The following is a 247,589-nucleotide window of genomic DNA, read 5'->3' as shown; positions in this document are numbered from 1 at the left end:
TTTCGCAGCTGGCAGGAAAATCCCTTTTAGGGAGAAAATTGTCTTTTTTTAGGAAAATAATAAGCCCTTTTAGAGGCTGGATGGTAAAAAGCTTCATAAGCGAAGAGATAATTTACTTGTTTTACATTTAAAAATGAAGGAGGAGTTCCCTGGTGGCTCAGCAGTATAAGGATCCAGCATCATCACTGATGTGGCTTTGGTTACTGCTGAGGCATGGGTTTGATCTCTCGCCTGTGAACTTCCACATGTCATGGATGTGGCAAAAAAAATTAAAAAAAAATAAAGGAATTCAGATAAACCCTCACACATATCGTCCAATGATTGTTGTCATGGGTGTCAAGACCACTGAGTGGGAAAAGGACCTTCTAAGATTGTATTGAATAAACCAGATAGCCATATGCAAAAAACAGAAGTTGGATGTTATTTTACACCATGTAAAAAAATTAACTCAAAATGGATTAAAGTCATAAACATAAGACCTAACACTAGAGAAGTAGAAGAAAACACAAGGGGAAACTTCATAGCATCGGACGTGGCAATGGTATTCTAGACACAACAAAAAAGTACAAGCAACAAAAGTAAAAGGAGAAATGGGACCACATCAGTCTTAAAAACTGTTGTGCATCAAAGGACACAATCAACAGAGTGAAAAGGCAACCTGTGGAAAGGGGGGAAATATTTTCAAATCACATAGCTGATAAAGGTTTAATATCCAGAATATATAAAGAACCCCTACATCTCAACAACAAAGAATCAAATAACCTAACCAAAGAAATGGGTAAAGGACTTGAACAAACATTTACCTAAAGATGATATCAAATGGCTAACAGGAATGCCCTGGTGGCTCAATGAGTTAAGGATCCAGTACTGTCACTGCTATGGCTCTTGTCACTGTTGTGGCACAGGTTCGATCCCTGGCCAGAACTTCTGCATGCCATGGGTGTGACAAAAAATAAATGGCTAACAGCCATATGAAAAGATGCTCAACATTACTATCAGAAGAATGTAAATCAAAACCACAGTGAGGCATTCCCGTTGTGGCTCAGTGGTTAACGAATCTGACTAGGAACTGTGGGGTTGCAGGTTCGATCCCTGGCCTCACTCAGTGGGTTAAGGATCTGGCATTGCCGTGAGCTGTGGTGTAGGTCACAGACGTGGCTCGGATCCCGTGTTGCTGTAGCTCTGGCTTAGGCTGGCAGCTACGGCTCTGATTAGACGTCTAGCCTGGAACCTCCATATGCTGTGGGAGGGGCTCTAGAAAGACGAAAAATACAACAAACAAACAAAAAAACCACAATGAGATAACCTAACACCCATTAGGATGACTACTGTTGAATAAAAACAAAACAGAAAATAAGTGTTAAGAATGTAGAGAAATTGAAGCCTTGTACACTGTTGGTGGGATTATAAAATGGCACAATTACTATGGAAAACAGTGTGATGGTTCTTCCAAAAATTAAAAATAGAACTACTATAGGATCCAGCAATCCATTTCTGGGTATAAATCTAAAAGATTGAAAGTAGGTTCTCAAAGAGATATTTACACACCCATTTTGATAGCAGTACTATTCACCATAGCCAAGAGGTGGAAACAACACAAGTGTCCATGAACAGATGAATGGATAAACAAAATGTGGTCTGTACATATAATGGAATATTGTTCCGCCTTAAAAAAAAAAAAAAAAAAAGGAGTAGTTCCCATTGTGGCACAGTGGAGAGGAATCCAACTAGTATCCACGAAATATTCGATCCCTGGCCCCACTCAGTGGGTTAGGCATCTGGCGTTGCCTTGAGCTGTGGTGTAGGTTGCAGATGTGGCTTAGATCTGGCTTTGCTGTGGCTGTGGCATAGGTCAGCAGCTGCAGCTCCAATTCGACCCCTAGCCCGGGAACTTCTATATGCCTCAAGTGTGGCCCTAAAATGCAGGGGAAAAAAAAAAAAGGAAATTGTGTCAACTCCTACAATTCAACATGGATGAACCTTGAGGACATCATGCTTCATGAAATAAGCCAATAACCAAAAGAAAAATATCATAAGATTCCATATACATGAAGTTCTATAGTAGTCAAATTCATAGAAACAGAAAGTAGAATTGTGGTTACCAGGGTCTAGGGTGAGGGGAAAAGGGGAGCTGTTGTTTAAAGAGCATAAGGCTCCTCTGCTCCAATCCCTGCAATGGCTCCCCATTGAAATCAGATGAACACAATTGTTATAATGGCCCCAATTTCCCATAGACTGGCTCCCCTTACCTCACTGGCCCATCTCTGTCTTCTCTCCCCTCAATCACTCTGCTCCAGCCTTGCTGGCAGCCTGCTATTTCTCCACCCTTCCAGGCCTGCTCCTGTCTTTGGGCTCTTGGACAAGACAGTTTGTCTTTCTGGAATGTCCTCTGCCCAGAAATCTGCTCAGCTAACTCCTTAGCTTTCAAGTCTTTAAGTGTGAGTGTCTCAGTGAGACCACCCTGTAGCACTGAAACATAAGTATCCTGTCCCCGTTCACCCCTTCATCCTGCTGTACTTTTCTTGTATTCTATATGCTTATCATCTTTGTACATCTTAATGCTATTTTTTATGTTTTTCTTCCACAATACATTTTTTTAACTTAATGAATTTTATTACATTTATAGGTGTACAACAATCATCACAACCAAATTTTACAGCATATCCATCCCAAACCCTCAGTGCACCCCTCACCCCCAAACCTGTATCATTTGGAAACCTTAAATTTTCAAAGTCTGTAAGTCAGTATCTGTTCTGCAAAGAAGTTCACTGTGTCCTTTTTTAGATTCCACATGTCAGTGGTAGCATTTGATGTTGGTGTCTCACCGTCTGACTGACCTCACCTAGCATGATAATTTCTAGGTCCATGCATGTTGCTACAAATGCTGTTATTTATTTCCTTTTAATGGCTGAGGAATAGTCCATTGTGTATATGTACTACATCTTCTTTATCCACTCCTCTGTCAATGGACATATAGGTTGTTTCCATGTCTTGGAGTACATGTATCTTTTCCAGTCATGGTTTTCTCTGGATAGATGCCCAAGAGTGGGATTGCTGGATCAAATGGTAGTTCTATTTTTAGTTTTCTGAGGAATCTTCATACTGTTTTCCACAGTGGTTGCAACAACTGACATTCCCACCAACAGTGTAATAGGGTTCCTTTTCCTCCACACCCTCTCCAGCTCTTATTGTTTGTAGACTTTTTGATGATGGCCATTCTGGCTGGTGTAAGGTGGTACCTCAAAGTGGTTTTGATTTGCATTTCCCTAATAATGAGTGATGTTGAATATCTTGTCATGTGTTTTTTGGCCATGTCTTCTTTGGAGAATTGTCTGTTTAGATTTTCTGCCCATTTTTTGATGGCTTTTTTTTTTTTTTTTTTGGTGTTGAGCAGTAGGTGTTTATAAATTTTGGAGATGAATCCCTTGTCAGTCGCTTCATTTGCAAAGATTTTCTCCCATTCTGTGGGTTGTCTTTTCATTTTGTTTAGGGCTTCCTTTGCTGTGCAGAAACTTTTAAGTTTAATTAAGTCCCATTTGTTTATTTTTGTTTTTTTGTTGTCGTTACTCTAAGAGGTGGATCTGAGAAGATGTTGCTGTCATTTATGTTGGAGAGTGTTTGGCCTATGTTTTCCTCTAAGAGTTTTATAGTGTCTGGTCTTATATCTAGGTCTTTAATCCATTTTGAGTTTATTTTTGCGTATGGTGTTACGAAGTGTTCTAATTTCATTCTTTTACATGTGGCTGTCTAGTTTTCCCAGCACCACTTATTGAAGGGTCTGTCTTTTCTCCATTGTATATTCTTACCTCCTTTGTCATAGACTGTAGGTACGTGGGTTTAATTCTGGGCTTTCTATCCTGTTCCACTGACCTATATTTCTGTGTTTGTGCCAGTACCATATGGCTTTGATGACTGTTGCTTTGTAGTATACTCTGAAGTCCTGGAGCCTGATTCCTCCAGCTCCATTTTTCTTTTTCAGGATGTCTTTGGCTATTCCGGGTCTTTACTTTTTATGTTTTTTTTCTTTGTCCTTTTAGGGCTACACCCACAGCATATGGAGGTTCCCAGGCTAGGGGTCTAATTGGAGCTATAGCTGCCAGCCTATGCCACAGCCACAGCAATGCCAGATCTGAGCCATGTCTTCAACCTACACCACAGCTCATAGCAATGCCAGATCCTTAACCCACTGAGCGAGGCCAGGGATCAAACCTGCAACCTCATGGTTCCTAGTTGGATTTGTTTCCGCTGCACCACAATGGGAACTCCTATTTTTATTTTTTTTATGTCTTTCTTGCTAGAGCATAAGCTCCATTTGGGATACACTATTCCAGGTGTATCCCAAACACCTAGGATAGTGCTTTATAAATAATAGTTCCTCAATAAATATTTAATAAATATTGTTGAATCAATCTTCACAAGCAAAAATACTGTTTCCCCAAGTGAGTCAGTGGAACACTAATCTTTTTTTTTTTTTTTTTTTGGTCTTTTGTCTTTTGTCTTTTTAGGGCCTCATCCATGGCATATGGAGGTTCCCAGACTAGGGGTTGAATTGAAGCTGTAGCCACTGGCCTATGCCACAGCCATAGCAATGCCAGATCCCAGCTCCGTCTGCAGCCTACACCACCGCTTATGGCAATGCCAGATCCTTAACCTACTGAATGAGGCCACGGATCGAACGTGGGTCCTCATGGATGCTAGTCAGGTTCATTAATCACTTGCCACAATGGGAACTCCTGGAACGCTAATTCTAAAGGATGTACCATGAACACAAAAAATGTCCTGTGGTCAACTAAGCGTGATGTTCCCTTCTTGGAGCTTGCCAACATGAGCACCTGCTAGTAGGCTTTTAAGAGACTCTGACATGATTGACCAATAGTGATGGAAAAATATTTCAACGTTGCTGGAATGGCACAATAGGGATATAGGAAAAAGGCTTAGGGAGTTGGGACAGATACCTATTTTAGTCCTATAAATAACAGACTTCACTGTACACTCAGCATTTAGGGGTGGCCAGTGTAATGTGCTGACACTGAGAGCCACGCAAGCTCTAAACAACAAGCCTGGTCATGAGGATTTAAGTGAGAAGTCATGAGTACCACTGGCTGCACTGATTGCCAGGAAACCATCCATCTGTTCATTCTAAAACATTTGTTGTGCTTGGCACTATCACTGGGCCTAAGAATCAGGAAGCAGAGCTAAAAAGCAAAGAGTAAGGTAAAAACATGAGTTGAAGGAAAGCTCAAGTGGCCCCTGAGATGAATATGAGGTCTAGGATTAAAGAATTCATGCTCTGGAGCTCCCTAAAGCCTAAGAAGGCAATGGTCCCTACGACAACATCTACAGTGGAGCTGGGGCAGGGGTGCAGAATGTTCAAGGGGGCCCAAGCATCTCAGGACACCCAAAGACTCCAGGGCTTGTTCTTCATTTACGGAAACAGGAGACTCTTGGCAGCCTTCGTGATAGGTTTTTGCCCATCTCCATATTCTCAAACAATATTTTCAATCACACTTTTATTCATAGGATGCTTTTCTGGCCAGAGTGACTCTTTGAAACACAGCCAAAGAAGCAGGAAATGAAGAAAAACAACAAACAAACAAAAAACCTTCAACATCTAAGACAGCGTAGAGTTTACTTAAAACCGAAGTACAGCTGGACCTCTGTATGTACACAGTTTGTGAATGGTACCACGTTTTCCATCTGTAGGATGTAGAGCTTGTGGATAGCAGGGCTGACTCTAAGACTTGTGTTTCCACCCACTTTGGTATCAGCAACAGAAACAAATCCCCCTGGAACAAATCCTCCCCAGCTATGGGGGGACAACTTTACTTTCACTTCTACAAAGAACTCCTTAGGCACTCAGCCAAAGCCTGGTGACTTTCTATAGAGTTCCCCAACTCATAGGAGAATCGAAATTGCAGTCAAGGCAGCAATAACTGAAATATGAGAGGAGATTGAAAAACTAGAAAGTAGATACAGCAATTGAAAAAGTTTACCTGGGAGTTCCCATCGTGGCGCAGTGGTTAACGAATCCGACTAGGAACCATGAGGTTGCGGGTTCGGTCCCTGCCCTTGCTCAGTGGGTTAACGATCCGGCATTGCCGTGAGCTGTGGTGAAGGTTGCAGACGAGGCTCGGATCCAGCGTTGCTGTGGCTCTGGCGTAGGCCGGTGGCTACAGCTCCGATTCGACCCCTAGCCTGGGAACCTCCAAAGAAATAGCAAAAAGACAAAAAAAAAAAAAAAAAAAAAAAAGAAAAAGTTTACCTCTTTGACCATAGTTCAGGGCATGGAACAACACTTGACAAGTCAACAGACTCCAAGATGTCGCTATAGTTCTTTGACTCATCCATAAAAATTCAGTCAGGACCACTAATTCCACCTAAGTATGTAGGGACACGTGATCCATTGCAGAAATCTCTCCCCAAAGACTCAAATTAAAAGTGAAATGTGTGGGAGTTCCCATAGTGGCACGGCGGAAACTAATCTGACTAGGAACCATGAGGTTGCAGGTTTGATCCCTGGCCTCGCTCAGTGGGTTAAGGATCCTGGGTTGCCGTGAGCTGAGGTGTAGGTTGAAGATGTGGCTTGGATTACAAGCTGCTGTGGGTCTGGCCTAGGCCAGCAGCTATAGCTCCAATTATACCCCTAGCCTGGGAACCTCCATATGCCATGGGTGCAGCCCTAAAAAGACCAAAAAAAAAAAAAAAAAGGTGAAATGTTTGCTTATAGAGGATAAGCTTCAGCTGAGCAGAGTTCCTTAATATTTTTTGAATTAGTTTGTGACATATTATTTCACATGTAATCTGTCCTTTAGTCCTTACACCAGTCACAAGAGATGGTAATTTTCATTCCCATGTTATAGAAAAGGAAGCAGAGACTTGAGGTAGATCATTGATTTGCTCAGTCACAAAATGCAGTCCGGTTTTCAGATCCAGTTTTGTTTTGCCCTAAAGGATGGGTTCTTTAGGCTTTCATTACCTGTTTCTATTCCATGTTTTAGGCTCCAAACCTGCCCGCCCAACGCTTGTACAAAATTGTATTTATAAATATCATTCCATGGCTTTGCAGTTAATGGAGTTTTGTTAGCAGGCTTTATTTCTGCATTCAATCACCAGTGACTAATTTCTGCTTTGCATTTCTCATAACTGGTTTCTTTCAGAGGTTGGTATATTATTTTGGATTCTTTTGTCTTTAGACATAATCAGCACCTCCTTGATATAAGTACATAGGTTACCACACTGAGAAGAGTTGTGTTGATTTATCTTGAATGACTAATTCTTAGGGGAAGATGCTATATTATTCAGCTGTAAGAGCTAAATCTGGTAGGCATTCAGATATATTAATTTCTTAATTTTCTGAACATGCACAAATATAAAAACAATGTTGAACTGTGATCTCAACTTGGAAGATGTGCAGGTAGGCAGCAATAGATGCTTTAAGCAAATGCAGAATGGTTGAGCAAAAACCTGAAAAGTAGAGCACTGATTGTAAAATCTAAATCCCTACTGTTGTGTGTGAATGATGCTTAAAGAAACTGCTTAAAAAGCAAGAATGATAATTATCCTGGGTCAGTTTAGACCATTCTCCAGATCAGATCTCAAATGTTATGCATGGAGTTTAATGTCTATTCAGGCAACAATTTCTGCTGTTTTCCTGAAGGTGGACTCCTAGTATAATAAAACGATTTCTGTATAATAAAAAGAACAGTGGAATAGCCAAGTTTGAATCCTGCTTTTACTGTTGACTAGCTGGATCAGTTAGCTGCAAGTTACCAGAAACTTAATAGTCTCATGAATAAAAATGGAGAGGATGATGACGTAATAATAAGTGTGGTAACTGTTGCCCTTTCAACCTCAGAGTTTTGGGGAGGATCAAAGGGCGTGAAATAAATGAGTGTGCTCTGTGAATACAAACTGTCATTACACAAATATGTGACATTATTGATAATTTATTTTTACATGGGTTATGTCTTTATAGATGGTTTTAATTAGTTTGGTTGGTGATTTTTTTTTTTTTTTTTTTTTTTGGCCACAGTGTATAACAGCTTGATATGGGATCTCAGTTCCCAAATTAGGGATTGAACCTGCGCAACAGCAGTGAAAGCACAGAGTTCTAACCATTAGACCACCAGGGAACTCTGTTGGTGATTTTTTTGTTTGTTTTTTGTTTGTTTGTTCTGCTGTGCCTGCAATGTGTGGAAGGTCTTGGGGCAGGGATCGATCAAACCCGCTCCCAGTAGCAACCTGAGGCGCTGCAGTGACAATGTCGGATCCTTAACCCACTGCACCACAGTGGGAACTCCAAGTTGGTGATTATTTTTCATTGAATCATTAGAATTTAACTTCTTGAGGGCATATTGTAAAGTCTGAGGATGATTTTTTTTTTAATTTTTTTTTTTTGTCTTTTTGCTATTTCTTTGGGCCGCTCCTGCAGCATATGGAGGTTCCCAGGCTAGGGGTCGAATCGGAGCTGTGGCCACCAGCCTACGCCAGAGCCACAGCAACGTGGGATCTGAGCCGCGTCTGCAACCTACACCACAGCTCACGGCAACGCCGGATCATTAACCCACTGAGCAAGGGCAGGGACTGAACCCGCAACCTCATGGTTCCTAGTCGGATTCGTTAACCACTGCGCCACGACAGGAACTCCTGAGGATGATTTTAATTCAGTTTTGTCCTTTGACTATCTTTGGCTGGGTCTGGATTGGCAGAAGACTGATGTTGAGTTGGGATTTTTTTTTTTTTTTTTTTTTTTTTTGCTGTTTAGGATTGCACCTGAGGCATATGGAATTTCCAAGGCTAGGGGTCAAATTGGAGCTACAGCTGCTGGCCTAAGGCCACAGCCACAGCAATGCCAGATCTGAGCCACCTCTGGGACCTACACCACAGTTCATGGCAACACCGGATCCTTAACCACTGAGCAAGGCCAGGGATCGAATCTGCAACCTCATGGTTCCTAGTTGGATTCTGCTGCGCCACAACAGGAACTCCTGGTTTTGAGTGTTTAATTAGTGGATGGTATCATGCTGCTTCCTTGAAATTTGCCGGAACATTTTTCAGGCCTTTTTTGTCTGGCCTTTAATTTTAGACCGGTCATCAGGATGAGCACTGGCTCTTCTGGATGACTTCAGTTTCTGAGCATAGCTTCATAAAGGAGATGAAAAATTTGACCTTGATATTGAGTCTCATTCTACTGCAGACAGAAAATCAGGTGAGACTGGATGCCTGCAGCATCACCCAGTCCCCTCATTTCTGAACAGCAAAGGTAATGCCTACTCGCAGGAATGACAGGCATGTGGGTGTGTGAGTGGACCTCTTATTTTGTTTTAGAGGAGGCAAAGGCCCAAGCTCTGGAATAAGACAGGCATGTTTTATTCAACCTCTCTAAACGTAACCACATTCCAGTTTTCTCATCTGTAGAATAATTATGATATCTACCACATGGGTTATTGTCACTGGTAAATGAAAGAGCTTTTGTAAAGTTAGATATGTTACATCTAACATATAATAATAATTATGAATTTGTGATTGACAGAGGATGCAAAGAGAGATAAAGGAGAAGGAAAAGTGAGCGATGGGTCCAAGGTGATGCTCTTCTACATCTTAGAATCATATTCCATCCTCCAGAAGACAATTTAATTAAGCTTATAGAGTTACTGATCCATTCTTTTGATATTAGATCATCTAATAGTTGTTTGAGCATTCATTGTCTCCAGGAGTACAGAATTCTGTGATGTTTTGTTTTCAAGATCTAAGCAGTGTTACAGTGTTTTTAAGGAAAAAACTTCAGACAGGATTCTAATCTGTGTTTTGCTGAGCAGAAGAAAATCCACATAGGGCTAATCTTCTGTTTTTATACCTACGCCTATGTGAAGACTCATTTTTTAAAATTTTTTGGTCTTTTTGCCTTTTCTAGGGCCGCATCCGAGGCATATGGAGGTTGCCAGGCTAGGGGTCTAATCGGAGCTGTAGCTGCCAGCTTACACCAGAGCCACAGCAACACGGGATCCTAGCCGCGTCTGCGACCTACACCACAGCTCATGGCAACTCGGAATCCTTAACCCACTGAGCGAGGCCAGGGATCAAACCCGCAACCTCATGGTTCCTAGTTGGCTTCGTTAACCATTGAGCCATGACGGGAACTCTGTGAAGGCTAATTTTTGACAAAAAGACAAAAAAAAATTAATAAATAAAATAAAATAGTATTTTCAAGCTCCTTCTGCCCTCAGACACCTACCTCACTTAAGCTGTCATCTTACTCAAGATAACAGGAACATTTATTTCCTGGCTCATGCAGCAGCTCGGTCCTCTTTTGGAGTTCCCATCATGGCTCGATGGTTAATGAACCTGGCTAGTATCCATGAGGATGCGGGTTCCATTCCTGTCCTGGCTCAGTGGGTTAAGGATCCAGTGTTGCCATGAGCTGTGCTATAGGTCAAAGACATGCTCAGATCCTGTGTTGCTGTGGCTGTGGTGTAGGCCAGCAGCTGTAGCTCTGATTCGACCCCTAGCCTGGGAACCTCCATATGCCACTGGTGAGGCCCTAAAAAGACAAAAAAAAAAAAAAAAAAAAAAAAAGATAAGAGGAACATGGCTTCACTTCTGGTCATTTTCTAAAACTATGTAATATTTAATGAACCTGTCTAGCCTGATCTATCCTCAAGCATATGCCTATGTATGTGTGAGTGTGTGTGTGTGTGTGCGCGCGCACACGCATGTGGTGTGAATAAAGCAGAGATTGTCATTTGGTGATGGTGGCCTTCTGTAAAATCTCCATGAGCACAGGGAGTGGTGGTAAGGACATTTTTTTTTTGTTGTTCCTCAATAGAGGTCATGAATTGAGAAACTCTGGCCTGGCCTTTTAAAGTTCAGTGCAGCTTTTTAGCGATGAAACTCTCCCAGAAGGCCAGCGTGAGGCCTAGCCTGGGAGAGGAAGTTGTAACAAGTGGCGGAGAGGCCTTCTGTGGGATTTCAAGCTGCAGGCCACATTGATAACAGTATTGGCTCTGCCTCAAGGTTACTGTTCCCCTGTTTGGTTGGCTCCCTGGCTCCCTAACAGCTCCCCGGTAAACTGCTGATTCAAAGATTTGGGCTTGGTTACCTGGCGAAGCCTGAGGATTCCCATCAAGTCGCTTTTCTTTTTTCCCCTACTCATCCCATGCCAACACTGTTTTCCTGAAAGCCTTGTCCATCAGCGAGCATACAGCAGTTCCTGGAAATGATCAAGATTTTATGATTCTCAAAACCTATTAATCCACTGGAAAAGTTTTCCAAGTGCCAGTGATACACTTGGGTGTCTGAGGACACGGAAATGAAGGGGCGAGGTGCCGCTTTTTAGAACCGGTGCAGGCAAAAAAACTGATCAGAATGCGTTTAATGTAACAGTAGCCCTGTTTCCTACAGGGGTAAAGGAGTTCTTAATCCAGAGGGCGGGTCAGACATTCAGGGTCAGAAGCCGGTAGTCCTGGTGTATGCGCTTGTGTGACACAGACCATGGCAGATCAGGGTGTAGGAAACTACGCCTTGACCACAGGAATGTAAGGAGAGAGGGGGCTGGGTGCTGCGGGTGGGGGTGGGGTTGGGGGGGGCGGCTGGGCGTACCGGGGTCTCCTTGGGCTCCCAGCCACCGGCAGATTAACCTTCTGCCCCGAGGATTGCGAGGGAGAAAGCTTGCAAGGAAAGCGAAGGAAAATTTTAGCCCGCGCGGGGACCGGAGGGCGGGGTTGGCGAGCGTGCAGTGAAACCAAAACAGGGTGGGGCCAGGGTGCTCCCTAGGGCTCGGCGCCGGCCAGGGGAACCCGGGGGGAAGTCATTTTGTGGGGCAGGGAGGACGGCGAGCTCGGGAGAAGGAAGAGGAGAGGCTCCTCCCGCCCCCGGGGCTGCGCGCGACCAGGCGCAGAGCTAAGCGGCGGCGCCCGTGGCGTCGCTTTCCTCCTCGGGTCGGCCGGGGCAGGGAGGGCAGGGTGGCGCTTGGGGGCCGGGCTCCGAGTCCCCACTTTTCCTCCCTCCCTCCCTCCTCCCGGGCCGTCCCGGGCGTCCCGGCCAATGAGCGGCGAGAGGAGGGGAGCGGGAAGCGGAGCGCGCTCGGTCGCGGCCCTCCTACCGCGCCCGTGGCCGCAGCGCCAACGCCAAGTTTGCGCCCCAAGAGCTTGCGCTTGATCGCGTTCCCGGTTCGCTGCTGGGTCACCGCGAGCTAGGCGGCCGCGCGCCCCCTCGGGACAGCCACCCACGCGCACTTGGGCGAGAGGACGCGCAGCAGGGTGGCGTGGGGCCGGGGTAGCAGTCTCCTGAAGATGCAGGATGGCAGCAGAGCCGCCGTCCAGCCTGTCCTACCGCACCACCGGCTCCACCTGTCTGCACCCGCTCAGCGAGCTCCTGGGCATCCCGCTGGACCAGGTAACTGCGGGCGGCCGGGCCTCGGCTGGGGCGTGATCGCAGGAAGCCACCTTGAGCCGGGGTGGGCATGCAGCCTGGCGGGGAGCATGATCTACCTCCATCCCCGCCCCCATAGCAGTTTTCACTGCTCCCAAACTAGACAGGTGGATTTTTTGCTTTTCGGAGTTGATGTTTTTCTGCTGTCACTATGGGGGGGAAAAAAGGTATATCCTGCACAGCAGTTTCGAATAAACTTTTTTATTTGTTTGAAGTTTTGGGTTTGGGTTGCCTCGTTTCCTGGAACCAAGTTCTAAAGCATTCTGATAAATGAATCAAGTGTATCTTTCATCGGTATAGTCAAGCCTTCATTATTTTTAATGTAGATGATCCTACTTAGAAACTAAGCCTGATTCTTCTGTAAGTAATAGCCCATAGCTTCTGAATGAGAGTCTTGGGCTTTAGACTATAGCTGTGGAGCTTGCGAAATCAGGTGACAGGTTTTTGTTTGTTTGGTTGTTTGTTTCTTCCTCTTTTTAGGGCCGCACCCACGGCATTTGGAAGTTCCCAGGCTAGGGGCCGAATTGGAGCTGTAGCTGCCGGCCTACGCCATAGCACATCAGTGCCTAATCCGAACTGGGACAGCTTACTTGATCCTCAGCCCATTGAATGGGGCCAGGGATTGAACCTTTGTCCTCATGATTTGTTAGCACTGAGCCACAAAGGGAACTCCCAGGGTAAGCGTTATTTTGTACCATGTGTCACGACCATTGTCAAGAGAGGAGGCCCACAGGATGCTGTGGTTTTCCCAGGGCCTTAGTTTGTTCAGTCTTTCCTGGAGGGTCCAGGCTCCCTAGGAGGACAGGTTAGGTGCTGTTGAAGTTACATGGACTGTCTAGAAACTGTCTGCTACCATTAAAATTGAAAATGGCAACAAAGAACTGTAATTCCAGGTAAGAAATCTTCCTGAGGGTTGAGGCTTAATCTTAACCCGTTTTCTTGTCTCTTGAAGTGCTGCGGGCTAGATCTGCCTTGTATCTAGTAGTGAGTCAATAAATACACAGTTGACCCTTGAACTACACAGGCTTGAACTGCATAGGTCCGCTTAGATGTGGATTTTTGTCAGTAGTAAATTCTGCAGTACTGTATGGTCCACAGTTGGTTGAATCCGCAGATTTCTAGGCACTGCAGATACAAAGGGCTGAATATAAATTATAGTCAGATTAACCTCCGTGTTGCTCAGGGGTCAGCTCTGTGTTGATTTAAATGGCATCAGGTAAGGCCAGCTTGGAGGAGGGGCCCACTCTTTTGACTGCTTCATGCTGAATTCTCACCCAGTTTTCTTCCTCTGCCTCTCCCTAGTGAGCTTTTAAAAAATTCTTCTTTCCTTCAAACAAGAGCATACCTGCTGCTTTTTCCGCGCACGTTCCTGCAGCAATGAGGAAGTGAGACCTGGCCGGTTGCCTCATTCAGATGCTGTTTACTGAGCCACCCTTCTACCTGGTTCCCTCTGAGGATCTGATTCAGAACGATGCCTGATCTGACTCCTGGCTTCTAATCAGTTGCAAAATCCAGAAAGCCTGGAAGTTGAGGAGGTATCAGATGCTAACTCCTGTTTTTGCAGTGAGGATGGTGTGACTGCCAGGGACCTGCAAAGGCAGACATAATAGCCAATCCTGGAGTCCTCAAATGAGATATAACTAAGAGCGAAATTTCCTTTAGGAGTTTATTTTGTACTTACCCCTCTACCCTCCATCACGATTTATTTTAATTGCATTTTTCTGTTTTCAGCAGTTCAGCACAGCTAGAGAAGAGGAATCTGGGAAAGTTTTTGGGGATAGAAAGAGATAGATTGTTGATGGGTCCCGAAGATTTACGACAGAGAGGCTCCTAGGATGATGTTATTAAGCGCTTTTTAACTGCACCCACCCCCACCCCTGGTCTTCGGGATGTCTGTCAAAGGAATTCTGTTTTTAATTTATGAAAAAGAACAAAAGAGCCTGTGGGATGTTGAAGGCCGAGAGGGAGGGCTTTCTGGGATGAACTGAAGGAAAAATGTGGGTAAGAGGCAAGGAAGCAGCACCTGCGATCTCTTTGATCTAAGTACAGCCCCCCTGCCCTCCAGCAGGGTCAAATCTCCGTGGAAGAAGCACTTAAAGGCAATGCCCCAGCTCGCTTATTTTAGGCCTCCGGAGAATCCCAAACCATAAATAATGTGGTTTGAGGCTAAGCTGTGGCTTGAGAGTCTGGAAGCTTGATGTGTTTTTCTCCCTCACACTTTCAAGGGCTCTTTAAGGCCTTAGATGTTAGCCCGACTGGGGGGTAATTGCTGCTCTGCCAGAAAACTTCCTTCTGTGACCACTTCTGTGACCACAGACTGGTATTCTATCATCCCCGAGCTCCGGTGTCCACCCATGTAAAAAGGGGTGATAAGACCTACCTTTTGGAGCGGAGATATTTTGTATAGATCTAAAGTGCCCTCCATCAGCAAGGGCACATCAGCACTTTGTATCAGACGGTGTGCTGGCAGGACACAGTTCAACTCAAGGAAATGCAACAAAGAAACTTGAATGAACTGCTTAGAGAGCTGTGGGTGGCATTAAGGGACCCAAGAAAGGATGTTCACCTTCCCGTACTGGGGCGCTGAAGGGGAAAGGGAGGAAGTTCTGTGGCCAGGATGCAGGAGCGAAGTAGAGAGAGAAACTTCCATCTCTTGCAGTGGCCCCTACTGGGGGTGGCTGGCCTGGGGTGCCTGGGTGATGTAGTCTATAGGGGCTCCTCTTGGGGCACAGAGTGGAGAAGAGAAAGGTGGAGCCAGCTCTGGAGGACCGTGCTAGGATAAGAGCACAGCCCTTGGTATCTGTTTGCTCCTGACCCATTAACTTGCAATTTGCTAAAAATGATAAAACATGCATCTCAAGTTAGCCATGCAACTCTTCATATGTCACTTAAAGATAGTGAACCCCTTTGCTGATAGCCTAACGTTTCACATGTCTGTTGGTAATTTCTGAATTGATTGTACTTGCGAGAATGTTTTTGGCTTCTGGGTCTCCCTGTGTCAAGTAGGTGATTATTTGCAAAAACTGAAATACATGTGGAGCATTCTACTGTGTGAGCGAAGAACTCTTTTATTTTTCATCTGATTCTTCCATTTCTCTGTTTTGTTAGCTCCTGGGGGGAGCCTGTGTGCAACTGTGACCATCCTGAGGAAGAGGCTATGGGACTTTTTTACTAACCTGGCCTCTTCCTAAAGATATTAAATGCAAAATCATCTGATTCTAGTAGAGACTAGAGCATAGCCACTCATACCCAGAAATGGATGGTGACTTAGGGGCCTCCGCAGGTGCCTCACAGATGGATTAGTTGAAAACCGTGTTTCTAAAATGAGTCCCTTTCTGTCGAGCAGATGTGGAGCCTGGGCAGAGAAGGGAGGATGATTGTTTTATTTTTTTGTTTGCATCATCTGCTCATGCCCTCTCCACTTTGTTTTGATTGTGGAGTATGACATGGCCTGCCTTTAAGCTAACCTAGCCTTCAAAGTTTGCAAAACGGACTCAGCTCCCAGGATGGATGGGGTAATGCTGACATTGTTAACTTTGTGTGGTACAGAGTCATATCCTAGGAGCTATGCAAGATGCGAAGTTCCTGGCTATGAGGAATGTGCAATTTGGTGGTGGGGAAACTCTGAGTGTCAAGGCTCTTTTTACCGATTGGCATCCCCAGATTTGTCAGTTTTGCATGAGTTATCAATTCATCATTAAACTAGGCTTCTTTGGATTTCCATTCCCCCCCCGCCCACCCCGTGCCAATGTAGCATCAGCAGAGAAAGGGGCAAAGGAAAGAGAGACCAGCACATGAGAATCCAGGAAATTATTTTCAGGATTAAAGCTGCAGAGGTTTAGGCCTGTTCATGTACGCTTGTGTTACAGTTTTAAAAAGTTAGATGGGTGCAGACCAGTTCTGTAGGCCTGGTCCTTTCGACAACATGGTGATAGCAGCAGTGGTTTTTGATGATCCCACCAGAGCCTCTGACCACAAAGTTTCTTTCCCTGTCCACAGTTTTCAGGTTGTGGAAAGCCCCACCCTCAATTCTCTTCTTATCAAAGTCTCGCCCTTAGTTAAAAGCTCAGCTGACATTCCACAGTCGTTATTAAATCCATTAAATATTTAACACTAGTAGTGCCAGGTACCTGGTCACGTCAGAGAAATAAAAGGATTAAAAAAAAACCAAGGTTTCTCTCTTTGAAGGACTTACACACCTTTAGAGGAGACTAAAGACCTACCTAAGGACACAAGGGCTGCACACGCACAGACCTGTGTAAGTGCTCATAGAAATGTGTAGATGGGACCTGGTGGAACAGAGAGAGGACAGCCTCCTGTAAAATTTCCTGCCTACCTTTGACACTGTTTATATTTCATGCTTCGTGAATGTTACCTTATTTTGTTAGGTATCCTGCTGGGTTTGTATGTTGAGTTTCAAACTCATTTAAGTCTCATTGAGGTCTAGGTTTCTTCTCTCCTCATATTCCAAGCAAGTAGTAGGCGCTTAGTGAATGTTTATCATTTGTAATAATATGTGCCCATGCTAATGATAGACATGCTCAAATGTTGCTCTGTAGCATCTTGTTTTTAAAGTGAACAGGAGACAGGCCTTTGTTGGGGGGAAGGTTCTCCACTGAACATCTCCTGCTGTTGGTGCTGCCTCTGGGCTGTACTCTGGGGTTTCTGCCCTTCACCCTGGGGCCTTCCACTTAACCGCAGCTCAGGATACATATGGCAGGCCACAGAACGTGGGTCCTGCCTGCAGAGAGCCACTGCATTTTATTTTTGGCCTCAGTAGTTCCCGCAAAGCCAGGCCTCCTCTCCCCACTGAACTTCCCTTTTGTTGTCTGATATTGAAAATCATTGGCTTATGGGAGGAAAATCATTTGGTTAGACCACAGGCAACAACATACCGTGTTTCTGCTGTGTTCCAGGAATTTCTGGGACTGTGTGAGGCTGTGAGGTTTCAAACATGGAAAAAATACAGTCCACCCGCAGAACATGCCTTGTTGGGTGTGGCGGGGACACAGACCTCAACCCGTGTGGTTTCTGTGTGGTGCCTAGACCAGCAGCATCAGCCTTGAAACGTGTTAGAAATATCCGTTCTCTGCCTGGAGCCCCTGTCCATAGCTCTGGGGGGAGCTGACCCAGCCAGGGGGATTCAATGAGCCCTTCAGGTGGTGCTCGTCTCCCCAGAAGTTTGAGAACCATTGCTGTATACAGATAATTGGGGTATAAATTAATTAAGTGCAGTGGAATGGGAGGAGGTACGGTTGTCAGAGAGCACGAGCACCCTACAGGTGGGGAGGAACCTGAATTGGGTTTTGAAGGACCCAGAAGTGTTTGTCAGGCAAAATGGGTACATTTTGTGCAGAGGTGGGGAGGTGTGAAATGATGTGCTTCATTTAAGGAACCAAGTCCACCAAAGTGGCTGGTGGGGCTGCCCTTGTGGGTTCTGTGGGACTCTAGATGGGGGACGTAGGCAGGGAGTCACATCACAAGGAAGCAGGAAGGCTCTGGTGAGGTGTTTGCACCTCATCCTGAGACCAGGGGCGGCAAATGTTTCCTGTAAAGGGCCAGACAGTCAACATTTTTGGTTTTGCAGCCCGTGCAAGTCTTTGTCACAATGATCAGCTGTGCCGTTGTGGCTTGAGAGCAGCTGTAGACAATGGGTAAATCATTGAGCCTGGCCGTGGTCTCGTGAAACTTTATTTATGGATGCTAAAATTTGAATTTTATGTAATCTGCACGTTTTGTGAAATTCTCTTTTTTAATTCTTTTTTCTAACTCTTTAAAAATGTCAGAAGATGTAGTTGACATGCAGGCCGCACAACAACAGGCAAGGGCTGGATTTGGCACAAGGACTGGAGTTTGAGACCCCTGCTGTATGTGAGTTTTCCTCAAATTTGATGGATGGGTCATCATCAGAATCTGTCACCATGGAGGCTTCTGAGATTTGGCTCTGAGCTGGTAAATCTGAGTACAAATCAGGGTGAAGGGGCTCCCCAGGTGATTCTTGGGCCAGCTGAAATTCAGAGGCACTGATGCCATCAAAGGGAAGGCATTGAAGGGTTTCGTTGTGAACAGATTTTTATCTTGTGAACGGGGGCAGAAGGTCATGGCTGAAGGAGGCAGGAATGGAAGCGGAGCAGGGGTTTTGAGGATGAGTGGGTGTTTAGAGTAGTCTTTATGGGGAGCAGAGAAAGAGCTGACTGGGGCCCATTTAATGGGTTGCTGAGTATCATCCACCCACTGAAAATCAAAAATTTCAGCATTTGTGCCAATACGCGCTTTTCCTCTTTCAGTTCCTTCTTCCAGGAGCGAAAGTAAAACACACTGTTGGATGTTTGTGGGGAAGGTTGTTAGAACTTCAGAAGTCAGGGTGTTGAAAGATGCTGACGCATAGTGGAGGTGAGGACAGTGAAAAGGGAGACATTTCGGGATTGGAGGGATGTTGAGAAGCAGGTGTGGGGGAAGTGAGAGAGTCCAGGGCTGGGATCTTCTAGTTGAAGATTCCTAGTGAAGCTTCTCTGGACGGTGATGAAAATCAGGGTGTAGACGTGGGAGAGGGGTTGAAAGTTGATTTGGTTTTGCAAGCCAAGGAACTGGGGAATGTGATGGACTCTTCTCTTAAATGCTGAAGCTGCCCAGGTGACTGGGGATGCAAGGTGGGGAGAAAGACCGTGTGGTACCTAAGCTCTCCAGGAAAGTGGAGGTTGATAGGTTCTGACAGAGAAGGAGGACCAGTGAGGGTATGTATGGTCAGCTCTGCTATCAGGCACTTAGCCACCTGCTCTGTAATGTTAGGAGTCTGGATGAAGTCTGGAGGGAGGTTCTTCCTGCTTGGAAGGATGGTGCCTCTTTCAGAGGGCATTGGAAGGGCTCTCCCAGCCCTTCATAAAAGGGGGGCAGCGGCTGAGACTGACAAGGGGGAGGACATCTGCTCTGTTCTTTCTGTGCCCATCACCTCCACTTCCCCCCAATCGTCCTCATCCTAGAGGCCCAGGTCACACAAAGCACTCATTAAACACTTTGTTGAATAAACGCAATCCCAAACAGAATGCAGAATGCATTCACATGCTTTCTTTAAAAATCAGCTTTAGGAAGTCCCCCCGTGTTGCAGCTGCTGAAGGATCTGGCGTTGTTTCTATAGCGGCGTGGATTCGATCCCTGGCCCAGCATGGTGGGTTAAGGAAATCTGGTTGCTGCAATTGTGGTGCAGGTCACCGCTGTGGCTTGGAATCAGTCCCAGGCCCAGGAACCTCCATATGCTTTGGTGCAGCAAAACAAAAACAAAAACAAAAACAACCCCCTCCCCCAAGAAACAGCTTTAAAGACCTTTCTAGGGGGTTCCCTGGTGGCTAAGTGGGTTAAGGATCTGGCGTTGTCACTCCTGTGGCTTGGGTTGCTTCTGTGGCACAGGATCGACCGCTGGCCGGGGAATGTCTGCATGCTGTGTGTGTGGCCAAAAAAAAAAAAAAAAAAAAGACCTTTCTATTCAGACTGATGACAAACACAGTAAAGGCAGATGTGCTCCTTTAATGTCATTTGATTTTATCCAGCACTTGTGTCTTTTACTCCACAAGTATATTAAATTGAGGTAAGGATGGTGGAGGAGACATGATTCAAAGCAGCATGGGGAAGTTTGGAAGAGCAGGGACTTTCTTCTCTCTGCTCAGCTGTTACAGTGGCAAAATGGGAAAACAACTGCCTAGAGGCAGACTGTCCTCCGGCAAGGCAAAGCGTGGAGGGCGGGAGCTGGGAAGATGCTGATGTTTCTGAGCAGAGTAGAGCGAGGGCTTTGAGAAGGTCAACTGTGGGAGGGAGGTCGGTAGGGGGAAGATGAGTCAGGAAGAGGAGGATGTCGGGAGCAGCCCTGGCTGCAAGTGGAGAAATGGAGCCTGCGTGCTGGGCAGGAGGCTGGGGGACCCGTGCCAGGGTTCTCAGCAGGTGGAGGTGCCCCCTGGGGCTCCAGAGTCCTGATGAGACCATGGTCAGGGACTGACCCTGAGCCTTGCCACCTCTGCTGAAGCTGCACACAACTGTGGTGGGAAGTCCCTTTGTGGCTCTGAAGAGGTTGCTCTTGGGAGCTGGAAGGTGGCTTTTAAAATAGCCGGAGACATTTTTTTTTTTTTTTTTTAATTTTCCCACTGTACAGCAAGGGGGTCAGATTATCCTTACATGTATACATTACAATTACATTTTTCCCCCACCCTTTCTTCTGTTGCAACATGAGTATCTAGACATAGTTCTCAATGCTACTCAGCAGGATCTCCTTGTAAATCTATTCTAAGTTGTGTCTGATAAGCCCAAGCTCCCGATCCCTCCCACTCCCTCCCCCTCCCATCAGGCAGCCACAAGTCTCTTCTCCAAGTAAGAAAAAAAAAAAAAAAAGAAAAAGCATGCCCCAAATATGGTAACAAAGCCAACAGCAACAAAACAAAACAAATTAAAAATTCAGCTTGTTTTGCTGAAAAAAAATAAATAAACAAATAAAAAATAAATAAATTAAAAAAAAAAACTAAAATAGCCAGAGACAAAACTACCATGAGATACCACCTCACACCAGTCAGAATGGCCATCATTAATAAATCACAAATAACAAGTGCTGGAGGGGCTGTGGAGAAAAGGGAACCCTCCTGCACTGTTGGTGGGAATGTCAACTGGTACACACTATGGAGAACAGTTTGGAGGTACCTTAGAAATCTATCCATAGAACTTCCATATGACCCCGCAATCCCACTCTTGGGCATCTATCTGGACAAAACTCGACTTAAAAGAGACACATGCACCCGCATGTTCATTGCAGCCTATTCACAATAGCCAGGACATGGAAACAACCCAAATGTCCATCGACAGATGATTGGATTTGGAAGAGGTGGTATATATACACAATGGAATACTACTCAGCCATAAAAAAGAACGACATAATGCCATTTGCAGCAACATGGATGGAACTAGAGAATCTCATCCTGAGTGAAATGAGCCAGAAAGACAAAGACAAATACCATATGATATCACTTATAACTGGAATCTAAATCCAGCACAAATGAACATCTCCTCAGAAAAGAAAATCATGGACTTGGAGAAGAGACTTGTGGCTGCCTGATGGGAGGGGGAGGGAGTGGGAGGGATCGGGAGCTTGGGCTTATCAGACACAACTTAGATTTACAAGGAGATCCTGTTGAGTAGCATTGAGAACTACGTCTAGATACTCATGTTGCAACAGAAGAAAGGGTGGGGGAAAAACTGTAATTGTAATGTATACATGTAAGGATAACTTGATCCCCTTGCTGTACAGTGGGAAAATAAAATAAATAAAATAAAATAAAATAAAATAGCCGGAGACCGTCAAACGATGAGATGTGTTGAAGGCAAGACCCTGTGTTATAAACCCCAAATTCCATAGAAGGGAGAGGTCACGGTTGGTGGCACTTGGGACTGTCCCTTAGTCCAGCCCCGAGGAAGCCTCTGCCCTGGGTGGGAGGATGAAGCCTCCACTTGGGGGAACTCCAGGTGAGTCCAGGAGGTGGGCTGGCCCGACTGTGCTGACTGATGTCACATCTGGTGGCCTGACTTGATAATAGTTGAAGGGGGGGCAGGCGTGCCCATATTCTCTCTGGCAATTTCAAGCAGGAGCCTAGTGGGTCCTGGACCTTTAGTGTCCTGTTGTGGAGCAAGAGGTGGCTCTTGGCACCTTGTCCTCAGTTTACCTGTCTGGCTTAATGGCACCAACAACTCCGTGTAATGAGTGATTAAACAGGCCTGCAGCCCTGATCCTGGGCAGGGGCAGAGGCAGGACTCAAACCCAAGACCGTCTCTGCAGGCATTGCTCCTAGTTGCTGCCCTGCCTCCCAGCCACCACTTCCCTGGGCGCTGTCCCATCACCACAGAGGATGCGTTCTTTCCTCTGCCTCAGATCCACTGTCTTTCATGCCTTCCAGCTTCTGCTCACACTTTTCCTTCTCCCGGGCATTCGTCCTCATCCTGGTCCTCCTTGCCTGCCTCTGCTCTTGTCTGCTCTGTGTAACCTTGGCCTTACTCTCTTCCTTCCCCCTTGCAGACCCCTTCCTCCCCACCCCAGGGCCACATGGGTTTCCTTTAATTCCTTTGTTTCTCCATTCTCTCTGTACTGTATGGTACCTCCTTTTATTTTTATTTTTATTTTTTTTTTGAGGGAGGTAGATTATGACTGTAATTCAACAGATTATGTTTGCAATTAGTTGACTTTGTCAGATCTCTTTGTCCACATATGGGTTATGCTTATCTGTTTCTACCTTTTTTTTCCATTGAAATGTAGTTGATTTACAAATTGCGTTAGTTTCAGGTGTCCAGCAAAGTGGTTCTGTTATGTGTGTATATATATATATATATATATATATATATATATATACTTTTTTTTAGATTATCTTCCATTATAGGTTATTAGATGATATTGACTATACCCCCGTGTTATACAGTGAATCCTTGTTGCTTATCTATTTTATGTATAGTTTGTATCTGTTAAGCCCAAACCCCTGTTGTTCCTCCCCTATTCCTTTCCCCATTCGTAACTGAGTATTTTTCTCTTTGTGAGTCTGCTTCTGTTTTGTATATAAATTTATTTGTATTATTTTTTTAGATTCCACATGTAAATATTATAATATTTGTCCTTCTTTATCTGACTTACTTCACTTGGTATCATATTCTCTAAGTCCATCCACATTGCTGCACATGGCAGTATGTCATTCTTTTTTCCTGCGTGGTGCCTCCTACCTTATGTCTCAGATTTTTAGCACTCTTTCTGCCCTGTGTGACTCTGAGAGGCTTCTTTTTGTATGCCAAATATTGGACTAGAAGGGGGATACAGAGGTTAATTAGGGCCTGTGCCTTCTATCAGGCAAACCTATATGCATATGTAAACTCTTGTAATTCCGTATACTCAGTGCTCCCCAGAATATGTGTGGGCCTCAGCACCCCTGGCCTGTCCTGGGGAGGTGGGGGGGCACTTCCTGGGAGCTGCAGTTCTGGAAGGAGAAGCTGTGGGGCTAGGTGGGACAGATAGAATATTCCAGGAAGAGGAAGCTGTTTGAGCAGAGGTACTAAGACTCAAGAAAAGGTGAACTTTCTTCATGGGCAGTGACAGAGGCTGAGTTGTAGTCATCTTGGTATTCTTATTAGTAAGAACTAAATGAACGTTTGTTCCACAGAAATGGAATTTTATTTACATATTTGCATTGGAATGGATGAGTAAGTCATGATGCAATTAGGAGCCAGTTCTTTTTACTAACTAGTTAGGTCTGTTTATTATTTGGAACCTGCGTTTCAGATTGAATAGGCCTAATTTCTGATTTGAAAGTCAATTAATGGCCCGAGAGCTGACAGTTAAATGTTAATCTCGTGTGGTTTAAATATAAAATTTTCCATTCCCTGTTTTCATTATGTGGAGTTGATAGATGCATTACTTGTAATTATAAATGCACATGCAATTATGCATGCAGATATTAATATCATTTGGGGGGACCAGTTGTCTCAGGTTGGTGTGAGCAACATGTGGGAATTTCCTTGAGCAGTCTTAATTTGAGTCACAGGTAAAAAGCACCACAGGCTCAAGTATTCCCAAGTGTTTTCTGAATTACATTTGTGAAGAAAAATTTCATGACAAGATTATATCTAAAAAGATATGATCTGGAAATATCTTTTGTAGCAGCAGCTTGTAAAAAGAATTCAGTTTGTGTAATTTAATCACAGTATTTGGTTGTGTGCTTTTCAGACGCTTTCTATTTTAAGTAAGTCCGCCCTTTCAGTAAACAAGATAAAAGAGAAAACTCACTGCAGTCTCACTAATGACACTTTCTAGTAGGTTTGCCAGGATAGCACAATGATGAGAGAGTAATCCGTGGGAGAAGTAACTTCAAGTAGTTTACGCTGGTTAAAAGTGTGCTTTGTTAAAAGACCATTATCTCTTAGGGTTTAGGAACGTGACCAGCTGCTCAAAAATGAACTCATTAACCCATTTGTAATGTTTTTTAGTTAGCCAAAAAATACGCACTTGGTGAATCATTTACCGACTTCCTTGTAATAGTGGGGCCCTGCCTGTATCTTTGTTATCAGTGATTCGTCTTCTTTGCAGAATGGTTTTGAGAGTCCGCACAGCATGAAAGTGGCCCTGAGTGTGGAGCTAGGATTTCTGTGGGGGATGGTGCTGAGGGGTTTCCAACCGCCGTATTATCACAAATATTCTGTTCTCAAATTTTAGCAAAACAACAATCCGAAGCTCAGGTTCTTGTTTCATTTGAAAAAAAAAGGGGCAGGGGTGCATTGGAGAAGTTTTGGTCAGAGGGTTAATTCTTATTTCAAACAAGTAATTAAAATAGCCTGTGGTTTGTCCCCCTACCCGCTTTTGTCTCCTTCATCATTCTGTAACTCTAATATGAAACAGAACCCGCAGAGGTACACAGCTAAAAGGCTGCTAAGGCCTAGAGGAAGTTGCTAAATTCAAAAGTCACTTTGTGCAATTTCATGAAGTGGTTTAACTGTGATGTGTCACCGGGTTGAGGCGTCTTTCTTCCCAGGACTCCCCTCCCCCACAGTATTTTCTGCTCCATCTTTAAAAAAAATTCATTTCATTTATTTAAAATATTTGTTTATTTTAATTAAATATTTTTAATTTTTAAGAAGTTAACTTTGGGGGGGTTATTTTGTATAAATACAGTTTAGAACATTTAGTTTTCTGATTAGGTAGTTGAGTTACTTATGAGTATCAAAATCACAAGGCAGAAGAGGGCGATATAATGAAAGGTTAGTCCCTGTGGGGTCCACACCCCCCACCCCGCCCCCAGTTTGCAGCTGCGCAGATCCCCTCCCCACTGGCAGCCAGTGGCATCCTTTCAGAGACAGGCCTACCCATCTATGTACACAGAATCTGTTTGTCTTTTCTGAGACAAATGATAATGTCCAGTTCTTCCACTCCTCGCCTTAAAAAAAAAAAAGTAACAGTGTCTCTTAGGGATTGATTCATATCTGCATATACAGAGCTCTTCTGATGCTGACTTCCTTCTTGCCTTTTCTGAGAGCTCTGTTTCTGTGCTTCCAGAAACAGCCTCATCCTTTAGCAGATGCCGAAAGCTGCTGGGGTTGAAGGGTGGGGGGTGCAGGGTGGGACAGAGTTGGGGAGGGGTCTTAGGTGAGGCGTGCCTCTAGGTTCTCCTTGGAGGGAGAGAGGTACACTTTGGAGTTAGGCATGAAGACCTTAAAGATTCCTGCCCCTTGTACCTCAGGGATGGAAATGGCCTCCGCCTCTAACTAGCCCTGGTGTCAGCAGCACAGCTCCAGAAATTTTGGTGTCTCCATTTTCCAGAAATGATGCTCTTTAAGACCAGTTCAGCTCTCAGAGTCTGTGATTCCAAAATCTTCAACAGTGGCAAGGAAGGCCAGGTTTTAGGTTGTAAAGAAACACCATTCTTGAGGGTAAAGCCCACAAACCAAGAGGTTTTCGTCATCTTTTTATCTGTCAGTGATGAGGCTAAGAGGATTATACCTGTAGAGTTTACTTTCCTATTTCTCCCAGTGAAATGTATGCATTTCCATGCATGTTGGCTAAGGTGAACTAATCTTCAGAGCTCTGGAATCTTCTTCTACCTCCTCATTAGAGTAAGGTCAGAATGCCTTAGGAATCTGTGTGCTTTACGCTGAAAATACGATCATGTAAGAAAGAGCTTCTGTTTCTTGTTTACTAGGGATATTGTGCTGGTTTCCCTCCCTTTTCTATTCCAAAAGATAATTGCCCATTCATCTCCAAACAGGAAGAATTAACTTGCCTGAAGGTTATTTAAGGGAAGCAAGTCAACATGTATAAGAAATTTCTGCATGGCTCAGCGGAAATAAATCTGACTAGCATCCATGAGGACTGGGTTCCATCCCTGGCCTGGCTCAGTGGGTTAAGGATCCAGCATTGCTGTGAGCTGTAGTGTAGGTCACAGGTATGGCTCGGATCTGGCATTGCTGTGGCAGTGGCATGGGCCAGTGGCTACGGCTCTGATTCAGCCTCCAGCCTGGAAACCTCCATGTGCCGCAAGTACAGCCCTAAAAAGACCAAAAAATAAAATAAAATAAAATAAGACATTTATGCAGAGAGCCATTTTCTACACATTTGGAGGAAAGAACAAAAAGAGGTTTTATTTTTTTCAATGTGTGGGACCTAAGGGTGAAGTTTAAAAAAGGATGTAACAGATTATTTTGTGATCTCAGCCTTATGGAGTTAACAGTTACCTTGGTTTTGTAGTAAGTTAGCTTGACTCAGTTGCACAACTTAAGTTGACCTATGTGATTGTCTTTCTGTTGAGGTATTTAGAGTGTCTTATTATATATATCTTCATCTGATGGCCAGTTTTATTACCTCAGTTTAAAAGAAGAACAAAAGGAGGCTATAAACTAAAAAAAAAATCACTTCATCAAGATACAGGGGCCCCCATTTTCATTGTAATAACCAATAATGGATTATGACCGTGCATCTTAGCTAGCTGAAACTGCAGAGGGAATTTGAAGGATGATGGTAGGCTGTAAAATGATTTAGAAATTGACCTCTTGCAAGTTTTTGTGAGAGCTGGAAAACCATCTCCTGTGTACTTGGCAACCTTCAAATATTTATGAGTTGCGTGTGTCCAGATTTGGTTCTGTGTTGCAAAGTTTCTAGAAAATATGGAGAAGTTAGGAAAGAGCAGGAAAAACAGTTATAAGAACAACGGGACTGAAGGTTGCTAAACAGAAGGCAATGAACTTGAATGAAAGAGTTGACTAAAGACAGCAAAAACAGACTGTGAAGTGGGTGTAGACTGTGTGAGGACCATAAAATGCTAGTCAGGTGGCCATAAACAGGGTGTGCCATGAATGCACCTCATTTCCTGAAGGCTTTGAACTTGATGGCCTCAGAGAACTCTTTTGTTGTGTCATTTTATAATTACCCCTCTTTAGCATGAGTGAAAATTCTAAGGGTCTCCCCATTGCTTCAAGAAAGGACTTGCATATCATTTAAGGTTTGCTCTTTGCTTAATAATAGATCACATTCTATGGTAATTAAAAAAAAATCCCCAAACTTATCTTGGAATAATTTTAAATATACAGGAAAGTTGAAATGATATTACAAGGGTTTTTTTTTATACATGCTCCTCTCCTCCCCAACCCCAGGTTTCCTCAGTGTTAGGTAACATGTCAAAACTAAAACATCAGCACTGATATATAACTATTAAATCCATTCCAGACGTTTTGAATTTCACCAATTTTTCCAGTAATGTCCTCTCTCTAATCTAGGATTATATACTTCACATTCACCCATATCGAGTATGCAATTCAATATATATTTTTTACTGTATTCAGTACAGTAACTCAGTTATAGGTACTATAGTAACAGTTGTGTAACTGTGGTCACAATTGAATTTTAAAACATTTTTGCCCTCCCCCCCCAAAAGAAACCCTGTGTCATTAGCAGTTCCCACCTCTGCCCAAGTCCCCCCTCCCTTGTCCACATCCTAGTCCCTGGCAACCACTGATTTACTTTCTCCTTGTAAATAGGCCTATTCTGGACAGTTTGTATAAATCCACTCATAGGATATGTGTCTCTGAGATTGGTTTCTGTCGTAGTCAAGGGTCTCCAGTGATTTTGATTAGGTGCTCATCCTCTTGTACTTTACCTGTGGGGATAGAGACCTGGATTCAAAGTAGAATCCTTTTGAGGGAAGTTGGGTTTCCTCTGCCAGAGCACCTGGGAGCACTCCCAATCTAGGCTCACTTAAATTAAATTTCTTCCTTTGGATTTGTGTGTGTGTGTCTGTGGGGGTGGCTATATAGGGCAGGTGGATTTAGGGCTCCAAACTCTCATTCTCAGAGTTTTTGTACATTTTATCTCTCGACCCAGAGCCATAGGAACATGCATCCCACTATCTCCCTCTCTGGGGAGGGCTTTTTTTCCCTAGTGAGGTGTCACCTTTCAGAAGTTTAGGGGGGGTCCTGGCTTCAAGACATGTCTTAGCTTTATGGGGAATCTTTACATCTTCTTCATACCTCTCCTTTCTCAATCTGCTTTGTCTCTGGTAACTCAGCTCTGGGCTACTTGGATGAGACTATGCCCCAGGGCAAATGCCAATTTCAGGGGCTTACATCTCTGATTTCTGCTTTCTGGTTCTAAGGAATTCTCTTACTTTTCCACTAGTTTAGTTGTACATAAAAATGATCAAGCACATCAATACAAACGCATGTTTAGCTTTGTGTAGATATACTGGTTACATTTCTATTGCATATAGAAATGTTTATAGATGTGTATATTCAAAGGTTAGTAGGCTCACATATATTTCCTTGCCCTGTCAGCCGAGAGGGTCTATAGGAGTGACACTCCATTAACAGTGGTCACATCCACACCTGGATTTTGGCTTCTAATACCACTCTCCAATAAAAGGAATCATTGGGGGAGCTCCCATCATGGCTCAGTGGAAATGAATCTGACTAGCATCCATGAGGTTGCAGGTTCAACTCCTGGCCTTGCTTAGTGGGTTAAGGATCTGGTGTTGCCGTGAGCTGTGGTGTAGGTTGCAGACGAGGCTTGGTTCTGGTGTTGCTGTGGCTGTGGCGTTAGGCTTGCAGCTACAGCTCTGATTGGACTCCTTGCCTGGGAACCTCCATATGCCATGGGTGTAACCCTAAAAAGACAAAAAAAAAAAAAAAAAAAAAAAAAGGAATCATTGGGGCTCTTTGGGGAAACGGCTGATTCTAGGAATGGGGCAGGAAATACACAAGCTAACCTGGCACTATCTCACAGTGACAGAAAGCAAGGAAGTACAATAGTAATGAAAACTCATAATGATAAGAGAGTGTCAAATGGACATAGGAGCCAACTGAAAGAGCTTCCAATGGCCAAAGCTGAAACAATTTGGACAATAAAATAAAGAAGTATTATAGAATTATAGATTAAATAAGTATAAATTATAGATCTATAATCTGTAGAGTGTGAAAGTATTAAATTACAAGCCAAAGGGTAAAACAAACATCCATGAGTTCCTATTGATATAATTGATGATTAACTCAATGGGAGAATACACATATCTCCCTACAGAATTCCTTCATGTTGATATTCTACCTTCAAAAATGGGTGTGTCATCACTTCCTTCCAAAGGGGATGGTAAGGAAAGGGAACTGGGAGGAGAATAATTTTACAGTGGAGGAGCCTAACAAACATGACCTAAGCCAAGTGACAAGGTCAACATCAAGAGTGATATTTATATTGATATCACATAACCCTTAATGTGATGTGGTGAAAATGAAACTCTCCTTTTGTGATTTTCCTCCCTCAAACTCATAACCCCTGTCTAATTCTGAGAAAAACATCAGACAAATCCCAGTTGAGAGATTTGACAAAATACCTCCCAGTATTCCTCAAGACTGACAAGGTCGTCAGAAACAAGGCAAGTTGGAGAAACTGTCATAAACCAGAGGAGCCTCAGGAGACCTGACAACTAAATGTCATGTGGTGTCCTGAATGGGATCCTGGAGCAGAAAAAGGGCACGAGGTAAAAACTGAGGAAATCTGAATAGAGTATGCTCTTTAGTTCATACTAATGTATCAGTATTGGTACATTGACTGTGACAAGTGAAACCCTAAGATATAAGATACTAATAACAAACAGGTTGTAGGATTTATGAGAACTCTCTGTACTATCTTTGCAATTTTTCTGTCAATCTAAACCTATCCTAAAAAATACATTTTATTTAAAACCTGCTGCTTTTGGAGTTCCTGTTATGGCTCAGAGGTTACGAACCCGACTAGTATCTATGAGGACATGGGATTGATCCCTGGCCTCACTCAGTGGTTTAAGGATCCTGAGCTGCTGTGTGCTGCAGTATGGGTGGAGGACACAGCTCAGATCTGGTGCTGCTATAGCTGTGGTGTAGACCAGCAGCTATAGCTCTGGCCTGGGAACTTCCATATGCCACAGGGGCAGCCCTAAAAAAGACAAAAACAAACAAACAAAAAAACAAAACAAAAAACACTGGTGCTTTTTATTTTTAACCTGGAATCATGAGTTGTGCTATGGCTGTGAATGTTGAGCTCATTGTATTGCCAGAAATGGAAGTCGGGGCCAGCCAGTATGTATTTAGAGAATTTTCTAGACAGAAAAATGGAAAGAAAACACACAATTACATTGGTGTGTGTTTGTGCTTTAGATTCACCTTTGCTTTAAGGTCAGATGTTTTAAAATCATTGCATGCATCTAAGTCACTTTCAGTAATGATATAAAGGACTTTTGGTTCACCTTGAATCCTCAGGCTCCTTATCAGGTAATTTTCATGAATGAATAGTTATTTAGTAAGATAAATATTTCTTCCCCATAACATCAGGACAACAGAACCACCTCCAGAACAAAAATCTCCAGGCACCTACCATGCTCACTGAGATGTTTCTTTATTAAGTTTCGACCTCGGAAATGCTATTCTGCTACTCAATTGTCCATTGAGCAGAACCATTCTAAGTGTATACTGCTCAAGCCACAAAAATCCATGCAGAAATCTTATCAAGGAATTATTGAGTACAGCGGTATAAAAGTTGACCAAATTGTAGACCAGGCTGTGTAATTGATGTTTGGGTCTCCAACTGGGTTCTGTCCCGTGAACGTGACCTTGCTCTAATGTAGTAGGAACAATGTTGAAATAGACTGTGAAGAGCTGGGTTCTAGGCTCAGAGCCAGTCTTGATTAGATGTGTGACTTTGGACAAGGTATGTAACCTTCCTGAGCCTGATTCCTTATTTGCAAAATGGGCTAGTGTGTATATAGGAGCAATTGTTGTGAATTTCAAAGAGGTAGGTGATCCATGGGGAAGGTTTTAGGAAGTTGTTGAGTACGCATATAGATGTTTGCTGTCATTTCCTCATCACCACATCCATCACGTTTTTTCTGAAGCTCATAGGGCAAAATGTGCATGTTGTAGCACTGACCTTAAGTGAGGTGGTTGTAGGTGGTATTTGGGGAAAAGTTGGGTTTTTAGTCGGTATCTGATGAAGAGAAAAAAGAGACTCAACTTTGGGGATCCTAGGAGATTTAGGAATTTAGTACTTCAAGGCAGAATAGATGGGGTAGAAGAAGACAGTGAATAAAGATACGGGTGACAGATGGAAAGAAAACTTTTTGTTTGACTGTAGTGAAATGGGAAGGTGGAGAGCCAAGCTGAAACCCAAGTAAATTTAGTGTCCCCAGGAAGTGTGAAAATACCTCACATAGAAATGGCTCTTCTTATCAGGTAGACATTGCTTCTTATCAACTGAAATGCTGGGGTTGTTAATTTGGGTGTGCTCATTGCCACCAGAGTGGCTGTGCCTGTAGGAATATTAGGAAAAGTCAACCATCTTCTGAGACAGATACTAAAGCACGTTTTTAAAAACTTATTTATCAGTAACTTGGATCTATAAAAGATGGAACTTCTTTCCATCTCTCCCAAAGAAAAGTAAAACAAGGAAAATAGAATTACTTCCTGGGGAGGGCCATAGATAGATTTATTCTGTCACATGGCAGTATTTCTACTTTCAACTTCTGAGCTTAGTGCTAATTTAACTCTAAATCAAACTTTTTTTTCCCCTTGTCTTTTTAGGGCCACACCCTCGGTATATGGAGGTTCCCAAGCTAGGGGTCTAATTGGAGCTGTAGCCACTGGCCTACACCACAGCCATAGCAAGTCAAGATCTAAGCCACCGTGTCTGCGACCTATACCATAGTTCACGGAAATGCCGGATCCTTAACCCACTGAACGATGCCAGGGATCAAACCTGCATCCTTATGGATACTAGTCAGATTCATTTCCACTGAGCCACGACAGGAACTCCCTAAATAAAACTTTTTGCAATGAATTCTTCCTATATACTATGATAAACACTCCATATGAATTATCTCATCTAAACCACACAACCCTGTGTAGTAAGTGACTTGTGTAAGATCTCATGGCTGGTCAGCAGTAGACCCTGGATTTGGACTTAGGAACTTCATGTTCCAACCCTGGACTCTTATCCATTCTTGTATTTTATGCCTAAGGGTATCAAGTGCAGCCTCAAAGCAGGGATGGTTTGGAGCATATTTGATAAGTCTGGGAATGAATCAGAATACACAGTGGTTTTACAGCTGCCCTCTTTGGCTTGTGCAGTGTGGTGAAATGACCTAGGCGATGTGTTTTGCTCTCCTGTCCATAGCAGGTGATACTGTGGAAGGGCAGATGGCTACTGCCATTCACTCTGTGCTAGTCGAGTCACAACTGCCCCAGGTGTTTAGTGCTGGCTGTCAGCTTTCAAGAGAGACATTGGAAAACAGGTGTAGCTGAAGGAAGGTGAGAGGCAAAATGTGAGACCTTGAAACGTGTTCATATGAGGAGGATTATTAGAAGAAGAGCCTTCAGTAGGATACAATGGCAGTTTTCAGATATTTGAAGGATATTTTGCTATAATTAAATTCAAGGGATGGAAACTTTAGGGAGGTTTGTCAGAAAGTTCCTTGTTAATGAGAATTGTGTAGATAAAAGAATTGATCACCATGGAGGCCACGAGTCCCCCATCCCTGGCAGTATTCAAGCAGAGGCTGTGTGGAGATGATTCCTCTCGTTAGCATATGCTCTCTTCCTAATGTCCCTCCATGCTTGCCCAGGGTCCTTTCCTCATCCAGCTGCCAGTACACACTGATTGTAGTGTTAGTGTTGATTGACAAATTAGTCAAATTAGTCAGTGGTTTAAGGAGCCGGTCTCAGTGGGTATCTAAGATCCTTAAATGTTAGGCAATAGAGGAATAGTTAGCTTAATTATGATATATTCACTTATGATATATTAAGTTCTGCAATCATGTACAAGTGTTAGAGAACATGATGTCACATTGAGAGATGCCCATTATAATAAGCAAAAAGAGCAGGTTGCAGAACAGTGTGTATATTCTGATCCTATGTCCTATTTAAAAAATTAAAATACTCTTTCTTTCTTTTTCTATTTATGTCTCTGGAAATATGTTGATTAAGAGGTGAAATATGGAAGTTCCCATTGTGGCTCAGTGGTAACGAACCCAACTAGTATCCATGAGGATGTGGGTTTGATCCCTGGCCTTGCTCAGTGGGTTAAGGATCTGGTGTTGCCATGAGCTATGGTGTAGGTCTCAGGCACTGCTTGGATCCAGCATTGCTGTGGCGGTGGTATAGGCTGGCAGCTACACCTCCACTTCAACCCCTAGCCTGAGAACTTCCATATGCTGTGGGTGTGGCCCTAAAAAGAAAAAGAAAAAGAAAAAAAAGAGGTGAATTATGACTTCTGCTTGAGCCATGTTTAGGTGAGAGCAGGATTTCAAAAGAGAAATGCCTTAAAGGCAATGTGAGATGTGCAAGATTGGAACTGTAGAGATGGGAAATTGTAAGTCATTGGCATGAGTTGGGGTGGGATGGATGAAACCAGGAAAAGGAACCAACTCAATGAGGGAGGAAATGAGATGAAACCACAGCAGAGCCTCACCCTGGTGAACACTGTTCATTGAATGTACTTAGAGGAGCTCAGAGGGAGGGTAGCATTATAAAGGTAACTTAGTAGCCTGGAAATAGGTGAAGGTGGGAGGGATGTTACAGGGCCCTCAAAAAAGGAGGAGGATTGAATTTTTTGAGAAAAATGTTAGGGAGGTGGAAAAGTTTTAGAAAAATGGTGAAGAGGGAAGATGGTACAGTGTTTAGGAAGGAATGAGATGAAGGGAAATGGACATATGTGTAGGCAGATCATAAGAGGAATCTGATGACTTTGAAGAAGAGAGATGAGATAATGGTAGGAAGGGCCAAGGGCAGTTTTGTTTTTGTCTTTGTCTTGTGGCTGCACCCAAAGCATGTGCAAATTCTTGGGCCAGGGATTGAATCCAAGCTGCAGCTGGGACTTAAACCACAGCTGGGGCAGTGTGGGATCCTTTAACTCACTGCACCAGGCTGGGGGTCAAACTTGTGCCTCTGCAGTGACCCAAGCCACTGCAGTTGGATTCACAAAATCCAATTCACAAAAGTGCCACAGCGGGAACTCCATTTTGTTTTTAAAGATGGAGGGGAGATATTCATATCTGAAGAAAGGGAAGAAATCACACAATCTGTGGAGAAGTTGACAGAGACTTGATGCAGAGTGGATTAAATATGAAAGGGGATGGGATCCAGCACTTGGTCAGCTGAGAACACAGAAAGCATGTCTCCTCTGCACCCAGAAGGGTGGGTATGGACCTGAATCCCTTCAAGAGACAGAAGAAGCATGGGGTCCTCCTGCTGAATAACCTTGGCTTTGGTTTTTTTCATTTGACTGAAGAATGGCTGGGTAAACATGTTCTTCAGAAAGAGCTGGGTAGGGAGTTCCTGTCGTGGCACAGTGGTTAATGAATCTGACTACCATGAGGTTGTGAGTTCAATCCCTGGCCTTGCTCAGTGGGTTAAGGATCTGGCATTGCCATGAGCTGTGGTGTAGGTTGCAGACGCAGTTCGGATCCCGCGTTGCTGTGGCTCTGGTGTAGGCCAGCGGCTACAGCTCCAATTCAGCCCCTAGCCTGGGAACCTCCATATGCCATGGGAGCAGCCCTAGAAAAGGCAAAAAGACAAAAAAAGAAAAAAAAAAAAAGAAAGAGCTGGGTAGATGGTAACCATCAAAGGATGAGATGGAGCTCAAAGTATCCTAAGTACCTAAGGTGTCATAAAGTGGCTTAAAATGTTCTAGTTTACAGCAGTTGTTCCCAAACAGAGGTCACCATAAGAATCACCAGGGCAGCATTTTAAATACAGGGATTCCTAGGCTCCATCCCTGATCTGAGTCAGAATTTCTTAAGAAGTGCCAGTCTAAGACACTGAGGGGAGTCTCACAACTTCATCTAGATCAGAGAATGGGAAGACAGAACATAGTGGAAATCACTGAAGCTGAATGGAAAAAAAGAATAAAAAAAAATGAGGACAGTTTAAGAGGCTACTGGGACAACATTAAGCATACCAACATTCACATTACAGGGATCCCAGAAGGAGAAGAGAAAGTGAAAAAGGGCAGAGAACATAATTGAAGACATAATAACTGAAAACTTCCCTAACTTGGGAAAGGAAACAGATACTCAGATCCAGGAAGCACAGCGAATCCCAAACAGAATCAACCCAAGAGGACCACATCAAGACACATTGTAATTTAAATGGCAAAGATTGTAAAACCACTGTAGAAAATGGTATAGAGGTACCTCAGAAAACTAAATATAGACCTACATTATGACCCAGAAATCCCACTCTTGGGCATATATCTGGACAAACCTTTCCTTGAAAAGGATATTGTAGCACTATTCACAATAGTCAAGACATGGAAACAACCTAAATGTCCATCTACAGATGAATGGATTAAGAAGAGGTAGTACATATATACAATGGAATACGACTCAGCCATAAAAAGAGCAAAATAATGCCATTTGCAGTAACATGGATGGAACTAGAGACTCTCATATTAAGTGAAGTAAGTCAAAAAGAGAAAGACAAATGCCATAGGATATCACTTATATCTGGAATCTAATATATGGCACAAATGAATCTTTCCACACAAAAGAAAACTCATGAACTTGGAGAACAGACTTGTGGTTGCCAAGGGAGAGGGGAAGGAAGTGGGATGGACTGAGAATATGGGGTTAATAGATGCAAACTATTGCCTTTGGAATGGATAAGCAACGAGATCTTGCTGTATAGCACTGGGAACTATATTTAGTCACTTGTGATGGAACATGATGGGGGATAATGTGAGAAAAAGAATGTATATATGTATGTGTGACTGGGTCACTTTGCTGTACAGTAGAAAATTGACAGAATACTGTAAACCAACTATAATGGAAAAAATAAAAATCTTTATTAAAAAAATGAATGGCAAAAATTACAGATAAAGAGAGAATCTTAAAAGGAGCAAGGAAAACAGAAGTTACATACAAGGAAACTCCCTTAAGGCTATCAGTTGACTTTTCAACAGAAACTCTGCAGGCAAGAAGGGAGTGGCATGATATATTTAAAGTGATGAAAGGGAAAAAAACTTCAACCAAGAATACTCTACTCTACCCAGCAAGGCTTTTTTTAGATTTGTTGGAGGGATCAAACATTTTACAAACAAGCAAAAGCTAGAAGAGTTTGGCCGCACCAACCAGCTTTATAAAAAATTTTAAAGGAACTTCTGTAAGCAAAAGAGAAAAGACCACAACTAGAAACATGAAAATTAAAAAAGGAAAAAAAATATTTAGTAAAGGCAAATATACAATAAAGGTAGTAAGTTATTCATGTATAAAGCTAGTAGGAAGGTTAGAAGACACAAGAAGTAAAATCATCTATATCCACAGTAAGTAGTTAAGTGGAAGACAGAACAAAAAGATGTAAAATATGATGTAAAAAACAGTAAACATGTGGGAGGGGGAGGTAGGTAAAAATGTAAGGTTGTGAAAATGACATTAAATGTAAGACCTGAAACCATAAAACTTCTGGAAGAAAATGTAGGCAGTAAGCTCTTTGATATCAGTCTTAATAATATTTTTTTTGGATATGTCTCCTCAGGCAAGGGAAACAAACAAGATGAACCTAAGGGATTATATCAATCTGAAAAGCTTTTTCACAGTGACAGAAACTGTCAACCAAACGAAAATGCCACCTAATGAATTGGAGGTGATATTTCCAAGTGATGTATCTGATAAAAGGTTAATATCCAAAGAATTCAGAAAACTCAACATCAGAAAACTAAACAACCTGATTAAAAAAATGGACATTCATGTCCCTTTTGAGGCACTAAAAAGTAAAAGGGGTAGACAATCTGCACAGACATTTTTCCAAAGAAGATGAACTGATGGCCAACAGGTACATGAAAAGATGTTGAGACTCACCAATCACCAGGACATGCACCTGTCAGAATGGCTGTTCTCAAAAAGGCAGTAAGTAGGGTTTCCCTTGTGGTACAGAGGAGTAAGGATCCAGTGTTGTCACTGCAGTGGCTCAGGTCACTGCTGTGGCTCAGGTTTGATCCCTGGCTGGAACTTCCACATGCTGTGGGCACAGAGAAAGAAAGAAAAAAGACAACAAATAACAGGTGTTGACAAGGATGTAGAGCAAAGGGAATCCTTGACCACTCTTGGTGGAATTATGAACTGGTACCACCACAATGGAAAACAATGTGAAGATTCCTCAAAAAATTAAAAATAGAACTACCATATAAACCAGCAATTCCTCTCCTGGACATTTACCTAAAGAAAACAAAAACACTAATTAGAGGGGATACCTGCACCCCTGTGTTCATTGCAGCATTATTTACAATAAGCTAGATATGGAAGCAACCTAAGTACCCATCAATAGATAAATGGATAAAGAAGATGTGATATATATGCCAACTTAGTAAATCGTTTTATGACTGAGTAATGGAATATTACTCAGCCATAAAAAGAATGAAATCTGGAGTTCCCGTCGTGGCGCAGTGGTTGATGAATCCGACTAGGAACCATGAGGTTGCGGGTTCGGTCCCTGCCCTTGCTCAGTGGGTTAACGATCTGGCGTTGCCGTGAGCTGTGGTGTAGGTTGCAGATGCGGCTCGGATCCCGTGTTGCTGTGGCTCTGGTGTAGGCCGGTGGCTACAGCTCCGATTCAACCCCCAGCCTGGGAACCTCCATATGCCCCGGGAGTGGCCCAAGAAATGGCAACAACAACAACAACATCAACAACAAAAAAACAAAAGACAAAAAAAAAAAAAAAAAAAGAATGAAATCTTGCCATTTGTGACAACATGCATGGACCTAGATGCTATTATGCTGGGTGAAATATATCAGATAGAGAAAGACAAATAATGCATGTTTTCATTTCTGTGTGGATCTAGAAAACAAAACAAATGAAGAAACATGACAAAACAGAACCGAGTTATAGAGACAGAGAACAAGCAGGTGGTTGCCAGAGGGTATGGGATGGAGGGAGGTAAGAAATAGGTGAGGGAGGTTAAGAAATGCAAACTTCTAGTGCTAAAATAAATGAGTTACAGGTATAAAATGTACAGTGTGAGGAATATAGTCAGTAACTATAGTGTTGCTCTGTGGTGACAGATCATAATTATAATTATTGTGGTGATCACTTTAATGTTTAAAGATATCGCATTACCAGGGTGTAAATGGAACTAACAAAGTGTTATAGGTCAATTACACTTCCAATGCGAACAAACAATCTCAGAGAAAAAGAGATCGGATTTATTGTTATCAGACAAGGGAGGGGGAAGTGAATGAAAGTAGTCAAAGGGTACAAACTTCCACTTGCCGGATGCATAAATACTGGAAATAGAACATACAACATGATAAATGTAATGAATAGTGCTGTATGTTATATATGAAAGTTGTTGAGTGAGAAATCCTAGGAGTTCGCTTCACAAGGATAATGTTTTTGGTCCTGTTCCTTTCATTCTGTGTCTGTATGAGATGATGGATACTCAGTAAACTTACCGTGATAATTGTTTTTTTTTTTTTTTTTGGTCTTTTTGCCTTTTCTAGGGCCACTCCCGTGGCATATGGAGGTTCCCAAGCTAGGGGTCTAATCGGAGCCGTAGCCACCGGGCTACACCAGAGCCACAGCCACGCGAGATCTGAGCCACATCTGTGACCTACACCACAGCTCATGGCCACGCTGGATCCTTAACCCACTGAGCAAGTCCAGGGATCGAACCTGCACCCTCATGGTTCCTAGTCAGATTCGTTCACCACTGAGCCACGACGGGAACTCCTGATAATTGTTTTTTGATGTATGTGAGTCATAGCGTTATACTGTACACCTTGCACTTATGCAGTGCTATCTGTAAATAATATGTCAATAAAAGTATTGGAAGAAAAAAATACTTAATCTACCCTTCAGGAGCTGCCTGGGATGCTGGGAGGGCTTAAGAGGAAGCATGGCTTTCTGGAGCCTAAATACTCTGCGTTTTGTGTGAAGATTTATCTGAGCATTTACTCCTTTAGGGACTTGCTCTAAATTTTTGCTCACTTGGGGATGTCACGTCTCCCATGGTGGTGGGGCACTTTACTGTTTCTAAGGTTAGGCCAGCCTTTGTAGGTGTGGATATATATTTTGTTGTCTTCAGTCCTTCGCTGGCCATTTGTTCCCACCAAGACTCCAAGGCAAGTCTGAACACCCTGTAGTTCTTTTCTCTAATATGCTGTTCTAGTTCACAAGGTTGCCTCTTATGCCCCACTGGCAGACCTCAGAGATATTGGGGGATCAGTTCCAGACCACTACAATACAGCAGATACCACAATAAAACACTTGTTTGGTTCCTCAGTGCATATAAAAGTTATATTTACCCTATACTATGTTCTAAGTGTGAAATAGTATTGTGTCTAAAAAAACAATGTCCACACCTTAATTAGGGAACACTTTATTGCTAAAAAACACTAACCATCATCTGACTACACAGACTTGCCACAAATCTTCAAGTCATAAAAACCCTATTATCTATGAAGTAAGGTGAAAATGGGGTAGGCCTATAGAGTGTTCCGTTTCACATTTAAACTTAGGAAGAAAATCAGAGTGCTTCCTTTCTTGACCTGACCTATGGAAATTCTTCTTTTTCTGCTTATTCTTTTCGTATTAGTTAATTTAGTGACATGACTTTTTTTTTTTCGTTCTCTTCTTTGCCAAAGATAGGGATTGCTGAACCTCTTCTGGCTTTGTAAGTTGTTTTACATTTAAGATAAGAATTTGGAACTGTTTCCACAGGGGAAGTGGAAAGAAGAATATGAGATCTATGGAACCAGGGCAGACGTTTGCCCTGGTGAACATGCCCCATAAATTGTGGATGAGCCAGGGGTTTGTTGTTGTTGTTGTTGTTGTTTGCTTTTTAGGGCCACAACCAAGGCATAAAGGGTTGGGGTTGAATCAGAGCTACAGCTGCCAGCCACAGCCACAGCACCACCAGATCTGAACCACATCTGTGACCTATACCACAGCTCACGACAATGCCGGATCCTTAACACACTGAGCAAGGCCAGAGGTCGAACCCGCATCCTCATGGATCCTAGCCACGATGGGACCTCTGGATGAGCCATTTAGATGCTTGAACTAGATGCGATACAAATATTTCGTTATGGAATTTTCAGAATTATCTTAACAATAATCTGATTCTCTTCCTCATTTTACAGATAAGAAGATCTAGGCTCATTAATATTAGATCACTTGCCCAAGGGCACCCTGCCAGCTGGTGGCAGAACTGGTTGTTAGACACCAAGGTCCATGCCCTTTCTGTGCATACTACTCTGCTCATACCTTCAGAATTAATAAAGCATGGCCAGGGTGAGCAGGCTAGACCTTTGAATGACATGGTTATTATGCACAGAGTTGCTGTTGGTCTGTGTTTAAACAATCCAAGAAGCTTAGGAATCCTCTCTTAGGTCCTTGGGAAGGTTTTATATTCCTATCCGAATGAGCAAGTTGTGATGGTCGGAGATGTTTTAGTGGAATAAACATAGGAAGGTATTTTTATCACAAAGATGTTTAAGTTTGAAATAAATATTTCCAGTCAACCTGGTAAATAGTTTTATAACCATATTTACAGGCTGCAACTTTTGCTTACAGCTGAATGGCTTATGCTTTGCTTTCCACATGTTGGAGTGTGGGACTTGCTTTCATTAACTTGAAATTGATCATTGGGAATAACTCAAGGCTTGTCCCCCCCCCCCTGAATTTCTGGTTAGTTGATTTACTTTTGGAAATAGATGTTTTCTTTCTCCTGCAGTTCTTTGAAGTCCTAGACTCAGAGAACATTTAAACTCCTTTACATGGTCCAAAGTGTCCCTTTGACAGAATATTCTGATTTGTGTTACTTCTTCAAAGGTTCCTGCAGGGCTCTCCTCCACAATGAAGGCATTTCAGCCCTGCCTCACTGACCCCCAGATTCAGATCCAGCAGCCTGCCAGGGAAGAACTTGCCCAGTAAATTTGCTTCGAAGAGGAAGTTCTTATCCATTCCACACAGGACCACCCTTTTGCCTCTCCTTCTGTTTCTCATTGCTTCCTGCTGGGCTGCCAGAAGATGATGAAACTCAAGACATACAGGTTTTTCAGTGCTTGGCCCTGGTCTCTGAGGACAGTAGGAATAGTTGTTAGAAGCATCCACGAAGATAGAATACTCATTGCTTCATTCGCTATGGAAAACAGTACAGAGGTTCCTCACAAAACTAAAAATAGAATTACTGTGTGATGGAGCAATTCCACTTCTGGGGATATTCACAAAGGAAATGAGATCAACATCTTGAGAGCCCTCTGCACCCCTGTGTTCATCGCAGCATTAGCCACAAGCACCAAGACATGGAAACAACCCAAGTGTCCAGTGATGGATGGATGGATGGATAAGGAACATGTGGTGCATATATGTACAAAGGAACATTATCCAGCTCCACCCCCACCCCAAAGGCCGTCTTGCCATTTGTGTCAGGAACCTTGAGGGCATTGTGCTAAGTGAGGTGAATCAGGTACAGATGAGCATTGTATCATCTCACTTCTATGTGGAATCTAGAAAAGCGGGCTTCATGTTGCAATACTCACAATCACATTGAAAAGCCAGAGACGCTTGTTCCCTGGGGCGGAGGGTGGAGAGAACAGAGGGCGGAGATGGAATACCTGCAGGTGAGGACACAGCTGACGTATTTAGCAAACTCTAGGGCTCTCACTCCATCTCCTTCCTCCCAGCCCTTCATTGTCCTGAATTGTAGTTTCAGGCAGGGCGTCAGAGCTGTTACTAACTACCTGCGAGGGCCAGTAGCAGACCCTCCCTGAGTTTTAGTCTTTTCATTTGTTCAATGGAGGTGCTGATACCTGCCTCATGGCTTTGCTAAGAGGATGGGATGAAAAAATATGGAAAGTGCTAAGGCTATAGAAAATAAAATTAATTTTCATGATCATGTGTTGGGCACTGCCCTAGGTGCTAGGCTTACAGAGAAGAGTAAAACTCATTCCATGCCCTCAGAGAACTCAAATTTATTGGAATTATAGGCACACACACACAAAAGTTGCAATTATGTATGACAATTAAAATGTTAGTGTTTGGGGTTAATAGGTACAAACAATTGCATTTGGAGTGGCTAAGCAAGGAGATCCTGCTGTATAGCACAGGGAACTATATCCAGTCACTTGTGATGGAACATGATGGAGGATAATGTGAGAAAGAGAAGGCATATATACATATGACTGGGTCACATTGCTGTACAGCAAAATTTGGCAGAACATCGTAAATCAACTATGATAAAAAATTAACAAGTTTGAACTTGAAAAAAAAAGTTATATATATATAAATATAGTAGTACAGAGGTAATATAGAGGCAGACCCCTAGCCCTGCATGTGTGTGTTTGTCCAGAGATGGGGGTAGGAGAGTAGAAATGAGGAGATGGTTTCCAAGAGGAGGAAGGCGGGTAGGGAGTTGGGCTGCACCTGAGGGGCGTAAAGCCTGGGAGAGACATGGCTGGGTTGTTCTAAGCCGTTCGTTTGGTGCAGGATGGTTTGGGAAACTTTAGACAAATCATGCAGCACAAACTATGGGAAGTCTTGTAGACACACAAGGGCTAGTTGTCCATCCAGGTTCGAGGTTCAGGCCTCAGTCTTGGTTTAGTGACCAGGTTCCTGTTCTCTAGAGGAATTGCCCGTCCCTCGTGTGCCTGTCTGCCCATGTGGGCTTCCAGTGTAGTCTAGTCTACTGCGTTTGTCACCAGCTGTTCTCTGCCCACCTATTGTGAGTGGCATTGCTATAGACAATGTCCCATCCTCCCTCTATCCCCTCACCCACCCCATGTGCATAGTAACTAGGGATGCTGTGCCTCACAGAGCCGGCTTTGCCAGGCTGGACATCCCAGCACCAGCACCTGGATGGTCCCCAACACGCTCCCCTCCTGGGTAGCCCGGGTGCAAGGTCCATGCCTCTTCCTGCCTGTCATGCTGTGAGCTATTGGTTGTGGATTCCTAAGATGCCATTCAATTTAAGGACAAACGGTGTCAAAGATTTTGGAGCTGAGTGGCAAGCCTTTGGGGCAGAGCCTTGCCAGCAGCAGTAACTTGGTGGAGTCACAATTGTCCATGTCCTGTCCTTAGCTTTACTCCTTAGTCTCGAGCCTTGGTTTTTGTTGGTGGACTTAGACTGGATGATGCTCAGTGATGAACACCAACTAAGCAGAATGTCATTTTATCTCTTTGCTATGACTAATGCAACTGGTAAGCAGGATGGAAATATTGATGTCCAGTAGTCACTCTATTTATATCTCTTATGAGAGACTTTCTCTGCAAATTCAAAGTATAATCAGAAGTAAATGGAGTCCGCTGAGTGGGCATCACGGTCATGGTGTTTGAGCCAGGCTGGCCAGATGGACCCTGTTGTACCATAAGGCTGTACCTGGGTCAGCTGGCTGTAGCACCTGTTCACCTAGAGGGCGCTCATGTAGTCAACTATTTTGTCTTTTTTCCTTTGCTGTTTAATAAAATCCCTGCAGACCTCCCCTTTCTGTAAACACATGATCTAGATCATAGTACCATGGATTAGATTACAGTTTATTTTAGTTACATTCCAGCCTTGAGGACAGGGCAGCCTGCCAGGTATCTTGAGTGAGAGAGTGACAAAGGAAGCAGAAGATGGGAGTTTTCTCATAGCCTTGCCTCTCTGGACAGGAGTGGGAGATAAGGCCAGGGGATTTCAGTGTCTGGAGAGCACTGTGTCACCTTGCTCTTTTTATAAATGTAACACCAACTTTTTCCACTGTGGTTTCTGAATTCTTCTGCATTGGTGAAAAATATTCCATAGTTATAGTAAATATTGGGGGCTGAAAGTTCCAGTTTCATCCCCTCTAGGGAATCCATTGAGAAATGTGTCCAGCTGTCAGCTAGGGTTCTAGAGAACACCTTTGATAGTGAGGAAGTGAAAATGGAGATGCCAGTATGGTCCTAGGGCTGAGCAAGAGCTCCTGCAACCGAATTGAGAAGATTGAGCCCAGGGGCAGGTGGAGCAGCTAGCTGGACAGCGTGGCCTTGGGGGCTTGCCCTGTGGAAAGAGGGGGAGGAGAGTGGGCAGCCTTTGGGCAGCAATCTCAGGAGAGCGAACCCTCAAGGCTTCACTCCCTCCTCTAGGGGAAGGACGAGTCTGCTTAGGGTCGCTCATACCCTCCTGCGGGCTGACCGAGTGAGGAGGAGGGGCAGATGGAGGACATTTCTTCCCAGTGTCCTAGAGATGAGACCTGTGATTAGGTATGAGCCCAGGAGGAAGGGTGAACAGCTTGGAAAGGTTTGAGTATCCGTGCATTACTCAAATTCCCCTAACAACTCTGGAAGTGGGCCGATACTGCCATTTTATATCTAAGGAATTTGAGTCATTGGTTTGGGGTCACCCAGATCTGTGTAGGAGGCAAGGGACTCAAACCCACATCCCCCAGACTTCAAATCCCAGGCCATCCTCTGACACCAGCTCACCTGTGTGAAGATGTATATATGCTGTTATCCCTTGCTTAACTGTGAGGTGGGTGTGAAATAGTTTCTGAGTGATCTGAGTCACTAGAGCATAAATGTATAAACCTGTGTCCTTGAATCATGCTCTGTTTTGGAAGCACAGCCACCACTTCGATGGTCCCTGCTGCATCATCTGGTCCCTATGGAGATGTACACTTTCTCCTCTGGACACCCATGGGCGTCCCGTCTCCTTTGTGTGAGGACAGATGATGCCTCATGCTGGGTGGTCTGTTGGACTTGCTTTTCCCCTTTCTCTAGAAGTTGGATACCAAAGGGCCTGTCATTTTTGCATCTGTGGTGCCATGTCTGAACTCAGATGCTCTCTTTGGGCTTAGTTATTTAATTAAATAAATTTAAGTGACACCTTTTCACCCCCTTTAGAGTTCAAGAGAGAAGAAAAAGGATGAAGAGAAAAGTCCAGCAGTTGAAAATAATAGAATAAAGTGGAAACAGGAAGAAATGGGACAACAGGGCACTATAATAAGGAGGTGAAAGAAATGAAATTTTGAAAAGAGGGAGAAAAGAGAGGTGACACAGCAGGCATGTGAAGTGGGCTGGGATGTGTTTCCTCCTTAAAAAATGAAAATTGGAGTTCCTATTGTGGCTCAGTGGGTTACAAACCCCACTAGTATCCATGAGGATGTGGGTTCAATCCCTGGCCTCACTCAGTGGGTTAAGGATCTGGCTTAGCCGTGAGCTGTGGTGTAGGTTGCAGACACGGCTCAGATCTGGCGTTGCTGTGGCTGTGGTATAGGCCGGCAGCTGCAGCTCTCATTTGACCCCTAGCCTGGGAACTTCCATATGCTGTGGGTGTGATCCTAAAAAGCAAAAAAAAAAAAAGAAAGAAAGAAAGAAAGAAAGAAAGAAAGAAAGAAAAGAAAGAAAGAAAGAAAGAAAGAAAGAAAGAAAGAAAGAAAGAAAGAACATGGACAAATAATTGGGTTTTGTTAGGTGGTAGAAGGGAGAGTTGGTGTCTTATTTAAAGGCCAGAAATTTAAATAATATTTAGAACAGCTCTAAGTGGAACTGTGGGCAGATTCACTAAGTGAGGACAGCTCTTGCGTTTAGTCAGCAAAATCTCAGAGCAGCTGACTCTGTGGGGGTCAGAATGTGGGGTGTAGGCGATCCAAGGCCACAGGTGGCTCTTGGAACAAGAAAGGGGTTCGTGAGCTGCCCACGAGGCCTGAGAGTCCACACTGGGAGGCTCTGGGGAGACAGTAGGAGCGAACAAAGGACGGAAGACGGCAGGGCCAGCGTGGGGGGAAGATGGGCAGGAGAATCGGGGAACACGTGGAAATGGTCCCGAGTGAGAGTGAGGGGTTGAGATGGTCAGAGAAAGGCAGGAGGGGAAATTAAAGCAGGTTGGAGGACGTTACACCGTGTTAGCGATTTGTTGGAAAGAGCCCCAGAAGTACCTACTTTTCCGCCAACATGAAGATCATCTGAGTCAGGAAGCAGTCTGGTAGTGGAGGGGACGTGGTCAGAGATGCTCAGGGGACTCGACAGTGTGATGGGTGCAGCAGGCTGGCCGAAGCCAATTGCTGCCGTTGCCGAAGGGAGAAGGAGATTTAGTGGTTGCTTCTCTCGCATTCTTCGAGGGGAGCATTGGTTTTTTCCTTCTTTTAAATCCCGTGCTGCGGTGAGACACTAACATCAAATGCTGTCACTTACATGTGGAATCTAAAAGGACACAATGAACTTCTTTGCAGAATAGATACTGACTCGCAGACTTTGAATAACTTACGGTTTCCTAATGAGACAGGTTGGGGGGTGGGGGGGAATGCACTGAGGGTTTGGGATGGAAATGCTATAAAATTGGGTTGTGATGATCGTTGTACAGCGGTAAATGTAATAAAATTCATCGAGTAATTAAAAAACATTAAAAAAAACCCCTCATGCTTGGCAAGTCCTGATACCAGCGACACCCCCCTATGTAGGTCTGGTGAGGCGAACTTGGAGGAAAAGCAGCTTTTTGGTGGGATGAACTTGCTCCACCCATCACGTTGGTGTCAGTACTGTGAATTTATTCCCCGTGCTGTTGGTATAGCCATCAGTGACTTTACCGAAGTGGATCAGTTAGTTCATCATTACCTGTCAGATGGCAATCAGCCTGCTTCCCAGTTTAAGTCATTTTATCCCAGCCAAAGCATTGAAAACATCTATAAGAATTTTTGAGTCAGAAAGGATCTTACGGATCATTTATATGATCTCCTGATTTTCCCAGTTAGAAAGCTTAGCGCCTCAGGGGTTAGATGAGTTGTCTGCTGTTCAGTACATAATAGACCTTTTTTTTCTTCTTTTTTATGGCTGTACCCACAACATATGGAAGTTCCTAGGCCAGGGACTGAATCCCAGCTGCACCTGCGACCTGTGTCACAGCTGCAGTATGCTGGACCAGGGATCAAACCCATGCCTCCACAGCAGCCTAAACCACTGTAGTCAGATTCTTAACCCACTGCACCACAGTGGGAACTCCAGGACATAATAGATGTTGACTGCAGCCCACAATGGACCTGTCTCAGAGCTAGTTAGTGTCTGGTCCAGGATTAGAAAATGGATGCCTTCACTCAGACTCCAGGTGTATTTGGCAATGACTATCAATTTTTAAATATTTCCCAGAATCCTGTGATTCGCTTCTAACACTGGCATGTCTCTGTGCCATTAGTTACTTGATAAGTATTACAGCAGGGGAATCTTGGCAGTAGTTGGCAAGCTTAGCTTTTGCTCTGGAAAAAAACAAACAAACAAACAAACAAAAAATGGTTTCCATAAACAGCAAGGTCCTACTGGATAGCATGGGCAACTGTATTCACTATCCTGAGATAAAGCATAATGGAAAAGAATATTAAAAAGAATGTACACGCAGGTGTAACTGAATCTCTTTGCTGTACAGCAGAAATTGACACGGCATTGTAACTCAACTCTATGTCAGAAAACAGGATGAAAATGAGAAGGGTAGGAAGAAGAAATGACTCATTTTTCATATCATGAAGAAATAAAGTATTCAACCATCAAAAAAAAAAAAAAAAAAGAAAGAAAGAAAGAAAAGAAAAGAAAAATGCTGTCATGTGGGGTGGCTTTCGAAGTCCATTCATTGAATCAACAGGTTCTGACTGTGGGCACGTTACAGACACACTGTAGGGACGTTCCTTTTTCACATGTGCAGGTGCCCTCTGCTGCGCCTCCTCTTCCCCATAGAATTTGTGTCCCTGGAACCCAGGAGCAGCAGGCAATAACTTCTGCCTTGGACTGTGGAATGGGCTGATTTAAACATAAAACAAATAGAAAAACCACAATAGGAGAAAGGAAGTTGCATCTTGGTTTAGTGGGCTTTTGAGGTGAGTCATTTTTTTTTGTTAACACTTGTACCACTGAAAAGATTTTTTTTTTTTAAATCTTTTTGTCTTTTTAGGGCCGCACCCATAGCATATGGAAGTTCCCAGGCTAGAGGTCGAATCGGGGCTGTAGCCACTGGCCTGCTTATGCCACAGCCACAGCCATAGCAATGCTGGATTGGAGCCGTATCTGTGGCCTACACCACAGCTCATGGCAACACCAGATCCTTAACCCACTGAGCAAGGACAGAGATTGAACCCACATCCTCATGGATGCTAGTCGGGTTCATTAACCACTGAGCCACAACAGGAACTCCCTGAAAAGATTAACTGATACACTCTAGAGGACTAATGGGTTACATATAAAACCCCCAAAGAATTTCCCCTTTACATGGAGAGAGAGTAGCTTTAATGCCCAGTTGTACATTTGAGAACCTTTCGGACACTGCAGGATGTAAGGCTTGTGAGTGACACCCAGGGCCAACCAACCTGCTCATCAGGGACTTAGAGAAGCTGGCATCAGAGAGAAGGGGAGGAGAGAGGTCAGGTGGTAACATGGTGGCAGACAAGCTGAGCTTTCAGGGCAAGAAAGCAAAAGTGAAAAAATAAAGTTTTATAGAAAGCAGACATTTTAGGGTAATGCCTCAGAAACCCTTCCCAAGTTTCACAAGAAATCCCACTGTTGTGTTTCACTGTGTTGTAGGGTCTTTATTAGTGTTCATCTGGGTAGTGACTCTGGGCTAATAATTCTTTTTCTTTTCTTTTCTTTTTTGCCTTTCCTGTAGTCTGTGAAAGTTCTTGGGCCAGGGATCAAAGCCAAGTCACAGCTTCGACCTGCAGCAAAGACAACACCAGATCCTTAACCACTGGGCCACCAGGGAATTCCAGGGCTGGTAATTTTTTCTTTTCTTTTCTTTCTTTTTTTTTTTTTTTTTTTTTTTTTTGCCACACCTGTGACATATGGAAGTTCCTGGGCTAGGGACTGAATCTGAGCCACAGCTGTGACCTATGCCACAACTGGGGGCAACACCAGATCCCTTAACCCACTGTGCTGGGTAGGGGATGGAACCTGCACTGCCCAGAGACAGTGCCAGATACTTAACCTGCTGCACCACAGCCGGGACTTCCAAGGGCTGGTAATTCTAGGTGGTGGGTTAGACTGTTAAAAAAAGTTTCAATGTTTCTAATATATATTAAATAGCTTTGGAAGCTGTCCAGTTCTACCCAATTTTGTAGTGAATAATTACGAGGCTCTTTATCATCTTTGAAATGGAGTAAAAACTGCTGGTAAATGCCAGTACCTCTTCTGCATCTTACTTTGGGACTGCTTAAAGCTTCAGCTTGAAAAAAAAAAAATTAGCTTTAAACCACAGCACTGCTCTGTATTAATCCTACAGCAAACAAAAACAAAACGCACATGCCGTCACACTCAAGCTCCAAATATCTCTTTGTCAATGACCCTTGTGATGCTGTTGGGCTACTTGATACGTGTTGCATTTATATGTGTCTTTTTCAATAGGTAATATGTTTAAAAACTTTTCTCCGAAGAACCTAAGCTTCAGAGTCTCCATGTAAGAGGAAGCAGTGTCTGCGCTACAGCTAATTTCTCTTCGGGGGCCTGTCTGGCTGTATTATTTTTATTAATGAAAAAATATGTTCATGGGGTCTTAAAGGGGACCAGCTTTTAGCGGAGGAGATGGTTTTGAAGACTTCTCTCTGTCCCTGCCTCCAGACGTCTTCATGCTGCTCTTAGAACTTACCAGATAAGGGGCTTTGCTGTGAACTCTCTTTCCTGACTGTCTTCTTAAATGAAACATCCAGGGTGAATTTATTTGCCCCTCCTGGATGTCACTGCCCCTCTTCTGGCATGTACCTGTCATGTCAGATGTGAAAAGAGAAATGGAGGGAATTTTAAAAATAGTAACTAACTTTTTTTTTTTTTTTTTTTGGTCTTTTTGCTATTTCTTTGGGCCGCTCTTGTGGCATATGGAGGTTCCCAGGCTAGGGGTCGAATCGGAGCTGTAGCCACTCGCCTACGCCAGAGCCACAGCAACGCGAGATCCGAGCCGCGTCTGCAACCTACACCACAGTTCACAGCAACGCCGGATCGTTAACCCACTGAGCAAGGGCAGGGACCGAACCCGCAACCTCATGGTTCCTAGTCGGATTCGTTAACCACTGCGCCACGACGGGAACTCCTAACTTTTTTTTGTTTTGGAAATTCCTCTCCATAATTGGCTACTTGGTATTATTTTTATTCAGTGTGGATCCTGCGAGTGGAACAGTTTTCAAACACTCTGGATTTCCTCAAGATACTCACAAGAAGCAGTTCTTCTTTCTTGAGCCCCAAGTCACCCCTCAGTGTTGCACACAGCAGGGCATGGTGTTCTGTGCATGATGCCAGGAGTGGCCATCTGGAGGTGACCAGTGTGGCCGTGCCACACACATTGCTATAAATTGGTGGACTGGGCATCTGGACAGCTGTTACTTTTTTTATCCCATTTCTCCCTCAGATGTCTTAATTTTTCTCTTTAGAGCATAGAAAACATTAACTGTACTGAGGCTTAGTTTTTATCCAAGAGCAGGTGCATCCTTACCTCCTGGAAGAGATGGTCCACTGAGATCCATGGGCATTGCATGTATATATACGTCTTTCTCAGACCACAGTGGATCTGGATGGTACCACAAGCCTTGCGATTAGTACCATCACACATTTTTTTAGGTACTGTCCTATTCCCCCCCCCCCCTTATTTTGGTAAAACATGCAACTCTGCAGAAATCCTGACTGTTATTATTAGTCTCATTCTTCATTTGAATCTGAAAAGGCCCCAGTAAGTAGCTGGTCCCAGGTTACTGGGGCCAACCAGGTGGCCTGTGGGGCTTGGCCCACAGGATGGAGAGGGAGCTGCTTTTCCCGGGCCAGGTGCATGCTGGGATGTGTAGGACAGGTCCCTTGGGTATTGAGAAGAGGTGGGTGGAGTGTGTGGGAACTCCTCAGGCTAGGTTGGCCTTTGCTTTTCAGCTCTAGAGAACAAAGAAACCAAGCAGTCTTCTGATCAGCAAAACCTGGGTATCATTTTGCTTTTATTTACATAGCTGAGATCTAGAAAGCCAAGAAGGGAGCTTAACTAGTTAGAGTCATTCTTTAGAGCTACCAATTGTAGGCTCCACTGAGTGATCCCATCATGGCTGTCTTAATGGTTCTCCTTTCTCTCCTAGATTTTCTTTTTTTTTAAATTTTTATTTATTTATTTTTTTTTATTTTCCCACTGTACAGCAAGGGGGTCAGGTTATCCTTACATGTATACATTACAATTACATTTTTCCCCCCACCCTTTCTTCTGTTGCAACATGAGTATCTAGACATAGTTCTCAATGCTATTCAGCAGGATCTCCTTGTAAATCTATTCTAAGTTGTGTCTGATAAGCCCAAGCTCCCCATCCCTCCCACTCCCTCCCCCTCCCATCAGGCAGCCACAAGTCTCTTCTCCAAGTCCATGATTTTCTTTTCTGAGGAGATGTTCATTTGTGCTGGATATTAGATTCCAGTTATAAGTGATATCATATGGTATTTGTCTTTGTCTTTCTGGCTCATTTCACTCAGGATGAGATTCTCTAGTTCCATCCATGTTGCTGCAAATGGCATTATGTCGTTCCTTTTTATGGCTGAGTAGTATTCCATTGTGTATATATACCACCTCTTCCGAATCCAATCATCTGTCGATGGACATTTGGGTTGTTTCCATGTCCTGGCTCTTGTGAATAGTGCTGCAATGAACACGTGGGTGCACGTGTCTCTTTTAAGTAGAGTTTTGTCCAGATAGATGCCCAAGAGTGGGATTGCGGGGTCATATGGAAGTTCTATGGATAGATTTCTAAGGTATCTCCAAATTGTTCTCCATAGTGGCTGTACCAGTTTACATTCTCACCAACAGTGCAGGAGGGTTCCCTTTTCTCCACAGCCCCTCCAGCACGTGTTATTTGTGGACTTATTAATGATGGCCATTCTGACTGGTGTGAGGTGGTGTCTCATGGTAGTTTTGATTTGCATTTCTCTTATAGTCAGCGATGTTGAACATTTTTTCATGTGTTTGTTGGCCATCTGTATATCTTCTTTGGAGAAATTCTCCTAGATTTTCTTTAGCTTTCCTCTTTATACCTTTTCCCATTCATTCATTCGTTCTATAGAGATTAAATGCTTCTTATGTGCCAGGCACTGTGCTAAATGCCAGGGATCCAAAGAATAATAAGCCACACGGTTTCCGTCCAAGAGACCCTCACATTCTACTGGGAAAAGAGACTTTTTCTAGAGTGTTAATTGTTCACATTCAGCTGCCAATTCTAAGATCTCATCTGAGTTTTAGAAAACAGCCTTGTAAGTAGCAGCAGTTAAACCATATCCTTCTTGGTTTTTTCCCTTCATATTTACTTCCCTTCCCCAACATTTTTGTCTTTCTCCTTTCTCTGTACTTTAAACCTAGTATTTCTAAATATTTACCGACACTGCCTAGCTCTTCATGTAATACGTTTTTAAATTTATCTTCTTTCTGGTCTGTCTCTTCCTAAGTCAAACAAAATTTTTAATCTCTTTTGTGTCTTCCTATTTATGAACAGCCAAATTGTATTTAGACTCCGTTTTAGGGATTTTCCAAAATGAGTCATTAATCATTTCTGCTGAAATGTTTCCATTCCATTTTGGTATCTTTTAAAAACCTGTTTGAATGCTTATGATTATTTTTATGGAATTTTAAGATTTAAATCCTAGATTAACTTTCAGATGTTTTTTCTTGTATGGGAACATAGGTCTAGAAAATACCAGTTTATATTACTCAGAGACCACAAAATTCCAATTTTATGTGACATGGAGGAGAACTTGCCTTTTCTTCATAGAGTCCATCCAGGAAGCTAAACTGTGTTCATATATTTCTATACCTTTTGCCTTTTTCCTGCACTTTTTTGTGAATCCTTTTGTTTAGAAATGTTTCTTAAATATATGGTTGATCATCTATAGGTCTACATTAAGGTTATAATTATATGTATATGTATATTTATGTGTGCATATGCATACAAACATATTGTGCTTTTATGTGTCTGCAGGACTTTTCACTGTAGTTCTCCTGGTAATTTACTTCTCTTGGAACAAGAAAATAGGGCATTTACTAACTGCAGATTTGGAAAGGCAAAAAAGCCTTTTTTTACATTCAGATTTTACATTCTGTTTGGTTTTTAAGAAGAAGAGTTGAAAAAGCAAGGCAGCAGATCCTCCTATGATTTTGGCAGGAGTTCCCATTGTGGCCCAGCAGAAATGAATCTGACTAGGATCCATGAAGATGCAGGTTCGATACCTGGCCCCGCTCGGTGGGTTAAGGATCCAGCATTGCCGTGAGCTGTGGTTTAGGTCCCAGGCACGGCTCGGATCCTGCATGGCTGTGGCTGTGGCATAGGCTGGCAGCTACAGCTCCAACTCAACCCCTAGCCTGGGAACTTCTATATGTTGCGGATGGGCCCTTAAAAAAAAAAAAAAAAAAAAAAAAAAAGAAGCAAAACTAAATAATGAATAAATAAACAAGTGACACCTGTAACTCAAAGAAAAACACTTCTGACAAGTCACTCGTGGCCCCCAACAGTCCATCCTTACACATAAGCTTCTAGTAAACTTTTTCTGAATGCCTAATAGAGGCCTGGAACTGTATTCCTTACAGAATGAAGCAGAAGCATGGTCTTTAGATTTCTTTATTACTTTTGCTCTGCCTTTCCTTTAGCTATCTTTTCTTAGGTGACTAACCTCCCTTGCTCCTGAACCTACCATTCATTCATTCGTTCATTCCAAACTTGAGAACCTAATAGATTACAGGCACTATGGACACACTGATTGAAAGGATAGACATGGCCTCTGCCTTCTTCAAGCTCTTTGCCCAGGTCATGAGATTTTTACCACACAGTGTGAGAAGTGCTGTGCCCACAGAAGCTTAGGGTGGTGTGGGAGTGGCAGAAAGAAAGACTTCCTGGAGGAGGTGACTTCTCAGCTGCAGTTAGAAGGATGGAGGAGGAGGCTGGGAAAGCTTGGACATGGTCAGAGACAGGGAGATAAGTTAAATGGCCATTGAAGTCATCCAGGGGAAATAAATGGTGGCCTGAATTAAGGCAGATGTAGCAGGGGAGGTAAAGGGATTTAAGAGAGACTTAGGAGGTAGAATTAATAGAGTGAAGAGATTGATTCTCTGTAGGTGGGTTTAAAAGAGAGGTGCAGTTCTTTGGTGTCTGGCCTGAAGAGTTGGGTGGTTGAAAGGCAAAGAGGACTAGGTGAGGGGGAAGATGATAAGCTGTTAGGGACATGGAGAAATGTAGGCGTCTGTGATTTCTTCAAGGAAGCTTCCAGTAGGTATGGGGGTGTATATATGCCTGGGAATTCAGGAGGAACATCTGGGCTAGAGGATGAAATCTGGAAGTCATCTAACTGGAGGCGCAGGAATAAGAGAGATCCTTTGGCATATGACACAGCATGAGAAGTGACGCTGGCCTGGGATGGCCCCCAGAGGGCACTGTCTTGGCAGGGCCAGGTAGCAGGGGAACAACTCTCAAAGGGGAGGGTTAAGGAGTGATCAGAAAGTTAAAGATAGGAGTTCCCTGGTGGCTCAGTGGGTTAAGAATCCAGTGTTGTCACTGCTGCGGCACAGGTTAAATCCCTGGCCCATGAACTTCTACATGGCTTGCGTGCAACCAAAAAAAGAAAAGAAAAAAAAATTGAAGGCAATCAATCAGGAGAGTTTCGGTGAGCCAAGAGGAAGGAGCAGAGTAGAATGTGCAGCGTTACATGTTGCCCAGAGCTCATGGCAAGCAAAGACTAGGTATGGTTCACTGGCTTTAGCAAATAAGGAGGTAATTGGTGACTTAGAGCAGTTATTTGGGAGTATTCAGGAAATGTCATGATTTATGGCATGAAGTGGGGGTTGAGAAATAAAGTATGATTTTAGAGGTTCTTTGTAATTAAAAATTTTAAATACAAATCCTTCACCCTGCTCATCCCTATGATTCTATAGGTGGGAGAATTAAGAAGCACCCAAGAAAATCTTGCTTTCTTACTATTGGAACATTTTTTAACCTATAGTTGGTAACTTGTTTCCTATGTTTGGAAGCTGTTGTCTTGTTTCCTGTTGAGTAGGCTAAGGGCTTTTTTTTTTTTTTGGTCCAAATTGGAGTTTCCCTTTTACAATAAACACATATTTTACAGAAGGTGATTACATGATAGGAACTAAAAATAGTTTAGTTCCTAGGGACATCCAGGCAGAATCCCAGATATTCCTATTTTGATGATCCCTGGTTGTACAATGGCCCACCAGGCTTTGGGTTTCTCCATGAGTGGAATTGTGACATTTATGTTGTATCCTATCTGGCCCCATAGAGCAATATTTTATGAAAGCTAAATGGTGATAGGTTTTGTTTTCAACTTAAACAAAATTAAAATTAATTGTTTCAAGATTTTTGAGAATTTCATAATAGTCTGAGATAATTGGTCACACCCTAGGGTGTTGCATAAGAAAATATAGCCCTGGTTTTGCATTTTTCCATTGTCCCCAAAGATATCACTCTCTGTAGCATCTTAAATAGGAAGTAGTATTATGAGTGATGGGAAAGTGGGGCTGTGTATGGAGGGTACTTTCTTTGGAGTGGTTAGTTTTTGCTTAAGTCCACTAGGAAAGAAATTGTTCAAGTCAGGTTTTTTGTTTAGGAGGCAGCATAGGTTGTTGGGGAAAGAGGTGACTTGGGAGTCTGTTTTCCTTTCTCTTGTTAAATGGCCTTATTTAACCTCTCCGTTTTACCCACTGGGAAAACACTGATGATATTTGTATTTACTGCCTCCCTAGTGACATGAACAACCAAATACAGTTCCTGCTTGTGTGTGCATGCGTGCGTGCATGTGTATATACCTTTTTTTCATAAGAAAGACAACGCCAACCAAAAAAAAAAAAGGAGTTCCCGTCGTGGCGCAGTGGTTAACGAATCCGACTAGGAACCATGAGGTTGCGGGTTCGGTCCCTGCCCTTGCTCAGTGGGTTAACGATCCGGCGTTGCCGTGAGCTGTGGTGTAGGTTGCAGACGCGGCTCGGATCCCGCGTTGCTGTGACTCTGGCGGAGGCTGGTGGCTACAGCTCCGATTCGACCCCTAGCCTGGGAACCTCCATATGCCACGGGAGCGGCCCAAGAAATAGCAACAACAACAACAAAAAAACAAAAGACAAAAAAAAAAAAAAAAAGAAAGACAATGCTGTAGTATAATCAGATACTCCATACTGGTTGGTCTTATATTTCTTGATTAATTCTGCTATTTCAAATGTGTAATGTCTAAGAATTTTTAAATAATGAGATTCAAACAAATATTAGAGTGGAGTTCCCTTTGTGGCTCAGTGGGTTAAGAACCTGACATCAGGTCTGTGAGGATGCAGGTTCGCTCCCTGGTCTTTCTCAGTAGGTTAAGGATCTGGCTTTGCCACATGCTGTGGTGTAGGTCGCAAATGAGGTTTGGATCTGGTGTTGCCATGGCTGTGGCATAGGCCCCAGTTGTAGCTCTGATTCAGCCCCTGGCCCGGGATCTTCCATATGCCACAGATGTGGCCATAAAAAGAAAAAAAAGAAGAGAAAGAAAAAAAAATGTTAGAGTAGTGAATGTGACCTTATTAAAGCACAGTCATAAAACTCAATTGAATCTCATTTGGGAAAGAAGATGGGCTAATTGCATTTTTACATTTAGGACAGGTATCTGACTATATAGGAGCTTATTATGCATTTGGTTGGCTGTCAGTGATTTAGGGTCCATCATTTATATGGTTTTTACTAAAGGATGTGCAGAGAAATTGATCAACTCTAATTAGTACATTTGAGCTATTCTCCTTGCTACTGTGTTGGGTAAACAGCTTGACAGAAAATAAAAGAGGTGATATTTAGCACCCTTTGAGTGTTTCACACTGGATGGGCACTGTGCTAATCACTTTACATATATTAACTCATTTAATCCTGTGAGGGTTTGGTTATATTATTATACTTATTTTACAGAAGAATTGGCGTACAGGTTAGATAACTAGCTCAAGGTGTATAGCTGGGGGTGAGTTAGGGTGGGATTCAGTCCTCAGCCATCTGATTCTAGAACCTGAGCTTTTTTTTTTTTTTTTGGTGGGGAGTCCACTCCTGCAGCGTATAGAAGTTCCTAGGATAGGGTTTGAATCTGAGCTGTAGCTGCTGGCCTATACCACAGTCACAGCAATGCAGGATCTGAGCCATGTCTGTGTCCTACACCACAGCTCATGGAGATACGGAGATACGGGATCCTTAACCCACTGAGCAAGACTACAGATCAAACCTGCATCCTCATGGACACCAGTGGGGTCTGTTACTACTGAGCCACAACGGGAACTCCCCTGATCCTGAGCTCTTAGTTCTATGCTCTGCTAGCTCTCTTTAGTCTGCCTTCCCTATCTGCAGATCTGCAGGTTCTCTGTGGACAGAACCTGAGGAGAAGGAGGGCTGACTACATTTGGCCATTTTGAACAGGGGCTTGAGCATCCATGGGCTTTGGTATCTGCTAGCATCCTAGAACCGGTCCCCACAGATACTGAGGGATTAAATCTGAGTGCTTAATTCATCTGCCCTTTTTTACAGTAGTGACAATGTTAGTCTAGTGGCTAATAACTTCACTGGCTAAAGACTAATGATAAATGAAAAGATGCTCAAGCAGTAGTCAGGAGAATGCAAGTTGAAATTCATGTACTACCAGTCTTCCACCTGATTGGAAAAATTAAACAGATTTATAGCATCCACTGCTGGTGAGGGGTAAAGGACACATACTCATATGTAACTGGTGGGATGGTAGGAGTGAAAAATTGCTGCAGGGGTTCCCACTGGGGCTCAGTGGTAACTAATCAGAACTAGTATCCATGAGGACGCAGGTTTGCTCCCTGGCCCCGCTCAGTGGGTTAAGGATCCAGCGTTACTGTGAGTGCAGTGTAGGTCACAGACGTGGCTCCGATCCCAGTTGCTGTGGTTGTGGTGTAGGCTGGCAACTACAGCTCCAATTCGACCCTTAGCCTGGGAACTTCCATATGCCATGGCGGGTGTGGCCCTAAAAAGACCAAAAAAATAAAAATAAAAAAGTAGTTGTGAATATTGAAGGAGTTATACATGCAGATGGACTTAGGGCAGTGCCTGAGATATAGTTAGCACCCTAAGGGCTATTTATTATTATTATTGTTATTATCATCATCATCAATTTAACTGACTAATGGCAGAATTAATTCTAATGGGGAAATGGGCGACAGCATGTTTGTGGACAAGATTTTTCAGGATTCCTCAAATGGTCCTAAATTCTCTTCAGTCTTCCCTGTATACTGCGCCAAGGATATGATTTATGGGGTGGAAGGCACGCTGGAGGAAGAGCCTTAAAAGATATCATCTACTTATTTCAAGGATTTTCTTCGCCGTGGTTAAAGAGATGGCATAAATATTTCTCTCTTGTATCCACTGGAGCCAGTTTTTAAAGGGTTTTAAGTGTAAATCACAATGAATACATGACATGATATTTACAGAATAAGGTCAGCTACAGGCCTTCTTGTACAGTTTAAACTCAAACCAAGTATCCAGAATTCTTTTCTGCAAAGTCGAAGAGGGATTATCTCATTCCAGAGGGACTGGGTGGCTTGCTCTGAGCTAGTGGGTGGAGGCTTGTCATGTGAGTGTGAAAACTCAGGGAGAAGGTGTGTGTGAGCCTCAAAGAAGAGGTGCTGCGGGAGTTCATTGTGGTGCATTGGGTCAAGGATTGGTGTTGTCACTGCAGCAGCTTGGGTCGCTGCCCTGATGTGGGTTTAAGCCCTGGCCCAGAACTTCCACATGCCTCCCCTGGGCCCCTCACCCAGCATCCCCCTAAAAAAGAGAGTTCTTGGAAAGGACTTTGAACAGCTTCATTCAGGGCTCCCCCAGAGAGGCAACGACAGGCAATGGATAAGCATCTCGCTTTTACTCATGGTGCTGCCCTATAGCTGAGTGTTTGGGGGCCATTTACTTTGAGTCTCAGCTTTGTCAGCAGTCCTTGAGGGCTGTGGGAAGATTAAATGAGATAGTAGATGTGAAATATTTAGAATAACAGCCAATTGGAAGTTTCCGTTGTGGCTCAGTGTTAACCAGCCTTTCTAGTATCCATGAGGATGTGGGTTCGATCCCTGGCCTTACTTAGTGGGCTAAGGATCCAGTGTTGCCATGAGTTGTGGAGTAGGTCGCAGATGTAACTCGGATCCCATGATGCTGGGGCCGTGGTATAGGCCGGCAGCTGTGCTCTGATTGGACCCCTATCCTGGGAACTGCCATATGCTGCAGGTGTGGCCCTAAAAACAAAGTGAAGCAAGACAAAAAACCCAAAAACATAATCTTTGTGGAGGTCAGTAAATGCACATGCTCAATAAATGCCAGTTATTCTTACTTAAAACGTATATGTTTGAAACAAAGTTTAAAGGATTCATGGACTTTCTCAACACATGTAAACCCATTATTGGCTAATGGGCGTTGTCATAAGTGGGAGCAGAGAGGCAGGGGCAGGAGCTGGGAAGCCCTCGCACTAACTGTTGGTAGTGGGCTGAGAGGTAACCTCCAGGTGAGGAGGGGGCTCCTGCTTTTGCTAAGACTCACAGTGTCCCTCATAGTTTGGTTGGGGTCTTGCTAACTTCCCAAGGAAAATGAAGTCTGTTTCATTCCATGTCTTTGAGGATTTTTATTGGGAAGTATTATAGGCCAAATTGTGTTCCCCCCAAATCCAAGCCCTAACCCCCAGTGTCTGAGAATAGGACGGTATTTGGAGAAGGCGTCTTTAAAGAACTAAGTTAAATGAGGTCATTAAACTGGGTCCTAATCCAGTGACCCATGACCTTATAAACAGAGGAACTTTGTGTGTTCCCATCATGGCTCCGTGGAAATGAATCTGACTAGCATCCACGAGGACAAAGGTTCGATCCCTGGCTTCATTCAGTGGGTTAAGGATTGGGCGTTGCCTTGAGCTATGGTGTAGGTCGCAGACTCAGCTCAGATCCCACTTTGCTGTGGCTGTGGCATAGGCTGGCAGCTGCCCTCCGATTCGACCCCTAGCCTGGGAACTTCCATGTGCTGTGGGTATGGCCCTCAAAAGACCAAAAAAAAAAAAAAAAAGAGAGGAAATTAAATGCAGACATGGATCAGGGGAGGACCACATGAAGACACAGGGGAAGACAACTGTCTACAAGCCAAGGAGAGAGCCCTCAGAAGAAACCGTCTCTGCTGACATTTGAATTTGCAGCCTCCAGAATTGTGAGACAATGAAGTTCTGTTGTTTAAGTGCTGCTCCCCCTCTCAGCCTGTGGGACTTTGACACGGCAGCCCGAGCAAATTAGTACAGGCAACTATTAAATTCTCCCCAAGTGACCGTATTTCTGGGGAGAATGTTTGAGGTTGAGGGGAAGTGATACAATATAATGAGTGAGGACTCAAGCCAGGTTTTAAACCATGTCTCAGTCACTCACCAGCTTTGTGAATTCAGCCATTGTATTTAACTGGGTTTTTTTGTTTGTTTGTTTGTTTGTTTGTTTTCCCTTTTCCTCCTGTGTAAACTGGGAGTAAGCTGTTTCATAAAGTTGGGAAGCTGAAATGGCATCATTTATGTGCAGTTTATCACTGTGCCTGACACTTGGTAAGCATTCACCAAACAGCGTGTATTGTTTTGAGGAGATAGAATAGCATTTAGAGGTTTGGTTATAAATTACACCCATCGACTATCAGTCTTAAATTGTATTTGCTCATCTGCGGGCTTGGAAAACATTGGCTTTTTGCAGATTTAAAAGCATTTCTTGCTGACATTCCAAGGAGTTTGGAATTAAAGGATAACAAGAATGTCTTTTAAAAGTGCAGAGGAACTAAGGAGTATGATACAGACCCGTTTTGTTCTGTGGTACCGAAAGGAATAGCATTTTTCATATATTTTGCAGGCCACATTGATTTGTGGGAGGCAATGCAAAAGAGAGAATACTATTTGTGGAGGAGGAAAGGCTTGCCTTTAAATAAGGAATTGTTTAATTAGATTGGTTTTGTCTTGAAACGTATAAGGCAGTGTTGCTGAGAAAAACATTCCAGGCCTGGACAGTTGCCTATGCAGCCTTGGTGAACCACTGGTAAATCACTGTAGAAGGTGAAATAATTTTGAATTGTTAATATTTGCTGTTTGTTAAAAATAGCCTGCTTGCATCTCTTCATTAGGAGAAAGGCAGTGCTTTGAGCTCCTAGCAAAGTTCTTTTTTTAGGGGAAGATCATGAAGGTCACGGCACAGAAATCCCCAAGTAATGACTTTTCCGCAGTGCACAAGAGCAGAAAGATTGAAAACTTACATGTGAAAATTGCAGCCCAGTCTGATTGGGCTTTGGTGAAATAAATCAAACCCTTGGGCACGTGTTTGATTTCCTTGTGGTGATTTTGAAATCTTGCGAGAGAGGAGGAAACTGAGCTCTTGCTGAATCCCAGTTATGTCAGGCTCGATTGTGCTGAAGAGTCTGATCGAAACGGCTGTGCTGGGAGTTCTTATTGTGGCTCAACAGTAACGAACCTGACTAGTGTCCATGAGGATGTGGGTTTGATCCCTGGCCTCACTCAGCAGGTTCAGGATCCGGCGTTGCCATGAGTTGCGGTGTAGGTCACAGATGCAACTCGGATCTGGCATTGCTGTGGTTGTGACGAAGGCTGGTAGCTGCAGCTCCAATTCTGCCCCTAGTCTGGGAACTTTCATATGCATAAAAAAGACAAAAAAAAAAAAAAAAAGAGAGAGAGAGAGAGAGAAACAGCTGTGCTGTCCTGTTTCTTTATGTAGAAAGTCCTGCCCAGTCCTTTACTTGTGGAAGGTGTGTTGTTGGATGTCATGAACAGAAGTACAGCTTTCTTTCTTGCTCTGGAGAGAGGGCATCAGAGAAACGTCAGAACTTGGCACATTTGGGGAGTTCTTGTCATGGCTCAGTGGAAACAAATTTGACTAGTATCCATGAGAACACAGGTTCGATCCCTGGCCTTGCTCCGGGGGTTAAGGATCCGGCATTGCCGTGAGCTGTGGTGTAGGCCGTGGCTCAGACCCTGAGTTGCTATGGCTGTGGTGTAGGCCGGTGGCTACAGCTCCTATTGCCCTCTGGCCTGGGAACCTCCATATGCTGAGGGTTTGGCCCTAGAAAGACAAAAAACAAATGAACAAAACTTCACACACTTTCCTTTTAAATTTAGTGAAAATATATTAAATATAAATGTGCCTATTTTCATCTTCTTTGTCCATCCGTAGGGTTACTCTTGAGATTTTGCTGCCTGTAAAAAGTGTGTTTTTCTTCAAGGTGAAACTCTTTACATATTGACTTGTATTTATGCCTATTTCCTCCCTAAATTTTATTTCTAGTAGGTGCTGGTAAAGACAACCCTGAGGATAGAGTAAATAGAATTCAAGAAGGATGGTTATGCGTTTCTTAGAGTGCCCTGATTGTGTGTGGGAGACGTGTATGTGTGTGGGGTGTGTGCGTGTATATATAAGAAGTTCTTATGGAAATTATAATTATAAATTGAAAAAAAATTCCTGTCATCCTCATCAAAGAGCCACATTCCATTTTACATATTATCTCTGCCTTTTTCCATATGCCAGTATTTTTTCAAATATAGTTGTAGATGTCCAAACAATTTAATATTCTCCTTTTTATTAATTATATTCAAATTATATTTGAACTATATTTCAAATATAGTTGTAGATGTCCAAACAATTTAATATTCTCCTTTTTATTAATTTTATTAATTATTATTAATTATTATTAATTAATTATAGTTTTCCATTTTCTTACAGGTGCTTTTTAATGCTCATTTTTAAACAATTATGCTGAATGGGTTTACCATTAATTACTATCCCTCTATTATCCTAAATATGTAGGCAGATTTTGCTTCATTTTATCTTGTAAATAATGCCTTGACATTTTTTTTCAGCATTAAGCTTTTCATTATCCAATGAATACATTTCCAGGAATTGGTCAAAAGTATGGCTTGTAGCAAATACCATTGTATTCCTTTCAAATAGGATTATAAAGCAAAGAGCATCCCTTAGCTGTTTTATATGTTAATCAGTGGCTTTACTAGTTATCGAACTTTTAGTTTCCTTCTTATGACTAGAAATACTACTGAGGTGTACTTTATTGTGTGTACAAATGTTGTGCACATTTCTAATAGAGGTAATAAGAGTGGGTTTAAAATTTACAGCCACAGACATGTATTCAAAAAATGGAACCTTTAAAATTTCTCCCTACTAAACCTAATTTAGCTTTCCAGCTAAACTGCCAGTTTTGGGGAGTTCCTGTCATGGCTCAGTGGGTTAAGAACCTGGCTAGTATCCATGAAGACTCAGGTTTGATCCCTGGCCTCCCTAAGTGGGTTAAGGATCCAGCATTGCGGTGAGCTGAGGTGTAGGCTGCAGATGTGGCTCGGATTTGGCATTGCTGTGGCTGTGGTATAGGTCGGCAGCTGCAGCTCTGATTCAATCCCTAGCCTGGCAATTTCCATATGCCAAGGGGGTGGCCCTAAAAAGGCAAAAACAAACAAACAAAAAACAAAAAACACCAAAACAACCCAAATAATAATAATTTTTTTAAAATGCCAGTTTTAGGCAGCTTACCTCCCATTTAAGGTGGGTTATGTTAAAGGTTTGTCTCCCTCTGCACCTGGGAATGAGCTGCAGCCCTTTGTGCCTTCAGTGGACATTGGATCCCTTTCCCCTTGGGACCTTGCTGGCCTCTGCTCAAGAGGAGCCCATCACTGTGGTCCTCTATAGAGTGCTTGTCTGCAGGGCTGGCCATCTCCCCGGGCTGCATTCTGGGAAGCGAGGCAAGCATCTCTTTTACTGTGATACCTGCATCCTTCCTCCAGGCTTCTCTTGGTACCCCATCCATCTCGACGGTCTCAGCACCGTTATGCTGACCCCTTTGCCCCCTTGTCTAAGTGCTAGTCCTTCCCCACTGAATCCCTCCTTCAACTCACTGGCCAAACTGTTTATCAACTTTTGTGCCCCAAATACCTCTCACATGACTAAGAGTTTTTCTTCCCTCTGGGATTATGATAGAAACTCCATGCTTTAAATTCTTCAGTTTTGCTCTAACTGTGAAGTTAAACTTTCAGCATTAAAAAAGGAAAAAAGAAATCTGTCCTTAATTTCTGGAGACTGCCTTGACTTTCAGATTTCCCTCTGCTGCTAGAAAACTCAGAAATTGACTCTTTTCATCCCAGGCTGCATTGCCTTTCCCTGTGGAAGAAAGGGCACCTGGAAAGACTCAGGCAGCTGCCTAAGTGATGGGTGGAAAAGGAAATCCATCCAAGGGCAGCAGGGTGGAGCCTGGGGAAGCCAGTCTTAACAGCTCAACAGTGGTAATCCCATATGGAGTTTAATCTGTGCGCCATGTGTGTTTTAATTTAGTGGTTATAGAATAGTATTAATTGCAAGTGTTTATCAGTGTTGGGACTGTTTCGAGTAATCTTCTACATTAGCTTCTTTAGTCTTCAAAACAACCCTGTGTGGGAGTTCCCGTCATGGCTCAGCAATAACGAACCCGACTAGTACCCATGAGGACACGGGCTCAATCCCTGGCCTCACTCAGTGGGTTAAGGATCTGGCGTTGCCATGAGCCGTGGCACAGGTTGCAGACGCAGCTCGGATCCTGTGTCGCTGTGGCTGTGTTGACAGCTACAGCTCCGATTTATTTGACTCCCAGCTTGGGAACTTCCATATGCTTGGGTGCAGCCCTAAAAAGACAAAAGTAAAAACAAAACCCAACCCTGTGAGCTATTACTATGATCATTACCTCCATCGCGTGGACTGGGAGCCAAGATGAAGTGCATTTTATAACTTTTCAACCAGTGAGCAGGGAGCTGGGTCTTGCAGCCCAGTGATCTGGCTCTGCTGGTCACCACTGGATCTGTTGCAGGTCATGGGCTGGGAGATTCCAAGTGCTTAATTTGATCATTATCGAAGGTAGATCTTTTTCTCTTGCATTTGTTACAGTCTGGTTCTCTTCTTTCAGGAGTTTGATCATTTCATAAAAGGGGGTTCTTTTCCTACTTAGGAAAGTATGATCCCTTTATGGTTCTGGTTTATTTCTATATTTACATACATTACTCACTCACTCAGCTGTGTCTCTGATGTGGATAAAGTTTCAATTACTTGGAATCACTAGGGGTTAAAATCTATGTCATCTCAGGTCAGTGACTGGCTTTCCAAGTTGTGTGATTTAAAAAGCCTGTTTATTATGGAAAAGTTCAAACATATGTGAAAGTGGAGAGATCAATAGAGTGAACTTTCATGTACCCAGCACTCAGCATCAACACTTGGAAACTCGCAGTCAATCCCGTTTCATCTCCACCAGGCTTTCTTAACCTTGGCACTACTGACATTTTGGACTGGAACATTTTTGGGTTGGGAGGCTCTCCGGTGCCTTGTAGGATGTTTAACCCTGTCTGGCCTCCACCCACTAGATGCCGGTAGTACCCTTACCTGCTTTCTGGTTGTGACAACCAAGTATCCCCCAGGGAGCAAAGCATCCCCAGTTGGGGACCACGGATTTATACTCACTCCACTCTCCCCATCCATCAAGATCATTTGGAATTAGATCCCATACGTGAAATCAAATGCATCTTTAGGTATATTTCTAAAATATAATGCCTCCAATTTTGAGAAGAAAGAAGCAAAGATCTAGTTATGCTCTTATAAGAGTTTTGTCATGGCAGCTAGCCAGTCTTGGCCATAGAGATAGTCATAGTTCCTCCCATCTACCGGTATTTATTTTTTAGTTTTTGTCTTTTTAGGACTGCACCCTTAGCATATGGAGGTTCCCAGGCTAGGGATCCAATCTGAGCTGTAGCTGCCGGCCTACACCACAGCCACAGCAACAGCAACACCAGATCTGAGCTGCGTCTTCCACCTACACTACAGCTCACGGCAACACCAGAGCCTTAACCCACTGAGCGAGGCCAGGGATCGAACCTGTGTCGTCATGGATACTAGTCAGATTCGTTTCCGTTAAGCCACAATGGGAACTCCCCAGTTACCAGTATTGATATGAATTAGGAAACACAAAGAAATTGTTAACATGCTTCAGCCTTTATGTTTTTTTAAAACTGTAGTAAGATATGCATAACATTTTCCATTTTAACCATTTTAAAGCATATAATTCAGTGGCGTTAAGTACATTCACACTCTTGTGCAACCAGCACCACCATCCATCTCCAGAACTCTTTTCATCTTGCAAAAATGAAACTGTATCCATTCAACAGTATAATCCTGTTCTCTCCATCCCTCCGTCCCTGGCAACCACCATTCTACTTTCAGTTCCTAAGAGTTTTACTATTCTAGGTACTTCATGTAAGTGGAATCAGATACTATTTGTCCTTCTGTGTCTGGATTATTTCATTTAGCATAATATCTTCAAGGTGCATCCATGTTGCAGCATGTGCCAGAATTTCCCCCATTTGAAGGCCAAATAATACTGCATTGTATGCGTATATTTACTCCATATTTTGTTTATCCATTCACCTGTTGGTGGCCATTTGGGTTGGTTCCCCTATGGCTACTGTGTATGATGCTGATGTAAACATGGTGGGTTGATATTTCTTCAAGCCCCTGCTTTCAGTTCTTGTGGGTACATACACAGAAGTGAAATTGCTGGATTGCATGTAATTCTATTTTACTGTTTTGAAGAACCACCGTACTAATTCCCACAGCGGCTGCACCCTTTTGCATTCCCACCAGCAGTGCACACATGTTCTAACTTCTCCAAGTCATTGCCAATCCTTGTTATTTTGTTTTTAAAAGAATTACCATCCTAATGGGTGTGAAGTGGTCTCAAATTGTGGTTCAGCCTGTACCTTTTAAGAGGCACCTGTGGCAATTGAAAAGCAAGTCTTCTAGAACCTTCCTGCTAGAACCAAGTGCTGCTGTTGTGGGCTTCTACTTTTGCCTTGGAACAGTTTGCCGCTGAACTCTGAGCCTGCCATCCTTGACTCACTCCTGGGAGGAGGGTGGGAGAGTGGGTTGGGTTTGTGTATGGGGGGGGAGCTTTAATCCATAGCAATCCATTAAAGGTTAAGGAGAAAGGATCTGATTTGCTGTGGAATCAGAAGCCATTAGAGCTGGAAGAGGCATGAGGGATCAGTTCAGAAAAGGGAATTGAAACCCAGCGGCTGTAAGTCTTTTCTTAACTTGAGGGTAGTGACAGCGTCTTGCTCACTGTCCCCAGTATCTGTCATACAGAGTCAACCAGTAAATGTTTGTGGAGTTAAATCCGTGAATTACTTAAGGCTACCCACTTACAGTGAATGTCAGAACTGGGGCATTCAGTGACCACGCATGATATTTTGGTGACTGAAAAATGGCAGATTGCTTCAGTCGTCAAGTGAGTCCTCTCTTTGTCCTTTTCAGTTGCTGGGGTGACAAGATTTGATGCAGTTTTCCCACGGTGAGGCCCTCTTTTCCTTGGAAATAGGTTTGAAGGGGTCTTGAAGATGACTAACCCAGCTCAGCTCAGCAGACCTGAGAAGGCCTGGGTTGGCTGAGTGATGGCCACCAGGCTTTCATAACTCTGTTTTTTTGTTTGTTTGTTCTGCTTTTTAGGGCTGCACCTGCAGCATGTGGAAGTTCCCAGGCTAGGAGTCCAATTGGAGCTACAGCTACCTACCTATGCCACAGCCACAGCCATGTGGGATCCAAGCCGCACCTGAGACCTATAACACAGCTCACAGCAACTCCAGATCCTTAACCCACTCAGCGAGGCCAGAGATCAAACCCACATCCTCATGGATACTAGTTGGGTTCATTACCTCTGAGCCACGATGGGAACTTCCTGATCACTCTCAAATCTATACCACATCATCCTTGCCCCAAGCTTGCACGTGCCAACCTTCCTGGTCTGTACTGGTGTTTTTCATTCCTGGAAGGCCCAGCTTCTGGTGGGTCCCTCTGTAGGTCTCTCTCTTTATTCGTCTAAACCAGGAGCTCTCCATCCTGCCTGCGTATTAGAATCACCTAGACACTTTGAAAAGTCCTGACGCCAGGCCGATTCTATCAGAATGGTAGAGAGTAGCATACAGGCAACAGTCTTTTTTAGTGTTTGTAATGGTCCTCAATTTTCACCTATTTCAGCAATTTTCCTGATTGTCCGCCTGAATCTCATCCTTTCTTAACCATGAGCTTCCTGTCATTTTCTTTGGATCTACAGGGCACATAGTAAATACTCACTGTGTTATTGCTACTTTATAGTTACTTGTAGGTTGTTTGCATTCTCTTGCCAATTAGATTATAAACTCCTGAAAGCAGGGATTATACCTCCTTTTCCCCCAGCTGCCTATTATTTGTTTACTGATTAAACAAACAATATATTGAGTATCCTGTCAATTGTGATGTGTCATATTATTAAGTAGTATCTCAAGGCACAATATACAGGTGGGGTGAGGTTTATTATTACAATGGATTCAAATGTCTATTTAAAATAGTTCTGGACAATTTTGATTTTTTTTTTTTGTCCACTTCTTGTTAGATCTGAATTGACTTTTATTACTTCGAAGGCAGGGATTATGCCTTTTCCCCCTCTATCCCAATTGCTCTCAAACGACGCTCCAAATCACCTGGGGAACCTGATAAAACTCAGATTACTGGGCTCATGCTGGGAGGGTCTAATTTAGTAGGTCTGAGGTAGGGCCTGAGAATGTGTGTTTCTAACAAGTTTCCAGGTGATGCTGCTTATGCTGCTAGTCTGGGGACCATACTTTTGAGAACTGCTGCTCTAGCCTCTGGATCACTCCTCCTGGGCGGGGATGCTCTATAATTACCGGCCAGCGAAAAAGAATGGAGCCAGTTTCCCCTTGGTTGCTCTTCTGAGCAAGTATGTGCTGCTGTGACTGTGGGCTGGCCCTTGGATCTAGACAATGAAAGAATGTATGATTGATCGCCTACAGGTGATCTTAACTTTGACTTTCTACCTACCAGTTCTTTTACATTCTGAACCTTGCTAAGACAAGTTATTTTTCTAATTGTGTGTGTAGTGTGTGTGAGAGAGAGAGAGAGGGAGAGCTGGTAATTGTGTATTTAGGCTTCAAAGAGATATGACCACATCATGCAGGCTAAAACCCATGTTCATCTCCTCTCTTTCAAGGTGGAAAGGGAGCGTGGGCAGTCGCAGGAATAAATTTCTGGAAAGACTGGTAAAGAAGGATCTCTCAATAGAGGGGAACCCCAGCACAGTCAATTTTTAAAACAAAATAAATTTTCTGAAGGTATTGTTTTCTTTGAATTACAGGGAGTTTATTCTTTGTTGTTGTTGTTGTTGGGAAAACAAATGAGCTTGGGTGGAGCTGGCCCTGCCTCGGACCACTGCCCTGATGAATTTCACTAGCAGCCACAGTCTTTGTAGCATGAAAAGCTGTTGAGGCTGAAATTGAGGGTCTATTCAAATACTTTTATCCTAGATCCCTTCTAAAAGCAAATTGATACTGAAGTTTTCATTCTGAATGCTCTGAAAAGTTTAAACTGCTTTTCCAGGGTTAATTCATGGTTAAACCACTTAACGTATTTTGGTTTTGTGTTAAAGCAGCTGCTCTTTCCCAAGAGTATCAAGGAATTGTTGTATAGTTTCTTTTAGGTAATTTTTTTTTTTTCAATGGCTGCACTTGTGGCATGTGGCTGTTCCCAGGCCGGGGGTTGAATCCAAGCTGTAGCTGTGACTTAATGCCGTAGCTTTGGCCATGCAGGATCCTTTAACCCACTGAGCTGAGCCAAGGATTGAACCTGTGCCTCTGCAGTGACCTGAGCCGCTGGAGTTAGATTCTTAACCTACTGCATCACAGAAAGAACTGCAGTAAAATACTTTCAAAAGAGAGATCGCTGAGATTTTTCTAAGGAAATATGGTGCCTATTATGCATAACTGGGTAGGTATTGGTGTTGCAAGTTTAATGCGGGTCTGGGTTTTGGGTGTGTGTATGTGTGTTTAGTGTTATACCTTGGATTTGAGCAATGCTCTTGCTTACCAGGTGTTAATTTAAAATGAGAAAAATTGGAGTCAGAAAACAGCTGATGATTGTTTTGGAGAGGCTTTTGACTTCTTGGGTACCAGTGAGGGAAGCCTCGTGGAGCTGATTCAGCTGCATCGCAGAAAGAACACATTCTTTATCTTAGGGTAACACTGGGAGATGGGCAGGAGAGTGACCTCCCAGTCGGCGGGAAAGCAGCCGTGGCCCGAGTCAAAGGATTGGAGAAACAACTTTGCGGGCTATCTCTTCAATCTCTCGTAACGTACCTCCTCCAAACGAATGTTCTGCTGAGGAAAACATCTACATCCGAGCCTGAGATGCAGATGAAGAAATCTGAAAAAAGGTGCACACAGATCAAGCACTAAAGGTTTCGATTCTCTCTTTTTTCCCATGTAGGTGAATTTCGTGGCCTGCCAGCTCTTTGCTTTGTTTGCTGCTTTCTGGTTCCGCATCTACCTAAGTCCCGGTAAAACCAGCCCTGATGTCCGGCATGCATTTGCCACCATCTTTGGCATCTATTTTGTCATCTTTTGCTTCGGCTGGTGAGTATGAGCCTCTGAAAGTCAAATATTTATCATTTGGGTGTTTTGTGGTGATTTTCTTGGCATTTCCCAGGCACTAAGGAAAGAAATATATGATGTTTCTTCTAACTGTGAAATAATGGGGATGTTACAAGAATCTCCATTAATTGTAAGAACCTGGACCAAGAGACCAACTGCCTTTTAGAAACCAATTCAGTGAATTTTTCTTAAAATTAGACTTCTGCTGATCTCACCCTGGGTCATGTAAATGGAATGTTACAAAGTTTAATTTTCCCAACAAGGACTCTTTCCTGGTCATTGGTTGTATTGGTGTTTTTCTTGCATCACTAGAGATACTGGCATTAATCCTGCACTTAAAGTTGAACAATGGCTTGAATGTGAGTCTTAGGGAGTGTGTTATTTTTTAACAGAGAAAGCCAGTACTCTTGAGACTTTTCTCTACTAGGTAAGCTGGGGAAGTACCCTGGGAGGGGTACTTCCTGGGAAAGAGATTTTAGGAATGAACACTTCTAGAAATACAACTCAAGGGAATTTGTAAATTCATTCAGGGTAGTAAGATTATGTCTCCTCCTTCAACAAAAATTTGGAGAAAGGATGATGTGTATGCAGCTCAGTTTTGGTCTGGGTATTTTTTTTTTTTTTCATTTTTAAAATTGTAGTTGCTATACAGTGTTCTCTCAATTTCTGCTACACAGCAAAGTGACCCAGTCATCCACCCATATATATATATATATATATATATATGCATATATATATATGCATTCTTTTTTTCATATAATCTTCCATCATGTTCTATCACAATGATTGGATATAGTTCCCTGTGCTGTACAGTAGGACCTCATTGCTCATCCATTCTAAATGTAATAGTTTGCATCTACTAACCTCAAACTCCCAGTCCCTCCCACTCCCTTCCCCCTCCCCCTCACAAATCTGTTCTCCATGTCTGTGAGTCTGTTTCTGTTTTGTAGATAGATTCATCTGGGCTATATTTAATTTATTTTTGTCTTTTTAGGGTCACACCTGCAGCATATGGGGGTTCCCAGGCTAGGGATCGAATCAGAGCTGTAGCCACCGGCCTACACCACAACGACAGCAATGCCAGATCCGAACCGCATCTGCAACCTACCCTACAGCTCACAGCAATGCCAGATCATTAACCCACTGAGTGATGCCAGGGATCGAACTGGCATCCTGTTGGATTCTGGTCAGATTTGTTTCCACTGAGCTCCAATGGGAACTCCTGTGCTATATTTTAGATTCCACATATTAGTGATAGCATATTGTGTTTGTCTTTCTGACTTACTTCACTTCAGAATGGCTATCGTTAGTAAGTCTATAAATAATAAAAGCTGGAGAGGGTGTGGAGAAAAGGGAACTCTCCTCAACTGTTGCTGGGAATGTAAATTGGTGCAACCACTGTGGAAAGCAATATGGAGGTTTCTCCGAAAATTAAATATAGAACTTCCATATGACCCAGTAATCTCACTCCTGGGCATATATCCAGACAAAATTTTCATTCAAAAAGATACATGTACCCATGTATTCACTGCAGCACTATTCACAAGAGCCAAGACCCAGAAACAACCTAAAATGTCCATTGACAGATGAATGGATTAAGAAGATGTGGTACATATACACAATGGAATACTACTCAGCCGTAAAAAGAACAAAAAATACCTCTCAGCCATAAAATAGAATGAAATAATGGTCTTGGTACTTTAAAATTAGAACAAACTCTCTTCACTGAAGTTGGCAGGCTACATCATGACTTCCTAGTGTCATTTCAAGATACAGTTTGAATTACATAGAACAAAAATACTTGATTTATTTTGTCTTGCCTAAACATGAGTTAACTGATCATCTGCTTTTTGGTGGGAGTGGAGGTGGAGATGCAGTATGGGTGGCCAAGAGGTGTGTAGATATGAAATATACTCAGTGTCCCCTCTTCTTCCCCGTGATGTCCTCCAGGTACTCTTTGCATCTTTTTGTCTTGGTGTTAATGTGTTATGGACTTATGGTCACTGCCAGCGTATCCAATATTCACAGGTAAGACCCTGGGGAGGAACAATGCAAGGTGACATCTTTTGTGATCTTTGAGATGTACTTCTTTCCCCATTTGCCACAGTAATTTAATTACTAATTTAATTTAGTAATTTAATTCCTAAATTAGCAATTTAATTTCTAAGTTCTCTGGGCTATCAGAAAGGAGGGAGGGGAAACCTTAAATTCAGGGAGTCTTCAGAGAAACCTTTCTGGAAAAAGTATGATGTGAATTGGGACTCAGGTGAAAGAGAGTTTATCATGATTAGGCTGCCTCATTTGTAATAGTAACAACCTGGGAGCAGCCTGAATGGTCACTGCAGTGGAGTACTACTCAGCAAGAAAAAAGCGTGAGAAAATACCATACACAATGACATGGGTGCATCTCAAAATAAATAGGTGGAATGAAGGATGCCACACAAATTCTCTTCTCAAAAATGCCAATTCAGGAGTTCCCATTGTGGTTCAGGGGTTAAGAACCCAATTAGTATCCATGAGGATGTGGGTTCAATCCCTGGCCTTGCTCAATGGGTTAAGGATCTGGCATTGCCTCAAGCTACGGCATAGGTTGCAGATAGGTCTCAGATCCCAAGTTGTTGTGGCTGTGGCATAGGTTGCAGATAGGTCTCAGATCCCAAGTTGTTGTGGCTGTGATTTGACCCCTAGCCTGGGAACTTCTGTATGCTATGGGTGCAGCCCTAAAAAATGCCAATTTATCTGTAGTGACAGAAATCAGATCAGAGATAAGTGGGGGTGAGATGGTTCAGGGAGATATGAGAGGGACCACAAGAAACTTGAAGCAACTGGGGACTGGGGGTGATGGATAGGCTTATTATTTTGACTATGATTTTCTGAGTACGAAATACATCGAAACCTTAGGTACTTTAAATATGTCCAATGAAAGTTCTTCCTCAAAAAAGGAAGAAATATTCTTACCATGATACTTTGATTTCAAAGTACAGAAGTAAATTCCACCTTGAAGGCTACGGGCTTGGCACTTATGGAAGATCCTGGAGTATCTGTTTTGCATTGTCTGTCTCCCATGGTCTTTCTGAAACCTCAGAATTAATTCGGCCTTTCAATAACACTGGAATGTAAGCTCTGTGAAAACAAAGACTTTTCTCTCTTGTTCTGTGGCGTATCCTCAGAGCCTAGAACAATACCTGGCACAAGTGAAGGCTCAATAAATATTTATGTAACGAAGGAATGAATATGCTTGCAAAGACGTTTACCCTTCTCTGGCTTCCTTTCTGATAGCTTCTCTGAAAAAGTAAATGCCTTATTTCAGCCTCAGAAATCTCTTTGATTCATAAGACTATTAGCACAATAGTTTTCCTTCTTAAAAACATAGGAGGAGTTCCCGTCGAGGTTAACGAATACGACTAGGAACCATGGGTTGCGGGTTCGATCCCTGGCCTTGCTCAGTGTGTTAGGGATCCGGCGCTGCCATGAGCTGTGGTGTAGGTTGCAGATTCGGCTCAGATCCCGCATTGCTGTGGCTCTGGCGTAGGTCAGCGGCTACAGCTCCGATTAGACCCCTAGCCGGGGAACCTCCATATGCCGTAGGTGCAGATCTGAAAAGACCAAAAAAAAAAAAAAAAAAAAAAAAAAAGGCATTTAGGGAGTTCTCTGATGGCCTAGAGGGTTAAGGCTCCTACGTACTCACCGTTATGGCTCTGGTCACTGCTGTGTGGTGCAGGTTTGATTCCTGTCCGAGGAACTTCCACCTGCTGCCTGTGTGGCAAAAAACAAAACAAAACAATAGCAAGAGAGAACCTAAAGTAAACATTGCAACTCTCATTAAAACAAATTGGAATTTAACTTTTAGTGTGTCATCTTGCAGTTGCTTCCAATAAATTTCTGGTTTTCAAAGGAAACTATTTTTGCCTGCCTTTAACTTGTAGAGTCATTCAACCTAGGTTTCAAAAGAGCCCTGGAAGTTTGAATTCTAATCATCTCTCTTCTATGTGTCCTTCCTTCAGAAAGGAAGCAGAAAATCCATATTTCTAATCTTTTAAGAATGTTTGGGGAATGCTTCTTATTATGTCAAAAATGCTCGTTTCAGTGGGAGGTAAAAGTCCTTGGCTTTTCCTGTACTTGATGGCAGAAGCAATTAAATGATCAATAAAAATGTCATCACATCTCCAGAGCACTTTTCCAACCAGCTGACAAATTGTAGGTTCTATTTTATGTATGTATTTATTTATTTATTTATTTACTTTTTAGGGCCACACCTGCGGCATATGGAAGTACCCAGGCATGGGGTCGAATCGGAGCTGCAGCTGCCTGCCTATGCAGCCACAGCAGCGCAAGATCCTTAACCCACTGAGTGAGGCCAGGGATCCAACCTGCATCCTCATGGATGCTAGTCGGATTTGTTTCTACTGTGACACAACTGGAACTCCCAACAAATTGTAAATTGTCAGCTTTTCACACCCTTGTGTGATGCTGGTAGGGCTTAGTCTGTTTTTCAGAGGGGTCAAGCTGTGTGTCCAGGTTTGCTGTATTAGCCTCTGGCCAGGAATGGAATCCTTCCTCCTTGGCAGAGCTGAGCCCTTTACAGACAGGCCCTGTTACCCCACAATAATATTGGAGTAGCAGACAGCCAGGTCATAAGACCAAAGAGCAAAAAGGCCAGAGCAAGTTCTTCCTCTTTTTTGCTTGTGTCATTGCCAAGCCTGCAAAAGTAGGGAGTGGGCCCCATTTCCTAATGGATGGAAGTTGTTAACTCTGGCTGCTGGGAAAGAACACGAGGCTGGAGTCAGGAAATCTGGCTCTTGCTGGCAGTGCGTGAGTTCAGAAAAGCCAGGCAGCTTCTCTGCACAGCAGATTTCCCGCCTATAAAATGCAGGGTTTATGGTGCTTTGGACTTAAGTTATCTTCAAGACCAGGATTTCTGGGTTCTTGGTGAGTTGTTACCTCTTCTCTTCACTGGGAATAGGAGGGAAAGTCTAGGATGTGCTGCCGAGTGGAACTAACCCATTTCAGGGCTGACTCTTGTTAGCCAGGATTTGTCTAGAGAGTTCTTGCGGTACCATTTCTGTTTCCTTCTGAAGATGCTCTGTTGGGCAGAAGTCACAGGCGTTAATTTACGTGAACAACAGGAACAGAACATAGCATCTGCAAGGACGGGAGTCCTCACATGGGAACTTGGAGATCAGTTACCAATTTTGGAGAACTTGCTTGGTGTCAAGTGCTAGGCCAAGCTCTTTTAAATATATTATGTTGCATTATTTTTGATATACAACTCTTAGTGTATCACTTAATATATTACATGTAATATTTTCTATCATTATTACAAATATATTCTTTCTAGGACAACTCTATAGGATATAGTTTTTTTTTTTTTTCAGAAATGAAAAAAAAAAAAAGAGAAAGCTTGGAGAAGTAAATCCATGTACAGCGTAATGAATTTCTGCAAAGTGAATGTACCCCTATAACCACCCCCTGGGTCAAGAGGATACTGTTACCATTGCTTAGGTCCCAAACTCTACCACACCCTTCCTTCCTAAAATACCTGCTGTCCTGACCTCTCACATCAAGGATAGTTTTGTCAGGGCTGGGGTTTGAGCTCGTGTTGGTCTGCCTCTAGAATACATGCCCTCTCCACTGCTTCTGGTTTCCTTGGATGTTTCAGGTTGGTCCAGGGCATGACTGTGTTGTCCTGTTGTTCTGGGTTTTCATACTTAGCCCTATCCTTGAATGGTGGGTCTTAGGATAACAGTTGAATTGAACTTGCTTTTCTCTCTGGGTGGAGAGGGTGGGGTCACAGAGAGGTATGGGTCTAGCTCCTTTTGGTTCTAAGGAAGAATCTGTCTGGATCTGCTTTGTACTTCTGCCTTGACCCTTGTGAACTGGCTTGAGAAGAAGTAGCAGGTACTGGAGGCAAAAAGACTTAACTCCATCCTTCAGCTCTTCAGGGATTTGCTTTTGCATGGACACTTGCTTTGTGCACCATCTTCTTGGTTTGGAAAGGGTTAGAGATGAACCCAGGGGAGGGAAAAAGATATTTTTTGTGTAGTAACATCTCTGTTTGCAAATACTGGTAAAGAGAGCTAAAGCCACAGAATGCTTTAGAGTTTATAGAAATCTATCATGCTTGGCATCTGGCGTTCCCTTGCTACCAAATGACTTTGTATTATCTGTGCTTCACTCTTCCTTATGTTGATCTAGTCCCCATGAGTTATTTTAATGTGAATTTGTGAATTTCAAGATAATTTGGTATCAGAATATATATCTTCTCTGTTTTATAGTGCACGTTTAAAAGTCATCCCCTGTGAATTTGTTTCTGATGGGCTCCTGACCCATTAAAGATGTTTATAATGTTTTCATTTCAGTCCATTTCAAGTAACAGTTAAGTGAACACCTTCTATGGCCAAGGGTTGGGTTGCTCAAGGTCACAATGAGTTGGGGAAATAGATAATTACATGTAATTTTAACATTGTAATTACATAGGTTAGCATGTAGCACTAGAGAAATCAGGCAGTGGAGCAATGTATGGCGTTGGGAGTGAGAGTGGAAAGGATGGAGCAAGACTATGCCAGGTGCTATCAGAGCTGAGACTTAATCTGATAATTAGAAAGTTTCCAGATAGACTGAGGATGGAGAAAAGAGTTGCAGGCAGAGGAAGGAACATGTGGGAAGATACCTGGCCTGAGAATGCAGGATGTCATTCTGAAAAGGAAGCAGTCCAGTGTGGTTTAACATAGGGGGACATGGAACGTGACTAAAGAAGAGTCCAGAAAGGGAAAGGACAGCTTAGCACGTGAAGCACCTTGGCTGCTGTACTTAGGAGTTTTGATGTGATTAGATAGTGGGATCCACTGGAGGCTTCAAAGGTGAGTAGCATTCATTTAGTTGTTTGTTCATTCAACATACAGTAGGTGCCAATGATGAATGAAACGCACATGACCATTCTTGCCTTGATGGAGCTTTCAGCCTAGTACACGAGATAGTAGTTAATCAGATTCACATGTCTTTCTAGTACCAGGTGATGAATGTTCTGAACAGTGTGTGTGTGCGCACCTTGCTTGTTTATACTCTAGGGTGGTGAGGGCCAGCCTCTGAAGGAGGCCATGGAATGGACCTGAGTAGGTGGTAACTGGAGTCTCAAGCATCAACAGGGGGGGTCCTGAGCAGAACACGACGAGCTACCACTAAGGAATAGATGGAGGAAGATAAGCTGAGCAAGAGCCTTGGAAGAATTGACCAGAGAGGTGTGGAGAAAATAAGGAGAAAAGAAGCCAAGAGAACAGAATGTTTCAGGAAGGGAGTGGTTGGCAGTATAGTGATGATTTGTATTTCAGGGAGATCCTTGTGTAAACAGGAAGGTTTGTGAAGAGGAGCCTCTGAGTTCAGGACCTTACAGGCCAGGGGCTCCAGCTCTGGCTGCACGTTGGAGTTACACCTGCCAGGTGGACCCCCTACCAATGATATCAGAATATCTGGGGGTGGGACCAGGTGCCTCTCCCCACCCCCACCCCCCCCGCACTCCAGGTAATTCTGTTATGCTGCTCAAGTTGAAAACTAGTGCAGTGGTCCAGGTGAGAAAAGATGAAGGGTTCAGAGCAGTGGGTGAGAAAGGACAGGGGATGGGCTGGGATGTAGATGAACCACTTGGGATATTGTGACTAATTACACATGAGGGAGAGGAAGAAGAAGAGAAAATTGAGCATGTTATTTTCATGCACAGTAATCCAATCCTTTGTGTTTCTGCTTCCAGATACTCCTTTTTTGTAGCAATGGGATACCTTACAATATGCCATATCAGCCGAATATACATCTTCCACTATGGAATCCTCACTACAGATTTTTCTGGGTGAGTATCTTAAGTTGGATGGGAGCAGTGGGACTGCTGACTTTGACTTAGTCCCTGGTGGTCTGTAAAAATCACGTATGTCTATAAGAATCATTGGTGGCTGGTTAAATCAGTTGGTAAGACTGAGCTAATGAGGCGGAGGTTGAAGATCTGGTTACACTGTAGGATGGTGAGCTTTGCCGTGTTATAAGATGGGGGTTGCAAACTACAGCCAAACTATGGCCATATATGTTCTGTCACTTGTTTTTGTAGTTATATTGGAGCACAATCAGGCAGTTACTCAATGATGGTTGTCTCTGGCTGCTTTTGTACAACAGTGGTAGAGTTGAGTCGTTGTGACCAAAACCACATGACCCACAAAAGCCAAAATATTTACTTATCTTGCTCTTTGCAGAAAAAGTCTGCCAACCCCTATTTTAAGGACCTTAACACAGGGTTGGTATTTATCTCTTCCTGGTTAATAATACAAAATTCTCCCATACTAGCGGACAAATAGCTGCTTTCCTGACTCCTTCAAGTGGTCCTTGGCCACCTGACCTCTCTCCCCAGACCCCTCAAACTTCCAGGAAGGAGAAGGGCAATGCCCAACACAGCAGGAGTATCTATACATCTTCTAAAAATTTTGTCTGGCACCTTGGCCACCCATCTCCTGAGTGGTCACCTGGTGAAGATGACAGGTGGATCCGTGAAAACTCTATGCTCTGTTGATGTTTGTTCAGTAATAACTTTTTGTGAATCTTGAGCAATGGGCATGAGAGCAGAGCTCGTCCTCATGACATTTTGTGTATTTTCCGCATTACTTCCTTAAGAGTTCAGTTCTGTTCTCTGCAGGCAGCCCGAGGTCAGGGAGAACCGGGGGTTCTCCTCTGGTTGAATTTCCTTCCATTCTGTGAGCTGGTAGAGAAGAGTTAGTAAGAAAAAAAGGGCTACAACTTACCGCTCATTTCTGTGAACTTTGCACACTGTGCCACAGAACTGTCCCTACACACTGAAGAGGATTCAGAAGACAGAGAGTTGTTTTGGGACCTTGACTGTGGATCCTGCCTTGACTGTGGATCCTGCCTTGCTGTGGCTGTGTCTGTGGCAGGCAGCTGTAGCTCTGATTGGACCCCTAGCCTGGGAACCTCCATAAGCCGCGGGTGCGCCCTAAAAAAAAAAAGGTCATGAGTGATGCAGACCCAGAGACACACAGAGGGGAAATGGCCACATGAAAATGGAGCAGAGATAAGAGCAATGCAGATGTCAATCAAGCAAGTCTAAGGATGGCCATCATCCTCAGAAGCTAGAAGGATGCATGGAACAGATTCTCCCTGAGCTTCCAGAAAAAAATCAACTCTGCCAACACCTCAATTTTGCTTTTTTCATTTCCTTCCTTTCTTTCTTTGCTTTTTATGGTTGCATTTGGGGCATATGGAAGTTCCCAGGCTAGGGGTCGAATTGGAACTACAGCTACCACCCTACACCACAGCCACAGTAACACGGGATCCAAGCCACATCTGCAACCTACACCACAGCTGATAGCAGCACCATATCCTTAACCCACTGAGCGCAGCCGGGGATTGTTTCTGCTAAGCCTCAACGGGAACTCCCATTTTTTTTTTTTTTTAATGGCCACACTCAGGCATACAGAAATGTCTGGGCCAGGATTTGAATCCAAGCCACACTTCAACCTACACTGCAGCTGTGGCAATGCCAGATCCTTTAACCCACTGCACCGGGCTGGGGATTGAACCTGCCCCTCTGCGGCTCTCCCAGCCACTGCAGTTGGATCCTTAACCCACTGCAGCAGGAACTCCTTCCCACCACCACCACCACCATTTTTTAGGAGAGTTTTATTCATTCACTGATCCAGTATTTACAGGGGCCAGAGGGTCTATGTTCAGTGTAAAGAGGCAGCTGCTGCACCTGCCAGCCGCCCCCACCCCAGGTCACTATGTACAGTTAAGGAGCTGTTTGGATCACCTTCAAAGCCACCTGGCAGAGGTCACGAGCTGTGTTTGTTTGACTTCCAGAGGCAGTGCTGGGCCCATTAGCCCCTAGCATCAGGCCCTCTGGGAAGACAGGGGCTCCAACCTTGACTTTGGACTTTCTGTCCTCCAGAACTGTGAGACATTAAGTTTCTGCTTTTAAGCCACCCAGTTTGTGGGAATCTCTTATGGCAGCTCTAGGAAATGAATACACATCCTTTTATGATTCCACACCCTCTGATGAGCTAACAGCCACCTCCTGCGCCTGGGTACACGGGGTAAAAGACCCTTCATGCTCACATTTATTCCTGCTCTCGTCACATCCCTTCCTCCACTGGTTTTATCCAGAAAAGTCTGAACTCTTGAATGATGGTTTAGTGTAATGTGGAGAGTTACCAACAGGAAAAAATAAAGGGCATTTCCAGGAAAGAGTCACGTGTTTGTGAATTGGGGTGGATTTGGAGTTTGAGAGCAGTGGAGGGTGGAAATCAGTTCCTGTCCACTCCGCTTTCAGTGGCATAGTCACTTTCCTTAAGGGTATTTGTTCTCTGGCATTTTGGGGGATCTTCTTGCATTAAGCTGTCTCGGACTTGACACACGAAGCTGCAAACTGTTTGAAAAACAATGGACACTTGTTAAGGAAAGGATACAATGAAAATGTGTCTTCTCTTGTAAGTCATTTGGTTTAGATCTCTTAATTGCCAAGTGACTGTACTTTATCCAGTTCTTGGGGGGGTGCCTTTTTTTTTTAAATTATAGGTCACTATTAAGCAGCAGCATTATTTTTTCCTGTCACCTTAAATGCACAGGACCTTACCGGTAGAAATCCATCTTCTCGGATAAGGTCAGAAGCAGAGAGAGGTACGTGCCCACCTGAAATGGACAAGATGTTTTAAATCAGATTGTCAGCAAGAGAGTCTCTTTACCATGTTGTTCTCATTATGAACATGCAAGTCATGACCAGCTCTCCTTCAGAATGGAATTTGTTCAACAGTGCTGTTTATTTCAGTCTAAAAGCTCTTACTTAGGATTTTGTGGCGGCATCAAGTAGCAATCTGAAGTTGAACCTGGTGGGTTTTTTTTTTTTTTTTTTTTTTTTTTGCCTTTTTGTTTTGTTTTGTTTTCTTCTTATGCCCAAACCTATGGCACAGGAAATTCCCAGGCTAGGGGTTGAATTGAAGATGCAAATGTGGGCCTACGCCACAGCAGTGCCTGATCTGAGCTGCACCTGCAACCTAGCGGCAGCTCGTGGCAACGCTGGAGCCATAGCCAACTGAGCGAGGCCAGGGATTAAACCCACATCCTCATGGGCACCATGTCGAGTTCTTAACCCGCTGAGCCACAACAGGAACCCTGAACCCAGAGTTTTAAAGCAGCCCAACAAGGTAGCTTCTCTCTATGGGCGTGCGTATGAGCTTAAGTGCTGAGCAGACTTATTTAGAATAAGAGCACAGACAGGAATTGAACAGGATTGGATTGTGCTTGTGTTTGTGTCCAACAACATCTATGTTTTTAATGTTTTAATTATCCTGGGGCTTGAAATTTTATTGATCACCCCGAAAGTCATCAAGTCAAGTGTTCACAGTGAGGATAGCACACAAAATAGACTTCTCCTAGTGCTGCTGATGCAATCTGTATCAGTACATGCAGAGGCCACTGTCCTTGCGTGTTTTCTCTGTGAATGTGGGTTATTAAAACGACAGGAACACGCAGTGTTTTCCCTGGGGAAGCTCAACAATTGCTTGTCATAAAGCTGATACTTGATTCCTTTTAAGTCTGTGTGAGGGAACTGATCTTTTTTGCTCACAGAAGGGTGCGATCGAATTTTCTTCTGAGGGAAGCAGCATGAAGAAACCTTCACTTCTTTGACAGGCGAGGCCAGATTCAGGCAGATAATTGCTCTCCCATCATGCTGGCAGTTTGAGTTGCCCATGTGTTTTTGAAAACATTATGAAATGAGAACATTTATATGCTGCTAGTGGGAGTATAAATTGGTACAACCCTTCTGGAAGGCAATTTAGCCATACATTTTAAGCAAGGATTTTTTAAAAAGGTTTATATCCTGTAACAGGATAAATTCCTAGAAATGAAATTACTTTAAGAAATCAAATTTATTCATAAGTGTGTTCAACTGTTGTCAATAATAGTGAAAAACTGGAAGCGTCCTAAATGGTCCAAAAGAGGTGAATGATTAAATTATGGCACCTAATATGAGTCTATTAAAAATGATGTCTTCAGAGAATATTTAATGACACTGGAGAATGCTTGCAATATAATGGAAAATCAAACCACAAAACAAATACATGTATTAAGATTCCATTTTTATGAATGTGGGCATGTGTAGAGAAAGGAATAGAAGGAAATGATAATTGTTAAGACAGGGATTCTGTCTGGAGTTGGTAGGGTATTCTTTATTGGCGATTTTACTAATTCCTTTATTATTTCATATAATTATAAGAAGAAATCCTAAAGGTTATTTAAATATATATATATATATATATGTATTTTTTTTCCCTTTTTTAGGGCCATACCCAGAGCATACGGTGGTTCGCAGACTAAGGGTCGAATCGGAGCTGTAGCTGCTGGCCTACACCACAGCCATAGCAATGCAGGATCTGAGCTGTGTCTGCAACCTACTCCACAGCTCACGGCAATGCCAGATTCTTAACCTACTGAGCAAGGCCAGGGGTTGAACCTGCAGCCTTGTGTATGCTAGTCAGATTTGTTAACTGCTGAGCCACAATGGGAACTCCAATTTAAATATATTTTGAATGTATATTGTGCATGCATATAAACTGCAGCCTGTACCAGTGGAATAATAGCTGCTTGTGTTCTTGGCTATCCTATTGGGCATTATAGAAATATCACTTGCCCTGTTGTTCCATGGGAAATGATTTCGTCTGTTGGTTTGTGACATCTTGATCATGCTACCTGACCAGCCCAGTATGTGCAAATTTTTAGGCTCTATCATATGGAAAAAAGAAGGGCAATTTGCAAAGGGTTTTCGAGATTTGCTTATTTTATGTTTCTCCTTTGGGCTGCTGCTAGCCTTTCAAGGATTAGCACTGTCACTTGGAATTTAATTCTGAGGACCTGAGTATAAGTTATAATATATTTGGTGGGTTCCGGTTAAAGTAGAGAGCTGGGGATTTAGATGTTGTTGTTGAGCGTAGTGACGAGATTTTTAAAATCTTTCCCAGAATGGGGGAAAATAGTTTCAAATGATGCAACTGACACGAGCTTAATCTCTAAAATATGCAAACAACTTATACAACTCAACAGCAAAAAAGCCAACAACCCAATGGAAAAATGGGAAAAAGACATGAATAGACATCTCTCCAAGGAAGATATGCAGATGGCCAATGAGCACATGAAAAAATGTTCAACATCACTGATTATTAGAGAAATGCAAATCAAAACTACCACAAGATACCACCTCACACCAGTCAGAATGACCATCATTAGTAAGTCCACAAATAACAAATGCTGGAGGGGGTGTGGATAAAATGGAACCCTCCTGCACTGTTGGTGGGAATGTAAGCTGGTACAACCACTATGGAGGACAGTATGGAGGTACCTTAGAAAACTATACATGGAACTACCATATCACCCAGCAATCCCACTCTTGGGAATATAGCCAGGCAAAACTTTCCTTGAAAAAGACACATGCACTGGCATGTTCATTGCAGCACTATTCACAATAGAAAAGACATGGAAATAACCCAAATGTCCATAACAGATGATTGGATTAGGAAGATGTAGTATATATACACAATGGAATACTACTTGGCCATAAAAAAGAATGAAATAATGCCATTTACAGCGCCATGGATGGAACTAGAGACTCTTGTACTGAGTGAAGTTAAGTCAGAAAGAGAGAGACAAATACCATATGATATCATTTTTATCTGGAATCTAATATATGGCAGAAATGAACCTTTCCACAGAAAAGAAAATCATGGACTTGGAGAAGAGACTTGTGGTTGCCAAGGGGAGGCAGAGAGAGTGGGATGGTTTGGGAGCTTGAAGTTAATAGATGTAGACTGTTGCCTTAGGAATGGATTAGCAATAGATCCTGCTGTGTAGCATGGGAACTATGTCTAGTCATTTATGATGGAGCATGGGAACTATGTCTAGTCATTTATGATGGAGCATGACAATGGGAGAAAAAAGAATGTATACGTGTATGTGTAACTGGGTCACCATGCTGTACAGTAGAAAATTGACAGAACAATGTAAACCAGCTATAATGGGAAAAATATAAAAATCATTATGTAAAAAATAATAAAAATAAAATATTTCCCAGAATGTATGTATTATATGGGGATTTGTATTATAAACAAAGAATTGATGACAATATAAAGTATAATTGTGGGCATCAAAAATTACCTATTGGGAAAAATAAGGTCCTTGAAAGTCAGATATGGCTTGATACTGAGTAGCCAGCTATGATTGTTGGTTCTTTTGACACCTGAAACTGATGACTGCATTATCTCATTGTTTCATCCTAGCTTTAACCACTTTATGTCCAAGATGAAATAAAATAGGTGTGTTTTATTGGAATATTGCTCAAAACAGAGTTTTGCTTAATGTTTCAAACATAGGTTCTTTTTTGTTGGGAGTTGATATGGAACATGGAAATGGATGGCTGGGTACCACTTCTGGAAGACCGTTCAGAGTCTGTATCAGAAAGCATTAGGCATGGGTGTGTGTGGGTGGGTGGTGGGGGGAGGTGAGTGGCATAGTTCTGTTTTTCTTTTTACTGTAAACCTATCTTCATCTGCCTGTTTTCCCCTTGCTTTATTTCCCACTATATTTCTTTATCCAAATTAGGCTAATAATCTCTAAATTAGACTAATAATTTTAGGCCCAGGAAGGGAAAAAAGTTTTCTTTGGCTTTCTTTTTTAATCATGAAAAAAAAAAAAAGTCCACCAAAGAGGTGAAAGAGAAATGGCCCTACCTCAGCCATGCTGGACTCAAACCTTTGTTTCAGATTGATCAGATGGTTCCCATAGATTCAAGGGCAAGGCCTCTCTCTGACTGATAAGTGTGTAAAAATCCAAATTGCATAGCCACTGCAACGTGCGTCTCCAATTACAAAAAATTTGTGCTGGGCTATGTGCAAAGAAGGCTGGGAGTTTAGGTCCTATTACTAATTCCTTGGAATTAACAATCTTACAAGGGAAAAAGAAAAGACAAAAAGGCTTTGGAAGCCAAAAAAAAAAAAAAGTCATTTTTTAAAAGTCGCTTGATTGTGATAAAAGCAACTCTCAGTATCTGTTATGCATCCTGGCTCAGAGTTTTTGTTGCATAGCAAGAAGATGCAGTTATGTTGTCTTTAAGACCAGTTTGGTTTTGTAGAAAGTTTTGATGCTGTCCTTCTATCTAGGACCCAAGCCTTCCCATGTTCTGGAAGCAGTTATTTTTTTCACTATAAAAGAGCATGGTCAAAACCAGTGTCAGTTGTATGTATTGCTGCCCTAGAATGACCCACCCTGGGGGCTTTCTTGTCTGTCACATCCACTTGTCCCCTGCCCTGGCAGAGCACAGATTCCCCCCTCTTCGGTAGTTAGACTCACTTTCCCTCCCCTGCACCTCATACCTTGAGAGTCTTGTTTTAAACACTGGCCATTGGGCTTTTGCAAATAAAGTTTAGCGGTGAGCGTAGGTGTTATAATTTCAAAGGGCATTCATTTGTTAAACTCTGTTTAACATAGTTTATCGTGTTCGTGTATATTGATAGTTTAAAATGTGACATGCTTATTATTTTAAAGAGATGGAAAATGGGAATGAGAACCAGAGGACTGAAAGGAAAAGTGGCTGAGTGCAGTTGACATACCAGCCTTGGCCCAAAGATGTGTGTCCTACCCCTTCCTCCCATACCTGGGCGGGGCCTGAGCTCATTGGAAGCCAGATAGGGTCATCTGAGGGATGCTGTCTTAGGATGCTGACCAGAACCTCAGCCTTCTAGTAAATGAGCCATTAGTCCACAGGTCAGAGGCAGCAAATTCAGCCTTGGGAATGGGGATCAGAAAACCTGGCTAAGCTAACAAGGTTTGAAGGAAGGTATGGCAGTTGAGCTGTGGGATTTTATCTTGTCTCACTGGGCCAGAATAGAGCTATTAAAGGTACTGAACTAGACTAGATGATTGGGAAAACAGTGTCATTGTAATTGTAGCTTTATTGAGAGAGAATTCACATACCATACAATTCATCCACTGAGAGCATACAATTCAGCGGGTGTCAGCATGTGTGCAGAGTGAATTGACAGTGTAATCATCAACCACAGTTAATTTTACATTTTGATCCCCCCCCCAAGAAATCTGTATGCATTAGCAATCACGCCTCGTTTCCTTCTAATTGCCCCAGCCTTAGGCAACCAGCAATCTACTTCATTTCTCTGTGGATTTGCCTATTTTAGATATTTCCTATAAATGGAATCATATAATAGGTGGCCACTTATGTCTGGCTTCTTTCACTTAGCATAATGTTTTCAAGGTCTATCCGCGTTGTAGCATGTATCAGTATGTTCTTCTTCTTTCTCTTTTCTTTTTTTTTTTGCTTTTTAGGACCACATAAGTGGCATATGGAGGTTCCCAGGATAGGGGTCCATTTGGAGCTATAGCTGCCAGCCTATGCCACAGCCACAGCAACTCGAGATCCGAGCCGCGTCTATGACCTACACACAGCTCACAGCAATGTCCAATCCTTAACCCACCGAGCGAGGTCAGGGATCGAGCCTGCAACCTCATGGTTCCTAGTTGGATTCATTTCCGACGTGCCATGACGGGAACTCCAGTATGTCATTCTTCTTGTTGCTGAATAATATTCTATTGGATGGATATTTATTTATCCATTTGTCAGTTGATGGGTTATTTCCTTTTGTGCTGTTATGAATAATGCTGTTCTGAAAATGTATGTATAATTTTTTGTGTTGACATTTTTATTTCTCAGGGGTATATACCTAGAAAGGGAATTGCCTGGTCATACAGGTGTTCTATGTTTAAACTTTTTAGAAACTGCCAGACTGTTTTTCAAGCAACTGTACCATTTAGTATTCTCACCAGTCATGTCTGAGGGTTTCAGTTCTCCACCTCATGGGCAACACAATCTGTCCTTTTGATTCTGGTCATCCTGGTGCTTGAGAAGTGGTATCTCATTGTGGCTTTGCTTTGCATTTCTCTGATGGCGGATTTCTGTTGAGCACCTTTTCTTTTTTCTTTTTCTTTTTTTGTCTTTTTGCCATTTCTTGGGCCGCTCCCGCAGCGTATGGAGATTCCCAGGCTAGGGGTCTAATTGGAGCTGTAGCTGCCAGCCTATGCCAGAGCCACAGCAACACGGGATCCGAGCCGCGTCTGCAACCTACACCACAGCTCACGGCAATGCCGGATCCTTAACCCACTGAGTGAGGCCAGGGATCGAACCCACAACTCATGGTTCCTAGTCGGATTTGTTAACCGCTGCGCCACGATGGGAACTCCTCTGTTGAGCATCTTTTCATAGGCTTTGTCACCATTCGTAGATCTTTCTTTTTTTTTTTTTTTTTCCTGTCTTTTTAGGGCTGCACCTTTTTAGGAGGTTCCCAGGCTAGGGTTCAACCAGAGCTACAGCTGCCAGCCTACGCCACAGCAGCTTGGGATCCAAGCTTCGTCTGTGACCTACACCACAGCTCATGGCAATGCTGGATCCTTGACCTACAGAACAAGGCCAAGGACCAAACCCTTGTCCTCATGGATACTAGTGGGTTCTTTACCACTGAGCCATGCAAGGAACTCTTTTTTTTTCCCCCCATAGATCTTTTTAAAGATAAATGTCTGTTTAGATCCTTTGGCCATTTTTTTTTTTTTTTTTTTTTTTTTTTTTTAGGATTAGGATTATGTATTTTAGCTTAGTGGTAAAGAGACACAGGCTCCATCAGGAAAAAAAGAAAAGCATAATACCTACTTCTACCCACATTAAATAGGATTTTTTTTTTCAGGAAATAATCCTTATTACTATTTATTTAATTCATAAATATCGAGTCTTTGAAAATTTTGATCCTAAAGCTAATTTCCTAGTGCAAAGCATGCAGGTAAAACTCTTCTATCCCAACTTTCCCATTTCACAGTTGAGGAACTTGACTTTGGCTATTTTTAAACTGGTTATTTTGGGTTTTTGTTGTTGTTGTTGTTGTTGAGTTGAAAGAGTTCTTTATATATTCTAGTACAAGTCCCTTAGCAGATGTTTGATTTGCACATATTTTCATACATTCTGTAAAATGTCTTTTCACTTTCTTGCTGGTGTGGATCCTTTGAAGCAAACAATTTTTAAGTTTTAATGATATCCATTTAATCTATTTTTTCTTTTGTTACTTGTGCCTTTGGTGTTACATCTGAGAAGCCATTGCCAAATATAAGGTCATGAACATTTATGCCTGTGTTTCCTTCTAAGAGTTTTATAGTTTAGTTCTCACATTTAGGTCTCTGAACCATTTTTAATTACTTTTTGTATGCTTTTTCATGTGGATATCTAGTTGTCCCTCATTATTTGTTGAAAAGACCATTCCTGCCTCCACTGAATTATCCTGACACACTTGTTCACATGGGTGTCACTTCCTAGGCTAGGGATCGAATCAGAGCTGCAGCCACCAGCCTACACCACAGCCACAGCAACAGCCTGCCAAGTCTCAGCTACCTCTGCAACCTATGCCACAGCTCACAGCAATGCCAGATCCTTAACCCACTGAGCGAGACCAGGGATCAAACCTGCGTCTTCATGGATCCTAGTCAGGTTCCTTACCGCTATGAAGAAGCCAAAATATATATCCATCCAGGTGGAAGCAGGGGACTGGATTAGCTATCTCCCAAGCCAATGTTTCTTACACTTAAATGCGCATTTGAATTCCATGGAGATCTTGTTAGAAGTTCAGATTCTCATTTTCTGGGTTTGGCCTCATGGAGTGGGAGATGCTGTTTCTAACAAGCTCCAGGAGATGCTGGTGGTGCTGGTCCTGGCACGTAGCTTTCATTATAGCCCAAGAGGGACTTTGTAGTGTGACCTTGTTCATTGTTCTCCTTATTTAAAGTGATTTGGAAGGGAAATGAAAATTGTTTTGAATTCAGTGTCTTTGTATTTTATTTAATAATCCTCAAGATGAAAAACCGCCATGCCCAGAAATGGAATAAATGTTTTTTCCAGTGACAGTCTTGCCAACCTTGATTGTTTTCTGTCTTCTTTTTAGGCCCCTGATGATAGTCACTCAGAAGATCACAACCTTGGCATTCCAAGTTCATGATGGTGAGACAGACAGCCCTCCTCTTGGTTCTAAGGTTAAGGCTGACATTCAGAGCTCTTCTTTTCTACTGTAGACACAGTCTAAAGGCCCGACAAGGGCTGGCAGATCTTGCTATATCCTGCCAAAAATTTGCAGTCCACTTTAACCGTAGCTTTTTACCTTTCCAGCTATGACTTACCATTTCCCTGCTGAAGCCGTAGTCTTCACTGCAGGATTTGCATGGAGAACAGGTTTTCTGTTGAGCTTTACAGTGTTTTCAATTTAAGCTAATTTATGGCTCCCTCGGCCCTTCCTTTCCAAATCTGTTAAGAAAAAATGGCGTCCTTTTCCTTTGATTTAATCTCTGAGAAGCTCATGATGTAATAAAAGATGCAACGTCATTGGCTAGTTAACGGTCGCTTTTGTTTGTTTTTTTGAGAACAGCGTTCCATTTATTAACAGACGTCCACACGTGTTCTTCTCTCTAGGAGCCGTGCAGCTTCCTTCTGGAGGCACTGAATGGAAATTTGTTCCAAGCCTCTGTCTTAGCTCTAGGTGGTTGCTGGCAGTTCTTGTCATTCCTTGGTTTATAGAGACGGTACTCCAATGTCTGCCTCCATCTTCACATGGCCTTCACCCCTGTGTCTGTATCCACATTTACCCCTCCCCCAACCTTTTTGTTTTGTTTTGTTTGCTTCTAGGGCCACAACCACAGCATATGGAAGTTCCCAGGCTAGGGGTTCAATTGGAGCTGCAGCTGCTGGCTTGCACCATAGTCACAGCAATGTGAGATCCAAGCCACGTCTGCAACCTATACCCTGGTTCACAACAATGCCAGTTCCTTAACCCACTGCGTGAGGCCAGGGATCGAATCCGTGTCCTCAGGGATCCTTGTTGGATTCTTTTCCGCTGCACCACAACAGGAACTCCCCACATTTCTACATCTTATTCTTCTTAAAGGACACCAGCATTGGATTAAGCCCACTTTTTTTTTGGCTTAGAAAATAGTGTAATGAGATTAGCCTGACTCTATAAAAGCTGGGAAGAGGAAGAATCTTCTGTTTGTATAAAACAGAACATTTTCTTCACTCAAGCTCTTCCTGAAAATGGCCAGAAAGTGTGATTATTTCCACTGTTAAGAGCACTGGGTTCCAGGAAGGAAGACACACTTTCCGCTGAGTGGATGGTTTCAATGCGGGCTTAGGAGATGCCAGGTGCAGTTAGTCAAAGTATATTCTGTGGATTTGTATGGCTCTGGCAAAGCCTTTGTGACTGTTGAAACTTCTTTATGTGTTGACAGGTTGGGAAGATTTAGTCTTCTTGTTTTTCCTTAAAGCTTGGGAACTGATTTAATTTTATTTTGACCCTGTTTATTCCAACTTCATACTTGGTGGTTTCGTCATTCTGTAGAGAATGATTTTTATTTTTTCCATTATAGTTGGTTTACTGTGTTCTGTCAATTTCTACTGTACAGCAAAGTGACTCAGTCACACACACACACACACACATTTTTTTTCTCACATTATCCTCCATCATGTTCCATCACAAGTGACTAGATACAGTTCCCTGTGCTATATGGCAGGATCTCACTGCTTATCCACTCCTAATGCAATAGTTTGCATCTATTAATCCCAGACTTCCATCCATCCCACTCCCTGCCCCTCCCCCTTGGCAACCACAAGTCTGTTCTCCAAGTCCATGTGTTTCTTTTCAGTGGAAAGATTCATTTGTGCTGTATATTAGATTCCAGAGAGAAGCAATAGCCTATGGCATGTGTCTTTCTCTTTCTGACTTACTTCACTTAGTATGAGAGTCTCTAGTTCCATCCACGTTGCTGCAAGAGAACTGAGTAACTTTATTCTGAGGATGGAGGCCTTCTAGGGTGACCAACTGTCCTGGTTTGTTCAGAACTGAGAGGTTTCCAGGATATGAGATTTTTATATCCTGCCTATATTTGGGAAGCCTTGGGCAAAAGGGAGTGAATTGGCCTGTGCTTTTGTATCTGGAAACCACTTGGTAGTGGTGATAGACTGATGTTAGCAACCCAAGTTAATAGCTAAAACCAAGTTAATTTCTGGAATTGTCAAAGCTGTACTATTTGATGAGATCTTAGAAAACAGTGTTTTTTTTTTAAACATTGCTTCTCGGTTTTGTTTTGTTTTTAATATATAGGCTTTTTGCCTAAACTTACTTTTTAAAGCATTCTCAGTTTACCCTATTTTGGGGGATATCCCTTACATGTGGCAAAATATTTATTTGCCTTTTTCTCTTTTTCCCTTGTATGTGGGAGGAACAAGTAAATTCCAGAAACATTCTGCCTTCACTTAGGCATGTTTTTGAGTTGCCTTGATGGTCAGTGACCATAATCCAGCTTAGCTGAATATACATTTTAAAATCTCCTTCTTTTGCTTTTAAGATGATGTTAAGATGAATATACATTGTAAAATTGACTTCTTTTGCTTGGACTCTAAGTTCACATACAGATTTTATAGGAAGCATGTGTATGACTTGGTCGGAGTTTTTCTGGCATGGATGAGTTTTTAAAAGAAGAAAAATCTCCTGATAATTCTTTTGTGTTTTCCCTGCATTCAGGGTTACATTTCCTGGTTTTATGGAAGGGGAAAATCCCCACTTCCTTTCCCCATCTCCCTCTCTCCCATTCCCTTCCACTCCATTCCATTCCCAGCTTGTACCAGACATCTGCACCCAGCATTAGCAGGGAGGCAGTTAAGCAGGGCAGGTTCAAAAAGCACCTTACGTCTCTCCTGTAGCAACAAAAACATGGACAACATGGTAAGGAGTAGATGAGGTATGGAGGGGCCTCTGGGATCCCCATTCATATTGTGCATATTAAATAGGGGCCACCCCTGCATTCTCCCCTCTTCTTAAGAACCTGTGGAGACCTTCTTCCTTATACATGTACTTATGGGCAGGCCTTTGACCCAGGGTGTTTAAAGAAGGGAAACTGGGGCACCTTGATGATTTATGAAACAGAAATAAATCACTTCTTTCCAATGAGTTTTAAAAGCGTCTTTGAGGATTTAGTCTTCCCCTTCCCTGCAAACATCTTATTTCTAAATACTTCTTTTCATAGGATTAGGTCGAAGAGCGGAAGACCTTTCCACCGAGCAGCATCGGCTTGCTGTAAAGTAAGTTTTTGCTTGTTTGTTTGTTTTTTGGGTTTTTTTAGGGCTGCACCTGCAGCATATAGAGGTTCCCAGGCTGGGGGTTCAATGGGAGCTGTAGCCTCCGGCCTACGCCACAGCCACAGCAACACAGGATCCCAGCCGAGTCTGCGACCTACACCACAGCTCAAGGCAATGTCGGATCCTTAACCCATTAAGCAAGGCCAGGGATGGAACCTGCAACCTCGTGGTTCCTAGTCGGATTCGTTTCCACTGTGCCACGGCTCGAACTCTGCTGTAAAGTAAGTTTAAGGATGGATTCTGGAGCCCTTTGTGTATCAGTATCCAGAGATCTTCCTTTTGTAATACCTGCATATTAATTCCATTATATGGATGTAATATCATTTATTGAACAAATCCACTGTTGGGCTGGTTGTATACCAGTCTTTTTTTTTTTTTTTTTGCTTTTAATGGCTGCACCTGCGGGCATGTGGACGTTCGCAGGCTAGGGGTCCAGTCAGAGCTGTAGCTACTGGCCTACGCCACAGCCACAGCAACGCAGGATCTGCATGCCGCAGCGGTGGCAACACCGGATCCTTAACCCACTGGGCAAGGCCAGGGATCCAGCCCACATCCTCATGGATACTATGTTAGGTTCTTAACCTGCTGAGCCACAGTGGGAATTCCAATCTATGGCTTTTATAAATGGTAAGCCGTGGTTACCTTGTCCATAAGTCATTTTATTTTCTTTTTTTGGCTGTCCCATGGCATATGGAGCTCTTGGGCGGGGTGCAGTAGGAGGATAACACAGGGGAGTGGAAGTGGCATGTGGCACCTAGGGAGGGGTCCTGCCTGGGTACCAGGAAATAACTGGGATGAGGGAGAGGGTCCCCAGTGGTGAGGAGATGGAGTGCTTTCTTCCTTCATTAAGGAGTCGGTAGGAAGAACCATTGGAAAGTATAATGCATTAAGTTCGCTAAGCATCTAAGCATCGTGCAGGTGGCAAGGCTCCAGGGCGTAATTCCAGTGACCGGTTAGCTGTTGCCTTTTAGGAAACCTTTCCCCACAATTCTGTCCCTCTGGAAGAGCGTGCCCTTTAAAATGCCATGAAAACACTAGACAGAACGGGTCTCTGTAGCATTTCATCCTGCCACTGCTCTTGTCTGTTGTCCAGAACCTCGTGCCTGGACGCCAAAGCAGACAAGAGACTGTTCAGCAGTAATTTTGTGCCGTCGCCTCGAGTGGAAACCCGTTCCCCCCATCGTTTGTTTTGTATTTATCTTGGCAGCTGGGAGGGAGTCTTCCCATTTCAAAGCAGCTCCGGTGAGGTCAGGTTCCCACCCCGCTTTCAGTGCATAATCTTTATTTTCTCTGGTAGACAGAAGGCTGAGGTTGTTGGGAAAGTGCCTTTCCCAGCCTCAGCCTTGGCTTTGCCCGAGTCCTGGCCCTCCGTGTTTATAGCTGAGGTTGGCCAGCAGAGGGCGCTATGGAGCACTGTGCCTTCTCACAGCCACCCGCCTCATTCAACTAGATTTCTCTCAGGTGGATTTTCAAAGAACCAGAACAAGGAAAGATCACGTCGCATTTCATAACCTAGAAAGACAACACCTGTGTTTACAACTGGCATGTTTGCAAATATGAAAGAAAAATCAAAGACTGAAGACTCTTCAACTTTTTGTTTCCTTTCCGCAGAGCAAAACCCTCGTTTTTGGAATACTTAAGCTACCTTCTCAACTTCATGAGTGTCATAGCTGGCCCTTGTAACAACTTCAAGGACTATGTCGCCTTCATTGAGGGGAGACACACACACATGAAGTTGCTGGAAGTGAACTGGAAGGAAAAAGGCTTCCACAGCCTGCCAGAACCTTCTCCCACTGTAAGTTTCTAGTGCCAAGTCTTTACTCAGAGGTCCAAAAAATAGAGCTTTGCTGCCAGGCTGACTGTCACTAGTAATCGTTCTACTTAAAATGCCAAATACTTTACCAGAAAACTTGGCCGATGACTTTTTTCCCCATTTAAAATACCAGTATTGGTGTTTATTTGTGGTAGTTCTCTGTGTTGGTGCAATAGATGTTTATTTCATGGAAAAGCCCATTGGCTGGGAATATTAAAACAATTAATCTACTAGCCAACCAGCCAATATTTGGTGCCTATAGTGTGCCCACCATGGTGCGAGTAAACACATTCAAATTTATGAGTGTTTTGTCTTTACAAATATAAATTCATAGGCAGCCAGAGGATAATCAGGCATAAAAGGTGGAGAAGGAGTGAGTGGGGACAGAATAAATGTGCTTTTTATTGCAGAGCCTGTGTATGGCAAGGGAAACCAGTTTTACACCCCTGTGCCTGTAGCTTGGTTTCATTGACTTTGAGGGTTTTTTTTGAAACTGTATTTTAATTTTCATCTGAAATGTATTAATTTCAAATTAGTCAATGTGAGGCTAATTCATTGAACTTCGCAAATATGCTAAATTTCTTCAAATATCCTATATTGAAGGGAAATTTTTTTTTGATGTTGTACTTTTATTATTATTATTATTATTATTATTATTATTATTATTTTGCTTTTTCAGGCCGCACCTGCAGCATATGGAGGTTCCCAGGCTAGGGGTCGAATTGGAGCCACAGCTGCTGGCCTACACCACAGCAAAACGGGATCCGAGCAGGGTCTGCAGCCTACACCAGAACTCATGGCAAGGCTGGATCCTTAACCCACTGAGCAAGGCCAGGGATTGAATCTGAATCCTCATGGATGCTAGTCAGGTTTGTTAACCACTGAGCCACAAAGGGAACTCCTGCAGGGAAATTTTTAATTGATTGAAGGAAGGGGAACATTAGAAAGGGAGAAATTGAGGATAGTTTAAATCTTTTTTTTTTTTTTGTCTTTTTGCTTTTTCTAGGGCCACTCCTGTGGCATATGGAGATTCCCAGGCTAGGGGGTCTAATGGGAGCTGTAGCCGCCAGCCTATGCCAGAGCCATAGCAATGCCAGATCCAAGCCGCATCTGCAAGCTACACCACAGCTCACGGCAACGCTGGGTCCTTAACCCACTGAGCAAGGCCAGGAATCAAACCCGCAACCTCATCGTTCCTGGTCATATTTGTTAACCCCTGAGCCACGATGGGACCTCCAAGGATAGTTTAAATCTTTTTAAAATGCTAACATTTAGGCAAAATTAAGTACTTGAAAATTTAAATGACTGACTAATTAAGCCTGTGTTTTCAGAGAGTTTTGTTTTATTTTGTTTTGCTTTTTTAGGGCTGCACTCGAGGCATATGGAAGTTCCCAGGCTAGGGGTGGAATCAGACCTGTAGCTGCCAGCCTAGCCTATACCACAGCCACAGCAATGCCAGATGGCTGACCCACTGAACAAGGGCAGGGGTCGAACCTGCATCCTCATGGATACTAGTCAGATTTGTTTCCACTGCGCCACAGTGAGAACTCCTCCTTTTCAGAGAGTTTTGATACAGTCGAGCCGTCCGTACTTTATGGTTAGATGTCTCAGCTCCGTCATCTTTATTGACACAATCTAGGAGTGAAGTACCCAGGGCTTTGAGACATCAAAGTCCCCACAGGTGTTTTGAGGCCGTATCTGTCACAGGAGTGCTGGGTTTCACGTGCTTTTATTGGGAAAATAATAATTATCGGAGTCTTCACATCACCCTCCAAGGAGACACTTGCATATGTGGGCACCCGAAACGTGCAGTGGTGAGGCCGCATTTTGGCTAAAGACGCATTGATGGGAGGGGCTGGCTCGCCAGCGGTGTCGTCACAGTTCAGCATGATGCGCCCTTAACGGGGAGCCGGGCACTGTTCTCAGAACCCGGTGAAGTTCCTGCTCAGAAACTCCAAGCCACCACGCCATTGAGGGAGGTGCTGTGACCATCCCTGTATTGCAAACAGTCTGTCTTTACAGTTGGGAACTGTACTCACTGATGTTAAATGGCTTTCTCGGGAGTCAGAGGAACAGGGCAGAACGACTCCACCCAGAGGAATTTAAATCCTCAGGACACCTTAACCCCAGAGCAGAGTGTATGCAAACCATCCAGAGAGGTTTTCTAAAGCTTCTCACCACCTGCCCCCATAAATAAGACCTGGAATCGCAGGCACAGACACCTTCCGAGCTACAAACCCATTTCCTTGGCTCTGCGGGCTGCACAGCTGGAAGCCAATGGGTCTTTCTTTCTGATGGAAGACTGCCACCCTGTAATGTTACTGATTTCTCTTACATTGTGGGTGATCAAGCCACCTGCCCTTTGTTGGTAGAATTTGCCAGTAAAAGGTTTCCTCTGTTTTAGATCCGTCAGGGGGCAGAGCTGTATTTTGCATCTAAATATCACACATGGGCCCATCATCTGATCCATGCCCGAGGAAGGATGCCTGTTGCTGCTCCCTCTAGAAAATATTGCCAAAGCAGCTATGGACCAGCTTTGTTCTTTTTTTTTTTTTTTTCTTTTTTTTAGGGCTGCACCCTCAGCATATGGAGGTTCCTGGGCTGAGGGGTCCAATCGGAGCTCCAACTGCCAGCCTACACCACAGCCACAGCAATGCGAGATCCAGGCCTCACCTGCCACCTACAATGCAGCTTGTAGCAACGCCAGATCCTTAACCCCCTGTGGGAGGCTAGGGATTGAATCTGCATCCTCATGGACACTAGTCAGGTTCTTAACCTACTAAGCTGCCAGGGGAGCTCCACGGACCTGCCTTGTTCTTAATGTGCCCTCACCAAAATTGTTTTCCTCCTACCAGAATCTTCTGCATGGCTATACTCATTTTCTCCCCCCATTTCCAGGGAGCCGTGATACACAAGTTGTGCATGACCTTGGTGTCTCTCCTTTTGTTTTTGACTCTTACCAAGACCTTCCCCGTCACCTGCCTGGTTGACGACTGGTTTGTTCATAAGGCAAACTTTCTGACTCGACTCTGCTACTTATACGTTGTCATGCAAGCCTCGAAGCCCAAGTATTACTTCGCCTGGACGTTAGGTAAGTTGGAGGGAGTGGTGCTAAATGAAGAAAATAATGATAATTCTTGGGTGGTTTGGCCAGACTAGCACTTGGATCACCTAATTAAAAAAGAGTCCAATACTGGAATTCCTGTTGCGGCCAAGTGGGTTAAGAAACCGACTGGTGTCCGTGAGGCAGATCTGATCCCTGGCCTCACTCCCTTCTTTAAGGGTTCCCGCGTTGCTGTGGCTGTGATGCAGTCCGGGAGCTGTAGCTCTGATTCAATCCCTGGCCTGGGAACTTCCATGTGTGGCAAGTGTGGCCCTAAGAAAAAAATCAAATAATAAATTTAAAAAAAAGGAATTTTAGACAGGAAAAATTTAAACCTTTGTTCAAGTGAGCAGTAAAGCTTCGGTTTACTTACCAGGAACGGCAAAGTAGTTTGGTAAAGCCAAGCAGCCATATCCTCATCTTGTTTTATGCTCCAGGTTTTTAGCCCCCAAATCAAGTTTGTAGCGACTTATTTTTTTCATTTATTATTTGTGTTATTGTGATAAATTAGACATAACATAAAATTTACCATTTAAACCATCTGTGGTGGACAATTTAATGGCATCACATTCACTCACAATATTGTGCAACTGTCACCACCATCCATCTCCAGAACTTTTTGCATCACCTGAAACAGAAACTCTGTCCATCAAACAAAGTAATAACCTCCCCCTTCCTTTCTTCCTTGCTCCTCATCCAAATTACTATTTTTTAAAGTACAGTTGATTTACAATGTGGTACCAATTTATGCTGTATATCAAAGTGACTCAGTCATACATATATCCACATTCTTTTTTAAAATATTATTTTCCAAATTATTATTTTTTTTTACTTTTCAGGGCCACACGTGTGGCATATGGAAGTTCTCAGGTTAGGCGTCGAATCAGAGCCACAACTATCTGCCTACCCAGAGCCACAGCAGTGCAGGATCTGAGCTGTGTCTGCAACCTACACTGCAGCTCACAGCAACCCCAGATCCTTAGCCCACTGGGACGCCAGGGATTGAATCCACATCCTCATGGATAATAATAGGTTCTTTATGGCTGAGCCACAGTGGGAACTCCCTCCAAATTACTTTTAAAGGTCAAAGTGTTCAGAGGTGAGTCAGTCTGGCGCAGTATTTATGTCACACTTGACCAGAGAGAGACATAGACTGTTTCTAGAATTTGCCATATGGGGAATTCTGTTTCTGGTCACATTGGGTTTCATTGAAGGAGTTTTTGTTGAGTACCAGGCTCAGTGCTGTGGGGAATGCAGAGATGAGGCAGGCGTCTTCTCAACCCTCAGGACGTGTCCAGCAACCAGACCATACACTGGATGAGCTGTCCCAGTGCTAGGACTCCAGAGGAGATGATGTTTATGGATTGGTCCTTGGGGGAGGCTTCCAGAGTTCTCCTTGTATCTGATTCTTTTTCTGCAGATGCTTCATGATTAGAAAATAATTTCCCTCTTAGAGAGGCATTATATGTCTACTCTGGATGGACCCCTACTTGGAATAGTGGGCATAGTTTTCTATGTGAAATAGAATTTTCGCTTTGCTCTAACCTTGTGTGTGCGTGCATGTGTGCGTGCGTGCGTGCGTGCGTGTGTGTAAGATGGACTCTCTCACTTCCTTACTACCTCCTACTTCTTCACTTACCCTCCTTTTCTTTCCCCCTCTCCTTCCCCTCACCGCCCCATATCCTGCCTCCCAGGGCTTATAGGCTGGCTTCTGGACTAAATCAACTCCTGATTGTAAGGAGGAAAGAAGGGCCATTCCGTGGCCTCATAGGGAGAGTCTAACACGAGGTGGGTTGTGCTGGTGGGGACCTGGGTGGGGAGGGGGCTTCAGGGCACAGGGGTGTCTGGCATCATCTTGCCTTTTGGGGAGTGACCCTGTATTTGGAGAAGTAACCCTTTTTGTGGCTGGCTTTCTCTGTGGATGTGGTTTTCTGCCTCCACCCCTCCCCCCTTTATTGTTTTTGGTAGCTTCAATAGAAACACCTCATTAATTTGTGTGGCCTCAATTTGAAGTTTGTTGTAGTTAAGATTGCATGGGCTGGTCTGAAATTAACCTTTGTATTATTTATGAATAAAGCAGCAGTGAGTAGTGTAACAGGGAATATTTAAACTGCTTAACCGAATAACTGTTTTATCCAGCTCCTTAAAACACCATTTACATATAATTGATGTACTAATTATACATGATTATAAATTTAATCCTTAAAACTGGCCTCTTGATGAATCTCAGCTGAGTTGCACTGTATAAACCAGTTCTACTTACCAATCCTATTGAAAGACTACAGCGATTTTCTTTGGACTTAGTGTACAAAGCTGGTTGTTTTTCCCTCACTAATTAGTACTAATTAGTGAGACCCAGTTTTAGCCCAGATTGTGTTCTAAACATCACAAACTCCAAAATATGGGTGTTCAAATGAGTTTATCTTCAGTAATAGGGTAAAGCTGTGTACAATGCAAGTGAAGCCAGCTTGGGACTAGTGAACCAAGAACCTTTAACTGCTCCCAGGCGAAAACCAGGTTTGGACATATTGAAGCAGAGGGTGCTCAGGGGAGCCGGGATTCTGCGGTTGTCTGGATGCAGGGGCTCCGAGAGTTGTTCCTCCTGTTTCTTCTTCAGTTACCTTTCCAATGTCTCTGGAGTTCTAGCATTTAGACTCTGGCCTTGTTTACCACCTGAGTGATCTGAGTGCTAACATCACTGGAGTTCCCACTGTGGCTCAGTGGGTTTTGAACCCAACTGGTATCCATGAGGATGCGGGTTCGATCCCCGGCCTCACTCAATGGGTCAGCCATCTGGCATTGCCGTGAGCTGTGCTGTAGGTTGTAGACTTGGCTCTGGCGTGGCTGAGGCTGTGGCCGTGGCATGGGTTGGCAGCTGTAGGTCTCATTCAACCCCTAGCCTGGGAACATCTATATGCTGTAGGCGTGGCTTTAAAAAGCAAAAAAAAAAAAAAAAAAAAAAGAAAAAAAGTTAACATCACTAAGCTGTAGTCCTCTTCTTAGCAAAAGTGGGTGTGGTAGTGACAAAGCGCCTAACCTTTCTTGACTGCTGACATGGGCCAAGCCCTGTGCCATGTACTTTTCACATACCCAATTTGGTTTTATCCTTTCAACATCCCTTTAAAATAGGTACCATTATTATATCTATGTTCTACTGGAGAATAGGTTTCTAGAAGTTAGACGGGTCTTCCGAAGCCGTGAATTGAGCCCCTTCTCAAGTGGGCAAAGGGACCCAGAGGGTCTGCCTTTCCCACCCTGAGCCACTATCGTCGCACAATTGAGAGCATTCAATGAGCAGTGTCTGTGCCCTGCTTTAGGGCATCCTGGGAAGATTGTAAGCGCCAAAAAAAAAAAAAAAAAGTTTACTCTCTTCTTTGGATCTGAGCAGTTGTACCAGGCTGAAGGTGGAAGCAGGAAGTCCACCTCCACAAACTCTGCGGGTCCCTGCGAAGGGCTTGTCCTCTCCTGGTTTAGTTTATTTCTGTCATTTGCAGTTTGCACCCACACATTTTAGTTCTTTTTTTTTTTAGGTCCGCCTCTGCGGCATATGGACATTCCCAGGCTAGGAGTCAAACCGGAGCTGTAGCCGCTGGCCTACACCACAGTCACAGCAACACGGGATCTGAGCCACCATGGCAATGCCAGATCCTTAACCCAGAGCAAACCAGTGTTCGAACCTGCATCCTCATGGATACTAGTCTGGTTTGTTATCACTGAGCCACAACAGGAACTCCTGCACCTGCACATTTTAAATGATTGCTTTTTAAACGGGTTTTGTGCCTCTTTTTCTTTGCCACTGAGTTTCCCTCTAGTCAGGGTGGGAGAAAGTCATAGCAGGACTCAGTACTTTTCCTCCTTTCTTCTCAAAGAAACCAGGTCATTTTACACTGAAGCCAAGAAAAGCAACATTAAATCACCACCTCTGCCAAAAGTAAAGATGGCAAACTGAGAGCGGGTGGTTTTTCTTCAGAAGTCCAGCTTGTGTTGGACCTGAGCCCCTACAGAAACAGAGTGAATGGAGCTTTGGGAAGGAAAGGTTTTTCTGAGATCTCCTCCAGCTCTCAAATTTTGACTTCATTCATTTGATTCTTGGTTGTTTTTGTTTGCTTTTCTTTTTAGGGTCACACTCGCAGCATATGGAAGTTCCCAGGCTAGGGCTTGAATCAGAGCTGCAGCTACCAGCCTCTACCACAGCCACAGCAATACTGGATGCAAGCCACATCAGCTTTTGTTTTCACTTTTTTTTTTTTTAAGGCCAGGGATCAAACCCGCAATCTCATGGTTCCTAGTCTGATTCATTTCCACTGCACCATGATGGGAACTCCAATCAAGTCTCTTTTTGATTGGAAAAAAATTTCTTTAAGGAATTGATTAGAAATGAAATACTGCAGGGAGACATTTTTGTAGAGTTTGGTGAAGTGGCATAAAGATGGACACAGGAACTTTCAGACTGACTTTGTGGGTAGGATGGCTTGGTGACTGTGTCTCCCTGTGGCCTCTGCAGCAGCTGGCCCCAAATTCACATCCCTCTGTGCTTTTTCTTGGATTCTAAATATTTCTAACTTTGTCTTGCCACCCTCCCCCTTCCCCCAGAATCCTACTGGCCTGTCATGCCTAACATGTCCAGAACAAGCTCCAGTTTCTCTTTCAGAGCTGATCCCCCACCTGGGGTGATGCTGTCGGCCTCCGTCCTGCCATCTTTAATGACAGCTCTTGGATGGGGGTCCCCAAATCTTCTGGTCTCTGCTTCTGAGCTTCCGTGTATTTTCCCCTTTCTCCCCTTCTATCAAGTTGGTCACTGAGTCCTCTTATTTCCTTCTTTTTGTTTCATTTCTCTTTTCAGTTTGCATTCTATGAGCACCTAGCACCTGCCTTCTTACTTAGCAGGTGCTCAGTAAATGCTAGTGAATGAATAAAAGTTGGGGTCTCCCAAAAGCCAAAACTCTGCTTCCTAATGATACAAGTTCCTTTAAATTGGGGGAGGGGGTTCTTTTCCAAGGATAGTTCCACATATCTCTTCATCTTAAAGTGAGACAGACTTTTCGGATCTTTTGAAGCAGCAATATGACTTTTGTTCCATGTCCTAATGTGTTGTTTTAAAAACCGTAGCTGATGCAGTGAATAATGCAGCTGGCTTTGGGTTCAGCGGAGTGGATAAGAATGGAAATTTCTCTTGGGACCTGCTTTCTAACCTAAACATCTGGAAAATTGAGGTGAGTTCATCATGCTTTGGAATCAAGCTGCCATCATGAATAAAGCAGTTTGCTTTGACGGTGGTATCCTTGGACATTCATCAGTGTCCAAGAAAAATTTGCCATCAGGAAATGCCAGGTCCAGCCTCTGGGACATTTTGTATCTTGGAGCTTTTATTCTTTTTTTTTTAAAGATACCTACTTTCTTGGTAGTATTAATGGTTCAAGGAATAATGACCCATGAACAATCTGAAAAAAAGCCAGGAAAATCTTTTTGTTGCTTACATTCCTGTTCTATCCACTGGACAGTACCGATGTCATCTTCTCTTGTTCACATTCTTCTCTCCTCAGTCAAGGATATAGACTAGCAGTTGTGTTTAGATTTCAGTATTGCAAGTCTTCTGTGATTCCTTTGGAGACACTGACAACACATTTCACTTTTAAGAATTGTCATGGCGCACGCCTTTTTAGGCCACTGGAGTTAGTGTGGTTTTTCTCTTTTGCTGGCTTTGTTCCTGCATCACAGTTTCCATCTCTTAAGGTGGTGTCTTGGGGGCCACATCCTTCTTTGTTTCCCCAGCATTGTCATCCCTCGGAGCCGAAAGGAATGCTGGGTCTTGGACCCTTTCCTCCTTTGAGCTGGATGGGAGTGAAGGGGTGATACCTACATACGGAAGTGTTGGTTCTGTAGCCAGATCACTCAGGGTTGCTGTTGGTCACGATTCCCCACCCATCTCTGGGCAAGCAGAGTGCCACACCAGAGAGTTGGGGGAGAAGGGGCATGTCTAGGAGTTCCTGTTGTAGCTCACCAGGTTAAGAACCTGACTTGTATCCATGAGGATGTGGGTTCAATCCCTGGCCTCGCTCAGTGGGTTAAGGATCCAGTGTTGCCATGAGCTGTGGTGTAGGTTGTAGATGTGGCTCAGCTCTGGCATTGCTGTAGCTTTGGTGTAGGCTGGTAGCTGCAGCTCTAAGGTGACCCCTAGCCTGGGAACCTCCATATGCCGCAGGTGCAGCCCTAAAAAAAAAAAAAAAAAAAAAAACAAGATGCCATTGTAGGGCAGGAAACATGAGATGTGGAGCCTGAGCGCCTGCCACCACCCCAGGTGGAAACTAGGTCACAGGGAGGGGCATGGGGGACAGCCTCCGCCCTCTTGACCCTTCTCTTCATTTTGAAAGGACAAGCCCCAGCTTCAAGAACCACCTCTCTTTTTTCTACAGCGATGATGTCAGAGCACAATGTATTATCACTTACCTTCCTTTCCCCACTAAAATTTTTCTGTCCCTCAAAACTCTTGGGCTGGCGGCTGGGTGCTCTGGAGTGCCGTGGGTCACGTCCTTCAGGTGGCTCCCTTTCTCCTCGACTGTGCACCGGAAGACGGACGCCTGTCACTGTGGACATGTGTTCTGGGTAAAGGGCTGAGGTAAATATTATAAAAGAAGACCAGAAGGTGAAAGCTGGTATTTCCACTGAAGCTGATATAGAGCAAGGAGCTAAAGGAAACCCAGAGTGTCTGGTTTAGTTAAGGCAGTGTGTCCACCTGTTTTAAGTTTTTATTAAAGTATAGTTGATTTACAGTGTTCCTTTGATTTCTGCTGTACAGCAAAGGGACCCAGTCATACATATATATACATTCTTTTTTTCATACTCTTCCATTGTGTTCTATTTTTTGTTAGCTGCAGAAGATAGCTAAACAACTACATAAAACTCCTTAGCGTTTTGAAATTAAAAATTCATAGTACGAAAATCTGTCTATCTTCAATCTGTTATCTCACTCCCTCTCCTTTTTGGTATATATGTGGCCTGAGACTTTCTTACAGTCGAAACAGAAAAAAGTGACATTTGCACTTTCCACCTTCGTTAGGAATTCTGGCTCTGGAAGGTTTGCTTCATGCTTTATGCCACCAGCCTTTGATTATGAGACGTCTTGGTTTTTGTTTTTTGTGTCTTTGTTTTTTGAATGAGAACACCCAGTTAATGGCTTATCTTGGAATCTCTCTTCCTCAGTGGTTGATTTACCTGCATCATTGCCAGTTGGGTGTTATTTGTTTTCTGTATTGTGACTCCTTCATGCATAAAATCTCTTACTATTCTAGATGCAACTGGAAGTGTTTGAACCTGTGAAGCTATTTGTAGAATAACTTCATAAGACTGACCTAGTTTACAGGTGGCCTCTTAGTGAAAGATGACAATTAAATGCAAGCTGTCTCCGTAAAGGCACTGAATTCACATGATTAAGCTTTTCCCATGGCAAACCCCATTTTAGAGTATTTCATTTTAAAATTCTGATGACTTAAAATTTGTGTTTAACCAGAATGGAAAACCCACAAAACATTCTTTCAGTCGTCCTCTAATTTGAAAATAGATTTTGAGAAACATTGAGACTTGGCAAGCCAAGTTTTAGTTGCAAAGGCGATCTTATAAACAGCAGAACATTCTACTGTGTACCATGGAACAGCTGATCTGCTCTTGACTCTAGTCACTGTTGAAATAACCCATCTAATCTGCTGCCAGGGAAATTCGGGGGAGGACTTTCCATTTCTTGAGGTATTTTTAAAGCTAATTATAGGTGTTATTTTCTCCTTTCTAGACTGCCACAAGTTTCAAAATGTACTTAGAAAACTGGAATATTCAGACAGCTACTTGGCTGAAGCGGTAAGAAAAACAAAAACGACCTCATTATTCATGGCCCTGGCATATGTTTAGATGGGCATCATTTGATGAACAGCAATCGTCTGCCAGTGGTACTGTCATCTGACACTTTTGTTTGCTATTAACATCTATGCTGGGTAAATGAAAAAGTAAATATATAGTGATTTGAGAAGGTCACAATGTAGCATGTTTATTTTAATGTATCAAACCCTTAATATTGCCATTACTAGGCATCGGGCACTCATTTACTGCTCACCTTCATCCTATGAGATGTTGGTAGTTATTACCCCCATTTTATAGATGCGGAAAGTGAGGCACAGGGAGGTTATGCAACTTGCCCAAAGTCAAACAGCTAATGAGTAGCAGATTCAAGCCCAGTTTATCTGCAGAGCTGACTCTTAACCTCTGTGATGCTGCCTCTTATCTAGACGAGAGCCTCTTGCTCACATGTCAAGGAGGGTTTGTGTCGGCATCACATCCCTGTGTTTATCCCTAACAGTGAAAGCTTTATGGTACCCCACATGTTTCCGTGTCTAACTTTGGATTTTTGGTATTTCTCTGTCCTTTTTTCTACACATTCCAAAATCAGATTACTTCTTATGGAACTAGTGATAGGCTATCCTTGAAGCAGCAAAGTCTAGCCTGTGATTATTCCTATCATAAGAATGCAGGAAGAACATACAAATATTAAGCTATAGGTTCTATTTTTGATAAGTAGCATTTTTCCTAAGTTAAAACGTTGAGGTAAAAGAGGAGACACTGTATAATAATTCCAGTTGACTTGCACAAGCAGTTTTGGAAAATTTGCCTTTAATATTATTGCTATTAATTTTGGAAGTCATTGCAGCGTAAACTTTTCTTTCTGTATATTAAATCATCCCAGTGTATCAAGTGTCCTAGAGTCTCCACTAGGAGATACAGATTCATTTAGTTCTATGGAGAGTAAAAACTTCATGCATCTTCCAAAATGATTCTACTGTGGGTTGTCTATCTGGTAGTGTTTAAGAACACTCGAGGTCAAGGCTGCTTGGGTTGTACCACAAGGCCCTGAATGGGTTAGGCAGGCATGCTCGCAGTCATGGGTCTGTGATTTTTCCGGCTGTGGTCCAGAGAGATGCAGGTGTAGGTGGAAGTTTCTAGTATGTTTGACCTGCAGCTGGTTATCCGTTCCTCTCTTTACAGAGTGTGCTATGAGCGTGTTCCCTGGTACCCCACCGTGCTAACCTTCATCCTGTCGGCCTTGTGGCATGGTGTCTACCCTGGATACTATTTCACCTTCTTAACTGGAATCCTTGTCACCCTAGCAGCCAGAACGGTAAGCTTCCTTTGGGTGTGGGGGCTTTTCCTTAGGAATCCGGTGTCCAGACGTTTGTCTTTTAGGTCAGCAGGAGTGGGGTCGGGGTGGTGGGAGTGATGTTTTGAAAAATCAACCCAAGTCCTCTTGTTATAGAAATACTTCAGTGTATAGGAACATAGGGTCATAAAATTCATGTTGTTTACAGAGGGTGTTTGCAAAACAAAGGGACTTTTAGTGCCTTAAGAGATGAAAACATTTTTAATCATTAAAGGCTGTAAACATACAATCTGCAAATTATAATGATAATTAACACAGGCTCTGTAGGACTTCATTTTGCTTATATTCTGCTTAATTTCTCTTTTCATTATCCTACACCTAGAAACAATTCAGTCTCTGAGCAGCCCGTATGATTGCAGCCATAGGAACTTTTTATAGCTTGCTCAAACCGTTCATGTCTGATCCAATTAGTTTGTGTAAAGACCTTTACGAATTTTATAGACTGGTTCTCTAGGTTTGGGGGGTAGCCTTCCAGTTAGTCCTTGTCTGTTCCTACCATCTGCTGGCTATGGAGCAAGGATAATAAAAAATACGGCTGTCCTCAAAGAATGAGATGAACATGTAGATAATTACAATTCAGTGTATTCTAATTGTCAAGTATAGAGTTTTTGTATTTTATTTCAATATTTATTAAAGATTTGTGGCCTTTCTTATTCCGATGCAAGAGCCCCGCATAGCTATTCACTCATTCCATTCTTGAATTCATGTGTTCTATTAATATTTTAGGAGGCCTGCATGTTCTTATAGGTGGTGGGCTACTGCAGTAAATCAAAGTTCCTCTCCTGCAGAATGTTTTAGTTAGATGAAGGTTTGTTGGGACACATGTGTAAACTAAGATGTAATTAGTTACAATTAATTCTGATTGGCATACTATATTGTACGTATTTGTGCATTGAAGACACATTTTCTTCTCTCCCTTTCACATACCAACTTGCCTCAGAAAACTATAAAGCAGACAAGAATTTTGTTAATACATTCAGAATATTATTTCTTAGGATGTCTTTAATTCAGTTGATTTCAGTGGGTATAAAAGCATAGATTTGTGTGAAGCCTTCCTGGTGGGTGATCTGGAAACTTTTCTTCACAAATGGGTGAGATAAGAGATGGAGGAAAGGGTTGATAGGACAGTTTTTCCATTTTTCTTCTGAAGGGAGCATGAACCCAGACATGAATTGCTTCAGGCCTGGGAAGGTACCTAATAAAGTCTCTTAGATGCTTCCCAATACTGTCCATGGAAGGACCTCTAGCCTCTGTCCTGAGGAACTCAGCCAGTAAGTCTTTAGCTTCCCAGGCAGCCCTGGGAAGACTTTCCTGCTTGGGGAATGACCTTCCTAAAAGCCAGTCATTGTTTCAGCTCTGCCTATGGTTCAGATCTGGAAATAAGGTGCCTTTCTGGAGCTAAATCTAGTTGCATGTGTCAAAAGACCTACAAGTCAGTGGATCCTTTGATGAAGCATCGCCCATCTTAAAGGATTCTCTGTTTCCTTGTCTGTAAAATGGGCTTATACTATAGTTACACAATAGACTTGTGTTGAACAATCTACACAGGTTTGGCACACAAGTACGCAATAAATGGTAGCTATTATAATAGACGATTGTATTATTACTATTATTCAAAGGAACAAATTAGGAAACAGTGCAGAGACTTTTCTAGAAGGGTATTCGTCACAGAATTGTTCTCAATAGCAGGGGGTGGGAGACTACCTTTTCTATAATTAAAATGGTATTAGAGATATTTACTGACATGGAAAAAAATTCATGCTATGTTACTCAGTAAAAAAAAAAAAAAAAAAGGCCAAAATATACTGATGCCATTGAAAATATAAATATGAATATATATAAATATAATAAGTAGAAAAAGACTTGACAAGGTATGTGCTAAAACAATACTTTTCTCTGGGAAATGTTAAAAAAAAATCTGACTTGGCTGAGTTGCTCTTTAAACATTTTTGTACTGTGAATTTTTTTATAATAAGTATTTTTATATCCTCTATTCCTGAGGTGTACTACCTGCATGCCTGGTGTAAAAGTTTTTATTTTTTTGCACCCCCCTCCCCCGCCCCTTCCCATGACTTCCTTGGTGAGCAGGTGAGGAACAACTACAGACATTACTTCCTTTCTTCAAAAGCCCTGAAGGTTCTTTATGACATCGTCACCTGGGCTGTCACTCAGCTGGCTGTCTCCTACACGGTCGCACCCTTCGTGATGTTGGCAGTGGAACCCACCATCAGCTTATACAAGTAAGTTTCCCTTGGTCTCGGTTGCCATACAGTAAGCGTGTCTTTGTCTGGCAAATTGAATCAACCAGGACTGGCAATTTCTATGTATGGTTTCCACGTGAAAAAGTCGTAGAGAAAGCTCTGAGAGGCAGTGGCTGTCCTGGAAATAGCAAATAGTGATATAGATGAGCAGAGTTGACAGGGACCCCCTTCAGCCATTCCTAATATAAATCAGGGATGCTTAAGGCAATGAATTCTGAAGGGATGGATCTGGATTACAAACTCAGACGGCGAGGTCACCGCCCTGGCCTCTGAGAGCAGGATAGAGATGGGCAGAAGTGGAGCCACTGCCCTCTGCTGGGGACGGTCTGCTGGAGAGCTTTGTGCTCCACTTAGATGGCAGTTCTGCCAATTGCCTGTGGGGGCGCCACGGCACACGGTGGAGGGGAGAATGCAGAATTTATTTAGTGTGGGGGCCTGGGGTTCGCACCACAGGTTAAGTCTCTTGAGGGAAAGGGTGTCAGGCCCTTATGTTCAAACACCAGCCCTCCTGATGAACTGCAGACCCCCTCTTGATTTCTTATATTGTTACTCTTTTGTTCAATTAGTCTTACTTCTCTTCACTCAAATGATTGTGTAACCTTTGGCAAGTTATTAACCTCTTACCTCTGTGTTTTCTCAACTGTAAAATGAGGGTAAGAGTAGAATTCACCGCAGACCACCTCTCTGTTAGGATGGAATGAGGCCAACATGCTTGCTATGTGGCATATCGTCCATACTCGATAACTACTAACTTGTATTATTTACTGCCTTGCAGAGATGTCGGTAGATGAAGTTTGGAACATAGCTATGGTCAGAAAAGTGGCTTAGAAATAAACACTGCAGGCATGCCTTATCAAAGGCACCCGTATCAATGTGTAGACTGGGATGATTCTTTTTCGGGCTCCAGGAAAAGGAGGTAGAGGGGACTGGACCACACGCCTTAGGGAGGTCTGCTTCCTTAATACCCTGCAGCTCACAGGAGTGAGGTCAGTATAACATGGAATTGGAGCTGGTTTATACTCAAATTTTTCTAGACAGGAGATCCCAGAATAGTGGACAAAGAATAATCTTTAGCAAAAACAACAAAACAAAAACCCCTCAATTCATTTGCTACATAGGTAGGAATCTTAAGCCCCCCAACAAACCCCCCACGCTTGCACCATCTGGGTTTTACCTCCTCCGCACCCACCCTCTGGGCACCCCCACTTGCCCACAGCTCCCTGTTTCTCTTATCTCCATGCCCTCCAGCCAGGATTTGCCCTTCATTATTTTCATTAACACCCCCTCAGGCAGCCTTTAAGCCCTTTTGAGCTCTCTGCCTGAGCTAAATTTGGGGCTTAGGTGTATTGTCTTAGTGTCATGGTTACAGTCTCAGACATAGGGTTTAGCTGTCCGCTTTGAACCTGTAATCGTGGGCTCGTCTCCCCCTTTTCTTTGGAGGTGCCAATATCCTTCGCCCCCTTCCGTCTGCTCTAGGGAAGAGAGCTGCTAGTGATTTGGCTGTTTTATAAAGATGTGGGATAGTGAAGTAATGTTAGCTCAGATTTTTTTTTTTTTTTTAAAAAGGTACTTGTTCTTTTTGCAACAGGCATTAAAACACATTTACTTGCACTCCTGAGTAAGATGGATGGGGCTAAGGGTTTTTCCCAGTGTTTCGAAAATCTAGTCACTATGCAGCCTAATGAACACCAACTAGAGAGACCATGCAACAACAAAACCACTCCAGCCCCGGCATTGTAAGCACAGGATGTTGCCAGATGTGAGGTTTTTTTTTTTCAGGAATATATCATGTTATAGCAGAAATGCCTGTATTTAACTTGGTATCATTTAATCGCTACAGTATGCTGGGCACTGTTCTAGAAGCTGGGTTAGAGAAGTAAGCAAAAGACAGAAGTCATGCCTGCTTCCACAGAGGCAGACACAGGGAATAACCGACACATTTATAGCTATCAAGATCATACTCTGAGGGAAGGGTCCAGAGATTTATGAGAGCCTGCAATGGGAATCAACTCTTGGGTAAAGGGGGCATTTGAGCTAAGTCCCGGAGGCTGGACAAAGCAGGCAGGGAGCACGTGAGGGTGGTGGATGGGGCACTGCGGGCCCCTGTTCCCAGCACAGGGAGAGCAGAGATGAGCCCCTTTGTTATATAGCAGGAAGCCCCGTGAAACAGGAGTGAGGGCAGAATATAGAATCAATCCGCTACAGAGTCGTGAGCTGAGAAGGGTAGGTATTCAGTATGGCTGTTTATCATGTAGAGAAGTGGAGACTCAGAGAAGGAGAGTAATTTAACCCAATTCACACAGCAAGGCAGAGTTTCAAAGTTCCTTTAACAGCTCGAGCAGTAGTGCACTGACTAAAAACTACTGTAGGAGCAGCTGTTTTGGCAGAATGCTGCTCTTTGGGGAATCACACCGAGTGATGGTTTTTTTTGTGATTATGTACATTGAACCAACTAAGCATGCTAATCTCTACACTTAGGCAGGGCTCTGGGGAAAGAATCAAATCATTATCAATCCCAATCCCTTTCATGTAGATGTCTATTTCTTTTTAAAAACAATCTAGTTTTATAATTTTTTTTTTAAAAACTTGTTTAGGATGAAATTGACATTTCTGTCACTTTTACCACTTTTAAGTGCTTCAACCTAATGTGTTATCTTGTATATATATTATACTAAATAAAATATACTATACATTAAACATATATAGAATATATAAATATATATGTTTAATGTATAGTATAGATATTTATAGTATATATATTTATAGTACATATAATGTATAGTATATTTAAATAAATAGATATATTTATATATATAAGTGTATATATAGAATTTCTATATATATAGAAATTCCCTATCTTGATCAGCTCCGTCCAGTAAAAGTTTCTGCAGTGCCAACCAATATGTTGGCCACCAGCATATGTGGCTGTTGAACTTTTGAAATGTAACTGAAGAACTGAATTTTTTTTTTTTTGCCTTTTTTTTTTTTTTTAGGTCCACACCCTCGGCCGATGGAGGTTCCCAGGCTAGGGGTCTAATCGGAGCTGCAGCTGCTGGCCTACACCACAGCACTGCCAGATTTGAGCCTCATCTGCAACCTAAAGCACAGCTCACAGCATCACCAGATCCTAACCCACTGAGCAAGGCCAGGGATTGAACCTGCAACCTCATGGTTCCTAGTCGGATTCATTTCCACTGAGCCGCAACGGGAACTCCAAGAACTGAATTTTCAATTTTATCTAACTTTAATTTGAATGTTAACAGCCAATAGCTATTGTAAAGCATTTTAAAGATTTAAAGTACTTTAAAGTATTTTCAGAATCTGAAAAAAAATTTTTTTCAGAAACTCTTAAGAGAATCATTGAACCTGGTGAAAGAAATTAAAATGGAATCTACTTTTAGTGGAGGTGGGTCTGGTTGCATTCCAGATCAGTTCCTCACTAAGGGGATAATTTCGGTAACTGGCAATGAATGGCAGTCCTATGCAAATCCATTCCTCAGGCTAACCTTCTCAGCTTGATATTTAAATGTCAGATGGGCGTCATTGTCATTTTTCACTTTTCAGTCTCTAGCGTGACTTCTAATCCCAGCTTTACATTTCTCAGTCTAATTTTTTTAAGTTGTAAATGAGCCCCAAGTGAACACTGAGCTGTATCACGAAAGAACCTGTCTTAGCTCGGCTGCTGTGACTGAATACGAGAAACTGGATGACTTCCACAATAGACATTTGTTTCTCGCAGTTGTGGAGGCTGGGAAATCCAAGGTCAAGGTGCCAGCAGATTTGGTTTCTGATGAGAGCTGTCCTCCTGGCTTGCCAAATGCTGCCTTCTCACTGTGTCCCACGTAGCTGAGAAAGACAGGGAGACAGGCAAAGAGATGGGGGAGGGACACACAGAAGAGTGCTCACACCCTGATTTCTCTTAACTTTCTAAGAAGGGCACTGCCACCGCCCTGGGAGCCCCCCCTCATGGGCTGACCTAAGCCAGATTACCTCCCAATACATCATCCCCTTGGAAGTCAGGGGGGGCATCCCCATAGGAATTTGGGAGAGGATACCAGCATTTACTCCCGAGCAAATCCTTTCTGTGACATCATTTGCAAAAGCAAAGGCTCATATGTGGTTATTTTTAACGAGATGACACTTTACTAAATCCAGTGTGGAAGAATATTACAATTTGCGTAGGAATTTTTGTAGATAGCCAACTGTGAGAGTAAGAACTGTGTCTTATCTGTGTATCTGGAGTCCCTAGTTTGGGCCTATCATGCTCTATAAATGTTAGCTGAGGTCCTCCAGAATAAAAAGATGATGTATTCCTTAAAATTTGTGAGAAATTTGGAATGTCAGAATAAGTTACTAAAAACCTCCCCAAGAGGTTGGATTTTTTTTTCCCCTTGACTTCTGAAATATTTGGCTTTAATCTCATGTAGTTGTTCCAGGGTAGATTGGGCCCCATTTAACAGATCGAGGCAAAATGCAAGAACAAAGTGTATTTTAGGAAAAGCTAGAATTACCTCTACCTGAGTGTGCCTGGGAGAAGTCCAGCGTACCTTGCTGCAACCAGTGTGTTCCTCTGTCGAGCTGTTTTTTACTCTTGGTAATGTCCTAGTCATACCAGAATCTGGGTTCTTGTTCACGGCAGTCGACGAATGAACTCTGCGAACACACAGGCAGCAAGCAAGCAAAGTCTTTATTAAAGAAAAGCAGCTAGCTCCCAGGGCTGCTGGGAGTGGGGAGAAGAGCCCCCCACTTCTCTATTGTCCTATAGGGGTTTTTATCTCTTAAAGGTGGGGAGGGCACCAACGTGGGGTCCAGAAAGATGTGGTTTTTCTCCCATTGGCCTTGTTCAAATATCCATATCAGTCCTTGTCCAGTAGGGTGTTAGGAGTGGAAATGTCCCCTAAGTCTCATAGTTTGTTCCTTCTCTTCCTGTAAACTGAGTCACAGGGGATTAATGCCCATCTGGGCATAGGTCCACTCCCTATAGTCAACAAGGCCTGTGGGGATGCTACTCCCTGGAGCCCTTAAGTCGCAAATATTAATCAATGGCCATATCAAAGAATGCATCAAAGCCCATGCTCCTACACTGACTACCTGAGTTAATGATATTCTGCCTCAATCCCCCCTCCAGAGTTGGAGACTCTACCTGTGGGTGGGGGGCAGCAGGGGGTGGGGTGGGGAAGGGGAGGACCACCGATCTGACTGCTTCTTGCTGAAAATGGGCATTGTTAGGGGAAAGCAGTTAGGGCTCCAGTTATGGGACAGTCAAGTGGGCTTCGATACATTACATTGGGTACCCCTTCCATCACCATTTGAAGGTTGATAGCTTCTAATTGGGATGTAATGAAGCAAGAAATACAGTTAATTATTTCGAATAAAAGGATCAAGAGATGGCTATGGTGAGGAAATATTTTCACCAGGAGGAGGTGGGCAACCAGTTCCAGAGGGCGGCTCCAAAAGCTGGACCTGGAGCTGACAGCCTATGAATCTGTTGCTGGAGATCTTGCAGAGATTCAGATACATTCTGTGAATAATCGGGAATACAAACACAACATTTAGATTTTATAATAGCACAGGTATCTTGTCCTTGTGAGGAGTATGATTTATGGCACCACCTTACTTTTAAAGTCAACGTCATTAAATTTGTTCTAAACTTATTCCCTGCCATGCACAACATTTTTTTCTCAGTATTCACATCCCACACACCTTGCATCACTTTCTGTATCCATATTAGTCTGCCCCTATTTTCAGTCCAGAGCAACAAGCTAAAGACAGAGCATCTTTCTTTTCCCTTAATAAAATGCAAATCCATTCCTCATTCCTTCTTTACTGAAAGCATATTCTACTTTTCCAAAGCAACTGCAGACTGTCTTTTATAATTTCTAAAACCACGTGTTTTTCTTATAGAGAACATCTCAGGGTGGCACTAAACATGTTGATTAATCCTCCTAAATACCTTTAGTTTTTCTGTTTAGTAACTGATGTCTCAGTGTCTCGTTTGACTTTTATTAAACCTAGGTACAATTAAGTATTATACTTAATGTTGATAACTGTAACAATATGTCTGTAGTAATTAGATCAACAAACTTCAATTCTTATATTAATTTAATACTGAATATTTCCCAGTTTATGTGAACCTAAAATTAATACTGGCCAGTAAGTTCCCTTCTCTATTTTCAGACCTTGTTTATGAGAATCCTTGGTCAAGGGAATGCAGAAAAGGGCATATTTGTAACTCTAATACAGGAAACCAGGCTGCTGTTTCTGGAATTTGTCAGAGGAGAGTGTAGGGATGGCCACCACTGGATGTCACGGGCCCACTGCCTCATTTATTAGACGAAGGTCTTGCACTAGGTGCCAAGCCCCATTAGGCTTTTGTACTCCCAATATAGGGGTATTACAGGGGCTGTTACATACGACTAATAATCCCTGTTCCTTTAGGTTTTTTGCTTGGGATAAGTCCCTGTCATGCCTCGGGTCTCAGAGGATGCTGCTTTTGGCAAGGAAAGAAATTTTGATCTTTAAGAATTATTTTTACTAGTTGAGCATTTTTGGCTCATCCTATTTTTCCTCCTATGGCCCAAACATCTGGGTCAATATCTATTTCCATCAAAGGCAGGCATTAACCTTGATTAGGATCCATTGTCATGTGAACTTAGGCTTTAACCTTTGACAAAGTATCTATTTCTTTTTTTTTTTTTTTTTTTGTCTTTTTGCCATTTCTTAGGCCGCTCCCATGGCATATGGAGGTTCCCAGGCTAGGGGTCTAATCGGAGCTGAAGCCGCTGGCCTACACCAGGGCCACAGCAACACTGGATCCGAGCCGCGTCTGCAACCTACACCACAGCTCACAGCAACGCCGGATTGTTAACCCACTGAGCAAGGGCAGGGATCAAACCCGCAACCTCATGGTTCCTAGTCGGATTCGTTAACCACTGCGCCACAACGGGAACTCCCAAAGTATCTATTTCTAAAAGAGGAGTTGGACTCTCTGGAACAATCAGAAAACTATGAGAGAAGAAAATGGACCCCCAGTCACAACGAAAGTTTGTGTAGAAAGTTTTGTAACTGGCTTGCCAGAAATACCACGAATAGTGGCAGATTTATTTGAGGGGGGCCCAGGGTTGGAGAGGAGGACTGAAAAGGTGGCTCCCGTGTCCAGGAGGAAGTCAGTAGGCAGTCTTCCTACATTTAGAGACAGCCAGGGCTCCTGGGTGGTGACGTGGGCAGGAGCCAATATGGAAAGCCCCAGGTCCCATCAGTCCTGATCCCGGGCTTGAGGGGTTGACCCCAGGGACCTTCATCTTTGGGGGCAGTCCTTCTTCCAGTGATCTCCCCGACATATGGGACATGGCCTAGGTGCTGTGCTCTGAGCCTTGGGGCATTCCTCTTTAAAGGGTCCCTCTTTGCGACAGAGGAAACGGGCTCTGGGCTTAGGTTTCTGCCCTAGTCCTCTCGCCTTGGAAGCTCCCAGGTTGGCTCCCTGTAGTGCCAACTAGAGCCTCAGCCTTTCCTCTGTCTCCCTCTTGTTTTCCTTTCATTCTTCCTGGTCCTGATTATAACATACTTGAGTTGCTATACTGAGGAGGTGCTCCAGGTCCTGTCAGGGCTAAAAGCTATTTTTTTGGAGCTTTCTCCATCTATCTGGTGCCGATTGAGTTATAAACTTGTCTTTAAGAATTATTTGGCCCTCCATTGATTCTGGGTCTATTGGCGTATGTTTTCTCAATGCCTCTTTGAGTCTTTCTAAGAAAGCCAATGGACTCTCTTGTTCCCCTTGACAAACCTCTGATAGTTTGGAGGACTTAACGGGCTTTACTGGTGAGGCTTTTAGTCCCTCAACTATACACGTAATGAAATGATTTCTATGCCAATTGCCGTTATCCCCCTCATCAGCAGACCAATTGGGATTGCTCATAGGAACTGCCTGACACCCTGTGGGGAATCTTGTTCATCTCTCTTCTGATCTGCCTCCAGCATTTATGGCAAACCATTCATCTCCCCAGCTTTGAGCATTTTCTAAGACTTTATTTTTTTCATTTATGGTCAATGTCTGTTTTAGTAATAACATGACGTCCTTCCAGGCTAACTCAGAAGGACTGCGTGAGATCCTGAAAGACCTCAATATATCTATCTGGGTTGTCAGCAAATTTTCCCAAATCTTTTTTATCTGCCTTAACTCCTGTAGCGAAAAAGTCGTATGGAAAAGCCGTATAGGTCCCCATTCTCCGTTTGCTACTTCTTATAGAGTAAAGAGGGATATAACTTTGGCACTGGAGGGGGGAGAGGAGGAGCCTTGGGCAGTACTGGGGAAGGCTGACTAACTTTTGGAAGGTCTGACCCAGCTGGGCCAGGATATGGTGGGCACCTAGGTCCTGGGGGAGTTGGCATAATGTACTGGGGAAGTCCGCAAGCCTTCCTCCGCGTAGTGTCTTCCCTCATTGTAAAGAAGATCTGACATAAGGCACCTCTGGCATTTCCCTTCCCGTCTACCAAACAGGTCTCATTGGAGAATAGTATTATAAGCTAGAGAGCCTTCAGGTGGCCATCACTCTCCATCCGAGAGGCTATATAGTGGCCAAGCTTTCATGCAAAAGAAAATTAAACATTTCTTTTTTAGAGTCTCAGGGTCAAACTTTTCCCAGTTCTTCAAGGCACATGTCAGAGGAGTTGCAATTGACCTGTGCCCCAGGCTCGAGGATGTGGCTCCCATCCGAGAGGAAGGACCAGCATCCAGCGCCTATCGTCCTTTCTCGATTATGTGAGTGTGTCCCCGCTCTTACACGGAGCAGCTGGACATTAGTGGTCAAATGCCCCATCCGACCTCAGGCTGACTGGAATTAACCACTCTTTACCAGCGTAGCCTCTTTTCCCATCATCCCTGCCCATTGCCTGTCTCTGGACAGAGGTGAAGAAAACCCAGGCATACAGGCCCTGCCCTGAGATCCCGAATCCTAAGATGCTCGCTCTGATATGTCCTCTGTTAATATGAGGAAAGTTCCTAAGCCACCGTTACCAGGTAAGGTGGATGAACCAGCTGTCAGTTTCTCCAACCAGGGTGAAAGTAAATGGCAAAAAGCAAGACTCACTATGCCCAGGCTCTGAGGCTAAACACTTGGCCTAAGCTGGACGAATGCTAGTTATGAACTCCTTCTCCCCCCCAGGCATGGTAGCAACTCAGGGTGGTCTTAACATCTAGAGGTCTGTTTCCTTTGCCCCCCGCAGCTCTATTTGAAGTAATAGCAAAGGAAATGATAAAAGACAGGTTAGTTTTACACCATCATCTCCAGAAAATCCTTTTTGAAATCTTTGCCTGGATTTCTGTGTTAGGTCCCACCCTGTGTGGCCGCCCTGCGTCAGTGTCGCAGACAAAACAAGGGAGGATGCCCCCCTCTCAGAAGGTGGCCATTCAGCTGTCCGCCTGACTGCTGCCCTCTTGGGAGTTTAGGTACCTCTTAGCAATTGGCTCGTTTGTTTAAGCCCTGAACTTGGAATTAAACTTGGAGGGAGGGAAGAGAACCCTCAAAGTCCACTACAGCCATAAGCCGTATGAGGTCACCATGGAACTGCAAGTTAGGACCCCCTGTGACTCCATAGCCACTAAGGCCGTGGAGCCACAGACTTGAACCTTGAAGCACAAGCGAATCAGGCCACACATTCACTCATACATTCGGAGGTCATTGCAATGCCTCCTGCCGCCCGAGAAGTTACTTTAAGCCCTTTATCACCCTTTAAAATTCACAAAAACAACATTTTGTTTCTCACATGCCTTTGAACAATTGCTCACCTTCAGAAATACAGTAACTGTGACTTCCCAAATATTTTATAAAGGCTATATTACATAGAGGAGATTTTGGAGTGGGGGGGATGGGAAGGAAAGTTTGCCCGGCTCCTGCTGGCCCGACACTCATTCACACACTCACCCTCCTTTCAGAGGCAAATGAAACTGAAAAAAAGTAGCAAGTGCAAGCTTGCTGCCACTTACCTTGTGAGCACAGAGGTATTGGATCGGATCCTGGGAGAGCCCCCAAAAGATGATACCAGAAAGATGATACGGGAATCTGGGATCTTGTTCACGGCAGTTGAAGAATGAACTCTGCGAACACAAAGGCAGCAAGCAAGCAAAGTCTTTATTAAAGGAAAGCAGCTAGCTCCCAGGACTGCTGGGAGGGGGGAGAAGAGGCCCCCTTTCTCTATTGTCCTATAGGGGTTTTTCTCTCCTAAAGGTAGGGAGGGTACCAACGTGGGGTCCAGAAAGATGTGGTTTTTCTCCCATTGGTCTTGTTCAAATACCCATTATCAGTCCTTCTCCAATAGGGTGTTAGGGGTGGAAATGTCCCCTAAGTCTCATAGTTTCTTTGTCCTTTTCTTTCCCTAGTTTAAGTCACCATTCGTCTCATTCCTTTTTTATCAGTTGAGGAGCGGGCTAGAGATTCGCATTTTCTATAGTAAACCAAGTCTGTGGGGAATGCACATTTTTTATAATAAAACAAGACCTGTGGAGCTGTTACTCCCTGGAGCCCTTAAGCCACAAGTGTTCATCAATGGCCATACCAAAGGATGCATCAAAGAAAGCCCCTGCTCCTTTGCTGACTCCCTGAGTTAATGTTCTGCCTCACTAGTTTAAGCAGTAAATCTGAGGATCGCTCACCTGTGACTTGCTTGTTCACCCTTCTGCTGGCTAAACGACTACCATCTGTCTGTACTTACATTGTTTTCCAGTCCCAAAGGAAGAGGTGGGCGCTGTGCCTTGTTAGGCCCAGTTTAATGCTTCGTACACCCTCCGCGGTAAATGCCTATCAAAAGGAGAAGTGAAGACATGTTTGCTTCTGCTAGAGCTCTCGACTCTTCTGTAAACTGACCTTATGATCACAGAAGCTGGCAAATGATACATATAAATCAATTGTGGGTCCCCTGCCCCCCACGTGATGTTCCTTTGTTCTTCAAAAAGCATTGGAGAAAGTCCAAGTTCATGTTTCGAGGTGGATATGGAGCAGTTGTACAAATGCAGGCTCTAATTACTTGCCTTCATTGACATCTGCAGTATTTATTGAGAGTCTCCACTGTGGCAGTACTACATTTATGCACTAAAAGTCCACAAGCTTCAAGAGCAAAATTTCTTATTAGTTTGGACGAAAAGTGAGTTATGGAGTAGGCTTTCAAAAACTGCATCCCTGGAGTTCCCGTCGTGGCGCAGTGGTTAACGAAACATGAGGTTGCGGGTTCGGTCCCTGCCCTTGCTCAGTGGGTTAACGATCCAGCGTTGCCGTGAGCTGTGGTGTAGGTTGCAGATGCAGCTCAGATCCCACGTTGCTGTGGCTCTGGCATAGGCCAGTGGCTACAGCTCCGATTCTACCCCTAGCCTGGGAACCTCCACATGCCGCGGGAGCGGCCCAAAGAAATAGCAAAAAGACAAAAAAAAAAAAAAAAAAAAACCAAAACTGCATCCTTCGGGCTCATGATGGATACAGGAACCCCTGACATGTGAGTGGAGCACATTGGCTATAGTGTCGCTTGCTTTTGTGTTTGGGGAACAGAGTGTAGGGTTTGAATTTCGTTCTCTGCATCCTTTTAACATGGTGGGTTTCCAGCTGTTGGAGTTAATTCTTTCGATCTGCCTATTGCATCAGTTAATTCTTTCGATCTGCCTATTGCATCAGTGGACAGTGTGATGTAAATGGGCTGGTTGATTTGCTCTTAACCCACTTTGTGGTTTTGGTCCTTCCCTGGCATACTCACCCACCAAAGGGAGTTACCTGTGGAGTGGGTCACGACAAGCCCGAGGGCCGTCAGTCCACTGGTGCCACAAGCAGGGCCTAACTCACCAGACTGCAGATGCTGTAATCCCTTCCAGGGACATGTCCCACGTGGGTCCTTGTCTGAAATATAATTTGTGTATTTTTATTCCTAGGTCCATGTACTTTTACTTACACATCATCAGTCTCCTGATCATACTATTCCTGCCAATCAAACCACAAGCTCATACTCAAAGGCGGCCTCCGACTCTGAACTCTAAGAAAAAAACAGATTGATACCTCCAAAAACATGCTGAGTGCCTAAGACTGCCACTCATTGGGCAGGTGAGATGAAAAGATGCCAGAGTTCTCCAGTGACTTAGAGGTGATGTTTACATGCATCTTTTTTTTGTTTATTTTTGAAGTGCAGGGAATATTTTTATAAAGCCTTTTTGTACCATTAAATCAGCCCCATCCAGTTGATTTAATATATTATAGGACACTTGAGTGGTCTGGAGAATGTGCTGGAACCACAGAGACAGTGCGTTCAGGGCAGCAGGGTCAGCTTTTCTGGCATCATTTCCAGCCAGTGAAATCTGGATGTTGGGAAGCTGGGCTTATGCCTCAGAAATCAGAAGATGAAGCTGAGATGACGTGACTTCCAGAACATACCCCAAGATGGCTATTCCTTGGGAAGCCCCTGATTTTTTGACTTGTGACATTTTTTTTTCAAACACAATAACTAACTCAGCAGACTACAGGCAGGGGCGGTGTGGAGGGAGCTTTTTATAATGCTGAAAGGTCCATGAGCCAGGAGGACTGTGAACGGACACTCGAATGGACTGAAGGTCAGGCATTGTGCCCTGGAGTCAGCTGAGTTCTCCACCTGCTGCCACCGCCTCCCCGGATTGTGACCCTTCTTCGAAATGAGCCAAGGTCGGAAATCAGAGTGTCTCCTGTCCACGTGTACCACGAGTCTCAGAGGGACTGTTTTCCGCTGCACACATGCCTTCTGCTTGCCCAGGGATAGGCAAATGCCTGGGAAAATACCCAAATTTCATATCATTAAGGCAGTGGAATATCTTTTTTTTAAATAAAATTTTTTAGGAGTTCCTGCCGTGGCTCAGCAGTAACAAAGCTGACTAGTATCCATGAGGATGTGGGTTCAGTGTTGCTGTGAGCTGTGGTGTAGGTCACAGATGTGGCTCGGATCCTCTATTGGCTGTGGCTGTGGTGTATGCCGGCAGCTGTAGCTGATTTGACCCCAGCCTGGAAATTTCCATATGCTGTGAATATGGCCCTAAAACAACAAAAAAATAATTTTTAAATCAATCTAAAATCTCTCTTGAAGTTTGGGAAGGAGCAGCAGATATTTTTCTTCCCTCACTTCATGGAGGTGATCAGAATCACAGCTGTGATGTACCCTTGGGCTGGTTTCCATACTTTCAGTTTCATAGCTGATTAAATCTGACTGTGCTTTAGTTGAATCATCCTGTTGGAAAGCAGAAATTGAAAGAATTTTCTTTTCTCTTTGTAATGAATGTGCTGTGGCTCCTAGTGGGAACTTTTATTGGGTGATGTTCTATGGGAGAGAAGTAAATGTGGTATTAAATAGGGAAAATGACAGTAATGATAATAAAATATATGCTACATTGTTATACCTTCAATCAAATACCTTGGGAGGGGAGCATTTGTTCAAATCAGATGGTCAAAAATAGTTTCTTACTAAATGAATACTATATAAACTAAATATTTCTATATAAAGGAAGTATTTCTGGAAAGATCTGCTCTTTGTGTCAGTAGAGACTTGCCATGATGAAGCATGTGTGTGTGCCTGTGTTTTCACAAATGAGAACAGACTGAAGTTTTTACTTGTTTACAGTTGGAGTGTCCTATTTTCAAATTAGTACTCTGTGTCAGGCACTTGGATGTTTTGGTTTTTGGTTTGATTCCTGATCTTCATTCCTAACAGCGCAAGAATTAATCTCCTTTTACAGATAAGGAAAAAGGATCAGGAAGACAGTTTCTAACTGCCCCAAGGTCGCGGACTTGACGGTCAAGCTGAGATTTGAACCTAAGGGGGTCTCCCAGGAAAGCTACTGGCTGTGGATCTTTCCACGGGGTATCCTGTTGGTGCTTCTCTTTGGACAATGAGATGTGAAATGATGTGCTTGTCCCTTAGAGAGTTTCTGTGGTCCTGATGCTGGGGGAAAGTGCCACAACCTGTGCTCTGGTGCTTACATGACACAATCCATGTTAAGAAGTAGCACACTTGGGAGTTCCCATCCTGGCGCAACAGAAACAAATCCGACTAGGACCCATGAGGTTGCGGGTCCGATCCCTGGCCTCTCTCAGTGGGTTAAGAATCCAGCGTTGCTGTGAGCTGTGGTGTAGGTCGCAGATGCAGCTTGGATCTGGCGTTGCTGTGGCTGTGGCCTGCAGGTACAGATCTCATTAGACCCCTAGCCTGGGAACCTCCATATGCTGTGGATGTCGCCCTAAAAAGACCGAAAAAAAAAAAAATGGAAGTACATTTGGGCCCAGTGGAGGCAGCTCACCCCAGTATGACCAGGTAACCTGGTGGCAACCCTACTTTGCTGTGCTGGGAGGAGTATTACATAGTGGCTCGGGGGAAAGAATGTAAGTGTCTAAAATCTGTCAGGGTCTGTTTCCAATAAAAGTATTTTGAGGTGCAAGACCAAGAAAAATACCCATCTTTTCACACCAGCAAAAATGGTATCTATCACCAGTGGGGATTGGCAGGGAGTGTGTGGACTAGTCCATTACCACAGTGAAATCTTTGGACTTGCAGTATGACTTATGTCTGTGTTTAGCTGTATTTAAACATCTTCATTTCTGAAAGAACAACTTTGGTGGCGAGAGGAGAGGTCATCACTAAGAGACCAGTCCCGCTTTGGAGGACCCTGCCAACCCCCCTCAGTCCTGGGCCAAGGGGGATGACTGGTCCCTAAGTGAGCACCCAGAATTAGTACTCATTATAGGATGGAACAGAAGTCAAGCCTGTGAAATTTGGGCTTATAGAATCTCTATCAGACAGTGCCATGTCCTGGGACGCATTTTTCGTGTGATGAAAACTTATTCACTACTAAAAAGACAACACCTAGAAGAATCATTAGTACCTCTTTCCCTGAGAACATTTACCCATAACACAAAGTTTTAATTTAGGACCAAAGTTTAGCCAGAAGATTGGGACTGTTTCCATTGCCTTACTTTTCCTAGTTTCCCTAATATGCATTTAATTAATATGTATTGGGTTGATGAGCTTTCACTTTAAAAGAAATATTTTATAGGTTTGTTTTTGAAAAGGCCAAATCTCGGAGTTCCCATTGTGGTGCAGCAGAAATGAATCCAACTAGGAACCATGAGGTGGCAGGTTCGATCCCTGGCCTCTCTCAGTGAGTTAAGGATCCGGTGTTGCTGTGAGCTGTGATGTAGGTCGCAGATGCGGCTCAGATCTGGCATTGCTGTGGCTGTGGCATAGGCCAGGAGCTGTAGCTCTGATTAGACCCCTAGCCTGGGAAACTCCATGTGCTGTGGGTGTGGCCCTAAAAGAAAAAAAAAAAAAAAAAGCCAAATCTAAAATAGTCTATTTTAGCTCAACACTGCTAATCATCAGAGAAATGCAAATCAAAACCACAATAAGACATCACCTCCCACTGGTCAGAAATGGCCATCGTCAAAAATAACACAAATAATAAAAGAAATGGGACTGGTTCATCATCAGACTGAAGCTGAATTGGGCCTAGCGTATCAGGTGAATAATATTTTGTTTGGAGGCTGAACAAGCAGGTTAACCTTATCTGAGATAATCTTGAATCAGAGCAGCCACATCAAGAACTTTTAACCTGGATAAGCTTTTCCACTTATGAGGTGCCCTAGAGAAAAAGGGGTCTCAGCCAAGCACTCACTAAAAAGAGTAGAGGGGAAACTATTTTTTCTCCTCTTCTTGAGTTTCTGGTGATCAGGATAAGACCAGCTGAGACATCCCACTCGCTCCAGAGCCTCCAGAATCCTGAGGAAAACTGGAAGATGACAGCAAAGGGGTAGGACAATAGGACGTGGAGCTCATGTCCTCCAACAGATATATTAAAAAAAACATGTACAAGCAAAATAATTCACACAGAACATCTATTGAATGCTGGCACAAGACCTCAGACTTCCAAAAGGGCAAGAAAACCTCCATGTAGCCAGATAGGACAAAAGAAAAAGAGATAGAGGGGGGAATTAGGATGGGACTTGCACCCCAGGGAGGAAAGGTCCCCAAACCCTGGGAAGTCTCCTCACTGAGGCAGAGATCAGCTTGGATGGAGGGGGCACTTCAGAGCCACAGAGCAGTATGATCTACACAGATAATTGGCACCACTGCCCTGTGCTCCCCAGCCTGATACACTCTTGTCTGTCACTGCAAGCAGGGGCTGAGTGCTGAAGCTAAGGCTTCAGAGGTCAGACTCAGGAAGAGGATCAGGGTTGACTATGCAGAGACATCCTGTGGGGATGGAGTGCAGCAACTGAGAGTGTACTTGAATAAAGCCTGGGCCCACCAGAGAGGCAAGTAATCATTGTTAGGGGGTGTATGAGGTGAAGAGCAGGACCTCCACAAAAGCTTCTTCCCTGAGTGCTCTCAGGCAGCAGGACACTGCCTACAGGAGCTCTGGGGATGGTGTGAGCCAACACTGCCATCCTAGACTCCAGAGGCAGGCACAGGCTGCTGCCACAGCTATAAGACCCGGGAGCAGGCACCAAGCACTATGCCTGCTGCCATTCTAGGAGCATGCAAGGGCCAATACACCTATGTATCCCCCATATCAAGGGGATAACAGCTAGCACAGGTTGAGTGAAGAGGCAGCAAGCATCCAAAGTAAAAGCAACCCCTTGATTCTGGACAAGATGGCACAATAGAAGGACTTAAAGTTACCTCCTCTCTTGAAAACACCAAAATAACAACTAACTGATGAACAACCATTAACAAAGTAGACTGGAACCTACCACAACGGGTATTTTTTTTTTTTTTGGTCTTTTTTTTGCTATTTCTTGGGCCGCTCCCACGGCATATGGAGGTTCCCAGGCTAGGGGTCTAATCGGAGCCATAGCCACCAGCCTACGCCAGAGCCACAGCAACGCAGGATCTGAGCCAGGTCTGCAACCCACACCACAGCTCACGGCAACGCCGGATCATTAACCCACTGAGCAAGGGCAGGGACCGAACCTGCAACCTCATGGTTCCTAGTCAGATTCGTTAACCACTATGCAATGACGGGAACTCCCCACAACAGGTATTTTTACATCCAAAGACAAGAATGCACAGCAAGACAGTTGGAGGGGCACTTTTGTGATATAAGCAAATCTCATATTCATCACATGGGTGACCCTCAAACTGGAAAATAATTATATCACAGAGGTTTTCCCACAGAAAGCGAGAGTTCTGAGCCCTGGGTCAGGGCTCCCCAGCTGGGATTCTGGCATTAGAAGGAGGGGCCCCAAGAGCATTTGACTTTGAAGGACAGTGGATCTTGAGTACAGGAGGTCCTCAGCACTGGGTGAAAAGGGCTCTACTCTTAGAGGGCACACACAAGCACTAGAACCAGGGCAAAGCAGTGACTCCATAGGAGCCTGGGTTAGACATAGCTGTGGGTCTTAGAAGGTCCTGGGGAGGGGTATTTGGCTGTGGCTCAGGGCACTGGTGGCAGAAGCCCCAGAAATACTGACTGATGTGAGCTCCCCTGGATGTGGCCATTTTGGCACTGAGACTGGCTCCACCCCAACAGCCTACAGCACACACACACCCCCACCCAGTGTTTGGACACCCTCAGGTCAAACAACCAGTAAGGTGAGAATACAGCCCCATGTATCAGTGGACAAGCTTCCTAAAGTTGCAGTCAGCACACAGCCACCTCTAAACACATCACTTGACACAGCCATGCCACCAGAGGGACAAAATTCAGTTCCTACTTCCCCCCCCACACCATGAGAAGGCATCAGAAGCTGGCACAAGTCCCTGGACCAACCTCACCCACCAGGGGACAGACACCAGAAGCAAGAGAAGTACAGTCTTGAAGCCTGCATAAAGGAGACCAAACACAAAGTTAGGCAATGATAATGCAGAAAAACATGTTCCAGACAAAGGAACAAGATAAAAACCCAGAAGAACTACTAAGTGAAGTAGAGATAGAAAATCTACCTGAAAAAGAATTTAGAGTAATGACAGTAAAGGTGATCCAAGATCTCAGAAAAAGAATGACAGTGCAGACTAAGAAGAATAAAAAATGTTTAACAAAGAGCCAAAACATTTAAAGAATGCAATGCAATAACTGATTTGAAAAATAAACTGGAAGGAATCAATAAAATAAATGAGGCAGAAGAATGAATAAGTGAGTTGGAAGACAAGAGTGGTGGAGATTACTACCACAGAACAGAATAAAGAAAAAAAGAAAAATAAAAGAAATGAGGATAGTCTCAGAGACATCTGGGACAACACTGAACACACACATTTTCACATTATGGGGTCCCTGAAGGAGAAGAGAGACAGAGCCTGAGAAAATGTTTGAAGAGATTATAGCCCAAAATGTCCCTAACATGGGAAAAGAAACACTCAAGTCCAAGAAGCACAGAGTGCCATACAGGATAAACCCAAGGAGGAACACACTGAGTGATGTCAATCAAACTGACAATGTTAAAGTCAAAAAGAAAATATTAAAAGCAACAAAGGGAAAGCAACAAACAGCATACAAGGGAATCCTCATAGGTTATCAGCTGATTTTTCAGCAGAAACTCTACAGGCCAAAAGAGAGTGGCACGATATATTTAAAGTAATGAAAGGGAAAAAACCTCAACTGAGAGTACTCTCCCCAGCAAGGCTCTCATTTAGATTTGATGGAGAATTCAAAAGCTTTACAGACAAGCCAAAGCTAAGAGAATTCAGCACCACCAAATCAGCTTCACAACAAATGCTAAAGGAATTCTCCTTGCAGAAAAGAAAAGGCCACAACTAGAAACAAGAAAATTATGAATGGGAAACCCCACTGACAAAGGCAAACATACAGTAAATGTAGGAAATCAGCCACACAATGAAATCAAAAGCAGCAATTTTCAAAAGAGGAGAGTACAAATGCAGGATATTGGAAGTACATTTGAAATTAAATGTCCAGAAATTTCAAATAATCATGTATATATACAATATATATGTGATATATATGAACAGTAACTGTAAACCAAAAATTTATGATGTACACACAACACAAAGCAATCCAAACACAATGGTAAAAACAGTCATCAAATCACCAAAGAAGAGAACAAAAGAGGAAGAAAAAAGGCCTACAAAATACATTCAAAATAATTCAGAAAATAGCAATAAGTACAGATCAATAATTACCTTAAATGTAAATGTATTAAATGACCTAACCAAAAGACTGGCTGAAAGGATATAAAAACAAGACCCAAATATATGCTGCCTGTAAAAGACCCACTTTAGATCTAGGGACACATATAGACTGAAAGTGAGGGGATGGAAAAAGGTATTCCAGGCAAATGGAAATCAAAAGAAAACTGGAAGAGCAATACTCATAGACAAAATAGACTTTAAAGATGATTATAAGAAACAAAGACACTACATAATGATCAAAGAGAAGAAAATAAAACATTTGTAAATATATATGCACCCAACATAGCATTTACCTCATATACTGAGGTGCTCCTAACAGTCATAAAAGGAGAAATATAGGCAGAACGGTAATAGTGGGGAACTTTAACACCCCACATACATCAGTGGGTAGATCATCCAGACAGAAAATCAATAAGTAATAGTGACCTTAAATGACATTAGACCAGATGGACTTACAGATATTTATAGAACATTCCATCTGAAAGGAGGAGAATACACATTCTTCTCAATGTACATGGAACATTCTCCAGGATAGATCACATGCTGTGCCACAAAGCAAGCCTCAGTAAATTTAAGAAAATTGAAATCATACTAAGAATCTTTTTTGACCACAACATTGTGAGATCAGAAATCAACTATGAGAAAAAAAAAAAACTGTAACAAAACACTAACACATGAAGACTAAACAATGTTACTAAACAACTGAAGAAATCAAATGAAAAATTAAAAAAAAAATCTAGAGACAAATGACAATAAAACACAATGATCCAAAGCCTATGCAACACAGCAAAAGCAGTTCTAAGAGGGAAGTTTATAGCAATACAATCTTGCCCTCAGGAAACAAAAAAAAAACCCTCAAACTTTAATTTACACCTCAAGCAACTAGAGAAAGAAGAATAAACAAAAACCACGAGTTAGTAGAAGGAAAGAAATCATAACGGTCAGAGCAGACAAATGAAATGAAGACAAAGATAACAATAGAAATATAATCAATGAAACTAAAAGCTGCTTCTTTGAAAAGATGAACAAAATTGATAAACCTTTAGCCAGACTCATCAAGGAAAAAAGAAGAGGGCTCCAATAAAATTAGAAATGAAAAAGAAGTTACAACAGACATGACAGAAATACAAAGGACCTTAAGAGGCTACTAGAAGCAACTATATGCCAATAAATGGACAACCTAGAAGAAATGGACCAATTCTTAGAAAGATACACTCTTCCAAGACTGACCAGGAAGAAACAGAAAATATGAACAGACCAACCATGAGTATTGAAATTGTAACTATGAATTTAAAAACTTCCAAACAAAAGACCAGTGCCAGATGGCTTCACAGGTGAATTCTATCAAACATTTAGAGATGAGTTAATCCCCATCCTTCCTAAACTCTTCCAAAGAACTGCAGAGGAAAGAATACTTCTGAATTCATTCTATGAGGCACCATCACCTTGATACCAAAACCAGACAAAGATACCATAAAAAAATAATATTAAAGGCCAATATCACTGATGAATATAGATGCAAAAGTCCTCAATACTAGCAAAACGAATCCAACAATACAGGAAAGGGGTCATACATTATGATCAAGTGGGGTTTATCCCAGGGATGCAAGGATTCTTCAGTATCCTTAAGTCAATCTGTGTGGTATACCACATTAACAAACTGAAGAGTTAAACCCATATAGTCATCTCAATAGATGTAGAAAAAGCTTTTGACAAAATTCAACACCATTTGTGGTAAAAACTTTCCAGAAAGTGGCATAGAGGGACCCTACCTCAACATAATAAAGGCCATATATAACAAAACCACAACTAACACCATTCTCAATGGTGAAAAGCTGAAAGAATTTCTTCTAAGATCAGGAACAATACAAGGATATCCACTTTCTCCACTTTTATTCAACACAGTTTTAGAAGTCCTAGCCACATTGATCAGTGAAGAAAAAGAAATAAAGGAATCCCAATTGGAAAAGAAGAAGTAAAACTACCACTGTTTGTAGATGACATGATACTATACATAGAAAATCCTGAAGATGCTAAGAGAAAACTACTAGAGCTCACTGCAGGAAAAAAACTTAACATACAGCAATCTCTTGCATTCCTATACACTAATAATGAAAGATCAAAAAGTGAAATTAAGGAAACAATCTCATTTACCATCACATTAAAGAGAATAAAATACCTAGCTAGGAATAAAATCTACCTAGGAAGGCTAAAGACCTGTTCTCTGAAAACTATAAAAGTCTCTGAGGAAAGAAATCAAAGATGACACAAACAGATGGAAAAAATCAATATTGTCAAAATGACTGTACTTGAGTTCCCATCATGGCTCAGTGGTAAACAAACCCAACTAGTATCCGTGAAGATGTGGGTTCGATCCTTGGCCTTGCTCAGTGGTTAGGGATCTGGTGTTGCTGTGAGCTGTGTGTAGGTCACAGACATGGCCCAGATCCCACATTGCTGTGGCTGAGGTGTAGGCTGGCAGCTGCAGCTCTGATTGACCCCTAGCCTGAGAACTTCCATATGTTATCAGTGTGGTCCTAAAAAGACAGAAAAAAAAAAAAAGGCTCTACTACCAAGGCAATCTACCAATTCAAAGTAATCCCTATCAAATTTCCAAAGGCATTTTTCACAGAGCTAAAACAGAAATTTTAAAAATTTGTATGGTAACACAAAGGGCCCTGAATAGCCAAAACAATCCTGAGAAAGAAAACGGAGCTGAAGGAATCAGGCTCCCTGACTTCAGATGATACTACAAAGTTACAGTAATTAAAACAGTATGGTAATGGGACAAATATAGAAATATAGATTAATGGAACTGGATAGAAAGCCTAGAAATAAACCAATGGACCTATGGGCAATTAATCTATGGCTAAGGATGCAAGAAAATACAATGAAGAAAGGACAGTCTCTTCAATAAGCAGTGCTGGGAAAACTGGACAGCTCCATGTCAAAGAATGAAATTACACCATTCTTTACACCATACATCAAAATACATTCAACATGGATTGAAGACCTAAACCTAAGGCCAGATACTATAAGATTCCTAGAGGAAAACACAGGCAAAACACTCTTTGCAGCAATAATTTTTTGGATTCCACCTCTTAGAGTAATAAAAATAAAAACATAAACAAACAAATGGAACCTATTTAAACTTAAAAGCTTTTGCACAGCAAACTAAACCATAAACAAAATTAAAAGACAAGCCGTAAATTAGGAGAAAATATTTGTAAACAACAAGGGATTAATATCCAAAATATACAAACATCTCATAGAGCTCTACATCAACAAACAATCCAATTTTAAAAAATGGGCAAAAGATCTAAATAAACATCTCTCCAAAGTAGACACATGGACAGCCAAAAGGCCAATGAAAAGACGCTCCACATCACTGATTATTGAGAAATGCAAATCAAAAATACAACAGGTTTCACCTCAAACCAGTCATAATGGCTATCATCAAAAAGTCTACAAACAATAAATGCTGGAGAGGGTATGGAGAAAAGGAACCCTCTTACACTGTTGATGGGAATGTCTAGTAGTATAACCACCATGGAGAACAGTATGGAGTTTCCTCAAAAAAACTAGAAATTGAACTACCATATGATCCAGCAATCCCACTCCCCTGCATATACTTGGACAAAAGCACAATTTGAAAAGATACATGCACCCCAGTGTTCATCACAGCACTACTTACCATAGCCAAGACCTGGAAGGAACCTTCATGTCCATCAACAGAGGAATGGATAAGGAAAATACGGTACATATACACAATGAGGTAATACTCGGCCATTAAAAAAGAATGAAATAATGCCATCTGCAGCAACATGGTTGGACCTAGAGATTATCATACTAAGTGAGGTCAGAGAAAGACATATCATATGATATCGTTATATGTGGAATTATAAAAAATGACACAAATGAACTTATTTACAAAACAAACAGACTCAGAGACCTCAAAAACATACTTGTGGTTACCAAAGGGGAAACACAATGGGAGGAGGGATAAATTAGGAGTTTGGGATTATCATATGCACACTGCTACACATAAGACAGCAAGGACCTACTGTAGAGCACAGGGAACTTAATATTCTACGATAACCTATATGGCAAAAGAATCTGAGAAAGAATGGATATATGTATACGTATAACTGAATCACTTTGCTATACACCTGCAACACCACATTGTAAATCAATGATACTACAGTATAAAATAAAAACTAAAATATCAAAATACAAATGTTTAAAAAAATCACAAATAACAAATGTTTGCAAGGATATGGTGAAAAGGGAATCCTGTACATGGTTCATGGGAATGTAAATTGGTGCAGCCACTGTGGGAAACAGTATGGCGGTTTCTCAAAAACCCAGTAATAGAACTATGCTATAACCAACATTTCCACCGCTAGATATACATCCAAGAAAACAAAAATACTGATTTAAAAAGATACATGCACTCTAGTGTTTATAGCAGCATTACTTTCAACTGCCAAGGTAAGAAGCAACCTAGGTGTCCAATAGATAAATGGATAAAGAAGTATATATATACAATGCAATACTATTCAGCCTTAAAAATGATGAAGAAATGTATTTATACAATGGAATACTATTCAGCCATAAAGAACAAAAACTTGTCATTTGCAGTAAAATGGACAGACTTGGAGGGCACTGTGCTAAGTGAAATAAGTCAGAGAAATACAAATATCATATATGAGATCACATATATAGAACCTAAAAAATAAACTAGTGATTCACAAATGGTGGAGAACAAATGAGTAACCAGTGAGGAGAGAGAAAGGGAAGGGGCAATGCATTGGGAATGGGGAAAAGGGTTATCATGGGATTATATGAAATGATATGTTTGAAACTTTTGAAAATTGTATAGCACTCGAATTTGAAGAATCTTTCATTAAACAGCCTATTGAATGGGAGAAAATATTTACAAACAGTGTGACTGACAGGGGCTTAATTTCCAAAACAAACAAACAGCTCATGTAACTCAAAGACAAAAAACCAAATAACCCAATTGAGAAATGGGCAGAAGAACTAAATGAACATTTCTCCAAAGAAGACATACAGATGGACCAACAGGCACAAGAAAAGATGCTCGAAATTGCTAATTATTAGAGAAATGCAATTGAATATTACAGTGAGGTACCGCCTCACATAGGTCATAATGGCCATCATTAACAAATCTACAAATAACAAACACTGGAGAGGGTGTGGACAAAAGGGAACCCTCCTACGCTGCTGATGGGAATGTAAGTTGGTGTGGCCACTATGGAAAACAGTATAGAGTTCCTTAAAAACCAAAAAAGAGTTTCCTTATGATCCAGAAATCCCACTCCTGGGCATATATTTGTTCCAATGTATTATTAAAAAAGATACATTGACCCCTATGTTCATTGCAGTACTATTCACAACAGACAAGGCATGGAAACAATGTAAATGTCTATGGACAGAGGAATGGAAAATACACACACACACAGAGGAATACTACACTCAGCTCAGCCATAGAAAAACACCACCATTTGCAGCAACATGGATGGACCTAGAGATTACCAAACTAAATCAAGTCAGAAAGAGAAAGACAAATACCATACAGTATCACTTACATATAGGAATCTAAAATATGACACAAATGAACTTTTTTGAAACAGACAGACTCGCAGAGAGAGAGCAAACTTGTGGTCACCAAGGTGGAGGCTGGGAAAGGGATGGAGTGGGAGTTTGGGGTTAGCAGATGCAAACTATTATATCTAAATAGATAAACAAGGTCCTACTGTATAGCTCAGGGAACTATATTCAATGTTCTGCAAGGAAAATATGGAAAGATTTTTTTTTTTTTTTTTGGTCTTTTTGTCACTTCTTGGGCCGCTCCCGCGGCATATGGAGGTTCCCAGGCTAGGGGTCCAATCAGAGCTGTAGCCACTGGCCTACGCCAGAGCCACAGCAACGCGGGATCCGAGACGCGTCTGCAACCTACACCACAGCTCACGGCAACGCCGGATCATTAACCCACTGAGCAAGGGCAGGGACCGAACCCGCAACCTCATGGTTCCTAGTCAGATTTGTTAACCACTGCACCACGACGGGAACTCCAGAAAGATATTTTTTTAAAAAAGAATGTATGTATGACTGACACTTTGCTATAAGGGCATAAATTATAACAATGTAATTCAACTATATTTCAAATAAAGAATCTTTCATTAAAATATACTGTTTTAGTTTTAAGGCTACCATAAGAACAGGGACATTATTCAGAAGTTGCAAAAAGCAGTAAATCTGAGATTCTGACAGGTTAAGAGAGAAAAAGGTAGAAATTAGGAGGAGCAAAAAGGAGCTGGTGGGTGGTCCCAGAGCTTAGCTGGGGGTCCCCCCCCCCCTTTACTGTTCTGGCTCAGGACGGTGAGCAAATGACCCTTCTGGACAGGCTTTCTCCACCCTGGCTGCACAGTACCACCACAATAGGAAGTTTAAAAAGTGATCAATGGCTTGAGAGAGACCACATCTTATTTCTCTTCTTGCCTCCAGCCTTGGCACAGCGCCTGGCATGTACTGAAGATTCAGTAAATGTTTGTTGAATGAATGAGGGACTGGATGCATTAATGTACCGATGCATTTGACAGTTTTGATGGAAGCACTTTTGTGCTGGCAAACATCTTTTCTGCTTTTCCGAATGAGGTTTTGAAATGAAGGCATGGATTTTTCAGGGAATTCTGAAAGCACATTATGTGAAATAACCACAAAGGCAGTCAGTTTAGAGAGTCTGAAACCCCCGATCTATCCATCCGTTAATGCATTCACTTATTTATCCAATGTTGTCGAAAGGACTGGAGTTTTGTCAGGCACTGCAGGTAAAAGAGGCTGAAGACCCATTCTCTGCCCTCAAAGAGCTCCCAGTGTGACCAGAAAGACAAGATCCAGAGCCTGTGTTGCAGGAGTGCCAGGGAGAATCCCAGCACTGAGAATTACACTGTGTTCGGTTGCTGTATCTTTGTTTTCCTCTAAGTTTCGGGTTACACCATTTCACGGGTGCCTGGACGCTACTGCTCACCAGCCTCATGTCCAGGATAAGTTAAGCCTGCCCTTATCCTCCAGCTGGATGCTCATATTGCAGCAAATCAGACCAGTTAATGCAGTGGCCACCCAAAGGAGCAGGCTGTCTTCCACAGTTGCCCACAGAGGTAGTAAGGTAGTTAACCTCGCCTCTGGAAAGATCTTTAGTGAAGGTTCACAGGCTCAGTGAATGATCTCCAGTTGAGAGAAGGCCCAGCTCACCTGAGCTTTGTCTAACTCCCTGAATTTATGTAAGGCTACCTCCTTTAGGCAAAAAGGAAAAACAAAACAAAACAAAAAAAAAACAGTAGTTATTGGCAATTCCTTTTACATGTATTACTTAATGCAGTCTGGGAACTTGGTATTAATATCCTCTGTTTGCCAATGAGGAAGCCAGGGCTCAGAGACTACGTCACTTGCCCAAAGTCACCCAGCTTGTTGCTGATGAGCTGGGGCTTGGATCCAGGTCTGGCTGATTCTGAGGTCCATCTTGCCTCCTGATGCAGAAATCCTTTAACGAAGAATTTTATTTTATTGGTCGCCCCTAGGCATTTGGAGTTCCTGCGCCAGGGTTCAAGATCCAAGCTGCAGCAATGCCACATTCTTAACCCACTGTGCTGGGCCTTGGGAGCATCCTAGGGCTCCCAAGATGCTGCTGATCCCTTTGTGCCTTAGCGCAAAGCTCCATCGAAGAATTTTAAAGCTGAAAGCAACTCTACAACTCACCTAGTCCAGTGGTTTCTGAATGCAGGTGGGCTGGTCCTGTCCCTTGGGGAGCCTGTTAAAAAAGGCAGGACTGGGTGGGGAGGCATGGGAGGGACTAGATATGTTGACCACAAAATGCCGTTGTCTAGGGGAGCAGCAAGAGGGTGATGGAAACCTTGCTTTGCTCTTACCCTCTGTGGCTCAGGAGAAGGGGCAAACCGGTGGGGTGGCAACCACATCAAATCATTCCACTCTGCCCAGGAGAAGGTCCATGGAAGCTTTCATCGGTGCTTGTGCTCCCAGAAGACCTTAAACTGAACATGATACTCAATACACCTTGCAATAAGCAAAGGTTGGCCTAGACTTTGGCTTAGTCTTTTGGGACCTGACGGACACGGTGCTTTGCTGGAAAAAATGAACAGAACTTTGGGGGGTGTTTAGCCATCTCTGCTTGGAAGCAGAAGAGATGCCTGTAGAAATTTGGGGAACTGCGAAGGGGAATTCGCAGATGGGAGACTGATCAGGGCGACTTTTAGGAATAGGATGGAGAAGAGTTGCTGGGCTGTTCTGGAAGGTTCATCTCTAACTTCCATAGCTTGGGACACTTTTGTCCTAAGCAAGGGGGGACTTGGCTCCAGCTTGGGCTGGCTTTGGGAGGAGCGAAGAGGACAGACACAAAGAGAAGAATGCAGTGGACACCAGAGATTGGAGCAAGATACTCCCAGAGGGGATCACAGCCTCCTAGGAAAATCCCCCAAATTCCCGGCCACAGTCTTGGGCAGAGGGTTGGGGTCTGCTCTGCCTCCTGTTGCTCCCGTACTTAGAAATCCAAAAACCCCATCAAGTAAGAGACCTTGAGGACACGTAGGGAATAGACGCCTTAACAGATATCAGGTTATACACAGACTCCAAGGTCCCACTCCCCTGATATTTTGGTTCAGCTGGGGTTGTGCCTAGGAATGGGTACTCTTATCTCACTCCTGTTTAGTAGTCACTGGCTTATTATCGCTCTTCCTGAGGAAATGAAGGCCCAGGGAGTTTCGTGACACATCGAGGCACCGCGAAGGTGTTCTGTAGAGTTGAGGGTAGCAGCAGATTCTCTCGTTCCAGCAGGGTCTGTACGCCTCACAGGTACATGAGCTGCTTCCATGGACTGTGGACAAATGGGCTGAGCGAAACCCTCTCAAGTTTTCAATGAGGGGGTTCCTTGGAGGAGGCTTGCCCCTCGAAGGCTTGAGAACAAGTTCAGGTGAGCGCTGGCTGTGTTTCTGGGGACCAGTTGGCCTCCACGCGCCCTGGCATAACGTTGGCTTCTAGGCCGCCTCACCGCTTTTCCAGAAGTGCTGATCCCACCAGTGAAAGCAGATGGAGAACGCTTTTCCTGATAGTCCAGCACTTTTTCTATGGCTTTCTGGATTCCCGCAGTCCTGAGGATCAAAGGGCCTCTTTTGTTCCCAAAGCCAATTTGTAGGGAATAAGCACTTTTGACATTCAAATATACACGGTCTAAGCAGTTGCCAGGCACAATCGTCCATTCATTCCAGGCTTTCTTTCTGTCCATTGTCTTGTGTTTGGCCGGCAGAGCGACTTTTCAGAGGTTACAGCTGCAGTCCAGAGTCGCAACTGTCTCTGGGTGCACTGGCCCAGAAAAGCCTCAGAAGCAGGGACAAGTCTCCTGCCTTTGTCCAAGCTGCTGTCATGGCATCTCCCCGGACAGCCCATCGTGCCTGTCCCTCTTTGGAAGGGCTTCTGTCACCTCCTCATGTCTACAGCAGCAACCCTACTCTCTTCCCTGCCGACCCTAACCAGCCTGGTTCCCACGCAGCTACCCTACATGGAGCCCTGGCCCAGTAGCCTGGTACATCTGTGACTCTGTGACTTTGTACCTTTTATTGTCACTGCCCAAAGACCTGCCTTTTTCGAGGGCGCACTTCCCAAAGCAAAAAAGACAGACCTTTCCAGCAGAGAAAATAGAAATGGAAAATAGAAAATGCTAGGGTTCCCATCATGGCTCAGTAGTAATGAACTTCACTAGAATCCATGAGGATGAGGGTTCGATCCCTGGCCTTGATCAGCGGGTTAAGGATCCACCGTTGCTGTGAGCTGTGGTGTAGGCTGCAGCTCCAATTCCATCCCTAGCATGGGAACATCCATATGCCATGGGTGTGGTCCTAAAAAGCAAAAAAAAAAAAAAAAAAAAAAAAAAAGCACAAAATTCTACTTTTCTGTGCCATTTTCCTCCACTGCCTCTGGATCCCGCTCATAGATGCCACCACCACCCTGCGTGCCCAGCAACTTGATTTCATGTCCTTCCCCAACCAGATTGCCAGCTGTCAGACAACTCCACGTTGTGTTTCATCTGTTTTCTTCATACCTAGCAAGGTGCTGACTCACACGGGGACTGGGCTCAAGTGCTGGTGAACAAATGAGGGAAGGAATGAATTCTACTCACTTGGGCAGGATTATTTCTCTGGGGTGAGGGAGGGGGCAGCTTGAGGAGGTGAGTTGGGTTTGCAGTTCCGGGCCCCGTGTTTAGATCCAGTGTTGCCATAAGCTGTGGTGTAGGTCACAGACATGGCTTGGCTCTGGCATTGCTGTGGCATAGGCCAGCAGCTCCTGCTCCAATGTGACCCCCAGCCTGGGAACTTCCATATGTTGCAGGTGCAGCCCTAAAAAAAAAAAAAAAAAAAAAAAAAAAAGGGGAAAAAATATAACCATCCTCATGCACTTCTTTTCTAAAATAAATACTTTGTTGTAAGTAATTGCAGAGAGAATTCTTTCCAAAGGAGAATATCATACCATTTTTCTTATTTTTTAACTTTTGATTTTTGTTAGGTGTCATGAACATGTCTCAGTGAAACATAACTAAATCCAGCCCTGGTCATGACCGAAAGCTCCATGTTTCTTTGTTCTCGAGTATCCAGGCTTCCCCTTGAATATGGTGCTGGACCAAGCCCTTCTGGTCACTGGGGTTCAGGTGGGGTAAGATCAGCATGGCTGACCACATTCTGGGGGTGTCTACTCGCTAGAATCCATGTTGCTGGGCTCTTCATCTTTTACAGCTTTGTGTAGGGAGAGGTTCTGTCGTCTGCATGACCAAGGCTGTATCATTCCTTGCTAATGGACTCTGCCTTTATCTGGTTTCAACAACAGAAACTTGACGTCTCACAGTCTGGAGGCCAGAAGTTCAAGATCAAGGTGTGGGTCGGGTTGCTGTCTTCTTAAAAATTTTATTTTTATTTTTTGGCTTTTAAGGGCTGCACTGAGGTATATGGAAATTCCCAGGCTAGGGGTCGAATCAGAGCTACAGCCACAGGCCTACACCACAGCCACAGCAACGTGGGATCCGAGCCTTGACTGTGACCTACACCGCAGCTCATGGCAATGCCAGATCCTTAACCCAGTGAGCAAGGCCAGGGATTGAACCTGTGTCCTCGTGGATGCTAGTCAGGTTCTTTACCGCTGAGCCACAATGGGAACTGCCCAGGTTGCTGTCTTTCGAGGCCTCTTTCCTCCCCTTGTGGACCCACCACCTCCTCCGTCTTCACATGGGCTTCATGTGTGTCTGTCTGTGTTCCAGTCTCCTCTTACAAGGAAAGCAGTCATACTGGATGGGAGCCCAGCCCCAGTAACTTCATTTTAACTTTACCTCTTTAAAGACCCTACTCTGGAGTTCCTGTTGTGACTTGGCAGGTGAAGAACCCGACTAGCATCCGAGAGGACTCAGGTTCGATTCCTGGCCTTGCTTAGCCGGTTAGGGATCTGGTGTTGTTGTGAACTGAAGCATGGGTCACAGACGCAGCTCAGATCCCATGTTGCTGTGGCCATGGTATTGGTGTAGGCTGCTGGCTACAGCTCCAATTCAATCCGTAGCCTGGGAACTTCCATATGCCAAGGATGCAGCCCTGAAAAGAAAAAAAAAAATGCTATTTCCAAATGGTCATATTCTGAGGTCCTGGGGGATTAGGTCTCTAACATGAGATTTTGGGGAGGATAGGAGTCAGCCCATCAGAGACCTTAAGGCTGTTCTCAGGGTTTCCCTGGGAATAAACCAAGCTGGAGTGAACAGTCTGTTGTGTTTCCCTGTGCACACGTGGCTGAGAAGGTGGCTCTGGGGAAGTGGGGTTGCAGGAACTGTAAGAAATGGACTTCGAGCCTGCCAAGCTGTTGCTATTCCCCACCTGGTCTTGGGAAGTTTCCCCCTGGCCCTGCAGCGAATCAATAGATCTTCGTCCACATTCTCATCAGATTTGGTATCGCCTGGTTTTTGTTTTGTGCCTGTCTGATCACTGCAGAAAAAATACACAGAGAAAAGTAATTCCCCCTGCTTGTGTTCCATTCCCTGGAGTCAGCTGCTATTTTCTTTTTTCCTCTTTTTAGGACCGCACCCATGGCATATGGAAGTTCCGAGGCTAGAAGCTGAATACTTGAAGCAGAGCTGCAGCTGTCTTCCTACGCCACAGCCACACAGGATCCAAGCTGGGTCTGCTGCCTACACCACAGCTCACAGCAACACCAGCCCAGCACCAGCAAGGCCAGGGATGGAACTCGTATTCTCATGCATACTAGTTGGGTTCTTAACCTGCTGAGGCACAGTGGGAACTCTGTTATTTTCATCTTTGTATACAGCATTTCAGAGGAATTCTGTCCCCCATATTTGGTTTTGCAGAAATGCCATTTACTATATAAACTTTCTAAAAGTTGTTTTTAATGGCTGCATACTATTCTGTGAATAAATGTGCCAGTTTTGAAAAACACCCCTAATTGTCAGGCTTTGGTCGTTGCTTCATTAAAAATATTCCTTCCAGAAAATGTTACAACACATGAAAAGAATAAAGCACCCAGAAGCCCAGTATCTGTTGATATTTTATTGCTCGTTTCTCTTTTGTAGTCAAAACAGTTTTTCTTATTCTTATAGGTATGCATGTGTACAAAAGCCTCGTGCTTCCTATGGAGGCTGGAACTTGTGAACCTGTCCTATAGCCCTTAAATCCTCCATCCCTTCCTATTCTGCTTCAGTGAGCACATCAAGGAAGGAAAACTCGTGAGGCCACAATGGGGGTTTAGCTGGAACCGGGGCTCATAATTTTTTTAAAAAGTAAATTGCTGCATTTGTCTCTTTATTATTAGTAAGAAATAACTTTGACTTATCTCACAATCCATCAGCCTATGGAGGCCGAGACCTGCTTCTCTGAGCCTTTTAACTCACTGCCTGCTCAGTGACTGCATTGAGCCCCAAGTAAGATGTGTTTGTGGATGAAATATGGGCCTTTCAAGCCAAACCGCTCTTTTGGTCTAAAAAAGTGGCACCACCTTCCAAAAATGACCAAGCAGAAAGCGTTCGCTTTTTATAACAGAATGAGTTCAGTGTCTTCTTAGGGTAGCCAGACTTGACCTGCCATTAATGATTGGCTCAATTTCAGTTTTTTAAAAAAATATTAGAAGAAAGACTCTCAGTAGAGAACCCTAATAAAGTACATAAACTTCCAAACTTGCTGGGAACTTGAAAATCAGCAGTCCCCACATTTTCCATCAACAGACCTCATGAATAATACGTTTAAACTGAAAAAATAGTTAAGGAGTTCCTGTTGTGGCACAGCGGAAACAAATCCAACTAGGAACCATGAGGTTGAGGGTTCGATCCCTGGCTTCACTCAGTGGGTAAAGGATCTGGTGTTGCTGTGAGCTGTGGTGTAGGTCGCAGATGCAGTTCGGATCTGGCCTTGCTGTGGCTATGGCGTAGGCCACTAGCTGTAGCTCTGATTGGATCCCTAGCCTGGGAATCTCCATATGCCAGGAGTGCAGCCCTAAAAAGCAAAAAAAAAAAGTTTCTCTGTGCTAAATATAGCTGAGGTTGCAATTGTGAGCCTGGTTAATGCAATGGCAGTCTGCTTTAAAACTTATGAAAACCTGAAATGATGATCTGTAAATTTGACTCCAATTATACTTGGGAAAAAAGCCTCCATAAGCACAGGACAGTCCTCATTTGAATTATGAGTGTGATGTATGCATATCTATTAAATGTGTATATGACACATAAACTCACTATAGTCCTTTGAGCCTCAGTCTTGTAAAACAAAGTGTGAGAACTATTTCAAGAAAAAAGCACAATTTAAAACCCCAATGTGCTGTCTTTTGCATGTTGCTCAATTACTGGTTCTCTGAGTCTGAAGCAGTGAGCATGGTAGAGTTGCCACAAAGTGCTGATGGGAGCTCTACAACCCAGCAAATGAGGGCTTCCTGCAATGTCTCTAGCCCTGGAACAGCCTGGAAACCCCTTGAGTGGGTAATGTCTTGGTTAATGTCTCCCACTATCAGGATATTGTCTCAGGCCTTAATTAAAGTCTATGTTTTTGCATTCTCTCTTGAGGCAAATTTAAGAGAAACAAGGAAGCAATCCAAAGACATTAGAAATGACTGAGCTTTTTTCCATTATAAGAGATAAAATCATCTCTGTCCAAAGGTCAAAATTTCTTTACAGGGATGGCTTTGCAGAAGTAGTGTGAAATAGTGACATCTAGTGGACATTTCTGATAATTGCAGGAAACTCATTATATTATAAATTGAAGCATTCATTATCCTTCCTTCGTTGCTCCCTCCCTCCTTGCTCCCCACGCTGAATATTGAGCAATTGCCACTTTAACTTCTGGTATTCCTTCGAAACAGTAAATGATGGTCTTTCAGAGTAAAGGTCAGAATTTCATGACTCTTCCTATAGAGACAAATACTGCCTGGTCCTCTATCTAAAAACACCACTAGGAGGATGTATGGCCTCAAAAGGAGCACAGGTGTTGGAGGCCAAGTAACTTGGTTTACAGTATGTTTCTGCTTCTCACTTGCTGAGTGACCGTGGAGAGAGCGAGCCAGGTTGGAGTTCTGTTTCCTCTTCTGTAGAGTACCAGTCAGAGTGGTGGAGGTTAAAAGGGAGTTAGGCCATAATGTGAATTCCGAAGCTGCTAAGATTTCTGAAATGATGATACAGTGGAAACGATCAAGTCGTTGGGATATGGGGCTATGTAAGCTCTTCGGATGTCAATTTTCTCATCTGTAAAAGGTGAGTAACAAACAAGTTGACCAGCAGGGTTGCTTCTGTTTCTAACATCCTACAATTCGATATTTTTCTTCACCCTCTTAGGAATCTCTCTATTTCTAGGAATGAGCTTCCTTGCCTGTGGTTGTGCTGGTCTAGGCTAATATTTTCTGGCCTGTAACTTTGGAGGATTTTGTTTCCTGAATAATAAATCCTATCTATTCTACTATTATCTTTCCATCTTTCATCACTGATATTCCAGTATTATAGTTGGGGTAGTAAGGCAGGTTTCTAACTTGGAAGGGAGCATGCTAAACCTTTCCACAAATATTTAAAACTCCCCTGTGTGTCCGATAGGCCTGTTCACACCCGTGAATGAGTCACGGGCATCTTCCTCTTCTGGCCTAGGATTACCAGGACGAGCAATGCAGCAAATGAATCTGTCTTTCCAGGTCAGCCTTCACAGTGGCAACAAAACAAGGCACTGGGATGAAATTCATAGACTGAGTTTATGCCTGACCAGCAGAGGGAAAAATACTAGAAAGCAATGAATCCTTTGGGCAAGTTTATTCCTTCCTTCCTCTTTCCCTGCTTCCCTCTTTTTCTTTTTTTGTGACTAGTTTTCTGTACATTGCAAAAATGGGAGTTCCTGTCGTGACTTAGTTGAAACAAACCTAACTAGTATCCATGAGGATGCAGGTTCAATCCCTGGCCTCTCTCAGTGGGTTAAGGATCTGGTGTTGCCATGAGCTGTGGTGTAGGTTAGAGATGTGGCTCGAATCCTGTGTTGCTGTAGCTGTGGTGTAGGCCACCAGCTGTAGCTCCAATTGGACCTCTAGCCTGGGAACCTCTCCATGCTGTGGGTGCTGCCCTGAAAAGAAAGAAAATTACAAAAATGGTTTCAGACCCTTGTGAAAAGATGTGATATTCCATTTCACCACACATTTTATTTATGATGGACAGTTCATAAAGCCTACTCCCAGGCATTCTCTCCTTTGCTTTCCGAACCAAGAATACCGGGTTAGTGGAACTGCTGTTGCTATCCATTTTAAAGTTAGATCTGAAAAAACAGAGTGACTTTCCTGTGGATACACATGCCTGAGTGATGCACTGGTACCCTGGGGCCACCCTCTTGGGTTTATCGCCAGACTGAGTACGTTCATTTCTAAAATTATATCAAAAATTCATCTTGTGCTATCAGCTTGAATAACTGCAGTTAGAATTTGTTTTTGAAGCCTTGTTAATCTCTGAATGAGGCTGACCCTTTTAGAAAGGCAAAGGCTGAGGATGGTTTAGGCTGTGTCTTCTCAGAAGCAAACCCTCCCTGAGAAGGGATTTCACATGAATAATACAAGTTTGTCTGAAAAGTGACACCAGGGAGGGTTTGGAAGGGGGAGGTGGGACAGAGTAGGGACAGACATGAATTCAGGGTGCCCTGATGAGCAGCTTACCACTGCGGGCAAATGGGGCACAGTCTGTGGGCCCCCTAAGAATTGTCCCACCCAAGAAGAGGAGTCTGCGGTACTCAGGGACCAGCTCTCCTTTGTCATCAGGACAACTTCTCAGCAGCGTGGCAAGTCCTGCACACAGGCCAAGCCCATTTAACAGGGAGGGGGGCTGCAGCAGATTTGCAGCCTAACAGCAACCAGCAGCTGCTGCACTTCTGGGAAAGGCGATCGAGGTGAGTGTGGAGAGCAGAGGCGGGGAGCACTGGCTGCCACCCCCCCCGCATCAGTTACACCTGCTCTCCCCGCATCTGGTGTTATCACATGTCTGGCACCTCACATGGTGAGGGAGACAAAATACACGTAAACGCCTAGAACCTCTGCCTGTCACAGTGGGCTAATTTACAGTACAGACACGCTTGAAAGAAGTAACACCCTAAGACAGTTTATTAGCAACTGTCAGGACTGAGTAAGAAGGGCATCAAATACTGTGAGAGTTCGGAAAAGGGAGAGAGAGGAAGCCTTGCTGAGGACGTTCTCTCGGGGCTGATGGGCTTTGGGTAGGAGAGCAAGACTCAAGGTGGGATCAAATGAAAAGCAAGGCAGGGTGCCCATCTTTTCCCTCTGTCCTCTAACCAGTGGCAAGTTGAAAGCCCTCCACCCCCTTTTTATTAAGTTAATATATGCATATAGCTTGAAAGAAACAGTTTAGAGTTATCATACAGTGTAAATAAAATTAGACTCAGTGTTTTTTAAAAAGAGATAAAATAGAGGCTTATGCCTAGAAACCACAAAGATACTACCGCTATTGATAGAACAGATGCCAGGGATGAAGTGCAAGCCCTGCTTAAAGTTTACAGTCTTAAAAATGTATGGATCTGTCCAGAACAACATCTGAAAATAAACGAGGTCATCGTTTACCTCGAGAAGTTAGAATAACAAAAGCTATTTAAATTTCCCGAAAGGTAGCAAGGAAGAAATCAGAGGAAAAAAAAAAAATAGTGAAGTAGGAGTTCCCGTCGTGGCACAGTGGTTAACGAATCTGACTAGGAACCATGAGGTTGCAGGTTCGGTCCCTGCCCTTGCTCAGTGGGTTAACGATCTGGCGTTGCTATGAGCTGTGGTGTAGGTTGCAGCTGCGGCTCGGATCCCGCGTTGCTGTGGCTCTGGCGTAGGCTGGCGGCTACAGTTCCGATTAGACCCCTAGCCTGAGAACCTCCATATGCCACGGGAGCGGCCCAAGAAATGGCAAAGACAAAAAAAAAAAAAAAAAAAAGTGAAGTAGAAACAATCAAAAAAAGAAGATAAGTAATACATCTGAAAGTTGGCTCTTGGAAAAGGTTAATGTAATTCATAAACTCCAGTAAAGACTGGTAAAAAAAAAAAAAAAAAAAGCAGGTAGAAAAGACAGAACCAAGAATCAAAAAGGAGACACTGTAGGTCTGGTCGCAAACATTTGAAAGAGATTTCGATTGTATTATAAACAGCTTTAAATTTGCCTATTAAAGTTAGATAAGTTAGATAAAATTTATTCTTTCCTCAGTCTATTAGTGGTGACTAAAATGGACCCAAGAAGAAATAGGACTCTCAGAATATTCTAACTACGAAATAAATGGGATCTGTAACCATCAACCTTCCTCTCAGGAAAATCTTAGGCTCAGAATTATCACTGGTGAATTCTTTTCAACATTTAAACAAGTGTATGTTTCAAATGGCAAATTTTACAACTCTTTTAGATTAAGAAAAAGAGATCATTCCCAAGGCATAAGTCTTCATGGTACCAAAACATGAAAAACATTATAAGAAAAACTACCATCGAATCCAAACCCTCAACAAAACATTAACAAAGTGCATTGAATAATATATAAAAAGGTAATGCATCTTGCTTATATTGCTGTAGTTGGGAATGCCAGCTTGGTCCAGTATTCAAACACTAATCAGCGTGACTGACATGCTTACAGAATGAAGGAGAAAAACTGAAGTGATCATTTTAGTAGATGCATAAAAAGCAGCTGGAATCATTCCATATCTACTCATTATTTTAAAAGCTTTGGCAATGACACACACATACAAAGAATCATAAGAGACTGGTATGAAAATCATATGCCAGCAAACTGGACAATCAAGAGAAATGGATAAATTCCTAGAAACGTACTACCTACCAAGACTCAGGAAGAAACAGAAAATTTGGACAGATTCATTCTCACTAGTCAGGGTACTGAATGAGTAATCAAAAGCCCACCAACAAATCAAAGTCCAAATCAAACAGCTCCAGTGGTGAATTCTACCCAACATTTAAAGAAGAATGAATACCAATCCCTAAACTCTCCCAAAAAAATGAAAGAGGGAGAACTTGCAAATGCCTTTTTGCAAGTCCAGCATTGTCCTGATACCTAAATGACAGAAATGACACCACAGGAAAATCACAGGCCAACATCCCCGATGAACACGGATGCAAAAAATCCTCAACAAAATATTAACAAACCTAATTCAAAATACATTAAAAGGGCATACATCATTATCAAATGGGATTTATCCCAGGGCTACAAGGAAGGTTCAACACCAGCAAATTAGTCAATGTGAAACACCGTGTTAACAAAAGGATAAAAATTATGATCATCTCAACAGGTGCAGAAAAAGCATTTGACAAAATGTAATGTCCATTTATGATTAAAACTCCCAACAAAGGGTATAGAGGGAATATACCTCCACATAATAAATGTGGTATATGACAAGCCCACAGCTATTGTCATACTCAATGGTGAAAAGCTGAAAGCTTTCCTTTAAATCAGGAATAAGACAATGTTGCCCATTCTTACCACTTTAATTAAACTTACTGTTGGAAGTTCTAGCCAGAGGAATTAGGCAAGAAAAACAAATCTAAAACATCCAAATCAGAAAGGCTGAAGTAAAACTTACTCTTTGCAAATGTCATAATATATATAGAAAAAACCCTGAAGATGTCACCAGAAAAGCTCTTAGAATAAACGAATTCAGTTAAGTTGCAGGATACAAAAGCAATATGTAAAAAGTTTTTTTTCTATACACTAATAATGAACTATCATAGAGGGAAATTAAGAAAGCCCTCCCATTTACAATTACATCAAAAAGAATACTAGAAATAAATTTAACCAAGGGGGTGAAAGACCTGTACACTGAAAACTCTTAAGACATCACTGAAAGAAACTTAAGCAAACAAATAAATGGAAACATATTCCATGACCATGGGTTGGAAAGTTTTAATACTTAACTGTTAAAGTATCCATACTACTTAAAGCAATACAAAGATTCAATGCAATCCCTATTGAAACTCCTATGGCATTTTTCACAGAAATAGAACAGTCCTAAAATTTGTATAGAAACATAAAAGGTCCCAAATAGTTAAAGGGATCTTGAGAAAAAACAATGCTGGAGTCATCATACTTCCTGAATTTAAACCATATTATAAAGCTACACTGATTAAAAGAGTATATTATAACACACACACACACACAGCAAATGGACAGAACAGAGTCCCCAAGTTAACCCATGCATTATTTGGTCAAAAAAATGTATGACAAATGAGTCCAGAGTATGCAATGGAGAAAGGATTGTCTCTTCAATAAATAATTTTTGGAAAAGTGGACAGCTACATACAAAGAATAAAACTGAGTAAGTGAAAGAATAAAAATAATTCCTCTCTTACATGACACACAAAAACCAACTCAAAATGCCTTAAGACTTGAATCCAAGACCTGAAACCATAAACTCTTATAGTTTTATGGATCAGCTCCTGACATTGGCCTTGGTAATGATTTTTTAAGAGTGGACCCCAAAAACAAAGGCAATGAAGGCAAGAACAACAAGTGGAACTATATCAAATTAAAAAGGTTATGTTTGCTTGTTCCATAGCAAGCAAAGGAAACTATCAACAAGATGAAAAGGCAACCCATGGAACAGGGGAAAACATTTGCAAATCATCTATCTAATAAGTGGTTAATATGCAAATAGGTAAAGAACTCATATAACATAATACCATAAAAATGAGCAATCTGAGTTAAAAAATGGGAAGAACTAGGCGTTTTTTCAAAGAAGACATACAGATGGTCAACAGGTATATGAAAAGATGCTCAGCATAATAATGATCAGGTAAATGCCAATTAAGAAAGGTAACAATGAGATATCACCTCTACCTATTAGGATGACTGTCATCAGAAGGACAGGAGGTAGCAAATGTTGTCAAGAATGTCAAGAGATGGGAATCCTTGTATACTGTTCGTAGAAGTGTAAATTGGTTCAGCTACTATGGAAAATGTATAGAGGTACCTTAAAAAATTTCAAGTAGAGCTACCATATAATGCAGCAATTCCACTACTGGGTATATATTTTGAAGGCAATGAAATCACTATTCTGAAGAGATATCTGTACCCACATATTCATTGTAGCATTATTCATAATAATCAACTCATGGAAATAACCTAAATGTTATTCACAGATCAGTGGATAAAGAACATAGACACACACAATGCAATATTACTCAGCCAAAAAAAATATAAGGAAATCTTTCTAGTTGTGAGGAACATGGATGGACCTTGCAGGCATTCTGCTAAGTAAGTCAGAGACAAAGACAAATATTATACGATCTTATATGTAGAATCTAAAAAAGTGTAAACTTATAGAAAGAAAGAATGATTGGCGATTGCCAGAGGTGGAGGTTAGGGATGAAGAAATGGGTGAAAGTAGTAGAAAGGTATAAAAGATATCTTTGCACCTTTCGGTTACAAGATAATTAAGTTCTGGGTATGTGATGTGTAACATGGTGACTCTAATTGATAATATGGCATTGTATATTTGAAAGTTGTTAAGAGAGTAAATCTTAAAAGTTCTTATGATAAGAAAAATAATTGTAAATAGTTATGGTGATGGGTGTTTAGTAGACTTGTGGTAATCATTTCACAACATATACATAAATCATTTAACATACACATAAATCAAATGATTGTTTCATGCCTTAAACAAAATGTTACATGTGAATTAATTCTCACTAAAACAAGAAAAAAATTTTAAATACATCATTCCAGTGCTCAATTCCCTCAAAAGTCTTGGGATCAAAACTACCATGAGGCATGACCTTACACAACTCAGAATGGCCATTGTCAAAAAGTCTACAAACAATTAATGCTGGAGAGGGTATGGAGAAAAGGGAATTCTCCTACACTATTGGTGGGAATGTAAATTGGCGCAACCACTATGGAGAACAGTATGGAGGTTCCTTAAAAAAATAAAGATAGAACTACCATAGGATCGAGCATTTAGAATGGATAAGCAGTGAGACCCTACTGTATGGCACAAGGAACTATATCTAATCTCTTGGGATAGACATGATGGAAGATAACATAAGAAAAAGAATGTGTGTGTATACATATATATATACATATATATATATATGTATACACGTGACTTGGTCACTTAGCTGTACAGCAGAAACTGGCACAGTTTAAAACTACTTCAATAAATAAAAAAGATAATGCACCCCAATATTCACTGCAGCATTATTTACAAGAGCAAGACATGGAAGCAACCTAAATGTCCATCAACAGAGAATTGGCTAAAGAAGATGTGGTACATATATACAGTGGAATATTTCTTGGCCATAAAAAAGGAAATGCCATTTGCAGCAACATGAATGATATAGAGATTATCTTACTAAGTCAGACAAAGACAAATATCATATGAGATCACTAATAGGTGGAATCTAGTAAAAATTATGCAAAAGTACTTATTCACAAAACAGACTCGAAGATTTTGAAACCAAACTTATGATTACCAAGGGGCAAGTGTTGGGGGGAAGAATACATTTAGAAGTTGGTATTGGTATATGTACACTATTATAATGTAAAATCATAGCATTGTACAACTATAAATGTAATAAATTCATGGAGAAATATAAAAAAATAACAAGGACCTATTGTATAGCACAGGGATATCTACTCAATACCGTAGTGGCCTATATGGGGAAAGAATCTGAAAAAGAATGGATATATGTATAACAAGTCATTTTGCTCTACACCTGAAACACAAAATTATAAGTCAACTATACTCCAATAAAGAAACATTATTAGTGTATACTGTAAGACATAAAACAGTTAATATATCACGATTTAAAATAAAATCATATTAGCAAAGGCACCATGGTGAAATCAGAAGCTCCTTGGTATAAATATATTACAAATATTTATGGAGATTTCATGATGGAATGATGGAATGATGGAATGATCTAAGTAGATATTGTTCGTAAAGCTCTCCATGGAAAGATTCTGTGTGTGTGTGTGTGTCACACACACATATACACACAACACATACAGATACACATTCACATATATACACACAACACATACATATGTACCCATGCATATGCACATATGTATACATAGAATCTCATTTTATAAAAAGTTCAAAAAACAGAGAAGCCCAAATACATTATTAGAAGTCATGGTATTTACTTCTGAGAAAGATGGAGGGTCTTTCTAGGGGGCTGGCAATGTATTTCTCAATCTACATGGTGGTTACACAGTTGTTCATTTTGTGATAAATGAGTTTTTATGTTTTATTTGCTTATCTGCATCTCTATTAAAATTTAACATAAAAACCAGATAGGTCAGTTTAATAAGCAATGTTATCAATAAATATAATACATATGTAATGTAATTTTGGTTTCAAAACATTAAATGATTTGAATGTAACTGCAAGAAAACCAACCAGGATTAATTTATAAACAGCAGAATTTCACCACCAGATTGCATTAAAGCTACAAGGATGAAATAATGCAAGAATATATAAATCTCATGTGGACGTGAAAGTGCCAGGAATTCCCGTTGTGCCTCAGTGGTAACAAACCAGACTAGTAACCATGAGGACCTGGGTACAATGCCTGGCCTCACTCAGTGGGTTAAGGACCTGGTGTTACCATGAGCTGTAGTGTAGGTTGCAGAGGCAGTTTGGATCTGGGCATTGCTGTGCCTGTGTAGGCGGGCAGCTGTAGCTCAGATTCCACCCCTTGCCTGAAAACTTCCATGTGCTGCAGGTGCAGCCCTAAAAAGAAAAAAAAAAAAAAGTAGGCAGTGCCAGGAGTGACATCACCAAGATGGTGACATAGGTCATTCCTGACTTTGCTTTCCCCTTATAAGAACAACTAATAACTATTTATGGAGGTGATATCACTGAGAGAATTCTAGAATGTAGGAGTGAAGCTGAAGTACCCTGTGTACCACAGAAACCAGAACAGACTTTATTGGAAGGTTAAGAGGATGGCTACAAGTTGAATACATTGCCTCTCCCCCAGGTCATTGCAGCATCATGCTGCAAGTTCTTCCCTGAGCCTATAGTTCCTCTACTGGGAAAAGGGAAACCAGGGTGGCATACAATATTGTGGGTTGTTCTGTGGGAATCCCTACTTTGGTTTTGACCTATAGGGAATCTGCTAGGCTGAACCCCTAGGAGGGCCTTCCAACAAAGAGCATTCAGATCTTGGCAAACCCAGTTCCTACCTGCAGAGCCCAGTAGTGTCCCATCAGTGGGTTTGTTTATCAGCAGAACCAAGTCAGCAGGCTAGCCTGACCAGGGAACTCTAGGTTTCAGGTCTGCCTGATTCAGATCCCCAAATGGGAATTTTGCCAGCCTTAGAGCCTGGTCTGTCACTGCCAGGCAGAAGAGCTGAGTCATAGCCAAACACATTGTGGAGCAAGCATGGCTCCTGACCCCTTCTTGACTAGACAAAGTGTTTGGAAATACATGGAAATTGCCTGTGTCCTCTAATCCAGCCTAGGCAGGAAGATAAGTCATAGCCTCATCTGCTACAAAACATGGCTCCCAGCCCCATCTGATGTGGAGGGCTGGAGAGAAGACCTGCAGGATACATAGCACAACAGTGCTTGAGCCAAGAGGCAGTTGGGCAGAGGTGATCAACCTCAAAGCAAAGTATTGGGCATAGAACTTTCACCCACTGCATTCAAGCAGGGAACTAATTCACAGCCCCACCTACCTCCATCTGACATAGAGGATTCCATAAAAATACCTGCAAGCTGCTGCAATGCTTGAGCTGAGAGGCAGGTGGGCAGAGACAACTGCCTCCAGAGTCAAGCCAGTCGCCCTGTTTAGCCTAGAAACTTGGGGGCATGGATCAGCTCAAGTGAGCAATAAGCCTCACTTATTGCTGAATACAAACTTCAGCTCACCTGACCAGGAAATCCTGCCCAGAGCACATGGGTAGCTGAAGCCCATTCAACATCCGTGCTTACAGTCGACCCTGAACAGGCAGTACAGTTCATGGCTTTGCCTGTTTGCAGAGCAAAACCAGTGGCTTAACCTGACAAGGATGCTCAGTGCATGCTCTTGCATGATTTGAGCCCCCAGTGAGCTGTGAAGGCTGTGGGGGCCCATCCTCTTGTCCCACTAGGACAGAGAAGCTATTTCATAGCCCACCTACTGCTGAGTATAATACCCAGTTCTGGCTATCCAGTAAGCCTGATGAGAATCCAGGAAACTGCCAAGCCATCCTACAGCCTCACTTGGGCAGTGAACCAAGTTGGCAGTTCTATGCAGTTGTTCACAGTAAGTGGTATCTCCCACCCCTAATCTCAGAGCTCAAATAGTTGCCTCACAAAAATATACCCTAATAGCAGGTGCCCAAGGACATTATCAGCAGACATATCCAAAAACCCAAACTGAGCTGAATGGTGAAGAACTATGTCTGCTAAAGACTTGCAAAGCCCCAAAGAAGAGACCACTTAAATGTGCAAGTGCTATCTAAGGCATAAAAGATCATGAAAAAAAATCAGGTAAATATGACACCAGCAAGACATCCAATAAACTTCTAAAAACTATAAAAATGTACCATAAAAAGAGTAGTTAAATGGATTAATAAAAATCAAGATCTAACAGTTCGCTCCCTATGAGGAAATCACTTTATCTTTAAGGACATACATAGACTGAGGGTGAAGGATGGAAGAAGATATTTCAAGCAAATAGTAATAGAAAAAAAAGGCAGATGTAGTTAGACAAAATAGACTTTAAAAATATTGAGAAAGGACCAAGAATGTCATTATACAATGAGAAAGGGGAAAATACCTCAAGAAAATACATTAACTTAATATTTATTTACCCAACTTCAGAGCATCTAAATACATACAGCAAAAACTAACAGATCTAAAAGGAGAAATAAGCAGTAATACAATAATCATTGGGGATTTAAATATCCCACTATAAACAATGTATAGATCATCTGGACAGAAAATCATTAAGGAAACAGTACATTTGAATAACAGTATAGACAAAATGGACATAACAGCCAAATACAGAACATTCTATCAGAAGCAGACATATTCTTCTCAAGTACGCATGAAACATATTCCAGATAGACCATATGTTACGCCACAAAATAAGTCTTAGCAAATTCAAGAAGACTGAAATCATACCAAGTGTCTTCTCTAACCATAATGGTATGAAACTAGAAATTAATAACAGGAGCAAACTGGAGAATTCATGAATAATGGAAATGAAACAACACTCTCGAACAACAAATATGTCAAAGAAGAAATTAAATGGCAAATAAAATAGTAGCTTGAGACAAAAATGGAAACACAATATATCCAAACTTATAGGATGCAGTAAAGACATTTCTAGGAGGGAAGTTTATAGAAATAAATGCCTATATTAAGAAATAAAGATCCCAAATAAACAACTTAATTCTATGCCTTAAGGAACTAGCAAAATGTAGCCCAAAGTTAGCAGAAGGAAATAAAACATGAGAGCAGAAATAAATGATATAGAACAGAAAAACCACAAAAAAGATTAACACAACTAAGAGTTGGCTCTTTGAAATCTAAAAAAATTTAACACTAACCAGGGAAAAAAAGAGTGAGGACCCAAATAAAATTATAAAAGAAAATGGAGACATTACAATAGATACCACAGGAATATAAAGGATCATGAGTCTACTAAACTACACATCGACATTTTACATATACACACACACACAATGGAATACTACTCAGCCATAAAAAGAATGAGAATTTGACATTTGCAGCAACATGGATGGACTTGGAGGCATTACGCTAAGTGAAATAACTCAAAGATAAATATTGCATGCTACCATTTTTACGTGGAATCTAAAAAATACAATTAACTAGTGACTAACAAAAAAAAGCAGACATGGAGATATTACGTATATCTCTATATACATATCTATATCCCATGTATATTAGTAGTTACTAGTGTGTGTAGGGGGAGGGGCAACCTAGGGGTTGGGGAGTGGGAAGTACAAACTGTTGGGAGTAAGACAGGCTCAAGGATATATTGTAAGACATGGGGAATGTGGCCAATGTTTTGTAATAACTGTAAATGGAAAGTAACATTTAAAATTGTATAAAATAAAAAAATTAAAAGATAACCAAAGAAAAATTAAGGAAACATGTTGCCACTGAAAGATAATAATTCTCCAATAACCAAGTTCAGAGGCATGGAATTTTGTAATCTAACTAATAAAGAATTCACAATGGTAGTCTGGAAGAAACTCAAAGAACTACAAGAAAACCCAGACAATTCAATGAAAGTAGGGAAAAAAAATCATATGAAAATGAGATATTTACCAAAGAAACAGTAATCATAAAAAGATTCTTAAGCTGAGGAATTCAATGAATTAAATGAAAAATTCAATAGAGAAAGTCTGCAGTAGAACAAGTGGAAGACAGATTAAGTGCACTAGGAATGTGAATTTTGAAATAACCCAGTTAGAAGAATAAGGAAAAAAAGACTAAGAAAGAGTGAAGAAAGCTTACCTGATCTAAGGGATTCCATCAAAAGAACAAATATTAGAATAACAGGGTTTCCAGAAGGAGAACAGGAGAAAGAAGCAGAAAGTTTATTTAAAGAAATTGATCACAAATTCCCAAACCTGGAGAAAGATTTGGACATGCAAGTTCCCAAAGCTACCAGATCACCCTATTATCTCCATGCAAAAGACCTTGTCCAAGACACATTATGGTGATATTGTCAAAAATCAAAGGTTAAAGAGAATCTTAAAAGCTGTCAGGAGAAAAAAAGATTATAACCTACAAAGGGACCTCATTAGGCTAAGAGAGGATTTTTCAGCAAGAAGTCTACAGGCCAGGAAAAGAGTGAAATGACATATTCAAAGTATTGAAAGAAAAAAAAATTACCAGCCAAGAATATTTTATTTGGCTTATCTCCAGCTATGAAGGGTAAACAAAAACTCAAAGACACACAGAAGCTGAGGGAGTTTGTCACACTAGATCTACCTTGCAAGAAATGTTGAAAGGAGTCCTTTGAGCTGAAAAGATGCTAATTAGTGACATTAAAAAATGGAAGTAGACACACACTGGTAAAGGTAAATATTCATTCAGACTCAGCAAACTAATAGGATGGAGAGTTAACGACTTAACCTACTGTTTAAAGACTAAAGGAGACGAAATTAAAAATTTTAACTACTAAATTTGTTCATGAATACCCGGTATAAAAAGCAGTCAGTAATGACATCAGTAAGATAAAAGGTGGGGCATAAAAAGGCGAAGCTCTTGTAGGCAATAAAAGTTAGGTTGCCATCTGCTTAAAATAGACTGCATGAGGAGGTCCCATCTTGGCTCAGCTGTATCTAATCTGACCAGTGTCCATGAGAATGCGGGTTTGATTCTGGTCTTGCTCAGTGGGTTAAGGATCTTGGCATTGCCATGAACTGTGGCATAGGTCGCAGACGTGGCTCAGATCCTGCATGCTGTGGCTGTGGCATAGGCTGGCAGCTGTAGCTCTGATTGGACCCCTAGCCTGGGAACTTCCATATGCTGTAGGTGCGGCCCTAAAAAGCAAAAAAACAAAACAAAACAAATATCCATGAGATGTTTTATGTAAGCCTCATGGCAACCACAAAGCAAAAACCTAGGGTATATTCATGAAAGATTAAAAAAAAAAAAAAAGGGGGGGGAGGGAAATGAAAGTAACATCACCAAGGTGAAAAAGCTAGGAGGTCCCAATGCCAGTCTCCCCCTCCACACAAAAACCAGGAACAGCACATAAGCTACTATAAGCTGAAGTGAACAGCTCGTGGCAATTTCTGGACTACAAAGAAGAACTAGCAAAAAATCCCTGTGGAGCTCAAAACCCAAGGATGGCTGCATAGCAGAGTACAGAAAACATTTTGCCTATGTCATCCCCATCCCAGTCAAGGGTAGCTTGGCACTAGGAGGACTGCCTTGCAGGAAGTTCACCACACAGGAGGGGAGCAGAACCCCAGCAAGCTTCCCCAGTATGGACATCTGCAGCCTTTGCTACAGGGGGCTCCAGCAAGCATCACTGACACTGATCCCGGCTGAATGAAGATGGAGGTATTCCAAGTTGCTCATCAACTCCCAGGGGCCGGAGCTGTTGGGAGGGGAGACATGACCTTAGGGGCCCTGGTTTGTGCTATGCCCTGTTCCCAGGGACTGGGTGCCACGCACAGCACCTCACCATATATGACATCAGAGCTGCCATTGCTTTTTGCCCACCCCGGTGAAGTCTTTTGTTGTCGATTTGGTTAACTAGAGAAGTAAGTATTTTGTTAGTCACTGTTTCATCCTATTTGGCCCATTTTTTTAAACCTATGGATGTTTTTGACAAATTCCCTCCCCCCCCGACCCAATTCTAAATGAGATATTTTTTTTATCTCAAGCTAAACTTTGGGATTCTTCAGAAAGTTCCTGGAACATTTCCGAAGATTTGTTCTCTCTCCTTATAAAGAGAGAGACGTTACACTAATTAGACTTATTTGGTATGTTAAATCATGAGGGAATCATTTTCAAATAATTAATGCTAAACTTTTCTTAGATTATATATTAATAGAAATATTCCAGAAGCTGTATCAAATTCTTAGAAATCTGTATCTTGATATGTTATCACTTATAATTCTAGTTATTATCTTGAAGTATTATGTGTCACAGAAACAACCAAATTCTCTGTCAACTCATTAGATTTTTTAACTATGGTCATTCTAGTTTTTGTCATTTACAGTTATTGTTTTAGTCTCATGATTTTACAGAAGTGTTCCTACAAAAGAGCTTTATCCTCAGGGAGTTTCATGGAGGACTGACAAGCACCCTAGAATACAGATTTCTAATAAATTTTCAGGTCATACCACTGAACAAAATTAAGAATTTATAGAACTCTGATGGAGAAATCAATGGTTTTATAAAACTAAGATCACAAGTGTTGATTACAGGAGACTAAATTAACTGAGAAATATATTTAAATTCGTTATGACTTAAATTTGAAATATTGCTAATTTTTTAAAATGTTCTTACTTTCTAGATTTAAGAAAACTTGTTCTCTTAAGCTAATTATGACTTACTAGCAGTTTGATAAAATTTAACTTTGGAAACAAAGATGAAACATTTTTCTTTCTGCCTGATCCCTCCAGAATTCAGAAGCTTTTCGTGTCAATAGTTACTTACATGAGTCCAATAAGACTCCTTTTAACAATGGGAGACACTGGTCATGTTACCAAGGCTTTGACTAAAGTGTCCTACTTTTTTTTCTTTTTTTCTCTCTCTCTCTTTTTTTTTTTTTTTGTCTTCTCTAGGGCTGCACCCATGGCATATGGATGTTCCCGGGCTAGGGGTCCAATCAGAGCTGTAGCCGCCAGCCTACGCCACAGCCACAGCAACGAGGGATCCGAGCCACGTCTGCAACCTACACCACAGCTCACAGCAATGCCGGATCCCCAACCCACTGAGCAAGGCCAGGGATTGAACTTGCAACCTCATGGTTCCTAGTTGGACTTGTTAACCACTGTGCCACGACGGGAACTCCTAAAGTGTCCTACTTGAGAAGAATATATATAGACTTGAATATGACCAGACAGCTTTAAGGAACAGAGACTGACCTTATGAAGCCAAGAAAGCCCCTTGGCTTACAGCGTTTCTAATAGCCTTACCATGTGAGTAAGAAAGGTCCCTTCTTGGCAGGTACAAAAACCTCAGGATATTTGGGGCACCTTGAGAAGAAGACAGGAACTCACCCTTATCTATAGATAATGCAGGAAAAGTCTCATAGCAAGTATCTGGCTTGACTTTTTAGCCACAAGAGGTTTTCTTCACAAATTGTAATTTCTTTGAAAAGCTTTACCAGAGCAAAGTAAAATATTTTATACGGTCAGCTGCTGTACTTATGTAAAGAAGTTTAATAAAACTAGACTTAACTGGCAAACAAATTAGTCTTACTACAGTTATCTTTGATAGACATGAGGGCAATTATAGCAAGAGAAATATGATTATTGGATTCTAGTTCTGTTAATTACCTCTGAGGTTTGTTGTCTGCCTGTAAACTGGACTCTAACCTGAATTCCTCTAGTTTCCTCAAAATTTGGCTCTAAGTTTCCGAACTACTATTTCTAATTTTTCTCCCACCAATTTGACTTGGAATCATTAAGAACCAAAACTGTTCTTTTTCTAGAACCAGTCAAACTAAAGTTGGTACAAACAGAGAAATCACCAACGCAACCCATGTACAGACCATCTTCATGCCTGATGCTGTGTGGGCTTTTCAAAAGACCAACTGAGAGGCACTGAACCTGCAAACCAGGAAAATCTATCAAAATTGCTACTGCCTGTTCCTTACTCTGTGCAACTCTTCAAGTCTGAGGAATTCTTCAAGTCTGATAACTAGAAATCTTCTCTACTGTCCACCCTCTAGAACTCAGAAACTCACTTATACCTTGCTGCAATCATTAACTATTGTTTTTCTTTTGTTTCCATAGCAATACCTTATAAATACCTGATTTCTTGAACAATATAGGTCTTACTTTGTAAGGCTAGGTACATCACAACCTCCTAAAATGGGACACACCTGTTGAACGGAATGGCCTATTTTTAGGACTAAGAGAGTCAATGAAATAATGGAGCAATCCGGCATGTCAGCTTTTAACATGTGAAACTTCCAGGGAGGTATCAGAAACTGATGGGGCTCATGGAAGAGCTATCCAAATATGCTGCGGTGGCATGTGGATTATTTTGAATTAAAGTTACCTGAGAAACAGCCAACACAAAAATAACACTCTGATCCTCCTTTGTTCCCATGAAACAGGAAACAAACTCTCTTGGGATGGTATCCTCCCTATGCCAGGAGGATGGAGGGCATTCTTATCCCCAGAGATAGGGAATATGAGAGGAAGAAAACTATATAAACAACCTTTGTTACTTCTTCATTACCATTCCAAGCAATACTCCTTTTGTCAAAACTTCAAAAATGATTCTTGGTCTAAAAAGGTATATAAAAATCTTGCTTCTGCAGTCCCATATTTATGGTGCTTCCATATGTATGAAATTAAATGTTTGATTTTCTCTTGTTCATCTGTTTTATGTTGATTTTCCAAAACAACCTAAAAGGGTAAAGAAACATTTTCTCTCCCCTACAAAGCAATATATGGAATATTCTTCAGGAATAGATCACATATTAGGCCACAAAATGAGTCTCAATAAATTTATTGAATTCATATTAAGTATTTTCCCCAATCATAATGGTATCACACTAACAACTACAAGAAGAAAAACTGGAAAAGACAAAAACATGTGGAAACCACACAAGCTAATAAGCAATCAATGGGTCAATAAATAAATAAAAGAGGAAATCAAAAAATACTTTGAGGCAAATGAAAATGGAAATACAGCTTTCCAAAGTCTAAGGGATGTAGCAAAAGCAATTCTAAGAGGGAAGTTTATAGCAATATAGGCCTACCCTGAGAATCAAGAAAAATCTCAAACATTCTTAACTTTACACACAAGCAACTAGAAAAAGAACAAAACAAAACCTAAATTTGGTAGAAGGAAATTAAAGATCAGAATGGAAATAAATGAAATAGAGTCTAAAAAAATAGCAAAGATCAATGTAATTAATTGTTTGTTCTCTGAAAAGAAAAACAAAATTGACTAAACTTATAGCCAGACTCATCAAGAAGGGACCAAAAAATAACATCAGAAATGAAAGATGAAAGTTACAACCAATACCATAGGAACACCAATGATCATAAGGGACTGCTATGCCCAATTATCTGCCAATAAATTGGAAAACCTAAAAGAAATGGATACATTTTTAGAAACGATCTTCCAGGACTGAATCAGCAAGAAATAGAAAATCAGAATAAACCAATTACTACTAATAAAACTGAGTCCATAATCAAAAAAATTCCCCAAAAAACAAAAGTCCACAACAAGACAGATCCACAGGTATGTTCTATCAAACATTTAAGGAAGAGTTATTACCTCAAGGTACTCTCAAAAAATTCTCAAACTATTCAAAAAAATTGAATAGGAAAAGACACTCTTGAACTCATTCTATAAAACCAATACTACTCTGACACCAAAACCAAAGATGTTATGAAATAGATGAAAAATCCTCAACCAAGTATTAGCAAATTGAATTTAATAATACATTAAAAAGATCACACATTATGATCCAAGGATGGTTCAACATCTGTAAATCAATGTGATATACCACATTAAGAATATGATCATCCAATAGATGCAGAAAAATCATTTGACAAAATCAACTCTCATTTATTATAAAAATTCTTAACAGAAGTGGGTTTAGAGGAAATGTATCTCAATATAATAAAGGCCATATATGACAAATCCACAGCTAACATCATACTCAAAGGTGACAAGCTGAAAGCTTTTCCTCTAAGATCGGGAATAAAATAGAGATATCCACTCTTGCTACTTTTATTAAACAGAGTATGGCAAGTCCTAGTCACAGCAATTACACAAGACATAAAAGGCAATCAGATTGGAAAGGAAGGAGTAAATCCGTCATTATTTGCAGATGATCCAGTGGTATAAATATAGGAAACCCTACAGGAAAATCAAAACACTGTTAGAATAAATGAATTCAGTAGTTACAAGCTACGAAATTAATACACAGAAATACGGTGCATTTCTATATACTAATAACTATAAGAGGAAAAATTAAGAAAATAAATTGTATTAAAAAGAAAATACCAAGGCATAAATTTACCAAGGAGGTGATAGACATGTACCCTGAAAACAGTAAGACAATGATGAAAAAATAAAGACATAAATGTTGGAAAGATATACCACGCTTAGGGATTGGAAGAATACTGTTAAAATACATTCGATCAAAGCAATATACAAATCCAATGCAATTCCTACCAAAATACTATTAGCTTTTTTTTTTTTTTTTTACCGAAATGGAAAAAATAATCTTGAAATTTTGGGGAACCACAGAAGACCCCGAATAGCCAAAGAAATCCTGATAACAAAACGGGAGATATCATGCTCCCTGACTTCAAACTATACTACAAAGGCACAGTAATCAAACCAGTACAGTTATTGGCACAAATATAGACACAGATCAGTGGAACAGAGAGCTCAGAAATAAACTTATGCACATATTATCAATTAATCCATGACAAAGCAGGCAAGAATATCTGATAGGGAAAAGACAGTTCCAGCAATAAATGGTGTTGGGTAAACTGGGAATCTACATGCAAAAGAATGAATCTGGACACTAACTTATACCATATACAAAAATAAATAAGAACTGTATTACAGGAGTTCCCGTTGTGACTCAGTGTTTAATGAATCCAACTGGGAACCGTGAGGTTGAGGGTTCGATCCCTGGCCTTGCTCAGTGGGTTAAGGATCCAGCGTTGCCGTGAGCTGTGGTGTAGGTTACAGACGTGGCTCAGATCCCGTGTTGCTGTGGCTCTGGAGTAGGCCAGTGGCTACAGCTCCGATTCAACCCCTAACCTGGGAACCTCCATATGCCACGGGAGCAGCCCAAGAAAATGGCAAAAAGACCAAAAAAAAAAAAAAAATGTATTACAGCCTTGAATGTAAGACCTAAAACCAGAAAAGTCCTATTAGATTTTTCACTCTTTCATGGTGGTTTCAGTGATATCTTTTGAATACATCTCCTCAGGCAAAATCAATGAAAGCAAAAATGTTGGACTATCACACGAAAAACCTTTTGCATACTGGCAACTTACTGAATGAGAGAAGATATTTGCAAATGTTTGTCTGATAAGGGATTAATACTCAGGAGATATAAAAAACTCATACAATATTAAAAAAATCCCAATGATCTATTTCAAAACATGGCAGAGAACTCCAATAGATATTTTCCAAAGAAAACATACAGATAGCCAATAGGCCTTTAAAAAATGCTCATCATCACTAATTATCAGGCAAATGCCAATCCAACCCACAATAAGATACAACCCCATAACTGCCAAAACAGCTATTATAAAAAAGACAAAAAATAAGAAGTTTTGGTGAGGATGAGGAGAAAAAGGAACATTCATTCATTGTTAGTGGAAATGTAAATTGGCGCAGCCATTATGGAAAAGGATACAGAGATTCCTCAAAAAATTAAAAATAGAATCACCACATGATCCAGCAGTTTCCAGGTATTTACTTGAAGAAAATGACAACACTAGTTTGAAAAGTTATATGTACTTCTATGTTCACTGCAGCATTATTTATAACAGCCATGATATGGAAACAAAGTATCTATAGACAAATGGAAAAAGAAGATGTAATGTGGTATTACTCAGCCATGAAAAAGGAGAATGAAATCTTGCTGCTTATGACAGCATGGATGGATCTAGAGGGTGTTATGCTACCTGAAGTCAGACAAAGATTTCACTTGTGTGTGGAGTCTAAAAATACCGAACAAAAAGCCAGAAATATAATCATAGATATGGAGAATAAATTGGTGGTTGCCTGAGGAGGGAGTTGGGAGACGAGGCAAAACAGGTGAAAGGGACTAAGAGGCAAAAACTTCCGGTTACTAAATAAGTGATGAGAAGTAATACACAGGGAATACAATATCATAATTTTAAATGATGACAAATGGTAAACTAGCGGCAACTTGGATAGAAATACAGACTCTCCTACTGAGTGAAGTCAGTCAGAAAGACAAAGACAAATGCCACATGGTATCACTTATATCTAGAATCTAATTTATGGCACAAATGAACCTTTCCACAGAAAAGAAACTCAGGGACTTGGAGAACAGACTTGTGGTTGGCCAAGGGGGAGGGGGAGGGAGTGGGATGGACTGAGAATCTGGGGTTAATAGATGCAAACTATTGCCTTTGGAATGCATAAGCAATGAGATTCTGCTCCACAGCACTGGAACTATGTCTAGTTGCTTATGATGGAACATGATGGGGGATGTGAGAAAATGTATATATGTGTGACTGGGCCACTTTGCTATACAGCAGAAAATTGACAGAACACTGTAAACCAACTCTAATTGAAAAAAATCACAAAAAATTAAAAAATGGCAAACCAGACTTATCATAGTGATCTCATAATATGCATAACTATTGAGTGATCATGTTGTACACCTGAAATATAATACTTATGTTAATTATACATTAATAGAAAAAAGGCAGGGATGCCCACTCTTGCTACTTTTATTCAACATAGTATTGGTAGTCCTAACCAGACCAGTTAGGTAAGAAAAAGAAAAGTCACCAGAATTGGAAAGAGAGAAATAAAGCTGTCTCTATTCTCAGATGACATATTATTATAGGAGTTCCTGTCATGGCTCAGCAGAAACAAATCTGACTGGTAACCACTGAGGACTTGGGTTTGATCCCTGGCCTTGCTCAGTGGGTTAAGGATCTAGCACTGCCATGAGCTGAATCTGGCATTGCTACAGCTTAGGCCAGCAGCTATAGCTCCAATTCAAGCCCTAGCCTGGGAACCTCCATATGCCACAGGTGCGGCCCTGAAAAAAAAAAAAATTGTTATTGTAGAAAACCCAAAAACTTGACCAAAAAAAGTTAGAATTGAAGTCAGTAAATTTGCAGAATATAGTATCACAATACATAAAAATTAGTTGCCTTTCTACAACTATCAGAAATTGAGAAAACAATCTATTTAAATTGCATTGAAAGAATATTGAGGAATTTAACCAGGGAGGTCAAAGACCTGTACACTGAAAATTATATGACATGAAGAAGTTGAAGACCTAAAAAAAGGTAAATACGTATTCTGTGCTCCTGGATTAGAAGAATTAATATTTCTAAACTGTCCATACTATCCAAAGTGATGTACAGGTTCAGTGCAATCCATATGAAAACTCCAATGGCATCTTTCACAGAAATAGAACAAACAATCCAAAAATTTATCTTGAGTCACAAAAGACTACATATAGCCAAAGAAATCTTAAGAACAACAAAGCTAGAGGAATCACACTATATTACAAGGCTATGCCCATCAAATGGCATGGTATTGGCATAAAAACATGCACATACATCAAAGGAATAGAATAGAGAACCCAGAAATAAACCCATCCATATATGGTCCACTAGTTTACAACAAATGAGCCAAGAATATAAAACGGGGAAGGGATAGTCTGTTCAGGAAATTGTGTTGGGAAAACTGGACAACAGAATGCACCTGGACCACTATTCTATATCATACACAAAAACAACTCAAAATGGAGTAAAGACTTATATTACATGGTTGAATATAAGATCTGAAACCATAAAACTCCCAGAAGAAAACATAGGGGGTAAGCTCCTTGACATTGCATTGTCTTGTACGCTATTTTGGATTTTACACCAAAAGTGTAATGCCAACAAAATAAATAAGTAGGACTATATCAAGCTAAAAAACTTCTGCACTGCAATGGAAACTATCAACAAAATGAAAAAGCAACCTGTGGAATGGGGGAAAAAATCAAATCTGAAAAGAAGTTACTATCAAAATATATACAGAATGTATATTGCTTAATAGAAAAAAAATCCATTTAAAACAAATGAGCAGAGGAGCTGAACAATTTTCCCAAGGCATACCAACAGATATAAGGTGCTCAACATCACTAATCATCAGGGAAATGCAAATCTAAACCACAATGAGATGTCACCTCGTACCTGCTGGAATGACTGCCATCCAAAAGCAACAAGCATTGGCCAAGACATAGAAAAAAGGAACACTTGTGCATTCTTATTGGGAGTGTTAACTGGTGCAGCCACCATGGAAAATATGGAGGTTCATCAAAAAAATTACAAACAGAACTAGCATATGATCTAGCAGTTCCACTTCTGGTTACTTATCTGAAGGAAAGAAAATCACTATCTTGAAAACATACCTTCACTCCCATGCTCACAGCAGCCTTGTTTGCAATAACTACAACATTGAAATAATCTAAGTGTCCATCAACAGAGGAATGAAGAAAGAAACTGTGCAGCAAATGTACAGTGAAATGATATTCTGCAACAAAAAACGTAACTCTGCCATTTGTAACAACATGGATGGACTTCGAGGGGATTACGCTAAGTGAAATAAATCAGAGAAAAAACCGAATGATCTCACTTATATATGAAGTTCAAAAACGAAGAAGGAATTCAAAAAGGAAGAAAAAATACAACAGAAAAACAAATAATGAGCCCATATATACAGATTTGTAGTTGCCCAGTAGTGAGGTGTGGGGAGGGCTGAGGAAATGGGTGAAGGGGGTCAGAGGTACAAACTTCCAGTTCCCAGTAAGTCATGGGGATCTAATACCCAGCAATAGGGACTACGGTTAACGATATTGCAGAGTGTATTTGAAAGTGGCTAAAAATATTGATTTTTTAAGTTATCACAAGAAAAAAATTTCCATGTGTAATGATGGATGTTAACTTATTGTGGATATCATTTTGCAGCATATATCATGATGTGGTACATCTAAAAGTAATGTAATCCTACATGTCAATTATAGCTCAATTAAAACATAAAGAAGGTACGCAAAGCAAAGAGCAAGGGCATTTCCAGCTCTTGACATAAAAACGTGATTGTGGAGCAGGACAGCAAAGAGGCTATTGTTTTGAGAGAGTTTTCCAGGTAATTGATATCTTCTCTTCAATGTGTCAAGGCGCCTACCAAGAGGATACTGCTCATCACCACACTGGGACTTGTAAGCACAAGAAGGATATGATGTAGGGAAAGGAGAAAGATACCTTCCCCACCCACCTCCCGCCCTGAGTGATGTGGGAAGGAAAACTTCAGAGAGATAAAAGGTGGCAATTAAAACTCTTTGTTCTGATGTCCCTGAATGGGGCCCTGAGATGGAGAGATGTGTTTCAGAAGGACAGGTGGAAGGCAAAGAAGGCCCTTGTCCTGACTCCTCATGTAGGCTTCTGGGAAGAGGGCCCCTCTCAGTAAGTCCTGACCCAGCCTGGGTACAGCTGCACCACCTGGAAGGTTAGTACAGTCAGGCCGAGGGGGGCATGGGGTTTGTCTCCTGATATTCGAGTTTCCACATGAGGTGGATACTAAATGGAGGTCCAGTAGGCCTGCTCTGGGAGTTTTTCCATGAAGAGTCAAAGGGCTCAAATGCAGGGGGCTAGAGAGGGGTCCTGGGCCTAAAGACTGAATGGAGACTTTGGCAGAGATCTGGGGTTGGAGGCCCATGAAATTCTAAGCTCAGCTCACCCAGGAAGGAGCTCTGGTTCTAGGAAAGCCGAGAAAGAGACAGAAAGCCACTGCAGTTAGCTTGGGATCTGATGAGAAAAGGAGATAGTGCCCTGGACTCAAAGACCTTTAAAGATCTGACTCTTCCCTGTGTCATAATACACAGAACTCAGATCACAACCTGGGTACCACCGGGGGGAGAGAAGGGAGCAAAGGGAGTTTATTAGGATTCTCCAGAGATCTATCCATCTTTCTACAGCTACCATCCATCCACCTGTGGGATTCACTCACGTGATTATGGAGGCTAAGAAGTCACAAAGTCTACAGTTGGCCAACTGAAGACCCAGAAGAGCCAATGGTAGAGTTCCAGTCTGAAGGCAGAAAAAGACTGATGCTCTGCTCGCAGTCAGCAGAGAGTGGGTGCATCTTCCCTTATTCAGGCTTTTTGTTCTAGACAGGCCTTCTTTAGGTTGGATGAAGCCCACGCACTTTGGGGAGGGCAATTAGCTTTGCTCAACCTACTGATGAAAACACTCATCTCATCCAGAAACACCGACACACACCCCATAACATTTGACCAAATATCTGGGCCCAGTTGACACATGAAATTCTCACAGGGAGCCCTCTAGAAAGAGAAGTTTTCCTAAAAGAAAACCTCTTTTAGGAAAGAAAAGATTGTGTATGTGATCAGACTGGACTAAGTTTAACAAAGACTGGAGAGTTAGTGATTTTTTTTTTTTTCTTTTCATGCCACTAACTACTAAATGGAAGGTTATGGAAGGGAATGGATGAGCTCCGAGAGAAAAAAACTGTATTTTCTCTGCATATTCAGCCACAGAAAAAGATACACTCTGTAGGATCATACTATGTATGTTCTATATTCTGTTTTTCCCATGTATACATACATCCTAGACAGCTTTTGGGATTAATAAGTATGGATCTCCCCATGAGTCATATTTAATATTTGCTTTGTATTTAATTGTCTAAAAATATCATGATTGAAATACTCAGACTCCTGTTGATGGACATTCAGGTTGTAATGTTTTACTTTTATAGTAAGTGATGTGATAAACATCAAGGAGAATTTAAAGGAACACAGTTCACCCACCCCTCCAAAGCTTTCAGACTCTCAATTGGTGGCAGGTTACAGGAAATAAAAAATAATTTATTCTTTTTACGTGGGAGTACGGGAATTTAAAAAAGGAGAATGGGAATTTGACAAGGACCTGGTAAATGGCTGTGGGAATGCCCAGGATGGGGCCTGTGCACAGCCAGCCACTTGTCCCTGCTGGACCGTGAGCACACTGGCAAGGTAAAGAAAAAGGAGCACAGGCAGTGATCATTCACGTGCCTTGGAGAATTCTATTTACCTGCATGCTCATGCTTTCCACCTGGCCATAGCCGATGTCTATAGGCTCTCCTGGGACTGACAGAAGGGAAGAGGGTAAAAGCCAGGCAGGAAGCACACTTTTGCATTCCTGCCGAGATAATGAACTGGAGGGGGCAGGAGAAGCCAGACCACCTGAAACAAGGCCAGTGCCCTATCTGCACTGTCCAGAGTGTGGGCTGCCCTGGGCGAGCTGTTTATCCAGGGCTGCACGCTCCCGATTGCAGGCTACTGCATGGCTTCAATTAGACGTTTTGACTGATGGCCAGTTTAATGAGCCTATTTACAGAGGGTCATTCAACATGGCAATTACACCTATAAATCTATTTGCAGCAGGACTCGAATAACCTTCTGCACACAGCCCTGGATAAAACTGCTGTCTGATTAATTAACATTAATTTCCCTGCCGTATGGAAGCAGCTGCAGTTGGTGTAAATGCTTCCAGCTCCTCTCCGCAGGCCCTGGGTGAATGGCAGGGGTTCTCTGGGTGGGGAGAGCGGTTCAGGGGTGGGGAGGGAGGGAGAGCCCCGTGGACCTGGTTGCTATTCCAAAGAAGCTCTTCATGTTTCTTCTGTCCCTCTGTTCTTTCTCTGGTCCTGTATGATTGATGTTTCAGGGCAGTGTCATATATAGGGGGCAAAATTCAATTAATTGGATATGAAATATTTATAACCTTGCTGTATGTGTCTGTCAGAGAAGAGCCCTTTAATAGATCTTCTCATTAGTATGAGCTGGTGACTCATTTCTCTGCTTTCACAGTCATTTGGAATTAAAATCCAATTAATCTAATATCCCTGTGAATGTTATTAAATTATTGGAAAAACTGCATTGAAGAGATAGGGTGAGGGGAAGAAGCCAGACTCCTGGGTACCCACTTCCTCTCTGCACAGCACACAATAGGGGTGGGGACCAGCTCCCCCTCCTTGGGGCTCTTGCAGCTTTGGGGTTGTGCCTATGCTTGGCAAATAAAACATGGGATTGTGAATCAGGGGCTCTCAGCTGCCAATGCTGACACTGCCAAAGCTCTTAACACACAACCACAACCACCACAACCTTAATACCCAGAGAACCAGGTGTTGAGACAGCCAACACATCCACAAGACTGTAATTCAGTGAAAAGGTAAGATCTGCACTGTTTAAAGCAGCTCTTAATGAGTCTCCTTCAGGCAGGAGCAGTGTTAAGAAGTGTCTAGAATGCTGTGGTTTTATGAATTCTTGATCTGGGTGCCCCATTAGCAGTAATGGTCTATGATTTCATAGGAAACATGAGACCGAAAAGACAAAGGCTCATCTTTGCCTTTGCAAAGACAGGGACCCTTCACTATCATTACTGAATTTTCACACGGGCATTCACTCGTCCAGCAGTTCATTGAGGCACCTGAAAAAGTTTGCCTTTGTGGGGAAGAGGGGAGGAGAAAGATGTTGCAAGAATGGTGAGCAACGACATGAAGCTTTGCCAATTGACTGAAATTACAGAAATTTGATGTCGTATTTGGAGATCTCCAACTCCAGACTTTAGTTGTAACTAAATGGCATAACGAAGTAACTGTGACACACTCATTCTAGAAACCAGTGACCAAATACTCTCCAATTCCTCCCTTCTTGCCAAATCCAGCACTGCAGTTAGACAAACCCTGACTGGGCTCCCACTGCATGTCAGGCGTTACAGTGCTGGGTCTTAGTTACACATACATTTATAATTTGAATTTCCCAAACAGCCCATGATATGCCATTCTTATATCCTCTTTGGTGAGGTGTCTGTTTCTATTGTGTGCATGTGTATTAATGTTGTTTTTGAACATGAATGTATTATTTGAAACTTCAATTTAAGAAATGGATGCCTTCTATTCTCAATAGCCAAGACATGGAAGCAACTTAAATGTCCATTGACAGAGGAATGGATAAAGAAGATGTGGTGCATATATACAATGGAATATTACTCGGCCATAAAAAGGAATGAAATTATGGCATTTACAGCAACATGGATGGACCTAGAGATTGTTGTACTGAGTGAAGTCAGAGAAAACAAGCATCACTTATACGTGGAATCTAATAAAAACAATACAAAAGAACTTATTTATAAAACAGAAACAAACTCAGATTTCAAGACCAATCTTATAGTGAAACAACTGGGGGGAGGGAAGAAATGGGAGGGTAGGAATAACATATATTCACTACCATATAAAATAATGATTAACAAGAACCTACTGTATAGCACAGGAAAATCTACTCAGTAGTTTGTAATAACCTATCTGGGGAAAAAGAATGGATCTATTTATATGTATGACTTATTCATTTTGCTGTAGACCTGAAACTAATACAACATTTTTAAGTCATCAATTCTTCAAGAAAATTTTTAAAAAAAGAAAAATGGAAAGAAATGCCACCTTGCCCCTCAGGTCTCAAGCCTTATTTCCCATTTCAGGAGGGGATTCTGGTCATGTGAATCTCTTCGCAATAACCTTGCTTTCCCCACTTTGAAAAGGAGAGTAAGAATCCTTACTCCATTGGCCCAGCCATGCCCTTCAGGGGAAAGCTAAGGGACAGGGTGATCCCGTGACCTTCCCATGGTCTCACAGTGGTTGGGTGAGGAACTGACACCAGGCCTGAAACCTCAGGTTCTCAGGCTTCAGGGCAAAAGGCTCTGTATCTCTTTTCTCATTCCTGGTTGTGGGCCAAAACCCTTCGCAGCCAAGTAGAACCTCTGTCCAGGTATACTTAGCCACTTTGCATTTGCGTTTCTGGGTGTTCAATTCCCAGTTGGCAAAGGTTTATGTCAACAAATGAACCTAACCTTTTACACTGTCACTAGCAGGTTGCAATTATTTCTGGGCCATCCTGAGGACCCTCTTTGGATCCATTCTTCTTCATTTTTACTGGTGGGAGCCTGGAGACCTGTTTAAGTCCCCTTGGCAGGAAAACCTGTCACCCTCGCTTAAGTAGGAGAGAATGAACTCGTAACCTTCCAGTGGCCCAACATCATCTTTTTTTTTTTTTTTTTGACCATTTTTATTTTTATTTTTTTATTTTTTTTTTATTTTCCCACTGTACAGCAAGCGGGTCAGGTTATCCTTAGATGTATACATTGCAGTTAGTTTTTTCCCCCCACCCTTTCTTCTGTTGCGACATGAGTATCTAGACATAGTTCTCAATGCTATTCAGCAGGATCTCCTTGTAAATCTATTCTAGGTTGTGTCTGATAAGCCCAAGCTCCCGATCCCTCCCACTCCCTCCCCCTCCCATCAGGCAGCCACAAGTCTCTTCTCCAAGTCCATGATTTTCTTTTCTGAGGAGATGTTCATTTGTGGTGGATATTAGATTCCAGTTATAAGTGATATCCTATGGTATTTGTCTTTGTCTTTCTGGCTCATTTCACTCAGTATGAGATTCTCTAGTTCCATCCATGTTGCTGCAAATGGCATGATGTCATTCTTTTTTATGGCTGAGTAGTATTCCATTGTGTATATATACCACATCTTCTGAATCCAATCATCTGTCGATGGACATTTAGGTTGTTTCCACGTCCTGGCTATTGTGAATAGTGCTGCAATGAACATGCGGGTGCATGTGTCTCTTTTAAGTAGAGCTTTGTCCGGATAGATGCCCAAGAGTGGGATTGCAGGGTCATATGGAAGTTCTATGTATAGATTTCTAAGGTCTCTCCAAACTGTTCTCCATAGTGGCTGTACCAGTTGACATTCCCACCAGCAGTGCAGGAGGGTTCCCTTTTCTCCACAGCCCCTCCAGCACTTGTTATCTGTGGATTTATTAATGATGGCCATTCTGACTGGTGTGAGGTGGTATCTCATGGTAGTTTTGATTTGCATTTCTCTTATAATCAGTGATGTTGAGCATTTTTTCATGTGTTTGCTGGCCATCTGTATATCTTCTTTGGAGAAATGTCTATTCAGGTCTTTTGCCCATTTTTCCATTGATTGATTGGCCAACATCATCTTAATTCAAGTCAGCCAACATGTTAAACTCTTACTCTATGCCTGGCCTGCACCAGGTACACCAACGCAGACTCTGGTCTCAAGAACTCAACTGCACTTGAATGTCATTCATTATAAGGAGCATCAGTGAGATAACCCGGTTGGTGTAGAAAAGCCTGCATCCACATTTTACAGATGAGAAAACTGAGGCCCAGAGAGGTTACATAATAATAAATGGGAGATCTGGGACTTAAATTCAGATCTGACTCTAAAGCCCATGTTCTTTCTGGTACACCAGTGATTTATTTTATCAAAATTTTTTATGTTTATTCATAAACACAGTTTTATTTGCCATATTCAGGAGAAATTTAAGTATGAAATTTTAAGCTACTAAAACAGAGGTTATCTAAAGTACAGAAGTATCCAAACCCTCCTCAGAATAAATGTTAGTGAATTAAGTCTTAATATCTTTAAATGAAAAAAACTGCAAGCTTATCACATCAAGGCTGTAAATCAAACCAAAGCAAAATCTCTAAGCAGCTTCCCACAGTGTACATCTCAGTCACCAAGAGATGGTGACACCTTTCTAGCAGGTCCCACTAGGTAGCAAAGGTCAGCCTTCTGCAAAATCTGCTTTACAGAAACGTTTTTTTCCTTTTCTTTTCCCAGTTGCATCTGCAGCATATGGAAGTTCCTAGGCTAGGGGTCAAATCAAGCTGGGGTCGAATTGGAGCTGTGGCTCCAAACCTACACCACAGCCATGACAACATGGGATTCGATCCGCATCTGCTACTTATGCAGCAAGGCTGGATCCTTAACCCACTGATCAAGGCTAGGGGTCAGACCCCCAACTTCACTAGCCAAGTTCTTAGCCCACTGAGCCACAATGGGAACTCCTATAGGAAGGATTTGGTAAAATGTTTACAACGAAAAAATTAATAACCTATAGTGCACCTTACAACAAGGAGGCAGTAAGTCCTCGATGCCCTGAGAACTTGGTTAAACAGGCCATCAGCAAAGGTTAGGGCACAAGGCAACAAGTCCCAGCCAGTATTTGCCATCAGTGTCCGAAGGTTCTGCCCACCACATCAGCAGCCCTCCTATCAGAAGCAGCCAGCAGCCAACACAAGCAAAGACTCTGCTCATTCCAGCCACATCCTTCAGTCACGGACATTTTTCACTTCCACTTGAGCTGAATCTATTTTGAAGCATGCTAATGGCAGGTTTTTTTTTTTTTAAAGGAATTTTAGTAACTCCAACATCACATCACATTTACAGAGTCTGAAGGTTTTATGGTTTATCTCAAACCTCCCTCCCAATAAAGGAACTGTGTAGGTATACAGAGAAAATAAAGGAGCAGGCCAGAGGCACTGTGATGGACCCTAGCTTGCTGAATGCTCAGGGTCACCCAGATTTGAAAGTCAAGAAATCTGGTGAGAAACCTCTCCTCCTGCTACCATCATGATCACCACCAAACGATGACAAAGCCTTTGACAGATGTCCGCCTCCACCATTCGCCTGCTCAGGGGATCAAGCCAAATGTCTCCCTCCTCTTTAAATTGTTTAACAGAATCATTCCAAGACACATGAGTAGCTTTTAGGTATTTCTAAAACATGCGAACATTTGCAACTCTAACCATATGTGGGGGGGGGGAGGAACTGAAAATACTTTTGATCTGTCAATTTTGAGTAACATGATAAACGTTGAATATGTGTGAGCCAAAGTGTATGTCTCAGAGAAACATTAAAAACAATTGTCTATCTAGGAGAAAAAATTTATTTCACGCTAGTGATTAAATCCATAACCAATACAATACAAATCATCATCGCTAAGGATTCCCTTTCTCTTAGTGGTTCATCTTTTGTACTGATAGTAGTAGGTGCTTAAGTAGCTACTGAAGTTTAAAGCGGTTTAATTATGTTTTATCATATTTGTGCTACTTTATGGAGGGCATTGGACCCAAAGGAGCTCTTCCATGTAGCAAAAGACCTAAAAGGAATCCTCCATGAAGAAGGAGAACAGGCGTTCCCGTAGTGGCTCAGCAGTAATGAACTTCATGTATCTGTGAGGATGAGGGTTCGATCCCTGGCCTTGCTCAGTGGATTAAAGGTATGGTGTTGCCCTGAGCTGTGGGGTAGGTCACAGACAGGGCTTAGATCCCACGATGTTGTGGCTTTGCCGGCAGGTGCAGTTCAGGCCCCTAGACTGGGAACTTCCATATGCCACAGGTTCAGCTCTTAAAAAGTCAAAAAAAAAAAAAAAAAAAAAAGACAATTTGGTGTTACATACTTCAGACCTCAAGGACCAAGGGCTTTCCCAGTACCTGGAGAAGGGATGGTCCATGAGTAATAATACCACTTACAAAAATAAATGTCGTCTTTACATCACAAAAATGGGGTTCTATTTAGTGGAAAAAGATTAGGCCGGTGTTTCTGATCTGAACACACAGTGAATTGGGCATCTGGTCTTTAGGGCAAATGCTTATTGAAGTCAGGACCAATTCAATGTTAATTTGAGAAATGTTGCTTTGTTTCAAGCACAGTAACTAGGAAAAAAAAAAAAAAAAGAATGAAGTCTCCTCCAGGCGTGTAGTTCCATGATTTCTTCAATACTTGTATAACTAATGCCCTCTTCACCATTTCTCCTTTGATTCATTGACAATCACACTCAAAACTCCAAAGCCCTTCGGTGTCCACTGGTGAGTGGGCTTTTTAAGAAATCGATCAGAGTGGGGCTTCACTCTTCCACATCTTTGCTTGGGTGGTGCCTGAGCTGGCAGTGTCCCTCTGTATGGTGGCAGCCTCTTTCCCTCTGAGAACAGCTGCTTCCACTCTCGGTGGATTGGGAAATTGATGATCTGTTACCCTGATGCCCTCAGACCAATGCATCTTCCATCAGAGGCATTGCTGGGTGGTTTCTCAAACATCTGTGACTAATACACTTTTAAGAAGCTCCTGCTTCCTCTCCCTCCAGAAAATGACAGGACCTTAAACACCACATTCTAATTTCAATATAAGTGCTTAGGAGAAAAGGTGTTCCTATTGTAGGGAAAAAACAATGTAACTTTAATTTACTGATAAGTGTTGTGCCCAATGTGGTATTGAAGGCAAGAATGCCATCCGAGAGGCTGGGGTGCTGGACCATCTCCAGACCCGCCCTTGAGGTGTGTTCCTACGTCTGACACAAGAAAGTGTTTCTATACCTGCCAGGGCTTTGGGTTCTTCTTACTGAGGCCAGCAGGCGAGGGCTGCCCTTCTCCCAGCCTTGGGAATGCTTTGGCAAGTACATTTTCCTCTTTTGCCCACTTGTCCCCTTCTCGCCTTCTTCTTTGGAAGACATGGAGCCTTTCTGGGTGTCTGGCCTGCCTCTCAGCTCCCCAGAGCTGCCTTGGAAATGATCTGGCCAGCCTCTGTGCTCTCTGCTCTTGTGGTTCACACCCTACCCCCCCCCCCCCCCCCGCTGAGAAGGTGGCTTCCTTTCTGCTCCCCATCATGGTCAGCCTTCCTCCTGCAGCGGAGGGGCTTCCAGGGAGGAGGAGGCAGGGCTTTTTTTTTTTTTTTTTTTGCTTTTAGGGTCACACCTGTGGCATATGGCTAGGGGTCAAAACGGAGCTACAGCTGCCGGCCTACACCACAGCAACGTGGGATCCGAGCCATATCTTTGACTTACACCGCAGCTCACGGCAACACCAGATCCTTAACCCACAGAGTGAGGCCAGGGATCAAACCCCAATCCTCATGGATACTAGACCAATACGTTTTCACTGAGCCACAATGGGAACTCCAGTAGGGCCTTCTGTGTAGCTTAACTACACTCCCAAGAGTTAGCCTGTAATTTAAAAAGGCCTCTGATGATCTGCTTTTTATACTATTTATAAGCCTTAATTGACATTATCATGGAGCTTTAGACTTTAAAAATTACTTTTGTGGTTCATTTGATATAAAGAAGCTAAGACAGAGAAAGATAAATAGTATATGATATCACAGGTAGATTAAAAAAATTCATACAAGTTAACTTCTTTACAAAACAGACCCACAGTCATAGAAAACAAACTCATGGTTACCAAAGAGGAAAGGGTCAGGGGAAGAGAGAAAAAGTAGAATTTGGGGATTGACAAACTAGTATATATAAAATAGATGAACACCAAGGCCCTACTATATAACCCAGGGAACTGTATCTGCTATCTTGCGAAACTCTAAAAGAATCTAAAGTATATATATTTATACATATATAGAACTAAACCACTTTGCTGTGCTCCAGAAGCTAACCATTAACATTGTAAATCAACTATACTTGAATAAAACATGTTAAAAACCCCTCTTCGTTTTAAATACAACATACCAGTCTTGGTGTATAAAAAATAGGATTGTATTAAACCTGTTTTCGTAACTTGTCCTCACATTGTAATTTATATGTTTTTTCCATGTTATCAAATGTATTAGCCACCTGTTGCCATGTAATAACCCCAAACTTAACTGCTTCAAACAAGCATGTGCCACCTCATGCAGTTTTTGAGGGTCAGAAACACACCCTTGCTGGGGGCTCTGGCTCAGTTTTCCATGAGGTTGCAGTCTAGATGCCAGCCAGGGCTCCAGTCACCTGAAGAGGGACCCACTCACAAGGCTTCAGATTCTTGCCAGGTGGGTATTTTCACAGGGATGCTTAGAGGCATGGTAGCTGGCTTCCTCCAGGGGCAGTCATCTGAGAAAGCAAAGCTGCAATGTTTTATCATCTAAATCTCAAAAGAGACCTACCATGATTTCTGGTATATTCTATTCAACACACTGACCCATCCTGGTGCAGTGTGATGGGACTTAATACCAAAGTATGAGTCCCTGGAGGCAGAAAGCATCAGGGCCATCGCGAGGTCTGGTACCACTGTGTGCATCTGTAGTAACTTTGGTTCTTAAGGATCTTCCCGAAGCCCAGGTCTCCTCAGCACACAGGGCTGCACCAGCTCCTGCCATCTCAGCCTCTCTCCATCCTCCCTCTTCACCATCCATCCAACCTTCATTCATGAGTTTGCAGAATGGCTTATCCTCTTACCCTCAGGTCTCTGTGAATCCTGTACCCATGCCTCCCTCTTTCCCTGTGTAGTTTCCAAAGAGGTATCAGCTCCTCTTGAAATCCTCTCCTGAAGCCCTGGTCTGTATTAGGCACCCCTCTGGAGTGTTCCCCCAGCACTCCTTTCCTTCTCTGCTGCAGACTTTCACATACAATCTAATTATATGTTGAGATTCCTTTTTCTGCTTCTTGATGGGCAGCTTCCTCAGCATGGGGCATGATGTCTTTTTACGGACTTCAGATAGTGCCAGTTTATAGTGTGAGGTCCTCAACTGTTGTTGAATGACTAAATGAGCACACTCTGAGCGTGCCTCAGGGCACTGTGGCCCATGAGTTTGACTAAGACTTTTTTCCCCACCATCGCCACCACCTCTATCAGGATAGTTTTGTTGGTGCTGCTCCCCTTAGCCGGCTTCAACGAACTGTCTGTAGCTCAGCTGTGAGCTCTTCCAGATCCAGAGCTGCCAGCCAGCACTGCAATCACGTTTTGTTTTCATTATGCAGGCTTCCTGGGAAGCTTCAAATTAATTTTAATCCTCTCCTCACTTTCGAGGCCTCTAAGAAGGGCTGTGTTTCCACCTCCCTTAGTAAACCAGGAACTGCCCCATCCCCCAGGACTGCACCCAGCCTGGTGAAGGCCTCCCCAGGCCTGGCTGGGGGCTCCAGCCAGGCTCTGCACTGCTGCTGCTTTTCACCTGGGCCCTGGGAGAGGCAGGCTAGCTCACGGCAGGCAGCCCAGAGCCCACCTGGATCTGACGGAGCCTGAGTTTTTCAAAGTCACCCCACAACAAGCACCAGTATTTATTGTTTGCTTTCGCCCCCTGCTAAAAGTAAACAAGATGAAATTTTTTTTCTGAGCTTTAAACTAAAAAACCAAAAAAACAAAAAAACAAACAACTAAATAAACCACACACACACAGGCAGCCTGGCCTATTTTGTCTGAAGCTGACTCCATGGTATTAAGAAATATGTATACTATTTTTTTTTCCTCCTTTCTTGATACAGATTCCTTGCCTTGAATTGCTTCGAAGTTATTCACATACCCACGCAGGAAAATATGGAGAAATGGAAGCTACTCAATCTGTACCATTTATTTAGCACCTACTGTGTTCCTGGTATGGTGTAAGTTTTCTTAGTCCTGGTTCCACGGAAACCTCATCACAACCCTCTGTGGCAGGTCCTATTATTCCCATTTGGCAGAGGTTCAGTGAGTTTAGTTTGCTCAAGGTCATGGAGCTGGCATGTGGTGGCACTGATAACTGGTGTCTTCCGATTCTAAAGCTCACTCTCTTGTCACCACCCCAGGACCTCCCTTTCTCAGCTTCTATCCATCTGCAGGAGCGCCACGGTTGCCTGAAGACTTGTTTTGCCACCAAGGCTGGTAGAGTTTTGTCATTTGACAAGTTCTGGCAAATGAACTCAACGGGATGCTGTGCCCATTCGCTGCCAAGCTTTTAAAGGGAAGTGTGAGCAAAGCAGGTTGGCCATGTCTGGCTCTGGCAAGGGCGCTGCTGTGAGGGGGGCAAGTCAGGGCACCAGCCGTAGACAAGGGTTGAGGAGCCATTCCACTGCTCCAGCCATTGGGACCCTCCGGTGCCCCCACCCCCAACAGTATTTCTAGCATCTAGAGATTAGTAGGTGGCAGTCAGGGACAGTTCTCACTCTGGCTGATGCTGCTAGCTCTGACAGCTACGGGGTGCCTCAGTTTCCCCCATCAGCAGCCGTGTTGAAGGTTCGGGGGAGAGTCGGTGATCTTTCCAGATAGCCACTGCCAGATTCCCACTGTCAGAGGCTCACATAAGAGGCCTAGATTAATCTCAGGCCTGGGCCTCCCAGGTGGCAGCTGAGCCATCAAGCTGGCTGTGAAACGCCTTATTTTATTTTCTGCCTAACATCAGGCTGCAAATGAAAATACCTTTTCAACCCTAGTATTATTACCCCTATGGATGGCACCTTTAATGTGTGCTATTCATTGTTATAATGGCCGCACCTGTGTAGCACGCACACGTTAGAGCTGCAGCAGCTGCGGACTGTAATTGCTAAACATTATTTTCTGTTTCTCCCCTGAAAGCTCCTGTGTGCGCCTGCGTGTGTATCTAGGTCCCCAGAGTCTGTAACGACTCTGGTCCAAAGATTCCACCCCCTCCTTTTTAAAAGCATAAAGCAAAGCGTCAATATATTGCTAAACGCACGTTTCAGAAAAAGTCAGATACAACCCCCTCCCCCACGCACACGCTCGATAATGAGACTTCAGAGAGTAACCAGGGCGCTTGTGGTTTGTGGTGAGGCCCACATGCCCGCTGCTGCCGGGAGCAGTGGTCTTTACGGGCCTTGGCAAACGGGCCCTGCCGTGATTAATGCATTTGTTCCTCGCTACTCAGCCCCCAGGTGCCTGCAGGACAGTGAATCAATTTCGCACTTGCAGGCCCAGATTCTCACCCGCATCAAAGACATTTCTGTACCAAGGCCTTCCCCATTCAAAACGAGATTTCTAAGACGAACACCCCGCCCCCGCCCCATTTCCCACGTTCGTTCTTTCTCTTTGTGCTTTTCCGGGCAGTCACTCGAGGCCCCGTGCGAGGCTGCAGCCACTGAAACACTGCTGGTTCGCCTTGGAGGTGCCTTTCAAGTCAGCAGGCCAGCTCGTAATTTGAGATTTACACCGAGACAGGCAGTGACTGCATCCCTCGGTCTGTGCCCATCCTACCACCCCAGGGGACTTATCGGGACCCACAACCTGATCTGTGGCCTCGCAGGGGATATTTGCTGTGATTAGCTCAGCCACGGTCTGGGGACAACAAAAAGAGCCGCCGTCTGACTGTCGGTCAGACTTCTGCCTTTCTCCTTCCTTGCACTCACCTCCCTCACAAAGACGACCTCGCCACTGCCTCCAGCCCAGCGTGAGCGCACACGAAACAAGGGACTTCGTAGCACACGACTGTCGCTTTGGGTCGGGGTGACAGTGCTCCCAGCCATCTGGAAGAGAGGAGCAGAGGCCCGTCCACCCGCTGCACCCAAGACACGCTCAAGGCGCGAGAACAGGCCTCTTTCACGCCCTGGTGTATGTAGGGGCCGGGTTTATGCAGCTGAGCGGCATTGTCAATCAACACCAATCACATCCTCCTTATAGACTTTCTCGGAGCAACAGCATCCCTTTCCCCAACTCCTCTGCCAGGTGCCCTGTGAGATATTAGGATTATTGCGGACACCTGCAGTTATTGGGTGGCAACGAGCAAGAATGTGGGTCTTTCTGTTGTAGTCGCTCAGCTGAGAAAGAACCCTTCTAGATCTGCAGGCTTCTTCCTCTTAGCGGCTTCAACAGCAGGAAGATGACTTTCAGCCTTTTGGGGGTGGTGGCCTGTCCTGGATCAGTGAGCTGGTTCCTTCTTTGATTTTTTCTTTAGAGGGGCAAACACATAGGTGTTCAAATAAACAGCACGTCCATTCAGTTGCCTTATTTATTGACAACACGTTTGCTAGTGAGCACTGCCTAGTGGGGGAGTACTATAAAGACAAAAGGACACAAACATCCTTTAACTCATCAGGATATCAGTAGTGACGTTTCTTTTTTTATGTTTCAAATACATGACTTAGGAATACTAAACTCCATTGAAAAAATCAAATTCAAGATGATTTAGCCAGGCAAACTAGAACCCATTTTTGAAAGAGAACTGGGTATTAAGAGAAAAACTAAATAGAAAACCTAGATAATATAATAAAAATACACTAAATAATAAAAACTAAAAAACTGAGATTTACTCGCCTGTCTTCAAACCGTTAAGAGTTAAGGAGTCTGGGAATGAGATTGAAAAAATCTGGTAAACTTGGCGTGATTGATCGTTCCTTCTTTAGAGAATCTGCTTCATTGGTGAAATGGGCTTTCTGTTCCATTATGCATACAATTAGTGCTTTTATAGTGACTTGTTAAGTATATCAATGCCGTGCAGGCGTAATGACAGAAAAGAAAGGAAGTCGAAGCAAAATGTTCCGACTAACCCAGGTAGCTGAGTTTATATGCAGGCTGGATGGCAAGGTTGCAGTGACTGTCTGTTGTGTTTTTTTCCAGAAGGTGGCAACATTTCCTTAAGAATGTATAAGAAAACCGTCGCTACAGAAAATGACAGTTTATCGTTTATCTCTGGACACTGCGTTTTGTTCTCTTTTCAAAGGCACAGCACAAAACACATGGTCCTTCACACCCTTCCTGCCTGTTTATTCTCATCAGATTAAAGAATATCCTTCCTTCCTTTCTCTCTTTTCTTTCTTCCTTTCTCTCTCTCTTTCCTTTTCCTTTCTCTCTCCCTGCCACCCCCACCCCCGCAATGTACATTGTCAAGATTTTCAGGCTGAAATGAGTTTATGCTGAAATGAATTTCAGCTGACAATTTTAGGTAGTTAATCCTCCTATTTCACCTCATGTCCCAGAGAAGGGTTTTTTTTTTTTTTTTTCCTTTTCTTTTTTCTTTTTTTTGGGAGAGGGGCGTGTCTGTGTGAAGATCCGCCTTCATTTACAGCCATTGAGTCAGATACCCACTCACACCACGAGCAGCCCTTAACTTGCTGAAAACCCCAGGAAACTGTAAGCTAATTCTTTGCCATGATGACTCTTTGCTCTGTTTGGCTGCTTGCTTGTGTCTTCATACTTGCTCATGCTGAGATTTGGGAGCAAGACCAAGGTGAAGACATTTGTCTGAGGGAATAAAACCAAGCAATGGAGCAGGTTGTCCAAACACACAATCTGACTCCTGCCTGTGGTCCCATGTCTCACTGGCCAGTTGGGGACTGTCGTTCCAGGAACTGAAAATGCAGCTGTGTTCTTCTTCACCCCACCAGTCTCCACCTCGCCCCCTCTTTCAGTGTATTTTCATTGTAGGGGGTAAGTGTGGGGAGCACGGTGGATGTACACACACATCCATACACACAAATGGGTCTGGTTTAAAGTACCTTTGAAAACTGTTATTATTTCTGTTTCTGATCAACAATATCTCTTTCTGATAAGCTTCAAATTATTCCTGAATAGAAAAGAAAGTTGGAGTTAAAGTTGGTGTTAAATATTACTTAGCTGTGGGAATTCTCCAAATTGTCATAAAAGATTAACATTTTGAAATGTACTTGGAGTGATTCTTTGTGTTGTATAATCTTGTGACCTTGTCTTTCACGTTGGAAGAAGGGACAGTACATCCCTTACTAGCCAGTCGTCAGTCTCACTGTTCTCTGTCTCTGTCTCTCTCTCACACACACACACACACACACACACACACACACACACACACACACACGTTCCCAGTATGACGCGTCCTACAGCCTCTTAACTCTGGCCCAAGTAATCCAAATTCCCCTTGGCCAGAGAATAGGAAGTGGCTTCTAGAATATTCAGGTCCCTCCATCTGTTCCCCATGCCACACACAGGTGCCTTCCCACTCTTTCTTCCTGCTGCTACCCGCAGGGCTGCCTCTCTCTTGAACCGCAAAACCCTTCATCCTAAGGATGCTCCTCTCTCCATCCTGTCACCCCCGAATCCCTCCTGCCCTGTCTGGCCCTGCCTCACCACATAACCAATGATTCTATTCCCATTTCCTTCCTGGATGGATGGGGAGCACTCTTCTGGCTGCCCAAGAGGGGCTGCATGTCTGGATGACCTAGACAGAGCAGGAAGGTTCAGGAGACAACATGTCCTGCCACATATGACATCTACTTGAAAAGTTTTAAAAGATAAAAACGTCTAGATGATACATGAATATATACTACACTATAAAAGCAATACCACAATATAAAACAACTTTGTCGAAGAAGGAATTGTCATACTCTTGAAATCACTAACATTGATTTTGCCAAGGTCAGAATCTTCCATTTATATAGGAAGCTGATTGTGACTTTTCTTTAAGCTCCTGGAGCCACATCACACATTGTGGAGCTCATGCTACACTCCTGTGTCCAGAGGAAACACAGCCTCTTTGCTCTTCTTATTTGTCACCAGCCCCCATCTGCTGGGTAGTGGAGACAGCAAGAGCAGGGGACTCCTCCTTTTAGTAAAATTCCAGGAACCTAGAGGTTTAGGTTGGCCTCTTTCTCTTTGGGCCTCTCAGGTTTCCCATTCCTGACTCTGCTTCTCCTCCAGATGGCATGAGACCTCCAGGAAGCAAGGCCATCTGTAGCTCTACTGTCTTCCAAGACAGAGTGGCTGGCCTTTCCTGCTCTTGGCTTGATGACCACTGAGGTGTGGCTGGTTGCATCCAGCTTTGGGGTGGGGGTGGGGGGTTGCAGCACTGCTACTAGTTTGAGCCATTGGCACCTTTTCTGAAGGACCCACCTGAGAGCTTGTGCTGGTCCCCCTCTGCGTCCCTGCACAAGGCACAAAGTTCTTCTAGAATCTCCATGCACAACACAGGGGAAAGGGAGATGTCAGAAGACCTCCCAATGCCCTTTCCTCTGATGACACTGCCCCATCCCCCTGGGCTGAGGGGGAGGCTTGCAGCCACTCTATGCTACACCTGGGAATATGCTGCCAGCCCAGAGTTTGCTAGATCCCCAAACCTTTCAGGATATTTCAAAAGATTTAAGGAGTGGGCCATGAGAATCCTGATGTTGGAACTTGCTTTCCTCGTCGTCAGCAATTCCTGAGACTTCCTCCTAGAAAATTCAACCTCCACATTTTTCTTAAAAGTTCAGCATCTTCCATCAATATGTTTTCCTCCATGGCATCCCTCATTTCTACTTAAGGGCAACAAGTGTAATGGCTTAATGGTCAAAAGCAGAAGGGGCATCTTATCTCCATTATGAAAAAAACATTTAAGATCTGAGCCCTTGGGCTTAGCTCCTGAAATACTAAATCGATTTGGAAATTTTGCTCTCTCTTTCCTTCCTCTCCAAAGTCTATTCACTCCATTGTGTTTCTCAATTTTGAGTGCTGAAAGCACTTCAGTTCTCTGCACAATCTGAATGCTTTCCACCCTACCCCTACCCTTCAGGAGATCCTTCCAAATGAAAGTGTGTCTACAGAAATGCAGAAGAGAAAGGCACATTCACACTGAGAGCCGCTTCATACTAATCCGGCTCATGCCCCTAAAGGGACCATTTCTCTTCCTTCCTCCCCAGGCTCTGTGCGGAGGAGACCTACTCCTTCCTGGGAGTCCTGTCAGTGCAAACACCTTAGCTGGGTTGTTTGGGTGGAAGGGATAAAGGGTAACCTGTGGCAAAATATGAATTTGGGTTTGGGTTTATTGATTTGTAAAGTTACTCTAATGCCCCCATAAAGCATGTCCCAGAAGTCATTTCCATCTGGTAAATTATGAAATAGCTTATGTGTGTGTGGAGGCGGGTGTTAGGTGTGGCAGAGGGAAGTGCTTCAAAGAGTCCCATTTCTATATCCATTCAATCTTTGATGTACTACTGAACATCAGACCTTTGGATTGGAGCCAAACTCAGCTTGGCACTTCAGTTCTTACCAGTTTGGGCTGACATTCAGAAAAATATTTTTTTTTTGGGGGGTCATTCTGGGGACAAGAGAGTCTCTGAAAGAAAAAGTTGCTACTCCTCTTCACTTCCAGGGCCATTCAGGGGGTTGCATTGGGAGTATCATAGGCTCAGAGAAACTTCTGGGAGCCCTTGGCCTCCCAGCCTCCTCCTGGTACTTTGTGAGGCTGAACTCGGGGAGAGGACTTTTGCTAGAAATCCTAAAAGTCACTGAATGATGAAGACCTATCAGAAGTTTCAAGATTTCTGTAAGTTGAGTCCAGATGACCTGTAGGCGATAGAAAAAGGACCTCAAGATGGACTGATTTAGGGAATTCCTGTCATGGTGCAGTGGTTAATGAATCTGACTAGGAACCATGAGGTTGCGGGTTCGATCCCTGGCCTTGCTCAGTGGATTAACGATCTGGCGTGGCCATGAGCTGTGGTGTAGGTCGCGGCCACCTTGCTGTGGCTCTGGCGTAGCCTGACAGCTATAGTTCCGATTAGACCCCTAGCCTGGGAACCTCCATGTGCTGCAGGAGCGGCCTAAGAAATGGCAAAAAGACAAAAAGACAGAAAAAAAGATGGACGTATTTAGGATCATGTCTACACTTCCATCATCAACTCAGTTGTTTGTTTGCACTGGGAGGGCCCTGTTTAGTTCATTCCTCTTGGTTAGTGGGAGATTTAAAACTTGCATTTCAATGGCATGTGCAAGGCTCAGCCTTAGTCAATATTTACACATAATGATAGGTCTCATCAAGGCATAAGGACCCAGATAGTTATGAAATGATTATACATCACAACCCATCTATAAACAGGATTTTAATTATCATCGGCAGCAGCGACAACAAACATTTATTGAGGAGCGACCCTGTGCTGTAATTGAATTAATGAATGTGTTAATCGTAGCCTCCTGTTCCCATAAATATTTGCTTAAGTTCAATCTCAGTCACATCACACAGGCACCAGACCAAGATATCCTGTCATTTAAGAAGATTAACTGTTTTCTTATAGTCTTAAGAGGTTTTAAGCTGTGTTTGGAAGTGTAACTATAGTTTTCTCAGCCATGCCATACTGACAATCAGAAATCTCTGGCCATGGCGGCAAATGCAGTAGAAGTGGATTTTCCAGAACCTCCCAGCAGTGGGATCCCTGCATATGGAGGCTCCTGTTCCCTGGCAGAGTATCCCAGTGTTGGGCAGGATTGTCTTGCCTGTTCTCTTGTTCCAGTTCCTTGTGGTCGCCCCTTGCCATTGTCCATGGCGGGGGCTCTAGGGAGCCCTGGGGAAACATGATTTCTTCTGGTTCTCAGGGTCCCTGGCTCTGGGAAGGGACACAGTTCTGAGCCCAACGTCTCTCCTCTTCAGCGCCCCCTGCTGTCAGGGAGCCGGTTATTTCTTTGGCCAATTCCAGTTGGATGTTAAGCTCAAAGGTAGGATGGTCTTGTGTCTGCAGGTGCCTGCCATGCTTTTGGTATAAGCCTTCCATTTCATCTTCCCTATTCCATTTAATCCACTCCTACTCCCAATTTGTGTGAACCTCTGCCCAGAATCACTTGATGGATGGGTGGGAAGACACACAGGGGCACTGCCTTGAAACACCCGGATTCGTTCTCAGTTCTCACACTCAGCCAGTGGCCCCAGAGCTGAGGCATTTAATTGTGGTTCCTATTACTTATTTCTTATCAGGAACATTTGGTCCTACCAATTTAACTTATTTAGAATTTAACTTAGATCTAAAGAAAAAGGAGGAAATGCACTATTTCTTGCATTCTCCATCCTGGTGATTGATCATTGGCTATGTTCTGTCCAGTGGACAACATTGTGGGATCCTCATGATACAAGAATTAAATTTCAGAATCTGTGCTCTCATTTCCTCTTGTAGAAGACTTCTAACTGTGATGCTAAGACTGGGTTGGACAAAAGAAGCAGGTTGAACTTGTTCTGTATGATAGGTTTGCTTAGTGGTTTAGCAGCTTGTGAACAGAAAAGTAGGACAGACAGAGAGCAAGAAGCAGAACAAGTGGGTGAACAATAGTTTGGATTGTGAAATCAAGTTAGACTTTCCATCTGATGGCCTGGTTTGGGAGTAAACCTTTATTCACTATTCATTAGTACCTACTGATTTTATGCTGCATTCTAAAGGCTGCCCACGTCGCCCTGAACTAAATAGAAATTGCCACAATGAGAACTCTATCTTTGTAGTACCTTAAAGTGCCAATGTTGATCTGGGAATTTAAACACGATGGTGGCAGATCTCTGTGTTCTACCTGGAGGTGTTCTGTATGTAATAGATGATTGTCACTGAAAGTCCTGGAGGCCTGGACACCCTTCCTTTGGGATTTTTTTAATACTAGAGGCATGAATGAGGAACTCCTATGGGCACAGTGGGAATTTGTTAAATCCCGCCCATTTCTTTCTTTACTAAGAAAAGTGAGGTGATAAGATGTGATAGAGAATAGCATACATGTTCTATAGTATGTGCCTCTAGGCAATATGCCTTCCTCTGTATTATTTTATTTATCCCGTTAGGAGGCTATGGACTTTCACTGACCGCCCCTCCCCCCACCCCCATCTCAGTAACAGTAATTATCACACTTGTATAACAACGAATAATAATCGATAAATAATACAGCAAATTAATGATAAATAATCCTACTCTCTGGTGATTAAGCACATGTGCATGGTTGATTCCCATCCCCTTTTTTAGTAATCAGCCTTTTCAGAAATGAAAGACATGAATTTGTTGCTTCTACACTGTTTTGACCACGTGAATTAATGAGCCACTATCTCGTAAATGAAATAACAAACAAACCACACTAACAAAACACAATTCTAAATGCAGAGAAAACAAGGGATTCCCTTTGACGGTAGGGAAAAAAAACGCTGTCATGAATTAAGTGGTCTGCTTGTATCAGGCATTTCCTACATGCTATTTCATTTCATTTTCACAACTTTACGAGACAGACATTAGTGTAACCATTTTACAGATAGAGAAACTGAGTCTTAAAGGGTTTAACATATTGTTTAGGGACCCATAAAGGCAATTCCATGGAATTGGAATTTAAATGTGGGTCTGTTTGAGCCTAAGGTCTATACTCATATATGCTACAACACTGCTTCCTAGACTTGGAAATTACAGCAGAGAGCAGAGCTGCACAGAGAGACGGGGCAGGGTGGAGGTATTAAGAAAGCTGGAACTACAGGGCTTAACAGAATTGGGAAAGACATAGAAACTACAAAGTAACTGGCCAATTATCTGATCGTGTTTTGAGACAGAGGTCTGACAGTTCATCCTGAGCATGGTCTAAATTGTTGGGTTTAGATTAAAGTGTTTGAGAAATTCACAAGAGGGTTAAAGTATAATCGCTTTCATTGCTTTATTTAAGTCATAAAAAAAGATTAACATGTACTAAGCTGAACTGAAATTACAGGGGCAAAGCTAACAAGAAGTAATTTTGCCTTTGACAGATTCCCTTCCTTATTCCGCCACTCGCTCCAGATGGAGGATAATGTAAACTTTATATCATAGGAGTAAATGCCTATTGATTGATTAAACATTGATGATGGCACTCTGTCTCCATCTGTATAGGAAAGTGGCTGTTTTCAAAATTAACCCTTTTATGGGTCTGACACATGCTATCAAGATGCATCCTGAATTTTGGAAGCCAGACTGCCCACAGCTGTGCAATTATGTAAACTAGGCTGTTTTCCAGACATCATTTGCATGCAATGGTAAAAAGCTACTTTTGTAGTTTAGTTTAGATACAACACACATTGGAATACTGTTATAGACTTCCTTTCTTTGGCTGTGCAAGATGATTCACAATTATTTGGGACTTTCCTTTTACTTCACAATAAACAGATTTTCCCTGAGTACAAGTTCACCATCAAGGAGTTCCCCATGTAGTTGAAATAAACATCTTTCACTTGAGATCTGTACTTCTAGTCTAGGTAGTCTTTTGGGCTTGATGAGAAAATTCGTGGATCCTCTTCCTTCCAGTCAGAACAGAAACGAACTGAGGAATTTGTATCTATTTTCTTTTCTTTTTTAATCCCAGAAGCATCTTTTCTCTCATGCACAATCCTTCATTTGGTTTGTGACTCTGGAGCGTGAGACCTGCTCCTGGGTCCCACCTACAATTCATCCTACTCAGTGTTCTGTTCTAGGATTTAGCTAATAGGTTGGCCTGGTTCAGCTGGACATCAATCTTTTCCAGTGATGTAATACAAAGCATTCTTTTCTTTTCTTTTCTTTTTTTCCCATTCAGCTGTATCTTATGAGCAGCTGCCATGTGCAAAGCATTGCTACAAACCCATGGAGGACACACAACATCTGAGACACATTCACTGCCTTAGAATTTAGTAGGAAAAATAAAATGTGCATACCTAGACCTAAGTATAAGGGAATCAATACTAACTTATGAGAAAAGAGAAATTAAAGTGAGGGAAGGGTGTTCAGACCTCAGAGATACGTAATAGAAAGCCATAAATTTTGAATACATTGTGCATGAATTTAAAGCCTTGAAAATTTCCTTTCCACCCCTCTTCTAAACCAGGATTTCCTTTTGTTGGCATGGGGCACATCAGATGACAGGTCATGAGTTATTTTGTCCTCAAAGACAAAGTTACACATTTGATTCCCCTCACTTTTGTAATGAAGTTTTTTAATAGGTCAGCATACAGGACTTCAAAAGCCATGACACAGAAGTAGATCAGTGTGCAAAGAGGCACCTCTACTCACAAGATGTATGATTTCATTGGTAGTATAAAATATTGGGTGCTATTTCCAATTCTGCCCCTTGTTCACTTGGTAGTCACTTACCACTCTATCTTTTAGTTTTCCTAGTGATAAAATGTAGATAATAAGATTTCAGCAGCCATTATAGGAAATTAATGGTTAAAAGGGTCTTTAAAATCCCAGTATTTAAGAAATAACCATTTGGGCAAAATTTAGGTATAATATACAGGAAGAGAACTCCAAGTTCCTTTAAAATAGCATTGTGAACATTTTACAAATGTATAAAAATACTTTAAAAATTATATAACTGGTGTTTAGTCATTGCTGTTATTTAATTCATGCTATCCTTTTCCTTTTTAAAGCATCAGACAAGACTTTTCCTCATTTTCTGTCTGAAGTAGTTCTGAACCCATTCTTTCTCCAGAGGTTAGGGTACCTCTCCTAAAGTTCAAGCCTACGCTGGATTCCAGGTTCTCATGTCATTTCTGGATCTTGTGTCATAAAATTTCCCTAATTTCTATTGGCTAATTTCCCTCATCACGTTAATAAACCTCCCTTATCCTTAAGAAACAAAAACATACAAATGAATAATTCAATGCACCCCACCCCACTGTTGTAGTATCTCCCTTCCTTTCACAGCTCAACTTCTTGCAAGACTATTCTACACTGTTGTCTCAACATCTTCATCTCATCATGCTTATTGTCTGATTTCTACTTTCATCAAGCTATAAATTCAATGGGCTGCATTTATGTTAATTACTTAGCCAACTAGACTTTTTTGGCATATGTGATCTGTTGATTATACCTTCTTGAATCTTTTTTTTTTTTCTCTTTTTTTAGGGTTATACCCATGGCATATGGAAGTTCCCAGGCCAGGGGTTGAGTCAGAGCTACAGCTGCCAGCCTACCCACAGGCACAGCAACACCAGATCCCAGCTGTGTCCAGACCTACACCACAGCTCACCGCAACACTGGATCCTTAACCCACTGAGCGAAGCAGGGATTGAACCTGCATCCTCATGGATCCTAGTCAGGTTCATTACCACTGAGCCACGCCAGGAACTCCTCACCTTCTTTAATCTTGACTTTATTGCCTTTCCTTATACCAGATTGTGTCAGTTTTTATGCTTCTTCTATGACAATCTCTCCTCTTGGCCTCCCTTAAAAATTGATGGGTGCTAGGATTCTATTCTACGTTCACTATACTTCAGAATCTCAAGTATCTATGTACTGTTTGCCCCCATGTGATAAGAACATACATGCTGGGAGTTCCTGTCGTGACTCAGCGGAAATGAATCTGACTAGTAACCATGAGGACTCAGGTCCAATTCCTGGCCTTGCTCAGAGGGTTAAGGATCAGGCATTGCTGTGAGCTATGGTGTCGGGCGCAGACACAGCTCAGATCTGGCATTACTGTGGCTGTGGCATAGGCCAGTGGCTACAGCTCCAATTTGACCCCTAACCTGGAACTTCCATATGCCACAGCTGTGCCCTAAAAAGGAACACCCATGCTTATTTTTCTAGCTTCAGTGTCTACTTTCAACCTTGAACTCATATATCCAAATGAATGCCGGCCATCTCTAATTTGAAAAGAGATCAGATAAATTCAACATGGGTCTAGACTCATCACCTTTCCTATGCATTATTCTCATTCTTTGCTCATTTTCCCAAGTCCAGGAGTCTCACAAGTTTTTCCTCTTCTTATATCAAATCTATTGCTGAATCCTAATAATTCAACCTCATAAATGTTTCTCAGATTTGTTATCATATTTTCCATTCCCACTGCATTGCCACAGACTTGTCATTATTTCTAAGTTAATACTTGCTACTGGTCTCCCTGCCTTCAATATTTTCCCAATATTGTATTTGTTTATATTTCTGCCACACTAATTTATCTAAAACATAAATCTGATTATGTCATGATCCTCTTTAAAAATCATTGATAGTTACAAAATATAATGCTGAGTTCTTTAATATAGCATATATTGCCCTCTGTGATCTGCTCTCTCATCCCTGGCCACAATCTGCATTAAAGTTATATCCCAGTCATGCCTCATCACGCACCTGCTGCCTGAAAACAGACATATGCCTTGATGCCTCCCATTAGTGAGCTCTTTTCCAAAGTTCCCTCTGCCCAGAATACCTAACTCCCCCTGTTACTACTCAATTCAGGCCCTAAATCACCTCCTTCAGGACGTTGCTCCCATTTTACTCCCACCAAAACAGGAGCCAGGTTCCCCCCTTCTGTGATCTCATCACATCCTTTGAATGCCTCTGTAACCATACTTACTACATTGTATCGAACAGCTCTATTTATGGGTAGTTCTTCTCACTAATACTTAGCATCTAAAGAACTTGGGGTGTGTTTAACTTACTTTGGGATCCTCAGTGCCTCAGAAGAGAAGCCATTTAATATGTGCTCAGCAGCATCATTCCAATCTTCACGGTGTTATCGTATCTACACCTACTGATATACAGAGAAGTTCAGGTTCCTATCAACAAAGGACAGCTATTCTTCCAGTCTCTATTGTCTAATGACTCTAACTGGCACAAATGGACCCAGTTTTCCAACCTTGAAGACACTGAAAGAGTGAGGTGTCCTGTTGGAGCTGGTAGTTCAGGTGCATGTGAACAGTCAAGGTCCCTGATCTCAGAGGGATATCTATATACAGACAGACTGAAGGGCTGTTGAATTTTGGTTTTTCAGGAATATAACATACTTAAACGTGGTGGGTAGACCAGAAAACAAACCTTAGTTGTTTTCCAGGTGATGGTGGTGTGGCAGTACTTGGTGTGGTACTGGTGAGAGATATTGGCATTATTTCTGCATCCTGGAAAACTAGCGTATTATATGGGGCACTCAGGTGGAATTTTTGGGGACACTTAATATCTGAGGATGACAGTGTACTAATGTCTTATATTAGCACTATTCACAACAGTCAAGATATGAAAACTAAATATCCATGTTGTGTATATATGACATGTTCTTTATCCATTCACACTCACACACACACACACACACACACACAAATGGAAGACTACTCAGCCATAAAAAACAATGAAATGGTGCCACTTGCAGCAACACAGATGGACCTAGAGATTGTCATTCTAAGTGAAGTCAGTCAGAAAAAGAAAGACAAATATATGATATCACTCATACATGGAATCTAAATTATGACACAAATGACCTTATTTATGGAATAGACACAAATTCATAGAGAACAAACTTACTTTTTCCAAAGGGGAAAGGGGGTGGCTAAGAGAACATTAGGAGTTTGGGATTAGCAGAAGAAGGTACTATATATAAAAAACAACAATAAGGTCCTACTGCATAGCATGGGAAACTATATTCAATATCCTGTAATAAATCATAACAGAAAAGAATATGAAAAAGCACTATCTATCTATCTATCTATCTATCTATCTATCTATCTATCTATCATTGAATTGCTTGACAGTATACCAGAAACTAACACAACATTGAAAGACAACTATACTTCATTTTTAAAAATTGGGGTATTGATAATACCTTCCTCCTAGGCTGGTGGGTGAGATTAATGAAATAATGTATGTGAAGTACTTATTCCAAAGCCTAGCACATAGTAGGCACCTAATAGTGTGGTCCATTTCAACATGAGAATCATCTCTGAATCATCTCTAGCTTCCAAGCTTTAGGGACATACAGATGCACTTATGCACGCTTGGAGGAAAGAGATGCGGGTGGCTCTCCAAATACGAATTATCCTACAGTGAGGACAGCTTAGCATCATTTACATTGATGGTTTCAGGCCCTCACGGGGATATGGGTCTGGAGATGAAATGGCTCTTGTTCTTAAGAGACCCTGGTCTGGTGTGGGGTTATAACTCTAGCATTAGAGCCCTGGTCATCTCCTTCTATTTGCACGATTCTTGTCCTACACTGAACAGGAGACTCAGGGAAGATAATGATCCTCATTTGTATCAGTTAGGGTCTCAACCTGCTCTGAAATGTTCTTCATTAGGCTTGGAAGCCATATTTATTTTCATTACTCTTGTACTTGCAGAACTGTTTGCCGCTGCCTTTTTCTGGACATTTCTCCCTGCAGTGCTCATTCTTTATGTGAGAAATCCATCTTCTTATTTCTCCCTGTGCCATTCATTCCATTTTTATCAAACCCATGGTTCTTCTCGTCACTTCCACACGTACCCCCTGGATCCCTGTCCCTCCTTAAAGAGGTTGGGCCAGAACTTCTCTAAAGTCCCTTCGACCCTTGAGACTCCCTCTTTTCAGTGTCTTCCCACCTGTTCTGGTGTGCTCACCTAGCTGTCGCAGTCCCTTAATTGTGCAGAGATTGAAAGTTTGAATATTTAACCAGCTCTGTGCTGTGGGGATGAGCACCCAGCCAATCCCAGTGGAGGTGAAGAGAAAACATCTAAATGGAAAAAGATGGGCTTTCCCTTATCGTAATCAGACAACCCATAAGCAGTAAGGAAGGTCTTCCACTTTCTAGCTTTGCGTGGAGTCGCTGAAGAGAGAGACATCAAGCCCCTAGGCATGAAAGCCGAGGGCATAGCTGCTGAGGGGCTGTGACTGCACTTGAACAAAAGAATTTGGAGGTCTGGACAGTGCTGTGCCCAGGCCAGGAAAGTTGGGACCGTCCCAAGGCCCTGGCTGGGAGCAGTGGCATTACCATTTCGCACCCCTCCAGAAAGGTTTCTGTGTTCCTGATAATTGCCCAAGGCCCTGTGGAAAGCAGCAGCAGTCACAGAAAACTGCTGATGAGGAAACAAAACTCTTTTTCAAGGTGCCACTGTGAAAGTAGAAACATTATTTGGTATTTACTACAGCCCTCACTCCCACGTGGTCTTCTCGCAGTAACAAATGTAATTCTGCTAGTAACTGTTTTGGTAAATGAGTCATATTGTAGCAATCTTCATGAATCAAAGCTAATTATATTTTTACTCAGCTAGCACTGGTTAAGAAAAAACTCCCTCATTCTTCAATTAGCTGTCTTTTCACTCTGGTATTTATCTAGAGGGTCTTCCGCATAATTTTAACCTAGTTCCTTGCTCCCTCTTCCCCATCAGTTCATGCCTTTCTGATTTTCATGCCTCCCCATGTTTTCTTGTATACTCTTTGTCCTTGTTCTTCTTTTTACATTTGCAGGAAAACACTGCGGTGAATTAAACCAGGCTTGCCTGGAGGAGACAGAGATAATAGTCTCCTATAGCCAGGGGACTTATTTATGAACCACGGCATCAGTTTTTCATTCTGTAAAGAGATTACTGATGGCATGTCTTCTATCTCTGACCAACTTAAAATCTGGAAAACAACCATGGAGTTGAAATTAAATTAGTACTAATTACAGCTACTGTTTTTGCACATAGGTACCCCAAATTGTCAATAGCTTTGTACATACTTAGCTCCTGACAGGTCACATTGACTCAGTGAATTGTTATTTTCTCCATTTTACAGATGAACAAACTGAGGCTTAGAGGTTAAGTAAGTCGTCAAGGCCCCAGAGCTGCAGCAGAGTGAGTTTTGATTCTAGCAGCTCTTCCATCCTGCCTACGGCATTTCCCTCCCTTACTTCTCCAGGGTGACTCATCTCATTGCCCTTGCCCTGTTTCAGGGCAAACACAGAATCGTCAGACTTTTAGCCTGGATCACTGGAGAGAGCTGTGCTTGGTTCCAGGTCACAGGACTGAGCTGAGACAACCACCTCTCTGGCCTCCACCTTTGCACTCACATTTCCTTTTCTCAAAACTAGAATACAGATGCACATGTCTTCGAGGTCTGTGAGCTTCTATTTTGTGCCCTGCTGCCCTCCCATGGTCCTCACCTCTCTAAAAACTTCTTATGGCAGGCCTCGCCCTTTGGAGAGTCCTATTTATTTGCCTGGGATTGGGCTTTGGCCGTCGGGTGGTTCCAATGTGTAGCCCAAGCATGTGCAAACCTTAATGTGTGGGAATCACCCACATTCTGACTCCCTTGGACTGGGTGGGGCCTGAGAGTCTGCATTTTTAACAAGCTCACAGGAGCTGTGAGGCCTGAAAGATTCCGATTTAATTTGTCAGAGGTGTGGCCCAGTATCAGCATTTAAAAAACGCCCTCAATTGATTACAAGGAGCAGCGCATGTGGGGGGGGGGGCTTCCCTGTGAAATTACCTGCTCTGCCTCTCCATGGCAGAACTTGTTCTCAGGTGTGTTATGTTTTCAGGTCAAAAACCTAGAAAATTTTGAGTCGAGAGGGTTTTTCTGGGTATTTCATTGCCTTTAGACAACCCTCTTACCTCGCTAACACTGCTTTCCAAGATTGCCTTCTGCCAGACCTTGACCGCAGCACGGACCCCTCAAGAGAGCTACTTCCCCGCTGGGTGACCTTGGCCAAATCGTCTACTACGTTGGGCCTCAGCTTCTTCATTGCTAATAAAAGAGAGTAGAGTCAAATGCACATGAACACCTGGGATTCCCCAAGACACTCTTAGTTATACTACAACAGGGTCATGGTCCTTCTCCGGGGGAAAGTTTGTGATTGATGGGGTCCTGGGCAGCAGGACTGGGCTGCTGGGGCTCCTTCTGTGCGTGGAAAGGCAGGTTTTTTGGCGGAGGGGGTGACTGCGGGCTGGGCCTCCTTTCTGATGGTGGTCTGTCACCCCATCACACAGCCAGCTTGGAGCTGCATGGAAGGCCTCAGCCTCAAAACCACTCCCTGGCCCATCATTTGGGCCTCAAGGAATATCTGCCGTGAAACATAACCATCGAAAAATACCTGTCGGCCCTCAGCTATTTTCTAAGACGACCTTAGCACGGGGTGGGGACGAGGACATCTGCAAAGAGGCCGAGAGCAGCTGCGGCCGCATCAGTTCCTCTCCGGAAACCGGCACGCGCGCGGAGGGATGTGACTGTCTGCTTTTCCAGGGAATTCGTTCAGTATCTTTCATGTCAGTGGTATCTGTGAGAAGCAGGAAACTGTTTTCCCATCTCATTCACATAATAGATAAGATGAGAAATTAGCTGCTGGATGAGCAACCTGGGGGCTGTTCATTTTGTCACAATAAATAAGACTCTGCGGCTGCCAGCGGTGCCTGGGTGCACGTGCACGCGCCACGCTGTCTCATTTGGGACCCTCCCCTCCTCCAGCCGTCCCACCCCCCCAACCCAGCTTCCCCCCCACCCCCACCCCCCGCAGACGTTTCCTTTTGTGTTTTGTGCTACTGAAGATTTTTCCAGCCCAGAGACGTCGGAGTCCGTGGAGTCTTGCGGCCACTTAAAGCTTTGCCTCTGGGCCACCATAGGGACCCCTTCTCCGCGCCCTCTTCCCACACCCCCACCTCATGAGGATCTAAACCCTGCACCTCAGGCGGGTCCAAGCGCCAGCGACCAGCCTGAGCATCACCTGGATGCTTGTTAGAAAAGCAGCCTCTGCGGCCCTACCCGACACTTACCGAGTCAGAGTCGGCATTTCAGCAGGATTCCCCGGTGACTCACTCCTAGGTGCGTTCAAGTGCAAAGATCATGGATCTAAAAGAGCGAAAATGGATTTTGTATATCCAGGAGCTGAGGAGCTGGCCCTTCAGCGTCCTGCCTGCTTCCCAGGGCTTCGGAGCAGCAGCAACCCCCTCTGAGGCTCTCTGGGATGGCCACTAGGTTGCTGCTCTGCACTCTCACCAGCCAGGGACAGCAGAGGGAAGAGGCTGAGTGTGGGGGCCTGGCGGGGCCCTGGTGTCAGCACTCATGCCCAGAATGCCCTGGCATCCTAGGGGGATGGGCTCTGATCTTCTCGCACACAGAGGAGGGCACAGGGATGTGCCTTCTGGCTTTACTTTCCCTTGACTGCCCTCTTTACAGGTGCGCCCGAAGCTTTGAGCAGCCGATGGGGGCGTGGGTGGTGGGGATGAGAAGACAGTGAGAGAACTGAATTAATGAGACATTCCAGTTAGAGGTAAGGTTCCTTGCTGCCTGTGTGTATTCGAAATAGACGCTGTGTTGGTTTGCTGGGGCTGTCCTGACAAAGTCCCACCAACTGAAATGTATTCATTCTGTCACAGTCCTGGAAGCCAAAAGTCTGGGATCAACATGTCAGCAAGGTTGGTTCTTTCTGGAGGTTAAGAGGAAGCCTGCTCCGGAGAGTCTCCTCCCTGCTGCAGTTGGCTGGTGATCTTTGGCACTTCCTGGCACGTAGCTGCAGCACCCTGATCTTTGCCTTCATCTTTACACGGCGTTCTCCCTGTGGACCTGTGCCTGCGTCCAGAGTTCCCTTTTTATAGGGACACGGATCACATCGGATTAAGGTGCACCCTAATGACCTCACTTTAACCCAATGACCTCTGCAAAGACATTAGGTTAGATGACCTCGCCAAAGACGCTCTTTTTGAATAAGGTCACATTTGGAGGTACTGAGGGTAAGAACTCCAACATTTTCTGTGGGAGGAGCAGCACCATTCATCCCTAACAGACTTGAACCTAAAGGTTCCGTGGAAAATGCCCCTCACGTTGCTGGGAGATGGGAACTTCTCATGCTCACTCCTACCCCCTTTTTGGAAGCTTTTAGGATGAAAGAGGTGGACCCGGTCAAGAGGACAGGCACTGGCAGTGCAGCTGGAGGAAAAAAGTGTAGCCAAGTCAGGCTTTTTGTTGTTGTTGTTGTTGTTGTTTAATGTTTAGAAAACTAAAGAAAGGGAAATCAATTATGGGGCCTACCTGAATTTTATTTCCTCACCCAAAACCAAATTACTCAGCAAACTTATCGCTTGCTATTGCAGGCTTTGGTATTAAAGAAAACAATCAGGCGGGCAGGATTAATCTCTGACAGCTGCCTTATCTTTAACTTGCACCTTTGTTATTTTCTGATGAGCTTCTCCTTTTTTGCTGCCACGTTGTACCATACCTCACTGGTTCCTTTCATTTTATCATCAGGCAAGAGCGGAGGACCTTTCAGTTTATTAAAAAACCTTTATTTGTGAAGAACAAAGAGGGGGGAAAAAGGCAAACAATGAGGTCAGACAATCTCCTTCCTGCCAGGAGTCACTCACCTGTTATTTGGAGTGTTATCAGTTAGGGGAGACTTGCATCGTGGAAAATGAGGCTGTGACAGGCTATTCGGTTACACACACACACACACACACACAAATCTGACAGACGTACATCAGCCTCCACAAAAGGCCCTTGACTGGTGAAGCAGCAATATTTTCTTTTGTTTCTAAGCTTCTAAAAAAAAAAGCCTAACAAGCCTGTTCCTCCCTCCCGCCACCCCCACCCACCAGCCCTCCCCACTTTCTCCTTCAATGCAGTCGAGGCTTCCTGTAAAGGATAAACCCTGGGCATTTTAGTGACCATATAATGATGTCCCAGGTGAGCTGGGAGCAACTTGGTTGGCTGTCAGGGGAGCTTGAGTATCTCTTAGGCATCTTCATTTGTTGTTTGTTAACTTGGGGATCGATTTTTGGCACTTGCAGCTGATTTCTTTTTGGAAGGGCAGTTGCATGTGTGCCATTATTTGTTATATGGCTGAACCTGCTGCTTTGTCATGGCTTCATGAATTGGAAAGAAAGCTGCAAATTCCCTCTCTCTCTCTCCCTCCTGTTTCCTCCTGTCTGAAATGAAGCAGCTTCGACGAGGTGATGATGTAGACTCCTGTAGTTTCTACCACTCTGCATTCTTGACCCATTTTACAGCAGAACGACTTCCTAGAAAAAGGGCCCATTGAAGTTTGGCCACTGTATTTGCCGCTAATTAGCAGTGTGGCCTTGAGCAAGTCACTTAAGCCTCTTTGAGGGCTGGAGGGATGCTCTCTATGGTCTCACACAGATCTATGGATCTATGAATTGAGTATTGAGCTCTTGTTCTACGTCATGTGGAACAAATCCAAGACACGCAAGGCTCAGGTTATACCTACCGCTTATGTCATCCACCTAGGAGGCAAGTTCATTTTCTGTTGCTGCAAAAAGGATTTCCACCAGCTCTGACCATGGTTTCTCTGGGTCAGATGCCCAGGCCTGGGTCAGCTGGATCCTCTGCTCGGTTTCTCACAGGCTGAAATCAAGGTGTCGGCTGGGGCTGGGATCTCATCTGAGGCTTGGGTCGTCCTCCAGATACGTTCAGGTTGTTGGCTGAACTTACTTCCTTGCAATTTAAGACTGAGGTTCCTGTTTTCTTGCTGGTTCTCAGCAGAGGAATGCTTTCAGCACCCAGAGGCTGCCTGCAGTGCCTTGTCATGTGCCCCCCAGAGGCAGTTGACAGCATGATGCTTGCCTTCTTCCCAGCTGGTGGGAGATCTCTCTGATGCTTCATCTTCTTTTAAAGGCGCCTCTGATTAGGTCAGACCCACCCGGGATAACCCCCCTGTTGTACTGGGCTGATACCCCATCATGGTCCTTGGTCCTCTGCTCAAGGGGAGAGGATTATACATGCACACCATGAGGTGGGAATCTTGGGGGTCATCTTAGAATCCCACCTACCACCCCAGGTCTCCATATTCTCCACTAACTTTTCTCTAGGATCCATCACTCCCCATAACTAGTTTTAACGTTTTTCTCTTATGTGTTTGGTGGGGGAGTGTGCAGATCCATTTGGGGAGGGGGCAGAACTCCTCACTGTTTTCTCTGCTCCCTCCAGTGAAGAAATGGGAATGCATATTATTATTTGCCTAACAGCTTCTTGGAAAGACCTTGAGGGGTATTTTCAAACTCCAGGGGCAGCAGGTAAGTGCATGGGAATGGCTGTCCATTGGGTGGAAGAAGGCAGGCCACCAGGCACAGCCAGGAAAGTTGGGGAGGGCCCACAACAATGTTGGAAATCTGCTTCTCTGCACTGAACAGGTCTTAGTCAGTGACCTTGAACCCTGCTATCTCCTCAATTTTTTCTGCCTCCAATTTCCTGTGTAACTAATCCCAATTTAGAAGCTCAAGTTGGGCCTTCTGGGTTTTTGACCTTGTTTCCTGTTATTTTGCCTCTACTTTTATCCAGATCCTAATCTCTGAGGTTTTGACCTCCCTGGTAACCTTACTCAGATCCTTGATTTCTCCCCTGTTGGTGTTTGATTCTATCTTTGAGCTGGACCCCGATTGTCTTATAATTAGTCTTGGAAACTCTGTGAGAGGAGCCCAATCCCTTGTCCTAATAAAGATCCTTGGGGGCCTGTGTGGCCCTCTGTTTGGCCATCATGGGCTCTGATGTATGACCCTGGTCCTTCTGTCTCCTCTTGCCTACATCCCACTCCCTCTCCCTCCACGACTCTGAATAATCTTTAGGAAGTGAGTTTGAAAAGATATGGAAAGATGCCAGCTTCTCAGCAAAACATGTTTCTGTAAACTCTCATGAGTTGCTCATAGACTCTGGGCCGAGATCAAGAGTTATGTCCTTTCTCTGGGGACTGAGGTTCTGGCCTTACTGAGAGCACAGGGGCTCAGGATCTAGTGACAGAGGTCTTTTCCAGCCCTGAGGGAGGAAGCTACTCTCTTCCTATCTTTAGCAAGACACACACACACACACACACACACACACACACACACTCAAATGCTTGCAACAAGATGCTACTTCACACCCACTAGGATGGAAACTATTAAAAACAAAACATCAAAAAGAAATCCAAAGCAAAATGGAATAGGACCACTGCTGGCATGGAAGGAAGCAGAACACTTGCACCTTGCTGGTGGGAATATAAAGTGATGTGGCTGCTGTGGAAGGTAGTGTGGTGGTTCCTCAAAAAGCTAAACATGGAATGAGCATATGACCCTGTGGTTCCACTTCTGGGTGTACACCCAAATGAACTGAAAGCAGGGCCTCAAACAGATACTTGAGATACTTGTACTTCAATATTCATAGCAGCATTATTCACAAGAGCTAAAAAGTGGATGCAACCCAAGTGTTCATCCACAGGTGAACAGAGAAAGGACATGTGGTCCATACAGACAATGGAATGTTTTTCAGGCTTTCAAGAGGAAGGAGGTTCTGACACGTGCTACCACATGGCTGCGCCTTGGGCACATTATGCTACGTGAAATAAACCATACATGAAGGACAAAGAATGTACGAGGTATCTAGAGTAGTCAGACGTGCAGAGACAGAGGGAGAATGGTGGTAGCCAGGGACTAGGGATAGAGGGCATGGGGGACACTGTTTAATGAGTACAGGGTTTCTGTTGAGACGATGGAAACGTTCTGGAGATGGATGGTGTGAGGGTCAAACAACAATGTCAGTATGTTTAGATGCCTCTGAACTGTAGATTTAAAAATCATTTAAATGGTACACTTGATGTCTTCTGCATGATAAAATGAAACTCCACATAGCCATGTTCATGTGTTCTAAAAGCTCACAGAACGCAGATTATGCAATGTATCACAGAGATTCTTCTGGAAGAGTGCCGTATTTGAGTTCCTGGCACCCTGTGAAAAGGAGATGAGTTGAAGGGGGAACATCAAAGTGTGTACATTCTGGCAAAGTGGCATCATATGCAGTTGTATTTATTTCATATTTAATAATCAAATATACAAAGAACATGCTACGTGGAAGCATGATGCTCTGGTGTTCTTACAACCAACTTTTTGAACATGGGAAACATCTATTTTGAATGCCAAGATTTGCCTAACCTGCTCTTCTCTTACAAAAGATGTTTAAGAGAATATAAAAATGACCCCAAAAGGAAAGATAAAATAACCTGGCCCTGCTAGCTCAGAGAAGGAAAGGCTGAGGTCAGCTGTGTAGAAGAAAGAGCCCGGGCTGGGGACAGATTTGGGCTTTGCTCAAACACTAATCAGTTTTATGATTTTTAACAAGTCATTTAACTTTGGGGGATCTTCAGTTTCCCTTATGTAAGATAAGAGGGGTTGTGCTAGAGTCATTTATTCATTCCATGGTATTAACTGAGCATCTGCTCTGGGCAAGGAAGTCAGTTTGGGTCTCGGAGGCACTAGGGGGCGGTAGGAGGATGGGGGGCTCAGAGTCTAACATTTATCCTCTCTGGTCTCTGAGACCCCTTCCCAGGCTCCAGTTTACTCACCTGGTATTTTATCATGTTTGCAGGCATCACTTACTTCCCTACGGCACTCACTGTATTTCGTTTGCAAACCAGCTCCTTGCCCACTTGTTGCATCACCCACACTAGACCATGAGGCCCAGCATGGGAACGAGTCATCTCTTGCACCATCTTTGTGCCTCTTCTAGTGTCTGACAGTATCCATTACACAAAATATATGCTCGATGCATGTTTTCATGGCTGGTTTCTCTAGTTCTGAAAGCATTCCAATGATCGGTTGAGAAAGAGTAGACCCAGGAAAAGTCAGGTCAGTAAGGAGGTTACGGCCATTGTCCTGGAGGAAGGATGGCATTTCAGTGAAGGGAGAGACAGTGGGAGGAGAGGAAGCTGGTGGAGTGACATTCAGCAGATGGAATCGACCTGACGTGGAGCTCCTAGTTCTTGGAATTGCAGGATTGGGACTTGGCTGGCCACCCCCACCAGTGCCAGGCTGCAGGGAGCATGCAGGCTGGCGGGTGGAGCCGGCTGTGCAGGAATCCGGAGGCAGGTGGCATGTGGAAGCACAGGCAGGTGGTGGGCGTTGGGAAGGGGCAGGGCTGGGGTGGGTGGGGTAAAGCACAGGAAGTGAGGGGCAGGCAGGACTTAGGTCCCTGGGGACTGGCAGCAGATGGGAGGGCCTCGTGGGCAGGCTCTGACAGCAGTGAGGCAAGGACCAGGCTTGAAAGAACACGGTACCAGGTAGATCTTTAGGGCAGAGACCCAGATGTGGAGGTTCAGATAAGAAACTGGGCACAGGGTGGGGACTTGATTACAGAGGGAAAGCAGAGGCAAGACTAAAACACAGTTGGATGTTGATTCAGTCATTCCCTCATTCCATAAATTTGAGCTGGGTACTGGCATGTGCCAGGCACACCTTGCTAGGCCAGAGTGGAGACAGTGGGGAGAGGTGCTAAGATCCCTGACTGCACAGACCCACTTTTTAGCAAGAGGTGGCATATGACAGACAAATAAATGACTAGGGAAATATCAGCTATATCAAAACATCAAAAGGTACACCTAAAATATACACAATTTCTATTTGTTAATTACACCCCGATAAAGCTGAAAAAAAGAAACCAAAAAAGAAAGGAACCTATCGGATAGGGGTGAGCATTCTTAAGGAATTATCACTGGATGATGAACTTGGCCACCAGGGGTAGTGCCCTTGGTGTTGCCCCTGGAAGGATGGGCTGTGGCCATCTGTGTGGAGTTCTGAGGTCCAGCAGAGGAAACAACAAGGGCCAAGGCCCAGAGGCCAGTGAAAGATGGAAAGGAGAGAAGTGGGGGAGCAGCGCCACGATGGGGGTGTGGGGGGTGTATGTGCTATGATAGGAAGGTGACACAGGCAAGAGCCAGGTCTCACAGAGCCTGGGGGGCAGAGACAAGGGATTTGAATTTTATTCTAAGAAAATTGGAAAGCCATTGAAGATTTTAGGGAGGGGGGTGTCTTTTCGTAACAAGAGTAATTCTAGAGGAACAGAAATTTATTTCTCACAGTCTGGAAGCTGGAAGTCTGAGATCAGGGTGCAAACATGGTTGGGTTCTGGTGAGGACGGACCCTCTCTGCCTGGCATGTAGACGGCTGCCCTCTGTGTGTGTGTAGATGGTTGCATACTCTGGGGAGAGAGCTCTGGTTTCTTTTCTTAGAAGGTCCCTGATCCCATCATGGGACCTGGGGCGGGGCACCATGATTCCACCTAAACTTAATTACGGCCCAAGAGTCCCATCTCCAAATGGCATCACACTGGGGGCTAAGGCTTCAGCACATGAATTCGGCTGGGGTGGGGGTGGGGCCAGGGGGGACAGTGGCATGCAGACATTCACTTCCTAACAGTGACTTGACACTTGGAACTGTCCTTCTGGCTGCTGTGTGTGTAGACGAGGTAGGGTGACAGGAGATGCTAAAGGTCCGAGATGTGGCGTTACTTAAATTTTTGCAATTAATTTCCTTTACAAAGGACAGGAAAAATTTCCAGAGTATGAGTTTTGGCAAATTAGAACTTGAAACAAGTGAGATCAGTTATGGATACGGGTTTCAGACAAGGCATTGCAGCGAGTGACTGCAAGACCTGTGTGTGTGTGCATACTCACTTCTGCAGGGGTGGGGACGACAGAAAGGAAGGAGAAAGGAGAGAAGGAGGGAGGGAGAGAAGCACAGACTTACAGATGCTGGCGTTTGAATTACAGCCATCATAGGAGAGGAAAGGGGCAATTTCAAGTCTTAGCACCATTTCCATGGAGCCTGAATAAAACATAATGTATAGACCACAAAGTGTGTACATCTCGTGAGTACAGTCAATGCATTTTCACAAGGTAAACACACCTGGGTAACCAGTGCTCAGATCAATACACAGAACCTTCCCAGTGCCCTTCATGCTCCCTTTTATCACGGCCCCTCCCCCAAGGGTCACCACTGCCTTCACTTCCGACAGCCTAGATTGCTTTTGCCTGTTTGTGCACTTAAAATAAACGAAATTGCTGGATGCTATTTTAAAGTTGTTTCCAAAGCTATTTTGAAACTTTTCCCAAAATGATGCACTAACTTGGAAAGAGGGAAACCAGGGGTAAACGAAGACATGCCGTTAAGATTCACAATAGTTCGTCTATACAGAGGGCTCCTGGTTCCAACGTGTCTTAAGTGGAAGGAGGAGTCCAACATGGAATCTCTAGCTCCTGAAGCATGCTTTGCCTTTAGAAATCTCATTCGGTGTCCTGCTCTATCGAAAAGCTGCCCACTCAGCTGTAAGGAGAAGTGGAGTGTTTTTTTGGGGGGGTTTCTAAACACTGACCAGCTGATCTGAGTATATTGCACTGCCGAATCTCACACTTGGTCTTTGCAAAGCCAGGTATAAGACGATAATAAAAGGAACAAGAACCAATGTTTATTTTATAGGGGTCATATTTAATCTCTATAGCAATATTTTGAAGTAGACATTATTATAAACTTTATGGTTGAGGAAACTGAGGCTCAGAGAGATTAAATAATTTGCTCAAGATCACATAGCTAGAAAATGCTGGAGTAATTTTCCTGCCTTTTAGTTAAACCAGGATATCTCTGGGTAACTTCCTCCCCTTCCCTTTAGCAATTATGATTTTTAAAATACAGAGAATAATTTATATACATACATACATATATATTCATTCATTCAACATGTGAGACACCTCATGTTACTGAGTTTCTTCTGCTTTCTGGGCAATGTTCCTGGTTTGGGGGAGACAACAGTGAAAAATACAGACATGGTTTGTCTTTGTGAATCTGAGAGTTTGGGGGGGAAATCACATAAATAGAACCGCTATAAAACAAATGTAAAGTAGAAACTGTGAAAAGTACAAAGAAGATGAGAGAGATAGGTGCTAGGAGAAACTATATCCTTTCTCTCCTCTTTCCACCCACAAGCTGTGTAGAAGAGTGCATGTGCGCGCGTGCGCGCGCGCGCGCACACACACACACACACACACACACACACACACACACACACACTTTCTTTCTCACTAGGGATTTTAGAGAAAGATTCCTGGAGAACAATGCTTTTGAGCTGAGTTTTCAAGGATGAGTAGGAATTAACAGCGTGAGGAGTTCCTGTCATGGCTCAGCAGTTAGCAAGCCCAACTAACATGCATGAGGACTCGGGTTTGATCCCTGGCCTCACTCAGTGGGTTAGGGATCTGGTGTTGCTGGGGCTGTGGCGTAGGCCAGCGGTTACAGCTCCGATTGGACCCCTAGCCTGGGAACCTCCTTATGCCGCAGGTGCGGCCCTAAAAGACGAAAAGACAAAAAAAAAACAAACAAACCGGAACTAACAGGGTGAAATGGGAGAAGGAAGGGCATTCCAGATAAAGTGAAGAGCATGTGCAAAGGCCCTGAGGTAGGTGGAAGCACCGTATATGTGAGAGGAGGACAGAAGGACAGTGTGGTGAGGGTACAAAGAGCAAGGCAGGGCAGGCTGAGAAATGCAAGCGAGAGACTGACAGGCACCAGACCACCAGCGCTTTGGGAGTCCCGAAGAGAGCCTGAAGCTTATCTCATAAGTTTTTAGATAGTGACAAGGAAAAAGGAACACAGGTTGACAGCTTCCTTTATCATCTCCAATTCTACAGAATGCTTTGCTACTAAGTGTGAAGTTCTTTGGAATTAACATTATTTGTTTCCTCCTGGGAAATATGTTCATCCCACAGTGCTCTACAGAACTGAATTAAAAATAAACGTCTAAACCAAATTAGGCTGCCTAGAAACACTGATAATATGAGCCAAATTGAAACCAAGTTGAGATGTTGAGTCAGGTTAACGTCACTGTGGGAACGAATCTGCTGATCATTTTGCCATATTTATTTATTTTTTAAAGCTCATCATGTCCCTTAGTCAAGAAAACTGGTGTTACTTGCCTTACACAGTGAGGGAGGCAGCACTGCCATTCCCAGTGGACCCAGTGCACCATCATTACAGGCTCGGTCTCTTAAAGGTGGATGCTTTTGTGATTGTGTTAATTTAAAAAAATTTCTTTTTGGCCATGCTCTAGGCATGTGGAAGTTCCCAGGGATTGAACCTGTGCCACAGCAGCCACCCAAGCCACTGCAGTGATGACTCCAGACACTTAATTTGCTGCACCACAAGAGAACTCCTGTGGTTATGTAGATTTATTATATCATTCTGTCCTATTTAGTCTTAATCAACAGAAGGTATAACCTCTCTGCTGGAGTTGGCCCTTCCAAATGGTTGACATTTAGAAGGAGGTCCCTTGCTCAGAAAGTATGTGAAGCCCTCGCCTGTTTGAGGAATTGGTATATTCAGATTTGACAAACATTTAGTGAGCTTACTTATCCTCACAGGAGCCCGGAGATGCTGGTCTGAGTGACCAGTAAGCTGCTTTTGGGCAAAGCCGTGATGAGTAATGGTAGATGCAAAGGAATCACATATGGATATCTGGTGAGGGAGATGCTTATGCAACTCAGTCATTACTAAGATTTACCTACGAAAACTGTGCAGTGAAAGTACCTACATCCACGACTAAGCCCCTGTCTTTGTGTGCAAATGCATACCCACACATATGCAGCTGAAAACAGGCAAGCTCACAAGGGCACACAGAGGCAGGCTGGAGTCAAATTCTAGCTTCATGTTCTGACCAGTTTCCCAGGCAGAAAGCTTAAGATCTGCATGGTCTTCCTCCTCCTTGGGGTGGGGGTGGTGAGTACCCTGTGGTGCCAGTGGGTCCCTGACCTCAACCAGAAAAGATTTTCCATGACCAGCCTTTTTATCATGTGTAATTTGCATTAAACTACTGCCTTTTGTAAGAGAGACTGATTTTTTTCACCTTCCTTGCTTGGCAAAGCAGAATGCAGGTATTCCATTCCTATTTTCAGTTCACAAATGGAGATCCTGGGGTCATGGGGACACTGCTATCTGCTGGGATCCATCCTCATGGCATGGTCACCCTGGGGTGACTTAGCAGAAGTTGCACAAGGGAGGTAGCTAATATTTGAGTGTCCTCTACACACCTGGCTTTTCTGTGCCCTGGCTCAAACAATTCTTACATCCCAGCAAGGCTGGTCTACCTTCCCATTTTACAGTTGTAAAAACTGAGGCTCAGAGAAGCTACAAAACTTGCTCAAGGTCTTACACCAAAGAGGAAGAGCAGGGACCTGAAGCCAGGTCTGCCTAGCCCTGGTCTGGGCTCTTTCCCGAACACCTTGCCACCTTCAGTCACAAGCAGTGGGAAGTCTATTTCTCTGGGAAATTTCTGTCTCTAAAGCCTCAGCGTTAATGTTTTAGCTTAGGCATGAGAATGTGTTGGGACATCTTTATCTCAAAAAATGTCCCTCCCCATCAAGCCTGCCTGCCCTGTCAGCCAGACTGTGGCGGTAAAACCTGGGTGGGTCACTAGGAACAAAATTAATTTCCATTCCTATTAATTTTAACATGTGTGTACATATGTCACCCAGTCTTTTTTCCCCTTGGGTGATTTTCAAAACTCTGTTATAAAAACAAACAAAAACAAGGAAGGACAAGTCTAAACAGGTTGAGAATCACCGGGGTACTGATGAAATTAGGTTTTCTTATTGGCAACTTTAATGCCTCCTGCTTCAAAATAGATTTATTTCCCTTTCTAAATTCCTTATCTTTTTTTGTGGTTGGTGGAAATAAATTCCTTATCATTTTTTGTGGTCAGTGGAAATGGAGACATATCCTTGGGTATCTGAAGACTATCATTATGCCATTTCCCCATCATTTCTTCCCTGGATACAATAATCCACTTAATCTTTCCTCTAAGGTCCAGTTTTCACCACTCCAATCAACGTCAGGAAAGCTCTGCTGATTCATGTAAATCTTTTGGCAGACGGGAGTCTTTAGATATTTGGCTGCCATGTGTGAGCTGGCCTTTTCCCATTTGTATATTTTTTCAGGTCCTTTTCCTTACTACCGCCTAATTTCCTAGTCTTAGAAGTTTGAAAGCAGTCAGAAATGTCCCCAGCAGGGATCTTGCTTGTTTCTGGGCTGCAACATGATGCTAACGAGGCCTCAGAGGTCATGAAGGTAAATACCCTGAAACCATGCTGGTTTCAGGGCAGCAAGAGCACGGGTGGGGCCGTCAGCATCTCCTCTTCTGAGGATATTCACAGAACATGCAGCAGCCACCTGCAATGGTGACCGGTACCTAAGGTGAAGATGGCTATTAATTCCCACCAAGGCAAGTACCATCTTACAGAGAGTACTATTCCTATGAGGATTCTGATCTCACTTGGGGTTGGGCATTTTGAATGAAGATGGTCATATGTACCACTAGTTACTGACTAGCTGTGTGGCTAGTTATATTTAATTGCTTTGAGCTTGTTTCTTTATTTATAAATGGAGATAAAAATACCTACTGAAACATACGTGCATGAAAGGAAATAAATGATTACTACCTCCTAGTGGAGTGACTAGCTCTCCCCTAAGCATCTGAGGAGTCAGATTCACAAACTTAACCTGGCCCTCTGGCTTCATGAAACATTCGGTCTAGAAAGGCTAATACTTAGCACATACCTGGTCTAAGGCAGATGTTTCCCCTGTGTTTGTAAAATTAGATATTTACTCTTTTAAATTTAAACCAACAATAAACTCTGTAAAATGAAAACAGAGGAAGATTTCCCAAAGTATTTGCATTGTCAAAAAGTTGTAAATCTGAACGTGGTATATATATTATATATTAATATATTGTGTATATTCAGTGTCATTATCCTTCTTTTGGGCTGACTGAAAGGTTGCAGAATGTGTATCTCTCGTTTTTAGTCTTTTAATGAGTGTGATTTCATTTTGGAGATTTGTGGAAGATATTCAATTTTCATAAAGTCGAACCATTAAACACCCCCCCCCCCCACAACTGCATCCTTCTTATGAATAGGAAAAGTGAAAAGCACAGTGAGAATGACAAGATGTGCCTACCTGGAACCAGTGACAGCATATCCAGTGCCTGCCTGGTTCTGTTTCCAAGTTTGAACTCACCAAGTTGTGTAATCAGCAAAACAAATGCCCAGTGCGTTTCCTCTCCTAACTGGATGGAGAGGGCCAAGGCCTAATGAAGGCTACTCCCGCCCAAAAGAGCCCAGGCACTGCTCATCCTGCCGCCGGCGGGGCCTTTGGGGGTATATAGAGTTGTCTCTCTTCTTGCAGCCAGGAACCAGACAGCTGGAAAACAGGTATTTTGTTTCATTTCGGATTTATCTCCTACTTCCTTGAAGTCTTGTGTGGGGCTGCTTTGCTTTCTCCCAGTTCTGTTCCACCTATGATTCCCAGAGGGCAGCTGAGGGAATATTTTATTCTCATGAACTTTATGTGCCAGGCAGAATTTACATCCTATAAATTCAGCATCAAAGCCTGCCATCAAAACAGCTTATGCTTTCGTTTTCCAAATCTTATTTTTTTTTATTGTTGTCTAAAAACCTTCCATTTCAATGATATTAGCCTCAATTCATTTTAGATATTTCCATTTTCTTATTCTGCTTTAGGTTCCAGCTCTCCCTTTGGAAATTTGATCTTGATCTGGAGAACTATTTTAGAATTGGATGCTGAAGACAGATTTTCTAGGCAAAGCTGTTTCTTTTATGGGTGGTAGAGATCTGTGTACATTCTTGGGCATTTCTTTTAAAAATATGTTTGAACTAATCTGTGTAAGTACATACCGTGGGTGTATTTTACATCCTGTATGGCATGTAGATTTATTAGAGCACTATGGCAAAGGAAAAAATGGTGGTTTTTAATTTTAAAACTTTAATAAAGTAAATAAATGAATGAATAATGAATGAGTATGCCTTGTGTTTCTGTTCAAAAATTAATGAGTTGTTTTAGTGACTATTTCTAAATGTATATATCTGATAAATGAACTTTATAAATATTGCATCAATATATTATGAGCTGGATTTCTATAAATATAAGGACATGGCAGTTATCAAAAAATTTTACTAACTTTGAAAAACATCCAGAAAAACAGAAAAAGAGTGTGATTTATTCCTTCTACTTTCCCTTGGTATTTATAGGAGAGTTCCCACCTGATAAGCTCAAAGCCCAGCAGGTGGGTCCCTTGTCGTCATTCCAGAGCTCTTGTGTGACTGTTAGGCCACGGACACAAAGCAGGGCAGGTGAATCCAGGTCAGCAGGCAGGGGCTCTGAGCCTTGCAGACAGATCATTGCTGCTCACTTTTTCCACCAAAAAGCTGCCCTTTCCTCTAGGCAACACCTTTGATCCCACCCCTCTAAACTCCTTGGGGTGCCTATTACTACAAGGGTAGCACCTGCAACACTTCATTCTACCAACTTGTTACCTGTCCCCTCCCTCGACTCCTGGGCTTGCCTTTGAGTTGTCTGTCTGTCAGGAGCACTAGCAGAGTACCTGGCACACCAATCACTGTCTGTTGAATAAATGCATTCAGTTGCATGAGGTGTTAGTTGGGCTTCTCCAGAGAAACACTCAACAGGAGAGAGAGAAATTGGGGGAGGAGGGGAATTTGTTTTAAGGAATTGGCTCATGTGATGGTGGAGGCTGGGTAAGTCCAAAATCTGACGGGGGAGGTCAGGCCAGGGATTCAGGAAAGAATTGCGGCAGTCTGCTGGCAGAATCTCTCTTGCCTGAGGGAGGCTAGTTTTTGTTCTACTCAGGCCTTCAACTGGTTGGATGCCCACCCTCATTATGGAGGGTAGTTTGTTTTACTCAAAGTCCACTGGTTTAAATGTAAACCTCATCCAAAACCACCTTTATAGAAACATCTAGAATAATGTTCAACCAAATGTCTGAGCTCGGTGGCCCAGACAAATTGACGCATAAAACTAATCCGCACACTAGATTTAACTATAGTTTAATAGGCAATGACTGATGACTTTCTAGGCAACCTTGAAAATATTGCTTCCCTTGAGGAAATATTTATCTAGCTGTAATATATTTTACCTAGGCAAATATTCTAGCAAAAATAACATAAGACTGGCAAATTTTGATATCTGGGAGATAATTTCCTCTTCTGTTTCAACTCTAATTCCAAAAAAGAAATGTTACATAAAGTCAGAATTTATGCAAGAAGTAGGGAATTATTTTATTTTGGGTATTTCATACCATGAGAAGAAAAATTCAGTGTGGTTACTTAGTTTGACATTTTTATTGATTTCTTTCTGAATATGTAACAAATTTATGTAGTTTGATAATTAAATATTGTAAAGAATTCTGTGAAAACTCTCATACCCATTTCTCTCCCCACATCTGCTTAATTTTTCATCCTACCCACGATAGCCAGCTTTCCAGATCAGTTTTTTAGGTATACTTGTAGAGTATCTTCATGCAATTATAAGAAAGTACAAATATAAATCTATGATTTTATTTTTCACCCTTTAAAAATTTAACTTTTTAATTTAAAGAAAAACTCACTCCTACATTAAGATCAGATTATATAAACTTTATTCACTAACTAGAGTAAACTAAAATTAAAATTTTAGGAGTTCCCGTCGTGGCGCAGTGGTTAACGAATCCGACTATGAACCCTGAGGTTTCAGGTTTGGTCCCTGGCCTTGCTCAGTGGGTTAAGGGTCCGGCATTGCCATGAGCTGTGGTGTAGATTGCAGACTCGGCTTGGATCCTGCGTTGCTGTGGCTCTGGCGTATGTAGCCCGGTGGCTACAGCTCCAATTAGACCCCTAGCCTGGGAACCTCCATACGCCGCAGGAGCGGCCCTAGAAAAGGCAAAAAGACAAAAAAAAAAAAAAAAAAAAAAAAAAAAAATTAAAATTTTAGGAAATTCCTTTTGTGGCTTAGCAGTAACGAACCTGACTAGTATTCATGAGGACATGGGTTTGATCCCTGGCCTTGCTCAGTGAGTTAAGGATCCGGCATTGCTGTGAACTGTGGTATAGGATGCAGAAGTGGCTTGGATCCCATGCTGCTGTGGCTGTGGTGTAGGCCAGCAGCCATAGCTCCAATTTGACCCCTAGCCTGGGAACTTCATACGCCATGGGTGCAGCTCTAAAAAGACAAAAATAAAATAAAATAAAATAAAATAAATAAAATTAAAATTTTATTTTAAACTTTAGTTGCCTAAAAATTCAAGATTGAGGGGAAGAGGAAAAAGGAAGAAAATGGAATAGAGAAAGAGAATGTCTCAGGAAAAAGAAAGACCGACACGAAAAGGAAAAGCCAGAGACATAAAGAAGACATTAGCGGATATGTGTCCATATCCATTACAGAGAAAAATTTAAAAACTAAAATAAAAGAAAGAAAGAAAGAAAAAAAGTTCTGAGACAAATAAAGCTTTAGTGGATCTTTGTGAACCTTCTACCTTTCTGGACTTTGGTGATCTTTGTGGACCAATGGCCTCATTTTCTGTTGTTCTAAGATATTACCACAAAATACATTTAAACAAGCCTGTTAAATTTTTTTCAACATTGAGGTATACATGCTACTCTTCCCTTTTGGTACTACTTATACAGGCTCTTCTGTGGGAAAAAGATTAAGCATGTTTTTCAGCCCTAGGTAGAAGGTGTGAGAAGGTAAATACTAACCCATTAAACTCCGGCTAATGATGAAGTAGAAATACTCTGTCATTACACAAATTCAAGCTCACTTTTTTTTTTTTTTTTTGTCTTTCGTCTTTTTATTTTTTAGGTCTGCACCCATGGCATATGGAGCTTCCCAGGCTAGGTGCTGAATTGGAGTTACAGCTGCCAGCCTACACCACAGCAACAGCAATGCAGGATCTGAGCACACCTGAGACCTACAACACAGCTCATGGCAACACCAGATCCTTAACCCACTGAGCAAGGGCAGGGATACGACCCATGTCCTCATGGATCCTAGTCGGGTTCATTAACTGCTGAGCCATGATGGGAACACCCAAACTCACTTGAAGAGGAGAGTCCACCTCTTAGAAGCTCCTTAGAAGGGATTTCAGGATCAGAAGAGAAAATGCACAGTGGAATCCACCAAGAAAGTATTCATTGCCTTCATCGTGGCTTCTAGTACAAAATATAACACTTAAATTCAAACATGAAATGCAAACAACAATGTCATTTTCTAAGGGCTGGTGAGTGAGAATAAACCAAATTTCATTGGTTTGGTTATTGCTTACTGTTACCATACAAAACACATATTTTGTTAATTTTAAGACTCAGTATCTATGTTTAGCCTTAATATAAATTAAAAAATAATAGATCTAGAAAGGAAAAAAACAATGTTTTTGCCAATTGCATAGAGAAGGCCTATCTTTGAGGTGTAATGGCCATGTCCATGGACAAACGGCGTGTTCCCTCTGACCAGCATCAGATATAAAATGTGGGGCCATCATGCAGTGCAGTGGGAAAAAAAAATTTTTTTTCTCCTTTTTATGGCCACACCTTCAGCATATGGAAGTTCCCAGGCCAGGGGTTGAATCAGAGCTGCAGCTGAGGCCTATGCCACAGTCATAGCAATGCTAGATCTAAGCCACATCTGTGACCACAGCTTGTGGCAATGCCAGATCCTTAAACCACTGAATGAGGCCAGGGATTGAACCCACATTCTCATGGCCATGATGTTGGGTTCTTAACCCGCTGAGCCAAAACAGGAACACCCAAAAATTTTAAGTTCAAGGGAGTCCATGTTGAATACAGATAACATAAACCCAAAGTTTCAGTTTTGGCTGCTTTTGCTCCAAAGCTCACAATTATTGGAATTTGCTCAAAACAACTTAACTGTTGGACATGAAAATAGAGATTTTCATATGTATTAACTCCCGTTTGTTAATGTTATCAGTGTAAAACCATTTAATGCCTTTTCCATTGGGAAATTTCAAGTATTTCTTTGTGCATTTTTGTGTGAGACGCTAGATAAGTAGAAAGACAAAGGACAAATATTTAATGATAAAAATATGTGGAAGGTATTCTACGCAGGTTTATACTATGAGATTAAAAAATGAATGCATCATGATTGAGAAAGCTTATAGAATTAACACTTAGGTACTTGTTACTTGAGAAGGGTAACTTCTTGAATGACTCAATAGAGTAATTTTTTACAACATTATCTTAAGTGGATATGTATTAAATAAAATTCAGATTATGGATTAATGTCTCATCAGGGTAAGAATTTGTTCTCCAGATTTGCTTGAGAAATGAAATGTTTTCTGGAAAGCATACCAGTGAGAAGATAGTAGAGTACATTTGCCAAAGCAGCCACCAGGGAAATAAATATTATTTAGTCGTACAGCACAATCACTATCAAAACCATTTCTCATGTAACTGCATGGAGAGGTAGGTTTTGACCATCTAGGATAGACAGACAGGCTTGGCTCTGGGACCAAAGCTTTAGGCATGTGGAAGGAGAGGAAGGAAGAAGCAGCTGTGTGATTACATGGCATCTGAGCTGTGTGATTTAGGCACAGGGAGGCAGTGAGTGGTCCTGGAGTCCGCCAAGGTTTCTTGCTTGGGAGGCAGATGCGGGTGCAATGTTGCTCCCTTGGGTGAGGAAGCTGGTTGACAAGAGATGCCCATCTCAGTCTTTGCCAAGTTATTTTTAGATGGTTATCATGCTCTAAGTTTTTAAGTTGGGGGAGTAGTGGCTCAGAGCAGTCTTTGGAATCAGGCTGACCTAGGTTTGAATTTTTTTCCCTGCCACTTATTAACTTTGTCCCTGGACACTAAATCTGAGTCTTGGGTTTCTTAGCTGAAAGATGGAGATAACAACAGGGCTTACTTCATAGGGATGTTGTGAAAATAAATGAGATAATACAGGTAATGCATTTGAACAGTGCCTGACCCAAGGCACATGGTAGGTCCTCAAGAAATAGCAAAAGCAACTCATGACACATGTAACACACATACAGGAAAAACTGCACAAACAATGCCAGCTGCAGCCCAAGTAGAAGAGCAAGGTATCCAGAAACGGAGTTTTCAGGTCAGATGGAAATAAGGAAAGTAAAACAAAACAAAACAAAACAAAAAAAACACAACAACTGTGAAAGAGGCAGGGCGATGAAGAAGTGAATTCTGGAGCCCTACTGCCTGAGTTCAAATCCCTATTACAGATGTGTGGTTGAGACAAGTCACTTTGCCTCTCTGTGCTATGATTTCTACCTACCTCATTGAGTTGTTGGGAAATGAAAGATACCCATATCCTGGGGTTTTGTGTATTTAGAATAGAACCCGGTAGTAAATGCTACAGATGTGTTGGTTGTTGTTATTTTGATTGGTGTATGTGACACTGCTGACTCTCCTCAAGTTACAGAGCATAAATCTCATCTCTGGAGGTGAATTAAACATCCCAGGTCCACTCAGCGTAGCTGCCATTTGGTGAATTATGGGGATATTGTGGTGATTCTCTAAAGCATCTCAGGTCAAGATCAAGGGAGACAACTAGGAATGGGGGGGGGTAGATAATTGACATATAAGAACCGGAAGTGATGCTCATGATCATTCAATCCATTGGCTTTCAGTCCAGTTTTGTGGCACAGATTCAAAGAATCCTAATTAGACAGATAAATAACCCTTCTAAGGCTTACTCCTAAGTAAAGTGGGGGGGGGCGGTGGCAGCAAACCCTCCTGCACAACAGCCCCCTCCCTGCCAAACAGAAGGGTAGAGCCTGCAGGGGAATATCTGCAGACACATAATTTTAGAAACAGTAATAACTGCCATTTATTTTGTACTTCCTACTTGCCAGGCACTATGTATTACATCTAACTCACAAATCTTTGTGAAATAGTTACTATTTTCCTTTCTCTTTCTTTTTTTTTGGCTGTGACCATTGCATACAGGAGTTCGTGGGCCAGGGACCAGAGCCACTGTAGTGATAACACCAGATCCTTAACCCCCTGAGCCACTGGGGAACTCCACTATTTTTGTCTTAAATGTAAATACGAGGAAACTGAGAGCATAAATAAAAATTGCATAGTAAATCAAGGGGTAGTTAAACTTGGATGTCCAGCCAGTTTGGGATGACTCCAGAGCCTGTGCTTTTAATCACAATGCTCTATTGCACCTTCATTTGAAAACAATCAAGCGACACCACCTTGTTTTCTAAGTGAAGAAACAGAGCCCAGACCGAATAGCTTGTCAAGGTTTTTGAGCTGATTACTGTTGGAACTCAAAGCACAATGACTTCCTCATCAATCAGCACTTTGCAAGACTCTTCAAAACTTACCTCTACCAAGGAACTGGCCTGACTTCCACCCCACTCTGCTTCCTGCTTCCTTTATCTGCCTGAATCCCCACAGCACTCTACTTACTGTGTGGTCTGAATTATGTTCCTGTTCATTTATGTATTCTCCAATTTTTCCCAATAAGTATAAAGATTAAGGATTCTATTTGGACCTAAGATGCAAAACTTTGCAAAATGAATAACTTTCAGCCCAGAAATCTTCATGATGAACTCTGTTTCTGCAACGCTAGATTTTATCCCCTACTTTATAAACATGGTATCTCTTTCCAGCTAGAAAGTAGGGCACTGATATGCAGATGCCTCACCATCAGCTTGAGAGAAGCAGAAAGCAACAAGAAATGCCACATCGAAATGCCATACATGTTATGTGTACCCAAGAAAATTACGGAGAAAAAGATGAGGATATTAGACTTAGTACATATTAAAAAAATTCAAATCACTCATCGTTCTCAAAACACTATGATACTGGCATGAGAAAAGACAGATTAGTGGAACACAGTAGAGACAAAAGCTAATTAAGTATGTAACAGTGGTGATATTTCAATGTACCAACTAAAGGATAGTGCTGGCAAAATTGTTCTCCATCAAGAAGAAAAGGAAATTTTACCCTCCCTCACACCATTTAGGGAAAAAAAGCACGTTAAAAAATAGAGCAAATATTTAAGTACAAAAAAAATTTAAAATATAAAAAAAAATAATGCATAACTTCAGGTAGGGAAGAGAACTTTTAGGTGACAACAATCTTAAAAACTGTGAAACAAAAGGTAAACATATGTAAGATTACATTTACTCATAAGACAAAAGAAAGACAAATGGTAAATTACATGCTATGAAAAACATAATATAGGGTTAACATCCATAGTATATAAGAGCTCATATTTATTTGTAAAAAAAATTTAACAGCTCAATAGAAAAATGCACAAAGGACATAAGTGGACAAGTTGTAGGGAAAAAAAATCCAAATGTCCAATACATCTGTGAAAAGATAAGCAATATTCCTAGTAATCAGGAAAATTCAAATTGATGTGCCAGTGTAATTAAATTATTTTTTCACTCAACTGTTTGCCAGAAGTTAAGGAATAGCCCTAAAACCCAGTGCTGGCTGGAAAGTAGGGGAAGGGGTATTCTTATTTATTTATTGCTGGAAATGGAAAACACCATAGTCCTTTTGGAAATCAATCTAGCGACATCTATTTCAGTTACAATTACATGTCATACATGTATTTAAAATACACTTACTATAGTTACTTGTACTTTAAAATATGTGTATTGGCCTAGGAATGCCACTCCTAGGAAGCTGTCCTAGAGAAACACAAACTCAATATTTAAGGACAGAGCAACAAGGACTTTTCAGCAACACTATTCATAGTGGCAGCATTTGTAATGCAAGCAGCCTCAATGACCATTAGTAGAGAAATGATTGAGTTGAGATATACAACACATGGAATACAACACATCTATCAAAAAGAATGAGTTAGAACTATATGTATTCATCCAGGGGGATGTTTGTCATGTATCTCTAAGTACAAAATCAAATAGCAAGGAAATGTACCTAGTATAAACCCATTTTTGTAAAAGAAAGACAAAAACTTTTGTATCCTTATAAGTATTTGCATGTGTTCATATGACTATGACTAAAGATGTGTCTTAAACACTGAAAATTGGGAGGCAGTGATACTAGAGAGAAGAAAGGGGGTAGGGAGATATAAAGCAATAAAAAGAAGGAATTCACTCAAAATTCAAATAAGCAAATAAATAGCAAGTAGGCTCTAGGCAATTCTCAATTATACTCACTGGAGAGATTAGGTGGCAAAAAAGAGTTTACCTGCAGGTTGTGGGCAAAAGACCCACTTCAGAAAGATGCCTGCTAGTGATACCTGGTGACTGGCTTCTCTCATCTACACAAGACTTCTGGATGCTGTGATTTGGAAATGCTACCATGACTCAAAATTCCCATTCTCTTTAGCCTGCTTCTGTCAGTACACAGCACAGTGCTGTGCACAGGTGGCTCTCTCTATTGTGGCAGAGGACAAGGACGCAAGGCAAGAGAGCTGAATGCAGATGAGGGGGGATCCCCATGTGGCCTGGTCCTCCCCCGGCCAGGGCTCAGCTCACAAAACAGAGCCTGCTGGGCTTTCTGCCTGAAGGCAGCAGAAAGGGACCGAGAAAAGGCCATTCCTGGACACCCACTCAATAGGTGTATTGAGTCTTTGGACAAAAAGTGAGTTTGGAGCTGGCAAATGCTGTGTCCAGTGGCCTGAACAGAATGAGAAGGGGTGACCAGGCAGCATTTTTTCGGTCTGTGCTTTTGCCACAGGATGCAACAGCTTTGGATTGGTTTCTAGGATGGGGAATCCTCGCATCCTGGTATGCCTTTTATGTGCTCTGTGGGATTCAGTCTCAGGCCGGAGATGGAGAGCTGACAAAAATGACTAGTGGGTGAAGCAAAAACCACCTTTGTGAGGACGGCAGGACTATATGGAGAGCCTCTGCCTATGGCAGCAATGTCAGAGCCCAAACTTCCTTTTTCTATAGCATCGTCCCTACACGTACCTCTCCTCTCACTTTCTCCCTCCTGAACTCCCTCCTTTGTGTGGTGGTCTGAGATCATTTGCTTGGGTTTTTTTCATTGCAGATTTCAACTCAGCAACCAAACTGAATACTGTTTAAAGAGGAAGGAAGGAAGAATGCTTCAATGTCTTACGTTCGAACTGGGAAAAGAAGACCCGTGTACAGAAGTTTTGTCCTCCCCAGGATCATGTATGATTCTTGGGATCCAACACAAGCTAGGGACCTGAGGGAGTGGGGGTGGGGGAGGATTTCTGAGGACTAACCAAGATGAAAGTTTGGTTTTGCTCACATGTGTGAAACAGCCAGAGAAGGACTCCATCACTGCATATGTGTTGTGGGGATGCCCGGGCCACACAGAGGGAAGGCAGAGCTGTGGAGAGGTGGGGAGGTGTGGCGACCTCTAGGGAACCTGGATGGTGGCAAGGTCATTCTACCTGGGGGATCGTCACTCTGCAGAAGTGTGATCTTAGGCAACTCCTTCCTCCTCAGTGGGCTTCTGTTTCCTTATCTGTAAAATGAGGAGGTTGGGTCTTGCAGTTCCCAAAGTCCTTCTCAATTCTCAACTCTATGAATCTATGATACTGTGAGATAGTAGGACATGGTCAGAGCAAGGAAAGAGTAGAGGCATCAAATGGGCAAAATATGTAAAGCAAAGAGGTGTTAAGAAAAGTTAATCACTGACATTCTTAACATTGCCTTTCCTTCCTCCAGAAATAACCTCCAAAGTAAAAGCACATCCGTGACTATTTGGACAACTTGTAGGTAGGTGGTGGAGCAAAAGAAACCTAAACTGAAAGCAATCTTGCCATTCAACACAAGATTCATGGTATCCAGGAGCTCGCCTGTTCGTTGCATCTTCAAGGAGACCCAGCATGCTAGCAAAGTTGCCTGATAAATATGCCACATCTCTCTGCACAGGTTCAAACGCATCCCTGGTCATGTCAGCATTTTGATGCTTCCTGGGGGCCCTTCTCTTTCTCATTAGCATTTTCAGAAGGTTATATGACTCAAATCTATTAAGCAGATAACCCCCGCCCCCAGCAAGTTGTGAGGGGCTAGAGAGAGAGAAGACAGGGCAATGAACTTGGAGGAGATTCACACCCCTGCCCCACATTCTTCTGGGAACTGGAAAGTCTGTGTCTTTTGCGATGAAAGAACAGGTTATGACCCCTTCAGACACTGTCTCTGGAGAGGTAAAGTTCACAAGCTGCAGAGGAGGGGGCACTCATCCTAAAGGATCCTTGCTGCTGACTCCATCTCTGTCCTTGAAGAGACCTTTTTTGCTTCTCTAGACACTTGTAGGCACCCTGGTGAGTTGACCCCAGGGACTCACATTTCATTTTGATACCAGTCCTCTGGCTGTCACATTCACTTCAACTTAACCCCTCCTTTCATGGGAATGACCTAGAGATGGCTGCCTGAAGGAGACAGTGTGTCTCTGGTGTTTGGCAGAACATATAATGATGGTCCCTTCTCAAGAATAGGGAGGAGAGATGATGGTGAAACACAGGCACAGGGGTGCCTCTGTCTAGCTATTTAGGAGTTGTTGAACTAAAAGACTGATTTTAGAAAGTGGTAGCTCAGAGCAGAACACAGCTCCCATGCTGTTTGAGGGAAAGAGATCAGGAAACAAAAGGTTTTAAGTCAGGAGCAATTCTGACTTAATAGAAACTGGTAGCTTCTTTGGACCAACTCGTAAGTGGATTTGAAGATAGAGACAGAATGTTTTTGGAAATCCTCTTAAAGTAACCCTGGAAGGAGGATAGCCTGGGCTTGGCTCCTTAATAGAGGTATCCAGAAGAAATTAAGTAATTTTCATTCCCTGATCTGGATAAGGCTAGAAAGGTATTGATTCTCTACAGGCAAATGCAGATTCACCAGCATGAATTCATTTGTATTGTCTGCAAGCAAGTCGTCCTCTTTTATATGAAAAATGATTTGGAACAGGTTTTAGGATGAGAAATCTGGTGCAGTTCAGCGGGATGGATTTAGGAGGGAAGAGGTGGTGAGAGGAAGTCGTTAGAAGGCTCTTGTGATTGAATATTAAGATCATGGAGCCTGGAATTGCAATGGTAGCCCTGGAACTGGAGAAGAATTTGTTACTGATCAAAAAGGCCTTGCAGGAAAGTTCTTCAACAAAAAAGAAAAAAAATGGGCAAAATGTGGGAAAAAATACTTGCCACAAATATGATGGACAAAAGTGAATATTCTAAACATTTAAAAAACGTATGGAGAGGAGAGTTCCCATCATGGTGCAGTGGAAACAAATCCGACTAGGAACCATGAGGTTGAAGGTTTGTTCCCTGGCCTCGTTCAGTGGGTTAAGGATCTGGCATTGCTGTGTGCTATGGTGCAGGTCACAGATGCAGCTCAGATCTGGTGCTGCTGTTGCTCTGGCATAGGCTGGCAACTGTAGCTCCAATTAGACCCCTAGCCTGGGAACCTCCATATGCTGTGGGTGTGGCCCTGAAAAAAGACAAAAAGACAAAAGACAAAAAATAAATAAAATTTAAAAATTAAAAATTAAAAACATATGGACAAAAAAACACAGAGATCCAACAGCCCTAAGGGCAGAGGGAATGGATGGGAAATTCCCATAGAAAGAATATAGATGAGGTAATATACATGCAGAAATGTTTAGCCTCACTAGTGGTTAACAAACTAAAAATTTAAACAGTGATTTTTTTTTTTTAGCAATCACATAATTCATTTAAAAATGATAATGTTCATACAGCATGGTTAATGTGTTAATTGGCATAATATTTCTGGAAAGGACTTTGATGATATAACAGAAAATTTTAAAATGTTTCCACCCTTTGATTCACATTCTACTTTTCAATGACTATCCTAAAGATGTAAGTTATTAACACAGACTTACTTGTTTATCAAGGTGGTTTTTAGAATAGCAAAAGCAAGGAAGACAGGGAAACAACCAAATGTCCAATACCGGGGACGTGTTGAATAAATTATGACATATTCTACCATATGATGAACCATTAAGAAATTATTAAAGTTGTATTTTCTTCACAGTGAAAATATCTTTATATAATGCTAATACATGTTTTTATGCAACATATAGTTATTTCACGATATGATTTCAATTGTTTATATATGTGCATGCATTATTCTATGAATATACATAAAAGGTATGATCAAAACAAAATTGAAGTCTACATTTTCATCATCTATTATAGAAAATAAAGCACTGGCACCATTACCAACAGTGATAAATAGGAAAGAATGATAAGACTTGCTGTTTTATGGATTGCAGCATGCCACTGAAAGTTTTAACTCTGATCTCTCTTATCTCTAAAGCTAAACTGTCAGCTAGGCGGCCACTATTCTATTTTCTTTTTCAGCTGCACCCACAGCATATGGAAGTTCCCGGACCAGAGATCAAATATAAGCCGGAGCTGTGACCTATGCCATAACAGCAGCAATGATGGACCCTTAACTCACTGAGCCAGGCCAGGGATTGAACTGGCACCTCCACAAAGACAAACCAGGTCATTACCTTGCTACGCCACAGCGGGAACTCTGAGGCCACTCTTCTAAATAGCTACCACGGTCAGTAATTTGGGGCAAATAATTTCACGTTTCTAAGTATCAGTGTCCTCATCTTGAAAACGGTATCTATGATAAAAAAACGTATTTCCATTTTTGGAGCTGTATTGCCTTATATTTGACAATGGCAGGTTATAAAATGCCAAATAACATTGTTTTTAATTTTTGACAACTAAATGAACAGAAGATACCTTCTGTGGTTTCAATTTGCATTTCCTTCATTAAAGTTGATGCAATTTCACATGTTTATTGCTAAATCGTAATTCTATGATTTCAATATTATTTATGAGTTGAAGGAATTCTTTATGTATTCTGAGTAGAAACTTTTGTTATATATGTTATATATGCTATCAGTTTCTTTACTATCCTTCATTTTTATCATACAAATTTTTGTTGAATAGAAGTTTAACTTTTTATGCATTAAACCGGTTTTTCTTTTTCTTTAAACCTGTAGGAATTCCCTGGTGGCTCAGTGGGTTAAGGATCCAGTGTTGTCACTGCTGTGGTTCAGCTTACTGCTTGTGGCACAGGTTAGATCCCTGACCTGGGAACATCCAAAAGCTGTGAGTGAGGTGGGAAAAAGGAAAAAACCTACTATAGAAAGAAATTCTATAATATAGAATTATAAAAATGTTCTCCTATATTTTTTCTATATACTTTTACAGTTATATTTTTATAGATTCAGAAGTGTGTGCATCTAGAATTTTGCTACTGTGTTCCATAAATCAGCAGCATCAATGTTACCTTAGAGCTTTTCATAAATGCAGAGTCTTAGGACTCATCTCAGACTTTCTCATGCCTGCAACTGTATAGCTATTTGCATAAGTGATGCCATCTTGGGCCAGTAAAGTCTCTCCTGTTCTTCTGTGGATCCCACCCAGGACTGCACTGTGCAGCAAATCACTTCTCTGTCATGAAGGGCTTTGTAGTTAACAGATACTGTTTAATAATCATCAGGACCAGGTGGCCTCTATGCTCTGTTAGTCCCCAAAGAATGATGAAGAACTTTGCTGATATATTCCCTGCACCCATGAGACTGGTTATTCATTCATAAATCTTGACTTAGGAGCACAGGTTCTGTTTCCACGCACATACCCCTCTACTGTAGGTTAACTATAACATTCTCCCAGTGGCCTCTTATTGGTGCAGAATGCAGCTGTGAATGCTTCTGGATCCTTGTCCTCCCGATCCCACCCTGTAAGTTACTCTATGAAAACCGATCCATTGATTATATGGAACTGCCTCCCTCATTTTTTTGGTCCCAAGATACCTTCTCAGTTTGGTGAGCCCTCTTCATTCCCTCTGTCCTCCAACAGCAATTTACAACACTTTCCTATACACATGAAAGTTTCGTGTATAGGGAATCATTTTGTTTGTGAGATAATTATACATTGTTTTGCTTTTTCTATATCCAGTTGAACTAACACCACTTAGCTCTGCATTTCTTTGGATTGATTGCTGCTTTTGTTCAACACCCCCAGAGCCACTACGGAGGAGGAGGAAATGAGTCTGAGAGAGGTGAAATCATCTTTGTTCTTTGAGTACCCAGTAGATCAAATAGGAAACTCTAAAAACTGGGTCTACTATGTTCATTAATTCTGAGGGAGCAATCAGACTAGAGGGGAAGTATAACATGTTTGGGATGTGTGTAATTTAGGTTTGGGAAAACCTTTAAATATAGTTAACTCTTGAGAAACTTGGAGGTTGGGTGCACTGACCACCCCCCTTCCCCACATCTGAAAACTGGGTATAACTTTACAGTCAGCCTTGCCCTCCTGATCTTTGGTTCCTCCCTATCCAAGGTTCTGTGGGCACAGATTAAACCACACAGATCATGTAGTCCTATAGTATGTATTTAGTCAAAAAACTTCTGTGTATAAGTGGACCCACTGCAGTCAAACCTGTGCTGATCAAGGGTCAATTGTACACTCGAAAGTGGGAGCCAATTTGTTTAGACATAAGTGACAACTGATAGATTTTCCAAGTCATTGTACCTTTTGGATACAATTAGATAAGAGTTGTACATATGTAGAGTTGTGTGGATACCCTCTTGTTCTCATACTGTCTTTTTGATACTGACAAAGGCTAAAGATAATGATTCACTAGGCAAATTTTAAAGTATAGAAATCAATTATACTGACTCCAAACCTACAAATACCTTAAAGGCAATATAATAAAGAACATACTGCCAACTATTCCACACTGCTCCAAACTGCTAGGTAATGAGTTACATTTCTCAGGGTTAGATGCTATGTCAAAATCCCTAGAAATACAAAATCAACTATTAAACAAAAGGCAAAATGATTTTTGTCTGATTAATACAAAATCATTTGGAAATATTTTTCATTACTACATAATGCATATATTTTGATCTCCTGGAGATCAGAGCAAAAGAGAGCGTGGATTGTTTTGTGTTGGTTTTAGCCTGCAATAGGGTATTGTTTGTTGAAATGATGAGTTTATATGCAAAACTACTTTGTGCATTTGGAGTAAATTCAGTTTGTAGGTAGATGAATTTACCCAAAATACAAAGTGCAAATTATCTCAAGATTTCTGTTCATGCCTTGGATGATGATGGTGATTATTATTTTGGCCACCTTAGCATGTGGAAACAGGACTTGTTTGACCTCAATGACTTGTGACCAGGGGAGGCAGAGTGGCGTATTAGTTTGCTGGGGCTGCTCTAAAAAGTACCATAGATTCGGTGGTTTGCTGGAGATTAAAGTCCAAGATTGAGGCATATGTTTCGTCTGAGGCCTCTCTGCTTGACTGGTTGTTGATGGCTTTCTCTCTGTGTCCTGGCAGACATCCCCCTGTGTGTTTCTGTGCCCCAATCTCCTCTTCTTATAAGAACACTAATCATAGGAGCCACTCTAATGACCTCATTTTATTTTAATTACCTCCTTGATGACCCTGTCTTCAAATCTAGTTACATTCTGGGGTACTGGAACGGGGGGGCGGGAGGGTAGTAGGGCTTCCACATATGAATTTGGGGAATTCAACAATTCAGCTGGGAAGGGCTGTGAACAGAGAGGCAGATTACCTGAATTCATCCTAGCCTTGCCTCTAGCTGTGTGCCCTGCTTTTAGTCTTAAATCCCCTGGCTTCTGTTCCTACATGATGTTTGCTCCATGCTAAGACTGAAAGACTAATATCAGCCTTATTAGTGAGCTATTTTACATTATGCTTATGTATCGCAGACATCCCCAATTTCTGCAAAATTCCACGGTCATTCTCTAATACCCAGATAAGATTGAGTCTCCATCTCACGTGTTGCTATGTGAATTCTCTGATACTGCATGAATTTCTTCCGAGGGCCTTCACTCTCCAGAGCACCCAGGTCTGCACATGGTCATTGCTCTTGGCTCTGAGGCCTCTCCCTTCTTGGATTGGTTTTCTCATGCAGTACCCCACCCCAGTCCCTTCTCTCCAAAGTGTCCCAGCAAGACTGGAAATTTTAGGGGAAAGAGAAGGGATGTGGGGATAAGGGATGACCTTAGAGCATGCTGCAAGAAAAAAATATTTAAACTGAAATGTTAAATTCCCTGATTTAACTTTCTGTGGTCTTTTCACGGCCACTCCGGTGGATATGGCAGTTTCCAGGCCAAGGATTTAATCTGAGCCACAGGTACGCTCTACATCACAGCTCTGGCAATGCCAGATCCTTTAATCTACTCTGCCAGGCTGGGGAATCAAACTTGTGCCTCTGCAGCAACCCAAGCCCCTGCAGTCAGATTCTTAACCCACTGACGGCATGGCACGAACTCCTCCATGGCCTTTCTTAATTCAGGGTGTTTCTTACTGAGCCACCATCTCCTGTTTTGGCTTCAGCATATGAACACTACTCGATCCCTTTCGTTTCTTCAAGACTGTCCTTCTGTTTCTCCTTCTTCCTCCTTCCTGGTACCTGCATCTTTCTCACCCCAGTTCCTTTCAAGGTGTCAATGACCAACTCCTAATTACGTTGTTTTCTTACAAAGTCATGTAGCTCTTTTGCAGTTGTGTCTTTCCTTTTTGTTGGCCCTTGGGGATAGCAGGTAGGGGTGGGGCTCACTTTTCTCAAGCAAAGACCCACCAAGAAACGTTCCTGACACAAAGCTACCTCCTCTGCTATGAATTGTGCCTCTGGTGTCAGAGCTGTTCAGTCTCCGTGTTTAAAAATCACATTCGTATTCCTTGCTCCCATCTCCCCTCTTACAAGGTCTCTACAATAGCTTTAGGAATCACTCTTTCATCTGTTGATAGTGCATTTTGGTGTTCTTGTGTAACATGAATATCAATGGTAAGAGAAAGGAAGACATACTTTGTTGTCCTGGTTATGCAATACTGACGATCATTTCAAATAGAAAAGCATTATGGGGTCATCCATTTGATTCCCTCTCAATGGAGCATTAAGTGGGTCAAGGGAGAAAGAGTCCATTCATATCTACTACTGGTAGAGGGTGCCAACTCTTTTTTTCTCTGTACCTGCTTAAAACGAAACAAAACAAATGAAACATTATCCCTGAATCTCCTGAAAACTCTCAGCAGCTGTGCTAATATTTTAGCATCTTCCCCTTGCCCAATTTTTCTGCAGTTGGTGTTTTTTGTCTCAGCAAATTGAGGGGCTGCAGAGCACAGACTCAGGAGGCAGAAGGTTTGGGTTTCAGCACGTATGTAGTCTGTGATGTGCAGGCTCTTTGACTGTGGGAAGGTCGCTGAAGCTCCTCAAGTCCGGTTCCCTTTTCTAGGACACGGGGAGGAATCCTACTCACATACTCACAGGATCGAATGAGATTGCATTGCTTAGAAGCTCTTCTTTGGCGAGAAAGACTGGAAGCCAAGAGTCAGAGCTGGGGAGCTGCTGTGACTTCAGATGTGTTAGGGCACCTCTGGAGGGCCATTTAGCATGTTGGCCAGGTTTGGGCTTGCCTGACCAGCTCAGGGGAGGTACAGTGACTTGTTTTATTAAATCTGACAACTGGCCCCCCAGAGTAGCAACTGGCACTGGGTCTGATGAGGGGTGGGAACACAGATGCTCATGCTGTATCTGAGAATGCTGGTTGGAAGGGAAGGAGGGATGATTGTGAGCACAGGTGAGAAAATGCCTCCATACTATCTTTCCATCTAGCCTCAGAGAACCTGTGTCTGCTCCCTGAGAAAAGGAGCTGGTGTGAGAGTGGGAAAAGGAAAGAGGCCTCTCTCCCTGGAGATGTCCTAGGCTACTTAGATTGAGAGCAGGTCCCCTTTAAGACATAGCAATCCAGGTGGCACTGAAGGTCTATCAAAAGAATAATGGAGTTCCCGTCGTGGCGCAGTGGTTAACGAATCCGATTGGGAACCATGAGGTTGCGGGTTCGGTCCCTGCCCCTGCTCAGTGGGTTAACGATCCGGCATTGCCGTGAGCTGTGGTGTAGGTTGCAGATGCGGCTCGGATCCCGCGTTGCTGTGGCTCTGGCGTAGGCCAGTGGCTACAGCTCCGATTCGACCCCTAGCCTGGGAACCTCCATATGCCGTGGGAGCGGCCCAAGAAATGGCAAAAAGACAAAAAAAAAAAAAAAAAAAAAAAAAAGAATAATGCTAGATGTTGTGTCAGGGTGGGCTAAGTGGGCCCTCAAGGTTATGAAATGTTGGGGGCTCTTTAAAAAAAGAATTCACAATTACAAATATAAAATGTGGCACAATGGGACTATTTCTTTTCCTTTCCTTTTTTTTTTTGGCTGTGCCATAGCATACAGTATTCCCAGGCAAGGGATCTGATCTGAGCTGCAGCTGCAGCAATGCCAGATCCTTAACCCACTGTGCCAGGATGGGTATCGAACTTATGTCCCAGCACAACAGAGGTGCCGTGGATCCCATTGCGTCATAGTGGGAACTCCCTATTTATTATGATGATTATCACAATAATTTCCAATTTTAAAGAACTGATAAATAGTACAAAACTCAGGAACATAACAGTATATATTTTACTAGTTGTCTGACACATTTCTTTAAGACTGTTTTCCTTATTTTCTTTGGTGGCATACTTTTTGATCATTTCTTTATAGGACAGTGATTTTATAATACCACTTTCTAAAGAGAGAATAAAAACATAATTTGGTCTTTCTTTTAGGATAGTTAATCAAAATTAATTCTCAACTATTGATTGTTAGGATGAATAAAAGAATGTAGACAATGCAAATGATGCATGCTTTGTAGTATTCCTACAGCTTGTGCTCAACAAACACAAGAATTCTGCAAGGTTCTATTTGGAGTAATTCATATAATAAAAGGGAAAAATGTATGGCACATTTATAATTGTATTCCCTGACAAAAGACGATCTCTGTTTTGACTGGGTGTTGATGAGAACTAAATTGTCTACTTACACGTTTACATGCCTAAGGATTAGAAGGAATTCCCACAGAGAAGCTTCTGACAGGGTACATTTCAAATCCTGTACTCTATTACCCACCCTTCTGTGCCAGGAACCATGGAACTGTACATGTTGAGTTAGGACCTCTGGTCCTCCTCCTTCAGGTTTGAACAGTAGGTGAGTTGGCACAGATGGCACTAGGAAAATTCCTGGAAAGCCATTTCTATAATGGTACAGCTAGCAAGAGCTTAAATACACCTGGAAGTGATCCCACTAAATCTAAAATAAACTTCCCCTAACCAGATTCCAAAAATATCCCTGGCTACTCCAATGCCATCGGGACGAAGTAAAGTATAATGGAGAGGAAATCAAAGAGGGAAACAAATGTGGCCTTGACCACTTGTTGCTAAAGTATTTTACTTCTGCAAATTTTGGGAAAACAAAACAAAACAAAACAAACAAAAACAAGACCTTGTGAATTCACTGCCAGGGCATTTTCCTGGTTTTTTGAAAGGGACCATGAAAGTGAAGGATCCCTAGACTCAAGCTTCATTACCTTTTCAGAAAATACACCTCTGGCTGAAATAGATAACATTCTGAATTTTAGCGGCTCACCATACTAGTTCATATACTTGATAGGTGGTGGTGGTAGAGTTGACAGGACTGATGAGTAGATGGAAGCGGGAAGGGAAAATCTTGTTCTTATATAGTAGTCATTTAAGAGGCTCTGGCATCTTCAACAAGTGCTTTGGGCATTAATAACCATCCACCAGACAGGGGAAGAGAGAGAGAGCAGGAGATCATGAGGGAGATTTGACTGGCCAAGCCAGTGGGACATCGCTTCTTCCCAGAGTCTACTGGCTGGAACTCAATCATGGGGCCATGCCAGCAAAGGAGCCTGGGAAATGTAGCACAGCTATGCCTAGGGGAAACAGGAAACACATTTTGGTAAGTCACAGTAGTCTCTGACACAAGAGACAGAACCTTCCTTTTGTTGGCACTGGAGTAACACAGTATGGCGAGATGATACTGCTGGAGCCACAGGAGGCACTGAAAGGCCATCCAGAGCTCCTGGAGGAAACTACTGTTTTGCTACCAGTCTCTTTACTCTTTATACCTCCCATACTACTGTGGTTTAAGGAAACCTGCCTGGAAACCAGCATAAGGGATGATAATGACAATACTGACTGTGACTTAAAAGAAATTTTCAGGGAGATGTTTGCAAAGTCGGATCATTAAATTCTACCTACTGGCATTCCCTGGAGGCGTTCCCGATACCTTTATTAGACGGTCCACTCCGGGTGTGAATGTGTCTCATTTACCTTTGGGTCCCAGTGCCCAGCAGGGTGCTGTACTGGATTGTTAGAATTTTTCTTTCACTCTCCTAAATACAGAAGCGTTTTACGAACACTAAACATTTTTTTGATATGTAGCATTGTTAAGGGTTTTGACAGAATAGATATGTATGCCCCAGCTCCATGAATTATGTGCCTTTTGATCCACAATTCTCAGATATTCCATAATTAATTGAACTTAGGGGTCTTGCTTTGAGATTGAGTCTTTCCATTAGACCTCTTCTACAGTAATTAAAGAGAAGAAACATAAGGCTTATGTATAAAAATTATTTTTGGCTTTCTTGGAATATGGGAATTCTCTAAATCGGCTGGAAAAGGTAAGTTCTTCATTTCTTCTGGCAAACGGAAAATTACTTTTCCCTTGAAGTTTTTCTCTCCACATAAGTTACAAATCCATTAGTAAATTAGGCTTATCTGGGTCCATTCATTGATATTTGATCCTTGGAACCTCTCAAGGAAAAATCAATGTGTGGCTTTTCAGTTAATTAACATAATGTTGATAGGATGTGCAATACCAGCATAGCTGGAACCTCATACTTAGTCTTCTGCTCAGGCTGAGTGAGCAGAAATGGCTGATGGATATTTTTTCAGAAGTGAGCATACTGGGACTACTCAAGGGAGGGCAAGCCCAGACTTAGGTTAAAATAGTACCTGTCTGCACAATCCTACATGCTTGCTTTATGGGGTTTCCCTAAAGCAAGAAGAAAAAGCTAGGATAAAGCTAAAATGAGAAGGATTAAAATTCTGTCCACAGGTAGGCAATTAAAGTCAGCAATAGAATCTGAACAATAGATTCAAATTCAGTCTTCAGAGGCACTGAGTTTGAGAAGGGTGTGATGAGAAAATGTGGGCTGTCCAAGGAATTGCTTTCATGTTTCTCTGGCTGGGGATTGTAACCATGAATAATAGTCTCATTGCACAAATAACAAAAATAGCCTTGACTCCAAGGTATTCAGATATTTCCCTCCCTCTCCTGCCCCCACTAAAAAAATGAAATTGTGGTGAAATACCCATTACATAAAATTTACCATTTTAACAGTTCTAAAGTGTGTCAAGTGCATTCTCACTGTTGTGCAGCCAGACCATCACCTATCTCCAAAACTCTCTTTTTATCTTGCAAAACTGAAACTCTGAACCTGTTTAACAATAACTTTCTCTTCTGTCCTCCCCTCAGCCCCTGGAACCATCTATTTTCTGTCTCTATCAATTTGTCTACTCTAGGTATCTCATTTAGTGGAATCATACAGTATTTATGTGATTGGCTTACTTCATTTAGCATAATGTTACCAAGGCTGATCCTTACTGTAGCATGTGACAGTATTTCCTCCTTTTTTAAGGTCAAATAATATTCCTATGGTATGTCTATATCAACTATTATTTATCCATTCATCTGTCAATGGACACTTGGGTTGCTTCTACTTTTTAGCTATTGTGAATAATGCTGCTATGAACACAGGTGTACAAATATTTCTTTGGATCCCTATTTTCAATTCTTTTGTGTATATACTCAGAAGTGGAATTGCTGGATCATATAATAATTTTAAGTTTTGAAAAACCACCATACTCTTTTTAGTGGCTGCACCATTTTACTTTCTCACCAAGAGTATGTAAATGTTCCAATTTGTCCACATCCCCACCAACCCTTTTTCTTAACTTTTTTTTTCTTTAATTTTTTTCTTTTTTTTAAATAGTAGCCATCCTAATGGGTAGGGGGTTGTGTCACCTTGTAGTCTCAAGGTCAGAGGCTCCACCCAGATACTACTTGCAAAACCATTTTCTCTCCCTACCAAGTCTTCCCTAACCCTTTCAGTCTCCCACACTCCATAGCCTACTCTTTCCTCCTCTCGTCTCCAAATCTCAGGCACCATCTGCTGTGACGAGTGTTCTCATTCACCTTTTCCTGCTTATCTCCTTTGCAGCGGGAAAGTGCTTTAGAAGGCTGACAGCCTCATCTTCCTGGTGATCCTGTGTTTCATCCAGCCCTTCGGGCTGCTGCCCCTGTGTTGCTGCCCAGGCTGAGCAGGAGGAGGGCAGATGAGGCCGGACCAGAACAACGAAAAAGGTGGGGGAATCATCCAGGCACAAGGAATGAAGCTGTGGAACCCTGAGGGCCCTGTGGTTCTGACAGGGGCCCTTTTTTTTTTGTCATTGTATATTGTTTACTAAAACGAGAAGCAATGGACAGTGACAAACATCCTGATTATTTTTTACTTGGTTGGAGGATTGTGGTGCACGATAAAGGTAGTGACAGATGGACACAGCCAGAAGGAAAGACAGCTCTATCCACCTCCACTGCTTTCCCCCACCAGCCAGGTTCAAAGCCCCTCAATCCCATCTCGGGGTGTTATAAATACATGGTGTGGCTACAGACAGTTGGTTTGGCCTCTGCAGCACAAGGAAGGGAATCTAGAGTAGGAGCTGCAAGGGCTCTTAAGAGCTTAACACTGTTTTCCAGAACTGGTACAGAGCAGAGCAGCCAGGCCAATCTGACCTGGAGGGCAGCAGGGATTGTTGGTTTCCTGACAAGCCAGGTTAGGCCGATCATAGTTGAAGAGGCTGCCCTGAACTCTTTTCCTTCCCTGATTCAAGCATGACACACCAGAGAAAAGAGGAGTCAAGAATGTTTCATTCCCGGATTCGCCATCAGGTCTCCCTGCCAATTCTCTCCTCCCACCTGGCAGCTCCGCTCTCCTGACAGTTGTCCTTTGAAAGGATGGAAAGTGCACTTCATGTGGTTGTTTTTTTTTCCTCGTACTGAAACAAAGCCCTGGAGCTCAGAGTCTATGAGAATGAGCTCTGCTCTCTTAGTGCTGCAAAGTGTTCCTAACATGATACTTCTGTTATGTGAGATGCACCACATAATTACCAATGTACACATTAATTAAGTGTATTTCATATGTGTGTGTGTGTGTGTGTATGTATACATCTTATTTTATTATATACATTCTGTCCTCTATCTTTCCTCTACTTTCAGGAAGGAAGATGCTCCTGGTTATTTCAGCTCTGAGGACTGCCCTCTCCTGATCTGCAATCCATACCTTGAGCAAGGTCACCTGCAGAGTGGGCTTATCTGTATTGCTGTCCGGAAGGGAGCCGTAAATCATTTTTGCTTTCGTTTTTTGTTAACTGGGAGGAGCTGAGGCTTAGACTTTGAAAAGAAGGGAGGAAACTCATTTGCCAAAAAGCTACCTTAAAACAGACCCATAAAGTGAGGCCACTAAAGTATATGGTGCTGCTACAGATTTTCTTTAAATGCTCATTTTTCACTTCTGTTCTCCCTTAGATAATTCACTCCCCTCCCCACTGCCCCTGCCTCCTGCACTGTGGAAGATGTAGACTCTGCTTCATATTCTGCCATTAGTAACATCCCATGCTTATAAGAACTTTTAATATTTCCAGAACATTCTCTTTTTATTTTTTCTTTGACATGTATGCACAAATCCTTCCTATATGCCTCCTTTTCTTCCATATCTGGCAGATGTGCTGGTCCCTTTGTCGTTTGTTTGTTTCCTTTTTGGCTCATTTTGAGTATGCTGTAGTATAAAATAAGTAAGCTTCCAGCACAATATTGAAGTGCTGAGGAGTGCACTTTGGAGAAATGAAGCTCAGATAATATGTCCACTCTCTGGAAAGGGGGAATTATGATAAAGTGCTAGAGTTTTGTCACTGTTACTGAACTAGCATGTCTTAGAAGTAAGTGTCATTACCACAGCTGTTTCCTTCTTATTCCTCTCTTCCCCACCCTCACAGATCATGTAATAAAATATATTTCTGGAACAAATGAAAAAAAAAAAAAAACTGGCTGGGGGAGTGGCAACTGAAGCTGATAAAATTAATGAAATTAGGCCAGGCCTTTTGTTATAGTTTTAAAAGTTACTTTCTCTGGCAACTACATATTTTTCCAATTCAATTCTTTGAGTTCCAAAAGCTTCCCTTCATAAGGACACTATCTTCTGCAATGCTAAGTGGTTTTGCCCATTGACAGTGTAAAAGGTTGATTTTACAGCACTAGGGTTTTAGGATTTTTTTGCTAAGTTCTCTTCTTATGACCATGTACATTTCACTCATGAATCACAGGATCCTGCAGCTGTCGGGAAGGGGCTTAATAAATCTCTTGCGTAAATGCCATGATCAGCAAATAGCCATTTCATAGCTGTAAGTGGGAAGGTCCCAATTCTTATTTGACTTTATTCCTGGGAGGCGGTAACAGTAATGCGGTCTTTATCAAAGGGGAAATTTGTAAGGTCTACAAAACTCATCAAAAGTCAGTGGCAAGACGTTTGGCAGTTTCTTACAAAGCTAAACCTTGACCTATCCCATGACTCTCCAAATCCACTCAAAAGTATTTACGCATGATAAACCAAAAAAGTATGTTCATAAAAACGCTTTAATAAGGATGCCTATAATAATTTCATTCATAATAACCCAAGACTATAAATGTCTCAATGTCCACAAGAGAATGGATAAATAAATTATGGTATATTTATAGAATGGAATACGACTCAATGATAAAAAGGAATGAACTATAGATATATTAAAGAACATAGATATCGCTTACAGAAATTATGCTGTGTGAAAGAAGCCAAACACAACGTAGTACATATTGTATGATATCATTCTTGCAAAGTTCTAAAACAGGCGAAACTAATCACTGACGATAAAAATCAGAAGAGAGTTGACTCTGGGGATCAAAGAGTAGGGACTGGCTAAGAAGCAGCATGAAGGAACTCTCCAGGGTGATGGAATTGCCCCATATCCTGATGGAGTATGGGCTACCTGGGATTCATATTTGCCAAAATCAACAACATACCAAACTTTAGCATCTCACAGAATACAAATTTTCTCTCAAAATTTAAAAAGGACTACGAACACACACACACACACACACACACACACACACACACACACACACACACACTTTAAAATGAGTGCAACATCCCACAACTGGAGGATCTTGTATGGATTCCTGGTGCTATGATTGTGATGCCCAAACCTGGCTGTACATTAGATCTGCATATGGGACTTGAATTCTGCAGGATGCCTGGGGCTGACGTACCACCAGAGATTCTGATTCTCTGGGTATGGTTCAGGAATCTGTATTTTAGAGTACATTCCAGGGCTTCTAAAGTGCACCCTTAGATTTCCAGAGTTTAGATAGTAGTAGATATTTTTAAAAGGCTGCTATAATATCTGGACGTGGTCACATCTGCCCTTTCTGAGGTGTGACACTGGTGAATAAAAACGTAAGTGTTTTTATTCAAACCTGTGTATATCTTTAAAAAAGAAGTAGAAGTAGGTGTAAAGTGAAGATATAGACAAAGACCAAACATAGTGAGGGTCTAGGACGTGCCAGGGAGGTTGTTAGGCATCCAATGTAGATAATTGCATTTAAATTCTCTAAGAAGAAAACATCATTTATTATCTGTTTTCATTGTAATCACCATAGTCCAGGCCCTCAGCTATTAATGATCTTGCCTTTTAAGCACCAGCAAAACCAACTTTCTTGCAAATTTCTGAATAGGTTGGGTTATTTCAGGGCCCTAGGCCTTTGTAATGGCTAGGATGCATTCATTTCCCCTTAGTGTGCTGGGTGTATTTCTACTAAGCTTTTAAGATCCAGCTTAACTATCCCACATTATATGCAGTCATTCCTGCTCCTCTCTTACCCTGTTAGAAGAATTTTATTCCTCTTCAAGTGGAAATTGTATCTGTTCCTAGGATTCATACCAAAGTGTGATTTGGCATTCTTTTACATGAATTAGAGACTCTCACTGGTAACTGACTTAATGCTAGATCTGCTTATACAGAGAAGACTACCACAAATAAAACATTTTCTCAAATGTAGGTTTGCACTTGACTGATTTCTACTTTTAGTGTTACATCTATCACATGGCATTATCATCTTTAACGTACATTTCTCTCTCACCCACTAGACAATGTCTCCTTGAAGACAGGACCATAGCTTACTCATTTTTGTAGTGCCAGGACCTGGCACAAAACCTGGCACTTATTCAGTGCCCAATACATTATTGCTTAATAAATGAATGGATGAATGAAAGAGATCACCTTGCTTCTCTTAAAATCTAGCTTGTACCCAGATAAAGAATGAATTTTCAGTAATAACCCACTGACCACAAATTAAAATGTAAACCCTTCAAATGGATTTTAAGGGTTCCCATAATTACCATCCGTCCGACTTAGCTCTATCTCTAACTGATCTTATGGGCTACTTATACTAAGTCAAATCTCCTACTCAAGATATACCAACTTATTCCTTGAATATCATATCCTTATTTTTTTCTCCATGCCCTTGGTTAAATTGCTCTCTACTTCATCGTTTATGCAAAGAGTATAACAATATGATACCTGAAGAGCTGAGAATGAGTCTTAGTTCCCACCATATTAGATGTGTGACTTTGGTCAAATAACTTAACATCTTTGAGCTTTATTTTCTCTCATATAAAATGAAAAAATCTGCAATAATGTACATAGATTGTCCTGGAAGCTGTGCAAATTATTATTATTATATTATACATTATTATTACAAATATAAAAAGAGCTGAACAAAAATCCTCCTCCTCCTCCTCCCATCCTTCAATATGAAGCTTAAGGCCCAAGTCCTTTTTGAGGTTTGGAGAGCCTGCACTTTTTTCTTGAACTGTCTGAACCACTACCTATGGCACTTCATCATACACTATCATTATTATTGTTTAACCATTTCGTGTATACATTATCTTTCCCTCCAAGCAGACTGGGAGCCTTTCAAGGGTAAGAGCAGGAAACTTGTGTTACCTTTATTTTTATTCTCCTGATCACTTAGCAGAGCATGAGAGGTGTTTCATTACATTAATATTAAATTGTCTTAAATAAGGAGAAAGGAAAATATATTTAGAATCATAGGGTTTTAGAGTGGGAAGTTCTTAAACATCACTTAATGTAACAGTTTCTTTCTATTGAAACTATAAATTATATATGTCATTCCTAAAGTCATAGCTAATGTTAATTCTAGTTAATGATTCTTGGAAATGTCTCAGCATTATACCAAATAATTCAAATTAGTGGTATAGTTTAATGACACTGGAGTTATCATTATCCCCATTTTATAGATGAAAAAATAATGCTTAGAAGCTGGGATTTAAACATGCATCTTTCTCTAGATCTTCCACCCTAAACCTGACTTTTGTTTTGAAGGTTCCTGATTCTCACACCAGTACCCTTCCTGCTACAAGAATAACCATTCGCTTCTATGACAGTGGTTCTTCAGCATGGCCCTGGACCAGCAGCATCAGCATCACTTGGGAACCTTTTAGAAATGCAAATTCTTGGGTCCTACCCAGGCTTGTTGACTCAGAAACCCTGGGGGTGATGTTTAACAGTCTGTGCTTTGGCAAACTCTCTAGGTGATCCTGACGCATGCTTATGTTTGAGAACTGTAGCTTTAGAGTAAAAATTGTACTTGGTCTCTTGGCTTCTTACACTGCTCATCTCATTGCTTAGTAGATTTTTATATTATGTGTTTATGTAAAAGGGTGATAAAGTCTACATCTCTCCATCAATAGTCAATGATTCCTATATTCCGTACATGAAATTCCACCCCAGCGAGAGAGCTAATAAACCTGAAACTTGCTGCCATCATGTATCTTATAATTGTAAGAACTTTAATTCTTTTTTTTTTGCTTTTTTTCTTTTTAGGGCCATACCTGGCATGTATGGAAGTTCCCAGGCTAGGAGTCGAATCAGAGGTATAGATGCCGGCCTACACCACAACCACAGCAATGTGGGATCTGATCCATGTCTGCAACCTACACTGCAACTCATGGCAATGCCAGAGCCCCGACCCACTGAGCAAGGCCAGGGATTGAACCTGCATCCTCATGGGTACTAGTCAGGTTTGTTTCTGCTGCACTACAACAGGAATTCCCTAATTGGTTTTCTTACTTTATATTTTATTTATTTATTTATTTACAGCCACATTTGTGGCATATGGAAGTTCCCAGGCTAGGGGTTGAACTGGAGTTGCAGCTGAGAACTATGCCACAGCCACAGCAACGCCAGATCCCAATCTCATCTTCAACCTATACCTCAGCTTGCAACAACACTGGATCCTTAACCCACTGAGTGAGGTGAAGAATCAAACCTGAATCCTCACAGAGACAATGTCAGGTTCCTAACCTGCTAAGCCATAATGGAAATGCCTGTTTCTTTTTATATTTTTATTTAATTATAAGGTATAGTTAGAACTTTCCCCGCACAGGGACTGGAAATTTTAACAAAAATTTCATCTTTCTCACCTTGTTCCAGAAAGTCTCTATTCTGTTTGAAACCCTTTCTGCCACAGTGGTGAGCCAGCCCATTACACAGACTAGAAAGCAGAGAGAACTCGTAGCTGGTTGCTCAGAGAGAAAAGCTAATCTCCAAAGCCTCAGAACTCAGCAAGAGTGAGAATGAAGAGACGTCTCCTCTACCACAATACCAACCACTGTCCACGGTGCTGAATACTTATCACACATTACCACATATTTAAATATCTTACCTTTCGATGCTGGTGACTTCTATTTGACTTGCCTTCTCCCAGGAATCCAGATCTAGGAGTAGATCAATGTTTTGGTGAAGAGAATCTAATATGGGTTTGGGAGACTGACTTTTGGAGAGACATTTTCAGAAAATCAGAGAAACATTTGTTTTAAAATAATTTTCAGGTAGTTGCCACTGCCTTGAAAATTTTTTTCCTGAGCAGTTGGGAAGATATTATTTCCTCTTCTTTTTCCCCTGACCCATTCCTTTTTGTAATTAATGACTTGCACCTCAGATTACATTAGCTGTAACTTTCCTCCTGGGTTAACTCCTCTTTGGAGTGTGTTCAGGGTTAAGTGTCTTGAGAGTTTAGTTCTGATCTCAGCTGTGGATCAACTAGCTGCTTCCTCTAAGGGCTTAGGGATAGAGTTGTCAGGCTTAGAAAATAAAATGCAGGATGTTCAGTTAAATTGGAATTTCAGATAAGTGACAAAGACTTTTAAAATTATAAGTATGTCCCGTTCTGAGATAGGTTGTTAAAATATCCTGAAATATGCAAATGCTATGAAATGTTTTGTTTCATTGTTTAAAAAGGTGTTCTTGATTAGTGGGTGACCTCTAGTGATAAAGGAGAATGAATAGTATAAACCCTTGTCAAAGAAGTTACTTGTGAATTCTAAGTATTGAAGACAACATCCATCTGCAAAATCACCAAGTCATACTAGTCCTTGCAGTTCAGTGGGGGTGGGGTGGGGGAGGGGACCTACAAAATAAATTGTCCACCTGAGTAAATGCTTACTCTTGTTTAAGATGATGGCATTGTTCGTAGTTCAGGTGAATTATAGTTCCTGCAGTTTTTTAAAATGTCTTTTTTTTTTTTTTTTTTTTTGTCTTTTTGCCTTTTCTAGGGCCACTTCCCGTGGCATATGGAGGTTCCCAGGCTAGGAGTCTAATCGGAGCTGTAGCTGCCTGCCTACGCCAGAGCCATAGCAACGCCAGATCCGAGCCGCGTCTGCAACCTACACCACAGCTCACGGCAACGCTAGATCTTTAACCCACTGAGCAAGGCCAGAGATCGAACCCTCAACCTCATGGTTCCTAGTCGGATTCATTAACCACTGCGCCACGATGGGAACTCCAAAATGTCTTTTCTTTTACTTCTTTTTTTTCTGTTTGCTTATCAGCTCATTTTGGTCTCCCATTTGTGTCTTAAATCTTTGCTGTTTAATTTAGGATGTCATCCCATGAAAAATAGGTTTTTTAATTTTTTGTCCTGGACACAGTATTGCTGATTTTTATTTATTTATCCATCTTTATCCTGCCTGAGGGAAAACAAGTACTTAAAATGCATTGCTGTCTGCATCTGTGAGTCGATAAATTTAGTACTTATTTGTAATAGTGCCGTAGTGTACTTTCTTACTCCTAATATCGGCACCAGCAATTATTTGGCCACAATCTTAAGCTGACTGTCTCTCTTTGCGTGTCTCTGCAGAGTCTCACTCGCCATTTAGTCATGGTAAGATGGGTAAGAGCAGAACAAACTATGGAAATGACCATTAGATAATGATGGTTAATTCTTACCAAAGAGCACATTTAGCTCCAAGTTTTAGCTTTTGAGAAAATGATTGTATCAAAAATTTCTTAAGTTCATCTGTCCATCAAAAAGCTAGTGAGTATAGATCAGAATAACAGATTAGTGTTAAACATGATTTCTGAGTGGCAGGAAATTTTGTTCTAGATGGAGCTGATATCTCGTCTGTGTGTGACTGACAGGTTCATAATGGCACAGTACATTTACTCTCCCACTGCTCTTGAGTGTAGATTTAAAAAAAAAAAAACCCATTTACAATAAAGGTAGTCACATTTCCAATAACTTACTGTTAACTCATCATGTAATGGGAAGTTCTTTCAGAGAGTACTCAAGCAATATATTTTATATTGATTTTCTCTTGGTGATGCCTCTGGCTCCCCCAAGTCATTAGGTATTAACTGAAAGAGGTAAGTTTCAAAAAACGAGATGATGTTTTTCTGAGCATGGGCCACTCAATTCTTTAGTGAGTAGACCCTGCTAATAAAAATCAGCCTTCTAGATGTCACCTGGTATTTATAATCCGCCCAGCTGGGCATCACTGGATCTGTGAAGGTCATGGCAGGGGACTCTCCCTCAAGAGGAAGCTCAAAGGCAGGATAATGAAGGCCCACACACTTCCTAGAGTTGGCAGGGCTGGAAACAAGAGCAACACATTGTGATTAGCACAAGAGCACTGAACAGAGCCTGGAGGTGAACAATGCAGAATTTTTTTTTTAATCTCCTTAACCATCACAATAACTTCAGTTACATAGTTTTGTCTTCCTTCATAAAATGGAGAAATTTTGAGCCAAGAGAGGCTTCAGTGATTTCTAACTCAACCATCTCATTGTATTCATGAAGAATCTGGATAGGTTAATTGAGCTACTCAGTGACACAGACAATACTGCTAGAGCTAGGATCAGGATTTAGTTTCTCAGAGTCTCAGTTTATTTAATTAATTAATTAATTAATATTTTGCCTTTTTTTTTTTTTTTTAGGGCCACACCTGTGGCATACAGAAGTTCCCAGGCTAGGGGTTGAATCAGAGCTGCAGCTGACGCCTACACCACAGCCACAGGAATGCAGGATTCAAGCTGCATCTGCAACCTACACCACAGCTCAGAACAGTGCTGGATCGTTAACCCACTGAGCGAGCCCAGGGTTCGAATCCATGTCCTCAAGGATACTAGTCAGGTTCATTACTGCTGAGCCACAAAGGGACCTCCTCTCAGAGTCTTAGTTTAATACTCTTGAAAATGTAGTTGAAAGAAATAAACTTGAAGTCTAGGTGTGAGTCTCAGTAGTAACTCTGAGCTAAATGCTACTTTTCAGGTAACAAAGTCCTTGACCTCAGTTCCTCATCTGTATAATGGGGTTCACAATACTAATTCTGTTTACCTTGCAAGGATACTGTGTATATCTAGGAAGAAAATGTAAAGTGCAAAAAAAGAGTGCTGTATTACTTATTATTGCTGAGTAACAAAGTACTCCCAAATGGAGCAGCCTAAACAACAGCCCTTAATTTATTATCTCATAGATTCTGTGGATCTGGGATGAGAGCCCGACTTAGCTGGATGCCTCTGGATCAACATCTCTAATAAGCTTGTGGTCAGTCTGTTAACAGAGCTCTGGGCTATCTGAAGGCTTGACTTGGGAGGAGTGGTGTAAGTTCTTTTCCTGAAGTTGGTCAGGTGATGGTTGTCAAACTTCACTTCCTTACAGGCTGTGGACTGGGATCTCTCTGAGTTGCATGTAGCGCTCTCTATAGAACTGCTCACAGCATGACAGCTGGCTTCCTCAGAGCAACTGAGGGGGCAAGAACAGGATGGAAACAAGTCTTTCTGTAAGCTGATCTTGGAAAAAACATCCCATCGCTTTTGCTGCCCTCTATTCATTAGAAGCAAGGCACTGGGTTCAGCCTACACTCAAGGCAAACAGATTACATGGGCATAAATACCAGGAAATGAGGATCGCTGGGGACCATCTTAGAGGATTCTACCATAAGAATTAATCTCATGTTTATGAGTTGTAACGAGGAAAGCATTAGATATTAGATATGCACCTGCTTTAATAAATCAAAACCTTTTTCAAAAAGAACTATTTTCATTTACAATAATAACAATAATTATTATCATTTTGAATTTTTAGGGCCACACCTGTGGCATATGGAGGTTCCCAGGCTAGGGGTCTAATCAGAGCTGTAGCTGCTGGCCTATGCCACAGCCACAGCAACACGGGTTCTGAGCTTCGTCTGAGATCTACACCACAGCTCATGGCAATGCCGGATCCTTAGCCCACTGATCGAGGCCAGGGATTGAACCCGCATCCTCATAGATACTAGTTGGGTTCTTTATTGCTGAGCCATGATGGGAACTCCCCATTTATAATTACTGACTGGCTCTCTGCTTCCAAAAAAGATTTGAGGTGATATCCACATCCACCTGCTTTGCATATGCTATTCCTCCTGTTTAGAACACCTGCCTTCTCAGCTCTTGTTCACCTAATTGCTAAATCATCTCCAGCAAATCCATCCAAATGTGACCTCCTGGATATGTTACTGTGGTTCAGTTCCTAGACTTTCCCATATGAATTGGTCATAGGACACTGTACAACCTGGAATAAAGGTGCATTTCCAAGTCGTATCACAGTCAGTTGATGTGCCCTGCAATTACTAAATGTGTTTTCCCACAGGAACAGGAGGACCTATGTCTCACTAGTTAGTCCTTTTTTGAGGACTAGATCTTCAGTGATTTGTAAAGAGATCTTGTATTGAAACTATTCCAGTTGCCTTGCTAGGAATGGAGCAGCATTTAAAAACTTTTTATCAAATGGGAGCAGAGAATTATCTGGATCCCAAACATTGGAAACCTTTAAAAGTGCAGATTTCTGGGCATGGTCTCAGAACTGACTGAATCAGAATCTCTGGAGTTGATCCCAGAAATACATATTTTTAACAAAGTGATTCTGATGTAAAGTTTGATAAGCCTTGGTCCAAAGGAACCCTGAGAAACTCACGAGGGCCAGCATCCATACAGATGTGCTAAATTCCTTTATGTTGGCTATGGTTTGTGATTATAACTTCTAAGACACCCGGGATTGAAAAGTGCACATTATATTATGCACCGTTAAGAAAGGAAATAAAAAGCAACTCTACTGATTGTAGTTTTAAGGGTCCATAAAAATCCATCCCATTTGAGAGATGTTAAAATATGAGAAAACCTCATAATTGAAGCAATGTGACAAAATGTTTTTCTTTTCTGACCTGGCCAGATGTATAAGATAGAAACTCTATATTCTATTTACTAGAAATGTATTTTTTAAATTCATGAATTCATCCATCCCACCAACCATTCATTCATTGTTCCACATGCAGTTACTGAGGGCTTGCTGTGTGCCTGGCCCTGTGCATGGTTTAAAGTGGTAATGAGATATGCCTCATGGGGCTTGCTACCTAGGAGGTAAACAAACACACAAATAAATATATACCTGCTAATTACGATAAGTGCAATGAAGGACACAGAGGAACTGTCGCCTAGCAGGAGACAGAGAGGGTCAAAGAAACTGGTGAAGGTCTGAGGATTTGCCCCTCTCTAGGGCTGATGGGGGCTAATGACCAGTTGTTCCAGGAGGTGATGGCAGGAGTGGAGTGGTTTGTATCAGTCGGGAATCACCACCAAAACTTGAGAAAGCACAAGGGGATGTGTGACTGCATAGGTTTTCCTCCCTTAGTCCAGCACAGACACAAGTATGCACAACAGTCTACTCTCCTCGCATCCGGGGTACTGACATATGCAAAGGCTAGCCATTGACAGCTTGAATGTAACTGAGGATGGTGATATTACGGTCAGAAAGAAACCACCAGAGGAAGGAAGAGCTTTAACTCCTTTGCAAACACAGCCTTTCTGAATTGGCCACGATGCTGTGCCTGGTCTCCCACCCTCTCCATGTGCTCTGGGTCTGAATTCCTTGTTTACTTCTCGGCTTACTACTGCCTTATTCTGAATGGAACTTAATACCCTGAATCATCGGTGTCATTCTGAGATGGATTCTTTACAACCCTTAATGTGACAAACTGGATTGATCCCCTGCCCACTACCTACCAGCTCGTGGCAATTTCTCCTTAAATCTCTTCTCCTTCCCTTTTACTTCCTACAATGCTTGTGCTAGAGGAAAGGCGTTTTCCTGCAAAGGCCCCACAATTACACAGTGTGGTTAGGCATGATGACATGGTACTGAGTCCACCCTCGCCCTCATTTTCCTTTTCATGCTAATTTGACGTGATGGAATTCTACAGCCTTGTCAGCTCCCTGAATGCACTTCAATCTTTATTTTGTGAGAATTTTTGAATCAATCTAGGTGTCATCTAGCAGCCTGAAACAAATGATATTGTAAAAATGTTTATTGCTGAGCAGCAATTTGAATACCACCTCCCCCCCCCCAACTCCCCAAGCCCCTCGCATAGAAGGAAAGCAGATCAGTTGTCTCTGGGAGATTTAAAATGAAAGGTACTTTTCATCTTAAAAATAGAACTCAGGATGCTGTTTAACTATGTGTGCTGTGCATTCAGTATTCACAGGGTAAAACATAAAAGAAATAACATGGATTTTTAAAAAGATATTATTTTTCTGCTGCGTGCTGCTTCTATCAAACCACCTGAGAGGTGATTTGAGAAGGGCATTTTAGAATAAAGACATTGTTCTGACAGCAAATACAAATGAAGTAAAATTGGCCTAAGGCTTTGATGCCGGAACCCACATGGAGAGCTGGGACACAGAAACACGCTAGCTGAATGCACTCGAGGAATAGAACCAGCATAATTTGTGGTACTGTGTGAAACAAAGATGAAAGAGGAAAATATTTTTTAAAAAATAAAAAAAAATATGCACAGAGATTAAAACAGACTTTTCCTGATTAAAAGAATTCATCCACAAATACCATAACAAGGGTACAGAAGTCCAGCTGCAATCTCTGTCCCCAGCATCAAGGGAAGATATGTGAGTTGGGTGGAATAACCTACATTCCTCTAATTTTTCAGAAAGTCTATGGAAGAGAAGAGAGGGTAGAAGACTTCGTTGGGGCACTAACAAGATCCTAGCTTCTGGCTCAGGAATATGGCATACCTGGAAACAAACCTGAAGCATATTGGTTTATAGTGATTTTACTCACCTGTGAGCTTTGCCCTACAAGTGAGGAAGGTGCTTACAATGGCTTCTAAAGTCACCAAAACAAGAAAACAAGACCAAAGCTATGCAAACCCTATGTCCATGAGTTGTTCCCGATGCACAGATGTGAGAGAAGCTTAAGAAGAAATAGAAACTCAATCACTTAACACAGACCCAAAGATGGTCTTTCGCCCATTCTTTGAAGACTCATCACAGAATCTTACAACAGAGGTCTGTGGGACAGATTCTGGGTGCCTTTACCGTTTTATTAGTGAAGAACGTATCTTCCATCCAGAGGTGGTATGGGCAGGTGAGGCCTGTAGAAGGCAGCAATGGTTCCTTCAGACTACTAATTGTTTTGCTCTTATTGTGAAAAGCTACAACAACACTGGCTGATTTTAGAAAAGACACTTCTTAATGTTTTTTCATGCTCTTTAAATCTCTAAAAGAAACCAAGTCAAGGCAATGCCACAGCTTAAATTAAAAGTGCATTTAAATATCATTCCTTAAATAATTAAATTTGTAGTTATTTTTCTTCCTAATAAATGATTTAGCCGGGAAGGGAGATCACGTTAGGTGTTGTCTAGCATTGGTAATAATGTGGAAATAATACTGTGTTCAAAGACCAGCTCCAGTACTTCATAGCCATATGTCCTTGGGCAAGATGCTTACACTTTTTGAGTCTCAGGCGTTCTTCATACATAAAAGTGGGATGAGTACCTATTTTTCAGGGTTACCATAAATATTAAATATGTCCAATTGTTCAGCATAGTGCCGGACACACACGGGTTACAAATAAGTTCCCTTCGAAGGATTAATACTTAGATTTCATTTATCACAGAATATCTAAAAAAGGAAAAGTAAAAAGTTTCAGTTTTCTAAGTTTTTTAAACCTATATTTTTCCCAACTGTGCAAGTAACACACACTCATAAAAAAATTAAGATACAAAATACTGAGAA

At 42.5% G+C, this 247,589-nt stretch overlaps 2 protein-coding genes across 14 annotated transcripts; one reads left to right on the top strand and one right to left on the bottom strand.

Moving 5' to 3' along the window:
- MBOAT1 (membrane bound O-acyltransferase domain containing 1) lies at positions 11,454–123,145 on the top strand. 6 transcript variants are annotated; one of them, XM_013977464.2, is made up of 13 exons: positions 11,454–11,534; positions 70,727–70,872; positions 72,841–72,918; positions 78,635–78,730; positions 89,919–89,974; positions 93,046–93,100; positions 94,769–94,952; positions 97,869–98,061; positions 103,183–103,286; positions 105,857–105,921; positions 107,101–107,233; positions 109,361–109,512; positions 121,442–123,145. In XM_013977464.2, exons 1-13 carry the CDS (start codon positions 11,469–11,471, stop codon positions 121,560–121,562), a joined length of 1,449 nt encoding a protein of 482 aa, XP_013832918.1. In that variant the 5' UTR covers positions 11,454–11,468; the 3' UTR covers positions 121,563–123,145. The 6 variants fall into 6 exon arrangements, with proteins under 6 accessions (XP_013832918.1, XP_005665670.1, XP_001928378.1 ...); XM_005665613.3 differs by lacking the exon at positions 11,454–11,534 and adding an exon at positions 11,801–12,393 and having other exon boundaries at positions 97,935–98,061; XM_001928343.4 differs by lacking the exon at positions 11,454–11,534 and adding an exon at positions 11,802–12,393.
- LOC106504335 lies at positions 113,010–181,443 on the bottom strand. Of its 8 annotated transcripts, none has more exons than XR_001297727.2 (7): positions 180,595–181,432; positions 121,356–121,409; positions 120,241–120,326; positions 119,516–119,626; positions 114,948–115,054; positions 114,045–114,186; positions 113,010–113,379 (listed from the first exon to the last, which is right to left on the bottom strand). XR_001297727.2 is itself a non-coding variant. In XM_021100240.1 (6 exons), exons 1-6 carry the CDS (start codon positions 180,709–180,711, stop codon positions 113,362–113,364), a joined length of 528 nt encoding a protein of 175 aa, XP_020955899.1. In that variant the 5' UTR covers positions 180,712–181,443; the 3' UTR covers positions 113,010–113,361. The 8 variants fall into 8 exon arrangements, 5 of the variants coding, with proteins under 5 accessions (XP_020955899.1, XP_020955902.1, XP_020955901.1 ...); XR_002346339.1 differs by having other exon boundaries at positions 113,010–113,364; positions 114,081–114,186; XR_002346340.1 differs by having other exon boundaries at positions 113,362–113,379; positions 114,081–114,186.

This window comes from Sus scrofa, chromosome 7, assembly GCF_000003025.6.
Source record: "Sus scrofa isolate TJ Tabasco breed Duroc chromosome 7, Sscrofa11.1, whole genome shotgun sequence".
Lineage (NCBI taxonomy): Eukaryota > Metazoa > Chordata > Mammalia > Artiodactyla > Suidae > Sus > Sus scrofa.
Note: the sequence above shows the minus strand (reverse complement) of the source record. Positions and strands in the feature narration are given on the sequence as shown.

What these genes read in the sequence shown, in the direction of transcription:
- MBOAT1 (XM_001928343.4), top strand. Translation starts at nt 12,298, where the DNA reads ATGGCAGCAGAGCCGCCGTCCAGCCTGTCCTACCGCACCACCGGCTCC. An exon ending in TGGGCATCCCGCTGGACCAG is followed by an intron (nt 12,394 to 70,726) that starts GTAACTGCGGGC and finishes TTTCCCATGTAG; the next exon opens with GTGAATTTCGTGGCCTGCCA. An exon ending in GTCATCTTTTGCTTCGGCTG is followed by an intron (nt 70,873 to 72,840) that starts GTGAGTATGAGC and finishes GATGTCCTCCAG; the next exon opens with GTACTCTTTGCATCTTTTTG.
- LOC106504335 (XM_021100239.1), bottom strand. Translation starts at nt 180,711, where the DNA reads ATGGCTGGGAGCACTGTCACCCCGACCCAAAGCGACAGTCGTGTGCTA. An exon ending in ATTACAGCATCTGCAGTCTG is followed by an intron (nt 120,327 to 121,355) that starts GTGAGTTAGGCC and finishes TCCTTTTGATAG; the next exon opens with GCATTTACCGCGGAGGGTGT. An exon ending in AATACCTCTGTGCTCACAAG is followed by an intron (nt 114,187 to 119,515) that starts GTAAGTGGCAGC and finishes GTGTGTTCGCAG; the next exon opens with AGTTCATTCGTCGACTGCCG.